General features: G+C 43.8%; 4 protein-coding genes and 1 long non-coding RNA gene across 6 annotated transcripts; 4 read left to right on the top strand and 1 right to left on the bottom strand.

The window, feature by feature from the left end:
- Window positions 1-1,072: 1,072 nt before the first annotated feature.
- Window positions 1,073-69,077, bottom strand: LOC126210554 (uncharacterized). The gene is made up of 6 exons (XM_049939811.1): window positions 68,991-69,077; window positions 58,321-58,399; window positions 37,189-37,282; window positions 25,426-25,511; window positions 17,446-17,599; window positions 1,073-6,768 (listed from the first exon to the last, which is right to left on the bottom strand). The coding sequence occupies exons 2-6, from the start codon at window positions 58,378-58,380 to the stop codon at window positions 6,563-6,565; spliced, it is 600 nt and encodes a 199-aa protein (XP_049795768.1). The 5' UTR covers window positions 58,381-58,399; window positions 68,991-69,077; the 3' UTR covers window positions 1,073-6,562.
- Window positions 69,078-79,540: 10,463 nt separating this feature from the next.
- On the top strand, window positions 79,541-144,437 carry LOC126210431 (uncharacterized). Of its 2 annotated transcripts, none has more exons than XM_049939665.1 (4): window positions 79,541-79,600; window positions 107,740-107,859; window positions 127,697-127,853; window positions 143,978-144,437. In XM_049939665.1, the coding sequence occupies exons 2-4, from the start codon at window positions 107,785-107,787 to the stop codon at window positions 144,082-144,084; spliced, it is 339 nt and encodes a 112-aa protein (XP_049795622.1). In that variant the 5' UTR covers window positions 79,541-79,600; window positions 107,740-107,784; the 3' UTR covers window positions 144,085-144,437. The 2 variants fall into 2 exon arrangements, with proteins under 2 accessions (XP_049795622.1, XP_049795621.1); XM_049939664.1 differs by lacking the exons at window positions 79,541-79,600; window positions 107,740-107,859 and adding exons at window positions 117,121-117,167; window positions 121,985-122,070.
- A 14,277-nt stretch (window positions 144,438-158,714) lies between these two features.
- On the top strand, window positions 158,715-179,799 carry LOC126209841 (uncharacterized). The gene is made up of 4 exons (XM_049938971.1): window positions 158,715-159,179; window positions 169,911-170,024; window positions 176,758-176,836; window positions 179,741-179,799. Exons 1-4 carry the CDS (start codon window positions 158,874-158,876, stop codon window positions 179,797-179,799), a joined length of 558 nt encoding a protein of 185 aa, XP_049794928.1. The 5' UTR covers window positions 158,715-158,873.
- A 16,006-nt stretch (window positions 179,800-195,805) lies between these two features.
- On the top strand, window positions 195,806-204,353 carry LOC126210548 (uncharacterized). Its single transcript, XM_049939801.1, has 3 exons — window positions 195,806-195,888; window positions 196,199-196,355; window positions 204,192-204,353. The coding sequence occupies exons 1-3, from the start codon at window positions 195,817-195,819 to the stop codon at window positions 204,296-204,298; spliced, it is 336 nt and encodes a 111-aa protein (XP_049795758.1). The 5' UTR covers window positions 195,806-195,816; the 3' UTR covers window positions 204,299-204,353.
- Window positions 204,354-250,074: 45,721 nt separating this feature from the next.
- LOC126210561 (uncharacterized) lies at window positions 250,075-272,011 on the top strand. Its single transcript, XR_007540702.1, has 4 exons — window positions 250,075-250,188; window positions 252,763-252,875; window positions 269,106-269,196; window positions 271,793-272,011. It is a non-coding gene; the product is annotated as an uncharacterized LOC126210561 (long non-coding RNA).
- Window positions 272,012-276,160: the final 4,149 nt, after the last annotated feature.

Here is a 276,160-nt window from a genome sequence, read left to right on the forward strand (position 1 = left end):
TGCTGACATTTTATATGGTTATGCTATGAGACAATATTTACCATATGGTGGATACGAATGGGGTAAATCAAGTAATTTTGATTGTGCAAAAAGAAACAAGATTTCGGATAATGCTAAAATTGGATATATTTTCTAAGTAGATCTAGAATATGCAAAAGAATTACATGATTTACATTAAGATTCGCCACTCCCTCCTGAAAATAAAATTGTATTTAACACTAAAGAAGGCAAATCGTTCACTACTCTGGGAAGCAAAAATAATTGTTTAGATCACTATAGAAATCTTCAACAGTATCTGTCTAAGAATGAAAATAACAAAAATACACAGAATCTTAAAATTCAATCAATCAGACTGGTTGAAAAAATATATAGAGTTAAACAGAGAAATGAGAATGAAAGCAAAGAATTTTTGAGAATGATTTTCACAAGTCAATGGATAATTCAGTGTTTGGGAAGACAATGGCAAATATATACGAAACAGGGTGGATATAAAAAATTTAGTCTGAGCTGCTCCAAAATGTGATAAATTTAAAGGGAGAGCGATATTTAATGAAAATCTTGTTCATATGAAAAAGACAAAAATTACATTTAATAAACCCATGTATGTTGGAATGAGTATACTTCATTTATCTAAAGAACTGTTGTATGATTTTTTCACTACAGAACCAAAATATGGGGCAACATTGTTTTGTTATCAAGATACAGACAATTACATTTATAATATACAGACTAAAGGTTTCTGTGAAGACATGACACAGATGATTGATTACTTTCATGTGACTAATTATACAACAGATAATATTTATGGTATTTCACAAGGAAACAAAAAAGTTTTAGAAAAAATGAAAAATGAGTTTAATGGAAAATAATAGTATTTTGTGGTTTAAGTGCAAAAATATATGCTTATAAAATTGGTGATAAAAAAAGAGAAAAATCTAAAGGTGTTAAGAAATATATTTTTAGAAACAGAATTAGTTTAGAAGATTGTAAAGATTATTTATTTAGCAGTATACAACAATGCAGGACAATGAATTTGATTTGAAGTGAAAAACATGAAAGCTATGCAGTTGATGTAGACAAAAAAGCAATGAGTTGTCACGATGAAAAAACATATGTATTGAAAAGTAAAATAAATACTTTACAATATGGACATTATTCATCATTATCATCTTCTGTACAGATCCCACATTCATAATCATTATATTCTTTAAAAAATAAACACCTTAATTCATGTGTACTATATATCATTTATGCTATTTTTTCAACAGTATAAACCCCTGTAGAATTTTTGTTGTTTTCTGAGTCAATTTATAAAATATCTAATTTAATAAGGAAAACATAAATAAAAAATTTTCCTTATAAATGGAGACTCTGGATATTGAAAAAGCTCTTCTCTTTTCTAAGGTAAACATAAAATCCATGGCACATTTCTTATGCAAATGAAATAAATTTACTAGTAGATTTTTATTATATTCTCTTTCTTCAAAAGCTCTACTTATTGAATGACAAACTTTTAAAAATAATGAATAGCTTTTAATGCAATTTTGTAATAGTTTTGGTAAGTTATTCATTAGCAAATTGTAATTTGCTATTTTTTTGCAGTCATAAAAAGGAGATAATCTGACTTTTATATTTCTTTCCATGTTTCTATATCAGTTTCCTCATGACTAACAAATCTTATTTTGTGTTCTGCATCTCTATACATAAGCTTTAAGACATCCATACAGTAAGTATGATCCTCATTTCTCAAATATTCTATAGTTAAAGATGGTTTAAAATATTCTTTGCAGATATTATATTCAACTTGTTCCCCTCTTAATTTATTATTTCTTTCAACGAAAAAGTCAAAATTTAATTCATCCCACACATTAGTCATATTGACAAGATTAAAAATCTATAGAGTTATTAAATTTTTAATCTATGTAAGTGGAATCCTTTTTGAGGAAGCTCAGTAATGCAAGCAGTTCTAATTATTTTAGAAAGGTTAGTGAGTTATAAGTCAATGGATCATATTACTTTACAGGTTGTGAATATTTGAATACTACACATGTAGAAAATATATGAATGGAGCTTGATAACGAATTTAAAATTATTTTACCAAACGGATATTATGAATTAACTAGTGGTTACAATTTTCAGTTTTTGAAGGTGGATGTGTTAAACTGAAATGAAAAGGAATGAGGTTGCTTAATAATACTGAGTTTTATAATCTTGAATTTTTACTCTGAATATGACTGTGCATTAGTTTACTTCAAAATCTACTAATAAATACGAATATGTTTCAGGCTACATTATTTTCTGTCATGTTTGTGTGCCTTATTGTACGGTTCTGTCAGCCCTGGGTATGTATCATGGTGTTATAACTTCTTCCAAAAGGATTCATTTATGTGTTAACTGTTATTGAGCTTTCTGTACGGGCAAATGGTGTAGTACATTTACACTTTCTCTCTTCCACCACTTGTTAGCAATGGAAGTGAAAAGGGGAATGTGGTATTCTGCTATGCTTTAGCAAATTGACGTAGCCTGCAAGCCCATGACCTCTATGCTGAAAAATATTCTCACACCAAAGTGCCCTGTAATAAGCTGTTCGACAGACTTTTCAGCATCTCAGGAACACAGGTACCTTGGAGGACTGATAGTAGAAGATCCCACCCAGTCTGCAGATGTAAACCAAGAAAGAGGGCGTCAAACCAATTCTGAATCGTCGTATGGCCAGGCATACTTGGCGATAGATTAAAAGGGCCATACGTGCTACCACATGATCACATTATCTGGACTTTCTCATTAATGTATTACCTACTTTGCTGGAGTCTGTACCACTGCTGCAAGGAGTACATATGTCTTCATACAAGATGGCGCACCAGCAGTCTTTCGTCACAATGTGTACGAACATCTGGTGCAGACATTTCAAGACCACTAGATTGGTGGAGGGGGCCCTCACACCTAGACTAGGTTATGGGGACACTTGAAAGAAATGGTCTATGCCACGCCAAGCAACGATGTGCGGACAGTACAGGGTCGCATCTTCAATGCATGCCAGCAGGTACAATAAGAATCGGGTATACTTCAAAGGTCGTGTCATACCTTACACCAGAAGGCAGAAGGGTGAACTGTCATAAATGGAAGCCACGTTGAACACCTCCTGTAAACACGTGTTTATCGCATAAAGTATGCATTTCCAGACCTATGTTTATTGGACTTACATTTCTTGTTTCGGTGAGTACTGCCACATCTCAAAGTATTCGAGTCATTTTTGAGCACTCTGTATATATAGCTTTACGTTTTTCGCTCCAGGACAGTGGTTAACATGAATGTTACATGATTATTCATTTTTTTCTAGTTTCTTTCTTCTTTTTCTTTTCCCAAAAGCACTTCTTCATTCTTTGGTTGTGTTTGTACTTCCTTTGGACCGTCCACACTTTGCTGTTTCCTTCTATTTTTTACTTCAAATTTCGTGTTCATAATGTTACTTTTGAATTTGTCTCTTTCATTTATCATTTTAATACTGATCCCTGTTTATTTTAGGTATTCTGCTATTTCATGAAATCAATTGGTTTTTTTTAACTGTGTGAGTGTGAATTGAGGAAGTCCAGTTAAAATGCCAAAATCCTTGAAGACTTACCCACAATATGACTGTGTGAACGCCACATGTTATTCTTTCTGCTATTTGATGAGTTACACCAGAAAATTATTCCCAATAACTGACTGAACGGAATCAGACAGAACATTGGGAGGTTAATGCGTTTGTTTTGAGGACTAGCAATAATACAGAGGAAAAGTATTTGAACTTATTTGTTTGAGCAGCTCAGTAATACCTTCCTTCGAATTAAAGTTTTCATCAATATGTACATCCAGAAATTTGGAGCATTCTAGCCCTTTTACTAAGTCCTGTTCTTGTTCTGGATTAATTATTGACGTGACAGTATGTTGTAAATAACTGAATATAGTGTGTCTTCTCAAAAATTTTGAGACACTCATTTTCAAAGAACCACTTAATGACAAACCTTTAACAGTTTCTTCTATCACTTTCTCTCTCTCTCTCTCTCAAAAGGGGAACTGTCTGCAAAAGTCACCGGTTCTGCTTAAGAATATTAAGTGGAGATCATTCAAATAGATAAAGAACTTCTTCCCTCGCCGTTTTTTTATTGTATCACAATTCTTAGATTGTGCAAAATTTACAATACCTCCAGTTCCTTCTGCAGATTTCATGTAGTCCACGTTCCACTTTCATATGATTCTGTGCTCCTGCGTACATCTGCAGGAACTTTCAAAATATGTTAATATATATGTTGCCGTAAGCTGCCCTGTAAAGTGTATATTGTGCACTCTTGTTTGATTGTCAGATCATTATCGGGAAATTTCCCACCTTAAGTAACTTCTGTACTGTTTATAGAGTGTGCTAAAGAAATTTGGTGATAACATTCAGGAAATTATCGAATTATACGTCTTACGCAATCTACTGCTGATAAGACAAGAAAAGCCCAATCTATTGGACGAAAGGTGCGACAGCTCTGGTGCGTCTGGAAATTCGTGGAAACCCTGATTCACTGCGTCTCCAGAGGTCCCTGTGCTGCCGTTCTTCATGGTATGAACTTACTGCCTGATAGCACGATTAATTACTAAATCTAATTTCTTCTGTTATTTGGATTAAAGCCCACTGGGACAAGGCAAGCTGTAGAAAACTTTAATGGCTTTTCATAACTATTTGCGACTCTGTTAGCTATAAAATTCGGTACCTTAAAACGTAAAACATTCAGTCTTAGTCGCGTGTGTGTGACGTAATGAAAGATTGTGGAGAGACATCTAATTGGTAGATGGAACATGTCAATGTTTGTTGCACTGTTGCATTGAAATCTTTTTATAATTGGCAACATAGGGAGGGACAAGCTTTCACACCATGTCTTTAGGTTGAAACGTTTCTCGTTCCCAAGTTGACTTAAGGGCCGAGTTTTTGTAACAAGGATTACTTCAGGGAGTACAAAACATCCTATCTAATAATCTCTGTGTTGATGCTGTCATTTTTCAAGTACACATTGTATTTTTCCTTGCAGCCGAGCAAATTATCTTTCAGCTCAAGTAAAATAACTATACTGCACCCTACAATTTTTGGACCACAGTACGATCATCACGGCAAATGTAATTATGTGAGAAAGGAAATGAAACATCAGAGTCCATAGTTTTTAAAAGAAGTATCGTGTAGCTTAGGATGTGACCTTATGGTGGGATAAGGGTCTTCGAAACGTGAAGACTAGAATGAAGTTATTTTGATTGTGACTGAGCTGTATTTGGTTCAAAGCTAACTTTTCACTCACTATACGTTTTTAACATTGCTATACTAAAAGAAGAAGATTAAAGCATTTATTGGTTCCTAATTTGAGGACAAATTAAGTATATTTACCATAGTACTTCAGCTCAAGGTTTTCTGGAACATGCATTCAGATTTGAATGTCTGAGGAGCAGAAGATTTTCGCCAAAGTTGAAAAAATGGATCGTTAGTATAATCTAAATATTTCCGTATGGTATCACAAACTGACCTTGCCAAACATCCCCAAAACATCTCACTATTTGGTGCAGTGACAATTTCGCTAGCAGTGTTTTGGGCGAACTAGTTTCCTGATGATCGGAGACGGTATTCAAAGTTTCCTGTTATGTCTGTGGTTATGCTTCGATAAAAATAAGTTGGAGGTTGACGTCTTTAGTGGCGTGGTAGGGCCCATCTGTAAGACAGTCACAGTTCTTTCTCTGGCGCCACATACTCGCCGTGTTGCCTGATTTCTATGGCTTTTGGAGAAGTCGCCGTAACTCTCTTGCCCCCGCAGAAGGGAAGAAATAAATAGTTGTTTTATTAGTATCCCTGCTCAGCTCGAAGTCAAGAGGATCACGGATCACACGTGTTTACAGCAAGACAGAGCTCCAACAAACTTTGATATTCAGATGCGTGAGTTCATCGAGAAACAACTTCGGGCCTACTGTAGTAGATGTGGTACAGCAACATCTCCAGCCCCACTGAAATGGGCACCTTCAAGCCCAGACCTTACCACGCCAGACAGGTCATTATCGGGGAAGAATCATTTCCTTTTTGGCTCAACGTCAGTACAAGATTAGTGAAGTATTGCACACAAATCTCCAGGAATCCTTCCCAAGTATAGCTCCTGAGATGCTCCACAAGGTGTCAACAAGCACATGGAAACTCATAGATCACTGCGTAAGGCACGAAACTGCGCGTACGGATGAACAGGATATGTAACATTTATATGTAAGTACTCCAATATACAGATAGCGTTTTACCAAGAGTTAGGTAGAAGCATTCACTATAGCTGCTGCTTCAACTGCTATGACCACCACTGCCCTCCCCAGTTTAATCTGCAAGTCCACGTTCTATTTAATTTTCAGTGCACACTTAACTCTCGACTCTTTGAGCATGTAGCGTATACCAGGTGGCCAGCTATCAGCCTGTAAGTTAATCCAATGGATCGTACAGTATATGTCGGATGTGAGACTGTGAACGATTGTCAGCGGAAGATAATCTGAAATCGGGAGCTGTGGCAAATGTACGTCGGGTCTAGATATTGCTGGTACATGGTTGGGGAGAATGAAGTGTCCCTGGCAAGAGCTTCTCAGTGTCACACGGATCACTCGGCTGCGATGGTGCTGGGACGCAACTGTTGGTAATCAATGGACGACAACTCCCAGACACTGTCCTGAAGAAGTTCTGCTGCAACTCGAGGTGGTAGCTACGCACCATCATCCAGAAACACACGGTAAGGGCTGCAACAGAAGACAACAGAGTCGAGATATCAACACTTTACATTCTGCTCTGATGATTGTGTCGCTCTGACTCATAACTGGGTTACACAAAGCTGTTTTCAGTTCTTCCATATGTCTTATTAAATCTTTCCAAGTGGATCTTTCAGTTCAGGGAAAATACAATAGTACTGGGACACGTAATCTTCATTCACACAGTTTCAACAACAGAGAGCATCTAATTTAGATGTTGTTTCTGAGAGAGCAGTTGCGATGAGCAATAACAGGTCACGTTCACACAGTCTCAACAGTATAGTTCAGTAGACCTGAATCTAGAGTACCAGATAATAGGTGAGATGAACACAGTGTCAGCTCATCTACACAAAGTCTCAATAACGCTGTGCAGTGAATTTCGATCCAGTGTCCCAGCCAACAGTCATGAGGGACACTGGTGGCTTTTGTTCACACAGCCAAGAGAACGCACTACAGTGGACGTGGCATTGGCATCATATCCAACAGCCTAGTTGGACAGTGACAGTGACTGGAATGATTGTGGCATCCAGGCCAGCGGCTGATATGGATCTGGAGGCTTGCAAAGTCTGGACAACACAAGCTAGTAGGTGTGGATGACATTTTACGGTGCATTTAAATGGACACAAAGAGCACTCATCCCAGACAATGCAGTGGAGCAGTCTTGGATCGGGTGTCCCAGGCTTCAGTAGATATGAGCACGATGGTCTCAGGTTCACAAAGTCTGAAAACAACAGAACCCAGTGGAACTATGTCTGCTGCCTCTTTCAGCATTCGAGCTGGACACTGAAGGTTCATGGTCTCATATGCTGGAAAACGCAAGTCGGCACTCGTGGATCTGGCACCCCATCCAGTGGCTGAAATGCTCAACATGGGGCAACAGTCATGAAATTGATTTCCAACGCAGCAATTGAGGCGCCGAGTCACTGACAGTTTTTATTAAGAGACTCTGAACAATAACGTTCAGTACATTTGGATCTAGTTTCTCAGCTATTAGCTGAAACAGAAACAATGGGTCTCAAAAAAATGGTTCAAATGGCTCTGAGCACTATGGGACTTAACTGCTGTGGCCATCAGTCCCCTAGAACTTAGAACTACTTAAACCTAACTAACCTAAGGACATCACACACATCCATGCCTGAGGCAGGATTCCAAACTGCGACCATAGCGGTCACGCAGTTCCAGGCTGTAGCACCTAGAACCGCATGGCCACTCTAGCCGGCAATGGGTCTCATTCAGTAGTATGAATCACAAATGACTTAAGCCCGAAGACCCAGCCACCAGTTGCATATTCGGGCCTGCTGTCACACGGACTCCATATCATGGTGTAGCAGATGTGGATCTTGGCCTTCCAGAGAGAAATAGACTGCACAATTCAATAGTCATGAAACTAGTGTTCCAGTCAGCAGGTGAGATGGGCATTAATGCTTCCTTTCCACCAAGTTGTCGACATGGACTCTTGAGGCTCTTGTTAATGCAGTTTAAACAACAGTGGATGTGACTCTATGATCGTAAGTTGCAGTTGTACACTGGAGACTCGCAATCGTACAGACTGAGTATCACAGAGTAGAGAAACTTAATCTGGTGTTCCAGCCAGATGAGATTAAGCCTTCAGAGAACTGTTTACAGCTGCAAAGAACGATTTAAAGGCAGCGTTTATAAGAGTTGCCTTCCAACTGTTCTCTCACTTTGTCATTACAGTAATGAGTTCTCTTCAGTGGGCGTGAGTCTTTGGGTATTTCTCCTTTTTCATATGTATAGGCCGGCCTCTGTGGCCGAGCGGTTCTAGGCGCTTCAGTCTGGAACCACTAGGCTGCAAGTCATGGAACAAACAACATCATATGTTTTCATCGTGTTAACAATGTCGAATTTTGTACCAGAAAGCCGGCCAGAGTGGCCGAGCTGTTCTAGGCGCTACAGTCTGGAACCGCGCGACCGCTACGGTCGCAAGTTCGAATCCTGCCTCGGGCATGGATGTGTGTGATGTCCTTAGGTTAGTTAGGTTTAAGTAGCTCTACGTCTAGGGGACTGATGACCTCAGATGTTAAGTCTCATAGTGCTTAGAGCCATTTGAACCATTTACGAGGTGTGGCTAGAAAAAAACCGGACTAGTACTGGTGAAACAATAAAACGAATGCAATAAGGCTGAAAGTCGCATGGCCTGTCACGTGACTCTCGCTCCGCCTACTGCTCGAGTTTCATCTACCTCCTGCACTCAGTCTGCCCGTGGCGTCTGTTTTAAGTAGTTGACGTTTTGTCTGTGCGTCGGAAAATGTTGAGTGTACAGAAAGAACAGCGTGTTAACATCAAATTTTGTTTCAAACTAGGAAAATCTGCAAGTGAAACGTTTGTAATGTTACAACAAGTGTACGGCGATGATTGTTTATCGCGAACACAAGTGTTTGAGTGGTTTAAACGATTTAAAGATGGCCGCGAAGACACCAGTGATGACACTCGCACTGGCAGACCATTGTCAGCAAAAACTGATGCAAACATTGAAAAAATTGGTAAACTTGTTCGACAAGATCGCCGTTTCACAATCAGAGCAGTGTCTGAGTTAACAGGAGTTGACAAGGAAAGTGTTAGGCAGATTCTTCATGAAAGTTTCAACATGAACAAAGTGTGTTCAAAAATGGTTCCAAAGTGTCTCACAATTGAACAGAAGGAACGCCGAAGAATGATTTGTTCTGACATCCTGGAAAACATTGAAAGTGATCCCACCTTCTTACAAAATGTTATTACTTGCGATGAATCGTGGTTTTTTACTTACGATCCCGAAACTAAACGCCAATCGATGCATTGGAAAACTCATGGTTCTCCACGACAAAAAAAAGCACGAATGTCAAAATCGAAATTCAAGGCAATGATGATTGTTTTTTTTTTTTGACATCAAAGGGATTGTGCACATTGATTGGGTACCAGAGGGACAAACAGTGAATCAGCATTACTACATTAGCGTCCTGGCTACCCTACGTGAGCGAGTACGGAGAAAACGGAACGATTTGTGGAGAAAAAAGTCATGGATCCTTCACCAAGACAATGCCCCAGCTCACAATGCGTTGTCAGTGAAGACGTTTTTGGCAAAACACAACATTCCCTTCTTAGATCATCCACCCTACTCACCTGATTTGGCCCCCTGTGACTTTTTTTCTTTTCCCTAAAGTCAAGTCAGCTTTGAAAGGAACTAGATTTGAGACTGTTGAAGCAGTAAAAGAAAAAGCGACGGAAGTAATGTATGGACTTACCGAAAATGATCTGCAGCATTGCTACGAACAGTGGAAAATTCGTATGGAGCGGTGTAGAGACCGAGGAGGAGAGTACATTGAAGGAGATAACATGAAATTGTAAATAATTGTAAATAAATGTTTTTTCCAGCATCAGTCCGGTTTTTTTCTAGCCGCACCTCGTATGTATATAGACTAAAGCAGCGAGTGAAAAATTGTACCACGGCCAGAAATAGAACATAGGTCTCCTGCTTTCTAGACAGGTGCATTACATACTAAGCAACCACTGCACACCAGTTCACACAGATGCACCGATTACCCTGGTACGTCTCCCTCTTAGATCCAAAGTAGACTGGGGTGGCATTAAGAATTTGACTCGAGGAGGGAGGCACGCCACGGTAATCGGTGTAGTTGTGTTAACTGCTGTGCCAAGGTGGCTTAGTGGCTAACCCCAGCAGGAGACCCGAGATCGATTCCCAGCATTGGTACAAATTTTCACTCTTTGCTTCAGCTTACATAAATAAAATATCTGTATGAGACTGGTAAAGTCTCTGAAATGGTCTCATTTCCTATGGATACTACTTGCTGTTGGCAACTTCACACATCAACCTGCTATGGCCTCTAAACAAATTGTGTACATAATTGCTCATTGCTATATAGCATCATACAGTGTATCAGACTTGCATGCAGTGGGGAACTACACCTCCGGACAAAATAAGTGAAGCGCTCAGGAGAGGACGAGGAAACAAAATGAAAGTTCAAGGGTTGAAAAAATATGCAGTTACATCTAGTCAAATGGCGTTGCAGCCCCCAGACCACCTACGTATTCGCCAACCATGGTCATCTAGGTTAGTGTGGAACTGGGCTTCATTGCTGAACATTAGTACAGAATCGGGATTCATTGCTGAACACAATGTGACGCCACTCATCAGCAGTCCAACTTCCCTCTCACAGCACCACTCCAAACGCAGTAATTTATGTTGTGGTGTTAAAGGCAGCCTAGATATGGAATGGTAGTTCTGTAGTCCGGCTCTGCTCGCCTTTTCCCAGTGGTACCAGATGGCGCAGAATGTAGCAGGGAGTCCATTACTTACTTGTATGAAGATGGTATCTGTTCTTTCGGACCATGGGCGCTCTAGAATGAAATGATAATTGAATCAAGGCATTACGCTGTCGACAGGCGTTGATATACATCAACGGGGACAGTTGAAAATGTGTGCCCCAACCGAGACTTGAACCCGGGATCTCTTGCTTGCATGGCAGACACTCAATCCATCTGAGCCACCGACGGCACAGAGGATAGTGTGACTGCAGGGATTTATCACTTGCACGCTCTCCGTGACACCCGCATTTCCAACTTAATGTCCGCACGCTACATTCGTAGTGCCCCTGCCCATTATACTCATTACTCGCTGTAGACAATCTTACCGATTCCTGTAAGAGTTCGGGCAATGGATCTGCTGCCAGTAATGAGTGTAATCGGCAGGGGCACTACGAATGTAGTGTGTGGACATTAAGTTGCGAGTGTGGGCATCATGTGGAGCGTGCAAGGGATAAATCCCTGCAGTCGCACTATCCTCTGTGCCCTCGGTGGCTCAGATGGATAGAGCGTCTGCCATGTAAGCAAGAGATCCTGGGTCCGAGTCCCGGTCGGGGCACATATTTTCAACTGTCCCCGTTGATGTATATCAGCGCCTGTCGACAGTGTAGGGTCTTGATTTAATTATCCTCCCATTACTTGTTGTCCAATGGCACGATATGCAGTTCTCCCTTGCGTTGCCATATACGGTCAATCGTAACCTTGGCGACGAATATACTTGTCCTCAAGCTCCCATGCAGTCCAGCACTGGGCCATTGTCATATCTCGATGCCCAGAAATCTGGAAACTGTAGGATTCGATCATTCAGCCAAATGGAGACCCACGATGAAGCCCTTTTCAAAGTCTGACAGGTGCCAATGACACTGTCTCGCACAAGCACCAGGCATCTCCATGTTCTTCACAGTGATCACTCAGTATACGATGCTGTTCATGCCCTGATGATTCATCTTCCCCTGCCGATGTCGTTTCGTGCAAAAAAATGGTTCAAATGCGTCTGAGCACTATGGGGCTTAACATCGGAGTTCATAAGTCCTCTAAAACTTAGAACTACTTAAACCTAACTAACCTAAGGACATCACACACATCCATGCCCGAGGCAGGATTCGAACCTGCGACCGTAGCAGTCGCGCGGTTCTCGGACTGAAGCACCTAGAACCGCTCGGCCACCGCGGCCGGCCTCGTTTCGTGCAGCCGCCAACATCTAACCATATGCACAATGTTACACTGCTGGGAATATGCTTATATTGTGAATAGATTAATGTACTCCATCACCTCGGTCCTTAATACATTATTTACTACACTTTTATCTCGTTTTAATTACTGATGTCGCTCATTGTTACACCCCGTCACATATTAACTTACTTACATGTCAATGGACATAGATGAATGATTTAAGGGATTGATGTTTTGCAAAGGGTCTATGCCACCAATCTGGTGTGTTCAGAGGCGTTTGCAAGATGAGCTTACTGAAAATTATTACCATGCAGTAAGCCAGCAGGGGAATATCGGGCTTAAGACGACTTACAGCACATTTGTTTGGTTTTCTCAGACAATTTCGTTATGGGCAACTGAATCACCTTTAATACATCTTGCCTAGTGACCGAGTATAACAAAAAGCGAAAATAATGCTTAAAACGAGGTGACAGTACAGAAAATAATGTATTAAACACTGAAATGAGAGAGTGTGTACTCTATTACATTCGTAATACAGGTGTATTTCCAGCAGGGTAGCGTGGCGCATATAGTTAGGCATTGCGGGTTGCATAAAACGGGATCGGTAGGGGCAGCCGAATTACCCTGTGTGAGGTAATTGGTGAGTTGTGGCGCCTTGGAAATATTTCTGTTCGGAGTTGGGACGACCGCACGGGCCGCTCTGGCAGCCGGAGCCAGGCAGCAAACACGTGATGTCGAACGTTAGCCGGACGAGAGGGGTGGCCCCAGCGCATGGTCCAGCCGCGTGGCTGAGAATTCTGCCGTGACGAGGACGGTGCTTTGTGTCGATGAAGGAGATGACTATGCCGGGAGTGTCAAAGATGGCAGACTTTGTGGAACCATAGTAGCAGACATTTCACAGTTCGCATAGAAATTAATAGTAGCCAGATCAATCATGATACCTCAAAAAGAAACATCTACATTACCATTAATTGCACTACTATTCTGATGGTGTAATCAGATTTTCAATACCTTTTATTAATCTCAAGTTCAGTATCTGACGGTAATCTATAAAAGTAACACCCAGCAACGAATTTCAAAAATCTAAACGATTCCGTCGATCCACATGTCTTTAGAAAGCTATTAGTGTAAACCTAAATTGGAATGAATTAGAGGCATGTAACTTGAATAGTATATGAGTTATTGGAGGTCAAAGTGGCTGAGTACTACTAATCGCGTCAGGCCATAAGTATTCCACAGTTACACAAAAAAACGGTAGTAGCATGCTTATATATATATTTATATTTATTCGTCTATGGCTTTGTTTCTATCTGATATACAGGGTGAACAGTATTTAAACCGACAAACTCTGGGAGGTTCTAGGGGACATCAAAACAAATATTTTTCCCTAATGTCATTTTTTCCTATGAGGAGTATTTAAACCGGTAGAGGAAGATTTCTCTGGCGGCAAATTAATTAAACCAACAAACACTTTTCCATTTTTTATGACCAAGAGACAACAACTAGGTAGCAGATACGGCCCAAGTGAACAGTCTCCAACAACACCGACCCACACATTAACTTGATGAGCGCTAGTAACTGTGGCATGTGGGTTATCCTCACTCCAAACATGCAAATTGTGCATGTTGAAGACTCCATCACGCCCGAACGTTGCTTAATCGGTAAACAACACAGAGGATGGAAACGTAGGAAGCATTTCACTCTGTTCCAGGTACCACTGCGAAAACTGTGCTCTGGGTGGATAATCAAGTGGTTCCAGGTTGTGGACACGCAGTAAGTGAAATGGACGTAACAATTGCTCTCGAAGGACTGTTCTTACATTCGTCTGATTCGTCCCCATGTTACGTGCAATTGCATGAGTGCTGATCCCGCTCCACATGCTGCAAGACAGCTTCCTCAAATTGCCGCGTTCTTCCTGTGCGACGGCATCCCTGTCGAGGTAATCTGCTAAACGACCTGGTCTCACTCAGACGTTGGTACACAGCATCAAAGGTCGTATGATGCGGGATACGGCGATTAGGATATTGTTGTTGATAAACCCGCTGTGCAGCTCGTCCGTTGTGGAGCGCTATGTAGTACGCACCAACCATATCAGTGTACTCACTCCAAGTGTATCGCTCCAATAGTAAACAGACACAAGGCACTACTACACTGGTGGACAGCAGTTGCCTACAACTGAAGAGCGTAATACGGCCTCCAACGGTTTAAATAATCCTCGTAGGAAAAAATGACACTAGGGAAAAATATTTGTTTTGATGTCCCCTACAACCTCCCAGAGTTTCTCGGTTTAAATACTTTTCACCCTGTATACTATTCATAAAGAAATTGGTTAAATATTTACTGTGTTTTAGAAAGGACAGACATTAAGCTACTGGCTTACCTTTCGTTGCTATTCCTTTGATACATGTTTATTTAATTTGTTTATGTATTTAATAACGTGTGTTAGATTGTGTTTATGGTCCAGCTGCAGGAATATTTATTTAATATCAAGTTATTTAAATGTAAATCCAGTTTCGAAATGTTTCAATATATTTGTGAGTGTACGTTGGCTTGGAGATATGGAGGGAGTGTTCTAGCCAATCGCAGCACTCGTTCCTAAGAGAGACGTATGAAGGTTGTGGAGGAGCATTGTTTCCGGAGAGAACATGTAATTCTGGGCAGTGCGGCAGTTCTGGACGAGACGGCACAGGACACGGGAAGTGCTGGACGCGACAGTTGGCGGAAAGATTTAGACAGTGTGGAGCAGTTTTTCGCGTTATTTGGACTAATGGAGCTATGCAGATGTTTGTAAGAACGACAATGACATAACACTCCATGTTAATGTAATACTACCGCCTTCTGAAGAAGATAGATTTAAATCTATCGAAACCTAGGTAAAGATTACTTTATCCTTTGCAACTTGTCGGCTGTTTTTAATCTTATTACGTGGAACCCTTGCTGTTGCGCAGCTATGTTTAAAATAAAGATAGAAATATTTCGGAGTGCCGACCTGTGCTCTTGTGTGATTTCCGTGGCTTCTGCAGTGAAGTCGAAGTATGCGTTCGGAAGTGAATATATCGCTAGCTATGTTGTTGTCCATAACTAATTACGTGATGCAGGAATCTATGGTTTCCCTGTTATTCAACTTATATTTTATTTAATTGCTGGACCATCGACACCAATGAGTGTTTTGCAGAAATGTACCACATTCTCAAAAGTAATTCAACTATCATACTCATCATTTAAAGTCGTTAAGATAGTACCTGCAGATTTCATTTATTTGCAATCTTTCATTTATAAATTTATATGTTACTTTCATATTTCGCAATTGCCGAGTGATAGAAACGTTCGACCATTCGATTCATGTGTGTATTCTTATCGTATACTATAGACTCAGTGGTATTTGACCTGTAATGTGGCAACTACGTATCCAAGCCCCTAGACAACGAAACCAGACAAAACTTTTAAAATTTCAACGTTGAGTCGGAGGGTACATAGTTGTGGGCAACACCTCACCTCATTTATTTTTATTATTTGAAAGCCCGCACCATATACCGTACAAAGACTTGTGATAACTCTAAACGCGAAAAACACTAATGCACTCTGTTGGTCGTTCTACAATTCACACAGCATTGCAGCTTCAATCATAATACATACCTGCCAATGGTGGATATGTGTATGAAGTTACACTGACATCCAACCATGTGTTATAGGTAGTCACTTTTTTGTCAGGCGGTATATAATGAGTCCTGTCACAGATATACACTACTGGCCATTAAAATTGCTACACCACGAGGATGACGTGCTACAGACGCGAAATTTAACCGACTGGAAGAAGGTGCTGTGATATGCAAATGATTAGCTTTTCAGAGCATTCACACAAGGTTGGCGCCGGTGGCGGCACCTAAAACGTGCTGACATAAGGAAAGTTTCCAACCGATTTCTCATACACAAATAGCACTTTACCGGCGTTGCCTGGTGAAACGTTGTTGTGATGCCTCGTGTACGGAGGAGAAATGCGTACCATCACGTTTGCGACATTGATAAAGGTCGGATTGTAGCCAATCGCGATTGCGGTTTATCGTATCGCGACATTGCTGCTCGCGTTGGTCAAGATCCAATGACTGTTGGCAGAATATGGAATCGGTGGGTTCAGGAGGGTAATACGGAACGCCGTGCTGGATCCCAACGGCGTCATATCACTAGCAGTCGAGATGACAGGCATCTTATCCGCATGTCTCAATACCTGAGTCAACAGATGGGGATGTTTGCAAGACAACAACCATATGCACGAACAGTTCGACGACGTTTGCAGCAGCATGAACTATCAGCTCGGGGACCATGGCTGCGGTTACCCTTGACGCTGCATCAGAGACAGGAGCGCCTGCGATGGTGTAGTCAACGACGAACCTGGGTGCACGAATGGCAAAACGTCATTTTTTCGGATGAATCCAGGTTCTGTTTACAGCATCTTGATGGTCGCATCCATGTTTGGCGACTTCGCGGTGAACGCACATTGGAAGCGTGTATTCGTCATCGCCATACTGGCGTATCACCCGGCGTGATGGTATGAGGTGCTATTGGTTACACATCTCGGTCACCTCTTGTTCGCTTTGACGGTACTTTGAACAGTGGACGTTACATTTCAGATGTGTTACGACCCGTGGCTCTACACTTCATTCGGCCCCTGCGAAACCCTAAATTTCAGCAGGATAATGCACGACCGCATGTTGCAGGACCTGTACGGGCCTTTCTGGATACAGAAAATGTTCGACTGCTGTCCTGGCCAGCACGTTCTCCAACTCTCTCACCATCTGAAAACGACTGGTCAATGGTGGCCGAGCAACTGGCTCGTCACAATACGCCAGTCACTACTCTTGATGAAATGTGGTGTCGTGTTGAAGCTGCATCCAAGGTCTGTTTGACTCATTGCCCAGGCGTATCAAGGCCGTTATTGCGGCCAGAGGTGGTTGTTCTGGGTACTGATTTCTCAGGATCTATGCACCCAAGTTGCGTGAAAATGTAATCACATGTGAGTTCTAGTATAATATATTTGTCCAATGAATACCCGTTTATCATATGCATTTCTTCTTGGTGTAGCAATTTTAATGGCCAGTAGTTGCACAAGTAGAGATCCTCTATCCGCTATTGTCTTACTTTTGTGGGAAGCTCGGTCCTACTACAGAGGTCTCTCACCTATGCCGAGAATGTTTGCAGCCAGAACGAAGTAGCCGGTCCGAACGGAGCCAGTGAAGAACAGGTCTGTCAGCACCAGCCAGAAGTAGACCAGGTAGGCCCCGGTCACCACGACGTGGCCATGCAACCAGCACTGCACCAGATCTCGGCAGGGCTGCACAGACAGAGAAAAGATTTATCGATAAATACTAAACATCGAAATCTTTTAGGTAGTTTCGCGGGTACATACGAGGGAAATCCCAAAAGTAAGGTCTCCTATTTTTTATATATACATAGACCTGTTTATTTCTACAATGGTTTACATCAGTTTACAACTTGAACATTTAGCTATTTTTCGACTTAATTACCATTTTTGTCGATGCATTTTTATAGGAGTTGTGGCAGTTTTTGTATGCCCATGTCATACCAGCTCGCCGCCATGCTGTTCAGAAAGTTATGAACCTCTTCTTTCATCTCGTCGTCGGAACTGAGTCGCTGGGACCACAATTAACGCTGACAGGTGCTGTGAGACTCTGAAAAAACTCAAACGGGCAATTCAGAACCGGAGAAGAGGAATGTTGAGCAAGAGCGTACACATTCTCCATGACAACGCTCGCCCACACATCGCTCAACAAACCGTTGCTCTCCTGCAACAGTTTCAGTTGAACATAATCACCCACCCACCCTATAGTCGTGTCTTGGCGCGCAGTGACTATCACCTGCTCACTAGGTTAAAAGTATATTTGGCCGGAAAGCGATTCAGCTCCAACGACGAGGTGAAAGAAGAGGTTCATAACTTTCTGAACAGCATGGCGGCGAGCTGGTATGGCATGGGCATACAAAAATTGCCACAGCGTCTACAAAAATGCATCGACAGAAATGGGGATTATGTCGAAAAATAGCTAAATGTTCAAGCTGTAAATTGATGCAAACCATTGTAAAAATGAACAGATCTATGTACTTATAAAAAAATAGGAGACCTTAATTTTGGGATTACCCTCGTACATCGATATTGCACTCTTGGTATATCGACCATGTTAATAAATGGCCTGTATATCATGGTTATAATTCCATTTCCTATACTCTTTTCTGAGTGGCCATTATATTTGTAGCGTCTGTTCTTCTGAACATAGCCAACAGGATAGACGCATTTTGATAGTGCAACCACTATGAATCAAGAAACAAAGGAATTAAATACATTTGTTGTCAGTGGACATTAATTTATATCAATGAGGCAAGCAGAAAATTTGTGCTGGAGTGCGATTCGAATCTGGATCTCCTGCTTGTTAGGCACCTTGCGGACGCAATTTCAGATATTCTGTTGAACTTGACGTGAGGTCTACCATCGGAATTTCTAAATTCATTGGGAGCAGTGCCAACCATACTACTATTGAAGTTGGAGTGCAGAATCTGTGAGAGAGCCGATATACCATCGGACATTCGGAAAAATATCATCCATACTATTCCGAAGACAGCAAGAAGAGATTAGTGCGAGAACTATCGAACAGATAACTTAACAGCTCATGTATAAAAGTCGCTGACAAGAATAATTTACAGAAGAATGAAAAAGAAAACTGAGGAACTGTTAGATGACGATCGGTTTGGCTTTAGTAAAGGTAAAGGCACCAAGAGGCACTTCTGACGATCCGCTTGCTAATGGAAGCAAAACTGAAGGAAACGTAACACAGATTCATGGAATTTTTCGACCCGGAAAGAGAGATCGACAATGTGAACAGGTGCAAGATTTTCGAAATTCCGAGAAAAATAGGTTCCAGCTACAGTGATAGACGGTTAATGCACGAGGGCTATGCAGAAAGAAACAGACATTTTGAAATTAATAAGAAATTAACAGTATAGAAAACCCTAATTTTATTACATTCATTTTGAAGGTTCACTTTTAAACTATTTTTCTACATGATCGCCGTTCAGATTGGGGCAGTTACCATACCATGATAAAAGTTTTTCAATATCGTCTCTGTACAGGTTTGCCGCCTACGATTGCAGCCATTGGTTTATGACGTCATGCATCTCGGCGTCACTATCAGATTCATTGCTGGGAAGAGCTAGTAATCACTCAGCGTCTAATCCGGGTTGTATGGTGGATGATCGAAAACCTCCCATCCAAAACACCAAAGGAACTCTTAACTTTGTCGGTGTTTGACAACAGGTTTGCAGTGTCTTACCAACAAGAACTTAATCACAGAATGCACCTCACGAATGGCGGGATTTTCTATTGCAATGCACATGTTAATACGCCACAGAAAGCATAGCAGCAGAGGCACAGACAGTACGCTATCAACGCTGGGTATATACTGAGTGTAGCAATGCTACAGCACCAATATGACGTCTGTAGCCCCGCCCACTGCTGCAATAGAGCAAAACGCCTATTACGTGCTGGGTAGCCCATATACAAAATGTACTGTACTAAAAGCAAAAGAGAACAATAAGACTGGAAGACTAAGAACAAAATGCTCGGATTAGAAAGGGTGTAAGACAGGGATGTGGTCTTTCTCCCCTACAATTCCCGTCTATACATTGATCAGCAGAACACTGTGACCACTTACCTACTGTCGATATAATCCCGTCCAGGAGATAGCAGCGTCACCTGGCGAGGAATGACTGCTAGTCAGACACACTCACGGTGCATACAGAGTCAGTGACTGTGCTGTCCATGTGTAGAATGGGGAAGGTGCGGGATCTATCTGAGTTTGACGGCACGAGCATTTTGGAAACTGCAAGACTTGTCGGGTGTTCGAGGAGTCCTGGGAGGCGGGGTGACGAAACCAAGGTGAAACTACGTCCAGATGTCTTGGGGTTGGGCGGCCACCCCGTATTACAGATATCGGACGTTGTAGGCTGGGCCCACTGGTAAAACAGGCCAGGCAGCGAACTGTGGCAGAACTAATGTCAGACTTTAATGCTGGGCAGAGTACACACAGTACACCGAACATTGTTGACGATGGATCTCCGCAGCCGACGACCACTGCGGTGCGAATGCTAACGCCACGACTTCGGCACCTACGAATGAAGGGAGCACGTGATCATCGGCACTGGACACTGGCGCAGTGCCGGAGGGTTGCAGGGTCTGATGAATCCCGATACCTTCTTCACCATGCCGACGGGGGCGCGAATCCGTCGTCTTCCAGGGGGAGCAACTCTTTGAGACCTGTACTGCAGGCGGCGGCTCTGTTAAGCCCTGAGGAACATCACATGGCCATCCGTGGGTCCAGTGGACTTCGTGCACGTCACCACGACGACCAAGGAGTGTCGTACATTGGTTGCAAAGCAAGTGCACCCCTTCATGACGATAATGTTTCCCGACGTCAGTGGCATTTTTCAGCAAGACAACGCGTCATGTCACAAGGCCGAGGAACATGGTGGAGAGTCCCAACTGGTGTGCTGGCCGCCCAGCTCGCCAGATATGAGCCTGGTCGAGCACATCTGGGATGTGACTGAACGTGGCGTCAAAGCTCATCGTTCCACTCCCCAGAATTTGTGGGAATTCGGTGACTTGTGTGTGCAGACGTGGAGCCATCTCCCTCCAACGACCTACCAAGGTGTCATTGCTTCCATGGCACGACGCGTTGCCGCTGTTATCCGTTATTAGGTAGATGGTCATAATATTCGGGCTAATCAGTGTACATCGGTGAAGCAGTAACGGTCAAGAGTGGAACTGAGCCGGGATCTGTTTAATGGAATAAGGAGTCTAATGAGTACATGATATGGATTGAGAGTGAAACGAATGAATGTCGAAAGTAGCGAAAAGTAGTAGAAATGAGAATAGCGCGAAGCTTAACATCAATATAGATGATCACGAAATAAATCAGGTTACAGAATTCTGCTATCTTGGAAGCAGAATAACATGCGACGGACGAAACAAGAAGGGTTTAAAAAGCTGAACAGAGCAGGAAAAAGGGAATTCCTGGAATTCCTGGCCAGGAGAAATCTACTGGTATCAAACACAGGAATTATTTTGGTGAAGGAATTTATGAGAATGTACGTTTAGGGTACAGCAGTGTGTGGTAGTGAATCATGGACCGTGGAAAAACCCGAAGAGAAGAGAATGGAACCCTTTGATACGTGGCGTAACAGAAGAATGTTGAAAATTGACTGGACTGATAAGGTAAGGAATGAGAAGGTTCTTTGCATAATCGTCGAAGCAAGGAATATATGAGAAAACTGACAAGAAATGGGACAGGATGGTGGGACATGTGTTAAGGCGTCAAGGAATAACGAAGTGAACATTATTGTGGACCACCAGCATCCTTTCATGCTTCATGTCTGCCCCGACAGCAATAACGACTTTTAGCAGCGAATTATACTCTGTAGGCCAGAATCCTGCTACGGTAATTTGAGGAGCGTGTCGGTGAACTTTCTTTGATGTCTTAGCCAGCAAATTCGCTTGATGTGAACACGATGGAACACGCTTAGGACTCTACCGGACTCCAGCTCCGAGCCCACAAATCATCACATAAACGGCGTTTGTGTGACCTGTGCCGTATTCCTCTGGACAGCTACCGAGCACTTGACGGATGTGTGGCATGCAGAACTTCTACTGTATTTCGTTACATCGTTCCAAAGGTGGACCTACAGCCTACTGATCAGGTGTCGTAAAGTTTTGGTTGATCAATGGATGGTATCTTATAAGACACCCATCAGCAAATTTAATGCTCACACATTTAATAAATTAGGAAGCACTGAAAGAAGCAGCAAAATTTCTGTTACTGCTGGAAATTAATGACTGAGGGGCTGACGAACGTTTTATCAGTAAAGAAAAAAAACTTGTACCAAAAATCGCACGTAACAGATTATCTTAAACGTCTGCAACTTTTGCATTGCGGATAATACCAGATTTTAGACATGAACAAGTAAAAAAGTAGACTTATTTTTCCCTTCTTTCTTTCACTAATGTCTTGCAGCATCATGTTCTCGGGTAACTCGTTATTGAGGTTTAATGTTTGTTGTCGACTAGAGAGCCTCTTGTGGGCAGATCTTTCAGCAATGGGATGTACTGTCAGTAGTCACACAGTACATTTATGAAGTTTGTTGTCAACAAGCAATTGCAATCTGAACTAATCTTCATAAATACAATAGTGGAAGAGAAATTATTGACTGTATCCATTATTCACTTTTAATGTGGTGTAGTGAGTAGGGAGGTATCCAGCCGTAAACATGGCTACTCACTGATATAAAGAATTTAGTGGATGTTAAATTGACTTCAGACGAAAACTGAAATCATATCTGCTCGAGAAATGCTTCTACTCAATTTTAGAGTTTCTACATGTATAGTAGTATGACTGTTGTATGCGTGTGTGCGTGTGTGTGTGTGTGTGTGTGTGTGTGTGTGTGTGTGTGTGTGTGCGAGTATGTGTATATGTGTGTGTGTTTGATTAAGAGAGGGAAAGGAGAGAAATACTGAACACAGTTAAGTATCACTCTACATACGAAAAGAAAAGAGGAAATCATGTAAACAGTCAACATCCTGGCGTACATATTTTCCGCTGAGAAGGTGTACCTTAATTGTAGAGCTGACTCAACACATAGTAGCGAGAGGTCGCAACTGCCCGATACCTAACTACTGCCAATGGCTCTTTAGTATCTCTCATCCCTCCTCGCTTTACACATAATATTAATATTACTATAATATTAATAACTAAATTAGAGCACACAGGCATTGAAATTTATAAATATTAGATTTTTATCCACTGTTTAACCAATGTACGCATATGTCACATACACTCATGAACACTGAAAACAGAGCATCTAGAGGGAAGGAAGGTATAAGCACGAAACGTAGCGTACATGAAAAGTGGGATCCGATATGCAAATGATCTAAGTTTGCTGCTAATGTGCATGCCCAAAGACCCTGCATTGGCGCTGCAATCAGGCAGTGGACCTTACTTAAAAGGCGCATAGTGGACGAGCCACACACGTGCCCATTGCATCCCGACTCCAGGACGACTTTAGTAAGAGCACAATGCCAGACAGACCTGTCAGATGACATTTCTCACAGTTAAGCCAGTTTGAGAGGGGCCCAGTCATCTACATGGAAACCGCAGGCAGGTCGACACGCCGTGTGGCTAGCCAGATTGATCGTTCAGTGAGCGCCGTCAGACGATGTTGGGAGCAGCTGACACGAGTTGGCACCCACTTGGCACATACCCGGTCTGGAGACGCCCGGAAGAAGACGAGGTGAGATGATCGAAGAATCGTGCATCAATCAATCGGGGATCCTACAGTGACTCGCTCCAAGACACAAACTGATGTACGGGCGCCAGTTGTTCCACAAAGCATTTCCAGACGCCTCGCGGGTGCGAATTTGGTAACCAGACGCTCTCGACGTGTATTGCTGTTAACGCCGAGACATCGAGAAATCGGCGGCTCCATCTACAGTGGTGCCAAGCCAGAATGACGGGGACTACCATGGATTAGCAAAACCTGGTGTTTAGTTTCAATCCCTATTCGTTTCGGGGACAGATGATAACCGCATATGGCCACATGGCAGCCTGATGAACGCTACAGTGCCATTCACGGTGTCGCGTCCACGTAAAGGTCTGGGGGCTCATAGCCTACGACAGCGGGTCGCCTCTAATTGCAGTACGTGGAAACGTAACGGGCCAGCGTTATGTTCATGATATTCTTCGACCCCATGTGAGACCTTCCATGCACGGTCTCCCAGTCGCAGATAATGCTGGTCCGCATAGAGATCGAGCTTCTCAAGATTTCTTCCTACGTTACGTTCAGATTCATTTGTGGCCACCGCTCCCCCAACTTGTCCTCTACGGTACATGTGTGGGACCATCTGAAACCACAGATGTAACCGTGTCCCTCTTCACATGAATTGGAGGTAACTCTTCAAGGTTTGTGGGGCAGTCTGCAACTCGATGCCGAACCGTGTTGCTAAATGTACTGCAGCAACAGATGATACAACGCGTTATTGATGTTGCACTGTACTTTTCTACTTGTACTCACTGTATTTGTTTATTTGTGTTTTGGAATCACTTGAATCTCTCACCTGTATCTTTACATCTAATAAATTTCGTTTCCATCCGATGATACCCCTTTGGTGCGCTGTTTTCAATGTTCTTTATTTTGTATTGCACACGTCTCCTCCTCCTTCTGCCCAACTCATCCTCCCTTCCCCCATCTCTGTTCATCTCCTCCTCCCACCTCTCTCTATCTCCTCCTTCCCCAACTAACTGTCCGTCTCTTCCTCCCCCTTTTATTTGTCCATCTCATCGCCCCACCTCTATCTCTGAACTTCCTCTTAGTACCCTTCCTTCGTCAACTTATTCGCTCCCTCTATCTGTCCATCTCTTCACTCTCTCTGATCATCCTGCCCTCCACACTCTATCCACCATTTCTTTAACGTCTTTCCTCTCAGCCGTCCTCCTTCACACCTATAACCTCTGGCACGCATTCCAATACGACCCACACAACGGCCAGTCCTGCAGGGTGTTCAAGATATCAGACATTACCAAACATTTCCAGCCTCATCCCTAGCCCTATGGGAACTAGGTGGTTCTTACCTCCACTGTACCATCTCATTATCTACTACCATTCCCTCTCTCTGATAATTCCCTCCTCAGCTCTCTCACTATCTGCCTCTACCTTCACCATCTCTCCACTCAACGATGCCCATCCACACATTCACTGCCCAGAGTGCACTCCAATAGATCCACAAGGTGCCAGGCCTCCAGGGCATCCAACATGTCAGGCATTATCAAACCTTTCCAACCCCCACCCCTAACTCTATGGGAGTTAAGTGGTTCTTACTCTCACTATACCTCTCTCAGACAATAAGTATTATGTATACCAAACTTGACTGAAATCGATCCCGTGGTTTAGAAGAATATGCGGAACATCATACATACACCCACTTTTATAAATGGCTTCAGAGTATTCCTATGCCTTAAATTCCCTATTTATTATATTCCCCTAATCCGATAGAGTGTGGCTTAACAGTTTGGAGCCTAGCCCAGATGGTTAATCTTTACTTACTCTGAAAGCGCCAACGAAGAGTACAATGTCCAGGAGAATAGCCGCATTGGACACCACCAACATCAAAGCCAGCATCACCACTGGGGCTGCAACAACACACCTTACTTAATACCAACACGGTTTAACTTTAGTACAGATATATATATATATATATATATATATATATATATATATATATATATATATATATATATATATATAACAGCATCAAATTACGAACATTTATCCAGGACTGGAGTCGATTGCGAAATTGACCACTACAGGGACGCAGAATAATTTTTAGACATTACAAACTAGCCGTCTCTGAAAGTCAGTGTCCGGCAATTAAATTTCTAAGCTAGTATGTAAATAATGTAAAAAAGAAAGTTGAGGAAAATAGAATTTGAGGACTGGAAGATTGCTGAGCCACCTGGTTATTAGCACAGTCACCAGCAGCTAAGCGTGTAGCATGAATGGTATGTAAATGTAATGTCGTTGATTCGAATCTCGCTAGTGGCATACGTTTTTTCACTTTTTATGATTTGCCCATTTTTTAACAAATGTGTTAATTAATAAATATGAAATCACAGTTTTTAATGAAAATAATACTTTCATTTTTTAACATTTAATGGTTGGGTACTGGCAGAAAATAAAAATTTGGTACATGAATGCGAAGCATGAAGTAGAAAATAAATTACCTTATTACACTACTGGCCATTAAAATTGCTACACCAAGAAGAAATGCAGATGATAAACGGGTATTCATTGGACACATATATTATACTATAACTGAAATGTGATTACATTTTCATGCAATTTGGGTTCACAGATCCTGACAAATCAGTAGCCAGAAGAACTACGTCTGGATTTAATAACGGCCTTGATACGCCTGGGCATTGAGTAAAACAGATCTTGGATGGCGTGTACACGTACAGCTACCCATGCAGCCTCAACACGATACCACAGTTCATTAAGAGTAGTGACTGGTGTATTGTGACGAGCCAGTTGCTTGGCCACCATTGACCAGACGTTTTCAGTTGGTGAGAGACCTGGAGAATGTGCTGTCCAGGGCAGCAGTCGAACATTTTCTGTATACAGAAAGATCCGTACAGTACCTGCAACAAGCGGTCGTCCATTATCCTGCTGAAATGTAGGGTCTCGCAGGAATCGAATAAAGGGTAGAGCCGCGGGTCGTAACACATGTCAAATGTAACGTCCACTGCTCATAGGGCCGTCAATGCGAACAAGAGGTGACCGAGACGTGTAACCGATGGCAACCCACACCATCACGCCGGGTGATACGCCAGAATGGCGATGACGAATACACGCTTCCAATGTGCGTTCACCGCGATGTCGCCAAACATGGATGCGACCAACATGATGCTGTAAACAGAAGCTGGATTCATCCGAAAAAATGACGTTTTAGCATTCGTGCACCCAGGTTCATCGTCGAGTACCCCATCGCAGGCGCTACTGTATGAGATGCAGCGTCAAGGGTAACCGCAGTCATGGTCCCCGAGCTGATAGTCCACGTTGCTGCAAACGCCGTCGAACTGTTCGTGCAGATGGTTGTTGTCTTGCGAACGTCCCCATCTGTTGACTCAGGGATCGAGACGTGGCTGCACGATCCGTTACAGCCACTGCTAGTGATATGAGGCCATTGGTATCCAGCACGGCGTTCCGTATTACCCTCCTGAATCCACAGATTCCATATTCTACTAACAGTCATTGGATCACGACCAATGCGAGCAGCAATGTCGCGATACGATAAACCGCAATTGCGATAGGCTACAATCCGACCTTTATCAAAGTCGGAAACGTGATGGTACGCATTTCTCCTCCTTACACGAAGGATCACAACAACAAACTGCCTATTGGCTTCTGTCTCGGGTTCTTCGGCCGACGTTCATCTAATGATTTTTCTGACGTTTCGCCAGCACGAGTGGCTGGCATTGTCAAAGCTTCACCCTCCATTGCCGGTGGTGAACTGGAGGCGAGCTCGCGGCCGCAGACTATATATAGACTGGCGCGCCAACGTCCGAGGGCTTCTCCGCGGTCATTTCCGGTGCGGGTCTCCTCTTGCTACCGACACACACGGACCGATACCTGCACAAACTGTCAAACCACCATCCGAGCCAGAAAAGAGGCATGATTAGTACGCTCGTAACGAGAGCAGGACGAATATGTGAGCCGCAACACCTCGAACGAGAAATGCAACACCTGGAAACTGTCCTGAGGAGCAATGGGTACTCCACAAATTATATTAGAAGTGTAACAGAGCCAAACACTCGGCGAAGTAAGGAACCAGAAAAAGAAATGTCGGGTACGGCCTTTCTGCCTTACATTCCCAGAGTGACGGACAGAATCGGCCGTATATTGCGCAAACATGGCGTAAAGACGATTTTCAAACCGACAAGGAAGATCAAAGAGTGTCTTAGATCGGCGAAGGAGAAAAGAGACCCACTTGCAATGTCGGGAATATACCGCATACCATGCACATGCGGAAAAGTTTATGTCGGAATGACTGGACGATCCATTAACACCAGGATCAAGGAGCATAAGCGACATTGCAGGTTGGGGCAGGTGGAGAAATCGGCCGTGGCAGAGCACGCACTGAATGAGACCGACCACGTAATAAAATTCGCCGACACGGAAGTTCTGGCTGTAGAGAAGCACTATCACACGCGCTTGTTCAGAGAAGCTGTAGAAATACAAAAACACGCGAACAGTTTCAACAAGAAAGAGGAAAGCCTTAAGGTAAACGGATCCTGGCTTCCCGTACTGCATCGAACGACCGTCGCAGGTAGCAAGAGGAGAACCGCACCGGAAATGACCGCGGAGAAGCCCTCGGACGTTGGCGCGCCAGGTACATATAGTCTGCGGCCGCGAGCTCGCCTCCAGTTCACCACCGGCAATGGAGGGTGAAGCTTTGACAATGCCAGCCACTCGTGCTGGCGAAACGTCAGAAAAATCATTAGATGAACGTCGGCCGAAGAACCCGAGACAGAAGCCAATAGGCAGTTTGTCAACAAGTGGCCACGAAAGCCTTAACAATTTTGGATCACAACAACGTTTCACCAGGCAACGCCGGTCAACTACTGTTTGTGTTATGAGAAATCGGTTGGAAACTTTCCTCATGTCAGCACGTTGTAGAGGTCGCCACCGGCGCCAACCTTGTGTGAATGCTCTGAAAAGCTAATCATTTGCATATCACAGCATCTTCTTGCTGTTGGTTAAATTTCGCGTCTGTAGCACGTCATCTTCGTGGTGTAGCAATTTTAATGGCCGGTAGTGTATTTCTAAGTCATTTAACAGTATTACTGACATATACGAGGGTCGTTCAATTACTGATGCAACAAGATTCTAATACACCAATCAGGATTCTAATACACCATATTACCCTACAAAACCCTAGTTTTCAACATAATCACCGTTCAGTGTGGCGGCTATACGCCAACTTACTGGGAGGGCCCGTGTGCCCGCATGCTACCACTTCACTGGTCGACGCGGGAGCCAGCGTCTTTCTGTCCACATACTGCTTCCCGTCCACTGAGTGTCAAGCGCGACAGAATGTCAGTCTTAAGAGCCCGGGTTCGATTCCCGCCCGGGTCGGAGATTTTTCTCTGCTAAGGGACTAGGTGTTGTGTTGTCCTAATCATCATCATTTGCCGGCCGAAGTGGCCGTGCGGTTAAAGGCGCTGCAGTTTGGAACCGCAGGACCGCTACGGTCGCAGGTTCGAATCCTGCCTCGGGCATGGATGTTTGTGATGTCCTTAGGTTAGTTAGGTTTTACTAGTTCTAAGTTCTAGGGGACTAATAACCTCAGCAGTTTAGTCCCATAGTGCTCAGAGCCATTTGAACCATTCATCATCATTTCATCCCCATCGATGCACAAGTCGCCGAAGTGGCGTCAAATCGAAAGACTTGCCCCATACGAACGGTCTACCTGACGGGAGGCCCTAGTCACACATTTACTTCTTCCCGCGTGGTGCGTCCTTCATAGGACCAAACAGATGCAATTCGGAAGGTCCCAGATACGTGGATAAGGAAGAACAGTCCGATGAAGTTTTGTGTACCCCCCTCGGTTGTGTACACCTTTTGTTGTCATACCGAAGGAGAAATTGTTGGCATTATTACGGCGACGAGCACAAAGCCGTTTCTGCAGTTTCCTTAGGGTAGCAAAATACACTTCTGAGCTGATCGTTTCACCATAAGGGAGGGCATCAAACGGAATAACCCCGTCAGAGACCCAGAAGACCATCGTCTGAGTTTACTGGCTGAGGTCGCGGCTTTGAACTTTTTCTACGGAGGAATAATGGAATGACGCCACTCCGTGGATTGCCGTTTTGTTTCTGATTTGGCGTGATGAACTCATGTTTCATCTCTTGTGTCGATGTGCGACAAAAAATTGTCATAGTCAGCCTCGTAATACGTATGCAATTGCGCACAGAAGGTTTCGTTGCTATTTACGGTCTTCTCTTAGGTGGTGAGGAACCCACCAGGCACGAACCTTTGAGTACCCCATCTGTTTGGCGAGTGTGAAAGCACTACCAACAGAGACGTCCAGTTGAGCAGGAGGTGTTTGAGTGTGATCAAACGATTACCTGGAATGAGTGTGTCCGCACGTTTCACCACTGCAGGCCTGTCAGCACTCGAAGATCAGACGGTTCGCGCGACCTTGTTGCAGTGATGACAGACGCCTCGCCCAACTACTCGCCGTGCTTTTGTTCACTGCCAGGTCCTCAGTAGACATTCTGCAAGAGCTTCTACTTCTACATCTACATCCATACTCCGCAAGCCACCTGACGGTGTGTCGCCGAGGGTACCCTGAATACCTCTATCGGTTCTCCCTTCTATTCCAGTCTCGTATTGTACGTGGAAAGAAGGATTGTCGGTATGCTTCTGTGTGGGCTCTAATCTCTCTGGTTTTATCCTCATGGTCTCTTCGCGAGATATACGTAGGAGGGACCAATATACTGCTTGACTCTTCGGTGAAGGCGTGTTCTCGAAACCTTAACAAAAGCCCGTACCGAGCTACTGAGCGTCTCTCCTGCAGAGTCTTCCACTGGAGTTTATCATCTCCGTAACGCTTTCGCGATTACTAAATGATCCTGTAACGAAGCGCGCTGCTCTCCGTTGGATCTTCTCTATCTCTTCTATCAACCTTATCTGGTACGGATCCCACACCGCTGAGCAGTATTCAAGCAGTGGGCGAACAAGCGTACTGGAACCTACTTCCTTTGTTTTCGGATTGCATTTCCTTAGGATTCTTCCAATGAATCTCAGTCTGGCATCTGCTTTACCGACGATCAACTTTATATGATCATTCCATTTTAAATCACTCCTAATGCGTACTCCCAGATAATTTATGAAATTAACTGCTTCCAGTTGCTGACCTGCTATTTTTTAGTTAAATGATAAGGGAACTATCTTTCTATGTATTCGCAGCACATTACACTTGTCTACATTGAGATTCAATTGCCATTCCCTGCACCATGCGTCAATTCGTTGCAGATCCTCCTGCATTTCAGTACAATTTTCCATTGTTACAACCTCTCGATACACCACAGCATCATCTGCAAAAAACCTCACTGAACTTCCGATGTCATCCACAAGGTCATTTATGTATATTGTGAATAGCAACGGTCCTATGACACTCCCCTGCGGCACACCTGAAATCACTCTTACTTCGGAAGACTTCTCTCCATTGAGAATGACATGCTGCGTTCTGTTATCTAGGAACTCCTCAATCCAATCACACAATTGGTCTGATAGTCCATATGCTCTTACTTTGTTCATTAAACGACTGTGGGGAATTGTATCGAACGCCTTGCGGAAGTCAAGAAACACGGCATCTACCTGTGAACCCGTGTCTATGGCCCTCTGAGTCTCGTGGACGAATAGCGCGAGCTGGGTTTCACACGACAGTCTTTTTCGAAACATATGCTGATTCCTACAGAGTAGATTTCTAGTCTCCAGGAAAGTCATTATACTCGAACATAAAACGTGTTCCAAAATTCTACAACTGATCGACGTTAGAGATATAGGTCTATAGTTCTGCACATCTGTTCGACGTCCCTTCTTGAAAACGGGGATGACCTGTGCCTTTTTCCAATCCTTTGGAACGCTACGCTCTTCTAGAGACCTACGGTACACCGCTGTAAGAAGCGGAGCAAGTTCCTTCGCGTACTGTGTGTAAAATAGAACTACGCGTTTTTTAACCGAGATTGGTCGAAAGAAAACGTGTTGCATTACTTACTGAACGTCCTGGTGTGATTATTTCAATAAACAACATGGCAGTTCGTATGTTTGTTTCAAATTTGAATTTATTTTTGTGTAACTAGTAGGGGAGGCTGTTGTTCGCTTTCAAGAGTCCCAGCCCTGTACTAGACGTTTATTCCTTTTTGAAAGCATAGCATTCACCTTGTTTGCTGCACTCTATTCCAGAAATTACAAACATTACGCTGTAAAAGTATGATTTTTCTATATGTGCAACGCTACTCCAAGTTAAAACATTGTCATGTATCTAGGAGCAAATTTTCTACTAAAATTTAAAAGTGTTTCATTTAAACAAAACTTGTCAATACTGTATGTTCCATTACTAGCCGGGCGGCGTAGCCACACGGTCGGGAGCGCGTAGTCACGGTTCGCGCGGCTGCCCCCGTCGAAGGTTCGAGTCCTTCCTCGGGTATAGGTGTGTGTGTGTGTGTTGTTCTTAGCGTAAATTACTTTAAGTTAGTTTAATTAGTGAGTAAGCCTAGGGACCGATACCTCAGTAGTTTGGTCCCTTAGAACGTTACTACAAATTTGCCAATTTTTTTCCATTATTAACCTAGTACTCAAACTAAGATGCAGTATCACAAAAAAACCTGTTACAAGTCAAAGACGTGACATTAGGAATGGAAGATATTAGGAACCAACATAAATTTCCATTTCCTGGGAGGGGAAAATTATTGAAATATTAAAGAAACTAAATTAACTTGCAAATACGACATGTTACATGGTAGAAGACCTTCCGTTTCTACGTGTGCTTAACTTTACACGTCAAAGTATACTGAATTTTAGTCACCATAAAACTCTGTAACTGAAGAATTAACATTATCCTCCAAATAGCTTTTGGATAGTTTATGGCACTAACAAGGGAACCTCAATATCGCACCCCCGTCTTAGTTATAAGTTGGCACAGTGGATAGGCCTTGAAAAATTGAACACAGATCAATCGAGAAAACAGGAAGAAGTTGTGTGGAACTATGAAAAAAATTAGTAAAATATACAAACTGAGTAGTCCATCCGAAGATAAGCAACATCAAGGACAATGAGAGTCAAGGAGCGCCGTGGTCCCGTGGTTAGCGAGAGCAGCTACGGAACGAGAGGTCCTCGGTTCAAGTCTTCCCTCGAGTGAAAAGTTCAATTTTTTATTTTCAGTTTATGTGACAAACTCTTATGTTTTCATCACTTTTTTGGGAGTGATTATCACATCCACAAGAAAACCTAAATCGGGCAAGGTAGAAGAATCTTTTTACCCATTCGCTAAGTGTACAAGTTAGGTGGGCCGACAAGATATTCCTGTCATGTGACGTACATGCCGTCACCAGTGTCGTATAGAATATATCAGACGTGTTTTCCTGTGGAGGAATCGGTTGACCTATGACCTTGCGATCAAATGTTTTCGGTTCCCATTGGAGAGAGACGTCCTTTCGTCTACTAATCGCACGGTTTTGCGGTGCGATCGCAAAACACAGACACTAAACTTATTACAGTGAACAGAGACGTCAATGAACGATCGGACAGATCATAACTTTGCGAAAATAAGCAAAGTAAAATTTTCAGTCGAGGGAGGACTTGAACCAAGGACCTCTCGTTCCGCAGCTACTCACGGTAGCCACGGGACCAAGATTTTTCTGTGCTGACGTTCTCCTTATGTTGCCTATGTTCGCATGGACTACTCAGTTTTTATATTTTATTAATTTTTTTCATAGTTCCACACAACTTCTTGCTGTTTTCTCGATTGATCTGTGTTCAGTTTTTCAAGGCCTATCCACTGTGCCAGCTTATAACTAAATCTGAGGGGGGTGCGATGGGGAGGTTCCCTTGTAAGTAGAATTCATAAAAATTACAAGCGCTGCACAAAAAAGCCTTATATCTCACAACAATAAAAACAGTGTAAAATGCCGGAAACTGCTTCTGTTACGATGCGATATTGCAGTGCCTGTGTTAATCCCATTTACGAAGCAAATTTCCTTTGCACATGCTTGCAGTTCAGTATCGTATTTATGCACGGGCGCCAGAATATACACACTGGATGTCCGAGTACAGGTTTCAGACGCATGTTTGACGTCATGTGAAGTTTGGGCCTGGCCATGAGTTGTGCACGGATAGTCAAATGCTGGCACTTGTTCGCAAACCTAGGTACAAGCAGTTCTTTTCCAGTTTTCTGTCGAACGCCTTCCGGCTGGAACGACCAAGCCATGCGATGCTGATGCTTATTTTGCCAACATGACGCTCTGAACGAAATACGAACGGAATCTCCTTTAGAAATTTCGAAAACACACGTTTGGATGTATCACCATCCGAAGGCGCGAGCGACTCCTGGATTTTTGGTACATAAAAGGTAAGGCGACCGCTCGCGATAACCGGGGTATTCCGGGATTCGAACCCCGGTCCGGCACAAATGTTCATTGTCGTCATTCAGTTCTACAGTTGATGGATGTCCACATTGGCAATTGCGAATACGTTTAATGTACTGCTTATGGTTGTCTGCAGGGCACATTTCTTCATGTGGTTCTAAAATCGGTCACGGGATGGAAACACCGTCCAGGAAGCTTCACGTATTTCTCGGTATACTATCCTCCAGGTACAGGGGGTAGAGAGCTTCTGTAATTTCAAAAATCTGTACCCATATGTGGATTTTAAACTGTATAATATGTAATCCTGTGCTACATCTAGCCACAGAGTTAAGGGTTCTGTAGCCAGTTACCATGGTTACACAATGACGTGTCAAACCAAGAGGACGAGAACCATTTTTGGTCAACTCAAGCTTGCTAAGAGTTTACACTTCAGGAATAATAGTAATATACCTTTAAACAAATATTTCCTGGATAACTTTGGAACGTTTGAGACAACTTTCAGCGTACGCCCTAGACGTCTCTCGTAATGAAATATTGAACAAAATTTATTTTTAATGAAACAAATATGATTCAGTTTCGCAAGTGTTCGGAATTCTTGTAAGCTTCAAATATAAGCTTTTGTAGTTTATTGGTGTATGAAATAAGCTAGGTCACGGCATCTCAAGAAGTGTGAAGAAAATCGAAATAGGGTAGTAGCTGCGCTATTTCCTCTTGTTTGTCTGGTACTGGAGAGACTGCACTCCTGCCTATGTTTTTACTGCAACTACATACGAGCAAAACAGCTGTATAGACGTAATTATAGATGGTTCTAAGCAGGATAATCCTCTTGCTGCTCAACAGTTTGAGTTGTGCTGAAGTTTTGTTTGCTCAATGATTATAGCGTATTTGGTGCAGAGTTGCATGCAATCTTGAGGCACTGGAGCAGATGGGACATATCCGTGTTGAGAAGTTTCCTAGGTGTCCTTCAGTCTACTCAACGCGTGTATCCAGCAGAAAATTCAAGATCTCCATTTAGCCACCTAGACAAGCTGTGGATGGAGGTGACAGCCAACTGGAAACTACGACGCAAAACTGTTCAGGGAAATGACGCAGCTAAGGAAGTGAATTTACTAAATTAGGTGGCTCGATGTGCTGCCCCCCCTGCATGATATACCCTCGCTGATGAGGTACAATATTGCTTCACTGGGAGGATGGTTGGATGGAAGTGCAAATAGGTAACGCCTGCTACTTGTTCAACACATTTTCGCAAACGACGTGTTGAGGTAAGTGCTAATGTATGGCACTGAACCGTCTTTCCCCAATGCAGCAAAACGACGTCATAGGGAGAGCGGTGCCATCATTGTGCTGACCAGGTAGTGGGGACCACGGAGCACGAAGTAAGAAGACGTGCAAAGGGACTCACTTATAGAGCTGACGAAGCGAAAGAAGCTAGCAAGCGGCTCTGAAGGGCGAAGGTGGGCGTTACTAAATCTCTGGCTAGGCTCCTTCAAGAACTGATTAGACAAGAGGAGCAATACGAATGAAGTCGTCGACACCCAATGGCGAAACCTCGTTACTTCCACCTGTTGTCTCTTCTAGGTTGGGAGTGCTGCTGTTCAAAAAGTACTGACCAGTTGACCCTCACAAATACCCCTTCCCAAATCAGACCCTCAGTCTCATATGTACTCAGTTGTTCTCAGAAGCTCACTCACACTCCCTGTACATGACAGTACTGGGGTGTGTTCATGACGTCACCTACTGCCGTCTCCATCTGCTGTCTTCTACACGGAGATTGCTGCAACGCCTCGTGGTGCGTCCAGTCATCAACAATGGACTTCCAGTAGCGGTGCAGACAGCGCCTTCAGCACTGTGTCTCCCTCTTATTGGTAACCACCCAATGGCGGCCACCCCTCTAGTGGAACGCCTGCTTGAACCGAGGCTGGGGGGCGTCGCAATCTCTTTGTCACTGTGCAACATGTCCTGAAGGCTTCGATCGATGCTGGTCCTCGCACACAGCGTTCTCGCGACTTCGACATCGATCATCTCAGGGGCTAGTGTTTGAGCACCATCCTGCCCTGTGTTGGATTCTGCACTCCGAGGTGTGCCAGCAGCCTGGAAGGCATGGTCGTACATCAGCCACAGTGTGAAGTTCCTGTTGGCTGTGGCCATCACGCTGACTCCAGTGGGCGATGCAACTCACACGTGCCGCTGGCCAGGACTATCTGCTGACAACAGTTCGTTGAGCTCTGAGCTTCACGTGGTCATTCCAGTGTCGGAGACCTCTCCACTAACACCGATCACAGCTCTGTATACAACATTTGATCACGGATGTGGTCCGCCACTGCTTTCAGTCACCATCACCACTCTCAAACTCAAAACTTTTCCGCCCGTTTCTACATAGCACATTTACAACAATGGCCAGAAATAACGCAAATGCCAATCAAGTACGTCTATTCTCACCAATGACAAGAAATAAAGCAAAAACGCCACCAAAGAAGATCTATCAACCCTTCTCCTGATCCCTTGTTCCTTATCAGATTATGAAAACAGCTTCTTCCACTACTACATAAGTTTTGTGTAATTCATCTGTCATCAAAACAGCCTGAGGAAGACCATTTGCAGCAGTAGCCAAAACCTTATTGTAAAAATAGTAAACAGCCAATCAGTTGCAAATTGGAAGGATTGTTAAAGCCGCTTTATGATGTTTGTAGCGTTTATAAAAACGTTTTCTTCAGAAGGAAAAAATAGACAACTGCATTAGATGCTGTGGTAGAGTTACGCTAAAATATAGCCGAAAGGCGTCCGTCTTGAAATATAAAATTTCACCTCCATATTTATAAACATGCAAATCATGGTAAAGGAGTATTAATAAACCTTTCAGTTTGGAACTGACTGGTTGTTTACTACTTCTACAAGAAGAGTTCATTCTCCGGTTGCTGCTCCAGCCGTGTCCAAAATTTTAAGTAACCAAAATTTGATGAATTTTACATATCGACAATTGGGTCACATTTTATTAACAGACTAAAATTAATTACATTATTTCACTTTTTGGAGGTGATAATCAAAATTTGGTGACTATGCAGCAAATACGTGCATTGTCGTTCCAAGCATTGGGTGGGACTCTATGGATGTAGGTAGTGAAGCAAGTATCATTCCTGTAGATGGATAACCTTCTCACCTGATCCATTATTTTTGAAGAAGTTCAGCAAAACCGCATTCGTCATCCTCATGTCCCGCTCCACTATGAATGCGAGGACACTGACATTCCCCAGCTGAAACGTAAGAGTGCATCTCAGTGGATGACTTGTAGTCTCATAAAATTTTCCAGAAACAAGTTCTACATCTACATCTACATCTACGTGATTACCCTGCAGTTCGGCCAAGTGATTGTCGGAGGGTTTGTAGGTCCACTTTGAGGCTGTTTCTCTACTGGTCCAGTCTCTTACTGCACTTGCAAGAAATGAGCAGCTTAATCTTTCTGTCAGAGCTTGAATTTCAGTTATTTTATTATGACTTTCATTTCTATGAAGGTGGGGGTCAGCAAAAAATTTCTGCATTGTAGGAGATCGTCGGTGAACGAAATTTTGTCAATAGGTCTCGCTGCAACAAAAAACGCTTTTGTTTTAATGATTGCCACCCCAACTTGCGTATCATTACCGTGATGGCCACTCCACAGCTTCACGATAGTACAAAACGAGTTGCCTCTCTTTGAACTTCTTCGACGTCCTCCGTTCCGGAGGTTCGTGTCCTCCCTCGGGCAAAGGTGTGTGTTTTGTTCTTAGCATAAGATAGTTTAAGTTAGTTTAAGTAGTGCGTAAGTCTAGGGACCGATGACCTAAGCAGTTTGGTCCCTTAGGAATTCACACACATTTGAACGTTTTGTCCTCCGTTAATCCCATACCACACAGTAACGCTCTTTCGAAGACGGACAGATATAGTGTAGACAGTCTCTTTATTAAATATGTTGCTGCTTTGTAAGTGTTCTGCCAACAAAACGCGGCTTCTGGTTCACCTATCCCAGAACATTTTTATGTAACTGAACCCCCCACCCCCACTGACAAGAACGGAATATATAAGGGAGACCCTTTGAATGCAGGAAAACAACCTGGAAAGGCGGCAAATTACCTAACATACCATTCATTTTAACATTGTGCTTAGTCAGGCATACATTGATCTTTCGAAATTTTCACCAACAAACTATGTTCTTTGAATCTTCCAAATCACAAAGGTACAAATATGCTGATGAGCCAAAACACTATGACCACTGCCCATCGAGACCTGGGATGCTCCCTCGTGGCTTTGTGGGCACGTGACGCGTTAACACAAGTACAGGGCTATTACAAATGATTGAAGCGATTTCATAAATTCACTGTAGCTCCATTCATTGACATATGGTCACGATACACTACAGATACGTAGAAAAACTCATAAAGTTTTGTTCGGCTGAAGCTGCACTTCAGGTTTCTGCCACCAGAGCGCTCGAGAGCGCAGTGAGACAAAATGGCGACAGGAGCCGAGAAAGCGTATGTCGTGCTTGAAATGCAATCAGTCAGTCATAACAGTGCAACGACACTTCAGGACAAAGTTCAACAAAGATCCACCAACTGCTAACTCCATTCGGCGATGGTATGCGCAGTTTAAAGCTTCTGGATGCCTCTGTAAGGGGAAATCAACGGGTCGGCCTGCAGTGAGCGAAGAAACGGTTGAACGCGTGCGGGCAAGTTTCACGCGTAGCCCGCGGAAGTCGACGAATAAAGCAAGCAGGGAGCTAAACGTACCACAGCCGACGGTTTGGAAAATCTTACGGAAAAGGCTAAAGCAGAAGCCCTGACACCCGATGACAAAGTCAAACGCTTTGAATTTTCGGCGCGGTTGCAACAGCTCATGGAAGAGGATGCGTTCAGTGCGAAACTTGTTTTCAGTGATGAAGCAACATTTTTTCTTAATGGTGAAGTCAACAGACACAATGTGCGAATCTGGGCGGTAGAGAATCCTCACGCATTCGTGCAGCAAATTCGCAATTCACCAAAAGTTAACGTGTTTTGTGCAATCTCACGGTTTAAAGTTTACGGCCCCTTTTTCTTCTGCGAAAAAAAAACGTTACAGGACACGTGTATCTGGACATGCTGGAAAATTGGCTCATGCCACAACTGGAGACCGACAGCGCCGACTTCATCTTTCAACAGCATGGTGCTCCACCGCACTTCCATCATGATGTTCGGCATTTCTTAAACAGGAGATTGGAAAAACGATGGATCGGTCGTGGTGGAGATCATGATCAGCAATGCATGTCATGGCCTCCACGCTCTCTCGACTTAACCCCATGCGATTTCTTTCTGTGGGGTTATGTGAAAGATTCAGTATTTAAGCCTCCTCTACCAAGAAACGTGGCAGAACTGCGAGCTCGCATCAGCGATGCTTTCGAACTCATTGATGGGGACATGCTGCGCCGAGTGTGGGAGGAACTTGATTATCGGCTTGATGTCTGCCGAATCACTAAAGGGGCACATGTCGAACATTTGTGAATGCCTAAAAAAACTTTGAGTTTTTGTATGTGTGTGCAAAGCATTGTGAAAATATCTCAAATAATAAAGTTATTGTAGAGCTGTGAAATCGCTTCAATCATTTGTAATAACCCTGTATATAAGCACATCAGTTATGAGACACGGAGGGGTGGTCACCTTAACGAAGATGTGAGCCGCAAATGGAGAAATCCATTCAGACAAGCGACTCTGGCAAGGGGCAGATTATTACTGCACAGAAGCTGTGAAGGAGTATCTCGAAGCTGTTCACATGTTCACGTGTTTCTGTCGACAAAAGTAGTACTTGGCGTTAAATGGCTGGGTGACCATGACTCTTCACAGAACACGGGATTCGGAGGTTTGTTTGCTCTGTGAAGTAGGACAGACGGTAATCTGCTGGAGCACGCACAAGTGTTTCGCAGCACACCGTTCATCGTAAATTGTTGAACCTGGAGCTCAGCAGCAGACAACGCGTAACGTATTCACATCTTGACTCAACGACATGGTCAGTCACCATTGCTGTGGGCACAGGACCAACGGGATTCGACCATCGATCACTGCAAATTGGTGGGCTCTTCCGGTGAATCACATTTTTACTGTACTACGTCCTCCTGCATAGCTGAGTGGTAACGTGCTTGCCTCCCATGCAGAGGGCCCGAGTTCGGCCGGGTAGGAGATTTTCTCCGCTCGTGGACAGCGTGTTGCGTTGTCCTCATCACCATTTCATCACCGGCACGCAAGTAACCCAATGTGGCGCCAACTGAAATAAGAACTGCACTCGGCAGCCGAACTTTCTCGAAGGGGGCCTCCCAGCCAACAATGGCACACGATCATTTATTTATTTTTTTTTATTTATTTTGTTACACTAAGTCGCTGGTCGTTTCCACAAACGCCGTCATCGAGGTGAACGGCGGCTCGAAACGTGCAGAGCGTCACGGACGCAGGTTGGTGAGAGCAGTATTATGCAATGGGAGACATTCTCCTGCGCTTGCATGGGACCCGTGGTAGTAATCGAAGACACTGCCGGCCGGGGTGGCCGAGCGGTTCTAGGCGCCACAGTCTGGAACCGCGTGACCGCTCCGATCGCAGGTTCGAATCCTGCATCGGGCATGGATGTGTGTGATGTCCTTAGGTTAGTTAGGTTTAAGTAGTTCTAACAAGGGAACCTCCCCATCGCACCCCCCTCAGATTTAGTTATAAATTGACACAGTCGATAGGCCTTGAAAAACTGAACACAGATCAATCGAGGAAACAGGAAGAAGTTGTGTGGAACTATGAAAAAATAAGCAAAATATACAAACTGAGTAGTCCATTTGCAAGATAGGCAACATAAAGGACAATATTAGCTGATGAGTGACGTGGTCTCGTGGTTAGAGTGAGCAACTGTGCAACGAAAGGTCCTTGGTTCGAGTCTTCCCTCGAGTGCAAATTTTACTTTCTTTATTTTCGCAAAGTTACGATCTGTCCGTTCAGTCATTGAGGTCTCTGTTCACTGTAATAAGTTTAGTGTCTGTGTTTTGCGACCGCACCGCAAAACCGTGCGATTAGTAGACGAAAGGACGTGCCTCTCCAATAGGAACCGAAAACATTTGATCGCAAGGTCATAGGTCAACCGATTCCTCCACAGGAAAACACGTCTGATATATTCTTTACGACACTGGTGATGGCATGTGCGTCACATGACAGGAATATGTTGTCGACCCACCTAACTTGCACACTTGGCGAATGGGTAAAAAGATTATTCTACCTTGCCCGATTTAGGTTTTCTTGTGGATGTGATAATCACTCCAAAAAAAGTGATGAAAACATAAGAGTTTGTCACATAAACTGCATCAAATGAATGCAACAATTTCAGAGTCGCAAAGTTTTCCCTGTGCTCTGTCAAAACATATGTTTTTTACGTTTTCAAATGTTTCCATGCGTAGACCGTCAAATTCTGTATATGTCCAAGCAAATCTGAACATGTCCTGGAATTTTGGAAAGCGAAGTTGATTATGTGTGAGTGCCTGAACTTTGATAATTATCTGAAAATAAAAAATTAAAATTTTCACCCGAGAGAAGATTTGAACCATGGACCTGTCATTTCACAGCTGCTCACGCTAACCACGGGACCACGGCGCTCATAAGCTAACACCCCCCTTGATGTTGCCTACCTTGCGCATGGACTACTCAGTTAGTATATTTTGCTTATTTTTTTCATAGTTCCACACAACTTCTTCCTGTTTTCTCGATTGATCTGTGTTCAGTTTTTCAAGGCCTATCCCTGTGCCAACTTATAACTAAATCTGAGGGGGGTTCTATGGGGAGGTTCCCTTGTAAGTTCTAGGGGACTGATAACCACAGCAGTTAAGTCCCATAGTGCCCAGAGCCATTTTTGAAGACACGCTAACAAATACGAACGAACTGCATCCCTTCATGCTTGATGTCTTCCCAGGCGGCGATGCCATCTTTCAGCATTATAATTGTCCATGTCTCGGAGTCAAAACCGTGCTACTGTGGTTTGAGGAGCGTTGTAGTGAACTCACGTTGACGTCCCGCCGACGAAATTCGCCTGGTGTAAAGCCCATGGATCACATCTGGGTCGCACATCAGCGGCCCGTTATTTATGCGAATTACACGCCCTGTTTGGAGACCTCTAATGCCACATACCTCTACAAAACTACCATCAAACTGTCGGATTCCCGACACGGAGAAGCAGTGCTATATTTAGTTCCAAAGATGAACAAACAAGCTATTAAGTAGGTGGTCATAACGTTTTGGCTCTTCAGTGTATTGTTTTACACATATTTATGAACTCCTGTACGTTTCTTTCTGTGTGGTAGAGACGAAGCGTTTGATGCACCAGACTCTGACAGTCACTCCATTAAGTCTGTTTGCGTGTTTGGCTGATGCTGCACCCGTTATTCATGGAGCATTTGATTACTGCGTTCGACAATCATTAACACACAGATGCCAGAGGCGCATTAATGAAAACGGACGACATTTGCAGCAAGACCTCTAAAGCATTCTGAACCATCGTCTCTGTTCCCTACTAAACTCAAAACCTTCGTGGACTCCTTGCGGGGAAACTGTGCTTGGGGTGACAAAAATCTTTGATGATTCACACAGTGATATAAAATATGTGACAAGTAGAGAAGCATATTTTCAGTATTAAGTAAGTGGTTTTTTTAGCCCGTCCGGTTAGCGGTGCGGTATAAAGCACGGCTTTCCGGATTGGGAAGGAGCGCCTGGTCCCCAGCACGAAACTAATCCGCCCGGCGGACTTGTGTCGAGGTCCGGTGAGCTGGCCAGTCTGTATGCTTTTTAGGCGGTTTTCCATCTGCCTCGGTGAATGCGGCCTGGTTCCCCTTATTCCGCCTCAGCTACACTATGTCGGCGATTGCAGCGCAAACAAGTTCTCCACGTACGCGTACGCCACCATTACTCTACCACGCAAACATAGGGGTTACACTTGTCTGGTGTGACACGTTCCCTGTGGGGGTCCACCGGGGGCCGAACTGCACAGTAACTCTGAAAGAGTGGTTCGGTGTGGGTGGCGGTGAAGCAGACTGCAGTAGTCAAAAAATGGCTCTGAGCACTATGGGACTAAACAGCTATGGTCATCAGTCCCCTAGAACTTAGAACTACTTAAACCTAACTAACCTAAGGACATCACACAACACCCAGCCATCACGAGGCAGAGAAAATCCCTGACCCCGCCGGGAATCGAACCCGGGAACCCGGGCGTGGGAAGCGAGAACGCTACCGCACGACCACGAGATGCGGGCTCTGCGGTAGTCGTCGTGGGGTTGTGGACCACTGCGGCTGCGGTAAGCTAATATTTCCCGACTTTCAAAGGATTCCAAACCGGCTCTAACTGCATTGTTACAAGCAACGAAAGCTACAGTTAGCCATCCGTTACCCAAACTAGAGGAAGACGAATCTTTCATTAAAGAAAAATTTAATCTCGCACCACAAAATAAAGTAGGTCCATGAATAAGAACAAATTGAGCAGTTTTAGAAACTCCTCTGGTTTCGTTCTTTTTACCCTTACCAGAAGATGTCGAAGCACCAAGAGTGCCGTCCACATTGACAAGTGATTTGTAAACCAACATTCGCCGGCGACGGTTAACATACAATACAATACAAGAAGTTTTTTACAAACGGCTGCACATTCGTGTAAGGATCTTCAGGCAAAGTAAAGAAGAAACAGCTACCTTTTTTTGTTATGAAACTTCAGTACGCTTAACTGGTTGCGTGAGTAGTGTTTTTCCTTGGTTACTTAAGTTATCGTATTATTTTAGTAACACGTTAAAGCCAAATATAAATAAAGCTTTAGTGTATGCTTGTCGCTCTGTCTGTCTGCAAAGGACTCGAGAAATCAATTGAATGGAGTGGATAGTGCCTCGGACAGAGGTTATCGGACTAACGTAAATAAAGAACCTAGAGTAATGGAGTATCGGTCCGTTTACGTCGGGCAACACTGAGGACATGATTAGAAAATGAGAAAATGAAAGTGGTAGAAGTGTTTTGCTATTTGGCAACATAAATAACGGTAACAGAAGTAAAAGGGAGTATAGAATGCTGACCGGCAGTAGGAACAAAAGATCTGCTCACCCAGTCTTCAGTATTCTGCTGTAATACGTTTCTAAATCTATTTTCTTCTTGTCAGGGCTGTTATTCGACCATATTTTACTTCATTTAAGGCTGAAATTCAGATTCATGCACTAATCAGCCAGAACATTATGACCACTGAATCGATATTAAGGGGCTCCGGAAAGGCTCAAAATCATGAAAAGTTCAATTTTTAGTTTTTTGCGTTTTCTGAATCTGCAGACTATTACCTTTTAATAGATATATAATTTATTCAATTCCGAAGACTACAACTATTTTTAAATTTTTTTTGAAATGTGTTCTACATGGGCGTGACCCACTGTGGCGCTGTTAAACTGCTGTCAAATGGTGTTACTATTAACGCCCGTGTTCATAAGGTACATTTTAGTGATGTGGGATAAAGTATGTGTTGTGGCTAACCTGTGATGGTTCAATATATATCGCTGGTGCGATTGTCGATTGTTTCATGTTTATTTGTCTTTATCTCGAAAATATTCGTAATTAATTCTGTTTCTTGAGTCTCTGTTTTGTTGAAGTATAATAATGAGTAAACGTAAAGTTATTAGAAATCCTCTGAAGGCTTTTAAGAAAAGGAGAAATGTTGGCAACATTGTAAGGTGCAAGGTATTTACAAATATGGGAATGAAGATAGGTTCTAACATGGTACGAGCGATGCTTGCTTTAGACAAGGAACGCCTTCGGGCTGCAGACAGGGCTCTAAAGAGTCTAGAAATACAAGCAAGAGTAAACAGGAGGAGGAACAAGAGGAAGCTGGAGGAGGAGTTTGCAGAGGATGAAGATAATCCATCCTATGGACCTGGAATGCACTAAAAAGTTAATCCAATCTTTGTCGCTCGATTCCCAAAACTTTTATTTTCTCATACTAATTACATGTTTTCTAAGGATCTTCCAAACATATTTGTTTCAAACTTTCAGTAAATGTTACACAGTACCTTCTGCATAATTTAACACAGCCTTTTTCCAAAAAACTGTATATTTTTGAATATATAAATAAAAAATTGCAAAAAATGTTGTGAATTTTCATTACAATTGAAAAAAAATCATCTTTAATAACTGAACTAAAATTTTGTAAAATCCCTGTGTTAAGTTGTAGCCCATATTCCAATAAATAATCTGTAAAAAGTTCAACTTCCTACCTCAAATACTTTGTGAGGAAAGATGTAATTTATAAGCGTTATTTTAACATTGCAAGTATAGGGCGTTCCGGAGCCCTTTAACCCGTCCAGGCTATAGCAGCGTCACCTGGCGAGGAACGACTGCTAGTAAGACACACGCACGGAGCATTTAGTATCAGTGAGCGTGCTACCCGTGAACAGAATGGCGAAGGCGCGCGATATATCAGGGTTAGACCGGGGGCAGATTGTGATAGTCCACGTATCCATCGTCCAGGTAGATCTTCACCCAAATATGACGTCACATCTCTGCGGTAGTTAGGCGGAGCGCCACCTTGTCGTACGTAAAATCTTTCACTTCCAAACACCCCTCGAACGGCGTGTACAATCGATGTTTGCAGTATATGAAGATACATCTCACCAGTTACAGTACCTTCAAAGAAGAATGGACCAGTCAAACAACGCGATGATAGACCACAGCACACATTAAAGCACAGTAGATGAACATGTTCGTCCACGCGAACGTGGCGATTTTCAGGAGCTCGGTACAAGCAGTTGTGGCTGTTTGCAGTACCGCTCAGTTTGGACTGCCACTTGTCAGACCAGATAAACATACCTGAAAACGGTTCACCTTCGAGAAGCATGCCTTCAAACCACCCGCAGTACTCCATCCTTCAATGCTGGTCGCCCTCGTTCATACCGTGCAGCCATCTTGCAATGTACATTTTGCGACCTTCGGAATTCGTCGTACGCTTGATCTACACTACTGGCCATTAAAATTGCTACACCAAGAAGAAATGCAGATGATAAATGGGTATTCATTGGACATATATATTATACTAGAAGTGACATGAGATTACATTTTCACGCAATTTGGGTGCATAGATCCTGAGAAAACAGTACCCAGAACAACCACCTCTGGCCGTAATAACGGCCTTGATACGCCTGGGCATTGAGTCAAACAGAACGTGGATGGCGTGTACAGGTACAGCTGCCCATGCAGCTTCAACACGATACCACAGTTCATCAAGAGAAATCACTGGCGTATTGTGACGAGCCAGTTGCTCGGCCACCATTGACCAGACGTTTTCAATTGGTGAGAGATCTGGAGAATGTGCTGGCCAGGGCAGCGGACGAACATTTTGTGTATCCTAAAAGGCCCCTCCAGGACATGCAACATGCGGTCGTGCATTATCCTTCTGAAATGTAGGGTTTCGCAGGGATGGAATGAAGGGTCGAGTCACAGGTCGTAACACATCTGAAATGTTACGTCCACTGTTCAAAGTGCCGTCAGTGCGAACAAGAGGTGACCGAAACGTGTAACCAATGGCACCCCATACCATCACACCGGGTGATACGCCAGTATGGCGATGACGAATACACGCTACCAATGTTCGTTCACCGCGATGTCGCCAAACAAAACAGAACCTGGATTCATCCGAAAAACTGACGTTTTGCCATTCGTGCACCCAGGTTCGTCATTGAGTACACCATGGCAGGCGCTCCTGTCTGTGATGCAGCGTCAAGGGTAACCGCAGCCATGGTCTCCGAGCTGATATTCTATGCTGCTGCAAACGTCGTCGAACTGTTCGTGCAGATGGTTGTTGTCTTGCAAACGTCCCCATCTGTTGACTCAGCGATCGAGACGTGGCTGCACGATCCGTTACAGCCATGCGGATAAGATTCCTGTCATCTCGACTGCTAGTTATACGAGGCCGTTGGTATCCAGCACGGCGTTCCGTATTACCCTCGTGAACCCACTGATTCCATATTCTGCTAACAGTCATTGGATCTCGACCAACGCGAGCAGTAGTGTCGCGATATGATACACCGCAATGGCGATAGGCTACAATCCGACCTTTAACAAAGTCGAAAACGTGATGGTACGCATTTCTCCTCCTTACGCGAGGCATCACAACAACGTTTCACCAGGCAACGCCGGTGAACTGCGCGGCTACGCAGTGACTTTAGCAGCTGTCTTACTCTTATCTTTCGTAACAATGCTCTTCAATCACGACCTGTCACTATCACTCAAAAACACTTCCGTCCGCGTTGTGACTTAGCGGATGGTGTTTTCCTTATTTCCCACTAAAGCGCCCACCACACAGGCGCCAAAAATTTGCCCACTTTCAAATCTTGCAGCCGTCTTCCTGTATGCCTCAAATGGTTCAAATGGCTCTGAGCATTGTGGGACTTAACTGCTGAGTTTATCAGTCCCCTAGAACTTAGGACTACTAAACCCTAACTAACCTAAGGACATCACACACATCCATGCCCGAGGCAGCATTCGAACCTGCGACCGTAGCGGTAGCGCGGTTGCAGACTGTAGTGCCTAGAACCGCTCGGCCACCCAGGCCGGCTCCTGTATGGTGTTTAACTATTGAATTGGTTGTTACTTATTAGTGAAGTGCACCAGCGGTATTTTCTGCCTTGTGGCCGTCAGCGTTCCAGCTGCCTGCCCTGGTCGTTAGCGTGTTATTCCTCGACATGTTGATGCAGTCCGGCACGGCGTGTAGTTCGACAGTCTTGGTGTTGTTCAGATTTTGAGTGGTTATTGTGCCTTGACTGTATTTAGACGCCAATTTTCAAGACGTAGTGCTGCTGGTATCTTCGTCCTCGCTGATATTTTCCGTTGTCGTGCCGTTGGTCGAGCGGAAGGAAATTGATTAGGTTGTTGGTCAGTCCTTCAGCCGTCCCTGGGTCGTGTTGCCATCCGATTATTTAGTCTTACTCTTCGCTGCCTGTCTCACCTAAGCTTATGTTAGAGTTACTCCTCAGGCCGACCCATAGAACACTTCTGAGCACCATTGTTCTGTTGCTTTTAGATTGTGATTTTCTTTTAGTCTCAAGTACTGTGCATCTATTACTTTAGTTTGTTTCAATTTTAAAATAAGGCCTTCAGCCAACTTAAATTAAGGTCTCAAGATTCATTTGTTTAAAACTTATTTTAAAAAAGGGAGATTTTGCTCCATTTGAAATCCTTATTATCCTTGAGTTGTCCTACGTTCAGTATGTGGCCTTCAGCCGAGCATTTACGTGAAATATTTTAAGATATGGTTTCCAGCCGTCTTAAATAAAAATTGAAAATTCACTTATTTGAAACTTATTAACATTTTCTTCTTTATCCGAAATTCTTGTTATCCACGCCCTAAGCCTTAGTTCTTCTGTGTCCAGTGTGTGGTCTTCAGCCGAGTATTTAAGTTTTTTTTTTTTTTTTTAAAAGTAAGGCCTTCAGCCATGTGTATTCCTTAAAGCAACTGTAATAACTTGTGGTCGGCCTTTCAGCCGCATTGTTTTGAATCCTTTTAAGGGCATGTGTGATTAAGTGTTTTTAGGAAAATAAAGTGTGTGTGTTTTGTCCAATTGACAGTAACTCATTTTGGCCCCTTTCCACAACCGTAACTTGATCCGCTCTGTCCTGCGAAACCAGATTTCACTGATGAGCCAAAACGTTGTGACCACCTGCTTAACAGGTTATTTGTCCGTCTTTGGAACGAAATACGTCACTGATTCTGCGTGTAAGGGATGTGAAAGTTTGTTGGTAGGTTTGTGGAGGTGTGTGGTATTAAATGTCTACGCATAGGCACGTAATTAGCGTAAATAACGGGCCGCCGCTATGCGTACGCGGTGATGGCGTCCGGTAGCGACCCAGATGGGTTCCACAGGATGTACGTCAGGTGAATTTGGTCGCCGCGACACAACGTGAGTTCACTATAATTCTCCTCAAATCACTCAGCACGGTTCTGGCTCCAAGACACGGACAATTATTGTAATACAGGGTGATTCAAAAAGAATACCACAACTTTAGGAATTTAAAACTCTGCAACGACAAAAGGCAGAGCTAAGCACTATCTGTCGGCGAATTAAGGGAGCTATAAAGTTTCATTTAGTTGTACATTTGTTCGCTTGAGGCGCTGTTGACTAGGCGTCAGCGTCAGTTGATGCTAAGATGGCGACCGCTCAACAGAAAGCTTTTTGTGTTATTGAGTACGGCAGAAGTGAATCGACGACAGTTGTTCAGCGTGCATTTCGAACGAAGTATGGTGTTAAACCTCCTGATAGGTGGTGTATTAAACGTTGGTATAAACAGTTTACAGAGAATGGGTGTTTGTGCAAAGGGAAAAGTTCTGGACGGCCGAGAACGAATGATGAAAATGTAGCACGCATCCAGCAAGCATTTGTTCGCAGGCCAGGAAAATCGACTCGCAGAGCTAGCAGAGAGCTGCAAATTCCACAATCAACTGTATGGAGAGTCCTACGAAAAAGGTTAGTTATGAAACCTTATCGTCTGAAATTGGTTCAAGCACTGTCTGCAGCTGATAAGATTAAAAGAATCGATTTCTGTGATTTTATCCTTGCTCAAATTGAAACAGATGAATCTTTCGTTTCAAAGATTGTGTTTAGTGATGAAGCAACTTTCCACACTAACGGGAAAGTCAACCGTCACAATGTATGTATATGAGGCACTGAGAATCCGCGGGAAACAACTCAGTATGAACGTGACTCGCCTAAGGTGAACGTTTTCTGTGCCATTTCAGCCAATAAAGTTTTTGGTCCCTTTTTCTTCGAAGGTGCTACTGTAACTGGACTACAGTATCTGGAGATGATAGAGAATTGGCTGTTCCCTCAGCTCGAACAAGAAGCACAACAATTCATATTTCAGCAGGATGGAGCGCCACCACATTGGCACTTATCTGTCCGTAACTACCTGAACGTCAACTACCCGAGGCGATGGATCGGCCGCCAGGCAGCCCGTGACAGAGCACTTCATCACTGGCCTCCAAGAAGCCCTGATGTTACCCCCTGCGATTTTTTCTTATGGGGGTATGTTAAGGATATGGTGTTTCGGCCACCTCTCCCAGCCACCATTGATGATTTGAAACGAGAAATAACAGCAGCTATCCAAACTGTTACGCCTGATATGCTACAGAGAGTGTGGAACGAGTTGGAGTATCGGGTTGATATTGCTCGAGTGTCTGGAGGGGGCCATATTGAACATCTCTGAACTTGTCTTTGAATGAAAAAAAACCTTTTTAAATACTCTTTGTAATGATGTATAACAGAAGGTTATATTATGTTTCTTTCATTAAATACACATTTTTAAAGTTGTGGTATTCTTTTTGAATCACCCTGTATATTGATTATTCCTTGCTACTGTAGTGTTATCTTGAAGCTGTGAGAAAGGGGGACAGGCGCTCCAAGGTGCGGAAGCAGAGACGATGCTGAGGGCAGACGAAACTAGGGGAGATATTGTTACATGAAGTAAACAGTAAGGGGAGAGCCTTGTGAAAATGCAGACGCCCCCAGACGCGGTCCCTGGGCGCTAGTTATTCTTCAAGGAATTACCATGTAACTTCGTATGTCGTCTAGAGGCTGTAGTAGGTTGTCATCGTAGAACTCTGTAACCAACAGGCACATACTAGCGTATAAAGCCAGCTTGATAGCAGCCCTGAGAACAGCAACGTCAGTAGACTCACAAGGGTTAGAAAGATAGAGAAAACGCCAAAAACTGTTGACCTAGCAGTCCCTATTCCGAGAAGCCCGAGGGTCGGGACTAAATGACGTATAACAATAATGTTGTAAGCCGTATTTGTCAGAGCAGTTACGTTTAGCTTTCAGCTGAACAATTTTGATACCAAACACGGACTTAGTGCAACTGCATTAACATCCCCGCCTTAGGAGCAGTAGATGGGACCTAGCTAACCGTGATTGGCAGGCACCTCAAGAGACCTACGGGATTGGCTGGGTGGCTTTAAGGGAAAAACAGTGCCCCCACGTGACTCTTTAAAACCCCTAGATTCCGCATTTTGGCGGAGTTCTCAGTCAGACGATCTGGGAGCCGAATCCGCGTCCGTCGACTCCAGCCTCGGTCCAGCTCCACGTAAGTCGGCTCTCTCACTTGTAGTGCCTCAGTGAACAGTGACACATTCAGTATGTTTTGTTTTGCAACTAAGTTGTTGCCTTAAGACGCTGCCAGTGTTTGCTACTGTGGTTAGCATCCACTCCTGTGACTTCTGCACTGGCTTCTGTTGTAACAGTGTTATTCGTGCTTTTTATAACCCAAGAACTAGCCTCCAGTGTATTAGTTAGTCCTGTCCGGAATAAACAACTGTTTCAAAATCCTGTTTGTCCAAGAGTCTCCACAACGAGTTCCCCACTCAGTGTCACCACCTGCATTTCTAGAAAACGCCTGTGCCAGTTTGGGCTCAGATAGAGGAAAACAATCAGATGCCTTCACTGTGAATTGTCCTCCTGCCTTCTGCTCTGTACCGCTCGGGAGCGCAGACTGACCAGCAACCCCTTTTTGCCTGTCCCACCTATGTCACGACACGACATTATACTGCTGAAAGTTGTCATCGCCATTGAGGAAGACATCTACATCTACATCTACATTTATTCTCCGCAAGCCACCCAACGCTGTGTGGCGGAGGGCACTTTACGTGCCACTGTCATTACCTCCCTTTCCTGTTCCAGTCGCGTATGGTTCGCGGGAAGAACGACTGTCTGAAAGCCTCCGTGCGCGCTGTAATCTCTCTAATTTTACATTCGTGATCTCCTCGGGAGGTATAAGTAGGGGAAGCAATATACACTCCTGGAAATTGAAATAAGAACACCGTGAATTCATTGTCCCAGGAAGGGGAAACTTTATTGACACATTCCTGGGGTCAGATACATCACATGATCACACTGACAGAACCACAGGCACATAGACACAGGCAACAGAGCATGCACAATGTCGGCACTAGTACAGTGTATATCCACCTTTCGCAGCAATGCAGGCTGCTATTCTCCCATGGAGACGATCGTAGAGATGCTGGATGTAGTCCTGTGGAACGGCTTGCCATGCCATTTCCACCTGGCGCCTCAGTTGGACCAGCGTTCGTGCTGGACGTGCAGACCGCGTGAGACGACGCTTCATCAAGTCCCAAACATGCTCAATGGGGGACAGATCCGGAGATCTTGCTGGCCAGGGTAGTTGACTTACACCTTCTAGAGCACGTTGGGTGGCACGGGATACATGCGGACGTGCATTGTCCTGTTGGAACAGCAAGTTCCCTTGCCGGTCTAGGAATGGTAGAACGATGGGTTCGATGACGGTTTGGATGTACCGTGCACTATTCAGTGTCCCCTCGACCATCACCAGTGGTGTACGGCCAGTGTAGGAGATCGCTCCCCACACCATGATGCCGGGTGTTGGCCCTGTGTGCCTCGGTCGTATGCAGTCCTGATTGTGGCGCTCACCTGCACGGCGCCAAACACGCATACGACCATCATTGGCACCAAGGCAGAAGCGACTCTCATCGCTGAAGACGACACGTCTCCATTCGTCCCTCCATTCACGCCTGTCGCGACACCACTGGAGGCGGGCTGCACGATGTTGGGGCGTGAGCGGAAGACGGCCTAACGGTGTGCGGGACCGTAGCCCAGCTTCATGGAGACGGTTGCGAATGGTCCTCGCCGATACCCCAGGAGCAACAGTGTCCCTAATTTGCTGGGAAGTGGCGGTGCGGTCCCCTACGGCACTGCGTAGGATCCTACGGTCTTGGTGTGCATCCGTGCGTCGCTGCGGTCTGGTCCCAGGTCGACGGGCACGTGCACCTTCCGCCGACCACTGGCGACAACATCGATGTACTGTGGAGACCTCACGCCCCACGTGTTGAGCAATTCGGCGGTACGTCCACCCGGCCTCCCGCATGCCCACTATACGCCCTCGCTCAAAGTCCGTCAACTGCACATACGGTTCACGTCCACGCTGTCGCGGCATGCTACCAGTGTTAAAGACTGCGATGGAGCTCCGTATGCCACGGCAAACTGGCTGACACTGACGGCGGCGGTGCACAAATGCTGCGCAGCTAGCTCCATTCGACGGCCAACACCGCGGTTCCTGGTGTGTCTGCTGTGCCGTGCGTGTGATCATTGCTTGTACAGCCCTGTCGCAGTGTCCGGAGCAAGTATGGTGGGTCTGACACACCGGTGTCAATGTCTTCTTTTTTCCATTACCAGGAGTGTATTCGATACCTCATCCAGAAACGCACCCTCTCGAAACCTGGACAGCAAACTACACCGCGATGTAGAGCGCCTCTCTTGCAGAGTCTGCCACTCGAGTTTGTTAAACATCTCCGCAACGCTATCACGGTTACCAAATAACCCTGTGACGAAACGCGCCGCTCTTCTTTGGATCTTCTCTATCTCCTCCGTCAACCCGATCTGATACGGATCCCACACTGATGAGCAATACTCAAGTATAGGTCGAACGAGTGTTTTGTTAGCCACCTCCTTTGTTGATGGACTACATTTTCTAAGGACTCTCCCAATGAATCTCAACCTGGTACCCGCCTTACCAACAATTAATTTTCATTCCACTTCAAATCGTTCCGCACGCATACTCCCAGATACTTTACAGAAGTAACTGCTACCAGTGTTTGTTCCGCTATCATATAATCATACAATAAAGGATCTTTCTTTCTATGTATTCGCAATACATTACAAGACATCAAGCATGGAGTGATGTAGGGGGCTCGCAAGTGTGACCGTGTCTTCGATTACTACCGCAGTTCCCAAGCAAGCACAGAATGTCTCCCATCGCATAATACTGTTCCCACCAGCCTGCGTCCGTGGCACGCTACACGTTTCGAACCGCCGGTCATGACGATGACGCCATTAGTGGAGACGTCCAACAAACTAGACTAGCAAAAATGTGATCCAACCGAAGAGTTAACACTTTCCACTGATCGACGGTCGAATTCCGATGGCCCCGTGCCCACTGCAATCGTAATTGACGACGTCGTTGGGTCAGCAAGTGAAGACGTAGGGGTGGTCTACTGCGGAACTCCGTCTTCAACAATGAACGATGAACGGTATGTTCCGAAACACTTGTGCTCGCACCAGCATTGTCCTCTTTCGGCAGAGATGTCACGTATCACCTACTTTACAGAGCAGACAATCCTCCGAACCCTTGTTCTGTGAAGAGTCGTGGACGTCCAACCATTTCGCGCCTACAGGTAGTTCCACTGTCCTACCTCTTTCCGTAGATGCTCACGACAGTAGCACGTGAACATTCGACCAGCTTCGCCGTTTTCGACATGCTCGTTCACAGGCTTTGCGTAATAATAATCTGCCCTTTTTCAGTCGCTTATCTCAATGGATTTCCCCATTTTCAGCCCATATCTTTGTTAGGCTGATCCCCTGTCTGCTCTTATATACTTTCTTTACCGCGTCACCTGGCCGCAACTCCACCAGGCGGCGTCCAACGTCGAGGTGGACAGTGGTCAAAATGTTTTGGTTTATCAGTATAGCTGAGACGCCGTTCGTGGTCAATCAAAACAGCGCAGAGTACAGGCTGTCACCTGCATTTATATTCAGCCAACTATTTCTTGCGGTGTTTCCGTATTTTGGTCCAACCTCTTTATTAACATCCTCTTTGTTTCGTTTTGTTGCCTCTTATATGTTATACATGGTTAATAGTTACTATTAACATCAGTCTTGACACACAAATTTATTTATTCTGGTAACCGGTTTCGACCACGCCTGAGGTGATCTTCAGACCTACAAGTCAAATACAATGCCTGATCGGAGAGCTACTACCAGGTGATCAAAAAGTCAGTATAAATTTGAAAACTTAATAAACCACGGAATAATGTACACTCCTGGAAATGGAAAAAAGGACACATTGACACCGGTGTGTCAGACCCACCATACTTGCTCCGGACACTGCGAGAGGGCTGTACAAGCAATGATCACACGCACGGCACAGCGGACACACCAGGAACCGCGGTGTTGGCCGTCGAATGGCGCTAGCTGCGCTGCATTTGTGCACCGCCGCCGTCAGTGTCAGCCAGTTTGCCGTGGCATACGGAGCTCCATCGCAGTCTTTAACACTGGTAGCATGCCGCGACAGCGTGGACGTGAACCGTATGTGCAGTTGACGGACTTTGAGCGAGGGCGTATAGTGGGCATGCGGGAGGCCTGGTGGACGTACCGCCGAATTGCTCAACACGTGGGGCGTGAGGTCTCCACAGTACATCGATGTTGTCGCCAGTGGTCGGCGGAAGGTGCACGTGCCCGTCGACCTGGGACCGGACCGCAGCGACGCACGGATGCACGCCAAGACCGTAGGATGCTACGCAGTGCCGTAGGGGACCGCACCGCCACTTCCCAGCAAATGAGGGACACTGTTTCTCCTGGGGTATCGGCGAGGACCATTCGCAACCGTCTCCATGAAGCTGGGCTACGGTCCCGCACACCGTTAGGCCGTCTTCCGCTCACGCCCCAAGATCGTGCAGCCCGCCTCCAGTGGTGTCGCGACAGGCGTGAATGGAGGGACGAATGGAGACGTGTCGTCTTCAGCGATGAGAGTCGCTTCTGCCTTGGTGCCAATGATGGTCGTATGCGTGTTTGGCGCCGTGCAGGTGAGCGCCACAATCAGGACTGCATACGACCGAGGCACACAGGGCCAACACCCGGCATCATGGTGTGGGGTGCGATCTACTACACTGGCCGTACACCACTGGTGATCGTCGAGGGGACACTGAATAGTGCACGGTACATCCAAACCGTCATCGAACCCATCGTTCTACCATTTCTAGACCGGCAAGGGAACTTGCTGTTCCAAAAGGACAATGCACGTCCGCATGTATCCCGTGCCACCCAACGTGCTCTAGAAGGTGTAAGTCAACTACCCTGGCCAGCAAGATCTCCGGATCTGTCCCCCATTGAGCATGTTTGGGACTTGATGAAGCGTCGTCTCACGCGGTCTGCACGTCCAGCACGAACGCTGGTCCAACTGAGGCGCCAGGTGGAAATGGCATGGCAAGCCGTTCCACAGGACTACATCCAGCATCTCTACGATCGTCTCCATGGGAGAATAGCAGCCTGCATTGCTGCGAAAGGTGGATATACACTGTACTAGTGCCGACATTGTGCATGCTCTGTTGCCTGTGTGCCGGCCGAAGTGGCCGTGCGGTTAAAGGCGCTGCAGTCTGGAACCGCAAGACCGCTACGGTCGCAGGTTCGAATCCTGCCTCGGGCATGGATGTTTGTGATGTCCTTAGGTTAGTTAGGTTTAACTAGTTCTAAGTTCTAGGGGACTAATGACCTCAGCAGTTGAGTCCCATAGTGCTCAGAGCCATTTGAACCATTTTTGTTGCCTGTGTCTATGTGCCTGTGGTTCTGTCAGTGTGATCATGTGATGTATCTGACCCCAGGAATGTGTCAATAAAGTTTCCCCTTCCTGGGACAATGAATTCACGGTGTTCTTATTTCAATTTCCAGGAGTGTAGATAGAGAGGTAAAAATTGACACATATGCTTGGAATGACATGGGGTTTTATTAGAACCATCCCATATTCCTAGACGCGTGAAAGATCTCTTGAGCGCGTCGTTTGGTGATGATCGTGTGCTCAGCCGCCACTTTCGTCATGCTTGGCTTCCCAGGTCCCCAGACCTCAGTCCGTGCGATTATTGGCTTTGGGGTTACCTGAAGTCGCAAGTGTATCGTGATCGACCGACATCTCTAGGGATGCTGAAAGACAACATCCGACGCCAATGCCTCACCATAACTCCGGACATGCTTTATAGTGCTGTTCACACCATTATTCCTCGACTACAGCTATTGTTGAGGAATGATGGTGGGCATATTGAGCATTTCCTGTAAAGAACATCATCTTTGCTTTGTCTTACTTTGTTATGCTAATTATTGCTATTCTGATCAGATGAAGCGCCATCTGTCGGACATTTTTTGAACGTTTGTAATTTTTTTTTTGGTTCTAATAAAACCCCATGTCATTCCAAGCATGTGTGTCAATTTGTACCTCTCTATCTACATTATTCCGTGATTTATTCAGTTTTCAAATTTATACTGACTTTTTGATCAGCCGGTACATTAAAGAAAATTATATAAAACTACAAAGTTACAAGGTTTTCATATTTATACTGACTTTTTGATCACCCGGTACATTAAAGAAAATTATGTAAAACTACAAAGTTATAAGACGATGAATTACCAAAATGCTGTACAAGCAGAAGCCTCCTTCTGGTGGTAAATCGCTGCTAGATAGAGCCGTGCACGTCTTACTTATATACTGGAGGCTCCGCCCACTTTAATAGACTGATGTCATCGCTAACCAATGCGTTAAACGTCAAATAATAACGTAAAATTTCGTAATGAAAGAACAATGACAAGAATGAAAAATACATGGAACTTAACTGGTTCAACAGCTATTGTCAGATAAAAAATATAAAAATATTAAACATATGAGTGAAATAAAAATCGTTTCGACAGTACATGGGTTTCCCTGTCTGGGCCTGTTGGAGAACCATTTAGAAACTACTAGTTGCCATGGTAAGTATAGACGCCACTCCAAAGATATGGCAGCAGGCTACTCTACAACAAGGTTGTTGTAATATCGATAGGGAAACCTGTCACGTCAGATGACGTATCATGAACGGCAGCATGTTGTTATGGAAACGACAGATGCTCTACCATGGCGCTTTCCATTAATGAGGCTGCAAAAATCGTTGACCGACGTGTTGTAGTATATGCAGCACAGATAGAATTTCAAGGCGTAACCAGAGACATCCATTTGTTTATATTGTTCGAGAGATAATAATTAGTTCTTGCAAAATAAAAACTGAGAAAGAAGGTAATCGAGAAGGCACAGTACTTGTGCATAAAAATACTGCCTGTGACGCTCCTATATATATTGCAAATTTTACATGAGACAATATTAAACAGCATTGCTATGTTTTATTTTACATGCCAGTCTTATAAACAAAAATATAGTTAAAGTATAAAAAAATAGTACTAGAAGACTAAGAATAAAACAATGACAGTGCCAGGTACGGAATTAACAGGTACCTGTGACAAACACTGAAGCAGGTGACATGCATTATTGGTCACTAAGACTTGTAGGTCTGAAGATGACCACAGGCGTGGTCTAAACCGGTTACCAGAATAAATAAATCTGTGATCAAGACTGATAGTAAGTATTAGCAGTAACATTGATCACTGTCTGCTCCCACGATGTATTCCAAAGTAATTATATATGGTTGCTTTCAAACTCACCAAACTGAGGGCTGCAATGACGAGAGTAGTCAGCCGCCAGTCGGTGATGCAGCAGCACATCCTGGCAGGAGTCTCGTTTCTGTTGGTCATCAATGCCAGAGCGGATTAGTACGTGCTCAAAGTAAGAGAGACAACTTTAAAGTAATAGTACTGAAAATGTTTGAGAAATATAAACGAGCACTAAGCATTTCTTTATAAATACACTCCCGGAAATGGAAAAAAGAACACATTGACACCGGTGTGTCAGACCCACCATACTTGCTCCGGACACTGCGAGAGGGCTGTACAAGCAATGATCACACGCACGGCACAGCGGACACACCACGAACCGCGGTGTTGGCCGTCGAATGGCGCTAGCTGCGCAGCATTTGTGCACCGCCGCCGTCAGTGTCAGCCAGTTTGCCGTGGCATATGGAGCTCCATCGCAGTTTTTAACACTGGTAGCATGCCGCGACAGCGTGGACGTGAACCGTATGTGCAGTTGACGGACTTTGAGCGAGGGCGTAGGCATGCGGGAGGCCGGGTGGACGTACCGCCGAATTGCTCAACACGTGGGGCGTGAGGTCTCCACAGTACATCGATGTTGTCGCCAGTGGTCGGCGGAAGGTGCACGTGCCCGTCGACCTGGGACCGGACCGCAGCGACGCACGGATGCACGCCAAGACCGTAGGATCCTACGCAGTGCCGTAGGGGACCGCACCGCCACTTCCCAGCAAATTAGGGACACTGTTGCTCCTGGGGTATCGGCGAGGGCCATTCGCAACCGTCTCCATGAAGCTGGGCTACGGTCCCGCACACCGTTAGGCCGTCTTCCGCTCACGCCCCAACATCGTGCAGCCCGCCTCCAGTGGTGTCGCGACAGGCGTGAATGGAAGGACGAATGGAGACGTGTCGTCTTCAGCGATGAGAGTCGCTTCTGCCTTGGTGCCAATGATGGTCGTATGCGTGTTTGGCGCCGTGCAGGTGAGCGCCACAATCAGGACTGCATACGACCGAGACACACAGGGCCAACACCCGGCATCATGGTGTGGGGAGCGATCTCCTACACTGGCCGTACGCCACTGGTGATCGTCGAGGGGACACTGAATAGTGCACGGTACATCCAAACCGTCATCGAACCCATCGTTCTACCATTCCTAGACCGGAAAGGGCACCTGCTGTTCCAACAGGACAATGCACGTCCGCATGTATCCCGTGCCACCCAACGTGCTCTAGAAGGTGTAAGTCAACTACCCTGGCCAGCAAGATCTCCGGATCTGTCCCCCATTGAGCATGTTTGGGACTGGATGAAGCGTCGTCTCACGCGGTCTGCACGTCCAGCACGAACGCTGGTCCAACTGAGGCGCCAGGTGGAAATGGCATGGCAAGCCGTTCCACAGGACTACATCCAGCATCTCTACGATCGTCTCCATGGGAGAATAGCAGCCTGCATTGCTGCGAAAGGTGGATGTACACTGTACTAGTGCCGACATTGTGCATGCTGTGTTGCCTGTGTCTATGTGCCTGTGGTTCTGTCAGTGTGATCATGTGATGTATCTGACCCCAGGAATGTGTCAATAAAGTTTCCCCTTCCCGGGACAATGAATTCACGGTGTTCTTATTTCAATTTCCAGGAGTGTACTTAAGACTTCTAAAATGCGCAAGGCTCAATGTACCAACGCATTAAACAGTGTACAAATTCTAAAGTGTGTAGTGTGGCACACAGAAGGGAAGATATTAACCCATTAACTGCCATGATTCCCATCTGGACCTTCGCTGTTACAGCGGAAATTTAATATTTGTAATTATTTTTGTAGTATTTTTACTATCTTGCCATGTTATCTGAACTTTTGTCAAGCTTGAGCGTCGATTGCTAGTCAGCTGTTCTTCAACAAGTGACCTGTAGAGGGTTATTTGTGTGAAGAAGTAAAGTTTCTCAGAGTTACAAGAGTTGAACATTTTCAAAACAGCACACTTACTTGGTTACGTAAAAAGCTTCCGGCAGCTATGTACTGGCATATTCTGTAATGGTTTTAAAAGATGTTCATCGCTGCTTTATTTCCAAGGCTTATTTTATTTTCCCGTGAGGGTTCTCTGAATTTCTATCCCAATTTGAGGGTCATTTTCTTTTCTCCCCAGCCACAATGTGTCACTATAAAGCGCTTCATATAAGGGAAATTGAATAAATTCTATATGATCCCAATTTCATGGCTTCTTCTGATGATGAATGTGAAGTGAACGAGACCACGGACATGACTGAGCTCTCTCCAGATCGCAGATATGACACGTCTGACTGTTATGACATTCATAAAAATGCATTGGAAGATACCCTTCCAACTGAGGTGCTAGGTACCCTCTAAGTTCATGTTAATGAAGAAAGGGAGGACGAGAAAAATGCAGTAAAAACTGCAAAAAGAAAAAGAAAGCTAATATTCCCTTCAATTGGACGACATATGATGCAACTTACAGTAAAACCTACCCCGATCTGTGAGGAATGGAACAGCGTAAATGCAATTTGGTAGCAGCGTCAAAAGAAAATCTACATTTGAGTGCTTTGCAGAATTTTTTGATGAACAAGTACTGAATCTTGATTTCGAGCGATAAGATCTGACATGCTACACAGAGTATTTCATGAGTTATTCAACGAATCCATAAAAAGTTTTTAGCTATACTGCTCTCCCTCAAGAACACTGATATTGGAACGAAAGGTATATGTCTTGATATAAGTTGCATACGACAATATATAAACCATATCAGATATCTGTAAACCAAGCGGAATCTTCAGTGATAACACACATCTGTATAGAATCCCAGCTGACGAAAGTGACAAACGTTTCAAAATTCGTCCCTTGATGGACCTGCTGAATAAGAATTTCATAAAATTTCGAGTTTTTTCTGGTAGTGAGAAGTAGCAGAAGCGAGAACAGCGAGAAATTTAACATCAGGATTGTTGGTCTAGAAGTTGAGGAATTCTACTACCATGGCAAGAAAATAACTAGTGACGGACGGAGCAAAGAGGACATCAAAAGCAGACTGACACTGCGACAAAGGGCATCCTGGCCAAGAGAAGTCTGCTAGTATAAAAAATAGGCTTAATTTGAGGAAGAAATTTCTGAAAATGTATATTTGGAGCACAGCGTTGTATGGTAGTGAAACATGGACTGTGGAAAAATCGGAATAGAAGAGCATCGAAGTATTTGATGTTAAAAATTGGATGGACTGGTAAGGTAAGGAATGAGGAGAATCTGCGGAGAATGGGGGAGGAAAGGAACATGTGGAAAATATGATAAGGAGAAGGGACAGGATGATAGGAAATCTGTTAAGACATGAGGGGATGACTTGCATGGTACTAGAAGGAGCTGTAGGGGTCAAAATCTGTAGAGGAAGAGATTGGGATACATCCAGCAATTAATTGAGGACGTAGGTTGCAAGTGCTACTGTAACATGAAGAGGTTGGCACAGGAGAGGAATTTGTGGTGGGAGTCAGTCATTCTGTAAATGATTGCCAATCATGGAGATTTTGCGTTTTTAAATTTGGCGTCAGCTCCTCGTGTGTTAATTTATTTGGTATAAGTCTCCCATTTTCTTTGAATTCAAGTCACATCTGGTCTACAATTACCGGTACATTGTTAAATTGGAAGGTGTGGAGATTGTCTCTCAGGAAGGAGTGAAGAGAATTTTTATTTCCTTTTTTGAATAGGTACATACTTCGTTTATTTTTGGAGGATTTTGGAGTTACAATATTCAGTCTCGCTACGACAACCCTGTGTTCACTAATCCCTGTATCCGTTTTGATGTTCGTTATTAGATCAGGATTACTTGTTTGCTAAGAGTTCAAGCATGTTTTCAAAAAAATGGTTCAAATGGCTCTGAGCACTATGGGACTTAACATCTGTGGTCATCAGTCCCCTAGAACTTACAACTACTTAAACCTAACTAACCTAAGGACATCACACACATCCATACCCGAGGCAGGATTCGAACCTGCGACCGTAGCAGTCGCGCGGTTCCGGACTGCGCGCCTACAACCGCTAGACCACCGCGGCCGGCGCATGTTTTCAGAACCGTTTACTATTCTGGAGTGCTCATGAACTAACTGCTCGAAATAATTGTCAGAGAATGCGTTTACCATAATTTTGGACGATGTTTTATGCCTGCCTCCGGATTTAATAATGTATTTTTGCAGACATATCGAGGGTAAATTGAAGACACCAACAACTATAAATGTACGAGTCAGGTACGTGTTTGAAACTGCACTCGAGTTTTCCTTGTACTTTTCAGCTTGCTGGCCATTCGCGCAGACCGATTGGAGTTCTCAGACGTGCTGGACGTCCATTCGATCCCCACGACCGGCCCACAACAATGATGCCCATCATCCACTGCAGCTTCAAGCTGTGTAACCAAAGCCATCACAGCCTTGAGCTGGGAATAAAGTGTCACCAACTCGGCTTGCATCCGCAACGCAGCAATCACAATCCCTATTCATACCAAAGACTGTGGAAAACTACACTACACAGACAAACAAAGGACAATCGACACGCGCTACTGAACACTACACGTAGACACCGAGGAAAACGCAAGAACTTAACTACCAAAGGAACTGATTAGGAACTTGTAAGAAGTCACGAAATTGATTTACTTTCCGCTATAAACGAAAACGAGAGGAATGTGTCTATTAAACTTTTCATTAACACGTAGAAATTCGAGAAACTAAACTACCAAAGTATACTGATAAAACGGCACAATTCGCTTCTGGTTAGGAACTCGTAAAATGGCACAAAATCGTTTGCTTTCCTGTTGCTGCGTCTGTTTCGGCCGGCTACTGCTGCCTGACTGTATGAACATAAATTTCAACTTGGTACATCAACCCATTCCTGAGAAAAAGGTATCTTAACAATCGGACAAAGAGACGGACAGCTAAGTGCTCCTATGAAGGTTCCGTTTACACCGATTGAGGAACAGAACTCTGTAATGATTGCTTCACTATGGTCGTTTGTTAGCGGTCTTCGCTATTCTTTTGTCCATCCTTAAACAGCTGCATGTTTGGTCACGCACTTTAGTGTACAGACGTGGTGAACAAAACGAGCGAGACACCTCGCCTTTTCGTTATGCTGATCCGCACAGCTTTAAAGTCCGCTACACAGCATAACAGGCAAGGCGACGAAGTGCTACCAACATACTATGCACAGGCGTGAAATTGACAAACTATCCGAATTTTGTCAGACTGTTTTCAATCATGTGTAAGACTATTTTAATGCTGATTAGTGTGTTAAACACAACACTTAAATATAAGATATAAATGAAAGAAGAAACGCTAATTAGTATGAACTGTACTAATAAAAACGAATTTCAGATTATCGAGATAACATAATTTTTAGTAACACGAAGTACCGCAGGTCGAGACGAATTAGCAAAATATTATGCGCATTCGGCCCCGAAATGGTCTGTGTCAACGTTCAGACCAGTCATACTGGATTACCGTTGCTGACCTACCATCAAAGCGTGCAAATTTAGCAATGCGTGAAGATTCATAACGAAATTCAGTTAAAAATCATTCAGTGCCACACGTAAGTCAGTTCAGTTATTGACAGAATCGGAAAAAGGAAGGCAGCAACAAGTACGAAATTCCACAGGAGTCTCATATTGATATCCACAGGGCGCCAGTACAGAATAAATGTAGCAATAAACGTATTGGGGGCGCGAGATTTTCTTAAAATTGCTTTACTGATAGTCTATTTGCCTCCATCGAGATTAGAACCGAAAACAAACCAGACGTCCCTTGCAGTAGCAGACACCTTTCACTATGCTAGCAGACAACCCAGGCAAACAGCCCTCTATTATTACCCCAGACATCAATAAACCGGCAATTTCGCAATGAAAATGGCGAAATGATCTGCAGTTTCTGTTGCATAGAGCTTTCTAGACTGAAAAACATGAATTTTCTACCTTTATGTCACCGCTTATGTGACAATCATTCGAGATGTTATTCGGAATAACAAAATACTGTTATTAGCGAGTAACGGCAACGGGTTCTACGAAACACTGGTGACAACTTTGAAGGACAGTAACAGGTGAAAACATGTAACTCTTTTGTATCGGTTGTGAATAAATACACTACTGGCCATTAAAATTGCTACACCAAGAAGAAACGCAGATGATAAACGGGTATTCATTGGACAAATATATTATACTAGAACTGACATGTTATTACATTTTCACGCAATTTGAGTGCATGGATCCTGAGTAAACAGTACCCAGAACAACCACCTCTGGCCATAATAACGGCCTTGATACGCCTGGGTATTGAGTCAAACAGAGCTTGGATGGCGTGTACAGGTACAGCTGACCATGCAGCTTCAACACGATACCGCAGTTTATCAAGAGTAGTGACTGCCGTATTGTGACGAGCCAGTTGCTCGGTCACCATTGACCAGACGTTTTCAATTGGTGAGAGATCAGGAGAATGTGCTAGCCAGGGCAGCAGTCGAACATTTTCTGTATCCAGAAAGGCCCCTACAGGACCTGCAAGCCCGCATCTCGTGGTCGTGCGGTAGCGTTCTCGCTTCCCACGCCCGGGTTCCCGGGTTCGATTCCCGGCGGGGTCAGGGATTTTCTCTGCCTCGTGATGGCTGGGTGTTGTGTGATGTCCTTAGGTTAGTTAGGTTTAAGTAGTTCTAAGTTCTAGGGGACTGATGACCATAGATGTTAAGTCCCATAGTGCTCAGAGCCATTTGAGGACCTGCAACATGCGGTCGTGCATTACCCTGCTGAAATGTAGGGTTTCGCAGGGATCGAATGAAGGGTAGAACCACGGGTCGTAACACATCTGAAATGTAACGTCTTCTGTTCAAAGTGCCGTCAATGCGAACAAGAGTTGACCGAGACGTGTAACCAATGGCATCCCATACCATCACGCCGAGTGATACGCCAGTATGGCGATGACGAATACACGCTTCCAATGTGCGTTCACCGCGATGTCGCCAAACACGGGTGCGACCATCATGATGTTGTAAACAGAACCTGGGTTCATCCGAAAAAATGAAGTTTTGGCATTCGTGCACCCAGGTTCGTCGTCGAGTACACCATCGCAAGCGCTCCTGTCTGTGATGCAGCGTCAAGGGTAACCGCAGCCATTCTCTCCGAGGTGGTAGTCCATGCTGCTGCAAACGTCGTCTAACTGTTCGTGCAGACGGTTGTTGTCTTGCAAACGTCCCCATCTGTTGACTCAGCTATCGAGACGTGGCTGCACGATCCGTTACAGCCATGCGGATAAGATGCCTGTCATCTCGACTGCTAGTGATACGAGGCCGTTGGGATCCAGCACGGCGTTCCGCATTACCCTCCAGAACTCACCGATTCCGTATTCTGCTAACAGTCATTGGATCTCGACCAACGCGAGCAGCAATGTCGCGATACCCATAAGCCGCAATGGCGAAGGGAACGTGATGGTACGCATTTCTCCTCCTGAGAACTGCCTGAAGAAAACATTTCAGAAGGGACAGCCTTTTTTACATAATTGATTCTTACGTTGTAGTCAATGCACTTCGGATAAGACGTATTCTTTCTTGTTAAATGAACGTATTCTACCAAACCAATGTGAACAATTGTTGTCCACCAAAGCAGACGGACACAACAGCAAAATGCCTTAGTATGAGACTTTCAAGTTTTTCAGTGTCAATTAATTCCTCTTCTCCAGACAAGATTTTTTTTTCTATTTGGAGTTTCCATTTTACATCTTTTTCTCCTGCATCGTTCGCTATTTTTCTTCCCGAATACCAAAACTCGTCTGCTGCGCTTGGTGTCTTATTCCCTAAACTAATCCCTTCCGTATCGCCTGAATTTATTAGCCTATTTTCCACTAGCTTCATTTTTGTTTTCTTGATATTCATTTTACAACCATTGTTTTAAACACTCTCCACTCCGTTCGAAGGCATTTTTAATTTAATTAATTGCAATATTGTTAGTAAACCTGAATGTTTTCAAGTCTTTTACCTGAAGGCTAATCCCCTCACCAAGATCTCTCCGTACTTCCCATCACTGATTTGTTCTTGTACCGACTGAATAAGACAGCCATGTGCTACACCCATGGCTCACTCCCTTTTCAACTACTGACCGCGTTTCATATCCTTCGACTCTTCTGATTACAGTCCACTCTCTCTAAAAGTTGCAGATAACAGAGTGAGGATTAATAATAACTAAATATCACGACAGGATAAAAAGGTCTATGTGGGACCTTCTGTTTTGGGTAATTTCAAAACTGTAGTATCACGTAATCAGATAGGGATATGTTACCCAGTATTTAAATCCAGTTAAAAGACTGTTTTCAAAAGTAACTCTGACTCAACTGATTCTAGAGTACAAAAGATAATCTTTTACACACACAGCTGGCATCCAAACATAACAGGTGAATTAAAGTGATAAAATATTAATCATAATATCAGGTTCTCCATAAGTGTGTAATTATGGATGACACGCAAAATCTAAAACCAGGTTTGCAATCAGTATAACAGTTCCTTCGGGACGAGACATTTTATACGTCATTTCACATTCGTTCTAAAGTTTGTACAAATTACGTTTACTTGATTTTGCTAAGATGGCAGAACGAGTCGTGGAAGCAATAACAGACTCAAGTATTGATGCAATCACACTAGTACAGTTTCCGATGGATTTAATATACAAACGAGAATCTCTCCTGTATTTAAAATAATATTAAATGACGTAGTGCTTGCCACCAGGAAGCGTAATTCTTACAAGAAGTACATGCTTATATTTTGGTTTTCTTATCTCACATCCCTTGATATGGTGGATAGAGGAATGTCTGTACAAAGATTTGTAAGGGATAACGCAGGCAGTTATGACTTATTGTTGCGGTATGTGGTTAAAACGTCCAGTACTTTCCTTTTTTTGTGAAGGCCTTCCTTAATTAAGTTGGCAACAGTGAAAAAAAACATGGCCGATATTTGTTACTGTAAATTTCGAACTCCTTGAACTGTGTTTACTAAAAAACCACATAGTTCAGATAGATGTTTTGATTTATTACTTGAAACACGGAACATAGTACAAGTGAACTCTGGCACCAATCTCATGGAATGGTCTGCAGCCAATTTAATCCATAATATGGATCTTGGGTCTTCGCATCTAACTGATTTTTAACGTCAAGTGAGAGGAACGCCAAACAGCCTACCCTTTACATTGATTCCATTTATGACAATAACAAGAGCGCAAGGAATGGCTCTTTTTTCTTTTTTTTTAAAAAAAAAGTAGAGTATGGTGTCTGTTGTAAGAGCATATAAGTAACTACGAGGTGTTGGAAAAGTTTCTCGGCAGTGCCGTGTGATTGTTAGCCGCGCGTGCCGTATGCCGCAGTGAATATACCGAAATGAAACTCATTGAAATAAAAGTTATTAACTAACTGAATATTCATTTTTATTTACAAATTTTCACATTAAATGTTGAAAGTGTCCCTCCTGTTGTTGAATACACAATTTAATTCTTCTAATCATGTTTCCAAACACAAGCTGTAACATTTCTTCTGCAACAGAAGCAGTGAAAGTGGATATTGCAGTTTTCAATTCATCGATGGATTTTGGACGGTTTTTATAGACAGTTGCTTTCGCTGCACCCCATAAGAAAAGGTCAAGTGGTGTTAGGTCAGGCGATCGTGGAGGCCAAAGTCCCTGTGAAATTCTGTGATCACGAAAAACATCAGCAAGCAGTGACATTGAAACGTGAGCTGTATGCGCGGTTGCACCATCTTGTTGAATATAACCGTTTAGTATTTCACTTAACACAAGTTCTCCTATGAATGGGTCCAGAATATCACTGCAGTATCATTGTGCGTTTATTGTTTCCTTGGAAAATATGGGACCTACAATCCGACGTCTAGAAATTGCAATCCAATCTCCTATTTTCACAAAATGAAGTAGTTCCTCATGAATTCACAATGGATTTGCAGTACTGCACATACGAGAATTTTGCGAGTTCATGTACCCGGATAAATGAAACCACGCCTCATCTGTGAAAAACGTTTCATTAAGAATATCCCTTCCATTTTGTTGAACGAAATTTTTGAACCATTGACAATAATGCAATCTCTTGCCATGATCAGTATTTGCCCACAAACCAACCAACCAACAACTGTGTGGGCCGTTCCGACACTAACATCGATTCCCTGGGTGAGTTTTCTTACTGACTTGTTGGGACTCATGAACATTTTATCGGAAATATCGAGTAGTTTATCCTCAGACAAAAAGCTAGGACGACCACTTCTCGGTGCATCTGTCACAGAACCCGTACTTCGAAATTTGTTGATTAAATATCGCACAGTATCGCGATGTGGGAGTGTTGCCTCCAGGAAAACTGAATTAAATGTTTGACGAACTGAAACTGTGTATTTACTGCCAACTTTGAACACTTGTACGACTAAAAACACACGTTCTTCAATGGTTAAGCATTTTAACAGTGACAAAAACGAAACAAACGAACAAAGGAACTAAAACGTTCACGTCAACACGTAACGACACACACCAACGCTAGTACTGACGCTGGCTGAGATAAACGAAACAGTGGAACGTTGGGAGAGTCCACTTGAAGGAAAGTAACCCAGGCAGGCGAACAATCATACGGCGCGCGCGGCTAACAATCATTTTGAACACCCCGTACATCTTCTGAACAAAGGATCGCTTACTCACGGTTTAAGATCCTGAGGTCTCCCTCGCTTGTCGTGTATGTGGCGTTACGTAGTTCCAGTAGCGTCTGCTGCTACACAGACCTCTGGCTCCTGTGTGATGTACCGCTATCGCTTCCACGATTCCCCCACCCTTTCAACTGCGGCCGCAAACCCACTTCCAGCAAAGTGTGCTTAATATGTCTCTCGTCGTCTCAACGTCCTGTACCAGAAGGAGATAGCGACCGATGACGGATGTTCCTCAAGTAGTTGTGTGGGACGCTGCTACGGCTTAATACGCTCGTGCGCATCTGGAATTGACGTGAACTGCTGGAGAATGGGAATGGGTGGCCCTGTGAAATGAAGTGGTAGAACTTGTAGAACTACATAATTAACTTATTACTAGCATTATAAGTTATCCGGAACTTGCTAGAGGTCCTTGTGCCAAATAGAATACTGGCAGGACGAAGCACTGAGATGTGAATCGACGCTTCTGTTACTGCTAACAACAACTGAGAGAATTAAAAGTCAGAGCGCACAGTTTGTCAGGGGGTTCCATCTTGGTCATTGGCTGACCATGGTGATAAATGCACACACGTGCTGCCCTCAGGTTCCTAAGCAGACTGAAGAGCCAAAGAAACTGGTACACCTGTATAATATCGAGTAGAGCCCCAGCGACCACGTAGAAGTGCCGTAACACGACGTGGCATGGACTCGACTGATGTCTGAGTAGTGCTGGAGGCAGTTGCCACGATTAATCCTCCAGGGCTGTACATAAATCCGTAAGAGCACGAGCGGGTGGAGATCTCTTCTGAACAGCACGTTGGAAGACATTACAGATGTGCTCAATAATGTTCATGTCTGGGGAGTTTGGTGGCCAGCTGAAGTGTTTAAACTCCTAAGTGTGTTCCTGGAGCCATTCTGTAGCAATTCTGGATGTGCGGGTTGTCGCATTGTCCTGCTGAAATTGATCAAGTCCGTCGGAACGCACAATGGACATGAATGGATGCAGGTGATCAGAGAAGATGCTTACGTGCGTATCACCTGTCATAGTCGTATCTAGACTACAACTGCACACGCCCCACACCATTACAGAGCCTGCAACAGCTCGAAACGTACCCTGCTGACATGCAGGTTCCATGGACTCATGAGCTTGTGTCCATGCCCGTACACGTCCATCCGCTCGATACAATTTGAAACGAGACTCGTCCGACCAGGCAACATTTTTCCAGTCGTCAACAGTCAATGTCGATGTTGATGAGTCCAAGAGAGGCGCAAAACTTTGTGTCGTGCAGTCATCAACGGTGCAGGAGTGCGCCATCGGCTCGGAAAGCCCATATCGATGATGTTTCGTTGAATGGTTCGCAAGCTGACACTCTCCAGCATTGATATTTACAGCAGTTTGCGGGAGGGTTGCACTTCTGTCACGTTGAACGATGCTCTTCAGTCGTCGTTGGTCCCGTTCTCGCAGGATCTTTTTCTGGCCGCAGCGATGTCGGAGATTAGATGTTTTACCGGACTCCTGATATTCACGGTACACTCTTGAAATGGTCGTACGGAAAAATCCCCACTTGATTGCTGCCTCGGAGATGCTGTGTCCCATCGCTCGTGCACCCACTGTATCACCACGTTCAAACTCACTTAAATCTTGATAACGTGCCATTGTAGGAGCAGTAACCGATCTAACAACTGCAACAGACACTTGTTGTCTTATATAGGCGTTGCCGACTGCAGCGTCGCATTCTCCATGTTTACGTATCTCACATGCCTATACCAGTTTGTTTGGCGCTTGAGTGTGTGATGAGACACTTTTTGCGATAAGGTCTACATAATCAAAGATTGACAACTTGCTTTACATTAATATAAATATAAAAATATGCACCTCACAAGAGGAAAGAAAGGAGTATCCTATGACTACAATATCTGTGCGTCTCACAAGGGGAGGCCGCCAATTGTGAAATTCAGATTCGATTCATACTGCGCATAATAAAAGCTCATGGCCAGAGGTGTAATGTGGCAAAGCGCCAAGATGCACTTCTCAGCTGTTGTCGAGGAAATCGACAGTTAAAAGAAACCGCTGCGGTGAAATACTCTCTTCGATTAATAATTTTCTACAGCGTCGTGGCGCAGCGGTAAGCGCTCGGGTTCGTAATCCGAAGGTCGCCGGATCGAATCTCGCGCCATGCAACCTTTTTTTTTAGTATTTGATTTTTGTAATTCAAATGTGTGTATACACACACACGCACACACACACACACACATTCCCGGCAATCAGTTGCAACAATTATGCATATAATAAGTTGTTGAAAGTCGTTTGTCGTGGAAAAACTGGCGACTTGGAACATCATTATGTTTTCCGCAAACAAAGTTGTATTTCATAAATGTTATTAATTGTCTTCATAATGCTAACCACGTATAGTTAACGGAAGACGTAGAAACGATATTCCGAAACGAATACGTATAGCGTAAGTCAAACGTTCGAATTAGAATAGAGACCCCACGAACACAAATTTGCTGTGGCAGGTATGAAATATAAACTCCGTTACTCGCTCGTTACACTTGAAGGACAGATGTTGAATGGGCCGAAACGAGCCGCCGCATAACAGCGTAGTTGCCTGCTAACTTCGAAAGAAGGTAGATGCGGTCCCTAGCGCAACTTATAACATCGTCGAAAATCAGTGCGGACGTGAGAGCTTTGGTACACAATGTTAAACAAACCGAAAAATGGAGGCGGTACAATTGGAGACGAACCCGAGCGCTTATCGCTGCGCCACGACGCTGTAGAAATTTATTAATCGTAGAGAGTATTTCACCGCAGCGGTTTCTTTTAACTGTCGATTTTCTCGACAACTGCTGAGAAGTGCATCTTGGTGCTTTGCCACATTACACCTCTGGCCATGAGCTTTTATTATGCGCAGTATGAATCGAATTTGAATTTCACAATTGGCGGCCTCCCCTTGTCAGTTGGAATCGTTGAACTCATACAAATATTTGGGTGGAACAGTTTGCAGGAATGTGAAATGGAATGAAAATGTAAACCAGATTGTAGGTAAGGCTGGTGGCAGACTTCAGTTTGTTGGTAGCATACTGGGAAGAAGCAGTCACCTTACAAAGGAGACTCCTCAACAAGACACTTGTGTTTCCGACAGTAGAAGAATCCTCAGGTATGTGGTAGATATCAGAAATAAGCTCCGTATACGCTTTTTAAATTCGCCAACGAGTCCTCTGATGTTATCTCTGAGCGCGCCCTGTCCGTGTGTTCGCAGACTAGACTCTCGTTACCTGTCGGGAACAACTGAACTCGACTCGCTCTGAAAGGAGAGCGAGTATACCACTGCGCACTCGCAGCGTTCCCGCTACATACGCAATCTTTTTAAAGGAAATTTCCTCCATTAGACTATTAACCAGTATCCATTTATTTAGCACAGCCGTCTTTTCAGTTTTATGACTACTCTGAAGCGCAAGCTGAAAAGTCAGAAAATGTCCGACCTGCCTACATGACATAAGCAACCACTGAGCAACACGATTACCTACATCTACATCTACATCCATACTCCGCAAGCCACCTGACGTTGTGTGGCGGAGGGTACCTTGAGTACCTCTATCGGTTCTCCCTTCTAATCTAGTCTCGTATTGTTCGTGGAAAGAAGGATTGTCGGTATGCTTCTGTGTGGGCTCTAATCTCTCTGATTTTATCCTCGTGGTCTCTTCGCGAGATATACGTAGGAGGGACCAATATACTGCTTGACTCTTCGGTGAAGACGTGTTCTCGAAACTTTAACAAAAGCCCGTACCGAGCTACTGAGCGTCTCTCCTGCAGAGTCTTCCACTGGAGTTTATCTATCATCTCCGTAACGCTTTCGCGATTACTAAATGATCCTGTAACGAGACCGAGCGAGGTGGCGCAGTGGTTAGCACGCTGGACTCGCATTCGGGAGGACGACGGTTCAATCCCGTCTCCGGCCATCCTGATTTAGGTTTTCCGTGATTTCCCTAAATCGCTTCAGGCAAATGCCGGGATGGTTCCTTTGAAAGGGCACGGCCGATTTCCTTCGCCATCCTTCCCTCACCCCAGCTTGCGCTCCGTCTCTAATGACCTCGTTGTCGACGGGACGTTAAACACTAATCTCCTCCTCCTCCTCCTCCTCCTCCTCCTCCTGTAACGAAGCGCGCTGCTCTCCGTTGGATCTTCTCTATCTCTTCTATCAACCCTATCTGGTACGGACCCCACACCGCTGAGCAGTATTCAAGCAGTGGGCGAACAAGCGTACTGTAACCTACTTCCTTTGTTTTCGGATTGCATTTCCTTAGGATTCTTCCAATGAATCTCAGTCTGGCATCTGCTTTACCGACGATCAACTTTATATGATCATTCCATTTTAAATCACTCCTAATGCGTAATCCCAGATAATTTATGGAATTAACTGCTTCCAGATGCTGACCTGCTATTTTGTAGCTAAATGATAAGGGATCTATCTTTCTATGTATTCGCAGCACATTACACTTGTGTACATTGAGACTGAATTGCCATTCCCTGCACCACGCGTCAATTCGCTGCAGATCCTCCTGCATTTCAGTACAATTTTCCATTGTTACAACCTCTCGATACACCACAGCATCATCTGCAAAAAGCCTCAGTGAACTTCCGATGTCATCCACAAGGTCATTTATGTATATTGTGAATAGCAACGGTCCTATGACACTCCCCTGCGGCACACCTGAAATCACTCTTACTTCGGAAGACTTCTCTCCATTGAGAATGACATGCTGCGTTCTGTTATCTAGGAACTCCTCAATCCAATCACACAATTGGTCTGATAGTCCATATGCTCTTACTTTGTTCATTAAACGACTGTGGGGAACTGTATCGAACGCCTTGCGGAAGTCAAGAAACACGGCATCTACCTGTGAACCCGTGTCTATGGCCCTCTGAGTCTCGTGGATGAATAGCGCGAGCTGGGTTTCACACGACCGTCTTTTTCGAAACCCATGCTGATTCCTAAAGAGTAGATTTCTAGTCTCCAGAAAAATCATTATACTCTAACATAATACGTGTTCCAAAATTCTACAACTGATCGACGTTAGAGATATAGGTCTATAGTTCTGCACAATTGTTTGTTGTCGCTTCTTCAAAACGGGGATGACCTGTGCCCTTTTCCAATCCTTTGGAACGCTACGCTCTTCTAGAGACCTACGGTACACCGCTGCAAGAAGGGGGGCAAGTTCCTTCACGTACTCTGTGTAAAATCGAACTGGTATCCCATCAGGTCCAGCGGCCTGAATGACAATCATTGAACTGTATGAAACAAAATCGTGATAAATTCTGAACTGTTTGCGTAGGACGTTCAAACTGCACGGTTGGCTGCGGGGCATGATCGGAATTAGTATGCGCTGTGTGGTTTCGTTTAGGGACGAAGCCCACTTTCATTTGGATGGGTCCGTCAATAAGCAAAACTGGCACATTTGGGGGACTGAAAATCCGCATTTCGCGACCGAGAAGTCTCTTCAGCCTCAATGGGTGACCGTGTGGCGTGCAATGTCCAGTCACGGAATAATCGCTGCGATATTCCTTGATGGCACGGTGACTACCGAACGGTACGAGAAAGTTGTGGAAGATGATTTCATCCCCATTATCCAAAGCGACCCTGATTTTGGCAAGATGTGGCTCATGCTAAGACGGAGCTCGATCCCATCGAAACAGGGGAGTGTTTAATGTTCTGGAGGAGCATTTTTGGGAATGCATTCTGGCACCGGGGCACCCAGAGGCCACTTGCAATAGCCTCGATTGGCCACTATATTCTCCGGATCTGAACACATGCGATTCCTTTTTGTGGGGCTATATTAAAGACGGCCCACAGCAGTAATCCCAAAACCATTGTTGAGCTGAAAAGAACCATCGACACCATCGATGTTCCCACACTTCAGCGGGTAATGCAGAATTTCGCTATTCGTCTGCGCCACACCATCGTCAATGATGGCAAGCATATCGAACGTGTCATAACCTAAATCCGAATATCTGCAGTAATGTTTACATGTTGAATAAAATGTGTCCACGCTGTAGTTTGTTACTAAGTTATATAAGGGAGAACTGATAGAGGTACTCGAGGTACCCTCCGCCACACACCGTCAGATGGCTTCCGGAGTATGGATGTAGATTCAGAGGTAGATTTTTTCATATAGTTCAATAATTGTCACTCTCTACATGACATAAGCAGCTATTGGGCATCACGATTATTATATATCAGTATAATTACTTACTTGTGAGCAGTGAATAATGTATATCCAGAATGAGATTTTCACTCTGCAGCGGAGTGTGCGCTGATATGAAACTTCCTGGCAGATTAAAACTGTGTGCCGGACCGAGACTCGAACTCGGGACCCTTGCCTTTCGCAGGGAACTGCTCTACCAACTGAGGTACCCAAGTACGACTCACGCCCCATCCTCACAGCTTTACTTCTGCCAGTATCTCGCCTCCGACCTTCCAGGCTTTCCAGAAGCTCTCCTGCGAACCTCGCAGAACTAGCACTCCTGAAAGAAAGGATATTGCGGAGACATGGCTTAGCCACAGCCTGGGGGATGTTTCCAGAATGAGATTTTCACTCTGCAATGGAGTGTGCGCTGATGTGAAACTTCCTGTCGGATTAAAACTGTAAAGCTGTGAGGACGGAGAGTGAGTCGTGCTTGGGTAGCTCAGTTGGTAGAGCACTTGTACGCGAAAGGCAAAGTTCCCGAGTTCGAGTCTCGGTCCGGCGCTCAGTTTTAGTCTGCCAGGAAGTTTCAATAATGTATATTTTTATACACTCTATGACAAAAAGAAAAATAAATAATCACACTATGAAGGAATTATCCGAATGGGAGGGAAACCGGTAGATGTGATCTACTTTTACAGAAAAACTAATGACTACAATTTAAGAAAAAATGGATGATTCATTCAAGATAAATATCTTCAAAAATTGAGCAAGTTAATAGCGTGTTGGTTCACCTCTGGTCCTTGGGCAAGAAGTTATCAGATGTCCTCCTCCGGGATCTCGTGCGAAATTCTGTCCAATTGGCGCTTTGGAGGGTCCTGCACTTCATGTCTCGAACGTTCTCGGTTGGGAACGGATCCGACGATCTTGCTGGCCAAGGTGCGGATTGGCAAGCACAAATGGTAGAAACCTTCACCATGTGGGGGGTAGGCATTATCTTGCTGAAATGTTAGCCCATGATGGCTCGCCAAGAAGGGCAACAAAATTGGGCGTAGAATGTCATCGATGTGCTGCTGATAACAACCTAAGAGGCTCTGCTACGAAATGAAATGTCACCCCAGACCATCTCTTCTAGCTGTTGGGCCGTAAGGCGAGCGACTGCCAGGGGGTCAATTCGAAACGGAGACTCATCACTGAACACACTTCTACTCCAGTCAGATTCCTGGCCCTGAGCTTCACACGCTGAGCTGAGCTGAGCTGAAGACGTCCAACTGGGATGCTCTGTCTTCACGTGCCTTCCATATGAGCGACGGCAACAGATTGTAATAGATGTTGGATCTTTTAAAGAAGACCATGAAGGCCAACGGCTCTGAAAGTTTTTCCCTAAACAAGACTTTTGAGCGAAGTATTAATTGTCCTAATAGGAAGGTTGGGGAAGCGCCTTTTCAATCTTTTAAGTTACTGTTTGTTTCTGAGATCACTGAGCGTACAAGTAGAATTTTAAGGAAAAATGGTATTCAGACCACTTTCTTCAGCCAAAACAAAGTAAAAGACTTTTTGCGACGGAAAATGGATGCACCTGATTGCCTCCACACTGTAGGCTTCTGTAAGGTGACGTGTGGCTGCGGTAAGGGGGAAGGACTGCTAGAGAACGTATTAAGGAACACAGACGCCACACGCGACTGAAACAAAGCGTGAAGTATGAAATCGACGTTAGCGGACGTCTCGAGAACTATGGCCTTGACATCAACTTCAATAATGTACAGCTGTTGGCTAAGGAAACCAACATTTACAGAAGAAAAGTCCGAAATGCGATTGAAGTGTCTAAGAGCCCTATAGCTTCCGGCATCTTGGCTCTTTGCCATCAAGGAAGTGCATTTGAGGTGCGGCTTACGAGCCGTGGGGTCTTAAGCGCCTTGCCACGGTTTGCGCTGCCCCCCCCCCCCTTACCCCCGTCGGAGGTTCGAATTCGCCCTCGGGCATGGGTGTGTGTGTTATCCTTAGCGTAAGTTTGTTCAAGCTAGATAAAGTAGTGTGTAAGCCTAGGGACCGATGCCTCAGCAGTTTGGACCCATAGGAACTTGCCCCAAATGGTTGAAATGGCTCTAAGCACTATGGGACTTAACATCTGAGGTCATCAGTCCCCTACATTTAGAACTACTTAAACCTAACTAACCTAAAGACATCACACACATCCATGCTCGAGGCAGGATTCGAACCTATATTCTCCGGATCTGAACACATGCGACTCTTTTTGTGGGGCTGTATTAAAGACGGCCCACAGCAGTAATCCCAAAACCATTGTTGAGCTGAAAACAGTCATCGACACCATCGATGTTCCCACACTTCAGCGGGTAATGCAGAATTTCGCTATTCGTCTGCGCCACACCATCGTCAATGATGGCAAGCATATCGAACGTGTCATAACCGAATATCTGCAGTGACGTTTACATGTTGAATAAAATGTGTCCACGCTGTAGTTTGTTACTAAGTTATATAAGGGAGAACTGATAGAGGTACTCGAGGTACCCTCCGCCACACACCGTCAGATAGCTTTCGGAGTATGGATGTAGATTCAGAGGTAGATCTTTTCATATAGTTCAATAATTGTCACTCTCTACATGACTGAAGCATCAGGAACCGCTCGGTCATAGCGGCCGGCTCTTACCACAAATTTCCAAAATTACGAGCAATACAACAACGCCCTGTAAACCACCTCTGAGGACAATAATAGTTTGGATAAACATTACCTCTTTCATTCTCTACCTGTTTGCCAATGGCAAGAGTCCAGCAATACCAGCAGGAGGAATTTTAACTAATAACTCTTCTCCAGCGTAACTATGGGAAAATAACACCCTTTCTAACCAATGACGATGGCCCGCCAAGCTTTTGCCAGTAGCTCCCTTCTTCGGTATTATTACGGAAAAACACTCAGTATCCACTGAAGACGCTCCACCAACAGTCGACCAAGGTTTTTCATTCAATAATCCCACTTCTTCAGCACAAGCACGGGAAAACTCCCCTCTACAAGACAAGCTGTCACTATTCTCTGACAGTGTCCAACTGCAGTGGACACCACAAGATACTGAGGAAGATTCCAGCACAGGGGTGGAAACGCCACTTGTTTTGAGAAATATGACGCGGCCTAACAGTGAAGATTTTAATTTCAGTGCCAAGGGCGACGATATCCTGAGGACTAACATAAAACTGGTCGCTCGTTGGGAGGAATGTATTCGTCGCCAGGACGATTATGTTGAGAACTTAGCATGTAGATGTGAAGAGAAAAGATGGAGAAAATTTGTTTTATTTACAAGCTTTAAGACTATCCTCATAAAAAATTCGGAGGAATTATTTTTCAGTAGGCACTCGCACAAACTCCGCAAGACACCATACGGTGCATGGTGGAAAGAACTTACACCACTGCTATCGTTCCCTTTCCTGTCTGTATGTCTCCGTTCGAGGCCCAGTTTTCGTTTTCTTGTCTTTGTGGTCCTTACGTGAGATATATGATAGCTTTGCCCCACATGTTGGTTCTCTACTTTCGATAGTGTTTCGCTAAAAGAACGTCCCCTCCAGGGAATCGAGTTCGAATTCACGGATCGTCCGCAGCTCGTGGTCGTGCGGTAGCGTTCTCGCTTCCCACGCCCGGGTTCCCGGGTTCGATTCCCAGCGGGGTCAGGGATTTTCTCTGCCTCGTGATGACTGGGTGTGGTGTGCTGTCCTTAGGTTAGTTAGGTTTAAGTAGTTCTAAGTTCTAGGGGACTGATGACAATCGATGTTAAGTCCCATAGTGCTCAGAGCCATTTGAACCATTTGAATTCACGGATCATTTCCGTAATACTCGCTCGGGGATCGAACGTACAGGTAACAAACCTGGCAGCACACCCCCGAATTGCTTACCGAATCGCAACTTTATGTTGCGGGAATGGTTCCTTTGAAAGGGCACGGCCTTCCTTCCTTTATTCAATCTGAATTATTTCGATGTCTTTCTTTAATCCAACCTGGTGGATGCGAAATGGGGTCCTTCCATTAGGTCTGAATCCGGTTCTGATCGCGCTGTCTGATCGTCAATCTTACACGAAGATTCAGAAGCTTGTCTCTCTGATATACGCTCGAATTTTGATGCTTCACTTACTGATTTTTTCTGTTTTCTCCTTCGTTATTCAATGCCTCCTGCGTTATCCAGGGATTTCAACTAGATCCTCAATTTTTGCTTACTTAATCCACTGCTTCCTTCTCTATCTCATCTCAAGTCCTCCCACCACCGAGTGCGGGCTTCCTAAAATTTCGTTTACGAACTGACGCAATCGAAGCGAAGCCGCAGTTTCCTTCCTTGAGTCGTTTTTAAACGCTCGAGTCGCACAAATGGAGCAGTCAGTTGGGAAAGAAGGGAGAAACCCTTGAGACTACGCTGGAATCTACAAGGAGTCCGTCTGCGCTGTCAAGGTGCGTTCCTCGTAGAACTGTTCGACTCGTCTCCGCGAGTCACTGTTTCTAATGTGGCTGTCGGTGGTTCAGTGCAGAGTCTTCTGCGATGTACTCGACTAATTAGTTTTCTTCGGCTCGCAGAGTGTTATCACGATACGCAGTGACGTTTCCACAGCGGCTAATGGACATGTGCAGATGTGATGCTCGATAAAGGTTTCTAAGACATGTTTAGGAATTATAAGATATTGCTGTGCGTGTGTTATTCTGAATTACGATGCAAAGTTCCTTTGGACTTGCATTCATAATAAGACAGGTGCTGCAGTATTGTATTTATCCGCAGACACTGGGCAAGCGACTTTCAAGTAGAATGTCTTGCCGGCCGTTGTGGCCGAGCGGTTCTAGGCGCTTCAGTCCCGAACCGCACTGCTGCTACGGTCGTAGGCTCGAATCCTGCCTCGGGCATGGATGTGTGTGATGTCCTTAGGTTAGTCTAAGTCTAGGGGACTGATGACCACAGATGTTAAGTCCCATAGTGCTTAGAGCCATTTTTTTTTAAATGTCTCACCTGTCCGGGAATATACATAATAGATGTACGAGTACAGGTTGTAGATGCATGGTTGACGACATCTGGAAGTGGATCAGATAACCAAATGGTAAGGCGACCGCTAGTGATATAGCGGGAAATCTGGGTTCGTGTCCCGGCCCGGCACAAGTTTTCATTGTCGTCATTCCATTCTACAGCTGATAACTCTTCATATTCGCAATTGCGAATACATTTAACGTGTAGGAATTATTTCGTACTTGGCCGCTAGACCAATAACTGCATGTCTATGGCAGTCTGTAAGGAATCGGAGGCGAGATGCAACCGCACATAAGTGCTGTGCAACATTTCGGCCTTCTGAGCTATTTTGTAAACCGAAAAGCATTTGTTTAAAAAAAATCATAATTTCTTACAATTTCTTTATGAAAACTACCCATTTAAATCAAATAATAGACCGCCCACAAGCACAAATGGGAAATGTTGAGTACGGAGCAAGAGTCAATTCGTAGTCAGTTGTATCTAGTTCAACGGTAACTGCACCTGAATGACAGAATGGAGGAAAAGTAGTAATCACATTCGGAAAATGCTGAGAAAATAGAGATTATTGCGCTCTCGTTTAAAGAGCACGCAATTGTTAACAGACAAAAGTTAGTAGAAATTCGTGAGTCCGTAAGAAGATCAGTGCGCGAGGTATACAACAACTTCCAACGTCATACCTTACCGAAAGATCTCGCTGAAATCCGAGATAATTCTAGTTACACTTAATTTAACTAAGCTGGTCGTAGGTTTGTATCCCGTCACTCGATGAACAGATAGGTGACGCAACAGAAGATGGCGAAAGGAAAGCTAAAGCTATAAATTTCGCGTTTAAGAAATTACTCACGCAACACAATCGTGTAGACACACAGTCGTCTGACTGTCGCATATAGTCCTCCATGGATGGCAAGGAAGTACACTCCTGGAAATTGAAATAAGAACACCGTGAATTCATTGTCCCAGGAAGGGGAAACTTTATTGACACATTCCTGGGGTCAGATACATCACATGATCACACTGACAGAACCACAGGCACATAGACACAGGCAACAGAGCATGCACAATGTCGGCACTAGTACAGTGTATATCCACCTTTCGCAGCAATGCAGGCTGCTATTCTCCCATGGAGACGATTGTAGAGATGCTGGATGTAGTCCTGTGGAACGGCTTGCCATGCCATTTCCACCTGGCGCCTCAGTTGGACCAGCGTTCGTGCTGGACGTGCAGACCGCGTGAGACGACGCTTCATCCAGTCCCAAACATGCTCAATGGGGGACAGATCCGGAGATCTTGCTGGCCAGGGTAGTTGACTTACACCTTCTAGAGCACGTTGGGTGGCACGGGATACATGCGGACGTGCATTGTCCTGTTGGAACAGCAAGTTCCCTTGCCGGTCTAGGAATGGTAGAACGATGGGTTCGATGACGGTTTGGATGTACCGTGCACTATTCAGTGTCCCCTCGACGATCACCAGTGGTGTACGGCCAGTGTAGGAGATCGCTCCCCACACCATGATGCCGGGTGTTGGCCCTGTGTGCCTCGGTCGTATGCAGTCCTGATTGTGGCGCTCACCTGCACGGCGCCAAACACGCATACGACCATCATTGGCACCTAGGCAGAAGCGACTCTCATCGCTGAAGACGACACGTCTCCATTCGTCCCTCCATTCACGCCTGTCGCGACACCACTGGAGGCGGGATGCACGATGTTGGGGCGTGAGCGGAAGACGGCCTAACGGTGTGCGGGACCGTAGCCCAGCTTCATGGAGACGGTTGCGAATGGTCCTCGCCGATACCCCAGGAGCAACAGTGTTCCTAATTTGCTGGGAAGTGGCGGTGCGGTCCCCTACGGCACTGCGTAGGATCCTACGGTCTTGGCGTGCATCCGTGCGTCGCTGCGGTCCGGTCCCAGGTCGACGGGCACGTGCACCTTCCGCCGACCACTGGCGACAACATCGATGTACTGTGGAGACCTCACGCCCCACCTGTTGAGCAATTCGGCGGTACGTCCACCCGGCCTCCCGCATGCCCACTATACGCCCTCGCTCAAAGTCCGTCAACTGCACATACGGTTCACGTCCACGCTGTCGTGGCATGCTACCAGTGTTAAATACTGCGATGGAGCTCCGTATGCCACGGCAAACTGGCTGACACTGACGGCGGCGGTGCACAAATGCTGCGTAGCTAGCGCCATTCGACGGCCAACACCGCGGTTCCTGGTGTGTCCGCTGTGCCGTGCGTGTGATCATTGCTTGTACAGCCCTCTCGCAGTGTCCGGAGCAAGTATGGTGGGTCTGACACACCGGTGTCAAAGTGTTCTTTTTTCCATTTCCAGGAGTGTAGATAACCCAGGTGTAGAGTAGCAGCTGAAATATTTGGAAACAGTCGCTAGGTCTAGGTCGCTAACTAGATGGAATCAAATGGTTCAAATGGCTCTGAGCACTATGGGACTTAATTTCTGAGGTCATCAGTCCCCTAGAACTACTTAAACCTAACTAACCAAAGGACATCACACACATCCATGCCCGAAGCAGGATTCGAACCTGCGACCGTAGCGGTCGCGCGGGTCCTGACGGTAGCGCCTAGAACCGCTCGGCCACTCCGGCCGGCTAGATGGAATCCCTCTTCGGCTTTATAGAGAGTATTCTGGAGAATTTGCCCCATCCCTTTTTTGAGTCATCAGTCTTCTGACTCCCACCACGAATTGCTCTCCTGTGCCAACCCCTTCAGCTCAGAGTAGCACTTGCAACCTATGTCCTCAATTATTTGCTCCATGTATTCCAGTCTCTGTCTCCCTCTACAGTTTTTACCCGCTACAGCTCCCTTCAGTATCATGATAGTCATTCTCTGATATATTGACAGATGTCCTATCATCCTGTCCCTTCTCGCTCTCAGCGTTTCCCACATATTCCTTTCCTCTCCGATTCTGCGCAGTACCTCCTCATTCCTTACCTTATCAGCCCACACAGTTTTCAACATTCGTCTGTAGCACCACATCTCAAATGCCACGATTCTTTTCTGCTCCGTTTTTCCCACAGTCCGTGTTTCACTACCATACAATTCTGTGCTCAAAACGTTCATTCCCAGAAATTTATTCCTCAAATTAAGGACTATCTTTTCCATTAGTAGACTTCTCTCGGCAGAAATTCCCTTTTTGCCACTGCTAGTATGCTTTTGATGACTTCCTTGCTCCATTCGTCAATGGTTATTTTGCTGCCTAGGTAGTCGAATTCCGTAACTTCATCTACTACGTGACCAATCCTGATGATAAGTTTCTCGCTGTTCTTATTTCTGCTATGATTACTTTCGTTTTTCTTCGATTTACTCACTGTGAAAACGTCACTGCGTATCGTGATAACACTTTGCGCGCCGAAGAAAACTAATTAGCCGAGTACATCGCAGAATACTGTTCACTCCATTTAGCAGATCATGTAATTCTTCTTCATTTCACTGCGGATAGCAATGTCATCAGCGAATCGTGTCATTAATATTTTTCCACCTTGAATTTTAATTCAACTGTTGAGCCCTTCTTTTATTTCCATCATTGCGTCTTCTATGTATAGGTTGAACAGTAGGTGCGAAAGTTTGCATCCCTATTTAACACCCCTTTTCATTTGAGCACTACGTTCTTGCTCTTCCACTCTTTTTGTTTCCTCCTGGCATTTTTACATGTTGTATACTAACCGCCTCTCGGTATATCTTACCCATATTTTCATCTGAATTTCGAACAACTTTCGGCATTTGAAGCTGTCGAGCGCTTTTTGTAGGTCAACAGATCCTATGAACGTGTCTTGCTTTTCCTTTGGTCTTGCTTCCATTATCAACCGCAACGTCAGAATTGCCTCTCTGCTGCCTTTACCTTTCCTAAACCCAAGCTGATCATCTAACACATCCTCAATTTTCTTTTCTATTCGTCTGTATGTTATTCTCGTCGGCAAGTTGGATGCATCAGCTATTAAGCTGATTATGTGATAATTCTGGCAATTGTCAGCTCCTGTAGTCTTGGAACTGTGTCGACGATATTTTTCAGAAAGTGAAATGTTATGTCGCCAGACTTATACATTCTACACACCAACGTGAATAGCCATTTTGTTGCCACTTCCCCAATGATTTTAGAAATTCTGTTGGATAGTTATCTATCTTTTCTGCCTTTTAAACTGTGATTCTAAAACTGGATCTCCCATGTCTTCTAAATCGACAACTGTTTCTTGTTCCATCATATCACAGAAATCTTTCCCTCTTAGACATCTTCACAATTCTTTCCACGTATCCACTCTCTCCTCTGTATTTAAAAGTGGAATTCCCGTTGCACTCTTAATGATGCCATCCTTGCTTTTAATTTCACTTTCCTGTATGCTGAGTCAGTCCTTCCGACAATCATTTCTTTTTGATTTCTTCACAGTTTCCATGCAGTCATTTCGTCTTAGTTTCTCTGCACTTCCTCTTTAATTCATTCCTCAGGGACTTGTATTTCTGTATTCCTGAATTTCCCTAAACATTTTTGTACTTCCTTCTTTCACCGATCAAATGAAACATTTGTTCTGAAACCCATGGTTTCTTCTCAGGTACCTTCTTTGTATCAATGTTCTTCGTCCCAGCCTTCGTGATTGCCCTTTTTAGAGACGTCCAATCCTCTTCAACTGTACTAAAAAATGGTTCAAATGGCTCTGAGCACTATGGGACTCAACTGCTGTGGTCATAAGTCCCCTAGAACTTAGAACTACTTAAACCTAACTAACCTAAGGACAGCACAGAACACCCAGCCATCACGAGGCAGAGAAAATCCCTGACCCCGCCGGGAATCGAACCCGGGAACCCGGGCGTGGGAAGCGAGAACGCTACCGCACGACCACGAGATGCGGGCTCAACTGTACTGCTTAGTGAACTATTCCGTATTGAAGCATCTATAGTCTTAGAGAACTTCAAGCGTATCTCTTCAGTCCTTAGTAACCCGAGTCATACTTCATTTCGTATTGTTTTTTACTGACTAATTTATTATATTTAACTCCAGCGTGCTCTTCATCACCACTGCAGTGTGGTCTGAGTCCATGTCTGCTCCTGGGTACGCTTTACAATCCAGCATCTCATTCAGAATCTTTTCCTGACCATGATGTAACCTAACTGAAATCTTTCCGTATCACCCAGTCTCTTTTAAGTATACTTCTTCCTCTTGTGACTCTTGAACAGAGTATTCGCCATTACTAGCTGAAATTTGTTCAGAACTCATTTACTCTCTTCTCTCAGTCCCAAGTATATATTTTGCCTTGACATTTTCTTCTGTCTTCTCCTACAATAGCCTTCCAGTCCCCCATGACTATTACATTTTCATCTCACTTTATGTACTGCATTTTCGTTCAGTATCCTGGTATACTTTCTCCACCCCTTCATCCTCACCTTGCGACGTCGGCATGTATACCTGAACTATCGTATTAGCTTGCACTTATCGCGAATCTCGTCCTCAGCGAAAAGCCCCAAGCGCCTGAAAAAAAAAAAAAAGAAAAAAAAGGCCACTCCTGTATGAGGTGGAGGAGTATAGCAAGAGTATAGGAACTGACAAGCGTAATCCTTTGCATCGGTTTCCTGCAGAATTCTTGAACACATTTTGATTTCGAATATAATCAATTTTCTAGAGAGAGAAGAGCTTCTGTCCACAAATGAGTACGGATGTAGAAAGCATCGCTCGTGCGAAATTCAGTTTGCCATTGTCTCACATGATATCGTTCAAATAATGGATGGAAGGCAACAGGTAGATTCCTAGTTATCCGGTGAGCGATCGACACGGTGCCCCATTGCCGCCTGTTAATCATGATACGGGGTAACGAAATGGCTTCCCAGTTATGCGAGTGGCTCCAAGACTTCTTAAGTAATACAACCCAATACGTTGTCCTCGACGGTGAGTATTCATCAGAGATAACTGTATCGTCAGGAGTGCCCCAGGGAAGTGTGACAGTACTGCTTTTGTTCTCTGTATGTATAAATGACCTGGCGGACAGGCTGAGTTGCAGTCCGCGACTGTTTGCTGATGATGCTATGGAGTACGGGACGGTGTCGACGTTGGGTGACTGTAGGATGATACAAGACCACTTTAGACAAAATAGCTAGTTGGTGTGATGAATGGCAGCTTGCTCTGAATGTAGAAAAATCTAAGTTAATGCGTATAAGTAGGAAAACCAAACCCGTTCAGGTACAACATTAGTAGTGTGCTGTTTGACACAATCACATCAATTACACTTCTTGGCGTAAGTCGCAAAGCGACGTGAAATGGAATGATCACGTCAGGCTGGTGGCACTGGAGGCAAATGCTTGACTTTGTTTTAGTTGGGGGAATGTAGCAGACGGCGTGTAGAACGCTACTGCGACCCATTCTTGAATACTGTTCGAGTGTTTGGCGTCCCCGCCAGCTCTGTTCAAGTCACAACCCATTTTACGTAGGCTGGCTTACTTCCTTTCTACGTGATGTCATTATGAAATGACCAGGGCCGACGGGCAATACAGGCCGCACAACGAATGTCGGCAGCGATGGCCCGCATCTCGTGGTCGTGCGGTAGCGTTCTCGCTTCCCACGCCCGGGTTCCCGGGTTCGATTCCCGGCGGGATCAGGGATTTTCTCTGCCTCGTGATGGCTGGGTGTTGTGTGATGTCCTTAGGTTAGTTAGGTTTAAGTAGTTCTAAGTTCTAGGGGACTGATGACCACAGCAGTTGAGTCCCATAGTGCTCAGAGCCATTTGAACCATTTGTCGGCAGCGATGGTTACATCACGGGAAAGCAATCACACCCCGCCGCTGTTCTACCAGATACAAGACATTGTGGATGCGCACAGGTCTTTGAATGGGGAGTTGCTGCTTTGTTTGGGCTCAACCATCAATTTATTTTCCTTTTGTTAGCATGGATGGCTCTGAGCACTATGGGACTCAACTTCTGAGGTCATTGTCCCCTAGAGCTTAGAACTAGTTAAAACTAGCTAACCTAAGGACATCACCCACATCCATGCCCGAGGCAGGATTCGACCCTGCGACCGTAGCGGTCTCGCGGTTCCAGACTGCAGCACCTAGAACCGCACGGCCACTTCGGCCGGCTGTTAGCATGAAGACGTCGTTTATCGTCAACAGTAACGATACAGGATAGGAACGGTTGGTGTTTTTCACGAGTGAATTTATGACGAGCCAGCCGAGATGCATATGTGACCACCTGCTCATTTTTTTTGTTTTGTTTTGTTTTGGCTTAGAGCACACATCCGAGTTTTGAATCTTCCCCATTCCATGCAAATGTCGCGTCATGCTGGAACGATCACGCCGGCCGGTGTGGCTGAGCGGTTCTAGGCGCTTCAGCCTGGAACCTTGCGACCGCTACAGTCGCAGGTTCGAATCCTACTGTAGGGAAGCAGCCTACTCACGCTGTAGTAAATTCACATCAGTTTCCATTGTGTGCCAGCCAGTCTGCTGTAACTAGCTCTGACGTCATAAATGTTGCGCAATACCTTAAGAATCAAGCAAATGTCCTAAAACTTTTCTAGCATGTCAGGAATAATGCTAAATTAATGTGTGTTAAATATCAGTTCGATAACTTAAGTCATTTCCGAAATTTGGACGTTTTTCTGTAAAAATCATTGGCGCAACAGAAAAGAGCTAGAGACTTCAAAATTTATATTTAGATTCATCTTTCATAATGATTTAATAAAAACAGTACTTTGGATTTCACAGATTAAGATTTTAGTGGAGATTCATGATTTTGTGGTTTTCGTCTCAAAACTGAAGGAAGCAAGATAGATTAAGTAGGCTAGTAAATAAGGCTAGGATGTTTAGATTTAAATAGGTTGGAGGTCCGCTATGACTATGAAGATGTGAAAAGTTTCTTTTGAATACCTATAAAATTATAGCGATAGCGGATCTCAAAAGGGCCAGTTCAGAGCTCATCTGCTGCGTGCAGGGCAATTAAATTAATTCTCTCGCCCAAAATACTTAACTTAGCCACGTCAAAATTTTATTATCAATACTTACCTGCGTGCTGAATGCACATTTAAATTAAGAGCTTCATCGGCCATCAGCAAAAGAAGCTATAATTTATTATGTAACTTGAAGTGGTGCGTTACTAGCCCAGCGGCTAGTCGGGAGAGCCGATTTGATCAGGCGTTCCCTTAGCCGTCCGCACCGCGGCTTTATATATAAGAATGCTGCGCGAGGAAGGAAGGCCCCAGTTCTCTCCAGACGCTGAATAACACGCCATCTGTGTCGGCAGTCGCGTCGCGTCGGTATCACTGCGACAAACAGCCTCGGGTGCCGTATTAAGTTACTAGAGATACGCGGAACCATGAAATCATTTCAAGTGAAGTGTTAATTCTGGGATGATTTTCATTATCTAGCTTCAGTTTGCGTATTGTCGTATTTTCACGTGCCGTCGCGGGACAGACATTCTACCAATAATTTAGCGTGGCGTTTGATGAAATACTCTCATCAAATTATGGCGAGCATTCTTTTTAACATTTAATTCGGACATTTATAGTTGCATCAGCGCATTAGACTCTGAACTGCTCTGTTAGTTAGGTTGTAGGGATACTTGTGTGTTTTTATTTGTGACTTTGAGAATATACTCAACTATTTTGGAAAGTCGTTTTTGATTAGAAATCCCGGACAATCTCCTAATTCCTCAGAGCTATAAGCTGCAGCTATAATTATATTCTCATCTGAAGTGGGCACTAGGAACTCTAATTACAGGCTTCACGTTTTGTTAAATCACTTTCTGGGAGCTAAAAAGGAATTAGAGAGCCAGTGTTGAGAACGGCGAAAGACAGCATTAACAACATTCTAAAAGCTAGAAACTGATTCAACATGCAAGCTTTTATACAGCAATTAATTTTCAATTTAAAAAGCATCACCCCACATATGGTGCATCAGCCGGGAAATCAACTAAGTGAAAGTGATTTTTAACTATTCGGATTCGCGAGTGGAATGCGACACGCAGCTGAGTAATAGAACAGTGAAAGTGTTACGTGTGCATGTGGACGATGCAATTGGATTAACAACGCATCTGAATTCACGGAGCTGGCACTGAGTCTAGTGGTGCTGCCGGCATCGCGAGTAGCCAGTTTCGCCGCACCGCAGTCGTCAGCCGCAGCAGCCGGAGCCGCACCTGTAGTTACGGGCCACGCAAACACACAACAGCCGTCGGAGTGCCGTCTGCAGTTCAACGTGCCACGTCGCATCAGTAATCCTGGTACGCCGCGCCGACGACGTCGTGCAGAAGGAACTAAGTTAAGTGAAAAGCTGTTAAAAATTTTACTAACCTGCACTAAAAGACTGTCGGCGATGGAACCGCCAAAAGAAACTGAGTTTAAACTTAAATTAGAACCTATGTCTGTTGAGGGAAGTGTAAATTCAGACAACGTTTCAAGTATAAACATGCATGAAAGTAGTAATGTTAAAGTGAAATGTTAAGTATTGTCTCCTGACAGTAGTTTAAAATCTGATATAATTGAGGTAAATAACAGGATTGTGGCCAGCCAAACAAATTTTAATAAACGGTTTGAGGCAATGGACAATAAATTAGAATCCAATAATGCTGAATTAAAGTCTAAATAAGTGAACAGGTCAAAAGCAGTAATCCTGGATTAAAGTCTGAAATTGTGGCCAGCCAAACTAATTTTAATAAACGATTGGAGGAAATGGACAATACCTTCAAGGCTGGTTGCAATAAGGATCTAGACAGTTTGAATTATAAAATTGATTACAATCATGAGGATATTAAGAAAAAGGTTGCTCAACAGTTTTCTGAGATGTATAAAACAGTTAAATCCGAAGTTGCTGAGGTTCGCAAAGACTTCCAAATGGAAGATGCGAAGCTGGAGCACAAGTTAACAGAAAAGATCGAGGCGGAGTCTGAACTGTGCTCAGATAGATTTAAAGATGTTAATATAAAGGTAAACATATGTGAAGCTGACATAGATGCAATCAAAACTGATACTACTCATATTGTACAAAGAGTAGATGATGTGGAAATGAAAGTAGAAATTATAAGTACTAACATTGCTAACATTGAGAGTAAAGTAGCTTCAGTAGCTTCTGGTAATGGTAGTATACAACAAGTTGTAGCTGCAAACGCCGCTTTTATCGGGTGTCGGCAGTTCTTGCGGTTCGATCCAGATAAAAATATCCACCCGCTAGATTTCTGGAACGATTTTGAAGATGTGATTCCACCAACTTGGTCTGAACGAGAGAAAATCTCATTTATTAAAAGCCATTTAGCAGGTGACGCCATGCGTTGGTCAGCTGATGTTATGTTAAAGTGTAAAACATTAGCGGAATTTAAAGCAGCTTTCATTAATGAGTATTGGTCTAGCAATAAGCAAAATGAAGTGTTGAGTGAATTTTGGAGTGGAAAACGCTTCAATGCAGGCAAGGAATCCATTAAAGAGTTTGCTAGGTCATAGATTTCACGTTTGTCACATTTGGACGAAAAGCTGAAACCTGAAATGATTATACTAGGTCTTGAAGCCAAACTGCCATGGTATTGGCAAACTAGAATTATATCTGCCCCTAGAGACAATCTGGATCGTTTCATTGAATATCTGGAACGTGTAGAACGTGTTGCTGCCAATGAGGAGCAAGCACGTAATAACAGAAATGCCAATAACAATAATAGTAATTTTCGGAACGAGCAAAATGGCAATGTAAACATCAGAACAGTAGGTGTTCGCCATCCTAGGAGAGGTAGGAATTGGGGAAATAATTATCAGAACCAACAATGGCGTCCAAGGGATAATAATTTTGTTCCAAACAGAAATATGCATGTAAACAACAGTACGGAAAGTAATGCTGTGCCAGTTAACTATAATGAAAATAAAGGAAACAGTAGTAGGACGAGGCAGGAAAACTAGTTCCCGTCTATGAGGACACTGGCGCTCACCAGGCGGTTACTTTTCCTATGCCAGTAGTTAAGGGAGTTGGTAAGACAGATCAGAATACTCAAACTGAACATGTGGATGAAGAGTCGGTAGCACCTAAGGATACAACAGAAATATTAGATCACTCACAGTATTTGATAGATACCGTGTTAGAGACGCTTTCTAAGTGGGAAGAGAAAGAGAAGGCGCAGCTGTGTAACGATAGGGAAGAGCTACAAAATACTGAATTGTCAGGTGAAGAAGCAGAAGAAATTCATGCTTATATTTACGATGAAGATGATGTGCTCTTATCTAAAGTGCCTGTGCAGGATGTTGATAATGTACTAATAGATTTAGGACAGGAGATAAGTGAGAATGTAGAGGGTAGGCTGTTGGGGGTCGATGAACCCAGTAGCTGTGACCAGTTGTCACTTGAGAAGGAAACCGACGATAATGGTGAAAGTGGTTTAGCTGTAACTAATGTTATGCCCGGTCTAGAGGCGCAGAATCGCTCAGACTACAGTAATTTGGGTCATGTTCAGCAAACTAAATGTAATGAAGTCGTGCGGTGTTTCGATTTAAAATTAATAGACCGACTGGAAAAGGCAGCTGAAAATGTAATTCAGGAAACCCCTACACACTGTGACCTAAATGTAATGAAGACAGACGTTGATCACTTTAGTTGGAGACGAATCCAAAAGGAACTATTAGATGAATTTGAGGAACCACCTGTACAACCTAGAATAAGCCACCCTATAATAATAGTGAATATGTTGGGTATCAATGTACGTTGTCTCTTAGTCAGTGGAAGTGAGGTGAGTGCAATATCTCAGTCCTTCTTTGATGCATTACCGGGTAAAGACAAGCTTACAGTAATGAGGGTATCAGGACTAAGAATAATTGGTGCTACTGGCAAGGTGTCAAAAACGGTAAAGCGAGAAGCTTTGCTGCCCTTTAACATTAATGGTAATTTAATTGATCATCCATGTTTAATTGTAAACAATCTCAGTATTGAGGTTTTAATTGGCATAGATTTCTTGTCAAAATATCAGAGTGTTGTTGACTTTGAAAGAAGCCAGTTAAAAATGGTCTTGCCAATAACCGGAGTAATTATAGTACCTTTTAGTGATAAGCATGTAGTAACTGATCATGAAACTTGGGAGCTGCCTATACGAGTTCTGAAAAATAGGAGGTATTGGGACGAAGGTGTTAATCTTAGTACAAGTAAGCTAAACACAGAAGAAGAAGAAGCTATTATTGTGGACAAAATAGAAGCTAAAGTGCAGGAAATGGATAAAATTTCAGCTAATCAGAAGGAAGAACTAAGACAGGTTTTAAAAAGGCATCATAAGGTATTTTCAGATCGACGTGGCGTGGTCAAAGGTTATGAATGAATGCTGTAGGGAGGAGGTTGTGCTGTAACCTCTACACAGTGTGGCAGCTATGCAGTTCCAGCTGTGTGAGATCTTCTTTCCCATTTCAGGTCTCACTCATTCTTCATCTTTCCTATCCCCAAAAATTTCGACCTCTTCTTTCCAATACTAAATTCTTCCGTTATGACTATTAAGTCAGCATTAAGCCAATGAATGCTGTAGGGAGGAGGTTGTTCTGTAACCTCTACACAGTGTGGCAGCTGTGCAGTTCCAGCTGTGTGAGATCTTTCCCATTTCAGGTCTCACTCACTCTTCATCTTTCCTATCCACAAAAATTTCGACCTTTTCTTTTCAAATACTAAAATTTTCCGTTATGACTATTAAGCCAGCATTCAACTAATGAATGCTGTAGGGAGGAGGTTGTTCTATAACCTCTACACAGTGTGGCAGCTGTGCAGTCCCAGCTGTGTGAGATCTTCTTTCCCATTTCAGGTCTCACTCATTCTTCATCTTTCCTATCCACAAAAATTTCGACCTCTTCTTTCCAATACTAAATTCTTCCGTTATGACTATTAAGTCAGCATTAAGCCAATGAATTCTGTAGGGAGGAGGTTGTTCTGTAACCTCTACACAGTGTGGCAGCTATGCAGTCCCAGCTGTGTGAGATCTTCTTTCCCATTTCAGGTCTCACTCATTCTTCATCTTTCCTATCCCCAAAAATTTCGACCTCTTCTTTCCAATACTAAATTCTTCCGTTATGACTATTAAGTCAGCATTAAGCCAATGAATGCTGTAGGGAGGAGGTTGTTCTGTAACCTCTACACAGTGTGGCAGCTGTGCAGTTCCAGCTGTGTGAGATCTTTCCCATTTCAGGTCTCACTCACTCTTCATCTTTCCTATCCACAAAAATTTCGACCTTTTCTTTTCAAATACTAAAATTTTCCGTTATGACTATTAAGCCAGCATTCAACTAATGAATGCTGTAGGGAGGAGGTTGTTCTATAACCTCTACACAGTGTGGCAGCTGTGCAGTCCCAGCTGTGTGAGATCTTCTTTCCCATTTCAGGTCTCACTCATTCTTCATCTGTCCTATCCACAAAAATTTCGACCTCTTCTTTCCAATACTAAATTCTTCCGTTATGACTATTAAGTCAGCATTAAGCCAATGAATGCTGTAGGGAGGAGGTTGTTCTGTAACCTCTACACAGTGTGGCAGCTGTGCAGTTCCAGCTGTGTGAGATCTTTCCCATTTCAGGTCTCACTCACTCTTCATCTTTCCTATCCACAAAAATTTCGACCTTTTCTTTTCAAATACTAAAATTTTCCGTTATGACTATTAAGCCAGCATTCAACTAATGAATGCTGTAGGGAGGAGGTTGTTCTATAACCTCTACACAGTGTGGCAGCTGTGCAGTCCCAGCTGTGTGAGATCTTCTTTCCCATTTCAGGTCTCACTCATTCTTCATCTTTCCTATCCCCAAAAATTTCGACCTCTTCTTTCCAATACTAAATTCTTCCGTTATGACTATTAAGTCAGCATTAAGCCAATGAATGCTGTAGGGAGGAGGTTGTTCTGTAACCTCTACACAGTGTGGCAGCTGTGCAGTTCCAGCTGTGTGAGATCTTTCCCATTTCAGGTCTCACTCACTCTTCATCTTTCCTATCCACAAAAATTTCGACCTTTTCTTTTCAAATACTAAAATTTTCCGTTATGACTATTAAGCCAGCATTCAACTAATGAATGCTGTAGGGAGGAGGTTGTTCTGTAACCTCTACACAGTGTGGCAGCTGTGCAGTCCCAGCTGTGTGAGATCTTCTTTCCCATTTCAGGTCTCACTCATTCTTCATCTTTCCTATCCCCAAAAATTTCGACCTCTTCTTTCCAATACTAAATTCTTCCGTTATGACTATTAAGTCAGCATTAAGCCAATGTATGCTGTAGGGAGGAGGTTGTTCTGTAACCTCTACACAGTGTGGCAGCTGTGCAGTTCCAGCTGTGTGAGATCTTTCCCATTTCAGGTCTCACTCACTCTTCATCTTTCCTATCCACAAAAATTTCGACCTTTTCTTTTCAAATACTAAAATTTTCCGTTATGACTATTAAGCCAGCATTCAACTAATGAATGCTGTAGGGAGGAGGTTGTTCTATAACCTCTACACAGTGTGGCAGCTGTGCAGTCCCAGCTGTGTGAGATCTTCTTTCCCATTTCAGGTCTCACTCATTCTTCATCTGTCCTATCCACAAAAATTTCGACCTCTTCTTTCCAACATTAAATTTTCCGGTATGACTATTAAGCCAGCATTCAACTAATGAATGCTGTAGGGAGGAGGTTGTTCTATAACCTCTACACAGTGTGGCAGCTGTGCAGTCCCAGCTGTGTGAGATCTTCTTTCCCTTTCAGGTCTCACTCATTCTTCATCTTTCCTATCCACAAAAATTTCGACCTCTTCTTTCCAACACAAAATCTTCCGGTATGAATATCAAGCCAGCATTAAGCTAATGAATGCTGTAGGGAGGAGGTTGTGCTGTAACCTCTACACAGTGTGGCAGCTGTGCAGTCCCAGCTGTGTGAGATCTTCTTTCCCATTTCAGGTCTCACTCAATCTTCATCTTTCCTGTCCCCAAAAATTTCGACCCCTTCTTTCCATTACGAAAATTTTCCGTTATGGCTATCAAGCCATGAATTATGTAACCATTCTATCCACCGATTAGTGAAACAAAATACCTAATGTGACACACCTAATAGTGACAAACAATAGAGAAGTATGATGTAATTAAGAGAAAATGTATTTGAGTAACAATTATGTATAGTACCTTGGTAATATAGTAAGTACAAAGTATTGTTTTATTGGAAATGGTCCCACAATAATATTTAAAAAAAAAGATATACGAATTCGTGTTCAAGCAGGAGCTGAAGTGGTAGTGAAACCTAGTGTATGCATTAGAGCTAACTAAGAAATAGTAAAGAGATTGCTTAGTGTTACGAAAAATATGCAGATAATTTGTAAGAATAAACTCACCTTGTGTAGCAAGGAATGGCACTGAAATAGAATTGAGCAGTGTTTGTGGTTGAGACGTGAAGGACACGTCCCTGAAGTATTTATAAGGTTGGAGCTGGCCATTATTTTGGTGTAGTGTGTGACAGGATACACCTACACGTATTGAGGTTATGAGTTGGAGGCGTGAATGCGACCATAGGTACCCTTATGTTAGATGAGACAGCTCATGGTGTCCTATAGGTTTAAGGAAATTAGCATTACGCTCGTCCATAATTACTTGATGCACTTCAGTGGTAGGTCGAGAGAGACTACCTGTGGTTTCAGCGTCCGATCGAGTGGAAATGGATTGCCACGTGAGCAAACTAATCAGCTGCAATACACTATGAATATGAAATAAATGTGCTATCCTATGCTTTAAATATTAATAGAGTGAGTGTTAAATAAGTACATACACTAGCAAAGTAAATAAGGAACATAATGGCAGACGTAAAACATTATTTTAGCTCAGCATAAATACACTTCAAAGTAAGTACATAATTGCAGATGTGGAACTGACAACAGCAGAGAACCAATAAGTGGATTTAGTAGTCAACTAAACATAGTGTGTTTTTAACACTCACAACTGTACTATTACCAAAAGTTACTCACATGTACAAAGAAGCTGAGAAAACAACCACTAATCATACTCATACTATCTCTAAGAATAAGGTAATCAAAGATGAGTCAGCTAAGTGAATAAAATACAGATTGGTCAGGAATGTACCGAGCATTGGTTCAGTGTTCCGGCCCAGAAATAATAAATTCAGATTAAATATGATTTATGATTGTATGCCTTAGGAGCATAAATTTTCTCTAGTACATGACTAAAGGCATTTTGAGCCATTTGTTTAACGATTTTATGACAATTAAGTAACCGTGAGAGTAAAATTGAAAAAATTCTGTTAACTTTGTTCCAGCAACATATTGATGGATAAAATGTATATATCCCCATTTCATTGTGACCCACCCTTAGATATTAAGTGAACAGAGTCTGAGGCACTCTTTTTGTTTGTTCTACAGGACAAACCAGATAATGGCAGCCTGGTAGCTGCGTGAAAGCGTGGAGTGACTTGGACACAACTCACAGTGACCCCTCCCCTTTCCCCATGTAATTTAGAGTGATCGAGAAGGACGCACACCATAGCAACTTCCCCTCCTCTACCCTTGTGAATGAAAGTGTAGGACGCCAGCCAAAGCGACTACAACCATGTGTGTAAAAATTATTTGTAAACTTTTCTTTCAGGTTTAGAAAAGACTGCTAAGAGATAATCATCTGTTTATGTATCATGTTATATTCTTTGAATTTGTGTATGTAATAATGTATTTAATGTATTTAATGGATCTAAGATTTTCATAATTTTTCAATTTGTATGTGTTTGTTTGTCTAAGGCAATATGTATGCCAAAATATTTCATTGACTTTGCTTAAAATTTTGAGTAATGACATTGTTTAAAAGGCAGTGAACATGCCCACAATTTAAATAATTAATGTAGGTAATCAGTTTTTTTAATGTTTCTACATGTTTACATTTCAATTTTGATTTTTCATAGGGAGTTAAACTGTACTCTTGCTTCCCTTTTTGTAATTAAATTTTTTTCCATTCATTAACATTCATAAACAAAAAAAATTTAAGTAGAGGGTGATGTAGGGAAGCAGCCTACTCACGCTGTAGTAAATTCACATCAGTTTCCATTGTGTGCCAGCCAGTCTGCTGTAACTAGCTCTGACGTCATAAATGTTGCGCAATACCTTAAGAATCAAGCAAATGTCCTAAAACTTTTCTAGCATGTCAGGAATAATGCTAAATTAATGTGTGTTAAATATCAGTTCGATAACTTAAGTCATTTCCGAAATTTGGACGTTTTTCTGTAAAAATCATTGGCGCAACAGAAAAGAGCTAGAGACTTCAAAATTTATATTTAGATTCATCTTTCATAATGATTTAATAAAAACAGTACTTTGGATTTCACAGATTAAGATTTTAGTGGAGATTCATGATTTTGTGGTTTTCGTCTCAAAACTGAAGGAAGCAAGATAGATTAAGTAGGCTAGTAAATAAGGCTAGGATGTTTAGATTTAAATAGGTTGGAGGTCCGCTATGACTATGAAGATGTGAAAAGTTTCTTTTGAATACCTATAAAATTATAGCGATAGCGGATCTCAAAAGGGCCAGTTCAGAGCTCATCTGCTGCGTGCAGGGCAATTAAATTAATTCTCTCGCCCAAAATACTTAACTTAGCCACGTCAAAATTTTATTATCAATACTTACCTGCGTGCTGAATGCACATTTAAATTAAGAGCTTCATCGGCCATCAGCAAAAGAAGCTATAATTTATTATGTAACTTGAAGTGGTGCGTTACTAGCCCAGCGGCTAGTCGGGAGAGCCGATTTGATCAGGCGTTCCCTTAGCCGTCCGCACCGCGGCTTTATATATAAGAATGCTGCGCGAGGAAGGAAGGCCCCAGTTCTCTCCAGACGCTGAATAACACGCCATCTGTGTCGGCAGTCGCGTCGCGTCGGTATCACTGCGACAAACAGCCTCGGGTGCCGTATTAAGTTACTAGAGATACGCGGAACCATGAAATCATTTCAAGTGAAGTGTTAATTCTGGGATGATTTTCATTATCTAGCTTCAGTTTGCGTATTGTCGTATTTTCACGTGCCGTCGCGGGACAGACATTCTACCAATAATTTAGCGTGGCGTTTGATGAAATACTCTCATCAAATTATGGCGAGCATTCTTTTTAACATTTAATTCGGACATTTATAGTTGCATCAGCGCATTAGACTCTGAACTGCTCTGTTAGTTAGGTTGTAGGGATACTTGTGTGTTTTTATTTGTGACTTTGAGAATATACTCAACTATTTTGGAAAGTCGTTTTTGATTAGAAATCCCGGACAATCTCCTAATTCCTCAGAGCTATAAGCTGCAGCTATAATTATATTCTCATCTGAAGTGGGCACTAGGAACTCTAATTACAGGCTTCACGTTTTGTTAAATCACTTTCTGGGAGCTAAAAAGGAATTAGAGAGCCAGTGTTGAGAACGGCGAAAGACAGCATTAACAACATTCTAAAAGCTAGAAACTGATTCAACATGCAAGCTTTTATACAGCAATTAATTTTCAATTTAAAAAGCGCCGCCCCACACTACCTCGGGCATGGGTGTGTGTGATGTCCTTAGGTTAGTTAGGTTTACGTAGTTCTAAGTTCTAGGGGACTGATGACCTCAGAAGTTAAGTCCCATAGTGTTCAAAGCCATCTGAACCATTTTTGGAATGATCACAATTTATCACATCTACCAGTTGTCGAGTAGACCGACTTGGATTATAGTTGGTTAAGGCGTTCATCAAACCCCGAAGGTTTTTCCGAACGTGAAGATGCACTAATGTCTAAACGGTCCTGCTTAAGACAAGAAAACCATTTTCCTGCCGTGCTCTATCCAATAGCATTATTCCCATACATGGCGCAAATGTTTCTGGCTGCCTCCACTGCTGTCTCCCTTCTGTTGAACTCAAACATAAGAATATGTCGGAAATGTTCGGATTTCTCCAATTGGCACTCCATATTCTAGCTTCCACAGCTCCACTCACAACCTCCAAATGACAATATGTAAACTCAAATAACAGTGAACTAGAAATATAAAATGACAGTCGATAGATAAACCCATAGCAATCGAAATACCAACATGCAAAACAGAAGTGTTACGAACTTATGTACCAACTTAATAGAGGAAATAAACTTACTTTTCAGACAGTTGCCATTCTGTATTAGCTGCGATTAGTTTGTTCGAAATATCAAAGAGATGACGGTGATTATAAAATTTCGTTAGTGTACTAAACTAAACTGCGCCCGAACAGAACTCGGAAGGCCCAACGGTACCGACCTGCCGCCGTGTCATCCTCACCCACAGGCGTCACTAAATGCGGATATGGAAGGTCATGAGGTCAGCACGCCGCTCTCCCGGACGTATGTCAGGTTACGAGACGGGAGCCGCTACTTTTAAATCAAGTAGCTCCTCAGTTTGCCTCACAAGAAATGAGCGCACCCCGCGCTCTGCAGACCGGATGGTTACTCATCCAACTGCTAGCCCAGCTCGACAGCGCTTAACTTCGGTGATCTGGCGGGAAGCGGTTTCATCACTGCGGCAAGGCCGTTGGCTTCGTTAGTGTACGGGTGCAGTTTAAGAAACTTGTTCTTATAGAAAAACTCCATCAGAACAAGGGTCGGAAGGCCCAACGGTATAATCGACCACCGTGTCGTCCTCAACCGAAAGGCTTCACTGGATGCGGGTATGGAGGCGCATGTGGGGTTAGCAGACCGATCTCCCGCCCGTTTTCGTGGCCGGACCCCTTTAGCCGCTACTTCTCAGTCAATTCCTCAAGTGCTCTCACAAGGGCTGAGTTCATCCGCTTGTCAAAAACTCTCGCCAGATCCGGTCGGTCACCCATCCAAGTGCTTGCCGAGCTCGGCAGCGCTTAACTTCGGTGCCATCACACCGGCAAGACCGTTGATCTGCTCGTATAGTTACCTTTAAAAATGTGATCACCGTCATTAGCGTAACATAATGTTCAGAAATGACATGGTGAATATTCTGATTCGTTCTCTATCCTAAGTTATTAATTAAATAATCATTTTGCATTACAGTATGGCAACAAGACGTTATGGGATGAGGAGCACAGATGCACAGTATTTATCTTAAAAAAAAGGTTAAAATGGCTCTGAGTACTACGGGACTTAACATCTGAGGTCATCAGTCCCCTACAACTTAGAACTACTAGAACTACTTAAACCTAACTAACCTAAGGACATCACACACATCCATGCCCGAGGCAGGATCCGAACCTGTTACCGTAGTAATCTCGCGGTTCCGGACTGAAGCGCCTAGAACCGCACGGCCACCGCGGCCGGCTATTTAGCTTCATTAGGATATCTAAATGCGGATCATGAATCACATTAATTTAACATAAAGGTAAAGTTCCGTGTTCTCATCTTAGACGTGTCAATCGCGACCGACCGACCGCCTTGTCTTCTTCTGCCTATGGTGTCATTGTATGCGGTGTGGAAAGGCACATGGTCAGCTCTTCCGATAGTCGTCGGATTTCTTGACCATGGAAGCGCTAGTAATCGGTCGGGGGCTCCCACAGCTGTCCTCCGACCAAGGAAAAATTCCTCCCAAAACTGGGAAACTGACCCGGGTAAATGTATGGGAGTCATCCGCACTGACCTTCTACATCTACATCTACATTTATACTCCGCAAGCCACCCAACGGTGTGTGGCGGAGGGCACTTTACGTGCCACTGACATTACCTCCCTTTTCTGTTCCAGTCGCGTATGGTTCGCGGGAAGAGCGACTGTCTGAAAGCCTCCGTGTGCGCTCGAATCTCTCTAATTTTACATTCGTGATCTCCTCGGGAGGTATAAGTAGGGGGAAGCAATATATTCGATACCTCATCCAGAAACGCACCCTCTCGAAACCTGGCGAGCAAGCTACACCGCGATGCAGAGCGCCTCTTTTGCAGAGTCTGCCACTTGTGTTTGCTAAACATCTCCGTAACGCATTCACGGTTACCAAATAACCCTGTGACGAAACGCGCCGCTGTTCCTTGGATCTTCTCTATCTCCTCGGTCAACCCGATCTGGTACGGATCCCACACTGATGAGCAATACTCAAGTATAGGTCGAACGAGTGTTTTGTAAGCCACCTCCTATGTTGATGGACGACATTTTCTAAGGACTCTCCCAACGAATCTCAGCCTGGCACCCGCATTACCAACAATTAATTTTATATGATCATTCCACTTCAAATCGTTCCGCACGCATACTCCCAGATATTTTACAGAAGTAACTGCTACCAGTGTTTGTTCCGCTGTCATATAATCATACAATAAAGGATCCTTCTTTCTCTGTACTCGCAATGCATTACATTTGTCTATGTTAAGGGTCAGTTGCCACTCCCTGCACCAAGTGCCTATTCGCTGCAGATCTTCCTGCATTTCGCTACAATTTTCTAATGCTGCAACTTCTCTGTATACTACAGCATCATCCGCGAAAAGCCGCATGGAACTTCCACCACTATATACTAGGTCATTTATATATATTGTGAAAAGCAATGTTCCCATAACACTCCCCTGTAGGACGCCAGAGGTTACTTCGACGTCTGTAGACGTCTCTCCATTGATAACAACATGCTCTGTTCTGTTTGCTAAAAACTCTTCAATCCAGCCACACAGCTGGTCTGATATTCCGTAGGCTCTTACTTTGTTTTTCAGGCGACAGTGCGGAACAGTATCGAACGCCTTCCGGAAGTCAAGGAAAATGGCATCTACCTGGGAGCCTGTATCTAATATTTTCTGGTTCTCATGAACAAATAAAGCGAGTTGGGTCTCACACGATCGCTGTTTCCGGAATCCATGTTGATTCCCACAGAGTAGACTCTGGGTTTCCAGAAATGACATGATACGCGAGCAAAAAACATGTTCTAAAATGCTACAACAGATCGACGTCAGAGATATAGGTCTATAGTTTTGCGCATCTGCTCGACGACCCTTCTTGAAGACTGGGACTACCTGTGCTCTTTTCCAATCATTTGGAACCTTCCGTTCCTCTAGAGACTTGCGGTACACGGCTATTAGAAGGGGGGGCAAGTTCTTTCGCGTACTCTGTGTAGAATCGAATTGGTATCCCGTCAGGTCCAGTGGACTTTCCTCTGTTGAGTGATTCCAGTTGCTTTTCTATTACTTGGACACTTATTTCGATGTCAGCCATTTTTTCGTTTGTGCGAGAATTTAGAGAAGGAACTGCAGAGCGGTCTTCCTCTGTGAAACAGCTTTGGAAAAAGGTGTTTAGTATTTCAGCTTTACGCGTGTCATCCTCTGTTTCAATGCCATCATCATCCCGGAGTGTCTGGATATGCTGTTTCGAGCCACTTACTGATTTAACGTAAGACCAGAACTTCCTAGGATTTTCTGTCAAGTCGGTACATAGAATTTTACTTTCGAATTCACTGAACGCTTCACGCATAGCTCTCGTTACGCTAACTTTGACATCGTTTAGCTTCTGTTTGTCTGAGAGGTTTTGGCTACGTTTAAACTTGGAGTGAAGCTCTCTTTACTTTCGCAGTAGTTTCCTAACTTTGTTGTTGAACCACGGTGGGTTTTTCCCGTCCCTCACAGTTTTACTCGCGCACGTACCTGTCTAAAACGCATTTTACGATTGCCTTGAACTGTTTCCATAAACACTCAACATTGTCAGTGTCGGAACAGAAATTTTCGTTTTGATCTGTCAGGTAGTCTGAAATCTGCCTTCTATTACTCTTGCTAAACAGATAAACCTTTCTCCCTTTTTTTATATTCCTATTAACTTCCATATTCAGGGACGCTGCAACGGCCTTGTGATCACTGATTCCCTGTTCTGCACTTACAGAGTCGAAAAGTTTGGGTCTGTTTGTTATCAGTAGGTCCAAGATGTTATCTCCACGAGTCGGTTCTCTGTTTAATTGCTCGAGGTAATTTTCGGATAGTGCACTCAGTATAATATCACTCGATGCTCTGTCCCCACCACCCGTCCTAAACATTTGAGTGTCCCAGTCTATATCTGGTAAATTGAAATCTCCACCTAAGACTAGAACATGCTGAGAAAATTTATGTGAAATGTATTCCAAATTTTCTCTCGGTTGTTCTGCCACTAATGCTGCTGAGTCGGGAGGTCGGCAAAAGGAGCCAACTATTAACCTAGGTCGGTAGTTGAGTGTAACCTCCACCCATAATAATTCACAGGAACTATCCACTTCTACTTCACTACAGGATAAACTACTACTAACAGCGACAAACACGTCACCACCGGTTGCATGCAATCTATCCTTTCTAAACACCGTCTGTGGCTTTGTAAAAATTTCGGCAGAATTTATCACTGGCTTCAGCCAGCTTTTCGTACCTATAACGATTTCAGCTCCGGTGCTTTCTATCAGCGCTTGGAGTTCCGGTACTTTACCAATGCAGCTTCGACAGTTTACATTTACAATACCGATTGCTGTTTGGCCCCCGCATGTCCTTACTTTGCCCCGCACCCTTTGAGGCTGCTGCCATTTCTGTACTTGCCCGAGGGCATCTAACCTAAAAAACCGCCCAGTCCACGCCACACAACCCCTGCTACCCGTGTAGCCGCTAGCTGCGTGTAGTGGACTCCTGACCTATCCAGCGGAACCCGAAACCCCACCACCCTATGGCGCAACTCGAGGAATCTGCAGCCCACACGGTCGCAGAACCGTCTCAGCCTCTGATTCAGACCCTCCACTCGGCTCTGTACCAAAGGTCCGCAGTCAGTCCTGTCGACGATCCTGCAGATGGTGAGCTCTGCTTTCATCCCGCTAGCGAGACTGGCAGTCTTCACCAAATCAGATAGCTGCCAGAAGCCAGAGAGGATTTCCTCCGATCCATAGCGACACACATCATTGGTGCCGACATGAGCGACCACCTGCAGATGGTTGCACCCTGTACCCTTCATGGCATCCGGAAGGACCATTTCCACATCTGGAATGACTCCCCCCGGTATGCACACGGAGTGCACATTGGTTTTCTTCCCCTCTCTTGCTGCCATATCCCTAAGGGGCCCCATTACGCGCCTGACGTTGGAGCTCCCAACTACCAGTAAGCCCACCCTCTGCGACCGCCCGGATCTTGCAGACTGAGGGGCAACCTCTGGAGCAGGACAAGCAGCCATGTCCAGCCGAAGATCAGTATCAGCCAGAGACAGAGCCTGAAACCGGTTCGTCAGACAAACTGGAGAGGCCTTCCGTTCAGCCCTCCGGAATGTCTTTCGCCCCCTGCCACACCTCGAGACGACCTCCCACTCTACCACAGGTGAGGTATCGGCCTCAATGTGGGCAGTATCCCGGGCAGCCACAGTCGTAGTCTGATCGGGGGATGCGTGGGATGAGCTGGCCGTCCCCGACAAACCCCCATCCGGACCGCCACAGTGATGCCCATTGGCAACAGCCTCAAGCTGTGTGACCGAAGCCAACACTGCCTGAAGCTGGGAGCGAAGGGATGCCAACTCAGCCTGCATCCGAACACAGCAGTTGCAGTCGCTATCCATGCTAAAAACTGTTGTGCAAAGAACGTCTGAACTAATCTACAGAGAGCACAAGTAATTCGACACAAAATTTAAACGGTTATTAAAATACAAGATTGCCTAGTAAATGCAGTAATGCTGCTACTTGCGCACTGCTGACACACTGCTCGGCGGCGGAAGGAGACTACGCGATTTTACACTTCAGGTACTAAAACGCGATGCTACAACTCTCAAATACTACAATACGCCCGAAATTTATGAATTAAACAACGCAAATACCAAAAACACGCAAAGAAATTAAGAATTAAACTACGTAACAAATAAGTCAGCTAAGAGTATACGAGTTGCTGCTGCAGCTGCTTATCCAACGGCGGCAGGGAGCACACTGGCTGTGACAAACCGACACTGGCCGTTCAAAACAAAAACAGAAGATCATTCAGCTACAGAGGTGGGCATTAAATAGATATACACACATACGAAATGTGCATACAACCCAACAATTTGAAGATGCTTGCTGATAATAACAACAAAAATTCAAATGGATATGTAAATTTTTTACCCGCAGAAAAGCATTTTCTAACTAAATTAATGATGGTTAGAGTCTATTCTTACGAGGGTGAGTCAAATGAAAACATTAAATATTTTTTTTAAATATTATTTATTGTGCAGAAGTGGTACAAAGTTGTATCACTTTTCAACATAATCTCCCCAATGCTCAATGCAAGTCCTCCAGCGCTTACGGAGTGCATAAATTCCTTTAGAAAAAAATTCTTTTGGTAGTCCGCGCAATCACTCACGTACCGCGTGGCGTACCTCTTCATCAGAATAGAACTTCTTTCCTCTCATTGCGTCTTTGAGTGGTCCAAACACTTAGAAATCACTTGGGGCAAGGTCTGGTGAGTATGGTGGATGAGGAAGACACTCAAAATGGAAGTGAACCCACGTTCCGTCCCCAGTAACGATTCATGCAGGGAAGCCATCACGTTCTCATTCAAAGCGCCGAAGAACTTCTTCACAAGCATCAACACGTCGTTCTCTCATTTCAGGAGTCAGCTGCCGTGGCACCCATCTTGCAGACACTTTGTGAAACTGGAGCACATCATGCACAATGTGGTGTGCTGACCCATGACTAATCTGTAAACATGCTGAAATGTCATTCAGTGTCACTCGGCACTTTTCCTTCATTATGGCTTCAACTGCTGCAATGTTCTGTGGAGTCACAATTCGTTGTGCCTGACCTGGACAAGGAGTATCTTTCACTGAAGTCACACCATTTGGGAACTTCCTACTCCATCCGTAAACTTGTTGCTGTGACAAACATGCATCACCGTACTGAACCTTCATTCATTGATGAATTTCAATATGTTTCACACCTTGACTACGCAAAAACCAAATAACAGAACGCTGTTTTTCCCTGATGCAAGTCGAAAGTGGGGCGGCCATCTTTATACTGATACTGCGACGGTATGCGTGCATCTGCACTATGCTGCCACCTACAGGCCATTCTGCACGCTGTTTGTAGCACGCTTACCAACTTACAGCGCGAAATTTCGATTTGTTATTACAAATTTAAGGTTTTCATTTGACTCACCCTCGTACATACGAAAAACTAATGTATAGCTGATAAAATTCGTCTCGTTACGTAACCGCATTGTGTGTAAAATTTTCCTGACATTTCGGCCATTTGCAACAGTGTCCAAAACGTTGAAAAATTTTACACATTGTCAGTGCGGTAAAACACCCAAAAGAATTGTATTGGCTGTCGCATTGCATGTCAGACGCAAGAAAACTAGATTCCGACGGTGCAGAAAGAAACGGACTGCGTCATACTTTGAATGCAGAAGAAGGAATGGCAGGCAAAATGTGTCTATCCAAGAAATATCACTGACTCTGAGGGAAATGGATTTCGGTAGCAATTCAACGAGCTTATTTTGTTATATGTAGATCTGCAACTCCATGCTGTTAAACACGTTCAAAGTCCATTCCGTACACGTATGAACGGAATCCATTTACTCTAAAATAGTATGACCGCTATTTCAGAATTACGATTGTCTAGGCATGTGTTTTTTGTCAAACAATGATCCTAACTTTACATCATCAACCACAATACGCTAGGACGTTATTGGAAGTCCTCACGCATCTAATTCAAGATGAGTTCTTATACATTTCTGACATTACACCTTTACGCTTTAATAAAAAATAAAGGAAAACTGTAATATTTTATCTGAAATTGTTGGAACTCATCTAGGCTTACCTAAATGGTTACATTGTATGTATGGGAGTCATCCGCACTGACCTTTCAGCTACAGAGGTGGGCATTGAATGGATATACACACATACGAAACGTGCATACAACCCAACAATTTGAAGAGGCTTGCTGATAATAACAACAAAAATTCAAATGGATATGTAAATTTTTTAGCTCCAGAAAAGCATTTTCTAACTAAATTAATGATGGTTAGAGTCTATTCTTACGAGGGTGAGTCAAATGAAAACATTAAATATTTTTTTAAAATATTATTTATTGTGCAGAAGTGGTACAAAGTTGTATCACTTTTAAACATAATCTCCCCAACGCTCAATGCAAGTCCTCCAGCGCTTACAGATTACATTACGATTGTCTAGGCATGAGTTTTTTGTCAAACAATGATCCTAACTTTACATCATCAACCACAATACGCTAGGACGTTATTGGAAGTCCTCACGCATCTAATTCAAGATATGTTGTTATACATTTCTGACATTACACCTTTACGCTTTAATATAAAATAAAGGAAAACTGTAATATTTTATTTGAAATTGTTGGAACTCATCTAGGCTTACCTAAATGGTTATATTGTATGTCGTCCATTGTGGGTGGCTCAGTTTATGTATCCTCTGGTACGAATTACGAAACCTGGTTCCTAATTTATACCGCTTGCACATTTTTAAAAAACTGAATGGAATGTGTTCATTTTTCTCAGATTTTCAGTTATTTAAATCAGATACCAAGAATGACGTTTTATAGTTGGGGATGGTATTGTTTGAATAATATTGTAACTTACTGTTTAGGGTATAATAAGTAAAATCTCAAGTGGTACAATTTAGGCAGTTCTCCTCCGCTGAGGACATGCAGTGTAATTAGTGTCTCCAATCACGTCACACTTAACTATTTGGCCATTAACTTCAGAATTCGCTTCAAGCTTTTGTATGAAATGTGAACATCATACTGTTGTTACAGAGGAATCCACAGCAACTTCCAAGTCAGAAAACCGGTGTTGCAGACATGGTAGTTCTAAAGCAGTGTTGCTGCGGCTGCTCGCTCAGAGCTGGGGCCATCATCATTGCCATCTTCTTTGTGGTGAGTACACGAGGAAAAATATACGTGATACGCTAGTAATTGGAGTACTGCTACCTCATTGCATAAACAACTTCAGCTGTAGTTTCTAGTGATCTATCCTTGCAGTTCCCTCTTATACTCTTTCCTTAAGCCATCAGTCTTTCTATTTGTTTCACGTTGTTCCATCTTTTTCAGTCTTGTGCTAACCTTTTTATCCCTACGTTGATACTACACCCAGCATTGTACGTAATGTGTTTTGCATAGTCTAGCCTTTGTAGGCACACACACTATTTTCTCCTCTACTGCTACTCCAAGCACCAGGTAAACTATTCTTGGATGCCATAACATGTGTCACGCTATCCTGTCCCTTTTTCTACTTAGGTCCTTCTATGGACTTATTTTCCCACTTTTTTTCAGTATGTACCTGTTAATTTTGAACTTTATCTGCCCATCTAATTTTTAACATACTTCATTTCAACCGCTTGTAGTTTCTTTTCCTTCCTCCTCTTCCTCTTTCTTCTTCTTCTTCCTCTACTTCTTTTTCTTCTTCATATTTGGAATAGTCCATGTTTTACTTTTGCATAATCCCACATTCCGCCGGCCAAAGTGGCCGATCGGTTCTAGGCCCTACAGTCTGGAACCGCGCGACCGCTACTGTCGCAGGTTCGAATGCTGCCTCGGTCATGGATGTGTGTGATGTCCTTAGGTTAGTTAGGTTTAAGTAGTTCTAAGTTCTAGGGGACTGATGACCTCAGCAGTTAAGTCCCATGGTGCTCAGAGCCATTTGAACCCACATTCCAGATGGGTACTTCAGGGAATTAATTCGTCAGTTCCATTTCAATTTATGGTATTAAGAGGGCTCCTCGATTGAAGAAAGCCTATCTTTGTTGTTTCGACCATCCTGTCTAATCTTCCATGCCAGACTGGAAAAGAGAATTGTGTGCTTCTTCCACCATACTGGCAGGCCATATTTGCTGTTAATAAAGTCAGTCTTCAACTTTCTGCTCATCACCTTGTTTGCTTAATTTACCCTTATGTTCTATTCTCCACTGTTGTGTCAAGTTCTTATTACATCCAGACAGAAAGTTTATGTCGCCTGCGAAGTGTGCATGCCTGGGACAGACAACTTAAAACTGTGATGCATTCTGTTTTGTGAGGCAAGCGCTGTTTAATTTTTATTTTTTATAGATGTTTGGATCCTACCTCCACTCCATATTGCGATAGAAGATCCCTGATAACTGGAAGCGTTGTTGCCAGATTTCACGCGCAACCTGCAGAAGGCTGACACCAGTTCTGCCATAGCTATCTAAAAATGCTGCAGCAAGGAGGCACTATCATAGACAAGTAAACTTAAATCAGTTTCGTGATTGATCGTGGTAGACACGCAAGTAACTGCGCCAAACCCACTTTAACTATCATGTACACTGACGGAAAAAATGTGAGCACCAAGAAGAAGTCGTGCGACAAAACGAAATTTAGTGCGTGTGTTCCTAAAAAATGGTTCAAATGGCTCTGAGCACTGTGGGACTTAACTTCTAAGGTCATCAGTCCCCTAGAACCTAGAACTACTTAAACCTAACTAACCTAAGGACATCACACACATCCATGCCCGAGGCAGAATTCGAACCTGCAACCGTAGCGGTCGCGTGGTTCCAGACTGTAGCGCCTAGAACCGCTCGGCTAGCTCGGCCGGCAGTGTGTTCTTACATCTTGTAATGGTACTTGAATTACGTAACCATTGCGGCACCTCACCTCAACCTCTCGATACCAGCAATATTCTACTGTGTTTCTGTAAAATAGTTAACATATTTCTGTGACAACATTCAGATTTGATTTCATTAATGTAGAGGTACTTTGATACATCGATATGTTTATGTTGCAATGATATTATTCTTACGTGTATTCTTTCTTTTGTCACTATGATCTTTGACGTACTTGTAACTCTGATTTTTGGGCGCGTAAGCGGTTATTAGAGAGTCAAGTCTTGGTCGTCATGTTGAAAAGACGCAAATTGTAGTCAGTTTATGACATGTGAACTTTAACAGTGAGGAAGATATTTTCAAGTATGTTTTATATTGTGATGCGATGTTGCAACATAAGTAATACAAAAGAAGTGTAACTTAAATTCGGAGTGCTGATTACTTTTTTACATCACCATTGTCTTAAGTTACAAAAGTTTAATCTTCAAGAATGGTTTATGAAACACATCTATAAAACTTTTGAATATCTCAGAATAACACCTAGGCCTCTTTGCATCCGAGCTTGGAATCATCACCACCTAGATTTTCTACGATTGAGCCATGAGTTCACAACGAGACCAGCGTGGGAAACACGAAAAGATGAGTGCCTAGTTTATCCATTATTTCAAGAAATGACTTTGTTAACTGTGCTCTAATGACACCTGCCACATAATAACTTTGTTGTTGCCCGAAAATGCAATATTTAGCAGCGTGAGCAACACTACAATCATAATTAATTTTAGACCTTTGTTGTGGTAGGGTTGTTAGAATCTGAAATATGATGTCTATTCAAATATCAAGCGAGTCGCACAAGACTGGCGCTAATAGAGCCTCTATGAGGATGCAAATAGGGTTTGCTTTAAATACAACTTGTAACTGTCGTGATCGTTAGTTACCTTTGGACGTGGTGAGTTGATGTTATCTTGAATGCCCTCAGGGCAACAGAGACACCATTATCAATAAAACTTTCCTGGCAGATTAAAACTGTGTGCCCGACCGAGACTCGAACTCGGGACCTTTGCCTTTCGCGGGCAAGTGCTCTACCATCTGAGCTACCGAAGCACGACTCACGCCCGGTACTCACAGCTTTACTTCTGCCAGTACCTCGTCTCCTACCTTCCAAACTTTACAGAAGCTCTCCTGCGAAACTTGCAGAACTAGCACTCCTGAAAGAAAGGATATTGCGGAGACATGGCTTAGCCACAGCCTGGGGGATGTTTCCAGAATGATATTTTCACTCTGCAGCGGAGTGTGCGCTGATATGAAACTTCCTGGCAGATTAAAACTGTGTGCCTGACCGAGACTCGAACTCGGGACCTTTGCCTTTCGCGGGCAAGTGCTCTACCATCTGAGCTACCGAAGCACGACTCACGCCCGGTACTCACAGCTTTACTTCTGCCAGTACCTCGTCTCCTACCTTCCAAACTTTACAGAAGCTCTCCTGCGAAACTTGCAGAACTAGCACTCCTGAAAGAAAGGATATTGCGGAGACATGGCTTAGCCACAGCCTGGGGGATGTTTCCAGAATGAGATTTTCACTCTGCAGCGGAGTGTGCGCTGATATGAAACTTCCTGGCAGATTAAAACTGTGTGCCCGACCGAGACTCGAACTCGGGACCTTTGCCTTTCGCGGGCAAGTTTCATATCAGCGCACACTCCGCTGCAGAGTGAAAATCTCATTCTGGAAACATCCCCCAGACTGTGGCTAAGCCATGTCTCCGCAATATCCTTTCTTTCAGGAGTGCTAGTTCTGCAAGTTTCGCAGGAGAGCTTCTGTAAAGTTTGGAAGGTAGGAGACGAGGTACTGGCAGAAGTAAAGCTGTGAGTACCGGGCGTGAGTCGTGCTTCGGTAGCTTAGTTGGTAGAGCACTTGCCCGCGAAAGGCAAAGGTCCCGAGTTCGAGTCTCGGTCGGGCACACAGTTTTAATCTGCCAGGAAAGTTTCATATCAGCGCACACTCCGCTGCAGAGTGAAAATCTCATTCTGGAACCATTATCAATACTTCACTGAGTTTAACTGAGGACGTTTAATAGGTCTACGAGAAGTTGGATGTTCCTTCTATGATACTGCATAAAGTCATGGCAGGAATGTAGCCACTGCACATGATTTCTGCCAGCGGTGGTCACGGGAACATACGGTCGCAAGAAGCCCGGGCTCCAGACGGGCACGTGACGCTACCGAGAGGGAAAACCGTCGTGTTTGCCGTATGGCTCTGGAGCATCGTGCTGCATCTGCAGCAGCAATTTCAGCAGTAGTTGGCACCACAGTCACACAACGAACTGTTACTAATCGGTTACTTCAAGGACAGCTCTGTGCTAGACGGCCTAAAGTGTCCATTCCACATACCGCAAACCACCGCCGTTTGTGACCTCATTGGTGCCATTTACATTTCCAATGCCTTATCTCGCGTACGTTAACCTGTTATCTTGCAATATTAATCAATGAAATATGTTACCTTTTTTTTAATTTTATATTTTGTTTTGATCATCAGTCTTCTGACTGGCTTGGCGCGGCCCACTACGAATTCCTCTCCTATGCCAACCTCTTCATCTCAGAGTAGCACTTGCAACCTACTGCCATATTAATTTGCTGGATTTATTCCAATTTCTGTCTCCCTCTACAGTTTTTGCGCTCTACAGGTCTCTCTAGTACCATAGAAGTCATTCTCTCATGTCTCGACGGGTGCCCTATCATCCTGCCCTTCTCCTTATCATTGTTTCCCACATATTCCTTTTCTCCCCGATTCTGCGCAGAACCTCCTCATACTTTACCTAATCAGTCTACCCAATTTTCAACATTCGTCTGTAGCACCACATCTCAAACAGTTCGAATCTCTTCTGTTCCGGTTCTCCCACAGTCCATGTTTCACTACCACACAATGCTGTACTCCAGACGTACATTCTCAGAAATTTCTTCCTCTGATTAAGCCCTATGTTTGATACTAGTACACTTCTTTTGTCCATGAATGCTCTTTTTAACATATATAGTCTGCTTTTGATGTCCAACTTTCTCCGTTCAAAAATGGTTCAAATCGCTATGAGCACTATGAGACTTGACACCTGAGGTCATCAGTCCCCTAGACCTAAACCTAACTAACCTAAGAATATCACACACATCCATGCCCGAGGCAGGATTCGAACCTGCGACCGTAGCAGCAGCGCTGTTCCGGACTGTAGCGCCTAGAACCGCTCTGCCACCCCGGCCGGCTTATTAACGTCTGTGTTTGACACTAGTAGACTTCTTTTGGCCAGAAATTCTCTTTTTGCTATTTATAGTCTGCTTTTGATGTCCTCCTTGCTCCGTCCGTCATTGTTTATTGCCTAGCTTCCTTAACTTTATGTACTTCGCGGTCATCAGTTCAGATAAGTTTCTCGCTGTTCTCGTTTCTGTTACTTCTCATTACTTTCGTCTTTCTTCGATTTACTCTCAATCCATATTCTGTACTCATTAGACTGTCCTTTCCATTCAGAAGATCATGTAATTATTCTTCACTTTCAAACAGCAATTTCATCAGCGAATCGTATCATTGATATCCTTTCACCTTGAATTTTAATTCTACTCGTGAACATTTCTTTTATTTCCATCATTGCTTCCTCGATGTACAGACTGAACAGTAGGGGTGAAAGAATACATCCCTACCTTACAACCTTTTTAATCCGAGCACTTCGTTCTTGGTCGTCCACTCTTATTATTAAATCTTGGCTCTTGCACATATTCTATATCACCCGTCCCTCCCTGTAACTTACTCCTATTTTTTTTTTCAGAATTTGCCTAGACAAATGTATGAATTAAAAAAAATGTTCAAATGTCTGTGAAATCTTATGGGACTTAACTGCTAAGGTCATCAGTCCCTAAACTTACACACTACTTAACCTAAATTATCCAAAGGACAAACACACACACCCATGCCCGAGGGAGGACTCGAAGCTCCGCTGGGACCAGCCGCACAGTCCATGACTGCAGCGCCTAAGACCGCTCGGCTAATCCCGCGCGGCTGTGTGAATTCGGACTTCGCTGCAATGAAAGGTAAAGGCAGTCCAAGGAATACTGATTTAAATTCTGTGTAACCTATTGCAGCCGGCCGGAGTGGCCGAGCGGTTCTGGGCGCTACAGTCTGGAACCGCGTGACCGCTAAGGTCGCAGGTTCGAATCCTGTCTCGGGCATGGATGTGTGTGATGTCCTTAGGTTACTTAGGTTTAAATAGTTCTAAGTTCTAGGGGACTGATGACCTCATCACTTAAGTCCCATAGTGCTCAGAGCCATGTTTTAATCCTATTGCTTGGTTGCAAATGTACATCAACTGGTTTCCTACTTCAGTCTGTGACGACCATATTGATATCTACGTTATGATGTCAACAGTCTCATGAGCTGCTAGTTTATGAATCAGGTCTTAACATGCTGAATGTCATATTATGGTTATCATTTCTGGATAGGCTGGATGTATTCCTTATTGATCTTAATGGATGTGGACATGTTGGCAGCTTCTAAAATTTTGTGACGTGTCTGGACTCTGGCCTAAAGTGTGTTTCAGAGTGGCCGGCTCATCCCTTTTATTCCAGGGATGAACCAGTTGCTTGTGTGTGTGTGTGTATGTGTGTGTGTGTGTGTGTGTGTGTGTGTGTGTGTGTGTGTGTGTTGCACTTAAGTCTCTAGGTGGTTCTTTACGTTTTTATTTCCAGTCTCCATTTGATTAATTTTGCCCCTTTATCCAGACTCGTCTTATTGAAATGTAATATGGGCAGCTAAGGACCTTGCTGTTGGGCACCCACACCACCTCGTTATCCTGATCATCATCATCATCATCATCGTCGTCGTCGTCGTCGTCATCATCATCATTCAGTTCTCATTATTTTCTGAGCATGATGGTTTTTCATACAGCTGGAAACTAATCTGTTGGCCACTAGTTGGTCTTGTCCTTCATTTGTTTTACTAAACATGCCCAAAGGCAAAGTGCTGAATCTACAAGGTGAGTGTGCACCCATTTATAGTATCAGAAAGCATCCTGACTTTTCTGCATCAGACCTTCAAGATACTGAACAACAAGCCAGGCTGTTAGTTTGAGTGAAATATACTCTACTGTTTGTAAAAAGTGAAACACTCAGAAGAAACGGTCTGCAACACGCCACGATGAGAGGACGTGTACAACAGCGGAACCGCAGCAAGTGATTTAAATGATACAGCGGTGGTATGCACGGAGGTTCAACAGCGCCCTCTTTTGTGTCGACCGGACAGGTCAGTGTTAGGCAACGTTCAGTCAGCGCGGAGCCAAGTGGAAACATGTAACCATGTGCCACTATGCTTCGCCGACATCACAGGGTGGACTATCGACATGTGAGTGCATTCGGATGAGGCAGACTGATTGGTCTGTGGGAGGCGGGTTTGTCGTTCTGTGACAATGCGGCTCCTACAAGGCATGCTGGTTCCACTTCCACACACCGCTTGGTGGCTAGCGGAGTATACAGCGTGGTCCATTGATCGTGACGGGGCCAAATATCTCACGAAATAAGCATCAAACGAAAAAACTACAAAGAACGAAACTCGTCTAGCTTGAAGGGGGAAACCAGATAGTGCTGTGGTTGACCCGCTAGATGGCGCTGCCATAGGTCAAACGGATATCAACTGCGTTTATTTTTAAATAGGAACCACCATTTTTTATTACATATTATCGTGTAATACGTAAAGAAATATGAATGTTTTAGTTTTAGTTGGACCACTTTTTTCGTTCTGTGATAGATGGCGCTGTAATAGTCACAAACGTGTAAGTACGTGGTATCAAGTAACATTCCGCCAGTGCGGACGGTATTTTCTACGTGATACATTACTCGTGTTAAAATGGACCGTTTATCAATTGCAGAAACGGCCGATATCGTGTTCATGTATGGCCATTGCGCTCAAAATGCCTAACGGGCGTGTGCTATGTATGCTGCTCGGTATCCTGGACTACATCATCCAAGTGTCCGGACCGTTCGCCGGATAGTTACGTTATTTAAGGAAACAGGAAGTGTTCAGCCACACGTGAAACGTCAACCACGACCTGCAATAACGGTTACTAACTGTTCGTCTAAAATTGTAAGCCGTATGTTTGTGACTATTACAGCGCCATCTATCACAAAGCGAAAAAAGTGGTCCAACTAATTCATACTTATTTACGTACTATACGAATATGTAATAAAAAGTGGGGGTTCCTATTTAAAAAAACGCTGTTGATATCCGTTTGACCTATGGCAGCGCCATCTAGCGGGCCAACCATAGCGTCCTCTGGTTTCCCCCTTCAAGCTAGACAAGTTTCGTTTTTGGTAGTTTTTTCGTTTGACGCTTATTTCGTGAGGTATTTGGCCCGGTCACGATCAATGGACCACACTGTATATGTAGATGTAGAACAGTGAGGCGTATGTGGAACCACTGGAGAGAAGCGGGCCATACGCAGTGCCGACAGGTTACTGAAGTATACAAAGTGACAACAGCTTGGTTGGTTGTAACAGTCAGAACAGCTTCGTCCACAGTGTTGGCGCGACGATGGAGCTCTACAAAGGGTGTGGACATGTCTGCGTAGACGGTTCAAAGCTATCTGCTGCAGGCTCGACTTAGTGGCACGGATACCGCTGCATCGGCATCCACTGAGCAGAACCCATCAACGCCGCAGACTGTACTGGCCACGCGAACGCCTACACTGGCCTGCTGAGTGGAAACAAGTTAATGTTTCCAGACGAGTCCCCGCTCCAGCTCATCCTACAGTGATGGCCGCTTAAGCATTTGGCGCCGCCAGGGTGAACCCAATTAGACTGTATTGTTGAGCGCCATAGTGGGCAAACGCCAAGTGTGGTGGTTTGGGGAGCCATTGGGGGCAATCTGAACAGATACCGCCACATGAGGGAGTTGTACAGGCCGAGGTGATGCCCTTCCTGCAGATCGTTCCAAAGGCCATACTTCAGCAGGACAACACCAGGCCACATGTGCCGATCAATGTGCAAACCTTCTTCGATGGATGACCACAGCTTCCCTGGCCTGCCCATTCGCCTGACATACCGCCCATCGAGCATGTCTGGGATGTGGTCGGTCAGTAGCTGTTCGTTCAGGTCTTCCTGCAGCCGCAGTTGATGCTTTTCGACATACTTACACACCACGTGGCACAGTATTTCCCAGCAACTCACTCAGGTATCCTCTGATTCCACGCCACGACGTCTAGTGGCTGTGATTACAGCTCTCCATACTGAATTTCCACAGTCACAGTGCATGTACTGGTCTGCGGTCCATAATCATTTCTGTAGTGCCCCGTCCTTAATACGTAGAATAAATTTCATTGTGACCACAACTCTCGATCTTGGCGTTCCACTTCTTCCAAACAGTAGTGTATCATTACAGTCTATCAACCATAACCTGCAACCAATTGATCGCAAATCTATCGCGTGTTTCATTGCAGGTTTCGAGCCTTGTGGACATAGGAACGTCAGCGAACATTCTGAACACCTATCAGTACACCGATGATGATCTAAGTGCAGCCATCGACAAATTTAATAGGCACGTACACAAAGACTTCGAGGACAGCAGATTGAGCAGCACAATGGATGAAGCACTATCCCAAACTCGAGGTGAGCAACCCAGGATTTCCATTTTGGGCAATTTAATGTCTGTGGACATTCTTGCTTCATGCATGAACACAAGTAGCAGTGTATATTCCGTGAACACAATTTCAGTTTCAGACACTTCTCACATTACTTTTTTCATTAGTGCATCGCACCTAATCCCAGGTCTGATGAACTGCACGATAAGTTTTCCACATCAAAACTGCTAAAAACGATTTATAATATATTTATACACGAAAGGCATGGCTACAGACCCTGTTCCATTCCACATTTTAATGGAATGCTGTATTCCATACAGTCCAATTAAATGAATGAGATTAAATTTTTCCGAGAGTAACAATAAAAAACCATTATGACATTCAGTGTGCTACTTTTCATCCGTATACGTAAGTACATTGGTGTAATTAATTTGTCTACATAATGTGAAGCCATTCTTTGGACTTCTGAAGTTATCTGTGATGAAATACAGGGACAACAACTCGCACAGAAGCCAGACATCAATTAGAGTTGAAAGACATGAACGAAGGAATATGTTGAGAACGGAGTTCAGTCTGTCCCCTAATTTAGTAAAGAAACATAAAAAATGAACTACACGACAATTAATTATATTGCATTATCTAAGATAAAACATGTTCTATAGCCCAAAGATTGGTGTGATGCAGTTCTCCATGCCATTCTATCTCGTGCATGGCTGTTCCCCTATAGCTACTCCAACTACATGAATTTGAACTTACTTTCTATAGTCAAGCCTTGGTCTCCCTCTTCTGTTTTTACCCCACCACTGGCCTCCATTTCCACATTAACTACTTCCTGACGTCTCAGGATGTGATGACTAACTGAAACCCTAAGCTGCCGACAGGCGTTGTTGATATACCTCGATGTGAACAGCTGAAAATGTGTGCCCCGACCGGGACTCGAACCCGGGGTCTCCTGCTTACATGACAGACGCTCTATCCATCTGAGCCACAGAGAACACAGATAAATAGCGCGACTGCAGGGACTTATCCCTTGCACGTTTCCCGCGAGACTCACATTCCCAACTGTCCACAATTCTACATATGTAACGTACCTTATAGACATTTGCCCATTCACTCATTACTCGCGCACGCTTTGGCGATTCCCGTAAGAGTTTGGGCAACCTGTGCGCATTCGCACAGACGAAGGTCAATGGCTGGGTAGCCTTCAACTATATATATATGAAGACAGTAACTGTTCTCGAAAGAACAGATTACTGTTGTTGACCGTGCAGCTTTTCCCTGGAATAAATGATGACTAACTGAAACCCTGAGCTGCCGACAGGTGTTGTTGATATACCTGAATGGGCAAATGTCTATAAGGTACATTACATATGTAGAATTGTGGACAGTTGGGCATGTGAGTCTCGCGGGAAGCATGCACGGGATAAGTCCCTGCAGTCGCGATATTCATCTGTGTCCACGGTGGCTCAGATGGATAGAGCGTCTGCCATGTAAGCAGGAGATCCCGGGTTCGAGTCCCGGTCGGGGCACACATTTTCAGCTGTTCACATCGAGGTACATCAACAACACCTGTCGGCAGCTCAGGGTTTCAGTTAGTCATCATTTATTCCAGGGAAAAGCTGCACGGTCAACAACAGTAATCTGTTCTTTCGAGAACAGTTACTGTCTATATATATATATATATATATATATATATATATATATATATATATATATATATAGTCTCACGATGTGTCTTATCAACCTGTGTATTCTGCTAGTCAGGTGGCGCCACAAACCTCGCTTTCACTCTGATTACACTCAATACTTCTTCATTACTTCTGCTCATCTAATCTAGATCATAACATTTCAGTTTCATACAGTATAGACAAAGACTTCCAAGAGAGTCTTCCTAACACATTTTTTTTATTCGATGTTACTACGAGGAGCGTTGAATAAGTAAGGCAACACCTTTTTTTCTCAGCCAGTTTCGGTTGAAAACATGCAGAATTTGTTGTGGGACATCGTGGAATATTCCTGCCTCAGCCCCTGCAGTTTCACGAAATTTCGATAGGTGGCAGTGCTATACACAGTATTCGAAGAAGCGTCTGTAACGGAAGTGCTTTCCAATCAGAGAGCTGTCATTAGGCGTCATTCGACAGAAAACCAGAGCTTCGCAGTTATTCAGCGCTTGCAGAATGTCAGCGGAGACATGACAATAAACAAAAGCACGGTGAGTCGTTGGGAGAGAGTCTGTCATCGTGGCAATGAGGTCGTGCAAATCTGTCCGGTCTCCTGCTTGCCGCCTGGCTGTACACAGCTGTGACTCCTGGAATGTTGCAGCGTGCGGACACTCTCATTCGTGTTGATAGACAGGTCACAATCAAAAACCTCGCTGCACAACAGGACGTCTCTGTTGGTAGTGCCGACACACTCGTCCACCAGTTGGAGTATTCAAAGAAGATCATAATGAGCAACGGAGGACCATCTGTGTGTAAGTACTCGCGCTTTACCACGCCGATCGTGACAATTTTTTTCTCGAATATCGTCACAGGCGATGAAACATGGATTCATCACTCCGAACCGGAAACGAAAATGCAGTCCATGGAATGGTGCCACACCACCTTTCCTCCAAAGAAAATGTTCAAAGCCGTACTCTCAGCTGGTAAAGTAATGGCGTCGGTCTTCTGGCCCTCTGATGGGGTTATTCTGTTTGATGCCTTCCATCACGGTACAACATCATCTCTGAAATGTACTGTGTGCTATCCTCAGGAAATCGTAGAAACCACAACAGGGCATTCGTCGCCACAAACATGTAGATCCTCCCCCCCCCCCCCCAAGATAACGCACAGCCCCACACAAGTCTACGCGCCCAAAACTTCATTCGACTGTTCTTCCTCATTCACTCTACAGCCCGGATCTCGCACCTCCCGAAAAAATTGGTTCAAATGGCTCTAAGCACTATGGCACTTAACATCTGAGGTCATCAGTCCCCTTGACTTAGAACTACTTAAACCTAACGAACCTAAGGACATCACACAAATCCATGCCCGAGGCAGGATTCGAACCTGCGACCGTAGCAGCCGCGTGGGTCCGGACTGAAGCGCCTAGAACTTCTCGGCCACAGCGGCCGGCGCCCCTTCCGATCTCCATGTTTTTGGCCGAATCGAGGATGCATTCCGCGGGAAGTAGTTAGTGGATTATGGGGAGTTTATTGATGCAGCAAGACGTTGTCGCCGACGTCGGATAGTAGAGTGGTACCATGCGGGCATACCCCCCCCCCCCTCCCACTAAGACGAGACGTAAGGGCATGACATTGAAGACTATGTTGAAAAATAGGGTACTGTAGCCAAAGAAATGGGGAATAATTTGGCGAATTGGAATCGTGAATAAAACCGACGTGCTTTCAGGGTAAAAAATGTGTTGCGTTACTTATTGAACGATCTTCGTATATAAGGGACAACTGAAGTTTCCTTTACGACTCCGATGCGGATATATAAGCACCGACATGCAGGCAAGGGACCAGTATGGCATTCGTATCTTTCGGAAGTGCCTGCAGTAAATGCGGAAACGTGAACTATGGTGGCATTATTACCAAATGCGTCCAAAAAGGACCAACGTACCATTAATCTTTTCTTGGCTGTCAAAGGACGAACGCCGGTAGACATTCAACGAAGAATGAAGAATGTGTATGGGGCAGTAGGTCAGTCTGAAACCGCCATTGCGGAATGGTGTGCCATGTTGCGTGGTGGTCGCTGTTCTACACAAGACGCCTGTCGACCTGATTGGCGAGCCATATCCATGACAAGCGGGGGATGCTCGAACACCCGCCCTGTAGCCTTGATCTCACCACATGTGATTATTACGCTCTCAGCCGCTTATGAAAAGCCATGAAGAGTCGGAGACTCTGTTCGACTGGGATGTGCAGCAGACAGTCAAAAACTTCTTGCCGCAAAAGGACACTGAGTTTTACCAAACGGGTATCTTCAACGTGGTGCATTAGTGGAACGATTGATTGCCTCAGCGCTCACCGCGATTTTGCGTGATTGCCATACTGATTCTGGACTGCGCGGCTTTCGACTAGAAATTTTTTCAAAGCTCCTTACAAATCCATTTTTCGAGAACATATTTTCTGATTGTCGCTTCTCCATTTTACGTCCTCTTCGTTTCTGCCATCACCAGTATTTGTGCTGTCAGAAAAACCTGCATTTCATTTCCCAATCTAACCTATGAGACTCACCTCATTTTATTCGATTACTACATTCCCTTACCCTGTTTTATTTCTGTTGATGTCTATATTGTAATCTGTTTCAAGACACTAGCTATTCCACTCAATTAATCCTCCAAGTCTTTGACAGAATTATGATTTCAACAGCAAAGCTATTTTTTTTTCTCCGTGACCTTTACCTGCTTTCTCAAATTTATCCTTCATTTCCACCATTCCTTGCGCTATGTTCGGAAACTTTCCAAAATAATCCTTGTTACCTTTCCTCTCCACGCTTCCTGCCTATCCACCCATTTCCTTTCTCCTGCCAGACATAAGAACAATTCTACAGGTTAATTATAAATAATAACTGTCACAATGGAGAAATAATTTATAATCATGGAACTAACGCGGCAAGCACGAGTAAGTTACATGCAGAAACCGTAATGAGCCCAGGTGTTTACGCCAGCTTACGTAATGTATTCAATTGAATTACCAACCCGGCTGGTTAGTATACACTATACACCGAGAATCTTCACTGTTTTAGTAGAATGAGTGTACGCTGAATATATTTATTTTCATTGTGGTTTATTCATTTCCTTTTGTGTTAACATTTTAGTTATGAGAAATACAACTGATATTTATTTCCATTTCTGCTTCAGTTACTAAGGCAGAGTTGATTTTAGGCGTCTTCTTCTCTGTTATCCAGTTTATCTGTGGCCTACTTCTCATCTACGGAGCAATTCAGGTAAATTGTCTTACTATAGAAATACACTATGCTTATCAGAAACTGAACAACACTTCTTTTTGACACTTTCTGTTCCATTCTTGCTGTTTTGGAGTATTAAATGGTTGAAAAACTAATAAATATTATAATTCTGTCAGACAATTGTAGGTCTTATTTAAAATTCAGAAAGTTATCTTTTTATTTAATTGTTTGTATTATCAGTTGTTTATGAGTGGCTCGACACCGTTTTATTTGGCTTAAGCCCAGCTAATTGTTCAGTGTTATTGTGAGTTCAGAATATTTTTTGAAGAGCTCCAAAATTCCAAGGAATTGCTAGGCGTCGCTGCGCTGTATCCGAAGATGTAGTTGAGCGGCTGTAACTCTTCTAAATAACATTCGATGGAAAATCTAAGATGGAATGTAACAATATCGTGAAAAGGGCAGTTGCTACTCACGGTATAGCGGAAACGCTGAGTCGCAGATAGGCACAACAAAAATACTCTCACAAATACAGCTTTCGGTCAGTAAGACCTTCGTCAAAATTAGACGACAAACACACACATACGCACTTACGCAAACGCAACTCACATACCCATGACTGTAGTTCCCGGAGACTACAGTCATGAGTGTGTGAGGTGAGTATGTGTGAGTTTGTCGTCTAGTTTTGACGAAGGCCTTACTGGCCGAAAGCTATATTTGTGAGAGTATTTTTGTTGTGCCTATCTGCGACTCAGCGTTTCCGCTATACGGTGAGTAGCAACTTCCTTTTTCACAATACTGCTAATTAACATTCGGTTACCGAGCGGGATAGCGCAGTGGTTAGCATACCAGACTTGCGTTCAGGGGGACGACGGTTCAAACCAGGGTCCGGTCATTCTGATTTAGGTTTTCCGTGATTTCCCTGAATCGTTTAAGGCAAATACCAGGATGGTTCCTTCGAATGCGCTCGGCCGTTTTCCTTGTCCATCCTTCCCTCTCACGAGCTTGTGATCCGTCTCTAATGCCCTTGTTGTCGACGGGACGTTACATGTTAATCTCCTCCTCCTCCAACATTCGGTACCCCGAAAACTTAATTTTGGTTTACTTTCACACATAGAATCCTCGAGGCCTGTACGAGTGCAATTATAATACTCAATTGACTCATGGATGTCCTTGCCAGATTGGTACATTTTCACAGAAATCACACGGTTAATAATTCTCCCGATGAAATGACGGTGATAGCAGATTCGTTGGAAAACATACAGAAATCAATGTCCGAAAATCCTACGGCAGTACTCAGTACATAGAAACTGAGATCAGACACTTTTGGATAAATAACAATGTAACATACCTCTGAATTCAGAAATTGTAATCTCTTGAAAGTATCACATTCCTAAGAAATTGATGGGACGCCATTTGTATCGTAGGAATGACTTCAAATTATTACAAATTGTGAAGATGGCTAACAATAATGTAAGTATTTAAGGAAATTGATACAAATCCCCATATACATTCGTATCCCTACATGCGTCCCCACCAACTGAGTTTCCAAACGGTAGTGGAAATACTGTCGTTGCATTGCCTTCTTACGATATTCGCTCTCCAAGGAGAAGCTCTACAGCCACAGAGCGTCTAGCGTGCTCCCGCAGTTAGTAAAAACTCTTCACGCTGCGTTTGATAAAGTCCGCTAAATAATTTACGCAGACTGTATTCGAACACGACTCGAACTGCTCGCACAGTTTACGTCACATTTCCGTAACTCTCGGGTTCTGTTCGAATTTTTGATCGGCCTGCCATCTAGTGACTTTTGTTTCTACATCGCAAAGGCACGTGTTAGCGTTTCCAATACCCTATTGATTTTAATATTAAAAATAATTGTGGAACACGGTCTGGAATGTCTTCTAGGTTGCACGACATGTGCAACAAAGGCAACTAATAAGTAAATAAGAGATCTAAATCATGATTATCTCCAACTCTCAAGTTTTTACTTAGTCACGCGATCTAGCGACGTCTGATAGTACTAGTTCCAAGGTGGGTATTGCCGCTGTTAAGTCATTCTCGCGATAAAATTTCCTCACTTTACTACGATCTGTTTCGTTGCTCACCATTTAATTCTTAATAACTGGTCTTGACTGTTCCATCTGAATGTTGCCGTCTTGTTTTGAAACTGATTAAAATCTGGTAACGTTTTTCTTTGTTACTCTACCATATCAACAGGGACTGAATTGCTCACTTGCAACATAGTTCGTAAATTATTACCGTTTCTCATAAACAAAAAAATGGTTCAGTCAAGTTTCCTTTTTTTTAAGGACAACAAATTATTCTTTTTCTGTTATCTTAACTTAAATATTTATATTTCCCTACGTATCAGTACTACACTCCTGGAAATTGAAATAAGAACACCGTGAATTCATTGTCCCAGGAAGGGGAAACTTTATTGACACATTCCTGGGGTCAGATACGTCACATGATCACACTGACAGAACCACAGGCACATAGACACAGGCAACAGAGCATGCACAATGTCGGCACTAGTACAGTGTATATCCACCTTTCGCAGCAATGCAGGCTGCTATTCTCCCATGGAGACGATCGTAGAGATGCTGGATGTAGTCCTGTGGAACGGCTTGCCATGTCATTTCCACCTGGGGCCTCAGTTGGACCAGCGTTCGTGCTGGACGTGCAGACCGCGTGAGACGACGCTTCATCCAGTCCCAAACATGCTCAATGGGGGACAGATCCGGAGATCTTGCTGGCCAGGGTAGTTGACTTACACCTTCTAGAGCACGTTGGGTGGCACGGGATACATGCGGACGTGCATTGTCCTGTTGGAACAGCAAGTTCCCCTGCCGGTCTAGGAATGGTAGAACGATGGGTTCGATGACGGTTTGGATGTACCGTGCACTATTCAGTGTCCCCTCGACGATCACCAGTGGTGTACGGCCAGTGTAGGAGATCGCTCCCCACACCATGAAGCCGGGTGTTGGGCCTGTGTGCCTCAGTCGTATGCGGTCCTGATTGTGGCGCTCACCTGCACGGCGCCAAACACGCATACGACCATCATTGGCACCAAGGCAGAAGCGACTCTCATCGCTGAAGACACGTCTCCATTCGTCCCTCCATTCACGCCTGTCGCGACACCACTGGAGGCGGGCTGCACGATGTTGGGGCGTGAGCGGAAGACGGCCTAACGGTGTGCGGGACCGTAGCCCAGCTTCATGGAGACGGTTGCGAATGGTCCTCGCCGATACCCCAGGAGCAACAGTGTCCCTAATTTGCTGGGAAGTGGCGGTGCGGTCCCCTACGGCACTGCGTAGGATCCTACGGTCTTGGCGTGCATCCGTGCGTCGCTGCGGTCCGGTCCCAGGTCGACGGGCACGTGCACCTTCCGCCGACCACTGGCGACAACATCGATGTACTGTGGAGACCTCACGCCCCACGTGTTGAGCAATTCGGCGGTACGTCCACCCGGCCTCCCGCATGCCCACTATACGCCCTCGCTCAAAGTCCGTCAACAGCACATACGGTTCACGTCCACGCTGTCGCGGCATGCTACCAGTGTTAAAGACTGCGATGGAGCTCCGTATGCCACGGCAAACTGGCTGACACTGACGGCGGCGGTGCACAAATGCTGCGCAGCTAGCGCCATTCGACGGCCAACACCGCGGTTCCTGGTGTGTCCACTGTGCCGTGCGTGTGATCATTGCTTGTACAGCCCTCTCGCAGTGTCCGGAGCAAGTATGGTGGGTCTGACACACCGGTGTCAATGTGTTCTTTTTTCCATTTCCAGGAGTGTAGTTCGTAAATCATTACCGTTTCTCATAAACAAAAAAATGGTTCAGTCAAGTTTCCTTTTTTTTTAAGGACAACAAATTATTCTTTTTCTGTTATCTTAACTTAAATATTTATATTTCCCTACGTATCAGTACTATATCGGAACTCATTGCAAATTTGTTCAAACACGATAGGAGTTTGTGCAGTGGTAGGATTTAACGCTGTTTCCTCCAGTGTTCCATCAAACTGTCGATTTTAAGCGGAGCCACAACTTATTGTTGTGTCTTGTTCGAAGTTCCTTGCGTTTCCCTCTCTCTCGCGCCACGCGGGTCAACACATAATTGTTCGAGCAAGCTCAATGCCGTATCGGACACTGAGGCGTGTCGGGAAATCTCGTAGTCCGTTCGAACGCGAGTACTGTTTATACAGCCCTACACATACCCCTCGTTTGTCTTACGCAGGGATCATATCCTGCAACGAACAGTTCACTCAAATACACGCAAGGTTATACTACACTTTGAAACTGTAATATTATTGGATTTCAGATACTTTGCATATGAGATATTCGTCATAAAAGAAAAGGACAGCCAACGAGCTGTAGTTCGTAAAGATGCTAAGCACCACAGCGATAGAGTAAAGAGACGAAATATTTTTTTTAAATGTGCACCTATATCAAGACGCGCGTCCAGCGTTAAATACTCTAAATAGACACTATGACCCGCTGGGCGCAGATATTTAAAATCATTGCCGCAGCACTTGATAGCAAGAAGCTGCGAAACAGAAGAAAGAACAATCTATCTTTTGTTAAGAAATATTCTAGAGACTTCATTATCCCTTGTACTTCTGGTCGCTGACATGTTAAGACGTACTACATAGCATTGCTACAAGTTGTATTTTTATTTTGTGTAAAACTATGTGAAACGACGAACAAATATTTCGGTAACTCGGGTGAGGATACAATGTACTTACGCACACGCAAGGACATTTAATTTTAAGAAGGAACGGACTGACAAAGCAGAGATTATTGGACTGCGCCATGTACAAAAGAAATATCAGATGTAAATCATGCATTTATTGTGTATTTGTCAATGTGTAGACCTTTAAAGCCACTTTCTCAAAATATATTAATATTTTAGTATGCAGTAATTTTCTTCTTATTCTTTTCTTTCACTAACCAAAAATGGTGTTCAAATTTTATATGAGCTTTGTTACAGGTTCGCTCTTTATCGCGGTGTCTCGATTGTATTTGGGAGTACAACTAATGTGTTCAACTTCCGATCTGTTAATCCTTCTCTTACGAAATTCCACTAATTTGCTTTCATTTCCATTTTTATATTCAAATGGTCCCTTAGGTATTTTCATCGAAGATTCTGATTGCGTGAAGGCAATCCGGTCAAAATATCAATTAAGAAAACCCTTTCGCATAATCAATCCGTACGTCTCCTGAAAATCGAGTACCGAAGCATCGGTGATCAATTAATAATCTCTCTCTCTTTTTAAGTCGTACTAAAAAACGTCCCACAGGATAGCCGTAAGTACGCAATCTAGCGTTAGGTTGCATTTTGTCAGTAAATATTACCAACCAACAGTTACAGCATCACTATTACTATTTACTACTATTTCTTACATAGGATAAGCAAGTTCCTAGCGCCAGAAAATGAAAAACAAAGGCCATATTTCTCTATATTATTGTTTTTACTGATCACTCTACCGTTACCTAATTTTGGTAAGAATTATAATTTATTAGTTTTGTTGAAATGCTTCTTATATACCAGAGAACATTACTAGTGTTTGTTTTCAGGAGGACGAATACATAATGCTCCCAACATATCATGTGTGAAAGTAAAGAAGCAAATGTGTACCAGTAATGTCAGCTTTCTCTGTTGCATTTCAGGAAAAGGCTGGCATACTTCTTCCATGGGTGGTTGTACAAACCCTGCTACTCATAGCAGTGACTGCAATGGGCATTGTCTCATGTATTAAAGCTTTTGCGGTTATCGAATCAACTATCGCCGGCATTATTACAGTTGTTTGGGTCGTCCTCTACTTTCGTAAGTACACAATTATTATGCATTCCGATGCAAAAGCCGCTTTACTCTCAATTACAGTTTTATAGTTTTCGTTGTCACACATGGTACTAGAAACACGCCGATAGGCTGTTATCATAATGCTCATGAAACTATTTGCTAGTTACAATAGTTTGAAGAGTCTTATGTTGCACATTGATCTGTCATTCAGTATTATTAAACAGCTACCTAAGATAGACACTGCCTACAGGAAAAAGAGACCTTTGGAGAGAAGAGAACCACTTGTATGAATATCAAGAGCTCAGATGGCAACCCAGTTCTAAGCAAAGAAGGGAAGGCAGAAAGGTGGAAGGAGTATATAGAGGGTTTATACAAGGGCGATGTACTTGAGGACAGTATTATGGAAATGGAAGAGGATGTAGATGAAGATGAAATGGGAGATAAGATACTGCGTGAAGAGTTTGACAGAGCACTGAAAGACCTGAGTCGAAACAAGGCCCCGGGAGTAGACAACATTCCATTAGAACTACTGATGGCCTTGGGAGAGCCAGTCATGACAAAACTCTACCATCTGGTGAGCAAGATATATGAGACCGGCGAAATACTCACAGACTTCAAGAAGAATATAATAATTCCAATACCAAAGAAAGCAGGTGTTGACAGATGTGAAAACTACCGAACTATCAGTTTAATAAGTCACAGCTGCAAAATACTAACCCGAATTCTTTACAGACGAATGGAAAAACAGGTAGAAGCGGACCTCGGGGAAGATCAGTTTGGATTCCGTAGAAATGTTGTAACACGTGAGGCAATACTAACCTTACGACTTATCTTAGAAGAAAGATTAAGAAAAGGCAAACCTACGTTTCTAGCATTTGTAGACTTAGAGAAAGCTTTTGACAACGTTAACTGGAATACTCTCTTTCAAATTCTGAAGGTGGCAGGGGTAAAATACAGGGAGCGAAAGGCTATTTACAATTTGTACAGAAACCAGATGGCAGTTATAAGAGTCGAGGGGCATGAAAGGGAAGCAGTGGTTGGGAAAGGAGTGAGACAGGGTTGTAGCCTCTCCCCGATGTTATTCAATCTGTATATTGAGCAAGCAGTAAAGGAAACAAAAGAAAAATTCGGAGTAGGTATTAAAATTCATGGAGAAGAAGTAAAAACTTTGAGGTTCGCCGATGACATTGTAATTCTGTCAGAGACAGCAAAGGACTTGGAAGAGCAGTTGAACGGAATGGACAGTGTCTTGAAAGGAGGATATAAGATGAACATCAACAAAAGCAAAACGAGGATAATGGAATGTAGTCAAATTAAATCGGGTGATGCTGAGGGGATTAGATTAGGAAATGAGACAAAGTAGTAAAGGAGTTTTGCTATTTAGGGAGTAAAATAACTGATGATGGTCGAAGTAGAGGGGATATAAAATGTAGACTGGCAATGGCAAGGAAATCGTTTCTGAAGAAGAGAAATTTGTTAACATCGAGTATAGATTTAAGTGTCAGGAAGTCGTTTCTGAAAGTATTTGTATGGAGTGTAGCCATGTATGGAAGTGAAACATGGACGATAACCAGTTTGGACAAGAAGAGAATAGAAGATTTCGAAATGTGGTGCTACAGAAGAATGCTGAAGATAAGGTGGGTAGATCACGTAACTAATGAGGAGGTATTGAATAGGATTGGGGAGAAGAGGAGTTTGTGGCACAACTTGACTAGAAGAAGGGATCGGTTGGTAGAACATGTTTTGAGGCATCAAGGGATCACAAATTTAGCATTGGAGGGCAGCGTGGAGGGTAAAAATCGTAGAGGGAGACCAAGAGATCAAGACACTAAGCAGATTCAGATGGATGTAGGTTGCAGTAGGTACTGGGAGATGAAGAAGCTTGCACAGGATAGAGTAGCATGGAGAGCTGCATCAAACCAGTCTCAGGACTGAAGACCACAACAACAACAACACCTCACAGAAAGCTTGCATTCGGTTTATCCTCTGGTAGTGGTTCTTTTTTTAATCCTATTCCTCACATTAGTATTTCTTCATGACTCTCTGTCTATATTAATTTTTCACAAATTTCGCACACTTCTGCCCTTTCCTTTATCGCAAGTACTCTGGCACAGTGTGTTAGCTCTGTGTACAATCAAACACCATTACTTCATTTTTGACACAGTGATACTTAGATCCATCGAAAAGTTTCAGATTTTGTATAGAATAGAATAGAATAGAATCTTTATTTGCCTTTCAGTATGTTTTCCATACAATTGTCATCGTCAGTGCGTTCAATGCATTTTTTTAAAATTACAATAATTATTATTCTACATAACTGTACCTGTGCAGGGCAAGCAGATACGCATGCTAAAGTAATATTGATAATACAACAATTATTCATTCACAATAGTAATAATAATAATAATACATCATAACAGTTAAATATACAATAGTATCAAGATATATTTATGGTACATCTTATGTATCCATATAAAAAGTCTTTGCTGGTACATTACTGTCACAAACATATAGATATAATTCATATGGCAGTTTTTTGTTTCATGCAGCATATCTCTTTTGTGTCACTGTTTAGAAACTCATCAAGTGAGTGATATGGCGTACATTTGAGCCACACTTCTATTGTCTGCTTAAAGTTATTCATCGGTAGTTCGCTCACAGCTTTTGGGAGTTTGTTATAAAATTTCAAGCTAAGGTGTTTATGGCTCTTTTGTGTTAATGTCAGCCTTGTGTATGGTACGTCTATGTTACTATTATTTCGAGTATTATGAACATGCACTTTAGATCTTAAAGTTCTTTACATTCTCTTTAGCATTTATTAAACAATTATAAATGTATATACTAGGTACTGTCATTATCTTTATTTCTTTAAAATGATTTTTGCAACTTTGTCTTGGTGCTAGTCCTAAAATGCACCTGACTGCTTTCTTCTGCCACTTGAAGATGGTACTTGAACCCACTGAGTTACCCCAAAGAAGTACCCCATATTGCAGTTGTGAACGGAAAAAAGCGAAGTATGTGGAGATTAGCAGATTTTTACCGATAACGTGTCTCAGCTTGTGTAATAGAAAGAGAGTTCGAGCAAGTTTGCCACATAGATAATTTGTGTGTCAGTTCCATGTAAGTTTTTGCTCTATATGTAAACCTAGTAACTTGACATTTTTTGTATTCTGTTCAACTGGTTTCAGGGTGAAGTAAATTTCTTCAGTTTTCAATTTGTTTATTGATAAAAGGTTGGCTCTGCACCACTCACTGCTCATTTCAGTCACCCGACTAAACATATCCATTAGCACCGTACTGAGAAATCTGGCATTAGTGGGCTATGGTAGCTGCCGACCAACGTAAGTGCCTTTGCCAACAGTATTAAGTTCAAATGGCTCTAAGCACTATGGGACTTAACATCTGAGGTCATCACTCCCCTAGACTTAGAAATACTTAAACCTAACTAAAATAAGGACATCACACACATCCATGTCCGAGGCAGGATTCTAACATGCGATCGTAGCAGCAGTGGGGTTCCGGACTGAAACTCCTAGACCCTCTCGGCCACAAGGGGCCGGCTAGCATTATGTCGCCTGCAGTTCCTCTTCGGGGCTCGTGACCATATCGATTGGACCCTAGACGACTGGAAAACCGTGGCCTGGTTAGCAGAGCCCGATTTCAGTTGGTAAGAGCTGATGGTAGAGTTCGAGTGTGGCGAAGCCTAGGACCCAAGCTATCAACAAGGTACTGTGCAAGGTGGTGGTGGCTCTGGAATTGTGTTGGCTGTGTTTGCTTGGAATAAACTGGGTCCTCTGGCCACACTGAACCGATTATTGATTGGAAATGTTTATGTTCGGCTACTTGTAAACCATTTGCAACCATTAAACGACTTCATGTTCCCATGACAATGCGCCATGCCACCTGGTCACAATTGTTCGCGATTGGTTTTGAGGTACATTTAGGGCAATTCGAATGAATGGTTTGGCCACCCAGCTCCCATCGAACATTTATGAGACATGATGGGTAGTTCATTTCGTGCACAAAATCCAGGACAGGCAACACCTTCGAATTTGTGGACTGCTATGGAAGCAGCATGGATCAATGTTTCCGCAGGGGACATACAACAGGTGTCCATGCCACGGCAAGATGCTGTTCCAGGCAGTGCAAAAGAAAGACCGATACGATACTAGGAAGTATCTCATACCTTTTTCCACCTCAGTGTAATGGCTATAAGCGAAGGTGATTTACGAAGATCCATATACAGGGTGTTTCAAAAATGACCGGTATATTTGAAACGGCAATAAAAACTAAACGAGCAGCGATAGAAATACACCGTTTGTTGCAATGTGCTTGGGACAACAGTACATTTTCAGGCAGACAAACTTTCGAAATTACAGTAGTTACAATTTTCAACAACAGATGGCGCTGCGGTCTGGGAAACTCTATAGTACTATATTTTCCACATATCCACCATGCGTAGCAACAATATGGAGTAGTCTCTGAATGAAATTACCCGAAACCTTTGACAACGTGTCTGGCGGAATGGCTTCACATGCAGATGAGATGTTCTGCTTCAGCTGTTCAATTGTTTCTGGATTCTGGCGGTACACCTGGTCTTTCAAGTGTCCCCACAGAAAGAAGTCACAGGGGTTCATGTCTGGCGAATAGGGAGGCCAATCCATGCCGTCTCCTGTATGTTTCGGATAGCCCAAAGCAATCACACGATCATCGAAATATTCATTCAGGAACTTAAAGACGTCGGCCGTGCGATGTGGCCGGGCTCCATCTTGCATAAACCACGAGGTGTTCGCAGTGTCGTCTAAGGCAGTTTGTACCGCCACAAATTCACGAAGAATGTCCAGATAGCGTGATGCAGTAATCGTTTCGGATCTGAAAAATGGGCCAATGATTCCTTTGGAAGAAATGGCGGCCCAGACCAGTACTTTTTGAGGATGCAGGGACGATGGGACTGCAACATGGGGCTTTTCGGTTCCCCATATGCGCCAGTTCTGTTTATTGACGAAGCCGTCCAGGTAAAAATAAGCTTCGTCAGTAAACCAAATGCTGCCCACGTGCATATCGCCGTCATCAATCCTGTGCACTATATCGTTAGCGAATGTCTCTCGTGCAGCAATGGTAGCGGCGCTGAGGAGTTGCCGCGTTTGAATTTTGTATGGATAGAGGTGTAAACTCTGGCGCATGAGACGATACGTGGACGTTGGCGTCATTTAGACCGCAGCTGCAACACGGCGAACGGAAACCCGAGGCCGCTGTTGGATCACCTGCTGCACTAGCTGCGCGTTGCCCTCTGTGGTTGCCGTACGCGGTCGCCCTACCTTTCCAGCACGTTCATCCGTCACGTTCCCAGTCCGTTGAAATTTTTCAAACAGATCCTTTATTGTATCACTTTTCAGTCCTTTGGTTACATTAAACCTCCGTTGAAAAGTTCGTCTTGTTGCAACAACACTGTGTTCTAGGCGGTGGAATTCCAACACCAGAAAAATCCTCTGTTCTAAGGAATAAACCATGTTGTCTACAGCACACTTGCACGTTGTGAACAGCACACGCTTACAGCAGAAAGGCGACGTACAGAATGGCGCACCCACAGACTGCTTTGTCTTCTATATCTTTCACATCACTTGCAGCGCCATCTGTTGTTGAAAATTGTAACTACTGTAATTTCGAAAGTTTGTCCGCCTGAAAATGTACTGTTGTCCCAAGCATATTGCAACAAACGGTGTATTTCTATCGCTGCTCGTTTAGTTTTTATTGCCGTTTCAAATATACCGGTCATTTTTGAAACACCCTGTACATACTTTCAAAAGTGTTCAAAAAATGCGGTATGAATATCCCGGAAACTGAAAGAAATCCATTCGCTCTAAATGTGAAAGATCTTTTAATACCAAAAATTTCTATAAAAATGAAATAACAGAGGAGGTACAAGACTCTGTATATTTGGTTAGTGATTCCCCGCAAGTTACAAAGTGAACAGGCATAGAAATTAATCTGGCCGTAGATGTAGTACAAAATTACGAAACACCAGAGATTTAAAAATAAATTATAATCATGTCTTGTTGGTCATAGCTTCTACAAATGAAAAGAATTTTTAATTCTCGATTTGCAAACACCTGCAAAAACAGAGTTTAACAAAGAGTTCCGTGGGGAAACTTCCATACATACCGCGCATAGTAACTGGACTATGTGTATAATAACGCTGGCTCACCTGTCAATAGAAGCTCAATGGTACTTATTAAGTACAACTTGGAAAGCAGTATCCTATTCAAAAGCACCATCTTTCAGTTTATTTTAATTGATTAAATATACAGGGTGGTCCATTGATCGTGACCGGGCCAAATATCTCACGAAATAAGCGTCAAACGATAAAACTACAAAGACGACACTTGTCTAGCTTGAAGGGGGAAACCAGATGCCGCTGTGGTTGGCCAGCTAGATGGCGCTGCCATAGGTCAAACAGGTATCAACTGTTTTTTTTTTAAATAGGAACCCCCATTTTTTATTATATATTCGTGTAGTACGTAAGGAAATATGAATGTTTTAGTTGGACCACTTTTTTGGCTTTGTGATAGATGGCGCTGTAATAGTCACAAACATGTGGCTCACAATTTTAGACGAACAGTTGATAACAGGTAAGTTTTTTAAATTAAAATACAGAACGTTTGAACATTTTATTTCGGTTGTTCCAATGTCATACATGTACAGTCTTAGACATAAAAACTGACCGCCGGCCGGCCGCCACGAAGTCCGAGTCGTTCACTTAAGGTGGCCAATAAAACTGGCCGCCCCTGACAACTCTAAATCCGGTCATCTGCACAATCAGGCAACACTGTAAGATGCGGAAGTGTTAGGAGGAAGTGTTGACTGCTTCCGAGGTGCACTCGGGTTGTGTGAACCCGTGGCCTAGTATAATCGTCGTACTTTCTAAACTTATAGTCGCCTGTTCGTGTCCACCTGTATTTTTTTTTTTACTACATTTCGGACCTCGTCTAAAGTTATGAGTCTGATTGAACATCAAACATAATAGGCTTGACATTCTACCCACCAGCAATAACAAGTATTCCAGAAACAATTCCGCAGGACAGTTCGTGGCTGCGTCGCGATCATAACAGCTTACGCTCTTGCGTTTCCTCGCGCTGCAGCAGCTACCGGCCACCGGCCAGACGCCACCCGCCGCCTGAAATCCGGCGCCGCCCACGTGAACGCGGCGTGACGCTGTCAGTGTATGTATTAACTGTCATTTTCGAATTTAAAGTTCTAGTTATCATTTTGCAGTTATGCAACTGTATGTGGAGCGAGTGCTTTTGGGAAAAATACGCCAGAATAAAGATATTCTTGTTTCAACAAAGATCGTTCTGGCATGAATGATTTTCCACATTAACGAAGTGTCGACTACTGATATATGTGATAGATTACCGTTTCACCATCATGCGACATTTTCATTCAACAGGCATAGTTCAGAAGTCTGACGTAGGAGTATTGCATGCTCTAATTCGAAACAACAAAAATCATGGAGTGACTATTATTGAACGTCATCAGGTTGCTCATTGAGCATTCGTATGCAGTGCTGTTTTTGGTGACGTGTTATGATACCTGTATCGTTAACTTCCTCACAAGAAATGAAAGGCTGAGCCCAGCTAAAACACGTAAACTCGGTCAAAGAGTAGTGTAAACATAATGTTTTACATGTGATAGCTCCAAAAGTGTGTTTTGGGCTACGAATTCTGCCCCAAGGGGTGTGTGCAACACAGCTGGAATTTGTTGCCAACAACTGAGACACCTTTCGGTCGCAGTGTAAGAAAATCGAGCAACACAACAACATCACCTGTGCTTCTGCATGATAACGCGCTCTGTTGATTTGAGAAACAAAACTATCCAGGAGATTGATAGTAAAGTCGTGTCACAGGCACTTGTATTGATAGGGAAGTCCTCTCTCAAGCACTTGTCCTTCTCGTCATATATTCGTAAAATTGTACCTTTCCCGCTCTTGATTGATCAACCGTCAAGGCAATTCATTTCTAGACGAAAATATTCTTAAAAGTACACTGGTTAAAACCTAACTAACATAAGGACATCACACACATCCATGGCCGAGGCAGGACTCGAAACTGCGATGTAGCGGTCGCGCGGTTTCTGACTGTAGCGCCTAGAACCGCTCGGTCACGACGGCCGGCTCTGGATTTCAGCGAATCTCGAAAGCCGAACGAAAGCAGCTTGCACCTTGTAGCCAAGCATGTTACCTGGGAACTGGTTTTTTCCTAAAGTGGGGAGACTTCCTTTTGAGGTTGAATTGTTGGCAAATGTCAGTCAGACGTGTGCCATTGGTCTAAGCGTTTCGGTGTGTTGAATTTGTACCAATGATTTTTCTACAGGTTTTTTGTGTCCCAAATAGAGAGTTGAAGTCTCCCATTAGTATTTTCACGTCATCTTGGTGAATTTTGCTCATAGTATTTTCGAGTGTGTTCCAGAATTTTTCGACATTTTCGGTGTTTTTCTTATTTTCGGTGTTGGTGGGGGCATGTGCATTGATGAGTGTATATTTGTTACTGGGGCTCTGAATGAGCATAGTCGTAAGTCTGATGGCCGAGCGGTTCTAGGCGTTTCAGTCCGGAACCGCGCGACTGCTACGGTCGCAGGTTCGAATCCTGCTCGGGCATGGATGTGTGTGATGTCCTTAGGTTAGTTAGGTTTAAATAGTTCTAAGTCTAGGGGACTGATGACCTCCACTGTTAAGTCCCATAGTGCTCAGAGCTGTTTGAACCATTTGATTGTTGATAGGTGTGACTTCTTTGACAGAGTTGATGATAGATCTGTGTTCGAGAAATGCAATGCCGAAGATAGGTACGCCTTACGCTACCTCTTGTTGTATTTTGCTCTTGAAGATTCAATGGTTTTCGTTATGCAAGGTTTCATTGTGTGTTATTCGTGGTTCTTGAAGAGCAAGGATTAGAATTTTTTGTCGGTCGATTTCTTATGTGAGATTATTTAGTTTTCGTGTTTGGATCAATCTATCGATGTTTAGCTTTCAATTGCATGTTTTCTGCTTGTAGGGAAATTTACCAGAGATCTTCGATATTCTCTGCCATGATAACCTGGACTCCCCAGAATCCGAAAATCCAACTGCCGCCTGTCGACAGGCGGGTTGTGTACCACCAGGCGTAAAGTTGACTTTGCTTGCATAGTTCATGTTTGCTTGTGTCTCATTGGTTTGGCCTGGGTGATTCCAGGACCGGACAGGGCCATAGGGTGTTGAAGCCTTTGCAACCAAATATTTTCAGCCGAGCTCACTGAGCTATTGTCATTATGTTATTAGCAAATTCGATATGATGTATCTTCGAACCACTGAAATAGATGTGTATTGTTCGATTCAGTATGTCCATCACATAACTATGGGCTATAATTACATTACATTGCTGCTATTAGACATATTTCTCATTTTATCTTAGACAGTTGCTACCTGTTACTCCATCATAAGAATTTATGTGCGCAGCATTGTTGCAATACAGTCGTTCAAATTCTACGACTTCTGTAATTCCATTTCGATACCTGATCGTTTTAATCGGATTCAGCCAGTCAGTCTTAATGTGGATATCCGACTACGACTCTCATCATATAATAGGCTAGGTAAACCACATTCTTAACCGGCCTGTTGAATCTAGATCACTTATCTATGACAGGGACTGTATTCTTAAACACTGTGGAAAATAATAATCCAATGTGCTTATTACAAACACGTTATTTAAATATAAATATATGAACTAACGAGATAACAGTTTATTTACAGGAGCAAAGCCCCATCCATCATAGCAGAGCAGTGAGAGATTGGTTTCAGGGCCAAGAGAGGATAAAACTGTTCCAGTTTGTTCCACGATCACCGAAGATCAGCCAGATAGAGAATATGTGGGCAAAAGTAACAAGGTCATTGCCATGTGGACCTACAAATGCAAGCGACCTTTGGACGAATATAGAAAACGTATGGTGGGAAGTAAACCATCACACTACACTGTCGACAACTTAATGAAATCAATGCCCCTACGCCTGCGAGAAATCTTACGTAATGATCGTTGGTGGGTTGGTTACTAAAAGTATACTCGTCCACAAAACCCATGTGGACAATTATCTGATAATCGGCCAAGCTTTGCTTTGTCGCAGCTCTTTAGCATAAAAGTCCATTTACTTTCAGTCTCCTCCTTACAATTCTTGCAATGCAAGGTAATTGAAAAATATCATCCACTCGACGCCAACTGAGGAACTGACTGGCGCATGTGTTGTTCAACACACAGTAGTTGTCACCCTCACTGGAATCAATGGCTCTTTGTGCGTGCGTGCGTCTGCGTGTGTGTGTGTCTTGTGTGTGTGTGTGTGTGTGTGTGTGTGTGTGTGTGTGTGTGTGTGTGTTTTCGTGTTCACGCACAAAAAAATGGTTCAAATGGCTCTGAGCACTATAGGACTCAACTGCTGTGGTCATAAGTCCCCTAGAACTTAGAACTACTTAAACCTAACTAACCTAAGGACAGCACACAACACCCAGCCATCACGAGGCAGAGAAAATCCCTGACCCTGCCGGGAATCGAACCCGGGAACCCGGGCGTGGGAAGCGAGAACGCTACCGCACGACCACGAGATGCGGGCTGTTCACGCACAATCGGAATCAATACTGCTAACATTAGAGAGACAACCAACAATAAATATTGCATCAAATACGACAGTAAAGTATTTTAATGCGATGGGAAGTTACAAACTGAATATTTACCCAACCCACGTCCTGCGTATTACGGTAAGTTCAAAATGGTTCAAATGGCTCTGGTAATGGGACTTAACTTCTAAGGTCATCAGTCCCCTAGAACTTAGAACTACTTAAACCTAACTAACCTAAGGACATCACACACATCCATGCCCGAGGCAGGATTCGAACCTGCGACCGTAGCGGTCGCACAGTTCGAGACTGTAGCGCCTAGAACCGCTCGGCCACCCCGGCCAGCTTACGTTAAGTAAGATGTATTAACTCCATAGCATCGTTAGCAGAGACAGTGCGTTCTTGTTGTCGAGGCTCGCGACAAGTACAGCGATTAGCAGTGCCCAATGCCGCCGCGCTTTGTTTATGTTGGCTGAGCGTGGACACTGCAGCAGACGCTTCGCCATAGACAGAAAGAAATCACGTTGGCTCAGACTGCAGTGAGCGGATATCACTGCCTGCGTGTTCTTATAGTAACCAACTTGAGACTCTACTCACAGGTGCCATGGGGCAATTGCAAAGGGTATCATGTCATTAGTCATCTGAATATTAACCAGTGATGAAATGTCCACTCTATTTGAATCCAAAGAAAATAGGAACCTTCTCACAAAGGAATGTGAGGTGATATCAAAATTTATCCAACATACAAAAATTAACTGCAGGGCTTTCATGTATGCAGTAGTAGCAAACAAGGAAATATTATGTCTTGCAAGCGTATATTTCATTTCCTCTTCTAATATTAACGCCCTTGTTTTAGTATGAAGTGAGAAAATAAACGCGAAAAACTAAAGTTCCTGAGAAGCATATAAGCCATTACCTCTTCTCATATCATAACTTTTGTTTTAGTATGAAGTAAAAAAATAAATAGTTTAGGGTTCTGAAGCATAATATGACACCAGATTCTTATCGTAGGCGCTATCGGAAACGCAAAAACAGGGAGCTGTCCATTCTTTTGTCCAACAGTCTGTTCCCATTCATGCATTACTCTGGCTAGGAGATTCTTATTTAAGGACTTGTGGGCATCAAGTTCTTCAGCAGAATAAGCCTTATGTTATTGCGCTAAATACGGTATGGAAAAAATGCAACAAAGACGAGTTCCCCTAAAGCAGTGAGGATATTTGCACATGTCTGTATTCAGCAATGACTGCCAGCTGCCACAATACTTCACAGAATCCAGACGGCAGGCAACACAACTGTGCGTGCGCTTCAGACTTCATACAGTAAGACGTCAGGAGATGGATGGAAATGTCAAATTAACATCGCTTTCCGAGTCGTATTCAATCCAGGGAATGAGGTGTTATTAAGGTAGTTGAGCGTTCTAGCAATTAAACATTTATAGTTCCAATATGAGTATTCCAATAGCCAAAAGAACCCGTTAGTGTGAAACCATCTGGAACTGCATTAATATCAAACTGCAAGAACTTGAGACAATACATGGACTCTTCTCTTCGCTGGGTGACCTATTACTGTTATTTAGGATTCTCTCCGTCCTAGTAGTAATACAAATGAAACTTCAGAGGCGCTTTCCGCTATTCTTGACAAACATCAGCAACTTGTAATCACTGTGAGTTACAACTGCGTGATGATAATAGTTCAGGTTGTCAGTAGTTTTGGTGGTGTTATGCTGTTAAACTGCTTACAGTAACGTTAATGGTGGCGCACATAATTTAGGGCTGACTACCTGCTTAAAAATGGTTCAAATGGCTCTGAGCGCTATGGGACTTAACTTCTGAGGTCGTCAGTCCCCTTCAACTTAGAACTACTTAAAGCTAACTAACCTAAGGACATCACACACATTCGTGCTCGAGGCAGAATTCGAACCTGCGACCGCAGCGGTTGCGCGGTTCCAGACTGTAGCGCCAAGAACCGCTCGGCCACCCCGGCCGGCGACTACCTACTTAAGTAAAGATAGTGTTGTGGTATCGTCGCATCTCTGTATTTGGCCTCAGCTTGAGTAATAGAATTTTACGAACATAGTACACCATTCGCGAGCCGCTAATGATACAGTATGACTACAGAGATCAACGTGCGGGTATTACATTAATTCTGCAATGAATTGCTTAACACATATTACCCTCAGCTATGCAGCTGGAATTACTCATTACACAGGTACTCTATGTTGTATTTGGTTAAGTGATCTTTTCGCTGCAATCCTGCTTCTACTGTTCGTAAATACTTGTATACTTGAAAAATGGTTCAAATGGCCCTGAGCACTATGGGACTTAATTTCTTAGATCATCAGTCCGCTAGAACTTAGAACTACTTAAACCTAACTAACCTAAGGACATCAGACACATTCATGCCCGAGACAGGATTCGAACCTGCACCGTAGCGGACACATTCGGTTCCAGACTGTAGCGCCTATAACCGGCCGGCCATCCGGGCGGCATACTTGTATACTGACCATTCGTTATTTGACTAAATATGAACTACAATCTGATTCGCATATATATGACATGGGTTAGCCCCGGCACAAAGCAATGACTAAGGGTTGGATGCCGTTGAAGTCCCGTTACATTGATAGCAAGACAAATGTTCGCAAATCACCTCTATTGCCTCAAAACGTCACAGCGCGTTGAGGAAAATTTGTGACCGTCTGGGCTTCGAACCTGGACCTCCTGCTTACTAAACAGACGTGCTAATTACTGCACTATTATTTTTTTTAAGTTTGAGAAGAGTTTCAGCACCAGGAAGGCGGAGGAAAAGAGGGCAGGGATAGAAGATCCGAGGCCTCGCCACAATGCTTCCCCCATACCTGTCACTGAGCAGCTGCGTTATTCCCATATATTCCATGTTTGCACCCATATATTCCTTTAATTTGATGTAGTAATTAAGGTAAAATAAATTACAGTTGCTGCCTCAAGTGGGGTGCATTCCTTGTAGAACATTACGTATAACAGTCAACAGGGTGACGGAAAAATACATAACAAACGTGTCATTCAGAAATATATTCACAATTTAGGTTATTATGCATTGGATGCATATGAGGTCTGTAAGAAAGCCATATATTTTTCAACAAATGAAAAAACATTATGGAGCCTGAGCGGTTTTACCAAATTAGAATAGTTCTAATGTTAGAACCAACGTAAAAGAATATTCCAGGAATAAAAAAAGTGAAAGAATAGTATTCTTCTTCTAATCAAAAAAGCTATCCCCCTATTTGTAGCCCACATAAAGCAATAGATAAAAAAATTTGAAACCATTCCTTATATTTGTTATTCTTCTTCAGCTTAAAATGTTCTTCTGCAATGTAAAACATGTTCTCTTCTAAGTTTTGCTTGTTACGACGTAAAACACAAACGGTCGCAGAAGCCACGAATATTCTGATTCTATTTTGACATAAGAATATGTGCGCTACAGTATCTACAAGGCGACAATTGTCGCAGTATGGAGATGGTCTCAATCTGATTTTCCATAATCGTTCCGCTGAGGGTATAGTTTCGTTTACAACGTCGCACCATACGGCACTGACTCTAGTTGGTAGAATTTTATTGTTGATATTTTTCCTGACGTTCCTCCAGTTTTTTGTAGGTTAATTTACCGGAATTGGTTTGTGAAGACGATGTCTGGTAATATAATAATCACAGACGGTGCTAATGTTGGTTTGTGCTGGTGAAAGTCTTATACAGCTCCAATCGCCATAATACTTTCGGACGCAATCTAGGCTGGCATTCTACAGTAACAGGAGCGTTCCTATCCCCAGGATCTAACGAGAGGAACAGAAGTTTCGTGATGTCTGTCTTAGTGGCATGTATTTGTTTAAAAGCACGTCCTCCGGTTTGCCTCTGCAAAGTCGCCGTGTGGAAGGAAACTTTTGAAGATATTTTGTTCCCACACATACCAAGAGGCTACAGCTAATATTTTATGTGCAGTGACCTGCAGGATCGGTGAGACTGCTGCGACATGATTTATTTTGCGAAGTATGTATGTACTTATAAACTGAACTTTCTGCAGTCGGTCTAACGATCGCAAGTCATGGACCTTCAACAAGGTTCCGATGACATTAAGTTTCCGCTCCCAATTGTTCGTGGCCATGCACTTGGGATTCGCCCTTAACCACAGTCCGAGTTGGAGTTTCTCTTCAGTTACATCTAACCAGTGCGGACCTATTGCACTATTGTAAGTACCGAAATGCAGTATTTTGGATTTAACATTTTGTAAATTTGTGGTAAGAACTTATGAGACCAAGCTGCTTAGGTCATCTGTCCCTGAGCTTACACACTACTTAATTACTTAATCCAACTTAAACTAACGTACGCTATGGACAACACACACACACACACACACACACACACACACACACACACACACACACGCTTCTCGTCGGACGCGAATTCCCATCTTTGCCGCATACCACATGCGCGGTACCCCTCGCATCCCCCCCCCCCCCCCCTCACCAAAATTACTCCACTCGCTCGTATCCACACTGTATTTCCGCGAGGGTTCGGACGATGTCGTGCGTCTAGCACTGAAAACTTTCGATTATCCGTCGAGACCCAAATAATCATGCAGGATGTTTCAGGAGGAATACTAAATATTGGGCATCATCATTTGTTGCAGGTCGTAGTTGACGTTTCACATGTGGCTGAACACTTCCTGTTTCCTTAAATAACGTAACTATCCGGCGAACGGCCCGGACACTTGGATGACGTCCAGGATACCGAGAAGCATACATAACACACGCCCGTTGGGCATTTTGATCACAATAGCCATACATCAACACGATATCGACCTTTTCCGCAATTGGTAAACGGTCCATTTTAACACGCGTAATGTATCACGAAGCAAATACCGTCCGCACTGGCGGAATGTTACGTGATACCACGCACTTATACGTTTGTGACTATTACAGCGTCATCTATCACAAAGCGAAAAAAGTAGTACAACTAAAACATTCATATTTCTTTACGTACTACACGAATACGTAATAAAAATGGGGATTCCTATTTTTAAAAATTCGCAGTTGATATCCGTTTGACCTATGGCAGCACCATCTAGCGGGCCAACCTTATCGCCATCTAGTTTGCGCTTTCAAGATAGACAAGTTTCGTTGTTTGTAGTTTTTTCGTTGGACGCTTATTTCGTGAGATATTTGGCCCGGTCACTATAAATGAACCACCCTGTATGTAATATACACATGTAATAAATAAAATTAAGTAATAAAGCACAATTTTCGTTTTACAACAGCATACAGATTAAATTTCTTCCGTTTGTTTGCCCTTTGTTTATCTACTCCTGAAGGTACTGCTTCTTGATGGGATTGTGAAACACACTCATTGTATGAATGAATGAAACATTTGCTGTTCTGTTCTTCATATCTAGCCCATACAATTTACTTCTAAGTGATAACTCATTGTATTTGATCAGCTTGACATCTGCGCACATCCTGTGTGTATCTCTCACTTTTCTTTTCCAGTGCTCAGCGTGTACTCCCTGGTGGTCGTGTACAGCTACTACCGAGATCTCCGTGATAACCCACGTCCTGTCAGGCTGATTGAGGAGATCGAGGATGCAGAAATGTGAAGGAAGGTCAATGCAGTTGAGTGTTTGCGTCACCATTACCTGCAGATTCAGATTTCTTCTAGCGCATATAGCTATGAATGTCGAAGGAATCAAAGTAATCAGCTGTCACTTTTGGTTTGGCAGTGCATATACAAACCATGTACAACATCTATCAGGAACAGTGTCTACATTTTAGGAGCGATATACTAATGATTCCACTTGCTGTTTCACTTTTCACAAACAGAGAATGTCATAAATAATTTCAGAGACCATTTATGTGTACAAGAATTCGTTTCACACTATTCTCAAGAGAATTTTGTATATGTCACCCTCAATTGCTACATCTAACAAAGCACAGTATCTGCTACACAATTTGCTCGAACAAAATATACGTATTTATTTACATTATGTGTATTTCCATTTGTGTAAGTGAATGACGATCGTCTTCATGTTACAAATAGTTTGTAGATAAAATGTAAGTTGTTTCGATTATTTGCTGTTGCCGACTTAAAGATGAATGTTTCATTGTATTTTTACTGAAATTAATAAATTAATAAATGACTTCGTGGTTCCCTGACTCCCGCCTTATAATTTAATATGCGTCAACACAATAAAAATCACAGATCCTCTAGTCGACAGGGAACGTGCGAAGATTCCCATGACCACCTCTCCATGAGGGGAAATTCTGTAAATCTGTGTACCAGCTTGTTCCCACAGAAGGAGTACTGGTGAGGTTTCCGAGGTGCAGATGTGGCAATATTTCTGGGTTAGCAAGAGGGAGTAATGAGAGCAAACATAGACCGCTCGTCAATGTATTTTAACGGGGTCCAGGTCTCAGCCTAACCACCCATAAGATAATGGATGGTACTGTCGGCAAAGCTTGCCTGAGCGGCTTCGGGCCCGCCGTCCACTGACCGACACGGTCATCGGGTAATCTCTCAACCACCGCTCGCCACAGAGGTGTCCTCTCGGAAACGTTAATACGAGGAAAAGCGCTTAATTAACATGGCACTCTGCTGAGGGTGGGAAGATTGGTGCTCCACAGTTACAGTAGATTCCACATGCCGAGCAAGGATGTTAACAGACAATACAAAATCCACCAGAAATAAGCTTAATACTAAAATCCAGATGATCACCCATCTAGAGTACTAGCAACTATTCCTAACAATTCATCTGTATCTGTACAATTGAGAGTATGTACAGGAAGCAAAATAAAGAAATGAAAGTGCTGTGCTAATCGAGTGTCCAGAGCAGGATAATACATGAGGTGCGGCCTGGAACAGGCCGCCACATCACACTACTTACTCACATACTCAGACAGTTCAAACGTTTGGGAGTTCTCCACTTGGAATCTAATTTTCCAAAATATGTTCAAAATGGTCCAAATGGCTCTGAGCCCTATGCGACTGAACATCTGGGGCCATCAACCCGCTAGACTTAGAACTACTTAAAACTAACTTACCTAAGGACATGACACACATCCATGCCCGAGGCAGGATTCGAACCTGCGACCGTAGCAGCAGCGTGGTTCCGGACTGAAGCGCCTAGAACCGTTCGGCCACATATTTCTCAGTGGTATCATCTACAAAAAATATATGTTAGATTATATATAAAACAGTATTATTGCACATATATACAATAATGTACCGGAGCTTAATGAATACTGAAATCAACAATCTCAGCATTACTCTGAGGCGGTAGACGATTCCTTCTGAAGGACTCCGATATATTTCTTGACTCCAGTTATCATACCATCCGAGTTAACCAATTTCTTCTACGGAAGACAAAAGAAAACCATTGTAATCATACTGTATGAAATTAAACAGCTTATACATATCTTCAACTTTTGTAGTCCTGTCTTCCTCAGTTGCGTGTAATATTACGGTATATTGATAATTTTTATTTATGGACCGTCTGACAGCAGCTGAATAAAACACAATTTTAGTGCCATACGCGTTTCGCCTTTATTTTCTGCAAGGCATCATCAGTGGCCTGGAATATGTACATATGTTAGCTATTTTATTTACATTTTTGTCATTGTGCCTATAGGTGATAAACAGTTCTGGTGGTTGGTATTTCCTATTAAGTAGTAATGTTTTGAACTGTACTTACAGGTTGCGTAGACAGTTTCTTACATATTACGCTCCTGTTGCATTTTTGGTGTTGTTCTTCTTCCTATGAACGCCAATTTGCTGTTTTTTCCACACACACAAACACAAAAATATAGACAGACACACACACACAGCACAAAAAAAAAATATATCAGACCAAAACACACACACACACAGTCCCCCCGCCACAAAAAAAAATACATAACACCAAAATACAGACAGACACACACACACAGCACAAAAAAATATATATCACACCAAAACACATACACACACATACACAGGACAAAAACAAAAATAAAATAAATAAATAAATAAAATAAAATAAAATTAAATTAATACCTCACACACACACACACACACACACACACAAATGCATGCACGAACAGACCACAGATACTTCAATAGTTACACTCATAAGTTTTGCAGTAATATTCGATCTTTGGCAAAAACATTTGACAGTCGGCAACAGAAACCAAAACATTGCATTAAAACAAGCGTTCAGTGCATAGTACTGTGGAATGTGGAAAAAACAGCAAATTGGCGTTCATAGGAAGAAGAACAACACCAAAAATGCAACAGGAGCGTAATATGTAAGAAACTGTCTACGCAACCTGTAAGTACAGTTCAAAACATTACTACTTAATAGGAAATACCAACCACCAGAACTGTTTATAACCTATAGGCACAGTTACAAAAATGTAAATAAAATAGCTAACATATGTACATATTCCAGGCCACTGATGATGCCTTGCAGAAAATAAAGGCGAAACGAGTATGGCACTAAAATTGTGTTTTATTCAGTTGCTGTCAGACGGTCCATAAATAAAAATTATCAATATACCGTAACCTTATACATATGCTTAGGACCGAGAAACGCGTAGTACATTAGCTACAGTGGCATATACACAGAAGACCCAAAGAAACTGGTACACCTGCCTAATATCGTGTAGGGACCCCCCAAGAGCACACGGAAATGCCACAACATGACGTGGCATGGACTCGACTGATACAACTAGTGCTGCCGGAAATTAATACCATGAGTGATGCAAGGCTGTCCATAAATCAGTAAGATTACGAGGGGGTGGAGATCTCTTCTGGACAGCACGTTGCAAGGCATACCAGATATGCTCAATAATGTTTATGTCAGGGGACTTTGCTGGCCAGCGGATGTGTTTAAACTCAGAACAGTGTTTCTGGAGCCTCTCTGTAGGAATTCTGGACGTTTGGGGTGTTGCATTGTTCTGCCGGAATTGCTCAAGTCCATCGGAATTCACAATAGACGTGAATGGATGTAGGTGATCAGACAGGATGTTTACGTACGTGTCACCTGTCAGAGTACACGTATCATGGGTCCCATATCGCTCCAACTGCACACGCCCCACACCATTACATAGTCTTGCAGGATCTTCTTCCGGTCGCAGCGATGTCGACGATTTGATGTTTTATGGCTGAGACGTGGTTTTTACTGGTGTTAAGGAAAACGTGGAAGGGAGGACCCACCAATGTAACTTTCTTTTCACACAACCTATTTATTTAATAATGTATAATAATAATTTTCAAACTTCCTGGCATATTAAAACTGTGTGCCCGACCGAGACTCGAACTAGGGACCTTTGCCTTTCGCGGGCAAGTGCTCTACCAACTGAGCTACCGAAGCACGGCTCACGCCCGGTCTCACAGCCTCACTTCTGCCAGTATCTCGTCTCCTACCTTCCAAACTTTACAGAAGCTCTCCTGCGAACCTTGCAGAACTAGCACTCCTGAAAGGAAGGATACAGCGGAGACATGGCTTAGCCACAGCCTTGGGGATGTTTCCAAAATGAGATTATCACTCTGCAGCGGAGTGTGCGCTGATACGAAACTTCCTGGCAGATTAAAACTGTGTGCCTGACCGAGACTCGAACTCGGGACCTTTGCCTTTCGCGGGCAAGTGCTCTACCAACTGAGCTACCGAAGCACGACTCACGCCCGGTCTCACAGCCTCACTTCTGCCAGTATCTCGTCTCCTACCTTCCAAACTTTACAGAAGCTCTCCTGCGAACCTTGCAGAACTAGCACTCCTGAAAGGAAGGATACAGCGGAGACATGGCTTAGCCACAGCCTTGGGGATGTTTCCAGAATGAGATTATCACTCTGCAGCGGAGTGTGCGCTGATACGAAACTTCCTGGCAGATTAAAACTGTGTGCCTGACCGAGACTCGAACTCGGGACCTTTGCCTTTCGCGGGCAAGTGCTCTACCATCTGAGCTACCGAAGCACGACTCGCGCCCCGTCTCACAGCCTCACTTCTGCCAGTATCTCGTCTCCTACCTTCCAAACTTTACAGAAGCCCTCCTGCGAACCTTGCAGAACTAGCACTCCTGAAAGAAAGGATACTGCGGAGACATGGCTTAGCCACAGCCTTGGGGATGTTTCCAGAATGAGATTTTAACTCTGCAGCGGAGTTTGCGCTGATATGAAACTTCCTGGCAGATTAAAACTGTGTGCCCGACCGAGACTCGAACTAGGGACCTTTGCCTTTCGCGGGCAAGTGCTCTACCAACTGAGCTACCGAAGCACGACTCACGCCCGGTCTCACAGCCTCACTTCTGCCAGTATCTCGTCTCCTACCTTCCAAACTTTACAGAAGCTCTCCTGCGAACCTTGCAGAACTAGCACTCCTGAAAGGAAGGATACAGCGGAGACATGGCTTAGCCACAGCCTTGGGGATATTTCCAGAATGAGATTATCACTCTGCAGCGGAGTGTGCGCTGATACGAAACTTCCTGGCAGATTAAAACTGTGTGCCTGACCGAGACTCGAACTCGGGACCTTTGCCTTTCGCGGGCAAGTGCTCTACCATCTGAGCTACCGAAGCACGACTCACGCCCGGTCTCACAGCCTCACTTCTGCCAGCATCTCGTCTCCTACCTTCCAAACTTTACAGAAGCTCTCCTGCGAACCTTGCAGAACTAGCACTCCTGAAAGAAAGGAAGTTTGGAAGGTAGGAGACGAGATACTGGCAGAAGTGAGGCTGTGAGACCGGGCCTGAGTCGTGCTTCGGTAGCTCAGTTGGTAGAGCACTTGCCCGCGAAAGGCAAAGGTCTCAAGTTCGAGTCTCGGTCGGGCACACAGTTTTAATCTGCCAGGAAGTTTCATATCAGCGCACACTCCACTGCAGAGTGAAAATCTCATTCTGGAATAATAATTTTGTTTTCTTTACAAATCAACAAATTTGTGAAATGAATAAGCTTTTAAAAGAGAAATCGAAACAAGAACAACATGACAATAATTACAATGGCCTGGACCTGCAACCCGCCCATTATCGGATGAAGCAGCGGTGCTTACTACCGCGCAGGACACAGTTTCTCTAATAAAATGCCCTTCTGCAACACATGAAAACGTATAAGTAATACTGATGGCGAGAGTGTTTCAATTACTCAAACAAATGCTGTAATTTTTTTTATTTGGAAACTGTATGTCGAAAGGTTCGGGGCTAAGATGCGCACCTATGCTTAAAGGTTAAACAAGACAGTCAACAATTATGAGAATGATAAGGCTTGCTTCAAAGCGAGCAACATTCCCACTTCAATCAGCAACAAGGTGCGACTAGATGCCAACCCGTCCCTTTTGACAATCTTATTCTGACTTAAGTCCTGGTGACAGTTGGATGTTAATATGTCAAAAGTTAAATTGCTTCTCAGTTATGAAGGCCGCTCTGGAGGAACGTTTTAAAACATTAGGTATGAGCGTTTATTTCAAGAGAACTCACTCGGCGGAACCACAAGATCCAGTTAAAGATATACCGATAATGACCCGGTCTTTCAACGACAGGAACGCACAGCTTAGTGCAAAAGGTAGTTCAGATTATCTCAAATACAATTGCAATCAAGGAATTGAACCGGTTAACATCTAAATCTAACCACAAGACCCCTGTTATTAACGGCAACCTGTGGCTTGGTACAGTTGTTCCGGCTGTGTTTCCAACCAGGAGCTGATTCATAAAAACATTAATGATCGGGTATGAACTAGAAAGGAAGGGCAATATAATATCGGAGCAAATTTTCAAACGACAAGCAGTGTCTAGTACAATACTACAGTCTACACTCCTGGAAATGGAAAAAAGAACACATTGACACCGGTGTGTCAGACCCACCATACTTGCTCCGGACACTGCGAGAGGGCTGTACAAGCAATGATCACACGCACGGCACAGCGGACACACCAGGAACCGCGGTGTTGGCCGTCGAATGGCGCTAGCTGCGCAGCATTTGTGCACCGCCGCCGTCAGTGTCAGCCAGTTTGCCGTGGCATACGGAGCTCCATCGCAGTCTTTAACACTGGTAGCATGCCGCGACAGCGTGGACGTGAACCGTATGTGCTGTTGACGGACTTTGAGCGAGGGCGTATAGTGGGCATGCGGGAGGCCGGGTGGACGTACCGCCGAATTGCTCAACACGTGGGGCGTGAGGTCTCCACAGTACATCGATGTTGTCGCCAGTGGTCGGCGGAAGGTGCACATGCCCGTCGACCTGGGACCGGACCGCAGCGACGCACGGATGCACGCCAAGACCGTAGGATCCTACGCAGTGCCGTAGGGGACCGCACCGCCACTTCCCAGCAAATTAGGGACACTGTTGCTCCTGGGGTATCGGCGAGGACCATTCGCAACCGTCTCCATGAAGCTGGGCTACGGTCCCGCACACCGTTAGGCCGTCTTCCGCTCACGCCCCAACATCGTGCAGCCCGCCTCCAGTGGTGTCGCGACAGGCGTGAATGGAGGGACGAATGGAGACGTGTCATCTTCAGCGATGAGAGTCGCTTCTGCCTTGGTGCCAATGATGGTCGTATGCGTGTTTGGCGCCGTGCAGGTGAGCGCCACAATCAGGACTGCATACGACCGAGGCACACAGGGCCAACACCCGGCATCATGGTGTGGGGAGCGATCTCCTACACTGGCCGTACACCACTGGTGATCGTCGAGGGGACACTGAATAGTGCACGGTACATCCAAACCGTCATTGAACCCATCGTTCTACCATTCCTAGACCGGCAAGGGAACTTGCTGTTCCAACAGGACAATGCACGTCCGCATGTATCCCGTGCCACCCAACGTGCTCTAGAAGGTGTAAGTCAACTACCCTGGCCAGCAAGATCTCCGGATCTGTCCCCCATTGAGCATGTTTGGGACTGGATGAAGCGTCGTCTCACGCGGTCTGCACGTCCAGCACGAACGCTGGTCCAACTGAGGCGCCAGGTGGAAATGGCATGGCAAGCCGTTCCACAGGACTACATCCAGCATCTCTACGATCGTCTCCATGGGAGAATAGCAGCCTGCATTGCTGCGAAAGGTGGATATACACTGTACTAGTGCCGACATTGTGCATGCTCTGTTGCATGTGTCTATGTGCCTGTGGTTCTGTCAGTGTTATCATGTGATGTATCTGACCCCAGGAATGTGTCAATAAAGTTTCCCCTTCCTGGGACAATGAATTCACGGTGTCCTTATTTCAATTTCCAGGAGTGTATATCCAGGGAAATGCCCACATTATCACTGTCTCAGAGATGCTGTGTCCCATCGCTCGTGGGCCGACTATAACACGACGTTCAAACTCACTTCAGTGTTGATAACCCGCCATTGTAGCAGCACTAACCGATCTAACAACTGCGCCAGACACTTGTTGTCTTACACAGGCGTTGCCGACCGCAGCGCCGTATTCTGCCTGTTTAAATATCTCTGTATTTGAATACGCATGCTTGTACCAGTTTCTTTGACACTTCAGTTTAGATGTCTGGTTAACAATGTCATCTATAATATGGATTACAATTCCGTGTTTGGCATGACTGTAAAGCAAGTGTGGAAAAAGAAAAGAAAATTAAGTACTTACTAATACGTGGATGCTGATGTTCACTGCTGTTCCGAGACCCAATTTCACTGTGTTGTTTCATGGTGAGAAAGATACTTCCTGTGAGTACTCATCCGTTTTATATACTAACCAAGGTACACACACCAGAGGGGCTGAGGGAGAACATGTCAGCACCCTGAAAATGCAAGCACAGAATGCTCTGTCTCACACTTCTGAAATAGCAGAAATCTCTGGGGCGCACTATGAATAGCTTTGGGTCCGGCGGTATCAGAGAGTGCTGAGGTATGCAGAGGCGGTTTTACAGCGGTCGTTCTTACTATAGGACGGACTGATGTGGTCGGCATGTTTTGAGTAATGATAACAGCTGTTTTTTTAATTGTCATTCATTTTGTCACCCTTTTTAACAGTAAGAATACATTTTGATATGCATTCGTAAATTTTTCAATTGCAGTCCTCAAAGTTTGTAGGTCCAGACAGTCCTCTTCATCCAGATTTTGTACTTCATCTTGTTCAGACATTATTCCAGGCCAAGTGGCTGTTTCACATCAATGATAGTGTTTGTATGGTGGAACAACTAGAGGGTTGCTATATACATGTAGCATTAAAACGCAGTTATTGATGTGAAAGAGCAACTTGGCCTGGAATAATGTCTGAACAAGATGAAGTACAAAATCTGGATGATATACAGGTTGTTACAAAAAGGTACGGCCAAACTTTCAGGAAACATTCCTCACACACAAAGAAAGAAAAGATGTTATGTGGACATGTGTCCGGAAACGCTTAATTTCCATGTTAGAGCTCATTTTAGTTTCGTCAGTATGTACTGTACTTCCTCGATTCACCGCCAGTTGGCCCAATTGAAGGAAGGTAATGTTGACTTCGGTGCTTGTGTTGACATGCGACTCATTGCTCTACAGTACTAGCATCAACCACATCAGTACGTAGCATCAACAGGTTAGTGTTCATCACGAACGTGGTTTTTCAGTCAGTGCAATGTTTACAAATGCGGAGTTGGCAGATGCCCATTTGATGTATGGATTAGCACGGGGCAATAGCCGTGGCGCGGTACGTTTGTATCGAGACAGATTTCCAGAACGAAGGTGTCCCGACACGAAGACGTTCGAAGCAATTGGTCGGCGTCTTAGGGAGCACGGAACATTCCAGTCTATGACTCGTGACTAGGGAAGACCTAGAACGACGAGAACACCTGCAATGGACGAGGCAATTCTTCGTGCAGTTGACGATAACCCTAATGTCAGCGTCTAAGACGTTGCTGCTGTACAAGGTAACGTTGACCACGTCACTGTATGAAGAGTGCTACGGGAGAACCAGTTGTTTCCGTACCATGTACAGCGTGTGCAGGCACTATCAGCAGCTGATTGGCCTCCACGGGTACACTTCTGCGAATGGTTCATCCAACAATGTGTCAATCCTCATTTCAGTGCAAATGTTCTCTTAACGGATGAGGCTTCATTCCAACGTGATCAAATTGTAAATTTTCACAATCAACATGCGTGGGCTGACGAGAATCCGCACGCAGTTGTGCAATCACGTCATCAACACAGATTTTCTGTGAACGTTTGGGCAGGCATTGTTGGTGATGTCTTGATTGGGCCCCATGTTCTTCCACCTACGCTCAATGGAGCACGTTATCATGATTTGATACGAGATACTCTACCTGTGCTGCTAGAATATGTGCCTTTACAAGTACGACACAACATGTGGTTCATGCACGATGGAGCTCCTGCACATTTCAGTCGAAGTGTTCGTACGCTTCTCAACAAAAGATTCGATGACCGATGGATTGGTAAAGGCGGACCAGTTCCATGGCCTCCACGCTCTCCTGACCTCAACCCTCTTGACTTTCATTTACGGGGGCAGTTGAAAGCTCTTGTCTACGCAACCCCGGTACCAAATGTAGAGACTCTTCGTGCTCGTATTGTGGACGGCTGTGATACAATACGCCATTCTCCAGGGCTGCATCAGCGCATCAGGGATTCCATGCGACGGAGGGTGGATGCATGTATCCTCGCTAACGGAGGACATTTTGAACATTTCCTGTAACAAACTGTTTGAAGTCACGCTGGTACGTTCTGTTGCTGTGTGTTTCCATTCCATGATTAATGTGATTTGAAGAGAAGTAATAAAATGAGCTCTAACATGGAAAGTAAGCGTTTCCGGACACATGTCCACATAACATATTTTCTTTCTTTGTGTCTGAGGAATGTTTCCTGAAAGTTTGGCCGTACCTTTTTGTAACACCCTTTATATCGCGTGACTAGGCCCTCCCGTCGGGTAGACCGTTCGCCAGGTGCAAGTCTTCCGATTTGACGCCACTTCGACAACTTGCGCGTCGATGGGGATGAAATTATGATGATTAGGACAACACAACACCTACTCCCAGAGCGGAGAAAATCTCCGACCCAGCTGGGAATCGAAACCGGGCCCTCAGGATTGACATTCCGTCGTGCCGACCACTCAGCTACGGGGGCGGACAGCGTTGCTACTAAATCCGTGTACTGAATACCGGCTTCATTTCATTGCGAACCGTGAATCGAAGCACAATATTTCACAGATCATGGTTCCACCACTATTGAAATCAATGACTGGTTTCAGATACCAATATTGCACTTCTGAGATTGTGTATTATTTCTAGTTTCAGATGTACCAGTAAAGATACCGGTAAAGAAACACGTTTTCGCTTTTCGGACGTTTTTCAACAACAACAGACGTCAATGACCGAACACCGCAAAAATTTCAGTATAGTCCTTGCAGTGTTCGAGCAGCAGATTGTTTATTATACTCTTGTTGTAACGGCGTATTATCATTCGCCCGCAGCCACTCCTGGGATAAAGACAAATTTTCAGCAACAAAAAAAGTGGGACAAATAGGCAACGAATGATCCGCCAAAAAGCAGATAATCCGCCTGTGGATAATCGAGAGTTTCCAGAATGAGATTTTCACTCTGCAGCGGAGTGTGCGCTGATATGAAACTTCCTGCTTCGGTAGCTCAGATGGTAGAGCACTTGCCCGCGAAAGGCAAAGGTCCCGAGTTCGAGTCTCGGTCGGGCACACAGTTTTAATCTGCCAGGAAGTTTCAATCGAGAGTTTACTATAATAAGAAAGTGCAGTTTTCAGAAAACTTTTAGAGAGTTCACGAATACATAGTATGGGATTTTGCCTATCATGTCCATGAGAATATTTGGCAAGTGCTCCTAACGAATTCCATAGAAATACTAAAGAAACGGGGAAAATTTTGTCTCATGTACTGGATGACAGCCAAGGACGTCATATGTGGATGACATTTCGTGAACAAGATGAAAGATTTTTAGAAAAACGTTATCACTTCCGTATACAAAATACCTACTTAAATTATTTGCAGTGGTGGATAGCAAAGTAAATGAGTTCTGTAGCTTAAAACGTCTCTGTTTAATTAAAGTAAAGAGTAATAGCTCAACATCCAACCTGCAGCTGTGCCATGAGGCTGCTGAGTCTTCGGGGATGTGCGAGTATACGTAGGTATGGTGACAAAGTTTAAGAAAATGCCTACGAGGATGTTTGGAAATGGGCTGAATATGAAAGTGAGAGTTGCACCTAGGTGAATGTAGGTATTTGAATGCCAGGCTTTTCCTTAAATTGTATGAAATTAAACAAAGTTAGGATCGAACACAGAGGCCTCCGACTAAGCAGATATTTGTCCATTGGGTAGTCTTGTGACGTTAAGTAACCTTGGATTCTCTTATGACCCTGACCTGTTCATCAGCTTGGAGTGTCTCATGGCTGTTTATGACCTGAACATTGCCTACAAGTGCATGTGCATTTAGGTAATTAAGGTACAGCCTTGAACTGCTCCACTCGAGGTACTGTGGTACTAGTAAGTCTTGTTAGATATCAAAATACCAATCTAATATGAAAACATTCTGTTCGTTACACAGGAGCTGTCGTTCACTTTTACCATGAACAAAGAATTCCACTTGTTCTAGTATGTTTAAGAAGTAGCTTTTAAGTGCCTTGTGTTAAGCCTATAAACTACACTGATAAGCCAGTATATTATGACCACTTCCCACGACGACCCTGGATGCTGTCTGATGATGGGACGCGGTAAAAAATTATGTAAGCACAGCAGACGCGGAGGGAGGATCACACTGGGTTACAAATGCGGAAATCCATTGAAATAATTGACAAAGGGCTGATTATTCCTACGCAGAGCCTGTGAAGGTCTGTCTCTAAAACAGCGAACCTGGTAGCACGTCCACTTGCTACTATCTTGAGCATCTACGGAGAAAGGTAGAAGAACAATAAAATTACCACTATGCGCTAAATGGTTGGACGTCCACGAATCTTCACAGAAAGTGGGTTTCGGAGGCCTGTGTGCTCTGTAAAGTAGGATAGATGGTGATCTGTGGGGACTCCGCCGAAAGAACACAAATGCTGGAGAACATCGTTCATTGTACATTGTTCAATATGGAGCTCCGGAGCGGACCACTGCTATGTGTTCAAATGTTGACCCAGTGACTTCGTCAATTAAGATTGCAGTGGTTACGGGATCATCGGAATTGGGCTGTCGATCAACGGAAACGTGTCGGCTCTTCGGGTGAATTACATTTTTACTACACTAGGTCGATGGTCGCGTCCACAAACACCATCATCGAGGTGAATGTAGCTCGAAACGTGCAGCGCCCCACGGACGCCGGCTGGTGTGTAGCAATGTTATGCTATGGGAGACAATCTCCTGAGCTTGCATGGGACTTCTGGTAGTAACTGAAGACAGCTGCGAACCACCTGCATCCATTCATGCTGGATGTCTCCCCCCGGGTGCGATGTCACCTTTCAGCAGTATAACTCTCCGTGTCTCGGAGCCAGAACCGTGCTACCGTGGTTTGAAGAGCATTTTAGTGAACACACATTGGTGTCTCGGCGACCGGATTCGCCTATGGCACCCATCGCTGTCGGGCGCCATCACCGATTCAAAATGGTTCAAATGGCTCTGAGCACTACGGGACTTAACATCTGAGGTCATCAGTCTCCTAGAACTTAGAACTACTTAAACCTAACGTAAGGACGTCACACACATCCATGCCCGAGGCAGGATTCGAACCTGCGACCGTAGCAGCCGCGTGGTTCCGTACTGAAGCGCCTAGAACCGCTCGGCTACCACGGCCAGCCCTCCATCTCCGTTATTTACGCGAATTACATGAACTGTCAATAGAGATCTAATGCGAAATGCCTCCACAAACATACCAACGAACTGTCAGATTCTTGATACGTGGAAAGACGGACAAACAAACTACTAACAAGGGAACCTCCCCATCACACCCCCTTCAGATTTAGTTATAAGTTGGCACAGTGGATAGGCCTTGAAAAACTGAACACAGATCAATCGAGAAAACAGGAAGAAGTTGTGTGGAACTATGAAAAAATAAGCAAAATATACAAACTGAGTAGTCCATGCGAAGATAGCCAATATAAAGGACAGTATGAGCTCAGGAGCGCCGTGGTCCCGTGGTTAGCGTGACCAGCTGCGGAAGGAGAGGTCCTTGGTTCAAGTCTTCCCTCGAGTGAAAAGTTTAACTTTTTATTTTCAGTTTATGTGACAAACTCTTATGTTTTCATCACTTTTTGGGAGTGCTTATCACATCCACAAGAAAACCTAAATCGGGCAAGGTAGAAGAATATTTTTACCCATTCGCCAAGTGTACTAGTTAGGTGAGTCGACAACATATTCCTGTCATGTGACGCACATGCTGTCACCTGTGTCGTATAGAATATGTCAGACGTGTTTTCCTGTGGAGGAATCGGTTGACCTATGACCTTGCGATCAAATGTTTTCGGTTCCCATGTCCTTTCCCACGTCCTTTCGTCAACTAATCGCAAGGTTTTGCGGTGCGGTCGCAAAACACAGACACTTATTACAGTGAACAGAGACGTCAATGAAGGAAAGGACAGATCATAACTTTGCGAAAATAAAATTTTCTGGCGAGGGAAGATTTGAACTAAAGACCTCTCGTTCCGTAGCTTCTCACGCTAACCACGGGACCACGGCGCTCCTGAGCTCACATTCTACTTAATATTGCCTATCTTGCACATGGACTACTCAGTTTGTATATTTTGTTTATTTTTCATAGTTCCACACAACTTCTTCCTGTTTTCTCGATTGATCTGTGTTCAGTTTTTCAAGGCCTATCCACTGTGCCAACTTATAACTCAATCTGAGGGGGGTGCGATGGAGATGTTCCCTTGTAAGCAGGTGATCATAACGTTCTGGCTCATCAGTGCATCGTGTACAAGTACATGACCTATTTTATGTTTCTCGATGATCATATGATTATAGAGGGCACTGTTGCACTGATCATAGCCGACGACATGCAGGCACCTTCGCCGACCCACTGTATTTCCTTTCACCAGTATTATTTACTGAATTTTTATGTCTTCTCTTTTCGTCAGATAAATTCAATAGCTCCCGAGGTGCCCCGGGATTCCTGTTAAGCCTCATCTTTATTTTTTTTAGTTTTACACTCTTTTTTTCCCTGTTTCATCTCGAATCCTCTCATTCCCGAGCGTGGGCTTCGTGACAATTCGGCCAGCAACTGACGCGTCCGGAGCAAAGCCGCAGTTTCCTTCCTGCTCCTTAAGTGGAGTCGTTTATATTCCCCGGCCTCGCAATAATGGAGCAGTCAGTGTGAGAGGAAGAACGAATGCTGGCTTCTACAAGGAGTCTCTTGGAATTCTCTGTACGCCTTAGAAGAGCAGTGTTCCAGCTAGCGTCCACAGCTCAGTCTTCTAGTTTACTTCGTGAGTAGGTGGCGACAATACAAGTTCCTCTCTGCAGAGTTAACTACCGACCACCGACATGGACGGTAGCGACGGCGAGAAACCGAATGGTAGTGAGCTAAACTCTGACAACAGTCAAGAAGCGATGTCAGAAGAACTTGCTATGATAGTGGATGCCTTAAATGCTGTGAACAGAGACGCCGATAGTCCAGCACAAGATGAAGGCGTCGAGATGATTAGCCTCGGAAAGAACTCGTGGGCGGTGTACGACAGCGACAACGAACGGCAAAGCAGCAGCTCACATACACTGCCGCTCGCGGATGCAGAATGGCAGTGCAGAAGTGCTGGGCATCACACGGACGCAAAAACAGCAGATGCAGAATCGGTAAGTAACCGAGCTCAAATGTACAGCAGATAATTACGTACGGCAAATACACTCCTGGAAATGGAAAAAAGAACACATTGACACCGGTGTGTCAGACCCACCATACTTGCTCCGGACACTGCGAGAGGGCTGTACAAGCAATGATCACACGCACGGCACAGCGGACACACCAGGAACCGCGGTGTTGGCCGTCGAATGGCGCTAGCTGCGCAGCATTTGTGCACCGCCGCCGTCAGTGTCAGCCAGTTTGCCGTGGCATACGGAGCTCCATCGCAGTCTTTAACACTGGTAGCATGCCGCGACAGCGTGGACGTGAACCGTATGTGCAGTTGACGGACTTTGAGCGAGGGTGTATAGTGGGCATGCGGGAGGTCGGGTGGACGTACTGCCGAATTGCTCAACACGTGGGGCGTGAGGTCTCCACAGTACATCGATGTTGTCGCCAGTGGTCGGCGGAAGGTGCACGTGCCCGTCGACCTGGGACCGGACCGCAGCGACGCACGGATGCACGCCAAGACCGTAGGATCCTACGCAGTGCCGTAGGGGACCGCACCGCCACTTCCCAGCAAATTAGGGACACTGTTGCTCCTGGGGTATCGGCGAGGACCATTCGCAACCGTCTCCATGAAGCTGGGCTACGGTCCCACACACCGTTAGGCCGTCTTCCGCTCAAGCCCCAACATCGTGCAGCCCGCCTCCAGTGGTGTCGCGACAGGCGTGAATGGAGGGACGAATGGAGACGTGTCGTCTTCAGCGATGAGAGTCGCTTCTGCCTTGGTGCCAATGATGGTCGTATGCGTGTTTGGCGCCGTGCAGGTGAGCGCCACAATCAGGACTGCATACGACCGAGGCACACAGGGCCAACACCCGGCATCATGGTGTGGGGAGCGATCTCCTACACTGGCCGTACACCACTGGTGATCGTCGAGGGGACACTGAATAGTGCACGGTACATCCAAACCGTCATCGAACCCATCGTTCTACCATTCCTAGACCGGCAAGGGAACTTGCTGTTCCAACAGGACAATGCACGTCCGCATGTATCCCGTGCCACCTAACGTGCTCTAGAAGGTGTAAGTCAACTACCCTGGCCAGCAAGATCTCCGGATCTGTCCCCCATTGAGCATGTTTGGGACTGGATGAAGCGTCGTCTCACGCGGTCTGCACGTCCAGCACGAACGCTGGTCCAACTGAGGCGCCAGGTGGAAATGGCATGGCAAGCCGTTCCACAGGACTACATCCAGCATCTCTACGATCGTCTCCATGGGAGAATAGCAGCCTGCATTGCTGCGAAAGGTGGATATACACTGTACTAGTGCCGACATTGTGCATGCTCTGTTGCCTGTGTCTATGTGCCTGTGGTTCTGTCAGTGTGATCATGTGATGTATCTGACCCCAGGAATGTGTCAATAAAGTTTCCCCTTCCTGGGACAATGAATTCACGGTGTTCTTATTTCAATTTCCAGGAGTGTATGATTTTGGCCCGTTTCAAATCATTATTAAAACTAAGGATTAGCATGTCGGTCATCTACATCCTATGTCTTTGGGTAAACTGCAACATCGTGACTGCCATGGCATGAATAAATTTATCACAAACGTCATACCGTCAGAATGCAATCGCGTCAAAGCAGCAACTTACTCTGGGGAAACTGCAGACACTTTCGTTCGGAATCAAAATTTTCAGAACAGTAACACGGAGGCTTTTATTCCCTCTTTCGTAACGACAAGGCGTGGTATCATCCTAGATACGGACGTTACTTTGTCTGAAGAAGAAATTTGGGAAGTTATCCGGTGAAGCGAAATAAAAGTGAAACATTACACTAAATCTACTACAGTAGAGGGGAATGTTTGAAAAACGCCTATTCAGTATGTCCCAAAAAAGACCAGAATGCATTTCTGTTTAGGGAGTAAGATGCCAGGTGATGACATTAGTAACGTCTGTTTTCCAGTGTCTCAAGTGTTTGAGATTTAGGTACGGAAGTAATCAGTATCTTAGAGTAGCGTCCCCTGTCATTTTTCCCCTTGACTAATTAACTAATTAAGATTACCTATAAGGAATGCTCCTGCCGTGACAGGTTACTGCGTGGAACATGCCAACAGTGCAAATTATTACTCACGAATTTTTGTACGTGGAGGACTACTTTGACCCACTCGTAATGAGAATATTTACAAAAAAAAAAAAAAAAAAGAAATTCTTCCTATCCCTCTGAGGCATAAATCAGAAAACCAGTGTTTAGTAGTATTAGTTGAAAACAGCCTTGATTGCAATTTTAGTTTTTTTTTTGTTTCACCTAATTTAGCCATCTTCAGGCTGATCTTAATAAGGTATTTCTTAGGACGATCCCACAGACAGTGTAGCTAAGGGGCATCGTCGAGTACATCAGGCCAATATCGCCTTCGTTAACCTCAGTAAATAGACTACTGACCATTAAAATTGCTACGCAACGATGATGACGTGCTACAGACGCGAAATTTAACCGACAGGAAGAATATGCTGTGATATGCAAATGATTAGCTTTTCAGAGCATTCACACAAGGTTGGCGCCTGTGACGACACCTACAACGTGCTGACAGGAGGAAAGTTTCCAACCGATTTCTCATACACGAACAGCAGTTGACCGGCGTTGCCTGGTGAAACGTTGTTGTGATGCCTCGTGTAAGGGGGAGAAATGCGTACCATCACGTTTCCGACTTTGATAGAGGTCGGATTGTAGCCTATCGCGATTGCAGTTTATCGTATCGCGACACTGCTGCTCGCGTTGGTCGAGATCCAATGACTGGTAGCAGAATATAGGATCGGTGGGTTCAGGAGGGTAATACGGAACGCCGTGCTGGATCCCAACGGCCTCGTATCACTAGCAGTCGAGATGACAGGCATCTTATGCGCATTGCTGTAACGGATCGTGCAGCCACGTCTCGATCCCTGAGTCAACACATGGGAACGTTTGCAAGACAACAACCATCTGCACGAACAGTTCGACGACGTTTGCAGCAGCATAGAGTATCAGCTCGGAGACCGTGGCTGTGGTTACCCTTGGCGCCGCATCACAGACAGGATCACGTGCGATGGTGTTCTCAACGACGAACCTAGGTGCACGAATGGCAAAACGTCAGTTTTTCGGATGAATCCAGGTTCTGTTTACAGCATCATGATGGTGGCATCCGTGTTTCGCTACATCGTGGTGAACGCACATTGGAAGCGTGTATTCGTCATCGCCATACTGGCGTATCACCAGGCGTGATGGTATGGTGTGGCATTGGTTACAAGTCTCGGTCACCTCTTGTTCGCTCGCATTGACGGCACTTTGAACAGTGGACGTTACATTTCAGATGTGTTACGACCCGTGGCTCTACCATTCATTCGAGCCCTACATTTCAGCAGGATAATGCACGACCGCATGTTGCAGGTCCTGTACGGGCCTTTCTGGATACAGAAAATGTTCGACTGCTGCCCTGGCCAGCACATTCTCCAGACCTCTCACCAACTGAAAACGTCTGGTCAATGGTGGCCGAGCAACTGGATCGTCACAATACGCCAGTCTCTACTCTTGATGAACTGTGGTATCGTGTTGAAGCTCAATGGGCAGCTGTACCTGTACACACCATGCAAGCTCTGTTTGACTCAATGCCCAGTCGTATCAAGGCTCTTATTACGGCCTGATTTCTCAGGATCTATGCACCCAAATTGCGTGAAAATGTAATCACATGTCAGTTTTAGTATAATATATTTGTCCAATGAATACCCGTTTATCATCCGCATTTCTTCTTGGTGTAGCAATTTTAACGGCCAATAGTGTACTTTTCAGATGGACATGAGTGACTCCGAGACCTGGATAACGCGTTCACGTTCACAGGAGCAAATAATTGAATAAGATGGGGCTTAAGTAGTTAGTTAACACGTCCGAAGGAACATTGCATCGATAGCTGCAGACACCGTCAAATACAGACATTGCACTAATGTATTTCATGCCAAAGCCAAGGAAACCTGCCGAGGAAACTAAATAATAAGTACAAAAAGCACATTCACGGTTGCGAATACGAAGAACCAACAGCTGTGTAAGGGAATGACGACAATAAAAATTTTTTGCCCCGCTGGGACTCGAACCTCGATTTCCCGCTTTACGCGAGCTATCGCCTTAGCCTCTTTTTTTATCTCATTTTGTTCGTGATTGTTCGTTGTATTTGTTCGGGGCGGACGTCCCATGACGCTTGTTCGAGTTCATCGTCGTTCCATTAACTCAGTGTTTTACTACATACGGCGGCTAACCCTCTGACCGAACACGCTGAGCTACCGTGCCGGCGACCTCTTCGGCTGTCTGTGCACGACTCACGTCCCCACCCAGACTTCCATACGTCATCGGTCCTGCGTCACACATTACGTAATTCGTGTACAGGTGAGCGCATTTTAATTAGAAGCCACTGCCCGTTACCGGCGGATAAACATGATATTGCAGGGCCTTTGCTGTTCAGAAGAATTATCCAACATTCCTCCGGACATGCATGCAAATCAGGCAGCGACTTTCAATTAAAATGTCCTCCCCTGTACAGGAATCACATACCAGGTGCTCCGGTATGAAATGAGCGTTTTTTGTGAATATGAAACACTAATTTTGAATTGAAAAGTAAAAACATTTTATTCAAAGTACTGACCATTGCTTTCTATACATTTTGACCACATTTCTGGCAATTTGTGGACACCACGCCAAAGGAAATGTTCGTCTTCTGAAGCAAACCAGACACCGAATTTTCGACTTCTTCGTAGGAATTGAAGTGTTCCTCAGCCAATGTGTGTCCCATTGATGGAAACAAATGGTAGTCGGGAGGGGCCAAGTCTGGTGAATACGGCGGGTGGGGTAGCAGCTCCCAGCCAAGTGTTTTGATTGTATCCTGAACCAGTTTTGCTTTGTGTGCAGGTGCATTGTGTAAAAAAATTACTTTGCCCTGTCTTCTGGCCCATTCTCGTCTTTTTTCGATCAATGCATCAAATTGATCATTTGTTGTCTGTAGCGATTAGTATTCACAGTTTCACCGGATTATAGAAGCTCATGATACACCACACTTTTCTGATCCCACCAAACACAGAGCATTGTCTTCTTGCCGAATCGATCTAGTTTTGCAGTCGATGTTGATGGTTGTCCCGTATTAACCCATGATTTTTCCCGTTTAGGATTCTTAAAATAAATCCGTTTTTCATCGCCAGTAACAATTCGATGCAAAATTGATTTTCTTTCATGTCTTTGAAGCAAAATTTGACAAATGGTTTTTCGGTTTTCCATCTGTCTGTCATTCAATTCGTGTGGCACCCGTTTTCCACACTTTTGGATCTTTACCATAGCTTTCAAACGGTCAGAAATTGTTTGTTGTGCAACATTTAGCATTGCTGACTCAAAGTATCATCATCCAATATTGCTTGCATTTCGGCGTCTTCGAACTTCTTTGGTGGTCTGCCACGTTCTTTATTTCTTACATCAAGATCATTATTTCTGAACCGTTGAAACTATCTTTTGCATGTTGCTTCTGATAGAGCATTATCACCATATGCCTCGACAAGCATTCGATGTGACTCTGCAGCACTTTTTTCAAATGAAAACAAAAAATTAATGCTTTCAGCAAATCATCACTTTCTGGTACAAAATTTGACATTGTTAACACGATGAAAACATATGATGTTGTTTGTTCCATGACTTGATGTATACTAAATATCTTTGACAGATGTCATACCAGCGAAAGAAAAAAAAATTAAGGCTCGTTCACAACAAATGTTCCCTATTGACACATTTGTATCTTAACGCTCATTTCATACCGGCGCACCTGGTAGTCTGTGTGCGAGTACAGGTTGTAGGTCTGGCCATAAATCGTGCACGGATAGCCGAAGTTATTAAGGGTACGGGTAGCATAAAGCGGGAAATCCGGCTTCGAGACCGGGTCGAGCACAAACATTTGTTGTTATTCCCTTCCACACCTGAAGGTTGTCCGTTTTAGCAACTACGAATGCATTTCATGTATTTCATAACGGCTGTTGTAGTGGCAGCAGTGCCTGTTTCTCTGGACAATCTTCGAAGCACGATTGCTTCGTTCTTCTTAACAACATACACATTGCAATATTGTATAACTAATAAGTTTCTCCCTGTGAGGGAATCACATCATTGTGCGAGCAATGTGGGCAGCATACACTAGGACATATGGAAGTTTGCGTTTGCCTGTGAAGCATGTTTGGGTAGACGAAGTCGTTAAGACAACCTCTCGTGTAAAGCAAGAAATCAGGGTTCAGTTCCCCGGTCGGGTAAAAATTGTCATCTGGCTCCAGTAAGTTGTATAGCTGTGGTGGTACTGTATTCACAATATGCGAATACATTTCCTAATTCTTGCGATTTCCCTAGTTCAATAGGAGCCAGTTTGCTTACTTCACGTACTGTAAAGCTGTCTCGGCGACCCCATTGGTTTCCTTTATCGCCGGTCGCAGATTCTAAAATACTTATAATCGACTGTGAATGATGAAATGGTAGGTGTAAAAGTCTCACGCCACTTCTAGTCTCGAAATAAAAGGATGCCACCTTATTTTCTTCATAAAAATAAGGAAAGAGCAGTAATACACTACTGGCCATCAAAATTGCCACACCACGAAGATGACGTGCTACAGACGCGAAATTTAACCGACAGCAAGAAGTGGAGGGCTACTTTGACCAATTCGTAACGAGAATATTTACAAAAAAAAAAAAAAAAGAAAGAAATTCTTCCAATCCCTCCGTGGCAAGAATCGGCAAACCAGTGTTTAGTAGTATTAGTTGAAAACAGTCTTGGTTGCAATTTTAGTTTTTTTTATTTATCTACTACACGTTTCACCTTATTTAAGCATCCTCAGGCTGATGGACAGTGTAGCTAAGGGGCATCGTCGAGTACATCAGGCCAACATCGCCTTCGTTAACCTCAGTAAATAGACTACTGGCCATTAAAATTGCTACACCACGAATATGACGTGCAAAAGACGCGAAATTTAACCGACAGGAAGAAGATGCTGTGATGTGCAAATCATTAGCTTTTCAGAGCATTCACACAAGGTTGGCGGCGGTGGCGACACCTACAACGTGCTGACATAAGGAAAGTTTCCATCCAATTTCTCATACACAGCAGTTGACCGGCGTTGCCCTGGTGAATTGTTGTTCAAATGGTTCAAATGGCTCTGAGCACTATGCGACTTAACTTCTGAGCTCATCACTCGCCTACAACTTAGAACTAATTAAACCTAACCTAAGGACATCACACACATCCATGCCCGAGGCAGGATTCGAACCTGCGACCGTAGTGGTCACGCGACTCCAAACTGAAGCGTCTAGAACCGCACGGTGAATTGTTGTGATGCCTCGTGTAAGGAGGAGAAATGCGTACCTTCACGTTTCCGACGTTGATAAAGGTCGGATTGTAGCCTATCGCGATTGCGGTTTATCTTATCGCGACATTGCTGCTCCCGTTGGTCGAAAGCCAACGACTGTTAGCAGAACATGGAATCGGTGGGTTCAGGAGGGTAATACGGAACGCCGTGCTGGATCCCAACGGCCTCGTATCACTAGCAGTCGAGATGGCAGGCATCTTATCCGCATTGCTGTAACGGATCGTGCAGCCACGTCTCGATCCCTGAGTCAACACATGGGAACGTTTGCAAGACAACAACCATCTGCATGAAGACTTCGACGACGTTTGCAGCAGCATGGACTATCAGCTCGGAGACCATGGCTGCGGTTACCCTTGACGCTGCATCACAGACAGGAGCGCCTGCGATGGTGTACTCAACGACGAACCTGGGTGCACGAATGGCAAAATGTCATTTTTTCGGATGAATCCAGGTTCTGTTTACAGCATCATCATGGTCGCATCCGTGTTTGGCGTCATCGCAATGAACGCACATTGGAAGCGTGTATTCATCATCGCCATACTGGCGTATCACCTGGCGTGATGATATAGGGTGCCATTGGTTACAAGTCTCCGTCACCTCTTGTTCGCTCGCATTGACGGCACTTTGAACAGTGGACGTTACATTTCAGATGTGTTACGACCCGTGGCTCTACCATTCGTTCGAGCCCTACATTTCAGCAGGATATTGCACGACCGCATGTTGCAGGTCCTGTACGGGCCTTTCTGGATACAGAAAATGTTGGACTGCTGCCCTGGCTAGCACATTCTCCAGATCTCGCACCAATTGAAAACGTCTGGTCAGTGGTGGCCGAGCAATCGGCTCGTCACTACTCTTGATGAACGATGGTATCGTGTTGAAGCTGCATGGGCAGCTGTAGCTGTAAACGCCATCCAAGGTCTGTCTGACTCAATGCCCAGGCGTATCAAGGGCGTTATTACTGCCAGAGGTGGTTGTTCTGGGTACTGATTTCTCAGGATCTATGCACCCAAACTGCATGAAAATGTAATCACATGCCAGTTCTAATATAATATATTTGTCCAATGAATATCCGTTTATCATCTGCATTTCTTCTTGGTGTAGCAATTTTAATGGGCAGAAGTGTAATTGACTGCATTCAACTGCAGTTGTCTCTTACATACAACTTAATAATGTGTTTCAGGTGACAGTGCTCTCGTTACCAGGTCGTAAATCTAAGATCATGAGGTTATAACACTAATAAGTTTACCAACAGAATTTCGGCTTTCATGAAATGAAATAGAATAAAAACACAATACTTCCTGGCAGATTAAAACTGTGTGTCAGACTGAGACTCGAACTCAGGACCTGCAAAGTTCGCAGGAGAACTTCTGTGTGGTTTGGAAGGAGGAGGACGAGGTACTGGCGGAATTAAAGCTGTGAGGACGGGTCGTGAGTCGTGCTTGGGTAGCTGTCGGTAGAGCACTTGCCTGCGAAAGGCAAGATCCCGAGTTGGAGTCTCGGTCCGGAACACAGTTTTAATCTGCCAGGAAGTTTCATATCAGCGCACACTCCGCTGCAGGGTTAAAATTTCCTTCTAGAATAAAAGCACATTTAACTTTCGTCCTCGACTTCTGTCAGCAGCCTGATCCGCTGTGGCCACCAAGAGCTTCAAACAGCACTTGAATTAAAATTCAGAGTGTCCAGTCTCCACTTATCGGGCACCACTTGTAAGTTCACAATAATCCTCACATGAGACCACACCATATTGGAGCCACGCGAAAATTTTTTTTGGAAATTTGTAGTAAGTTCCTATGGCACCAAAGCGCTGAGGTCACCGGTCCTAGGCTACTTAATCTGACTTAAACTAACTCACGATAAGGACAACACACTCACACCCATGCCCGAGGGAGGACTCGAACCTCCGAGAGGTGACAAGGCACCAAGACCGGACGGCTGGAGTCACGCGAGATCCCATATAAACATTTTCCGAGGGCAAATAATCTTTCCACTTTGGTCGAAGACTCACAGTACTAAGTTCGCGGTGTTGACCAGAGTACTAGTCGTAGACTATGTACACTGCCCAGCAACATTAATGTGAGCGCTGGTAAAAATCCCGAGTAGCCAACTTTTGCAGCACGACCCACTGTGAGATGTGCTGGAAGAGTGTCGCGAGGTTCTGGAAGGTACCAACAGGGATGTGGGGCCATGCAGACTCCAGTACTGTAGTCAGCTTCGCCAGGTGTCTCCGTTGAGGAACTCTGACGCCAACAGCACGATCGAAAATGATTCAAATGGCTCTGAGCACTATGGGATTTAACATCTGAGGTCATCAGTCCCCTAGAGCTTAGAACTACTTAAACCTAACTAAACCTAAGGACTTCGCACACATCCATGCCCGAGGCAGGATTCGAACCTGCGACCGTAGCGGTCGCGCGGTTCCAGACTGAAGCGCCTAGAACCGTTCGGCCACAGCGGCCGATCGAGGTGGTCCCACAGGTTCTCGATTGGGTTTGGAAGCCAGGGGAGTACGGTAAACTCGTCCTGGTGCTCTTCAAACCATGCACGTGCACTGCGAGTCGTGTGACACGTTGCATTGTACTACTGGTAGATGCCATAGGGCCGAGGAAATACAAACTGCATGTAGGAGTGTGCATGATCCCCGAGTATAGAAGCATCCTTGTGTAGCTCCAGAAAGACAAGATCGAAATACCGTATCGACTCAATGGTAAAACAAAATTACGAAAATAGTGTAGCCTATTCAGAGGGATAACACCAGGAAGGAGAGAGTGATAGATTCTTATTGACTCTAAATCTTCAACTCACTTCACTTTAAGAATGAAGTGAGTTTCTGTATAACCTTTCTAGGCCCTTTGTCAGACAGTTGACACGTTCGCCATAGTTAACCCATTGTCACTCTCACACATTGTCCAGAAGCATTGAAACCACTTCATTGTGAAACTTGTCACTAATCCAAGTTTCAAGAACCGTAGAATATACTCACAGCAAATGTTATGATGTGGAACATGTTGGTTGGACAAAAGGCTTGTCAGGCGTTCTATTTCCGTGAGTAGATTAGCAATTTGAGTATTGCAGTTCTTTCTGTGAGGCAATATATTTTTGCTTCTAGTTTTGTGCCCACCCGTCGGGGGCAGAGTTCTTACATTCACACATGCAGTAAATCTAATCTAGTGAAGTATGAGTGAATAGACCGATAACAATAAGGAAGTTACACAATCAGCTGACCAGCAGAGGGTACTGATTGAATGCGGTGTAATCAGTGTTGTCAGTCATCTCTCTTAACTGCACTCCCAGTAGTGCCTCAAGACATTGTATGTAATGTGACCTTCATCCCTTCGTTACAGAGCAACTTACCAGTCAGAAAACCAAAGAGTGTTGCAGTGATGGTAGTTCTACGCAAGCGTTTCTGTGGATCCTACTTCATGCCTGGCACTATCATCATTTCTGTCTTCTGTGCGGTGAGTACACAAGGGAAAAACTATGATGGTAATTAAAGCATTGCAACTTCACCAGGGTGCTTTACTCCACTATTTGTCTGTCCTATAATTCTATAATTTCACCTTTCAACGTTTTTATTTTATTTTTTATTTCTTTTTAGCCATAGTCCTTTCCACAGGTTAGATGCTGTTCCATTTCTTCCTGTCTTCTGACAATCTTGTGCTCTCATGCTCTATAATATAATATGCATGTTCAACTCTCTACTAGTCACCTACCATTGTCTCCTCCTACTATTTCTTCCAGTGCAAGGTCAGCTGATCCTAGATGCCGTTTGCAGAAGGCACAACAACCACTCCCTTCCTCTGTTTAAGTCCTTCCATAAACTTCATCTCATAACTCTTATTTTTCTATGTTCTCGTTTATTTTTAACTTTATCTGTCCACCAAATCTTAACACCCCTCGATACAACTCTATTTCATACGATTGCAGGTCCTTCTTTTTCTTACAACAGTCCACATTTCACTACTTCATAAACCTGTGTTCCAGATGTATCCGAGTACTTCAAGACACTAATTCCTCAGTTCATTATCGTCTTATGTCTAGAGAGCTCTTTTACTGCGGAAACCCAGCCTTTCCATATCAGACAGGGGAAATCTGTAGTGCTTCTTCCACTACATTTTACCGCCGGCTTGGTGTTTTGAAAGCCATTATTCTTCTTTCAACTCATCACCTTTGCCTTTGCTTAGTTTATCCTTAAGTTATACAGGGTGCGTCACTAACTGTTGCTACCAAGAATAACTCCGGAAGTATGATAGGAGCGGAAAAGTTTGTGGGACAAAAGTTGCATTGGACAACAGGAGCCATAATATGACGTGAGTTTTTTGTTGCTAGGTGAGGTCGCGTCAGAGATATGAAGGTAAATTTTGTTTTTTGGTTGTTTTTTAAATGGGATGCTATAGTTTGGTACTCATTTTCTGATAGCGTCTGTCGAATCCAGTGAAGTGTAACAGTAAGGCCTTTGAAGATCAACGAAGGTCACAAAAGTGGCATGAACATCGATTTACAGAAGGTTTTCGAAGTGTTGACTATTTGTATCAATACAGTGTGGCAATCTTCTTATCATGAATTGAGTGCTATGACTTACCACATTGTCACTTATCGAAGCACATACTCTGACAATCCTCCCTCGCATATCTTCGTCTGTAGTCGGAACTCTTTATACACAATGTCTTTAACAAATCCCCAAAATAAAAAATTCAGAGGCGTCAAGTCTGGCGAACGAACCGGTCACGACACATATCCTCCGCGTAGTGTACTTCCTACCGTTAACATTTCCTTCAATGAAATAGTGGCCTATAATTCTGTCCTCCACAAACCCACACCATACAGTCACCGACCACGGTTTTTGGTGTGCAGCTTGCCGCAGCCAACATTGATTTTCAGCTGCCCACTAATGAATATTATGCAAATTAACGTTTCCATGTGTCATGAATGTAGCCTCATCAGTGAATAACATCAAATTAATAAATGTGTCATCCCTCTGAATCTGAAGTTGAGCCCATCGACGCATACAATCCGTACCAGATATTTCTTGGTGGAAACTGACATGCTAAGTATGATATTTAGGGTGATGCAGAACACGAACAACACTACTTTGACTCATGCCAGATTCCCTTGCGATCTGACGCGAACTAACACAAGGATCTCGATCCACAGCGGCAAGAGTACCAATTTCCGTTTCCTCGTTAGTAACTTTCCTTTGTAGTATATACAGGGTGTTTCAAAAATGACCGGTATATTTGAAACGGCAATAAAAACTAAACGAGCAGCGATAGAAATACAGCGTTTGTTGCAATATTCTTGGGACAACAGTACATTTTCAGGCAGACAAACTTTCGAAATTACAGTAGTTACAATTTTCAACAACACATGGCGCTGCGGTCTGGGAAACTCTATAGTACGATATTTTCCACATATCCACCATGCGTAGCAATAATCTGGCGTAGTCTCTGAATGAAATTACCCGAAACCTTTGACAACGTGTCTGGCGGAATGGCTTCACATGCAGATGAGATGTACTGCTTCAGCTGTTCAATTGTTTCTGGATTCTGGCGGTACACCTGGTCTTTCAAGTGTCCCCACAGAAAGAAGTCACAGGGGTTCATGTCTGGCGAATAGGGAGGCCAATCCACGCCGCCTCCTGTATGTTTCGGATAGCCCAAAGCAATCACACGATCATCGAAATATTCATCAGGAAATTAAAGACGTCGGCCGTGCGATGTGGCCGGGCACCATCTTGCATAAACCACGAGGTGTTCGCAGTGTCGTCTAAGGCAGTTTGTACCGCCACAAATTCACGAATAATGTCCAGATAGCGTGATGCACTAATCGTTTCGGATCTGAAAAATGGGCCAATGATTCCTTTGGAAGAAATGGCGGCCCAGACCAGTACTTTTTGAGGATGCAGGGACGATGGGACTGCAACATGGGGCTTTCTAGGTTCCCCATATGCGCCAGTTCTGTTTATTTACGAAGCCGTCCAGGTAAAAATAAGCTTCGTCAGTAAACCAAATGCTGCCCTCATGCATATCGCCGTCATCAATCCTGTGCACTATATCGTTAGCAAATGTCTCTCGTGCAGCAATGGTAGCGGCGCTGAGGGGTTGCCGCGTTTGAATTTTGTATGGATAGAGGTGTAAACTCTGGCGCATGAGACGATACGTGGACGTTGGCGTCATTTGGACCGCAGCTGCAACACGGCGAACGGAAACCCGAGGCCGCTGTCGGATCACCCGCTGCACTAGCTGCGCGTTGCCCTCTGTGGTTGCCGTACGCGGTCGCCCTACCTTTCCAGCACGCTCATCCGTCACGTTCCCAGTCCGTCGAAATTTTTCAAACAGATCCTTTATTGTATCGCTTTTCGGTCCTTTGGTTACATTAAACCTCCGTTGAAAACTTCGTCTTGTTGCAACAACACTGTGTTCTAGGCGGTGGAATTCCAACACCAGAAAAATCCTCTGTTCTAAGGAATAAACCATGTTGTCTACAGCACACTTGCACGTTGTGAACAGCACACGCTTACAGCAGAAAGACGACGTACAGAATGGCGCACCCACAGACTGCGTTGTCTTCTATATCTTTCACATCACTTGCAGCGCCATCTGTTGTTGAAAATTGTAACTACTGTAATTTCGAAAGTTTGTCCGCCTGAAAATGTACTGTTGTCCCAAGCATATTGCAACAAACGGTGTATTTCTATCGCTGGTCGTTTAGTTTTTATTGCCGTTTCAAATATACCGGTCATTTTTGAAACACCCTGTATTTCCGATGCGTTAAAGGTCCAGTTGTTCTCAATTTATCACACACATATCTAAATATACTACGTGTACGATGAGTACGTTGATATCTTTCAGCGTATACGTTTCTAGTTCTCACTGAATTTCGTTGTCATTCTCGGTAAATAAGAAACATATCGACTTGTTCTTTGGAGGAATACATCATTCACATTCGCCTGATTCGACGATACTAGTCTTACCGTTCCGATTAGTGTTGTACTGCGAAACCGTCGAGTGGTGTTTACATGTCAATGGCACGTTAGATGGATACGCCGTATTCGGCAAATATTTACTGTTTGCACGATATATTGTCAGAGTATGTGCTTCGATAAGTGCCGAATAAATAAGGAACACCACTCAATCCACGATAAGAATATTGCAGCAATGTATTGATATCAATGGTCATCACTTCTAACACCTTCTGTAAATGGAAATTCATGCCACCTTTTTGACATTCGTTGATTCGTTGGCCTTCAAAGACCTTACACATCATGGGATTCATTTCGATAGGCGCTTTCAGAAAATAAATACCAAACTATGGCATCCCATTTAAAAAAATAAAGTTGACCTTCATATCTCTGACGCGACCCACTTAGCAACAAAAAACTAATGTCATATTATGGCCCCAGCTGTCCCATGCAACATCTGTCCCACAAACTTTTCAGCTACTGTCATACTTTCGGAGGTATTCTAGGTATCAACAGTTAGTGACTCATCCTGTATACTGTAGCAAGTATTCCTGTCTATTCATTTCCGCAGTTCTCCAAAGGTTGCCTTGTCATATCCAGACAGGAAGCTTATGTCAACTGGTCTATGTCTGTCTGAGATAGTTTAAAATTGTACTGGAAGCGGATATTCACTTGACGGATGTTGCGGTATTCGATTTTGTGAGGCAAGTGCTATTTTTTTTCTTTCTTTTTGTAGTATGGTTCAACATGAAGCTACCCATACTCCAAATGGCGAAAGTAAATGCTTGGCCGATAGAAGCACTGTTTCCAATTATCAGGAACAAGTTGCTCGAGGCTGACGCTAGTACGGCCATAGTTGCTCACAATTGCGGCAGCACTGAGGCACTGGCGTAGCAATGTAAACTAAATCGAATTCCTTGATTGATTGTCAAAGATGCGCGCAGTATACGCTCAAAGCGCACTTAAACTATCAGGTATTTACGCTCACTGTACCTATTGCAACTTCCCCATCATATAACTCGTGACAGTAAAAAATTTAATGTGACCAAGTACATCGTAGAAATATGAATCATGACATCGTTGCAATGGTAATCCAGGGAATGTAGACTTTAACTGTCACTAAGCTCTTTGACTGATTGCAAACGCACGCAAGTTAATTATGATCTTTGTTGACCGTCTTCACGATCTCAACAGTCTCATCATTTGGTAGTCTTTGTATGAAGACACATCATGCTGGATATTTCATTATGGTTATTTCTGGACATGCTGGATGTATTTCTAGATTGACTTTAATGTTCGTCGCCATGTTGGCATAATTGTTTTTATTCTATGGGCTTAAATCTTTAAAGTAAACGCCATAGAAAGTTTCCTATTAGTAAATATTGGACGGCGCAGGAACTTATTGGACTAAGAATTACGAGGGCGGTTCAGAAAGTAACCTCCGATTGGTCACAGTGCGGGTTGTGGGGGGAGTAGCAACGCCATCTGTGCGTTCACGCACTCAACGGGTCAGTCGGCACCAAGCCGTGGTCGAGTGAACGTCGTACCTGCGCTAGTTTAGTTTTTGTGGCAGTTTGAAATGTGTGCTGCAATAGAAAACCCCGCCAAATGTGAAGTGCGTGCTGTCATAAGGTTTTTTACAGCCAAAGGATATTCTGCAGCAGCTATTCATCGTGAGCTTTGTGCCGTGTACGGACCAAGAGTTATGAGTGAAGGAGTTGTCCGTGAATGGGTACGTTTATTTAAAAGTGGACGAGAAAACGTTCATGATGAAGAGAGGAGTGGTAGACCATCACTGGTGACTGACGAACTCGTTCAGACAGTTGATGCAAAAGTTCGTGAAAATCGACGTTTCTCAATGTCGGAGTTGTCTACTGGTTTTCCACAGATTTCTAAGACTCTCTTGTACGAGATAGTGACAGCAAGATTGGGTTACCGTAAGTTCTGTGCACGATGGGTGCCCAAAATTCTTACCGACCACCACAAAACTCAAAGAATGGCCTCTGCATTAGACTTTCTGTCACGTTATGAGGACGAAGGAGAACCATTGTTAAACAGAATCGTGACCGGTGACGAAACCTGGATTAAGTACGTGAACCCTGAGACAAAAGAACAATCAAAGATGTGGGCACATTCAAATTCGCCTACCAAACCAAGAAAAGCCTCGCAAGATTTTTCTGCCAGAAAACTGATGGTTGAATTCATGGAACGTGGTACGACCATTAATCAAGACGTGTACTGTGAAACAATAAAAAAGTTATGACGGGCTATACAGAACAAACGCCGTGGTATGCTGACTTCCGGTATCGTTTTTTTGCACGATAACGGCCGTCCTCACTCTGCTCGCAGAACAACGGCCCTTCTTGAGTGGGACGTTATCAACCATCCACCTTACAGCCCAGACCTGGCGCCAAGTGATTATCACCTCTTCATGCATTTGAAGAAATGGCTCGGGTCACAGCGGTTTGATGACGACGAAGAGCTCAAAGATGTGGTGACAGGCTGGCTCCAGGCACAAGCGGGTGATTTTTATGCAGAAGAAATTTCAAAGCTTGTGAAGAGATACGATAAGTGCCTCAATCGCTATGGAGACTATGAAGAAAAATAGTGCAAAGATGTAGTTGTAAGATGTATATATTAAAATATTTTTATTTAACTTGGTGTATTTTTTTAAATCAACTGGAGGTTCCTTTCTGAACGGCCCTCGTATTTTTATTCCCACCCATTAAAACATCCCATAGCACACTGAGGGCTATCTTCAGAATATCCAGCTGGATTCTTATAGTTCACGATCATTTCTGAGACTGGAATGTTGGCATACAGTTCCCTTGAGAATAGTATGTACGTTTATCTTTTCGCCCAACATTGTTTCTCAGCAAGCTATACAACGAGTTATGTACTTCAGTACCCACTGGCCGCTGAGTACCATGGTTTGTCGAATACTGAAAGAATGCTGAAAAAACCATATTTTCGCCCGAGTGTATGTATTTCCCCTCCTTTGTTCTGCTACATATGCCCACAGGCAAAGAGCTGAATCTATGACGTGAGTGCATGTTTATTTATATTTTCAGGATATGTCTTAAGTTTTCTGTGTGAGACCTGTAAGATACTAAACAGTAACACTGTGAACGCTAAGAAGCAACAATTTGTCTTTGAATAAAATACATCATTACAATATATCAGGGATAATCTGGAACCAACTGAGTACAAATGTATTTTTTTAATTACAGGTTTTGTGCCTTGTGCAGATAGCATTATTAGCGTACACTTCGCTCACCATTGATATTGATATGAATAGGCTAAAGCCAGGTAAGAGTCTACACTCACCATATTTCATTGCTGTAAAAAGCCAGTTTCATTCCAAAATTAATGAAAAACTAGTCAAAGTGTACTTTATCTAATATACGAGGGCTATTTCGAAAGTAAGGTCCGATAGGTCGCGAAATGGAAACCACGGTAAAAATCAAAAATGTTTTGTTTGCAACAGTTAGATACACCTTGCAGCTACTTATCTCCATAGTCGCCGACCCGACTTAGACGTGTATCGTAGCGTTGTACCAACTTTCCCATACCCTCGCTATAGAAGGCAGCCGCCAGTGCTCTCCGCCAATTCTCTACGCTGGCCTACGGCTCGTTGTCTTGTGCCGAAATGTTGTCTTCATAACCAGCGGTTCATGTGACCAGAGCTGAAACTCAGAGGGAGACAATTACGGGCTGTATTGTGGGTACTCTCACATTTCCATTTGAAAACGATGCAGGAGCATCTTCATTGCCCCTGCAGAATGCGGCTGAGAATTGTCTTGAAGACGAAACAGCACGACAGTTATGTAATGTTAGCTGCATAGCTTCAGGGGAAATTTCTCACCAGGCCCCCGTACTTGGCGGCAGACACTATTTTCTAGACATCTTTACGCACTCACTGCGAGCTCAGAAATGAGAAGAGCGACGTGATGCTAACTGGGGTTATACTAGAGACACTACCCAACACATCTGTGCAAAGCTTTATCGGATTTTCATAGTCGTTTCCATTTCGTGACCGATCGGACCTTACTTTCGGAATAGTCCTCGTACTTCATCAAAGTCATGAAAAATTAAATCTAACTACAAATTATTTGTTTTAACAATTTTTAAAAGTTTACATTTGTGAGTAACCTTTAAGCTTTATTTAAGCTTTAGCTGTTAGAAGACCCTAAGCCTACGCAATGAGAACACGTTGCTGATAGTATCGACACTGCACACAACAGTCTTCCAAGCTCTGACCACTAATGGCTAAATGGCTCTGAGCACTATGGGACTTAACATCTGTGGTCATCAGTCCCCTAGAACTTAGAACTACTTAAACCTAACTAACCTAAGGACATCACACACATCCATGCCCGAGGCAGGATTCGAACCTGCGACCGTAGCAGTCGCGCGGTTCCGGACTGAGCGCCTAGAACCGCGAGACAACCGCGGCTGGCTGACCACTAATGGCTCAAAAGGTTTTTCTTCTTTATTTCTTCACGTCGCAGTTGGTGTAGCGCTGTCATTTGATAGATTTTGAGCTATTCTTCTATTTCAAGCTTTCTTTTCACCCAGTTTCACTTTTAAATGTCCAGCTTGATACTATTTCAGACTATTGTACAATGACGTGGATTTTTCAACTCTGCTTCCCGCCAGGGGATAAATACACTCCTGGAAATTGAAATAAGAACACCGTGAATTCATTGTCCCAGGAAGGGGAAACTTTATTGACACATCCCCTGGGGTCAGATACATCACATGATCACACTGACAGAACCACAGGCACATAGACACAGGCAACAGAGCATGCACAATGTCGGCACTAGTACAGTGGTCACCTTTCGCAGCAATGCAGGCTGCTATTCTCCCATGGAGACGATCGTAGAGATGCTGGATGTAGTCCTGTGGAACGGCTTGCCATGCCATTTCCACCTGGCGCCTCAGTTGGACCAGCGTTCGTGCTGGACGTGCAGACCGCGTGAGACGACGCTTCATCCAGTCCCAAACATGCTCAATGGGGGACAGATCCGGAGATCTTGCTGGCCAGGGTAGTTGACTTACACCTTCTAGAGCACGTTGGGTGGCACGGGATACATGCGGACGTGCATTGTCCTGTTGGAACAGCAAGTTCCCTTGCCGGTCTAGGAATGGTAGAACGATGGGTTCGATGACGGTTTGGATGTACCGTGCACTATTCAGTGTCCCCTCGACGATCACCAGTGGTGTACGGCCAGTGTAGGAGATCGCTCCCCACACCATGATGCCGGGTGTTGGCCCTGTGTGCCTCGGTCGTATGCAGTCCTGATTGTGGCGCTCACCTCCACGGCGCCAAACACGCATACGACCATCATTGGCACCAAGGCAGAAGCGACTCTCATCGCTGAAGACGACACGTCTCCATTCGTCCCTCCATTCACGCCTGTCGCGACACCACTGGAGGCGGGCTGCACGATGTTGGGGCGTGAGCGGAAGACGGCCTAACGGTGTGCGGGACCGTAGCCCAGCTTCATGGAGACGGTTGCGAATGGTCCTCGCCGATACCCCAGGAGCAACAGTGTCCCTAATTTGCTGGGAAGTGGCGGTGCGGTCCCCTACGGCACTGCGTAGGATCCTACGGTCTTGGCGTGCATCCGTGCGTCCCTGCGGTCCGGTCCCAGGTCGACGGGCACGTGCACCTTCCGCCGACCACTGGCGACAACATCGATGTACTGTGGAGACCTCACGCCCCACGTGTTGAGCAATTCGGCGGTACGTCCACCCGGCCTCCCGCATGCCCACTATACGCCCTCGCTCAAAGTCCGTCAACTGCACATACGGTTCACGTCCACGCTGTCGCGGCATGCTACCAGTCTTAAAGACTGCGATGGAGCTCCGTATGCCACGGCAAACTGGCTGACACTGACGGCGGCGGTGCACAAATGCTGCGCAGCTAGCGCCATTCGACGGCCAACACCGCGGTTCCTGGTGTGTCCGCTGTTATGTGCGTGTGATCATTGCTTGTACAGCCCTCTCGCAGTGTCCGGAGCAAGTATGGTGGGTCTGACACACCGGTGTCAATGTGTTGTTTTTTCCATTTCCAGGAGTGTATAATGAACATGAGAGATACTTTCTTTTTTGTTATCATTAGTCTTAGTAGGAACACCTGAACAAATGGATTTTTTATTTATTTATTTATTTATTTTTATTCTGATAGCTTTGAATGTTCTACAGTTATTTTCATCTTAGCAGCAGTTCCAGCACCAATTAATCTAGGTGATGAAACTGGTTGAGAGATGAACTCATTAAATCCGTCAATTGAAAGCGTTTTCACGCTTTTGCCATGTTTCCTTGAAAGTGGTAAGTTTTCAATATCGCTGTTGCAATATAAATTGTCAAGCATGGTTTTTACAAAGCGTACGGGGACGCCAATCAAGTCATCACCTTCTATAGGGTTATTCTGCATACTTCCAGAAACAGAGGGATGTTTCTCAGTCAGCGAAGAAGGGCAAAATCTTCCTGATTAAACACATTTAGATTGAATGGTTTTATTCCAGTTACTTGAAACCCTTTCACAGCTTTCTCAACAGATGAAACCCTGTTGTGTGCACTGGCGTGGATCTGGGTCACAGCAAGTGCCGCATTGATCACCATCGCTTCTCCATCTCTGTCGAGTATGCAGTCTTCAGAGGACCCAAAATAACTCTTTTATTGAGGTATTTCATGACTGGGTTGGGTTTTTGTGTGCCGACCGATGTGGCCGAGCGATTCTAGGCGCTTCAGTTCGGAACCGCGCTGCTGCTACGGTCGCAGGTTCGAATCCTGCCTCGGGAGTGGATGTGTGTCGTGTCCTTAGGTTAGTTTAAAGTTTAAGTAGCTCAAAGTCTAGGGGATTGATGACCTCAGATGTTAAGTCCCATAGTGCTTAGAGCCATTTGGGGGGGGGGGGGGGGGTTGTGCGGGAGGAGACAAGACAGCGAGGTCATCGGTCTCATCGAATTAGGGAAGGACGGTGAAGGAAGTCGGCCGTGCCCGTTCAAAGGAGCCATCTAATAATTTGCTGGAGCGAATTAGAGAAATCACGGAAAACGGAAATCAGAATGGCCGGACGCGGGATTGAACCCTCATCCTCCCGAATGCAAGTTCAATGTGCTAACCACTGACCGGCCGAAGTGGCCGAGCGGTTCTAGTCGCTACAGTCCGGAACCGCGCGACTGCTACGGTCACAGGTTGAAATCCTGCCTCGGGCATGGATGTGTGTGATGTCCTTAGTTAGGTTTAAGTGGTTCTAAGTTCTAGGGGACTGATGACCTTAGAAGTTAAGTCCCATAGTGCTCAGAGCCATTTGAACCATTTGAACAAAACAGAATCTATTTCACTTGGCTTTGTTTGGGCAAAGTTGGCAAAGTTTCTGTTTCATCCTCTTCCAGGGAAATATCATGGCTGGCGTTGTATAAATACCTCAAACACTAAAATAAGTAATAATACCACTATTTTGATCTTCTTCTGCTGAAGACATCTTACGGACCTCGTAGTCACCCTCTAGCGAAATTACTTCAGTCGTTTTGTGAGACAATGTTGATAGTCCCAATTCATCGCTATTAAAGATCGTATGAGGAGGAAATTTCTTTTGTTTGTAAACATATTTTAAGTCATCAAAAAATCTTTCGACTTGTATTTTATTAAAGCCGACTGCCCTCCTCGTACTACAGTTTTCTGGCTTTCTGACGGACAGCCTGCATATTTTCATAAAACCTTTGAGCACAATCTTTTCCAGCCATTTCCTTTTCACTATAAAATCCGTCACCTACACCATTTACATCAGCAAATTGGCAAGCAGTTTGCACGATTTGGTTCCTTGGTGAATTGTGACACATATAACCTAATGTCTACATAAACTAGCGGGGTATTTTTCACCATTTCATTAGAAAAAATCTTCTTGCGCCTGCACAGTAAAGTAGGAACATTCCCCTGAAAAAACAACAACAGATTGCTAAAACTCTTATAAAACAATACTTCAATACTCTCATCAGCGGCGAAAAATTACACCTACAATTTCAGTTCTCATGTTTTAAGGCTATTTTGCCCCTTTCCTCTTGCTCTCACCATATGCAATTCTAATACGTATGTCATTTAGTATTTCTTCGCTAAAAATTAAATTCTCTCAATTTTTCTGGTGTACATTCCGATCATTATACCTGTAATACTAAAAATTGGAATTATACCTGGGCTAAGAGTTGTCAGCATAGTAAAACAAACAATGCATACACACAAGACTGCGCACACCAAACTTCGTGCAGTCCTACTCGACATTTGGGTGTGCAGCCTTGGACATCATCGATATAAAAAACCATACCTTCAGCTCCTACTTTCCTCCAAAATCCCTGTCTTGCAGTATATTACATTATTCAATAGTTACTTATCTGTTCTTCGTGGAGGAAAAATCGGTAATTACTTTGAACCAATGTGGTTGCTGTATCATGCTACTAAGCTGACTGACTATGTTGTGACGAATAAAACATTTCTTATCTGCTAGACGTAGACGTGTGGTCGAAGTGAGTCGATGGGCTGTCAGGTTTGTCAGGATGGGGCTGCTAGCGTAAGATGACTGATCAGGTCAGCCAACCTAAAAATGCAGCGATTCACATTATTACCCGACCATTCCCTTACCACCATAGACAACACTAACTGACGTACACAAGCAGATATCGACAAGCAATTTACCAGTGTGGCTGATACACTCGAAAATGGTTTTGGACTAAAAGTAAATGACGCCGCTTACAGGAGCACACTAGATTAAAGGCTACCCAAGTGCCAAGGAGAGGAATGTACACTCCTGGAAATGGAAAAAAGAACACATTGACACCGGTGTGTCAGACCCACCATACTTGCTCCGGACACTGCGAGAGGGCTGTACAAGCAATGATCACACGCACGGCACAGCGGACACACCAGGAACCGCGGTGTTGGCCGTCGAATGGCGCTAGCTGCGCAGCATTTGTGCACCGCCGCCGTCAGTGTCAGCCACTTTGCCGTGGCATACGGAGCTCCATCGCAGTCTTTAACACCGGTAGCATGCCGCGACAGCGTGGACGTGAACCGTATGTGCAGTTGACGGACTTTGAGCGAGGGCGTATAGTGGGCATGCGGGAGGCCGGGTGGACGTACCGCCGAATTGCTCAACACGTGGGGCGTGAGGTCTCCACAGTACATCGATGTTGTCGCCAGTGGTCGGCGGAAGGTGCACGTGCCCGTCGACCTGGGACCGGACCGCAGCGACGCACGGATGCACGCCAAGACCGTAGGATCCTACGCAGTGCCGTAGGGGACCGCACCGCCACTTCCCAGCAAATTAGGGACACTGTTGCTCCTGGGGTATCGGCGAGGACCATTCGCAACCGTCTCCATGAAGCTGGGCTACGGTCCCGCACACCGTGAGGCCGTCTTCCGCTCACGCCCCAACATCGTGCAGCCCGCCTCCAGTGGTGTCGCGACAGGCGTGAATGGAGGGACGAATGGAGACGTGTCGTCTTCAGCGATGAGAGTCGCTTCTGCCTTGGTGCCAATGATGGTCGTATGCGTGTTTGGCGCCGTGCAGGTGAGCGCCACAATCAGGACTGCATACGACCGAGGCACACAGGGCCAACACCCGGCATCATGGTGTGGGGAGCGATCTCCTACACTGGCCGTACACCACTGGTGATCGTCGAGGGGACACTGAATAGTGCACGGTACATCCAAACCGTCATCGAACCCATCGTTCTACCATTCCTAGACCGGCAAGGGAACTTGCTGTTCCAACAGGACAATGCACGTCCGCATGTATCCCGTGCCACCCAACGTGCTCTAGAAGGTGTAAGTCAACTACCCTGGCCAGCAAGATCTCCGGATCTGTCCCCCATTGAGCATGTTTGGGACTGGATGAAGCGTCGTCTCACGCGGTCTGCACGTCCAGCACGAACGCTGGTCCAACTGAGGTGCCAGGTGGAAATGGCATGGCAAGCCGTTCCACAGGACTACATCCAGCATCTGTACGATCGTCTCCATGGGAGAATAGCAGCCTGCATTGATGCGAAAGGTGGATATACACTGCACTAGTGCCGACATTGTGCATGCTCTGTTGCCTGTGTCTACGTGCCTGTGGTTCTGTCAGTGTGATCATGTGATGTATCTGACCCCAGGAATGTGTCAATAAAGTTTCCCCTTCCCGGGACAATGAATTCACGGTGTTCTTATTTCAATTTCCAGGAGTGTAGTTAGTTCTTTGCGTAAGTTAATGCCTGTGGACGCTCCCGCTCCCTTTAGAACGCTAGCTGCTTTCTCTATTCCTTGATCGTAATTCCAGTTTAAAACATTTCACTCATTACTTTTCGTCATTAGGGCATAAGATCTAAAGTCAGATGAACAGCACGATAAAATTTTCAAGATCGTAAGGGGTAAAAATGATTCGTGATCTATTTGTAGACAAAGTGGATGACTACAGACCCAGTTCCGTTCCATGTGTGGTGTCACCGCCAGACACCACACTTGCTAGGTGGTAGCCTATAAATCGGCCGCGGTCCTTTAGTATACGTCGGACCCGCGTGTCGCCACTATCAGTGATTGCAGACCGAGCGCCGCCACACGGCAGGTCTAGAGACACTTCCTAGCACTCGCCCCAGTTGTACAGTCGACTTTGCTAGCGATGGTTCACTGACAAATTACGCTCTCAATTGCCGAGACGATAGTTAGCATAGCCTTCAGCTACGTCATTTGCTACGACCTAGCAAGGCGCCATTATCATTTGCTATTTATCTTGTGATGCATGTACCGTCAGACCGATGTTCACCAATTATGGATTAAAGTTAAGTATTCCAGCAGCTATGTACCTTTTTTGCTAGTCTCAATTCCTTGTCATTTTCCAGAACTCACGCCATCCTGCGTGAGCTTAAACGCGTGCCCTTCGGCCTCCCGTCCTCGTGGATTGGCTGTCTTGCCAGTCCACAAAACCATGTTTTAATGGAATTGAGTATCGAGACAGTTGGAATTCTGAAGTTAGCCGTGATAAAATAAAAGGAGCGAAAGGTGAACTACAAGTTGTACACAAGCCAGGCTGCCGTTAAAATAGCTGAAGGACTTGAAGCGAAGGCAATAGTTGATAATCATGTGATGCAAGGTTCTGACATAGCCCGCATTTTATTCAATATGTACATAGCACAAGCGATAAAGGATGTCATAGACAAATTTGAAAAAGCCGTTAAAGTTCATGGAGAAGAAATAAAAAGTTTTAGGTTTCTAATGACACTGTAATTCTGTCATAGGCATCAGAGAAGCTGTAAGATCAGTTGAATACAATGGACAGTACATTGAAACACTACGATATGGACATTAATGAAAGACGAAATGATAATGGCATATAGGCGAATTAAATCATGCGATGCTGTGTGACTTAGACGAGGGAATGTGATTGAGAAAGTAGTTTGGGCAGCACAGTAACTGATGATGTAAAATGCGGAAGTAATAGTGGGAAAATATTTTTAAAAAAAATTAAATATTTTAACATCGAATGGAAATTTAGCTGCTAGGCAGACATTTTTGGCAATATTTGTCTGGAATGGAAATGGGATTTGGGTAGTAAGCAATACGGATAAGAAGGGGAAATGTGGAGCTGCAGAAGAATAAGATGGTAAAAACTAATGAAGCAATACTGACATACTGCGAGTTTCTTCACATCAGCTGTATCAGGTATAAGTCCACTACCCAAAAGCAACGTATGAAAATTTGTGCCTGATCGGAAGTCGAACCGAGATTTCCCACTTATCGCCAACGGTCGCCTTAAGAACATCTGTTGTCTCCGCACTGACTCAAAATTGCATGTATTAATAAAACAGTCTGGTGTTCCTGTGGGAATTAGATGAGGAAATGTGCAGAAAGTAGCTTGGACAGCAGAGTAACAGATAATGTGTCTATATGGACTGTTTTAAGAAAGACTATTATAATAACTATACAGGGTGGCCAATTGATAGCGACCGGGCCAAATATCTCACTGCAAAGAAAGAAACTTCTTTAGCTTGAAGGTGGAAACCAGATGGCGCAGTGGTTGACCTGCTAGATGGCGCTGCCATAGGTCAAACGGATATCTACTGCGTTTTTTTAAAATAGGAGCCCCCGTTTTTATTAAATATTCGTATAGTACGTAAATAAATATGAATGTTTTAGTTGGACCACTTTTTTCGCTTTGTGGTAGATGGCGCTGTAATAATCACAAACATATGGCTCACAAGGTCAGACGAACAGTTGGTAACAGGTAAGGTTTTTAAATTAAAATACAGAACGTAGGTACGTTTGAAAATTTTATTTCGGTTGTTCCAATGTCATACTTGTACCTTTGGGCACTTATCATTTCTGAGAACGCATGCTGTTACAGCGTGATTACCTGTAAATACCCCATTAATGAAATAAATGCTCAAAATGATGTCCGTCAACCTCAATCCATTTGCCAATACGTGTAACGACATTCCTCTCAACAGCGAGTAGTTCGCCTTCCGTAATGTCCGCCCATGCATTGACAATGCGGTGACGCATGTTGTCAGACGTCGTCGGTGGATCACGATAGCAAATATCGTTCAACTTTCCCCACAGAAAGAAATCTGGGGACGTCAGATCCGGTGAACGTGCGGGCAATGATATGGTGATTCGACGACCAATCCACCTGTCATGAAATATGCTATTCAATACCGCTTCAACTGCACGCGAGCTATGTGCCGGACATCTATCATGTTGGAAGTACATCGCCATTCTGCCATGCAGTGAAACATCGTGTAGTAACATCGGTTGAACATTACGTAGGATATCAGTATACATTGCACCATTTAGATTGCCATCAATAAAATGGGGGCCAATGATCCTTCCTCCCATAATGCCGCACCATACATTAACTCGCCAAGGTCGCTGAAGTTCCACTCGTCGCAGCCATCGTGGATTTTCCGTTGCCCAATAGTGCATATTATGCCGGTTTACGTTACCGCTGTTGGTGAATGACGCTTTGTCGCTAAATAGAACGCGTGCAGAAAGTCTGTCACCGTCCCGTAATTTCTCTTGTGCCCAGTGGCAGAACTGTACACGACGTTCAAAGTCGTCGCCATGCAGTTCCTGGTGCATAAAAATATGGTACGGGTGCAATCGATGTTGATGTAGCATTCTCAACATCAACGTTTTTGAGATTCCCGATTCTCGCACAATCTGTATGCTTCTGATGTGCGGATTAACCACGACAGCAGCTAAAACACCTACTCGGGCATCATCGTTTGTTGCAGGTCGTGGTTGACGTTTCACATGTGGCTGAACATCTCCTGTTTCCTTAAATAACGTAACTATCCGGCGAACGGTCCGGACACTTCGATGTTGTCGTCCAGGATACCGAGCAGCATACATAGCACACGGCCGTTAGGCATTTTGATCACAATAGACATACATCAACACGATATTGACCTTTCCGCAATTGGTAAATGGTCCATTTTAACACGGGTAATGTATCACGAAGCAAGTACCGTCCGCACTGGCGGAATGTAACGTGATACCACGTACTTATACGTTTGTGACTATTACAGCGCCATCTGTCACAAATCGAAAAAAGTTGTCCACCTGAAACATTCATATTTCTTTATGTACTACACGAATATGTAATAAAAAATGGGAGTTCCTATTTAAAAAAAAACGCAGTTGGTATCCGTTTGACCTATGGCAGCGACATCTAGCGGGCCAACCACAGCGCCATCTGGTTTCCCCCTACAAGCTAGACGAGTTTTGTTCTTTGTAGTTTTTTCGTTTGATACTTATTTCGTGAGATATTTGTCCCGTTCACTATCAATGGACCACCCTGTAATTGTCCTATATTTGTATGGTTCATATATGACGGAAATGTATGACTTATATTTTTTCTCCTCGAGGATGATTGTATTAATCACAGCCGGTAGAGAATGAATATAACATTGCACTGTTGATAGCAAAAATTGCTTTTTTCATTCTCTATGGGCCACAATGTGTATATTCTTATATCATAGTCCATTAAATTCATCATTCAATAGGCCCAACATTATACGGATTCCCACAACAGGTGGATTGAGACAAGGCGGAATCGGGACTAATATTATCGCGTGACCGCCTTGGCTTGTAATAGTTGCATGCATGTCTGAAGCAACAGACATTGTTAACAATCCACAGCTGTACGAAATACATATGGATGTTTCGATTGGTCCGAGAAGCTTGCACGGATAGCTGAAGTGGTTTAGGCGACCTCTCGTGATAAGTATGAGACCCGGATTCGTGTCGAAGTCCGGCGTATGTGTTCATATGTCACTAATGGGTAGTACATCTACAGCTAATCCAGCTGCTGTCAGTAAATTAGTTTCGGACAAAAATGGAGCCCAATCACGGGAAGCAAAAGAGGTCTGTGACATAATTTGATTAGCAGAAGGGGGAGGTTGGTGGAGTACATCCTCAGGCATCTAAAGGGAGAGAATCTGAAAATGGAGGCCAGTGGTGGGGTAAGAAAGGGAGAATGAGACCAATATGAATACGTATGAGAGACGTTCAATAAGTAATGCAACATTTTTTTTTTCGAAAAGCAGGTTTGTTTCATTCGGTTTACAAAACACCCTATTATTCCCCACTCTTCTGGCTACAAAACACTAATTCTCGACATAATCTCTGTGCGACGCGACGGCCTTACGCCACCTCACTAGGACGGCCTGTATGGCCACGTGGTACCCCTCTACTGGTCGACACCGGTGCCAGTCCTGCTACGTCAATAAGAAAATCGTCATCCGCGTGTTCCTTCCAGTATAGTGAATTCTTCATAGCGCCAAATACATGGAAGTGAGAAGGTGCGAAATCCAGGACGTGGGGTGGATTAGGAAGAACAGATCAATGGAGTTTTGTGGCCTTCTCTCGAGAGCGAAGACTTGTGTGAGGCCTTGCGTTTTCAGGGAATAGGAGAAGTTCGTCCGTATTTTTTTTCTCTCTCTTTTTCTTGGCAATGAACACGCAACAGTTGTTTCTTGAGTTTCCTGAGGGTTGCATATTACACTACTGGCCATTAAAATTGCTACACCAAGAAGAAATGCAGATGATAACCGGGTACTCATTGGACAAATATATTACACTAGAACTGACATGTGATTACATTTTCACGCAATTTGGGTGCGTAGATCCTGAGAAATCAGTACCCAGAACAACCACCGCTGGCCGTAATAACGGCCTTGATACGCCTGGGCATTGAGTCAAACAAAGCTTGGATGCCGTGTACAGCTACAGCTGCCCATGCAGCTTCAACACGATACCACAATTCATCAAGAGTAGTGACTGGCGTATTGTGACGAGCCAGTTGCTCGTCCACCGTTGACCAGACGTTTTCAATTGGTGCGAGATCTGGAGAATGTGCTAGCCAGGGCAGCAGCCGAACATTTTCTGTATCTAGAAAGGCTCGTACAGGACCTGCAACATGCGGTCGTGCATTATCCTGTTGAAATGTAGGGTTTCGCAGGGATCGAATGAAGGGTAGAGCTACGGGTCGTAACACATCTGAAATATAACGTCCACTGTTCAAAGTGCCGTCAATGCGAACAAGAGGTGACAGAGACGTGTAACCAATGGCACCCCATACCATCACGCCGGGTGATACGCCAGTATGGTGATGACGAATACACGCTTCCAATGTGCGTTCACCACGATGTCGCCAAACACGGACGCGACCATGATGCTGCTGTAAACAGAACCTGTGTTCATCCGAAAAAATGACGTTTTGCCATTCGTGCACCCAGGTTCGTCGTTGAGTACACCATCGCAGGCGCTCCTGTCTGTGATGCAGCGTCAAGGGTAACCGCAGCCGTGGTCTCCGAGCTGATTGTCCATGCTGCTACAAACGTCGTCGAACTGTACGTGCAGATGGTTGTTGTCTTCCAAACGTCCCCATCTGTTGACTCAGGGATCGAGAAGTGGTTGCCCGACCCGCTACAGCCATGCGGATAAGATGCCTGTCATTTCGACTGCTAGTGATACGAGGTCGTTCGGATCCAACAGGGCGTTCCGCATTACGCTCCTGAACCCACCGATTCCATATTCTGCTAACAGTCATTGGATCTCGACCAACGCGAGCAGCAATGTCGCGATACGACAAACCGCAATCGCGATAGGCTACAATCCGACCTTTATCAACGTCGGAAACGTGATGGTACGCATTTCTCTTCCTTACACGAAGCATCACAACAACGTTTCACCAGGCAACGCCGGTCCACTACTGTTTGTGTATGAGAAATCGGTTGGGAACTTTCCTCATGTCAGCACGTTGTAGGCGTCGCCACCGGCGCCAACCTTGTGTGAATGCTCTGAAAAGCTAATCATTTGCATATCACAGCATCTTCTTCCTGTCGGTTAAATTTCGCGCCTGTGGCACGTCATCTTCGTGGTGTAATTTTAATGGCCAGTAGTGTATTAGTGGAAGAACGTGCATAGAATGTTTTAAACGTCTTAAGAACGCTGATTTTGATGTTGAAGACTGGCTTCGCGGTGGAAGACAGAACGTTTTCGTAGGTACTGAAACAGACGAAGACAGTCACAGGACATCGTTATAGAAAGCAACTCATGCGTTCAAGTCCAGCACTGAAACACAAACGGCCACAATACAGCGATAGACACGTAAAGGTCTGTGCTCGACCCCATGTCGCAAAACCCGTCAAAATATACATGGACACGTTCAAATGAGGTGTCCTATCCCTCCCGCCGTATTCTCCATACGTTGCTCTGTCTGACTGCCACCTTTTTCGATCGTGACATACAGTCTGGCTGACCAGCACTTCCGATCATACGAACAAGTGCAAAATTGGATCGATCCATGGACCCCCACAAAAGACGCCCTGTTCTTCCGCCACAGGATACGTATGCTATCCGAAAGATGGGAGAATGTAGTGGCCAGCGATGGGCAATACTATGAACCATAATTTTTTTGTAAGTTTTTCACAATAAAGCTCCGAACTTCGAGAAAAAAGTTGTAGACCTAGTAACATTTCTTCGGAGGAAAGGTGGTGTAGCGCCATTCCATGGGTTGCCGTTTCGCTACCGGTTAGAAGTGACGAACCCATCTTTCGTCGCCTGTGACGATGTTCGACAAAAAATTGTTTACGATTATAACACTCTCGTCTGCTACTGTTATACCATAACCTTAAAGTTGGAAGCAGGTCGTGAAATAAAACTATCTTGTTAAAGCAGTTATGGTATAAAGTGACAGAGCAGTGTTACCCTCTGAGAGGAATTTTGTTATGTTGACCGTGTTGTACCTAACGGAGGTGGCTTATCGGAAGTGAAAGTCAAAGTTACGTAAATATTTAAACAGTAACAAACAATATTTTACCTATCTACGCTGTTCAAAGAATAAAGAAAACCGTCGCCAGCCTAATTAGGCAAAATAATGATTAACATTCTCGTTGCGAAAATAGTTATTAGTAATTTTAACGGATAAACACAACCTATACTTGGCCACACGCGAGTGCAATGAACTCTGACACACTCATATGTTTACGGTAAGATTGAAACTAACAGTTGGAGCAGCACCAACTATTTGCAAAATTATAACAGCTACCGAAACACACTATTACTTTCAGGGCTTACACAAAGTGAATGGTCTTTATAACATTACTATTAATATGCACTCCTAATACACAAGAGAGACAAACACTTAGCAAACAAGAGTGTATAACGTTTCACAACAGCAGCTTTCTCACTTTTACTACATTGAAACACAATGTTAACAAAATTGCAAGAAAGTGGCTCACCTTTTAGAATTTACTACAGATATCAAGGTGATCATTAGCTAAGCAAAACTTTAGAAGCCTCAGTCTTAAGAACTTTTAATTTTGCAGTTTGCAACAGCACTTTAATAAGCAGTTTTAATAGGAAAATTATTTTCAGCAAACAACATTTACTTTAACTCACTCTCTTGCCACATTAACTTTAACTTTCTTTTTACTAAGTTCAAGAGGCATTAATTAGCATAACATTGGTCATAAAAGTTCTTTCAGTAGGGACACTCGGTGATTAGTTCAAACGGAAAGGAACCTGAGAGGTGTTATGATGAGGAGAAAAATCAAGGTTGGTACATAAATTCAGATATAAATTACCTTATATTTGAGCACAATAACACCTCCATTAAGCTGATCCTTCACTGTACATCATTATAGTATTACGTTACAGTGATTGCGCAACGTGGTGGCAACTGCATGTTGGTAGGTGGATTCGCAGACTGAATTGCTGGACTATGTCATTTCTTGGTGGCGACGACAGATACAAATTCCAGAATAGTTCCAGCTATTTATCCATCCATCCGAGGCATTGGAAAGTAGCAGGAAAAGCCTCTCTCGGAACCAGCACAATATGCATCTTTTACATGGCAGTGCACGGACTCGTAGCTCGCCTCCGACTGGTAGCTCGTCTCCGACTGGTGGCTCGTCCCCGACTGACTATCAGTTCCACCTTTTCCACCTAGGCCAACCACAATTGACGCGCGCTACACAGTTCCGTTCCCGAGGGGAACCACACAACCTTTTACATACAGAATAACTAAGAACCCTAAGTGAGGATCAGCAATTTACATAACAGCAACCAAATTCATTCAATAAAACAGAACATTTGCATATATTGACATTTCTACAAAAAATTATTCACACAGAAATTATAATTATATAGAGTAAGTTTTGTTCCCTCCAAATGGGACAAAGAATTTAAATAACAGATACACTACATTGCATAGAATCAAATCATGACATCAAAGTTTTAACAAAGAAAGGAGTATACAGTTTTGTGTTATCTATTCAAACAAACACATTTACAGAAGCACAGCAATGTAATATTAAATGAAACAAAAGCGAAATAAATCAGTAGAGCATTAGAGCTATGGTGTTACACGATCAGCCTCGTAACGCGTTAGGAGTTCCGCACAGATGGTTCTCCGTTGCTCTTTCTGGTCTTCCGCTAGGCGCCGAGGAACCCACACCTTTGAGTACCCCAACTGGTGGAAGAGTGTGTCAGCACTGCCAACAGAGACGTCCAGATGTGCAGCGAGGTGTTTGATCGTGATCCGTCGATCACCTAGAACAAGAAAGTCCGATCGTTGCCCAACGATTCACCGTGCTTATGTTCCCTGCCAAGTCTCCGTAAGCATTCCGCAACTGAGAAGGCATTTTCAAAGTTATGTATACCGCCGCCACTTATCGGAGCTCTAAATGAAACTACAGGGACTCAGTCCAACAGTAAATTCCGAATTTTTTTTTTTCAGCCGAATCTGCTCGACAGGAAAATGTTGCATTACTTATTGACGCCCCTCGTAAATGGAGGTTCAAATGGAAGTAGTTCACAGCAGTTAAGCAGAGATGCAGAGACTTAGACAGGACAGAGTTGAGCGTGCTTGGATTGTATACGTGATTTCATTAGATTGTTCTTCTTTATCTTGTGCTCTTGTACCACATGGGTGCAGGTTAGGCATGGCTGTTAACGGATATGGCGTAGTTAGTTTAACTGGTAGCCGGATGCCCTCCGTGTCGCCATCCCGTGCCACTTCCGCGGCGTTACATGCGTATCCCAAGAGTCTGCAGCTAGTGTTACTGGTGTGAAAGTGTCGGCAATTCACGAAATCTGCAGGCATCCGAGGCCGTTGTCATTGAACTAAAAATCCTCTGTGTTGTTAGGCCGCGTCATATTTCTTCACACAACCGACGTTTTGACACCTCAGCTGGGATCTTCTTCAGAATCTTCTGGTGTCCACAGTAGATCGAGCACTCATCTGCAGTGGACACCAGAAGGTCCTGAAGATGATCCCAGCAGAGGTGTCGAAACTTCGATTGTTTGAAGAAATGTGACGCTTCCTAACATTCCAGAATCGCGTAGCTAAGGTTGGACATCGGTACCAGCCCACTACTCACCACCTAAAAACCACATCCATGCCAGTCAGTACACCGAACCTTATTGTTAATACACCAGGTGGATTCTATCTGGATTTGACGCAACTCTCTTCCGACAGCGGCCCTTTAACACGCACATCTCTCTAGACAGGTTCGATCTGTGATGGATTAAGTAACATTATGAATGTCCATGTAGCGTGCTCCTTTTTTTCACCATCAAAGTTACCTACATAATCTGTTAATAAGCTTCCTTGAATGTAAAGGTTAATTATAAACAAGATCTGTCACAGTGGAACTAAACTGAAGCGCCAAAGTAATAATTTGTAAAATTTGTGTTAAGATCTTATGGGACCAAACTGTACATCGGTCCCTAAGCTTACGCACTACTTAATCCAACTTAAACTAACCTATGCAATGGACAACACACACACCCATGCCCGAAGGGGGACTCGAACCTCAGATGGGGGAAGCCGCGCGGACCGTGACAAGACGCCCCTGACCGAGTGGCTACCCGCCACGGAGAAGCGCCAAAGAAACTGGTATAGGCATGCGTATTCAAATACAGATATACGAGGGTTGTCCAGAAAGTAAGTGACGATCGGTCGCGAAATGGAACCAGATCGTGTCGCGTTTTCAGTTTTGAGTGAACAGTGAGCACGTAAAGATGCATAGGGAATGCTCCTGCAGCGTTTCTGATGAAAAGTGTTTGATCACCCACAATACAGTCCGCAACTTGCTCCCCCTGAGTCTCATCTCTGCTCACATGAATATCTGGCTATGAAGAAAAAATTTTTCCACAGACAACGAGCTGCAGTCCAGTGCAGATAACTGGCCGAAAACACAGGCGGCTGCTTTTTATGACGAGGATATTGGAAAGTTGATACAACAACTACGACAACACTCGAAATTGGAGCGGCGACTATGTAAAGAAGCAGGTGGAAGGTGTACCTAACTGTTGCAACTAAAACGTTTCTGATTTTCACTATGGTTTCCATTTCGCGACCGATCGGAACTTACTTTCTGGATAACCCTCGTATGTAAACAGACAGAACACGGCACTGCGGTCGGCCTGCTGCAGTGGCAGGTTATCAAGATTGAAGTGGGCTTGACAGAGGTGTTAAAAAGTCGGCGTACGACCTATGAGACACAGCATCTCCGGGGTAGCGGTGAAGTGCGGATTTTCGCGTACGACCATTTCACGAGTGTACCGTGAATATTAGGAATCCGGTAAAATATCAAATCTGCAACATCGCTGCGGCCGGAAAAAGATCCTGCAAGAATGGGACCAACGTTGACTGAAGAGAATCGTCCAACGTGACAGAAGTGGAACACTTCCGCAAACCGCTGCAGATTTCAGTGCGGGACCAACAACAAGTGTCAGCGTGCGAACCATTCAGCGAAACATCACCGGTATGGGCTTTCCGAGCCGAAGGTCCACTCGTGTACCCTTGACTGCACAATACAAAGCTTTACGCCTCGCCTGGGCACCTCAACCACGACATTGGACTGTTTATGACTGGAAGCATGTTGCTTGGTCAGACGAGCCTCGTTTCAAATTGTATCTTGAGGATGGACGTGGACGGGTATGGAGACAACCTCAAGAATCCATGGACACTGCATATCAGCAGGTTACTGTTCAAGCTTGTGGAGGCTCTGTAATGGCGAGGGGCGTGTCCAGATGGAGTGATATGGTACCCCTGATACGTCTAGATACGTCTCTGACAGGTGACACGTACGTAAGCTTCCTGTCTCATCATCTGCATCCATTCATGGCCATTGTGCATTCCGACGGACTTGGGCGATTCCAGCGGGACAATGCGACACCCGACGTCCTGAATTGCTACAGAGGGGCTCCAGGAACACTCTTCTGAGATTGAACACTTCCGCTGACCACCAAACTGGGATGCCTTGCAACGTGCTGTTCAGAAAAGATCTCCACCCCCTCGCACTCTTACGGATATATGGACGGCCCTGCAGGATTCATGGTGCCAGCTGCCTCCAGCACTACTTCAGACATTAGTAGAGTCCATGCCACGTCGTGTTGCGTCATTTCTGCGTGCTCGCTGGAGCCCTACACGAAATTAGGCAGGTGTACCTGTTTCTTCGGGTCTTCAGGGTATAAAAATAATCATGGACGTAATTCAGATCGTGTTATGAGCTCATATGTGTTAACGAACTTATTTAGTACCTTCAATTCAAGTAGCAATCCCATTGGACAGCACACATTATAAATGTAGATCCATGACTGTGTTTGTAGAATGCAGGGACAATACAGTGATTTATCTGAATTGTGATTTTTTCTTGCCGTCTGTATTATTGCTTTAGTTATGAGAAAGACAACTAATACTTTTTGATGTTTCTGTTTCAGTTATTTTGACACAAATGGTTATAGACTTCGTGCTGTCCATTATCCGTATTGTCTGTAGCATACTTCTCCTCATTGGAGCCATTCAGGTAAAGTGTCTTATTATATAAGTACACTGTATTCATCGGAAACTGAAAAAAATCCTTTTAGAAACTGTTTGTTCCTTTCCTTGTGTTAGTAATGAAATGCTGAGACCGTATTGCTTCTGTATTATTATTCTTACTGTCACATTTTGGTTAGAAGCTCGTCGTAACAGTTCTAATGGAAATATTCTTTTTTTTCGGTAAATGTCATGGGAGTTCGTTTTCAGGATGACAAAACCACAGTGCTCCCAACATATCTTAAATTAAAGACACAGATCTGTAGCCAGTAATGTCAGCTTCGTCTTTTACATTCCAGAAGAAGGCTGGCATGCTTCTTCCATGGATGGCTGTGGAAACCGTCGTGGATGTAGGAGCGGCTGTAGCAGGCATTATCGTATGCATTGTTAATTTCCCGCATGACCGCACGGCTATCATCGGCTCTATTGTGTATGCCTCTACCGTCATCTATGTGTGTAAGTATACTATCATTATATAGTCTGGTGCAAAAGTCACTGCACTAACTCACTTGCTGTTTCACTGACGTCTACGGTACTTGAAACATCCTAATGAGCTATTTTCACAATTTATGAAAAACTCATTCAAATTTTTATTGAAACACATTTAATTTCCTAATTCTAAGAGTTTGAAATGGCTTTTGTGGAACTGTACGAGTACTTCATTCAGCATTATTATGTATCCGTTGTATTCTAGGTCAGACATGTTCCTCACAGAAACATTGCATTTGGTTTATCTTAGTAATATAAAAATTTTTCATAAATTATTTTGCTCGCTTTTGAGCACAGTTTGTCACCTCTGTACACAAACAGCGTTACCTCATCTGTGAAAGAGTAATATGCAAATTCTTTTGCAAAGTTTCTTATCTGGTACAGTTAGCCGCCTATAACTGTAACAGTGAAATACTGGCCCACAATCTGACGATAGAGAGGCCTAGCGATGGTTGTGAAGTCAAGAGTTGCCACAAAATATACAATTCACCCTGAATTCTGAAGCTAATAACGTACTGTAAAAAATAACTGTATAAAGTGAAAAGGATGATGTGTGTCATCCTATTGTTTTTATCTGTATGAACCAAATAACATCTCGAAGAAGGGGCAGGTTCCGCTTACAATAAAATCAATATTTCCCCAGCATCCCAGTCTGATGAGGGTTAAGAACCCTCTACTAAATGGACAATCACTAAATGAAATAGAACGTTGAATTGTGTGTTCCTGTTTGTGCCGTTAATACGGTGTGTTGTTAATATGGCTTACGGTGGCAATTCCGTGCTTTAATAAGATAAACTGTTATTATTTGTGAACAAAGAATCTTTCCGTCTCCTTAGATTGTTCTTATACCACATATTCCGAGCCCCATCCACTTTCATGTATCTATCCAAAAAAGATGAACGTATACGGAACGTATGTATGCCCTGAAAATACAAAAATCGAATTAAGGATGTGCGACGAAATAAGCGTTAATGAAACATTCGTTACGTCGCCTTCCCCTATAAGCTTGCTTAAAGACGCATAAGTTATCTGTTACGCGAAATATTACCATTTTGTTCAGTGACCATATTCAATAATATAAATTCACTTCATGGATCAAGCAAGATAGGAAAAGAATGTAGCATAAATGGAAGAGCATGGCAATCACCAAAGTACATGAACGGAGGTGTAGTCTATTTAGCTGCCACCTCAGTACAGGTGACATACGTTTATTGAACACTCCGCTTTTATACGGTGTCCTTGGTTAGAATATTTTTGATCACCAGTAGTACAGATAACAAATAACAACCATCTCTCGCAGGTGTACAGAAAAATCTAATCAAGTGTAATGAATGAAATGGTACACTATAAAGAAAATTTTGTAAACAAGTGAGAAAAGAAGTACAAATCAGATTTCACAATATGGTATCAAAGCTGGCTCTTTCAAACGGCAGTGGACGTGGTGCACATGCTGTTATGATGCTAGTAGATAGGAAGGTTGCGGAATAAAGTGCTGTAATAACAACGTCCAGCAAGAAGTGGTGCAGGAAGTCCTTACTGTTGATGGGTTAAAGAGATTTTGAAGGTGCAGAAGGAGAGATACCCATTACTGCTTACTAATGGATGATGGTGATGATGATAAAACTGACGCTGTTCCTTATTAGCAAGTAAAAACATCCATTCAGGAGAATCACTTTTTATAAAGATATATTTCCACAAACAGTAGTTCAAATTTGTATTTACTTACATAACCAAAAATAATAGAGGCAATGGCATACTAACTGAGTGTAACCGGCATTACCTCTTCACTGTATGGATGAGCATCAACAAAAATTAACGAATAGGCAATCTTGAACTGAATCTCTACACTGAAGATTTTTTTGTATATGCAAAGATTAAACCTTTCTTCAGAGACAGTAATAGAGATCACTGTAATTTGGAAGTATTAACTTTATTGCTCAGATGATAGCATGTGGAGCTGTCCACATCAACACAACGAATATAAATGAGACACAATATAACAATGCTTATGTATTCACAATATTAAAAACTACCGTCCTATCAGCTTGCTCTCAATTTTGTACAAAATTTTCACAAAGATCTTGTTAAACCGAATTAGTTCCACCCTAGACTCAGCCCAACCTATAGAACAAGCATGATTCCGAAGCAATTTTAGCACTATTGACCACATTCTGACCGTTAGTGAAGTGATAAGCAGAGCGAATGAATACCAACTGCCTCTCTGCATTGCCTTTGTTGACTCTGAAAAGGCATTTGACTCCGTTAGCCATGTAGCTGTCCTCCAAGCTTTGAGTGAGCAAGGAGTGGGAGCAGCATACATTGAAGTGCTCAGGAAAATCTACGAGAATTCTTCAGCTTATGTTAACATCGGCGAATCAACTCAAGAATTCCGCATCATGAGGCGTGTCAAGCAAGGCGATCCCATCTCCCCAAAACTGTTCTCTGCTGCATTGGAAATGGCTATGTCAAAGTTGAGGTGGGAAGGTAAGGGAATTAGAATTAATGGAAGAAGGCTTACCAACTTGAGATTTGCTGATGATATTGCCTTACTGGCCAAAGACTTCGCAGAGCTCCAAAACTTAGTTACAGATCTTGCATCGGAATGTCAGCTGGTTGGCTTGAACATGAACCTTTCCAAAACAAAAGTAATGTCCAACAAATGGGTCCCAGCTGGAGATGTGAAGGTCAAGGACAGTCTGCTAGAAGAGGTCAGTGAATATGTCTACCTTGGCCAGATTATAAATATGAAGGGAGACATAAGGCCAGAAATCTATCGACGCATCAAGCTTGGCTGGCAAGCATTTGGTAAGAATTCAAAAGTGTTCAGATCAAAAATGCCAGTAAATTTGAAGAAAGCAGTATTTGATCAATGCATTCTTCCTGTGATGACGTATGGCTGCGAGACATGGACACTGAACTCATTTACAAAAGGGAAACTTAGGACAGCACAGAGAGCCATGGAGAGATCAATGCTGGGCTATGCAAGAAAGGACAGGAAAAAGGCAGATGACATCCGGTCTGTGACGAAAGTTAATGACATCTTAGAGACAGTAGGTTCCTTGAAATGGCAGTGGGCTGGCCACGTCGCAAGAAGAAAAGACAACAGATGGACGGTAGCTAGTACTGGAGTGGAGTCCGAGGGAGTACCGGAGGCCTAGAGGAAGACCACCAGACAGATGGGACAAAGACATCAAGAAGATCGCTGGTAACACCTGGCAGAGAACTGCCCAAGACCGTCCCACTTGGAGAAGACTGCTGAAAGCCTACCTGAATCCACGACTCGAAGAGGCCACATCATTTAATGATTGAATTGGCTGATGATGATGATGATGATGATGTTAGATATGCATTGTTCTCCTACTTCTATAGTTTTCATATTTTGATCTGTTGATCTGTCGTCATCTATAGGTGAAAACCATCAGCATTTTCAGCATGGGAAACAAAGGCTCTTGTTGTCAATTCGCGTTCCACTCTTTTGGGATAGTATGTTACATTTGGTTCCAAAACTATGCAGCACATTCAGGTGAGCATTCTTCCCAATGAACCACTGGTGTGAAGAATTTCCATCAAAACTGCTTGGCCCAGTTCAGTTAAGAACATCGGACACAATTTCAATTCTTACTGGAGTATACACGCCAGTGAATACATGTGACAGGCTAAAGCTTTGTGTAAGACTGGGATTCTTGCAGATCACTATTACTTTTAAGAACATTGCACTACGTGATGTACTACTCAGGGATAGCTCACAGACTGACTCCAACATTCCAGCTGCCACACCATCCCTTAACAAGACAAAAGGGCGCACTGATGATTTTAAAAAGATACCAATAGGTATAACGCAAATTTGGAATCTCCAGAAATTTAGAAATAAAGTCTATCTTATTAGTTACATCTTCTATCAACATAAACTGAAATTTTGAATCTGGGTCTCTAAATCCCTGTTAACAATGAATTAACCAATGAGTGCTGTAAATAAACCCCCATGCACACTAAACACTGTAACTGAAAAACTGGAATATGTGTGTGACACTGTTACTGACAAACTGGAATATGTGCGTGACACTTAATGAGCTGTCAGTGGAAGATCAGCAGCAATTGTTTACTATACACGAGGAGCCAGTAGCTTTTCTAAAAGCAGCAGCTTTGCTTCTGATTTACTACGTTAAATTTAGTTGATATAAACGTGAGTAGCGGTAAGTATTGTAGCAAACGTTTCTGTTAATACAGCATACAGGTTAAATTGCCACAATTTGTTTGCCTTTTGTTAACGTGTCCCTGAAGGTACTCTTTTGTGATGGGGTCTCCGAAACACAGTCAACGATAAATGAATCATTTGCCATTCTGTAGAACGAGATAATTTACTTAATTTACTTCAGCCTAAACAAAACCTTTTACTTTCTCTCATATGTTGTTGTTGTGGTCTTCAGTCCTGAGACTGGTTTGATGCAGCTCTCCATGCTACTCTATCCTGTGCAAGCTTCTTCATCTCCCAGTACCTACTGCAACCTACATCCTTCTGAATCTGCTTAGTGTATTCATCTCTTGGTCTCCCTCTACGATTTTTACCCTCCACGCTGCCCTCCAATGCTAAATTTGTGATCCCTTGATGCCTCAAAACATGTCCTACCAACCGATCCCTTCTTCTAGTCAAGTTGTGCCACAAACTTCTCTTCTCCCCAATCCCATTCAATACCTCCTCATTAGTTACGTGATCTACCCATCTTATCTTCAGCATTCTTCTGTAGCACCACATTTCGAAAGCTTCTATTCTCTTCTTGTCCAAACTAGTTATCGTCCATGTCTCACTTCCATACATGGCTACACTCCATACAAATACTTTCAGAAACGACTTCCTGACACCTAAATCTATACTCGATGTTAACAAATTTCTCTTCTTGAGAAACGCTTTCCTTGCCATTGCCAGTCTACATTTTATATCCTCTCTACTTCGACCATCATCGGTTATTTTACTCCCTAAATAGCAAAACTCCTTTACTACTTTAAGTGTCTCATTTCCTAATCTAATTCCCTCAGCATCACCCGACTTAATTCGACCACATTCCATTATCCTTGTTTTGCTTTTGTTGATGTTCATCTTATATCCTCCTTTCAAGACACTGTCCATTCCGTTCAACTGCTCTTCCAAGTCCTTTGCTGTCTCTGACAGAATTACAATGTCATCGGCGAACCTCAAAGTTTTTACTTCTTCTCCATGAATTTTAATACCTACTCCGAATTTTTCTTTTGTTTCCTTTACTGCTTGCTCAATATACAGATTGAATAACATCGGGGAGAGGCTACAACCCTGTCTCACTCCTTTCCCAACCACTGCTTCCCTTTCATGCCCCTCGACTCTTATAACTGCCATCTGGTTTCTGTACAAATTGTAAATAGCCTTTCGCTCCCTGTATTTTACCCCTGCCACCTTCAGAATTTGAAAGAGAGTATTCCAGTCAACATTGTCAAAAGCTTTCTCTAAGTCTACTAATGCTAGAAACGTAGGTTTGCCTTTTCTTAATCTTTCTTCCAAGATAAGTCGTAAGGTCAGTATTGCCTCACGTGTTCCAACATTTCTACGGAATCCAAACTGATCTTCCCCGACGTCCGCTTCTACCAGTTTTTCCATTCGTCTGTAAAGAATTCGCGTTAGTATTTTGCAGCTGTGACTTATTAAACTGATAGTTCGGTAATTTTCACATCTGTCAACACATGCTTTCTTTGGGATTGGAATTATTATATTCTTCTTGAAGTCTGAGGGTATTTCGCCTGTCTCATACATCGTGCTCACCAGATGGTAGAGTTTTGTCATGACTGGCTCTCCCGTGGCTACCAGTAGTTCTAATGGAATGTTGTCTACTCCCGGGGCCTTGTTTCGACTCAGGTCTTTCAGTGCTCTGTCAAACTCTTCACGCAGTATCTTATCTCCCATTTCGTCTTCATCTACATCCTCTTCCATTTCCATAATATTGTCCTCAAGTACATCGCCCTTGTATAAACCCTCTATATACTCCTTCCACCTTTCTGCTTTCCCTTCGTTGCTTAGAACTGGGTTGCCATCTGAGCTCTTGATATTCATACAAGTGGTTCACTTCTCTCCAAAGGTCTCTTTAATTTTCCTGTAGGCAGTATCTATCTTACCCCTAGTGAGACAAGCCTCTACATCCTTACATTTGTCCTCTAGCCATCCCTGCTTAGCCATTTTGCACTTCCTGTCGATTTCATTTTTGAGACGTTTGTATTCCTTTTTGCCTGCTTCATTTACTGCATTTTTATATTTTCTCCTTTCATCAATTAAATTCAATATTTCTTCTGTTACCCAAGGATTTCTATTAGCCCTCGTCTTTTTACCTACTTGATCCTCTGCTGCCTTCACTACTTCATCCCTCAGAGCTACCCATTCTTCTTCTACTGTATTTCTTTCCCCCATTCCTGTCAATTGTTCCCTTATGCTCTCCCTGAAACTCTCTACAACCTCTGGTTCTTTCAGTTTATCCAGGTCCCATCTCCTTAAATTCCCACCTTTTTGCAGTTTCTTCAGTTTCAACCTGCAGTTCATAACCAATAGATTGTGGTCAGAATCCACATCTGCCCCAGGAAATGTCTTACAATTTAAAACCTGGTTCCTAAATCTCTGTCTTACCATTATATAATCTATCTGAAACCTGTCAGTATATCCAGGCTTCTTCCATGTATACAGCCTCCTTTCATGATTCTTGAACCAAGTGTTAGCTATGATTAAGCTATGCTCTGTGCAAAATTCTACAAGGCGGCTTCCTCTTTCATTCCTTCCCCCCAATCCATATTCACCTACTATGTTTCCTTCTCTCCCTTTTCCTACTGATGAATTCCAGTCACCCATGACTATTAAATTTTCGTCTCCCTTCACTACCTGAATAATTTCTTTTATCTCGTCATACATTTCATCTATTTCTTCATCATCTGCAGAGCTAGTTGGCATATAAACTTGTACTACTGTAGTAGGCATGGGCTTTGTGTCTATCTTGGCCACAATAATGCGTTCACTATGCTGTTTGTAGTAGCTAACCCGCACTCCTATTTTTTTATTCATTATTAAACCTACTCCTGCATTACCCCTATTTGATTTTGTATTTATAACCCTGTAATCACCAGACCAAAAGTCTTGTTCCTCCTGCCACCGAACTTCACTAATTCCCACTATATCTAACTTTAACCTATCCATTTCCCTTTTCAAATTTTCTAACCTACCTGCCCGATTAAGTGATCTGACATTCCACGCTCCGATCCGTAGAACGCCAGTTTTCTTTCTCCTGATAACGACGTCCTCTTGAGTAGTCCCCGCCCGGAGATCCGAATGGGGGACTATTTTACCTCCGGAATATTTTACCCAAGAGGACGCCATCATCATTTAATCATACAGTAGAGCTGCATGTCCTCGGGAAAAATTACGGCTGTAGTTTCCCCTTGCTTTCAGCCGTTCGCAGTACCAGCACAGCAACGCCGTTTTGGTTAATGTTACAAGGCCAGATCAGTCAATCATCCAGACTGTTGCCCCTGCAACTACTGAAAAGGCTGCTGCCCCTCTTCAGGAACCACGTGTTTGTCTGGCCTCTCAACAGAGATCCCTCCGTTGTGGTTGCACCTACGGTACGGCCATCTGTATCGCTGAGGCACGCAAGCCTCCCCACCAACGGCAAGGTCCATGGTTCATGGGGGGTTCTCTCATATAACCCCTATGATTTATTTCTCAGTAATACCTCAATGTATTTGCTTTGCTTAACATTTGCCTCTATATTCCGTGTATTTCTCACTTTCATGTTCCAGTGCTGGGTGGGTACTTCCTCGTAGTTGTCTACAGCTACTACCAGACTCTCTGCACCAACTCAGATTCTGTCAGGCTTTTAGAGGACAGCGAGACTGCAGAGACTTGAAGAAAGGTGACTAGAGTTGGCAGCTTTATTCGCCGTTACTTATGTGAAATGTGCCACTGATGTAATTACTACTGACTCTGATTCTTACTTATCGATACATCTGTCAATGTTGAAGGAACTAAAGTTATCAGCTCTCACTTCTGTTTTAGACAGTGCGTCTAGAATCCAGGCTCAACGTTTATAATGAATAGTGTCTATATTTCAGAAGCCATATATCTCTGACGCAACTTGACCTTTCTATTTTCACAAACAGAGAATTGCATAACTAATCCCAGATAGCACAGAAGTGTACAAGTATTAATTTTACACCTTTTTCATAGAAATTCGTATATATCGTCCTCAACTGTTGCTTCTAGCAAAGGGTAATTCTCTATGTGCTGTTCAATGAACTCAGAAAAAACTTAACTATTTACTTCCATTACGGTAATTTCTACTACTGCATTTCCATTTTTGTAAGTGACTGATGTACTTTGTAGCACAAAATGTGAAATGTTCCAGCTGTTTAATGTTGCTGACGGAAGATTAATGTCTGAATGTATATTTATTGAAATTAATAAATGACAAATTTCTGTTCACGCCTTGGCAATTTCCTTTTGTGACAAACTCCACTTCATGAAAATATTGCTGACACTTAACCAGTGTTCTGTTGGACAGTATAACAGAAGGAACTAGCCAATAATTATAATGTTCGAAAACGTGACAAAATTTATTTTTAAGCTGGCAAGATAGCGCCTGAACAATCAGATTTTTTTGGAGTATCGCTGCATAAAGAAATTTCCGTATATAATCCATCAATCAATCAAAACTGTAAATGATGAAATATTACTAGTTAGGTCTCTCAATGGCTTATCCCGGGAGTTGTTAGTGTCAATTGCATCATTCTGTCATAGAAGTAATAGCTGTTTTGAAATTTCTGCTCAGTCAGATCTTAAAGCGTACTCTTTGCTATAAGAATTATATTAAAGAGCGTTAAGTCATTCAGTTAATTCACACATCATTTGAATCGGAAGAAATTTTTGGCTGTAAATTATATAAGCTCACTCTGTCTTTCAAAGATGAAACATAAAACCTTTGAAAATGGAGTACACCAACAATAAAGTCATACAGTGTATAGATAAAACAAATAAGTTCAAGTTATTTTGATGTGAAAAGATTTACCAGTTCTGAAACTCACAAATGAGCAAAATAAGACAAATGACGTTCGTTTATTGGTGCCTCAGTGTGATACTTGGAGGCAGCTCTTCTCTAAAGCAAAATATATACGCTCTGCAAAATAGAGACTTTAAAATTATGAATTGCGTTCTCACCTATACGTCTGTTTAAGCAATTGGGTAATCTGTCTAATGACTCACCATATATGTGGAATTTTTTTTTTTTTTTTTTTTTTTTTTTGTATTTGTTCACGTCAGTTCCCTTCAAAACAATGTATATCACTGAGACTGACATACATATCGTAGAAGAAAATCCCTCTAATAACTCTTACTTTGCTCATATATGAGTTTTGTATACAGGTACAATAAATTGTCTTTGATAATCATGTACGGAAATACAATGTCTGGTTAACTACGTAAAACTTTCAGATGCAAATTAATTTGACTTCTATAATACAATTAATTGTGTGTAAGTACTGAGTTCTTGAACAGCGGTAAATACGCAGTTACATTGCCAGCTTGTAGATATATGTAGTTATCTACATACGTGAAACTGCCATACAACGATGCCATAGAACACGTTTTTTATATCTCAGTTCTTCAGCAGTGATGCAGATGACAAGAAACTTCAAGCTGCCCAAAAGAAGCTAATTAGGGGCATGACTGCTAAGACCAAGGCAGAGATCATCTAGAAGGAAACATTACAGAATGTTTCGCAAATAATCAAGGAATAATAGCTGTATACATGGTCAGTGTAGGAGATTAATAACTTGCTTAAAAAGAAAAGGAAGATAGATGATCACGACTTTCAGTTAGGGACATGGAGAGGAGTGACATAAAAAGGACTGGACACAAATCATATGCGATCAGACTAGATGAAAGACATCAGACACAGGTGGATTGAAAGTTTTCATTTGCTGATCCTCAGAGTGGGTGATTTATGAAGGTTGCTTAAATTGCACAGTTCACAGCATAAAAGTTTCGTGAACGTTGTCTATTAAACACGTAACTAAAGCAAGAATAAACCAAGATAATATCTATTACTTTCTATGTGTACTTCTTCGCTTCCTACATGGGGTTATTTTTCCGACGTACCCCTTGTATATTTCCACCCCTGATTTTGATCGGATTGTTTCAATGGTGTTTGTTCTATGACTTTTGTACTTTCTCTTTCCATATTTATTAGCGGCCTCATTTCTGTTATGTACACTCACCCTGCAGGGGAGGGTTTGCTGATGTGAAACTTCCTGGCAGTTTCAATAACTGCGTGCTGTCTGCGAGTCAAACTTGGAACTTTTGATTCTCGCGTGCAAGTGCTCACCTAGCGGAGCTATCCAAGTACCCGCCGTCACAGATGTGCTTGTACCAGAATTTCCCTCTCTTGAGTCGTGCTTGGATACTTCAGTCGGCCGTGCACTTGCCTGTTAATGCCAAATGAGGGATATTGGTGTACATTTGTTTAGCCACTTTGACATATGCAGACTAAGTACATTTCGATGTTTTTACTCATAAAACTTCCTGGCAGATTAAAACTGTGTGCCCGACCGAGACTTGAACTCGGGACCTTTGCCTTTCGCGGGCAAGTGCTCTACCAGGAGCTTCTGTAAAGTTTGGAAGGTAGGAGACGAGGTACTGGCAGAAGTAAAGCTGTGAGTACCGGGCGTGAGTCGTGCTTCGGTAGCTCAGTTGGTAGAGCACTTGCCCGCGAAAGGCAAAGGTCCCGAGTTCGAGTCTCGGTCGGGCACACAGTTTTAATCTGCCAGGAAGTTTCATATCAGCGCACACTCCGCTGCAGAGTGAAAATCTCATTCTTTTTACTCATAACTGAAAATGTCATGTTCTAAAATGGTTTCCCACAGCATTCAAGCCTGATTATGTGGTAAAGCATTCTGTTGTATGACTTTTCATCTACTGTCCACTTACCATTTCTACCTGTATTTACATGGTGTTTAACTGTATTTTACTTTATTGTATATCATGTGATCCACGCACTGACTTACCAATTAAATGACAGTAACCCAAACTATGCGTGTTTAACGGGTTAAACATTATAACTGCACTTTTCATTCTGTTATTTTGCTGTGGATTGTATACAATTGTTGTTTTGTGCCATGTATTCTAATATGGTTTTCTGATATGCGTGCAGCTGTTTGAAAATGTCTACACAACCAAAACACCGTAGTATAAAAAAGAAATAAAATACATATAAAAAAACAGCCAATGCAGGAAACTAATTCTTTTAATCGATTAAGAAAAAGTATGTACACCAAACGTGCTGTATGGAACCATAATTTCTTGTTAAACAGCAAAGAAATGATTAATTGAAATGCTAAATGTTACAAGCGAAACGAATCTCAGTAAAAATTCAGACTAGTATTTGTGCAATAAATGTACAGCTCATACGAGATGCTCACTCGTGCGTTTATTAATGGTTTGATTGGATTTGGCTTTAATTCCGAACGCAGGCAGTAATCTAATTGTGGGATACACGTTTGGCCATATTCAAAGGACTTGATATAATTACTTTGTTTGCTATCAAGAGCAACTATTGCCTCTCTATTTGTAAATTTCAACGGGGGAAATGTCGTTTAAAGTCTGCAAGAAAACAGTAATGGTATCTGACACTACGGATTATCTAAAATGTGCAACTGAATATGAGTAAACGTATTCAGTATAGATGATCAAGGAAAGCATTTCACTGATAATTTAAAAGACATTTCTAGAGCAAAAACAGCTATTCACATTAGTTATGGGAGGTGGAAAGGAGCAATCAAAAGTATATCTAATTATACTCCATGAAAAGAGCATTCGGTATATCGAGGTATTCAGTCCTCAAAGTTTAGCAATCATTTGACAAGCAAGATTGACCTTAACGTTACGGTTCTTAATGAGGATTGATTTGTTAGTAAATGCTATGGACACCATTCTGTTTGCAAATGATCGACCTACTGGAGAGACTGCAAACGGTTACTGAAAAAAATCATGTTACCTAAAATACTATGCCAATAAATTAAGCACACTAATAAATAGGCAACCTGATTCACTGGAAGAATGTAATTAATTATACGTGCTCTTGGTGTAATGTTAAACATTTTACGTCTAAATCGTTCTCGAGTACCATTTTAGGATGGACAGAGATAATGCATTATGTTATACACAATAAAATTGTATACAGTGATATTGATCAGCAATTTTTAGTTTTATTGCAAATAACTTATCCGTACTAGAGGTTATGTAGAATAATGAATTTCACGAAGACTGCAATGGTTACTAACCAGAAATACAGTGTCAAGGCACTTTAAGCATTTATAGATTGTATTTCCTCCAATCAAATGTTAAATAACCCTAACATCTAATAAAACTACGTGATGTAGAAACACAAACACATGAAGAGTACCCAAAAGACAAACAGACTCTGCAGACACCCCATGGTGTGGCACTTAAATTCGATATTTTTTTTTGTAATACACAACAAGAACTTCTCTTATGGTTAGATACATATCACAACCAAAGTCAATCTCGAAGGTAAAACACCACCAAAGAAGATGGTACAAAAGAGAGTCGAAAGTAAAATTATTTCGTAATACACAACAAGAACTTCTCTTATGGTTAGATACATATCAAACCAAAGTCAATCTCGAAGATAAAACACCACCAAAGAAGATGGTACAAAAGAGAGTCGAAAGTAAAATTATTTATTATTCGCTTATTATTTATCATTTATAGAGTACAAAACACACACAAACACAACATGAAGATTGGTTGTTTATCGCCATAACTCCAGACCTTTACAATAATTCGAGCAAAGGTTTTGCACACTTTACAAGCTCTATGGAGCCATGAATTAAATATTTTCACCAAAAAAATTGTCTGTATTGCTTATTAAAATACATGCAGCGCACTTACTGGCACTACATAAATAAACTGTAGGTTAGGGTTCTAGGCATTTTTGAACGACTCTGCTATGCACGACGTAAAGACTTCGGGGAAATCTTCCCAGTTTCTGCTTTTACATACAGAAAAACTATGGACAACACCTGACAGTACTTAGTACTGAAAATTAGAAAGGTATGTGGGAAACCCCTTTACTTGCTGTGTAATACTACGAGAACGTGCTTAATTACTAACGTGAAAAACTTTATTAACGTTATACATCTTTATCCTCCGTGGATACTTATTTATTATTCAAGATAGTGACCTTGGTGACAAAGATAGCGCTCCCAACGAAAGACTAGTTTATTGATACTGTCACTGTAGAATATTTTGTTGACATAGTCACAACCTTACCTCTGATTGTACCGCTTCATCATTATGAAAATAAAGTCCTCGACGGCTTTAAGTTTTGGAAACAGGTGAAAATCGGAAGGGGGAAAAATCGGGTCTCTATGGAGGATGATCGAGGACAGTAAGCCGGCCGCTGTGGCCGAGCGGTTCTAGGCGCTTCATTCCGGAACCGCGTGCTGCTACGGTTGCAGGTTGGAATACTGCCTCGGGCATGGATGTGTGTGATGTCCTTAGGTTAGTTAGGTCTAATTAGTTCTAAGGGACAGATGACCTCAGATGTTAAGCCCCATAGTGTTTAGAGCCATTTTTGATGACAGTGAAATGAAGGCGTCGTGTTGTGCAGATGTCCCAGCGCTCGTGTGTGGTCTGACTTTTTCATGCTGCAGAAGAGGGTGATACATGTGTGGACGAACTCGTCCAATTCGTGCTTTCAGTTTTCCTGCAGTTAGAAATTCAATTACAGTAAGCTGTTTCTCACGCACCGACATAGTAGTTGAGCCGCAAATGCCGTGTTACACAGTCGAGTTCGGAGCCCTCTAGCGGAAGAGGACTGAAATTTGGTCAGCGAAACGGCAAGTCGACCCATATTGAGACCAGAATAAAAATTTCGGAGGTATTACTATTTAGAAGATCTTGTAATATTGTAATACTTGTTCAGCTCGTGCATTCCATCAATATGTCATGGTTATGCTACGTAGCTAGAAGAAATTTTTTGATAAGTTTAGTAATGCTGTGCGATGCGGCGTAGAGGGCAAAGGATGGAGGACTCAGTAGATATTACCCTGTCTGCCAGGGCTGGGAGGGACGAGAGGCCCCAGCAAGAAGGAAAAAGTCTGCCACTGGTGGAGAAGCGGCGAGGTAATTTGAGCCTGCACGTTTTTGGAGTAAGAAAGGAGTGACTGTTGTGTACATAGTTCTGCGTAGTCAGCGCGTACACAACTTTCCCACAAGAGTGCGCCCCGCTAAGCACAACAGCGCAGGCGCAGCGCTCGTCCATCTCCACACTACGAGATGGCGCTGCCTTAGAGACGGACCAAATTCTGCTTCCGCCGATCTGCGTATTAATATGTAACACAGCCAATGAGATTGCTGCTAACGTAGAACCTTTGTAAGTAGGCTGTTTAGGTTCTTATATTGGTAACGCCACCGCCACGTAACGCTTTGTATGAAAATCACTGGCTGTGCTGCATGCAGTCTGTGGCTGGTTTTCATTGTTGTTGGCTATTGTAGTGTTGGGCAGTTGGCTGTTAACAGCGCGTAGCGTTGCGCAGTTGGAGGTGAGCCGCCAGCAGTGGTGGATGTGGGGAGAGAGATGGCGAAGTTTTGAAATTTGTAAGACTGGATGTCATGAACTGCTATATATATTATATTAAGGTAAATACATCATTTGTTCTCTATCAAAATCTTTCATTTGCTAACTATGCCTATCAGTAGTTAGTGCCTTCAGCAGTTAGAATCTGTTATTTAGCTGGCAGTAGTGACGCTCGCTATATTGCAGTAGTTCGAGTAACGAAGATTTTTGTGAGGTAAGTGATTCATGAAAGGTATAGGTTAATGTTAGTAAGGGCCATACTTTTGTAGGGATTATTGAAAGGCCGGCCGAAGTGGCTGTGCGGTTAAAGGCGCTGCAGTCTGGAACCGCAAGACCGCTACGGTCGCAGGTTCGAATCCTGCCTCGGGCATGGATGTTTGTGATGTACTTAGGTTAGTTAGGTTTAACTAGTTCTAAGTTCTAGGGGACTAATGACCTCAGCAGTTGAGTCCCATAGTGATCAGAGCCATTTTTGATTATTGAAAGTCAGATTGCGTTGCGCTAAAAATATTGTGTGACAGTTTAAGCACAGTCATGTATAAATAGTTCTAAGGGGACGTTTCACCTTTTCTCCTCGCGGATCACACTCGCGCAGTGATACCAGAACGTGCAAGGTATTATAACGATTGTACATACCTCCGATCAGTCAGTCTGCATTTGTCTGCATTAGTCTGTACCAGTCTGCATTTGTCTGTACCAGTCTATAGTCAAGTTTCAGTCTGCGCCTAATAAGATTATCATATTCCTGTACATAGCCATGAAGAGAAATGTATAGACACTTTGTCAAGTATCAGAGATATGTGAGAATAAGATTAACGTACCAAGACCAAAGGAACTTCAGATTGTCAATTGTAAACAGCATCCAGAATCAAGTTACGTAATGTCTATGCTTTTTATTATTTTAATAAATGTGTGTGAAAATTAATCAAGTTCTGTTTAAAGTTGGTCACCGTCAATCTGCTACTCTAAGTGCGCAAGTGGCATTTCTATCGTCTGACCTAAGGGCAGAAGATAAACACCCCACAATAAGACCACGAGACATATTGCTGACACTCGCCTAATTCGTTAGAGCGACAAGTCAAATAATCTGGTGTGTACCGAAGGTCTTACAGTACGCACACCATACTGACAAAGACGGGAATACTAGAGCTTAAGTACTGTAAATACGAAATGAAAGTAATTTTCTCATATAAGCGGGGTCAAATACACTGCGGGCTTTCTAAATGCTAATGAAGTTGGTGGCCCTCAACTACATACCGTCCGATTCAGAGTAGTAATATTAAAAGTTTTGGCTGGTTTCGTTGTCTAGGGGCTGGGATACGTAGTTACCGCATTGCAGGCCAAATACTGCTGAGTCTACAGTACACGATAAGAATACACAAATGAATCGATAAATGAAAGATTGCAATTAAATGAAATCTGCAGGTACTATCTTATCGACTTTAAATGATGAATACAATAGTAGAAGTCCTTTTGAGAATGCAGTATATTTTTGCAAAACACTTGTTGGTGTCGATCGTCCAGCAATTAAGTAAAATATAAGCTGAATAACAGGGAAACAATCGATTCCTACTGCACGTAATTAGTTATGAACAACAACATAGCTCGCAAGATATTCACTTCTAAATGCACACAGCGTCTTCACTGTAGAAGCCACAGAAATCTCACAAGAGCACAAATCGGCACTCCAAAGTATTTCTATGTCTCGCGCCTATGCGCAAACCGCTCCACATTCGAAGTCTCTCTCGCGACCGTGAGTCCACGGCGCCGTCGCGTCCAGCACTTCACGTGTCCTGTGCCGTCCTCCCCAGAACTCTCCACCCGAACTCGCTTCCATCCAGCCTCCCCATTCACGAGCGCTGTGATTGGCTAGAGCGCTCGCTGCATCTCTTCATGCCAACGCACCAGCACAAACATAATGAAACACATTCGAAATACTGCTGCGAATACATAGAAAGAAATATCCTTTATCATTTAGCTACAAAATAGCAGGTCAGCAACTGGAAGCAGTTAATTCCATAAATTATCTGGGAGTACGCATTAGGAGTGATTTAAAATGGAATGATCATATAAAGTCGATCATCGGTAAAGCAGATGCCAGACTGAGATTCATTGGAAGAATGCTAAGGATATGCAATCCGAAAGCAAAGGAAGTAGGTTACAGTACAGTTGTTCGCCCACTGCTTGAATACTGCTCAGCAGTGTGGGATCCGTACCAGATAGGGTTGATAGAAGGGATAGAGAAGATCCAACGGAGAGCAGCGCGCTTCGTTACAGGATCATTTAGTAATCGCGAAAGCGTTACGGAGATGATAGATAAACTGCAGTGGAAGACTCTGCAGGAGAGACGCTCAGTAGCTCGGTACGGGCTTTTGTTGAAGTTTCGAGAACGTACCTTCACCGAGGAGTCAAGCAGTATATTGCTCCCTCCTACGTATATCTCGTGAAGAGACCATGAGGATAAAATCAGAGAGATTAGAGCCCACACAGAGGCATACCGACAATCCTTCTTTCCACGAACAATACGAAGCTGGAATAGAAGGGAGAATCGATAGAGGTACTGAAGGTACCCTCCGCCACACACTGTCAGGTGGCTTGCGGAGTATAGATGTAGATGTAGATGTAGATACTGGATTTACATTTAAATAACTTGAAATTATATAAATATTCCTACGGCTGAACCATAAACACGCTCTAATACACATTATTAGTTACATAAACAAATTAAATAAACATATATCAAAGGAATGGGAGAAAAGGTAGGCCAGTAGGCTAATATCTCTGTGCTTTCTATGACACAGTAAATATTTAACTAATTTCTTCATGTATAGTATATATCTGATATAAACAAAGACATAGATGAATAAATATATTTACAGGGTGTTACAAAAATGACCGGTATATTTGAAACGGCAATAAAAACTAAACGAGCAGCGATAGAAATACACCGTTTGTTGCAATATGCTTGGGACAACAGTACATTTTCAGGCGAACAAACTTTCGAAATTACAGTAGTTACAATTTTCAACAACAGATGGCGCTGCAAGTGATGTGAAAGATATAGACGACAACGCAGTCTGTGGGCGCGCCATTCTGTACGTCGTCTTTCTGCTGTAAGCGTGTGCTGTTCACAACGTGCAAGTGTGCTGTGGACAACATGGTTTATTCCTTAGAACAGAGGATTTTTCTGGAGTTGGAATTCCACCGCCTAGAACACAGTGTTGTTGCAACAAGACGAAGTTTTCAACGGGGGTTTAATGTAACCAAAGGACCGAAAAGCGATACAATAAAGGATCTGTTTGAAAAATTTCAACGGACTGGGAACGTGACGGATGAACGTGCTGGAAAGGTAGGGCGACCGCGTACGGCAACCACATAGGGCAACGGGCAGCTAGTGCAGCAGGTGATCCAACAGCGGCCTCGGGTTTCCGTTCGCCGTGTTGCAGCTGCGGTCCAAATGACGCCAACGTCCACGTATCGTCTCATGCGCCAGAGTTTACACCTTTATCCATACAAAATTCAAACGCGGCAACCCCTCAGCGCCGCTACCATTGCTGCACGAGAGACATTCGCTAACGATATAGTGCACAGGATTGATGACGGCGATATGCATGTGGGCAGCATTTGGTTTACTGACGAAGCTTATTTTTACCTGGACGGCTTCGTCAATAAACAGAACTGGCGCATATGGGGAACCGAAAAGCCCCATGTTGCAGTCCCATCGTCCCTGCATCCTCAAAAAGTACTGGTCTGGGCCGCCATTTCTTCCAAAGGAATCATTGGCCCATTTTTCAGATCCGAAACGATTACTGCATCACGCTATCTGGACATTCTTCGTGAATTTGTGGCGGTACAAATTGCCTAAGACGACACTGCGAACACCTCGTGGTTTATGCAAGATGGTGCCCGGCCACATCGCACGGCCGACGTCTTTAATTTCCTGAATGAATATTTCGATGATCGTGTGATTGCTTTGGGCTATCCGAAACATACAGGAGGCGGCGTGGATTGGCCTCCCTATTCGCCAGACATGAACCCCTGTGACTTTTTTTTTTTCCTTTATTGTAAGTTTAAGCACCTCATACAAGGCGGGCTGGCAGCAGCATAATACGCTGCTCTTCAGCCTTAAGGGGTACAATAATACGATATATAGGTGACACAGACAATACAAAAAAATGGCGGGCAAAGAAAGTAGATACAAAAAACAAGAAACAAGAAGCCGTTCACGTTGGACGATAAAAACACTAACACTTGTTGACACGGCGCACAAAACACGGAGAACAGCGACGGCACATGTGAACAGTTGAGGTGTAATTGCACGAAACACAAAACGAAGCACACACACTAGACACTGATGGCGATGATCTCCGGCGCGCGAATGTTCACTATGCATGTGCGAGTCTGGGGACCTGCCAAGAGAGGAGGAGGAGGAAGGGGAGTGGGAGAGGAGAGAGCAGAGATGCCACGGGCAGGGGAGAAAGGGGGGGAGGGAGGAATGGGGAGGGGAAGCCCGGGGGAAGAGGGGTGGAGGGAGGGGACGGGGGAAAAGGAAAGAGAAGGGAAGAGAAGGGAAGAGAAGGGAGGGAGGGAGGGTGCCTAAAGGAAAGGACACCGGAAGTGGGGGGTGGGGCAGGGTCAAAGTTGAAAGGAGGGCTAGATGGAGGGGAGGAGGACATCATCAGGGAGGGGGAGCTGGCGGAAGCCACCTTGGGAGAGGGTAAGGAGGGTGGAGAGATGGAGACCAGGTGGGACGTGGGCATACAGGCGCGGCAGTGGGCGGGGGTGGGAGAGGATTGGGGAGACGAGCGGGTGAGGAGGATAGAGTTTGCGGGAGGTGTACAGGAGCCATATCCTTTCAAGGAAAAGAGGAGGTGGGGGAAGGGAATGAGATCGTACAGGATCCGCGTAGGGGAGGGGAGACAGATGCGATAGGCGAGGTGGAGAGCATGGCGTTCAAGGATCCCTGTGACTTCTTTCTGTGGGGACACTTGAAAGACCAGGTGTACCGCCAGAATCCAGAAACAATTGAACAGCTGAAGCAGTACATCTCATCTGCATCTGAAGCCATTCTGCCAGACACGTTGTCAAAGGTTTCGGGTAATTTCATTCAGAGACTACGCCATATTATTGCTACGCATGGTGGATATGTGGAAAATTATCGTACTATAGAGTTTCCCAGACCGCAGCGCCATCTGTTGTTGAAAATTGTAACTACTGTAATTTCGAAAGTTTGTCTGCCTGAAAATGTACTGTTGTCCCAAGCATATTGCAACAAACGGTGTATTTCTATCGCTGCTCGTTTAGTTTGTATTGCCATTTCAAATATACCGGTCATTTTTGAAACACCCTGTATAAGCATGCTGCTACCGTTTTTTCGTGTAACTGTGGAGTACTTATGGACTGACGCGGTCGATAGTCATCGGCCACATTGACACCCAATATTTCATGTAGTATTCAAGTGACATGCCTGTAATTCATGCCAATTTAGGTTTACACTAATAGCTTTCTAAAGACACGGCGATCGACAAAATCGGATGGAGCGTTTATATTTTGGAAATTCGTTGCTGGGTGTTACTAGTTTAATTTACTGTTAGATACTAAACTTTAAACTAATAAAGATCTTAAAAATGTGATTACACCATCAGAATCGACGTGCAAATAATAGTAATGTACATGATTCCTTTTGAGGTATCATGATTCATCTGGCTCCTATTAATTTCTATACTAACTGTGAAATGTCTGCCATGATAGTTCCACAAAGTCTGCCATCTTTGGCACTCTCAGCATACAAGTCTCTTTCATCGACACAGCGTCACCATGGAATTCCCAGCCACGTGCTCAGACTGGACGCCTCTTCCTTCGGCAAGCGTCCGGCACCACGTGGTCGGCCAGCCAACCGGCCACTGCTTCCTCTGAATTTAGAATATTTTCAGGGCACGACGACTCACCCGTTACCTCACAACACTTTGTAACAGCGTTAAAAAATCAATATTTCGAAGTCCCGTATTTGCCTCCCATAGCGACACATAAGTTTGATATTTGCAGAAAGTGCCTAAATCTGTAATGATACGAAAGCGTGGCGCCCTGTGACGTCATCCTCGGCGTCGGAGGCGCCTCAAACAGCAAGGCGTCGACACGCGATAAAAATATCAGAGTTGAGAATTACATGTGACATGTAAGGTAGGTTGATGAGGTCACATTGGCACCAAATGCCTGCACAAGTCTTCACAACGCCACTGTGGACGCGTCGCGCGGTGGAAAGGACGCCACAGCCCCTGTTAGCCACATTTCAGCACTTATTTTGACACCTCTGCAGTGGAAGGCAGAGTCGCGACGCCCATCGATGAAATCACGCGGTTTTCTTGTGAGTGACGGAAGAAAACGTTCCAGACTCAGAGTCGCTCAGAATCGGCGCGAGAAGGCCTCAGGGGGCGGCATAAATGGCGTCAATGAAAGCACCCTGTCCCTGCGGCGTTTGTAAATAACCTTGGGCTGTTTCTATTTTATCCACGAAATCTTAAAAGTTTCAAATATTTAAGTCGTCTACATCAGCAAAATCTTTCTCTAAATGTACAAATGGTGCAAACGTAGGTTTGTCTTTCATCAAGCTATCTCCGAAGATAAGTCGTAGAGACAAGTTGAGACGCCCGCTAAACCCATTGGGCAGAACAGGTAATAGGATTGTGGAAAGGGCCAAGGGTTGAGGTCAATTTCTGCTTCTAATTGTCATTTATTGTAATTTAGCAACTTTTTCACGGCTGAAGGCCTCTTAACATGGTAAAAATCCAATTAAGATAGCAATAAAATAATTCAAAAAAACAACATACGCAAAGTGCAATACAAACGGCTGGGGGCCACAATTAATTTCCAAAATTTTAGAATATATTACCATAGACCTTTACAGGGAGAAGGCCAGCATGTTTAACAACAAGAAATCTTAAAAGCAACAAGATAAAAATCCAATTAAGATAGTAATAAAATAATTTAAAGAAACAACATATGCTAGGTGCAATACCAATGGCTGAGGGTCACAATCAAACTTCAAAATTTTAAAATATATTACCATAAACTTTAGAGGTAGAAGACCGCAGTGTTTAAGCTTGTAAGTTAATTAAAAATTAATTTTGCAAAATTTTAAGAAACAAAACTAATAACCATAAGCCTGAAATTTAAAATAGCTGACAAGAGATAATTAAACACCGGTGGCACTCAGAACGCCCCCAGGGAGGTCGGTCTGCCCTCGTTCACTTAGGTGAGACAGGTGGTGAGCCCAACTATACTTGATCCGTCTGAACCCAACCAGGGGACAGCCACATACCGACCGACACAACGACTTGCTTGCCACCAATCGGTACATGAGAACTTGACGTACTGGGGCGGCGAACCGCGAAGGTCGTAGCGACCGTAGAGCTCCGACAATGCGCAGGGACTGGCAGCGTACCCAACGACTGCACCGCGCGGATACATCTTCCATGCTCCACAGCAACCGACCGACTGCCTGTTGGTCCGTCGCGACTGCACTGCTGGTGCGTCTCCCAATCACTTCCAGACACACAGAAATACTGGCTCGGACCCAACCATGCAGAGGAAACACGCCCACTGGCTAAACGACATCCCTGCGCCAGGAAAGGACCGACCCAAATTCCACAAGATGGTAACTGAAGGGGCCCAGAAGTGCTCAGAGAACCAGTTACACGTCGACCGACGAAACGACCCTCATGAACGATCGGCGAGCCAAAACTCGTCGTCCGGTAGCACGACCGACCGACGATCCACCAAGACCGCGGCCCGTCTCAAGTGATGCTTGGCGCCAATGGCGGGGGCATCCATGTCGACGCAGACCTGACTGCTGCTCGAACCCGACTGCACTAGCGCCGCAATGCAACTCCCCGACTGGCAGGTCCGAACTGCACTCCAGACGCGTTCCAACTGACTGGTAGCCCGAACTCGTGACTCGAGCTCTCTATCCCAACTCCCGACACGAACTGCCAATCCGAAGTGCCCTCCGACAGACAACCACCGGGAAGTAATAGCAGTCGAGCAAAGCTACTACGAGAGGGGATATATCGATACGCGCTGCTAGCGCCGCTCACGGCCAGTCAGAGCAGCAACTCAGAGACAGTAGTAATTTAAATTAACGTAGTGAGGTGGAAGTACGTTAAAAACAGGGTGTAAAATAGATGATGGCGGGAACACGAGCCACGCACGGCTCACAAGTGTTCATTCAGATTTGTGGAACCCAAACTGATTTTTCCCAAGGTCGGCCTCCATCAGTCCTTCTCTAAATAAGTCGTGTCAATATTTTTCAACGATGACTTATCAGAGTGATGATTAGGTAGCACACAACTGTCACCACCTGCGTTTTTTGAAACTGTAATTACTACATTCTTCCAGAAGTCTGAGGGTATTTCGCCTGTCTCATATATTGCGCAGCAGGTGAGGTAATTTTGCCATGGCCAGCCCAACCAAGGATCTCTATAATTAAATACTATTAAAAACAGTCTTGATCACGATTTATTTAACAAGGTGACCGGTTTCGACCACTACTGTGTTCATCTTCAGACCATTGAGTAGGAACCTCTTTCTGTTGGAGTAGTGATTCTCCAACAGAAAGAGGTTCCTACTCAATGGTCTGAAGATGAACACAGTAGTGGTCGAAACCGGTCACCTTGTTAAATAAACCGTGATCAAGACTGTTTTTAATAGTATTTATTTATAAGACATTGATCACTGCTGTTCCCATAATGCATTCAAAAGTAATCTCTATAATTCTAAGAGAATCTCTTCCACTACACGGGTCTCGTTTTCACTTAGGTCCTTCAGCACTCTGCCAGAGTCTTCTCCCGGTATCATACATTGTCCAGTCACATTAAAGTGACCGCCTGTCAAAAGCCGGAGTAACCACCTTCCACAGGCGTGCAGGGAGAAAGTCAGCGAGGTTCTGGAACTTACGGATGGGGATATGGATCCATTCTGGCTACAGTGCCGTCGCCAGCTGCGCTAGGCTTCTCGACTGATGATCCATGGCGCGAACAGGCCGATCGAGCCGGTTCCATAGATTCCCGATTGGGTTTACATCAGGGGATTCTGGTGGCCACTGGAATACGGCAAACTCATACTGGTGCTCTTCAAGCCGCAGACGTGAGCTGTGTGAGATGATGATGATGTTTGGTTTGTGGGGTGCTCAACTGCACAGCTATCAGCGCCCGTACAAATTCCCAACCTTTGCTCAGCCCAATCTCGCCACTGTCATGATGATGATGAAATGACGAGGACAACACTAATACCCAGTCATCTCGAGGCAGGTGAAAATCCCTGACCCCGCCGGGAATCGAGCCCGGGACCTAGTGCTCGGGAAGCGAGAACGCGACCGCGAGACCACGAGCTGCGGACTTTGCACTGTTCTGCTGGTAGATTCCATCGTGTCAGGGAATCACTACTGGCATATACTGGCGGACGTGGTCCCCAAGAATAGATGGATACTGGATGCAAACTTGTGCTGATCCACTGTGCTTTCCAGAACGACGATATCACCCAGAGAGTGTCAAGAAAGCATTTCCCAGACAATAATGCTCCGAAACTTCCTGGCAGATTAAAACTGTGTGCCGGACCGAGACTCGAACTCAGGACCTTTGCCTTTCGCGGGCAAGTGCTCAGCCATCTGAGATACCCAAGCACGACTCACGCCCCGTCTTCACAGCTTCACTTCTGCCAGTACCTCGTCTCCTCATTCTGGAATAATGCTCCGGCCTCCGGACTTGACCTTTCCGACAAATGTGGCAAGGACCGAGACTCGAACTCGGGACCTTTGCCTTTCGCGGGCAAGTGCTCTACCATCTGAGCGACCCAAGCACGACTCACGCCCCGTCCTCACAACTTCACTTCTGCCAGTACCTCCTCTACTCATTCTGGAATAATGCTCCGGCCTCCGGACTTGACCTTTCCGACGAATGTGGCAAGGTGTTTGCTTCCTGTTCGACGGAACGTAAAACGTAATTCCTTCGAAAAGGCCCCTTTCTCCATTCAGTGGACGTCCAGTTGCGGTACTGGAGTGCGAATTCCAGGCTTTGTTGCCAATGAACAGCAGTTAGAATGGGTGCGTGAACCAGGCGTCTGGTGCAGAGGCCCGTACGCAGCAAGTTTCACTGAACCGTCGTTGAGGAGACACTCTAACATTCTGCGTGATGTCTGTTGTTCTATATCGTGTCTCCCTACCACTTTCGCGCAACGACGCTCTGAGCGTGTTTTTTAGGGAATTGACTAGTTTGAACCTGGGACCTGTTGCTGGTAAGGAGACGCCAGACCACACATGACATGTAGAGTTCAGAAGAGTTCAGTGGGACTAGCGATGATATAACCAAATACTTAATGATTTCAGCGTCAGCTCCACTGCGCTCCCAGTAAAAGAATCTTAATACTAACTAAATTTAGTGGAAGAGGTTCAAGGCTTTCCTATTTTTAGTTAGCAGGTAAAATAACGTCGATAAATCAGTTAAGTTTACCAATGGAAATTTTATTCTACTCACAAAACATTGTTTATAAATTGCACTATTGATAAAAGGAAATGTTTTAATACAGGATGATAAAAACCAATTGCGTTCAACAAAAATGTGAACGAATATTCCCTGAGTGGGTTTCCAAGTTCTACAATGGATCGAAGGATGATCTATGCCATATCACATCTATAATCTAGGCTTAAATTAAGTTTCACAAGAGAGAAAACTATCAAAATTGTCTACAGTGACCCTCAATTATCTTTAATTACTTATCTAATTTGTCGTAAATTACAGTGGCTGATGTGGCTTCTCAATAACTATATAGCAGAAGAATCATCGCGTTTCAGTTTTTTACTTCAAGTGGAAAATGTGAACACCATGAGCTTTAATTGACGATCGACGCTAGTATTACGCAAATAGGGGGTGTAACACATGAGACTTCTGCAGTTCTGAGTCAAGCTTTATGCGCTGTTATGCGGCATCGCGTGCGTTCATTACCTTGTCAGTGTTCGTCAGGGGGCGGCGGACAGCACAGCTCTGCTCACCGCGCCATCTCGGAAACAACTCTCTCCTAACTTCTCCTTCCTACAATTTACCGAAGTTGGTTTAAAAAAAACTATCTGCCTGTGTTTTCATCTGACCAATCAGGGTCTCACTGTTAACCTTAAGCTCCGCCTACAAAAGTTCTGTCCATCCAATGAGAAACGTTATACTTTTCGTGGTGGGGCAATGTTTTCAAAGTTTGCAACGTAACAGAGACGCGAAAAAGTCTCACGCTAAAACTTGCAGCTGGTGTGGTCCTTTTAGTGTTATCGTAAGATCTATACTGTTCTTCTGGAGGGTTCTACCTTTTAACATGGGCTGGGGGTGGTCCTGACGTAACAGAGACGCGAAAAAGTCTCACGCTAAAAACTTGCAGGTGATGTGGCCCTTTTTGTGTTATCGTAAGATCTATACTGTTCTTCTGGAGGGCTCTAGCTTTTAACATGGACTGCGGGGGTGGTCCTAGCGGTTAACTAGAAACGTGGGTGTCCGTCCCTTATTGTAGGGCCTGCTAGATTAACACGGTTCTGCTCTCGGCTTCTGTTCTCGTTTCTCCCCTCGGAACTGCGTCTGTCTCACGGTGGGAAGTTATGACATACATTTAGGCATTCTTGTGTTAGTCTGTGGTATTCCATTTGCTCACGCGTTACTCGTATTACTTTGGTTAATTTAATGTCACGATTTATTCGGAGCTATGTGACATACTACTGGATTTGCTTATCATGTCAGGGTTTTCATGGAAGGTGTTGGATTTGCCTGACACCTTACAACACTGCTGGTAGCCCCTTGGTTTATCTGTGCGTTCAGTTGCTCAACAGCTGCACATCTGTTCGCCCTTGCACATATCCACATTCGTCTTTGACACCTGTCATCTATATCCACCATTTTGATTTGCAGCTCCTTGTATTGGCCGTGTCTGCAGTTAAAATTGTTGTATGTGAGTTTCACCAGTTACGCAAAACACCGTTTTTCTCAGTACCCAATCATGTTTCGGCACCACTGTCCAACAAGACCCCGGGAGTAGACAACATTCCATTAGAACTACTGACGGCCTTGGGAGAGCCAGTCATGACAAAACTCTACCATCTGGTGAGCAAGATGTATGAGACAGGCGAAATACCTTCAGACTTCAAGAGGAATATAACAATCCCAATCACAAAGAAAGCAGGTGTTGACAGATGTGAAAATTACCGAACTATCAGTTTAATAAGTCACAGCTGCAAAATAGTAACGCGAATTCTTTATAGACGAATGGAAAAACTGTTAGAACTCGACCTCAGGGAAGATCAGTTTGGATTCCGTAGAAATGTTGGAACACGTGAGGCAATACTGTCCTTACGCCTTATCTTAGAAGAAAGATTAAGAAGGGCAACCCTACTTTTTTAGCATTTGTAGACTTAGAGAAAGCTTTTGACGATGTTGACTGGAATACTCTCTTTCAAATTCTAAAGGTGGCGGGGGTAAACTACAGGGAGCGAAAGGCTATTTACAATCCGTACAGAAACGAGATGGCAGTTATAAGAGTTGAGGGGCATGAAAGGGAAGCAGTGGTTGGGAAGGGAGTGAGACAGGGTTGCAGCCTCTCCCCGATGTTATTTAATCTGTATATTGGGCAAGCAGTAAAGGAAACAAAAGAAAAATTCGGAGTAGGTATTAAAATCCATGGAGAAGAAATAAAAACTTTGAGGTTCGTCGATGACATTGTAATTCTGTCAGAGACAGCAAAGGACTTGGAAGAGCAGTTGAATGGAATGGATAGTGTCTTGTAAGGAGGATATAAGATGTACATCAACAAAAGCAAAACGAGGATAATGGAATGTAGTCGAATTCAGTCGGGTGATGCTGGAGGAATTAGATTAGGAAATGAGACGCTTAAAGTAGTAAACGAGTTTAGCTATTTGGGGAGCAAAATAACTGATGATGGTCGAAGTAGAGAGGATATAAAATGTAGACTGGGAATGGAAAGGAATGCCTTTCTGAAGAAGAGAAATTTGTTAACATCGAGTATAGATTTAAGTCTCAGCAAGTCGTTTCTGAAAGTATTTGTATGGAGTGTAACCATGTATGGAAGTGATACATGGACGATAAATAGTTTGGACAGGAAGAGAATAGGAGCTTTCGAAATGTGACGCTACAGAATAATGCTGAATATTAGATGGGTAGATCACGTAACTAATGAGGAGGTATTGAATAGAATAGAGGAGGAGTTTGTGGCACAACTTGACAAGAAGAAGGGCCTGGTTTGTAGGGCATGTTCTGAGGCATCAAGGGATCACATGTTTAGCATTCGAGGGCAGCGTGGAGGGTAAAAATCGTATAGGGAGACCAAGAGATGGATACATTAAGTAGATTCAGAAGGATGTAGGTTGCAGTAAGTACTGGGAGATGAAGAAGCTTCCACAGGATAGAGTAGAATGGAGAGCAGCATCTAACCAGTCTCAGGACTGAAGACCACAACAACGTCCCATCATCAGTGAGTTTTCGTTTTTTATTTATTATGCAATGTGAGCATTTTTGTTAAATGACTATACAATTATTTAAAATGTTTAGTTCAAACAACAGATCGTTTCTTTTTGCAAATACCTTTACATTTGGTGTGCATGAATTTTCTGGGTCACTTGTGTGTTAATCACTACAGGTAGCTTGTCATCTGCAACCAAACGATGTCGATGAGAATTTTTTTTTTATTTCTGCGCGTTAACCTATCTTCTAAAATGTAGTGAACTAAAAATGCACATAATTTTATAATCATTTAACAAAAATGTTCACATTGCAGAATAAATAAAAACGAAAACCCACTGATGATGGCACAGTGGTGCCGGAACATGTTTGGGTACTGAGAAAAACGGTGTTTTGCCGTCTATATCTTGTGGTGCACCACAGTTGCATCGGCGATGGTTTTTGATAGCGCCATTTTGCGATGCACGGTATTCCTTAACCACGGCAGCACGGGTACACTTTACAGACTTATCCGTTTCGGAAATGCTGCCACACTTGACCCGAAAACCAATGATCGTACCATTTTGGACGTCGGATCCATCGCTCTTTTTCCGCATTACGCCAACGTTTGGCACTGCTGCTGCTGCTGCCACATGCCGTTGGCGCTGAACATAGGCGCTGAGCACGTTCACGTGAGTGGACCGTGTATATCCCATCTTCACGTACCTCATCTTCTGTTTCTACATTACTGTCCTCTAGTTGGTTCCTCTTATATAGACCCTCTCTTCTTTGCTTAGTACTGGCTTATTATCTCATCTCCTGATCTTCGCACAATCGCTTCTCTTGATGCCGGAGACCGAGCGAGGTGGTGTAGTGGTTGGCACACTGGACTCGCATTCGAGAGGACGACGGTTCAAACCCCTCTCCAGCCATCCTGATTTAGGTTTTCCGTAATTTCCCTAAATCGCTTCAGGCCAATGTCGGGATGGTTCCTTTGAAAGGGCACGGTCGACCTCCTTCCCCATCCTTCCCTAACTTGAGCTTGTCCTCCGTCTCTAATGACCTTGATGTCGACGGGACGTTAAACACTAATCTCCTCCTCCTTTATTCCAGAGTTTAATTTGCCTGTAGGCAGCACCTATCTTTCCTCTAGTTATTTGAAAAATATGTAAAAATCTGCCAACCAGTTGCATAGGTTTTCTATATACCTTCACCAGTTTTCATCACCTCTAAGGGTGACTTCATCACAAGTTAAGGTAATTACATGAAGGACATATCGTCAAAGATGTACAGTGATTTAAGAGCTGAGTTGCTCAAGTCATACATTCTTATATTTTAATGTATGATTTGAGCAACTCAGCTCTTAAATCACTTTACATCTTTGCCGATATGTTCTTCATGTATTTGTTTTACACTCGTTTACATTAATGTAACTTTTATTAGATAAGAATTTAATCTGACATATTCATTTTAGGTAATTACCTTACCTTCTGATGAAGTCACCCTTAGAGGTGACGAAACCTGGTCAAGGTATATAGAAAACATATGCAACCGGTTGGCAGATTTTTACATATTTTTCAAATTTGTGTTACGGTTGCTGCAAACGTCAGCCATGTTCAAAGTTGTCCTCTTAGTTATGCTTGCTTCTGCAGCCTTGCATTTGTCCTGTGGCCATTCCTTCTTATTCTGCTCCGTTTTTCTGTCTCACTTCTTACACGTCTACACTCCATGTCGCTAGCTTCACTTACTTAAGGGGAGGTTGATTATCTTTTGGTTCAAAAAATCGATTTTTTTTTAAATTGCATTTTTGGATCCATGAAAGTGTTTAGAATCCACCCCTAAAACGATTTTTCCGAATACGGAACGGAAATGTTTGTTATTCGCGGCTGAAGAAAAAAAATGCACCTGCCCGAATTCGGCCTTTTTCAAGTGTAAGTAGGCTGTTTAGGTATTTATGTTGGTAACGCCACGTAGGGCTCTGTATGAAAATCACTGACTGTGCTGTGTGCAGTCTGTGGCCGGGTGGCATTGTTGGAATAGTCGCTATTGTAGTGTTGGGCAGTTGGCTGTTAACAGCGCGTAGCGTTGCGCAGTTGGAGGTGAGCCGCCAGCAGTGGTGGATGTGGGGAGAGAGATGGCGGAATTTAGAGAGCGGACGATCTGGACGTGTGTCCATCAGTAAATTTGTAATATTGGATATCATGGACTGATATATATATATATATATATATATATATATATATATATATTATGGCTTTTGAACTCTATTAAGGTAAATACATTGTTCTCTATCAAAATCTCACATTTGCTAACTATGCCTATCAGTAGTTAGTGCATTCAGTAGTTTGAATCTTTTATGTAGCTGGCAGTACTGGCGCTCGCTGTGTTGCAGTAGTTCGAGTAACGAAGATTTTTGTGAGGTAAGTGATTTGTGAAACGTATAGGTTAATGTTAGTAAGGGCCATTCTCTTGTAGGGATTATTGAAAGTCAGATTACGTTGCGCTAAACACATTGGCTGTCAGTTTAGTGTTGATCAGAGTAGGTAAAGAGGGAAATGTTTGAGTACATTCAGTTCTGCTCAGCTGTTTGAAAATCAAATAATGTAAGAGGTTTATCAGCACAGTCATTCATTAATTTTTCTAAAGGGACGTTTCACAAGCACCAGTTTTTTTCGGGAATTTCAACTTTGGAGCCGCGAAATATTATTCTATGTGCTTGCCCATGACTAAAACTGATAAAGTGATCAAGGAGCTAACGACGTACTACGGCTTGGCAATCCGACGGCATTCCAATTCGGTGGAACAGATGAAGAAGGTGAAACGTCCCCTTTGGAAAACTATAAATGACTGTGCTGATAAACCTCTTACGTTATTTGATTTTCAAATAGCTGAGCAAAACTGAATGTACTCAGACATCTTCCTCTTTACTTATTCTGATCATCACTAAACTGACATACAATATTTTTAACGAAACGCAATCTGACTGTCAGTAATCCCTACAATAGAATGGCCCTGACTAACAATAATCTATACCTTTCATGAATCACTTCCCTCACAAAAATCTTCTTTACTCGAAGTACTGCTATACAGCGAGCGCCAGTACTGCCAGCTGAATAAAAGATTCTAACTACTGAAGGCACTAGCTACTGATAGGCATAGTTAGCAAATGAAAGATTTTCATAGAGAACAAACAATGTATTTACCTTAATAGTGTTCAAAAGTCGTAATATATATATATATATATATATATATATATATATATATATATATATATATATATGACATCCAGTCTTACAAATTTCCTTTTTCTGGCGGACACACCTCTAGATCATCCGCTCTCAAAACTCTGCCATCTCCCTCCCCACATTCACCAATGCTGGCGGCTCACCTTCAACTGCGCAACGCTACGCGCTGTTCACATCCAACTGCCCAACACTACAATAGCGAATGTTCCAACAATGCCAACCAGCCACAGACTGCACACAGCACAGCCAGTGATTTTCATACAGAGCGCTACGTGGCGTTACCAACATAAAAACCTAAACAGCCTACTTACAAAGGCAATTTGAGCGAAGTATTTCCACAAGTGTTCGACGGATGACCACCCACAACACCAAAACTGTCCGGCTGGGGAAACTAGTTGGTGCAAGTGGCGCATTGCAGCGACTGCCGGACATCTGGACGAAAATCAACACGACCAGCCGCTCTCCAAAGAAGTTCAAAAAGTGATTCATCCGATCTACGAGGGCCTTTCGGAGGACGAGTTATTGTAGCGGTGCTTTGGAGGAAACACACAAAATTCAAATGAAAGTGTGAACGCTTTTGTTTGGAAGATATCCCCCAAGTATTTGCATTCTGGTGCGAAGACTGTGGAGATAGCGACTTTCCTGGCAGTGAGCAGCTTCAGCGAAGGGTATTCAGCAATTCTGAAGACCATACAACGATGGACGTCACCTTGGGACTCTAGTCGAGGCAGTTCGCCAAGAATTCGGACGACCACCGGACTCAAGCGCCCGAAAACCGCTTGTCACCGGCCGTACGAGCGGCTCTGGAGCAGCGCAGGATGGCCCAGATCGAGCTAAACGCCATCTGTCAGGAAGAAGAAGGACTAGTTTATGGACCCGCAATAGCAAATTGAACGTACGTTGCATAAAATTGCATTCATATGTAATCAAAACTTCAAACGCGGTTTTCTCGAAATGACTTTTTTTTATCGCCTGGTATGGTAACTTCAAATCTACTGAACCGATTGGCATGATTCATTGTTTACGACGAAGCTAACTAAATTGTCTAGGAGTTGTACCACTTTTTTCCGATCCATCAACTTTAAATATTTTTACTTGGCCGACGAAGTCGAAAAATCTATGAAAAACCCTATTTTTTTCAAATGGCCGCCATTTTGTTTCCTATGGTCCAAATAACTTAAGCCAGGTACAACTCCTAAAGAATCTTATATACTTCGCTAACGTCAACTCAGTTTTGATTTCAGACGAGCCGGCTGACCTGTGACATACCACGCGTGGGGGTCTACATCAAAATTTTGTTTCGTTCCGAAGGCGTTTCCGCCTTTGCTCTTCAAAATTTCCGGTCGAAAAAATTTTAGTTTGTAGAGGAAATATCAATAAAGAATTTTACCAAATTTGACATTGATATCTATAACATATCCCGAGAAAAAAATTCTCAAAGAACATGCTTTTTTCGGGCCAAAGATAGTAAACCTCCCCTTAATTTTTATATTTTCATGCTCTTGAATTAAATTCAACATTTATACTAGGCACTGTGTCTTTGGCTCTGAGCACTATGGGACTCAACTGCTGTGGTCATTAGTCCCCTAGAACGTAGAACTACTTAAACCTAACTAACCTAAGGACATCACACACATCCATGCCCGAGGCAGGATTCGAACCTGCGACGGTAGCAGTCGCACGGTTCCTGACTGCGCGCCTAGAACCGCGAGACCACCGCGGCCGGCACACTGTGTCTTTACTTATGTAATCCTCTGCTGCCAGCGAGGAATGCGGGCCTTCTAATATTTCGATTACCAACTGACGCATTTGGAGCGAAGCCGCAGCGTCCTTCCTGTTCGCTCGGTCGAGTCGGTTTTAAACGCTGGCTTCGCACAAATGGAGCAGTCGGTAGGAGAAGAAGAAGGAAATCGCTGACGCTACGCTCGTATCTACGCCTCGTAGCTGCGCTATCAAGGTGTGTTCCTCGGAGAACTGTTCGAGCCTTCTCTGCCAGTCATTGTTTCTGACGTGAGGGGAAGCGATTCAGTACACAGACTTCTGCAATGTGTCAGACTTTCGTTACTTTGACCTTTCCTTAGCCCCGCAGACTGTTTTCAGGATAGTTAGGGTAGTTACGGCTAGTTCGTATTTGCGTATATCGCAAGTTGCGACATAATCGCAGTAAGGTACTCCCATGACCCCAGAAATATTTATTTTGTTATTAATCCGTTCACGGGCCACAAACGTGTATCAATCGGGTTATTACATCTACATCTACATATATACTCCGCTAGCCATCAAGCGATGTGTGGTGGAGGGCACTATTCGCACGAAAGTCATATTTCCACCCCTCTGTTCCATTCGCGGATCGCGCGAGGGAAAAACAAGTGTCTGAACGCCTCCGTTCGAGCTCTAATCTCCCTTATCTTTGAATGGTGATCATTGCGCGATTTGAAAGTTCGTGGTAATAATGTATGCTCTATATCCTCTGCGAAGATCGGATTTGGGAATTTAGTGAGCAGCCCCTTCCTTCTACCTGCAATTGTGTCCCACTTCAAACCTTCTATGAGATTTCTGATGCTCTCGCGATGGCTAAAAGTACCAGTCACGAATCTTGCTGCTCTTCTTTGGACCTCTCAATCTCTTGAATCAGACCCAACTGGTAAGGGTCCCATACAAACGAACAATACTCTAACACTGGACGAACTAAAGTATTGTAAGCAAATTACTTTGTTGAAGGACTGCATGGCATCAGGATTCTACCAATAAACTGCAACCTAGAGTTCACCTTATCCGTTACTTGTGTAAGCTGATCGTACCATTTGAGATAATTTCAAATAGTCACACTCCGATACTTGACGGATGTTACAGCTTCCAAAGACTGGGCATTTATTTTGTACTCTTACATTAATGGTGATTTTCGCTTTGCTATACGCAGTAGGTTACACTTACTAATATTGAGAGATAACTGCCAGTCATTGTACCACGCATTTATTTTCTGCAAATCCTCATTGAATTGTTCACAACTTTCGTGTGATACTACTTTCCAGTAGACTACAGAAGCATCGGCAAACAATCTAATGCCGCTGTCAATTCTATCAAAATTTAGTTTCAGTCAACGATGACAATCTTCAGACCGAAAAAAAAGCATACAGACTTAACTTGACACAGAAATATGTCCAAATTACACAAATACTGCATCATACATTATTCTGAATAATAATATGTCGACATTGTCACACCTAAGTAGATGCTGTATGTACACTACAGTTATCGTAACACTGCGTATACAGAAGGTACAGTCGTAATAATTGGCCATTTAAGCTTCGTCACAAAGGACCGTTTCCGTTCTTACGCTTAGTACATATTCGCGTATGTCACAAGTTGCGGCGTGATCACATCAATCAGGTTAAAAGTATAATCATAATTATGTGACAGAAATTAACAGTACCATTATGCAAGGCAAGTGGTAATTAAAAAGAACAGCTCTGCAACTACTTTTTTAGCTGTTTGCAGACTTTTTGTTCTAATGGTCGAGTGCATTGTACAATGATAATGTGTAATCTTTGTGACATAGATTTATTTTTAATAAAGGCTGCTTCCTTGTTACATTTTATTATATAATATGTAAGCACAATCATCTGCACTTTGATATCCATTTGCTCTAAATTCCGTAGGAAACATTTTGTGCACTTAATTAAAGACATTACTTCTACTGACGTCATTGGAACTTACGTGCAGCAGTGAATTCTAACGCGCCTGATTTAATGTGCGCGTACTTTGATTAAAATTTTTTATTTGTTCTTTGAAACTGCGTTAATATTTCAGTTTGTTATTATTATGTTAATTAAAGATTACTATTACTATTCAGGGAATTGCCTGTATGTTACGTAATACTGCTACAACTGATAAATCAGTAAAAACAATATAGTAAAGCTATGCGAAATCTAAGCCACATACGATCGACACCTTACAAACAACACCTTACAATACAACCAAATTCACTTCGATAATTATTCGTAAAAATAAATATGCTTTTAGTTGTCACTTTGCTTTGCAACGCACAACGTCAAATATAATGTTCACTTTTCGCAATGAAAGTCGTTCTCCCTCAGACGTAGTACAGGCCAGGACCTAATTGCACACAATACTATAAAATGACTCGCAAATTCGTCTGCCTGGTCCTGGTCTCCAGCTTCACTTGAAGAAAAATTCCAACATAATCTCCGCTGATAGTAACACGCCTGTAAAACAATAATGTAAATTTTGAATGTGCCGCGTAATGGCGGCAGACTACAGAGCTATAGCGATGCTGTTTTTTCTCCGCTGCAGAGAATGGTATAATTCTCCAAACTGAGGTTATATGTCACGAGTTTAACGCTTCTACGAACAAAACTCAACTCACACGTTAACGTATTATCTATTTGACACCACCTCAGCAAATTACATTGTATTATACACTTATATAAGCAGTATACGTAATAACGCTTCGGAAGACTACGACAGAGAGAGGGGAGGGCGAGAGAAAGACGATGTTGAGCGATTTTGGCTTGCACAAATTCCCAGTCTTTTCATGTTCCAATTTCGCCTTTTCCTGAATCATGATGAAATGGTGAAACAACGCAAGTGTGCAGTACCTGGGCGGAAAAAATCTCCGACCTAGCCTCGAATTAAGCCAGAGACTGCTTGATCCAGAGAGAGAGACAGAGAGAGAGAGAGAGAGAGAGAGAGAGAGAAAATCTTTACATATACCTTTGAAGACCGCAGATTAATGCTTATCAGTATCTACATCTACATCTACATTTATACTCCGCAAGCCCCCCAACGGTGTGTGGCGGAGGGCACTTTACGTGCCACTGTCATTACCTCCCTTTCCTGTTCCAGTCGCGTATGGTTCGCGAGAAGAACGACTGTCTGGAAGCCTCCGTGCGCGCTCTAATCTCTCTAATTTTACATTCGTGATCTCCTCGGGAGGTATAAGTAGGGGGAAGCAATATATTCGATACCTCATCCAGAAACGCACCCTCTCGAAACCTGGCGAGCAAGCTACACCGCGATGCAGAGCGTCTCTCTTGCAGAGTCTGCCACTTGAGTTTATTAAACATCTCCGTAACGCTATCACGGTTACCAAATAACCCTGTGACGAAACGCGCCGCTCTTCTTTGGATCTTCCCTATCTCCTCCGTCAACCAGATCTGGTACGGATCCCACACTGATGAGCAATAAAGTATAGGTCGAACGAGTGTTTTTTAAGCCACCTCCATTGTTGATGGACTACATTTTCTAAGCACTCTCCCAATGAATCTCAACCTGGTACCCGCCTTACCAACAAGTAATTTTATATGATCATTCCACTTCTAATCGTTCCGCACGCATACTCCCAGATATTTTACAGAAGTAACTGCTACCAGTGTTTGTTCCGCTATCATATAATCATACAATAAAGGATCCTTCTTTCTATGTATTCGCAATACATTACATTTGTCTATGTTAAGGGACAGTTGCCACTCCCTGCACCAAGTGCCTATCCGCTGCAGATCTTCCTGCATTTCGCTACAATTTTCTAATGCTGCAACTTCTCTGTATACTACAGCATCATCCGCGAAAAGCCGCATGGAACTTCCGACACTATCTACTAGGTCATTTATATATATTGTGAAAAGCAATGGTCCCATAACCCTCCCCTGTGGCACGCCAGAGGTTACTTTAACGTCTCTAGACGTCTCTCCATTGATAACAACATGACATAGTTAATTTTTCAAATGCATCATTATTGTTTTTGTTTTTTTTAATTATTATTTTTCTGATTATTCGCTTAAAACACTGTCTATTTTCATTTCCAATCACACCAGTCTATCTCATAATTTTTCTACGTCTCACTTCAGAATGGTTCAAATGGCTCTGAGCATGAAACGTCCCCTTTGAACAATTATACGGGACTGTGCTTAAACTGACACACAATATTTTGTTAGCGCAACGCAATCTGACTTTCAATAATCCCTACAAAAGAATGGGCCCTGACTAACGTTAAACTATACCTTTCACAAATCACTTACCTCACAAAAATCTTCGCTACTCAAGCTCCTGCAATACAGCGAGCACCACTACTGCCAGCTAAATAAAAGATTCAAAGTACTGAAGGCACTAACTACTGATAGGCATAGTTAGCAAATGAAAGATTTTGATAGAGAACAAACAATGTATTTACCTCAATAGTCATAATATATATAGCAGTTCATGACAAATTTCAAAACTCCGCCATCTCTCTCCCCACATCCACCACTGCTGGCGGCTCACCTCCAACTGCGCAACGCTACGCGCTGTTCACAGCCAGCTGCCTAACACTACAATGGCGAGTATTACAACAATGCAAAGCAGCCACAGACTGCACACAGCACAGCCAGTGATTTTCATACAGAGGTGGCGTTACCAATAAAAAAACCTAAACAGCCTACTTACATAGCCCCCATGCTCCCCACAAAAAAATTTTACAAATTGTTTTGGACAGTGGCCAATAATGATTTGATAAAAATTTTTTTATAATTACAATAACAAAGATATCAATTGCACACACTTATTGATACAATGTTGGTCAAAAGCTAAACTTTCTCACAGTCCATAAAGACAGTCCTAATCGTTTATCACAGTAAAATAGCAGTGTTTTTCTCAAAGTCTGAGCAGTAAAAGAAAATGCACACGGAAGTAATGGATTTCCATGCAGTCTTGAAGAAGTAGCGTTGTCCTTCCAACGGAAAGACAGTGCTGACTCTCGACATGCAGACAGGTCATGGGCCGCAACAGAGTAAACCCACAGAGGAGTCAGTCGAAGTTTTGAAGAGTATTGGTGGGTAGGTCATCACAGAGCATACCCACTGCAGTCCTGGTAGAGATTACGGTATTGGTGGGCCACCAGAGGTGCAGACCCACTGCAGTCCTTGTAGAAATAATGGTGTTGATGGATCATCAAAGATGTAGACCCACTGTAGTCCTTGTAGAGATAATGGTACTGGTGGGTCATCAAAGATGCAGACCCACTGTAGTCCTTGTAGAGATGGCCAGCAGCCATCTGTTGTGACTGTGCAGGTGCACAATCACCATTGAAGAGTCTTGCGGAGAATATAGCAAGTCCATAACCACCACTTGTGCACTCACAAAGTTTTTGGAATTGTCCTTAGAACCAGCAATGCTGTTATCCAGTCCCGTGCTGAATTATTAACACACGTGCAAACACTAACAGTCCCTGCTTCTCACATATTGTCCATATACTATGACCAACAGAAACGTGTGCAGTGAAATGTAACTTACAAGTTAATAATATGATGAACTGGTGTCAATTACAATTTTATAACATAAGAATACAATAACAAAGGTACAAAATACATCATTAAAGAACATAACAATACAGATAACATTTGTAGTACAGGCTTTACAACAGAATAGAAATAAACATATACATCAAGGTTCACCAATTATGAGATAAGTAGATACATAAAAGATCAGAATAAATTTTGAAACATCAACTTCACACATGAGCATTAAAACAAAACAGAATAAATAATGTCTAAGCATATTTACAAGGTAAATAACATATTATTAATGCCAATTATATTTGAGGATAGTATTCCTCATCATAGTGAATGTAGCTTAGTATTAGAAAAATTCTACAACATAAGTCTTATCAGATAAACATATAAAGACAGGAAGTACACAAATACACAAGGGTACACAAACACATAGCATAATAATATAAAAGGAAAGAGGGTCGCCATATGACACGTCCCCTTTGAACAATTATACGGGACTGTGCTTAAACTGACACACAATATTTTGTTAGCGCAACGCAATCTGACTTTCAATAATCCCTACAAAAGAATGGGCCCTGACTAACATTAAACTATACCTTTCACAAATCACTTACCTCACAAAAATCTTCGCTACTCAAGCTACTGCAATACAGCGAGCACCACTACTGCCAGCTAAATAAAAGATTCAAAGTACTGAAGGCACTAACTACTGATAGGCATAGTTAGCAAATGAAAGATTTTGACAGAGAACAAACAATGTATTTACCTCAATAGTCATAATATATATAGCAGTTCATGACAAATTTCAAAACACCGCCATCTCTCTCCCAACATCCACCACTGCTGGCGGCTCACCTCCAACTGCGCAACGCTACGCGCTGTTCACAGCCAGCTGCCTAACACTACAATGGCGAGTATTACAACAATGCAAAGCAGCCACAGACTGCACACAGCACAGCCAGTGATTTTCATACAGAGGTGGCGTTACCAATAAAAAAACCTAAACAGCCTACTTACAAGCACTATGGGACTTAACATCTGAGGTCATCAGTCCCGTAGACTTAGAACGACTTAAACCTAAGTAACCTAAGGACAGCACACACATCCATGTCCGAGGCAGGATTCGAACCTGCGACCGGAGCAGCAGCGCGGTTCCGGACTGAAGCGCCTAGAACCGCTCGTCCACAAACGTCAGCCGTCTCACTTCACTTGAAAAAAAGTTATTATTACGTATTGGTACATGGACGCTATAGAGAGTGAAGTTACATGTTTCGTTGTTGCGCAGCACTATAACTAGGTACCTGTAAGTGTCACCATGTATACTGATAAGCTGAACCACTGGGCACCGCGGCTTTGGATGACGCCTGGTGGCGTTGCAGGCAGAGGATGCGATAGCGAAAGTATGTAAGCAGAGCAAACAAGGACGGGAGAGCACCCTAGCGAAGATGTTGTTGTCGTGCTCTTCAGTCCTGAGACTGGTTTCGTGCAGCTCTCCATGCTACTCAATCCTGTGCAAGCTTCTTCATCTCCCAGTACCTACTGCAACCTACATCCTTCTGAATCTGCTCAGTGTATTCATCTCTTGGCCTCCCTCTACGATTTTTACCCTCCACGCTGCCCTCCAATATTAAATTGGTGATCCCTTGATGGCTCAGAATATGCCCTACCAACCGATCCCTTCTTCTAGACAAGCTCTGCCACAAATTTCTCTTCTCTCCAATTCAATACCTCCTCATTAGTTATGTGATCTAAACCATCTTATTTTCAGCGGTCTTCTGTAGCACCACATTTCGAAAGCTTCTATTCTCTTCTTGTCCAAACTAATTATCGTCCATGTTTCACTTCCATACTTTCAGAAACGACTTCCTGCCACTGAAACCTATACTCGATGTTAACAAATTTCTCTTCTTCAGAAACTCTTTCCTTGCCAATGCCAGTCTACATTTTATATCCTCTCTACTTCGACCATCAGCAGTTATTTTGCTCCCCACATAGCAAAACTCCTTTACTACTTTAAGCGTCTCATTTCCTAATCTAATTCCCTCAGCGTCACCCGACTTAATTCGCCTACATTCCATTATCCTCGTTTTATGGACAACAAATTGGGAAATACGTTGAGAAAAGCGACTTTGACAAAGGGTAGATTGTTGTCACACAGAGCCTGTGAAAGAGTATCTCGGAAATGGCGAAACTGGTCGAATGTTCACGTGCTACTGTCGTGAGCTTCTACGGAAGGACGTGAAAGGTCAGTGAAACTAACACTAGGCTCTAAATGGTTGGACGTCCACGACTCTTCACGGAAAGTGGGGTTCGGAGTCTTGTCTGCTCTGTAAAGTACGACAGATGGTGATCCGTCGTATCTCTGCTGAAAGAGGAGAAGGCTGGTGCACACCGTTCATCGTACATGGCTGCAAACGGAGACCACCGCTACGTCTTCACATGTTGACCCAACGACATCGTCCGTTACGATTACAGTGGGCACGGGACCATCGGGATTCGACCGTTGATCAATGGAAACGTGTCGGCTCTTCGGGTGACACATTTTTTCTACACCAGGTCGATGGTCGTCTACACAAACGCTGTCATCGAGGTGAACGGCGCCTCGAAACGTGCAACGCGCCACGGACGCAGGCTGGTAGGGGCAGTGTTATGCTATGAGAGACATTCTCCTGGGTTCCTATGGGACCTGTGGTGGTAATCGACGACACATTGACAGTTGCGAACCACCTGCATCACTTCATGCTTGATATCTTGCCCGACTGCGATGTCATCTCTGACCAGAATAATTGTCCGTGCTACAGTGGTGCGGGGACCACTATAGTGAACCGACGTTCATGTCTCGGCTGCCAAATTTGCCTGATGAAAATCCTAAGGAACCCATCTGGGTCGGTATCAGGTGCTCACCCCCCCCCCCCCCCCCCCCCCGAGTACACAAATCAGCGGCCCGTTATTTACGTAAAATACATAACCTGGGCGTAGACATCTAATACCACATACCTCCAGAAACCTACCAACAAACTGTCGGACTCGTGATACGCAGAATCAGTGATGTATTTCGTTCCAAAGATTGACAAAAAAGCTACTAAGCTGATGAAACTTCCTGGCAGATTAAAACTATGTGTCGGACCGAGACTCGAACTCGGGACCTTTGCCTTTCTCGGGCAAGTGCTCTACCATCTGAGCTACCAAGCACTTGCCCGCGAAAGGCAAAGGTTCCGAGTTCGAGTCTCGGTCCGGCACACAGTTTTAATCTGACAGGAAGTTTCATATCAGCGCACACTCCGCTGTGGAGTGAAAATTTCATTCTATTAAGCTGATGTTCACAATATTTTGGCTCATCAGTGTTTGTCGCAATCGTATTGATGGTACTCAAACTTTTATGACTAATTATTCAGCAGTGTCGTATATATCCTCAACTTTACGTCATCGTCACTGACCCCTGCCCGACCTTGGATCGCGTCGTGAGCTACTAATAGAAAATCTCTCAATACACGGATTAACAGCGAACGATTTAGCCTTTTCTTTAAGTATGTAATCTCCAACACTTTCCTGATTGACCTGTAGTAAATATACTTTCCGATTTTCCCGACAGCAGAGCACTTCTTTTGTCACTGCTGAATATGTCACCTGAAGTGAACAGATCACTTGTTGTTGAAAATATTGTATCTGACACGTTTCAGGTGTAGCTCATGTACAGAATGTCTACCAAAGGAAATACAAAGTCATGAGAGCACAAATATATTTTACGATTAGCATTAAAGGTTTAGATAGTGCAGGTGGTACAAAAACTTTTAAAATAAAATACGTATACCTAACAAAATTTCTTCATACACAGTATAGCTTCACAGACGTACCTCCACAACATCAGCGCTCACCTAACAATGAGTCCCTGTCATAAAACGTAACTACCGAAACATGGCAGCAGATGACGTGGTTGTTTGGCAATACGGGTGGCAAAATATTTCACACAAATCCATTTGCAAATTGATATCAAACTGATATTTCAAAATTATAAAGAACTAGCAGATCATATGGCGTTGCCCGGGACTAGGTTTATCCCGATCGTCTATCCATCCATCTCCTCCTTTCCCTTCTTACTATACATCTTCTCCTACCACCTCTCTATTCATCTACTTGTCCTCCTCTCTCTGTCCACCTCCTCCTCCCATTCTCTCTATCCATCTCCTCATCTTTCCTTTCTCTTTACATCTCCTCCTCAGCCCTTTTTCTGTACATTTCTCTCTGTCCCTTTCCCCTCCCCCTCTATGTCCACCTCCTCTTCCCCTCTCTCTGTTAACCTCCTTCTTCCTCCTCTCTCTCTGTTCATATCCTTCTACCCCTTATCTCACGTTTTTACACCTACCAAAGTAGGGGGTTGCTACTTCTTACCCCGACAGTATTTGTTCCCATATAGTAAGCAGTGTGTGTATCAAGCATTCTTATAATCGATACAGGGGTATAAGCTTTTACCTTTCACTGCCCATGTGCGACAATATCACATATATTCAACATATAATTATCATATTCTACACATATTTGTGCATCAGTACCCCTCACTGTTTGTAAAGCATAGTGTTGGGGGTAAGAACCGCCTGCCTATGAAATGGGTGCGAGTGGAGTTGAAAAACAAGTGTAACCCACAACCCACGATACCATGAGGCATTCCGATGTGACAGTGCCCCGATGTCGGATTTAATGGGAACGTGAAGGCAAGCATACTCGCTGTTAGGTTTCCAGTCTACCACACCGGTCCACCACAATAGTAACACGCCCTATTGTGAAGCAAGCACATCGTAACCCCTCCACATCTATGCCTACCATTCAAGGACAATTAATTGACTGTTTGCAGCATTCTGTGTCATCTTGCACCACAGGCCAGAGACGAGCTGCAACCGAACTAGTGAACGGCCGTCCCATTGGTAGGCTGCTGTCAGGGTCACAACACAAACGGCTACATTTGAGTGATACCATGACCGATGATCATACACTGCTCATGAATGTTATTGCATTGTGTTCACCAATGAGTTTCGGTTCTCCATTACCGACGGATGACCTTCGTCAGCGAGTATGGTGGCATCCTGCAGAGAGTTCCAATTCTTCCAATGTTTTGCAGAGGAACACCAGAGTTATTCATGACTAGTGGTGACCCTGAGAGGACTCTGATTCCACAATGGTACGTCACGGTCATATTGTGTCCTCATACCTCTCATGCAACGGAACTGTGGTGCCCTTTTTCAGTAGGAAAATGTTCTTCCATACATGACCCGTGTCTCTATGAACTGCCTGCATGATCTTGAGGTCTTCACGTGGCCGTCAAGATCTCCCCCCCCCCCCCCTCATCTGACCCCGAAACGACATGTGTGAGACTAGCTCGGAAGCCAACTCTGTCCCAGTGTCCCAGTGCGCGTATCTGCGACATTAGGGACCAGTCACAACAGCTGTGGGAGCAGCTTCCCTTGGGGAGGATATAACTGCTTAATGACACCCTTGCCAACCGAATCACTGCATACATTCTGGCCAGAGAGTTCAACGTCATATTGAAAAGTGGTCTCACGGTGTCAAGTTCGTTGTAAAACTGAATCAATTGTGTAATCACTGTGCCGGCCGCGGTGGTCTCGCGGTTCTAGGCGCGCAGTCCGGAACCGTGCGACTGCTACGGTCGCAGGTTCGAATCCTGCCTCGGGCATGGATGTTTGTGATGTCCTTAGGTTAGTTAGGTTTAAGTAGTTCTAAGTTCTAGGGGACTAATGACCACATCAGTTGAGTCCCATAGTGCTCAGAGCCATTTGAACCATTTTGTAATCACTGTACTAATATTACGTACTCTCTCAACTCATTAACTTTCATTTCGTTTCCTACTCTTCTTTCGGGTGATTCACTTTTTTGACGGGCAATACATTTGGATACGTCCGAAGTACAGCAGTAATGAAGGATCTACAAGGATCAACTGTCCGATACATAACCAACTTAAATAATATACCAATATACAAATAATATACGTTGAAGAGCCAAAGAAACTGGTACACCTGCCTAATTGTCCGCCCCCGGTAGCTGAGTAGTCAGCGCGACAGTCAATCCATAGGGACCGGGTTCGATTCCCGGCTGGGTCGGAGATTTTCTCCGCTCAGGGACTGGGTGTTGTGTTGTCCTAATCATCATCATTTCATCCACATCGACGCGCAAGTCGCCGAAGTGGCGTCAAATCGAAAGACTTGCACCAGGCGAACGGTCTACCCGACGGGAGGCCCTCGTCACACGGCATTTCATTTCACCTGCCTAATATCGTTAGGGCCCCGGCGAGCACGCAGAAGTGTCGCAACACGACGCACGGATCTGAGCAATGTGAAGTAGTGCTGGAGGGAGCCGATACCCTGAATCCTGCAGGGTTGTCCATAAATTTGGGTACGAGGGGTGGAACAGCGCGTTGCAAGGCACCCCAAATATGCTCGATAATGTTCATGCCTGGGGAGTTTGGTAGCCGGCGGAAGTGTTTAAGCTCTGTTTCTGGAGCCACTCTGTAGCAGTTCTGGACTTGTGTGGTATCGTTTTGTCCTGCTGGAATTGCCCAATTCCGTCGGAATAAAGAATCGACATGAATGGATGCAGCGGATCAGACAGGATGCTTACGTACGAGTCACCTGTCAGAGTCGTACCTAGATGTATCAGGGGTCCCATATCACTCCAACTGTACACGCCCCTCACCATTACAGAGCCTCCGCCACCTTGAACAGTTCTCTGCTGAGATGCAGCGTCCATGGATTCGTGAGGTTGTCTGCATACCCGTAAACGTCCATCCGCTGGATACAATTTGAAACGAGATTCACCCAACCAGGCAACATGTTTCCAGTCATCAACAGTCCAATGTCGGTGTTGACAGGCCCAGGCGATGCGTAAAGCTTTGTGTAGTGCAGTCATCACAGGTACACCAGTGGTCCTTCGGCTCCGAAAGCCGATATCGATGAAGCGAATGGTTCTCACCCTGCGGCAATTTGCGGAAAGGTTGCGCTTCTGTCACGTTGTACGGTTCTCTTCAGTCATCGTTAGTTCCGTTCTTGCACGATCGTTTTCCGGCCACAGCGTATTCACCGTACAATCGTGAAATGGTCTTACGGGAAAATCACCTTTTCATCACTACCACGGAGATGCTGTGTCCCTTCGCTCGTGCGCCGACTATAATACCACGTTCAAACTCACTTAAATCTTGATAATCTAAAATTTTAGCTGCAGTAACCGATCTAACATATGCGCCAGACACTTGTTGTCTTACATAGGTGTTGCCGTTTTCTGCCGGCTTACATATCTCTATATTTTAAAACGTGTGCCTTTACCATGGCGCTTCAGCGTAACGTGCGTCATAATAAAAGATACAACAGTTTACAGAAGCTTGAATATACACTCCTGGAAATGGAAAAAAGAACACATTGACACCGGTGTGTCAGACCCACCATACTTGCTCCGGACACTGCGAGAGGGCTGTACAAGCAATGATCACACGCACGGCACAGCGGACACACCAGGAACCGCGGTGTTGGCCGTCGAATGGCGCTAGCTGCGCAGCATTTGTGCACCGCCGCCGTCAGTGTCAGCCAGTTTGCCGTGGCATACGGAGCTCCATCGCAGTCTTTAACACTGGTAGCATGCCGCGACAGCGTGGACGTGAACCGTATGTGCAGTTGACGGACTTTGAGCGAGGGCGTATAGTGGGCATGCGGGAGGCCGGGTGGACGTACCGCCGAATTGCTCAACACGTGGGGCGTGAGGTCTCCACAGTACATCGATGTTGTCGCCAGTGGTCGGCGGAAGGTGCACGTGCCCGTCGACCTGGGACCGGACCGCAGCGACGCACGGATGCACGCCAACACCGTAGGATCCTACGCAGTGCCGTAGGGGACCGCACCGCCACTTCCCAGCAAATTAGGGACACTGTTGCTCCTGGGGTATCGGCGAGGACCATTCGCAACCGTCTCCATGAAGCTGGGCTACGGTCCCGCACACCGTTAGGCCGTCTTCCGCTCACGCCCCAACATCGTGCAGCCCGCCTCCAGTGGTGTCGCGACAGGCGTGAATGGAGGGACGAATGGAGACGTGTCGTCTTCAGCGATGAGAGTCGCTTCTGCCTTGGTGCCAGTGATGGTCGTATGCGTGTTTGGCGCCGTGCAGGTGAGCGCCACAATCAGGCCTGCATACGACCGAGGCACACAGGGCCAACACCCGGCATCATGGTGTGGGGAGCGATCTCCTACACTGGCCGTACACCACTGGTGATCGTCGAGGGGACACTGAATGGTGCACGGTACATCCAAACCGTCATCGAACCCATCGTTCTACCATTCGTAGACCGGCAAGGGAACTTGCTGTTCCAACAGGACAATGCACGTCCGCATGTATCCCGTGCCACCCAACGTGCTCTAGAAGGTGTAAGTCAACTACCCTGGCCAGCAAGATGTCCGGATCTGTCCCCCATTGAGCATGTTTGGGACTGGATGAAGCGTCGTCTCACGCGGTCTGCACGTCCAGCACGAACGCTGGTCCAACTGAGGCGCCAGGTGGAAATGGCATGGCAAGCCGTTCCACAGGACTACATCCAGCATCTCTACGATCGTCTCCATGGGAGAATAGCAGCCTGCATTGCTGCGAAAGGTGGATATACACTGTACTAGTGCCGACATTGTGCATGCTCTGTTGCCTGTGTCTATGTGCCTGTGGTTCGGTCAGTGTGATCATGTGATGTATCTGACCCCAGGAATGTGTCAATAAAGTTTCCCCTTCCTGGGACAATGAATTCACGGTGTTCTTATTTCAATTTCCAGGAGTGTATAATGAGATCACATTTTAGTCAAAAGTGGTATAACGTTTTGAAAAAGGATGGAAGAAACCACGCATAAACCCCCCGTCGAGTATAAGAACTTGTATGATGCACCTATTCCAAGAACATAGTATCAGACGGTTATACTAAAAAAAAATGAGAAATGTTAAATGAATCCAGTAAGCAACAACTTAAAAAGAGAATGCTAATAAATAAATTATAACGCATACAGACGTTGAACCATTAGGAAAGAGGGATAAGAAATATTCTAAAAGAGGATTAACGACTTCAAATGACTATATTAGTAACTTAATTGACAAAAAGGAGACGTATCTAAAAACCTTCCCATCAGCTAATAACGTGAATCACATATAGGAGTATAAAACTAAATCTGCTTTAGTAAAGAAAGAAATATGAAATATTGAACAGGAAAGTTGGGACCGATATGTGAGCGAAACAGAACGTGATGTTCATGGAAGACGAAACAAAGCATAGAAAGTTACGAAGCTCTTAAATAAACAAGAACGAGATACTTTTCAGTTAAATGTAATATCCGAAAAGGAGTGAATAAAGTACTCCAAATGTAATAATAAAGAAGAACCATAAATAGACACTGCTGCCAGCGAGTCTGTAATCTGATAACAATGGAACAGCTACAAGACATGATCATAGAAACAAAAAACAAGAAGTCGCCCGGCACTGGTAATAGAAATATGAAGCCGATTAAATATGCATCTAATAAGCTAAGCATAGACTTAAATTTTATGAATTTTTGTTGGTTGAGCGGAAATGTGCCAGACGAATAAAATGAATCTTTGGTGATAAATGTCTGTTCCAAACTGTGTGCTAGAATTATAAACAAGAAATTAGTTCCAATAGTGGAAGCACGTATATTAGAGGTTCAGCATGGTTTTAGGAAAGGTTCGTCATCTTCTGATAGCCTTTTCACTCTGGCTCATGGCAGTTTAGATTGCTAGTTTACTGTGTTTTTATGGAATGTGAAAAGGCGTTTGACAAGTAAAAGCGGAAAATGCTATCGGTATCACTTAAGGAATTGGAAATGCCAGCATATATGATTATGGTAATTCACTCGTTATACAAAAATAATAACATGGGACAGAATCTGCTGGTATCAATAAAGAAGTCAGACAAGGCCACCCACTCTCCCCCACCCTTTTGAATCATTACGTCGACGGTATCATTCGTAAGTGGTCGATTTTATCAAATTTAACCTTAAAAAGTGATAAATTTAATTTTATGGCGGTGCTATTTGCTGAGAATCCGAAGTAAAGATACAAATTTCAGTACACAATTTGAGTCATATTGCCGCTAAATATGGAATGAATACATCGACTGATAATGCATAGCTGATGATATTTAAAGGTTGGGAACCAGTAAGAACCGAAATTTTAAATTTTCCAAGTCAGATGGTGTAAGCTAAAATTGGCCAGATTCAGACATTTCTGTGTGTGGAGCGGCGGGTGGAATAATTGTTAATGTTCCTCTTATTTATTTAATGCTGTTGTTTGCCGTTCTCAACACTGGCTCTCTAACTACAATATTGGCAACCAGAAAGTGATTAGCAAAACGTGAAGCCTGTAATTACAATTCCTAGTGCCCACTTCATCTGAGAAATACATTTATAGCTACAGTTTATAGCTCTGAGGAATTAGGAGGTTGTCTGGGATTCATAATCAGAAACCATTCTCTCTCAAATGATCACTTTATTCTGAAAGTCAAAGACCAAAAAGAATTCCACACAATCCAACTACCAGAGCAGTTCAGAGTCTAATGCGCTAATGCAACTATAACTGTTCAAATTAAATGTTTAAGTGAATGCTCGCCATAATTTGATGATAATGTTCATCAAACGCCACGCTAATAATGGTAGAATGTCTGTCCTGCGGCAGCACGTGAAAATACGACATACGCAAACTAAAGATAGATCATTAATGTCATCCCAATATTAACACTTCACTCGAAAACGATTTCATAGTTACGCTTATTCCGAGTAACTTATTACTGCATCCGAGGCTGTTTATATCAACGATACCGACGCGACACGACTCCCGGCACAGGTGATGCGCTAATCAGCGTCTGGAGAGAACTGGGGCCTTCCTTTTCTCCCGCAGCGTTCTTACATATAAAGCCGCGGTGCGGACGGCAAAGGGAACGCCTGATCAAATCTTCTCTCCCGACTAGCCGCTGGGCTAGTAATGCACCAATTTAAGTTATCGAATAAATCATTGCTTCCTTTGCTGATGGCTGATGAAGCTTTCAATTAATTGTGCAATCAGCACACAAGTAAGTAATCATAATAAAAGTCTGACGTGGCTAAGTCAAATATTTTGGGCGAGATAATTAATTTAATTACATTACACGCAGTAGACGAGCTCTGAACTTGCTCTTTGTAGATACACTATAGATATAGTTTTATAGTTATTCTGTTGAAACTTCTCACATTTTTATGATTATAGCGGATCTCCCATCTACTTAAATTTAAACATCCTAGCTTTATTTATTCGCCTAATTAATCTATCTTGCTTCCTTAATTTCTAAGACAAAAACCAGAAAATCATGAATTTCAACTAAAATTTTAATTTGTGAGATCCAGAATACTGTTTCTACTAAATTATTATGCAAAAGGAAACTAAAAGTAAATTTTTAAGTTTCTAGCTCTTTTCTGTTGCGCCAATGATTTTTACAGAAAAAGATCCAAATTTCGAAAATGGTTAAAGTTATTGAAATATCCAACACATATTGATTTTGTATTACTCCTGACATGCTAGAAACGTTTCAGGTTATTTACTTCATTTTAAAGTATTGCGCAATATTTATGACGTCAGAACTAGTTACAGCGGACTAGGCTGGCACACAATGGAAAGACTGATGTGAATTTTATAAGGCGTGAGTAGGCTGCTTCCCTACATGTGGAACTACACAACTTACAATAAAACTTCAGGTGAGTTGTCAGTGAATGGCTGCAAAAACAGTAATAATGTTCATGAAGTTTAACTACATAATGTGAACTCTGAATACAAAGAAATTTTAGGACAATGAAAGTGTTTTAAGGATTAATATTTTGTTATAAGAATGATCAGAATAGCTTCGATGTAAATTTTATTATATAGACATTTATATCGGTCAGTAATTTAAAATTTTTCCTATCAGTCTATGTTTGAAGACTATAGGCTTATTAACTACTTTTTTCTAGATGCTTAAAACTTTGTGCACACATTTATGACATTGTTATCTAAAAAGTAGACTACAATCAAATGATTTCAACCAATAGTTTTTATACTATAAATACATAAATTAGACAATCAAAATTAAGAAAATTTTATAATTAATAACGGTATAGTTTTCCTCCTGGTGATAGTAAGCTGGAGTCTGCAGTCTACTTTTCTCCAAATGGTAGCCTGAAATATCACAAAAAAATTTCATTCCTCTAGCTCAAATAGTTTTTTTTTTTTTTTGCATAAAATAAGCATGTCAGAAAACCTGATTCTTTGGAAATTCAGTTTACCTCTGTTGTTCTTAAAACCCTCCAGTTGCATCAGGTTCTTGGTTAGTGAGTTTCTAATCTACTCTCTTCCTTTTATTGCTCCTCTTTGCTATTCTGGTCTCTTTGGTTGCCTCACGAGCCCATTTTTCGTGCGGAATCTTTTTGTTTCACGGCTTCCCTGTGCACTTCTGTGGTAGTTGTTCCGTTATAACGGGACAAGTCCAAAAAAGTTACAGTGAGAGAATCGCATAAATTAGACACATCGAGAACGCATAAATTACCCTAACTCCTCGCTGCCTTCACTTACTAGCTTCAAACTTCGACACTGCCAAGCGACCACCGACCTTCTTACGTGACATCAGTTTCAACTTCATACACACTAGTTTGGACAAGAAGAGAATAGAAGCTTTCGAAATGTGGTGCTACAGAATAATGATGAAGATCAGATGGGTAGATCACATAACTAATGAGGAGGTACTGAATAGGACTGGGGAGAAGAGGAGTTTGTGGCACAACTTGACTAGAAGAAGTGATCGGTTGGTAGGACATGTGTTGGGGCATCAATGGATCACAAATTTAGTATTGGAGGGCAGCGTGGAGGGTAAAAGGCGTAGAGGGAGACCCAGAGATGAATATACTAAGCAGTTTCAGAAGGATGTAGGTTGCAGTACGTACTGGGAGATGAAGAAGCTTGCACAGGATAGAGTAGAGTGGAGAGCTGCATCAAACCAGTCTCAGGACTGAAGACCACAACAACAGCAACAACAACACACTTACTTTCCCAGGGAAAAACGCTCTCAAAGACGGAAATACAAACCGTAAAACAGATTAAAGGAACTCAGAGAAAAGCTGTTTTTTCGTATTATGTAATTACAAATTAAACACTTTCCGTTACTTTCCTTCAATTGTGCTGTGAAACCTCGTTTCTTTCCGCGTCTCACGCTTCTAGCTCAACGCAAAAAATAATGACGTTATTTGACATCCGACCGCAGCGGAAACACGGTCGTTACCGCATACCGACATATATTTAAATTTGTTTTTAAAGATGTTTCCGATGTCGGAATCGATTTATTTAACTACCATTTTGTTCAAAAAACTCTAAATATTTATGTAAGATGGAAAAAAAATTCGAATTTTTATAGCAGATTCAATAGCAAGTGACCATAACTTTCGGAAATAAACATTAATACAACCCTACAGAGTAATAGCGTTACCTTTGCTGTTTGTTTGCGAATGTCTGATCCTATTCCTAGTAATTCAGAATCGGGGATGATGTTCCTCCGCTTTGTGGCAGGACATTCTTTGTGGACCGTAAGTGGAATACTGATATTGGACAAGCAACGAATGTTGAATCAATTACAAATATAATTGAAAAATACCAACAGAACTGGGAAGGCCACGTCCATCTAATGATAAAATAACCAAAGTGGCAGGACAATATAACCCTCCCGGCGAGAGGAACGTTGGACGTCCATCGAAAAGATGACGTGAACAGGCGAAAAGGGCTAATCGTTGAAAACCACGATGATGATAACTGAGCGTACGGCAGCATTGTGTATTACATACAAAACAATAAAGTAGAGACACACTTCCTAAAAGTTTAATGGTATTTATAAAATTTATTGGCCTTTACATTACTGATTTATTGCCATGCCAATACGCGGCTGTCTCAACCGTCTCCTCCTGTTCTCCTTCCATCTCCTTCCGCCCATCAAGTGAATTATGCGATTTATTATCGTATTTTTGCGCATACAATATGATTTATTGCATTTAGTTTAACTTATAAGTCTTTGTCCCTATTTTCTTTATAATTCTCGAATACCATTTTCGTTTCAGTTTTCTCGTTTACTTCTAAAACGCTATTAATATCATAACTCTTTATAATTATTTTACGATACGCTTGTGCTCTCATGTCTTTGAATTTAGTTTGGCAGACATTCTGAAGATGAGGTACTCCTGAAACGCGTCAGATACAACCGTCACTGAACAACAAGTGAGCTACTTGTTTCAAGGGCCGCATCCTGCATAGTTATAAGAAGTGACCTCCAAAAAAATGGTTCAAATGGCTCTGAGCACTATGGGACTCAACTGCTGAGGTCATTAGTCCCCTAGAACTTAGAACTAGTTAAACCGAACTAACCTAAGGACATCACAAACATCCATGCCTGAGGCAGGATTCGAACCTGCGACCGTAGCGGTCTTGCGGTTCCAGACTGCAGCGCCTTTAACCGCACGGCCACTTCGGCCGGCTAAGTGACCTCCATTTACATTACTGTTCAAATGGCTCTGAGCACTATGGGACTCAACATCTTAGGTCATAAGTCCCCTAGAACTTAGAACTACTTAAACCTAACTAACATAAGGACATCACACACACCCATGCCCGAGGCAGGATTCGAACCTGCGACCGTAGCAGTCCCGCGGTTCCGGACTGCAGCGCCAGAACCGCTAGACCACCGCGGCCGGCTTACATTACTGTTGCAGTCCTTCTACGCGACTTCATGTCGCAACTTCAATTAACGCGACAATACTCTGATGGAAAACCACTGCGGTTTACATCTGTCGAGCCTTCCTGCTTCTGGCATTAAAAATGGACTGCGGTCGGCAACAGTCCAAACTTCCTGCTTCTAGCTTAATATTTCTGGACATCCTGTTTAGAAGAACAGCCAACGAACCGCTGGGTTGCAGTGTCTAACTCAAACACCCACACAGAGTTATTATATCTGCAGCTCAATAGCTGTCATCACCCAGCAAAGTGCAGTAGTGTGTGACGCTCCGTGCTAGATAGAGGGCAAGCGGTCTCAGATTCCGACACCCTGCCAGGTAAGCTGTAACACTTACGAGCAGAAGAACAGTGTTCGAAATTAATAGTTTTTCTGATATACATGTATGGTGACTCAGCTACCCCCACGGACTACGTGTTAAGCAACCTGCATTGTTATATTTGACCTTTAGAAACCACTCGTAACATTTTCATATTCTCTGTCTCCCTGCGTACAAGCTACTAGTCCTACAGAAAAAATGAGCAGGACTTTTTGTAGGAAACTTAATGTGGTTAAGTTTTATACTGGGATATGTTTTCGCTGGCGGCGGTCTTTTTCGAATTAAACAAGGATAACGAAAAAAAGTGACCTTCGTACGCCTCCACACTCACCCTTCGCCAGTCAATATTTCTAATATGTTGCCGGCCGAGGTGGCCGAGCGGTTCTAGGCGCTACAGTCTGGAACCGCGCGACCGCTACGGTCGCAGGTTCGAATCCTGCTTCGGGCATGGATGTGTGTGATGTCCTTAGGTTAGTTAGGTTTAAGTAGTTCTAATTTCTAGGGGACTGGTGACCACAGCAGTTAGGTCCCATAGTGCTCAGAGCCATTTGAACCATTAGAGCCATGGCCAGTAATGTAATATTAAGCAGGTGGAAGCCCCAGTGTCAAATGGCCGCTTGCTGGATTTTTAACGAAGCATCATTCATCAAGGTGGCTTTTACAGTACACTACCAAAGAAGAACATCTGGGTACAAATATCTGAAGCATAGATTTGCTACCAGAAGCAACCAACACAAAACATTATCGCTGGCACTTATACACTTGTTACGTGCAATAGCTGTTTGCTAGGATGTTAACAAAACACAAGAAACTTGAGTTTAATATGTTGACATAAATGTAACTCGGCTTTCAGATGTAGCCAGGGCACTGAAAAGTAAAAGTAGCTTAAAAATTCTCACCGCTCTCTGGAGGACTCGTTAGAACGAAACCACCGGTACACAGCCCTCTAGACCAACTTGAATTAGCACGGTGGCGGCAGGATACCAGAGTAAGAATAATTGATAGGACTCCCACAACAGTCTGTGACGACGTCACAAATTCATTACAGTGTCCACAAGAGTCGGCCCTACAGAATTTCAAATCCTGTGTCTGCTGGACTGATTAATTTTCATCTCCTTAATTTCATTAATTTTCACATCCTTCTACCGGGGTTAAGAATCTTCATAGTAAAACATGACAGTGTTGTTGTTGTTGTTGTTGTTGTGGTCTTCAGTCCTCAGACTGGTCTGATGCAGCTCTCCATGCTACTCTATCCTGTGCTTTTGACAATGTTGACTGGAATACTCTCTTCCAAATTCTAAAGGTGGCAGGGGTAAAATACAGGGAGCGAAAGTCTATTTACAGTTTGTACAGAAACCAGATGGCAGTTATAAGGGTCGAGGGGCATGAAAGGGAAGCAGTGGTTGGGAAGGGAGTGATACAGGGTTGTAGCCTCTCCCCGATGCTATTCAATCTGTATATTGAGCAAGCAGTAAAGGAAACAAAAGAAAAATTCGGAGTAGGTATTAAAATCCATGGAGAAGAAATAAAAACTTTGAGGTTCGCCGATGACATTGTAATTCTGTCAGAGACAGCAAAGGACTTGGAAGAGCAGTTGAACGGAATGGACATTGTCTTGAAACGAGGATATAAGATGAACATCAACAAAAGCAAAACGAGGATCATGGAATGTAGTCGAATTAAGTCGGGTGATGCTGAGGGAACTAGATTAGGAAATGAGACACTTAAAGTAGTAAAGGAGTTTTGCTATTTGGGGAGCAAAATAACTGATGATGGTCGAAGTAAAGAGGATATAAAATGTACACTGGCAATGGCAAGGAAAGTGTTTCTGAAGAAGAGAAATTTGTTAACATCGAGTATAGGTTTCAGTGGCAGGAAGTCATTTCTGAAAGTATTTGTATGGAGTGTAGCCATGTATGGAAGTGAAACATGGACGATAAATAGTTTGGACAAGAAGAGAATAGAAGCTTTCAAAATGTGGTGCTACAGAAGATTGCTGAAGATTAGATGGGTAGATCACATAACTAATGAGGAAGTATTGAAAAGGATTTGGGAGAAGAGAAGTTTGTGGCACAACTTGACGAGAAGAAGGGATCGGTTGGTAGGACATGTTCTGAGGCATCAAGGGATCACAAATTTAGCATTGGAGGGCAGCGTGGAGGGTAAAAATCGTAGAGGGAGACCAAGAGATGAATACACTAAGCAGATTCAGAAGGATGTAGGTTGCAGTAGGTATTGGGAGATGGAGAAACTTGCACTGGATAGGGTAGCATGGAGAGCTGCATCAAACCAGTCTCAGGACTGAAGACCACAACAACAACAACAGAGGCAATTACAGTTCACTTTTTCCATTTAATATTGTACCCATACATAGGTGGTAAGGCACTTATTTTCACAAATGTCGTACCACTCATCCAGTTAAACACGAGTAAATAGACCGGTAACAGCTAAAGGTGTCGAGTGCTATGCAGTGCAATCAGTGTTCCCAGGCACCTCTCTGACGCATATGGCCATTAACTTCTGAATGTGCTTCAAACATCGGTATGGCATGTGACCATCATCCTTTCGTTACAGAACAACTTCTCTGCAGCAAACCAAAGACTTTTGCAGAGATGGTAGTTCCAAACCAGTGTTGTTGTGGGTGCTCGCTCAGGACGGGCACCATCATCATTGCCGTCTTGAGTATGGTGAGTACAAGAGGAAAAAAAGGATTGACGGTAATTAAAGTGTGGCACCTTTCTTGCATTGACAGATTTACCTGGGGGTCTGTGCATCACTAATGATCACTCCTCCAATTTGACCCTTTTTTTAAAAAAATCATCAACCTTTAAACTGGTTTAATTCTGTTCCATTTCTTTCTATCTTGTGCTAACTTTTTCATCCCTAGCTACTTATTACACCCAGTATATTCTATCTTGCATGAACTAATCTTGCTCTGCACACCTAATATTTTCCCCTATACTACTCTCCCCAGCGCAAGGTAAACTATTCCTACATGCCATAGCTGATCATTCCTGATATCACACTAAACTGTCCCATCCTCTACACGGTGAGTCACAGCCACCAAGAATAACTCAGAAAGTGTGATAGGAGCTGAAATGTTTGTGGGAAAAAGTTGCATGAGACAACGGGGCCCTTTTTTTAAAAAAAAATCTCATGCTATAGTTTGGTAGTTATTTTCTGATAGCGGCTATCGAGATGGATCCAATGATGCGTAATAGTAAGGTCTTTGAAGATCAACGAAGGTCACAAAGGTGGCATGAACGTCCATTTGCAGAAGGTGTTCGAAGTGATGACCATACGTATCAACGCAGTGCTGCAATCTTCTTATCATGGATTGAGTGGTATTCCTTGTCACTTCGGCACTTGTCGAAGTACATGCTCTGACAATTCTCTCTCGCATCTCTTCATCTGTAGTTGGAACGTCTTTATAAACAATGTCTTTCACGAATCGCCACACGAAAAAATCCAGAGACGTCATGTCTGGCGAACGAGCCGACCACGACACGTCTCCTCCGCATCCAATCCAAGGATTTTGGAATTTTCTCTGCAACTCATTGCTAGCCATCAGCGAAAAATGTGCCGGTCACCCATCGGGTTGATACCACATTCTGTTCCTTGTTCCTAAAGGTATTTCTTCCAATCACAGACCTAATGTTTCTTGCAGGAATGTGGTGTACTTCCTACCATTAAGATTTCCTTCGACGGAATCCCCATAATTCTGTCCTCCAGAATCCCATACCATACACTCACCGACCACGGTTTTTGGCGTGCAGCTTGCCGCAGTCCACATGGATTTTCAGTTGCCCAATAATGCGTGTTATCCAAATTAACATTTCCATGATTCGTGAATGTAGCTTTATCAGTAACTAAAATCAAATTAATAAATGTGTCATCCCTATGAATTTGAAGTTGAGCCCATCAGCAGAATTCACAGCGAAGCATACAATCTGTACCAGTTAATTCTTCGTGGAGACTGATATGGTAAGAATGATATTTATGGCGACGCAGAACACGAACGACACTACTCTGGCTCATGCCAGATTCCCTTGCGATTTCACGTGAACTAACACAACGATCTCGAACCACACTGGCAAGAGTACCAATTTCCGTCTGAGCGTAAGTAACTTTCCTTTGCCAGATATGTTTCAGATGCGCTAAAGGTCCAGTTGTTCTCAATTCATCAGACACATTTAAATGTACGACGTGTAGGGTGAGTACGTTGAGGATATCTTTCAGCGAATAAATTTCTCGCTCTCACTGAATTTCGCTGGCAATCTCCGTAAATGAGAAGCATATCGACTTGTTCTTCGAAGGCATACATCATTCACATTTGCTTGATACGACGATAATAGTCTTACTGTTCCTGTTACGGTTGTATTACGAAACCGTCGAATGGTGTTTACATGTTTACATGTTTACGTTAGATTGATACGCCGTATTCGGCGAATATTTACTATTTCAGGATATACGAGAGAGAATTGTCAGTGATCAGGAAGACCACTCAATACACGAGAAGATTGCAACACTGCATTGATACCAATGGCCATCACTTCGAACACTTTCTGTAAATGGACATTCATGCCACATTTGTGACCTTCGTAGACCTTCAAAGACCTGTTACACGTCATTCGATTCGTCTCGATAGCCGCTACCAAAAAAAAGTACCAAGCTATAGTATCCCATTTAAAAAGACAAAGTTGACACTCATATCTCTGACGCGACCCCACTTAGCAACAAAAAACCACGTCTTATTTGGGCCCCGCTGTCCCATGCAACATTTGTCCCACAAACTTTTCAGCTACTATCATACTTTCTGAGTTATTCTAGGTGGCAACAGTTACTGACTCGCCCTGTACTTAGATCATTCAGGTCCTGCCAGAGCTCTTTCCCCACATATTGATTATAATATACAGGGTGTTACAAAAAGGTACGGCCAAACTTTCAGGAAACATTCCTCACACACAAAGAAAGAAAATATGTTATGTGGACATGTGTCCGGAAACGCTTACTTTCTATGTTAGAGCACATTTTATTACTTCTCTTCAAAATATGGCTCTGAGCACTATGGGACTCAACTGCTGAGGTCATTAGTCCCCTAGAACTTAGAACTAGTTAAACCTAACTAACCTAAGGACATCACAAACATCCATGCCCGAGGCAGGATTCGAACCTGCGACCGTAGCGGTCTTGCGGTTCCAGACTGCAGCGCCTTTAACCGCACGGCCACTTCGGCCGGCACTTCTCTTCAAATCACATTAATCATGGAATGGAAACACACAGCAACAGAACGTACCAGCGTGACTTCAAACACTTTGTTACAGGAAATGTTCAAAATGTCGACGATACATGCATCCACCCTCCGCCGCATGGAATCCCTGATGCGCTGATGCAGCCCTGGAGAATGGCGTATTGTATCACAGCCGTCCACAATACGAGCACGAAGAGTCTCTACATTTGGTACCGGGGTTGCGTAGACAAGAGCTTTCAAATGCCCCCATAAATGAAAGTCAAGAGGGTTGAGGTCAGGAGAGCGTGGAGGCCACGGAATTGGTCCGCCTCTACCAATCCATCGGTCACCGAATCTGTTGTTGAGAAGCGTACGAACACTTCGACTGAAATGTGCAGGAGCCCCATCGTGCATGAACCACATGTTGTGTCGTACTTGTAAAGGCACATGTTCTAGCAGCACAGGTAGAGTATCCCGTATGAAATCATGACAACGTGCTCCATTGAGCGTAGGTGGAAGAACATGGGGCCCAATCAAGACATCACCAACAATGCCTGCCCAAACGTTCACAGAAAATCTGTGTTGATGACGTGATTGCACAATTGCGTGCGGATTCTCGTCAGCCCACACATGTTGATTGTGAAAATTTACAATTTGATCACGTTGGAATGAAGCCTCATCCGTAAAAACATTTGACCTGAAACGAGGATTGACACCTTGTTGGATGAACCATTCGCAGAAGTGTACCCGTGGAGGCCAATCAGCTGCTGATAGTGCCTGCACACGCTGTACATGGTACGGAGACAACTGGTTCTCCCGTGGCACTCTCCATTCAGTGACGTGGTCAACGTTACCTTGTACAGTAGCAACTTCTCTGACGCTGACATTAGGGTTATCGTCAACTGCACGAAGAATTGCCTCGTCCATTGCAGGTGTCCTCGTCGTTCTAGGTCTTCCCCATTCGCGAGTCATAGGCTGGAATGTTCCGTGCTCCCTAAGACGCCGATCAATTGCTTCGAACGTCTTCCTGTCGGGACACCTTCGTTCTGGAAATCTGTCTCGATACAAACGTACCGCGCCACGGCTATTGCCCCGTGCTAATCCATACATCAAATGGGCATCTGCCAACTCCGCATTTGTAAACATTGCACTGACTGCAAAACCACGTTCGTGATGAACACTAACCTGTTGATGCTACGTACTGATGTGCTTGTTGCTAGTACTATAGACCAATGAGTCGCATGTCAACACAAGCACCGAAGTCAACATTACCTTCCTTCAATTGGGGCAACTGCCGGTGAATCGAGGAAGTACAGTACATACTGACGAAACTTAAATGAGCTCTAACATGGAAATTAAGCGTTTCCGGACACATGTCCACATAACATCTTTTCTTTTTTTGTGTGTGAGGAATGTTTCCTGAAAGTTTGGCCGTACCTTTTTGTAACACCCTGTGTAGAGGAAGATGTGCTAAAATTAGATACGAGAAGCTAAAAATTGGTGGAGTGCGAATAGGACTCATACACAGATTGTTCTGTGTGTGTGTGTGTGTGTGTGTGTGTGTGTGTGTGGTTGTGTTTGTGTGTGTGTGTACCGATTTTTCTCTGGAAATTTATATTTCTCAGAACAAAGGGTATGCCAGTCTTACCCTGTTATTCACATATGGTACGTAATTTTAGCACACCTTTCCCTATATATTGAAATAGTTAATTCATCAGGGCAAGATATCGGTTCCAAGAATACCAAGACCTTATCAAAGTCTCTAGTTTAGTTAGTCAGACTATCCCGGACGTACAAAAAGAAGCAAACACGGGACTTCAGTTTATATGTGAAAACAGAATATTTTTTATTTACTTACTAAGACATGTGTACAAGTTACATTTTTTGTTTGCATGAACTAATGTTAATCTGTTATCATTTTGACGGACGATGTATGCAAGGTATGTTTAGTGGTAAAAAAATTATGTGACATAATTACAATTTAAAAATTTCCAGATTCTTTTACTGTATTTATATGTGGAAACTTGCTTCTTGCCAGATTTCATAATTTTTCGCAAACGGAAAGTGTCCTATACTTTCCTCTGAGTGAGTTTTCGAGTACCAAAATCTGTGACATAAATTGCCGACTATTTTGATTACATTGACTTACAAGCTTAAATTTTACACCATCAACGGACCATAGATCTCAGAAAGTGACATGAATCTGAATTTGATACGCTAGCCTGTTCAGAAGAAAAAGTGGTCTTAAGACATGGACGGATGGACAGGGGGATAAAAAACGCAAATTATTCTTTCCGTGTCAAATAGTTACATATTAATAATTTTCTGATTTTATCCTTTACTTGTAGTGTGAAATTGTGCGTTTTTGCAAACTGCATGAGTCTAGGTCAACAGGAAGCAGCCTATAGGTTTCCATGACTGAATTTTCGAGTATCAAAATATGTAATATAAATGGCTGTAAATTTTGATTACACTGACTTAGAAACTTAAAATTTGTACAGCACCAAGGGACCGTAGATCTTAATACGTGGCATAACTTAAAATTTGATACGTTCACCCGTTCCTGCGTATGAGGATTCTTACTCAGACAGTCGTCGTAACTGCTGTCTGCTTCACATCTCCTGTGCAGCAAGCTACGTAAATTTAAGTGTTAACTGTGTGTTTCTTACTTGTCACTTCTTTTTCCGTGTGTTTTTGCTTTTAGGAAGCTTTAATTTTCGAGTACTAATAATAGTATTCCATAGATTTCGTGTTTGTTTTGAATACAGTCCTGAGGCAGTGTCTAGTAACCACAGTTTAGTCAGCCATCAGCCGCCTTTAGTGAATTAGCAGTCTAGTTAAAAGTTGATTACTTAACTCTCTACAGTAAATTGTTTATTTCTTAGGATGGATAGGATGTGTGACTGCTGTGTACGGACGCTGGAGCAGCTGGCCACTGATCGCGAAAAGCTGAACGTGTTGATGGCCGCGGTCAGCCGTCTTCGTACTGCTGCCTGCGGCAGTGGGGAGTCTGGTGCGTCGCATGGTACACCCCAGGTGTTACATGCTTCACCCACTGTCCCTGCTGTCGAGACATCTTCGTGGGAACCGGGCGCGGTTGGGCCACCCTCTCCCCATGGGGATGGCGGGTTCAGCGGCGTTCGCGGCGCACGAGGCGGAGGGTCAATGTGGAGGCTGGCCGTGTGGCATCGCCCGCTCTGCCTGTGAGTGGACATGTGGCCGCTCCTTCAGCAAGATCCGAGCAGGCACACGGGGGGAGGGGTTTATTACTGATTGGGAGCTCCAATGTAAGGGAAATAGCGGAAAGGTCGGGGAAGAAGGCCAGTGTTCAAACTGTCTTCTTGCCGGGGGTCTCATCCGAGATGTGGAGGAGGCCCTGCCGGCGGCGATAGAGAGCACTGGGTGCACCCGACTGCAAATTGTTGCTCAAGTGGGCACCAATGACTCCTGCCGTCTCGGTTCAGAGGTCATCCTCAGTTCTTACAGGCGGTTGGCGGAGTTGGTGAAGGCGGAAAGCCTCGCTCGCGGGGTGGAATCTGAGCTAACTGTTTGTAGTGTCGTTCCCAGAGCCGATAGCGGTCATCTGGTTTGGAGCTGTGTCGAAGGCTTAAACCAGAGACTCAGACGAATCTGCGGAGATGTGGGGTGCAAATTTCTCGACCTCCGCTATCGGGTGGAGAAATGTGGGTCCCCCTGAATAGGTCAGGCGTGCACTACACGCAGGCAGCGGCTACAAGCGTAGCGGAGTACGTGAGGAGAGCACATGTGGGTTTTTTTAGGTTAGAGAATTACCTCCTTAGGCCCGACAAGACGCCTCCTGAGACGCGACAAGGTAGCAGTAGGCAAAACGCAACAGGGAATGACAATATTAATATGGTAATAGTAAACTGTATAAGTGTCTATAGAAAGGTCCCAGAACTGCTTTCATTAATAAACCGTCACAATGCCCACATAGTACTAGGGAAGTTGGCTGAAACCAGATGTAAACAGTAATGAAATCCTAAACTCAGATTGGAATGTATGCCGCAGAGACAGGCTGTACAGTGAAGGGGGAGGCGTGTTTATAGTGATAAGAAGTGCAATAGTATCGAAGGAAATCGACGGAGATCCGAAATGTGAAATAATTTGGGTGAAGGTCACGGTTAAAGTAGCCTCAAACATGATAATTGGATGTTTCTGTAGGACCCCTGGCTCAGCAGCTGTTGTGGCAGCACACCTCAAGGAAAATTTGTAAAATATTTCTAGTAGATTTCCCGACCATGTTATAGTTTTGGGTGGAGATTTTAATTTACCAGATATAAACTGGGAGACTCAAATTTTTATAACGGGCGGCAGGGACAAGGAATCCAGTGAAATAATTTTAAGTGCATTATCTGAAAACTACCTTGAGCAGTTAAACAGAGAACCGACTCGTGGCGATAACATATTAGACCTTCTGGTGACAAACAGACCCGAACTATTAGAAACAGTTAACGCACAACAGGGAATCAGCGATCATAAAGCGGCTACATCATCGGCGATTTCAGCCGTAAATAGAAATATTAAAAAAGGTAGGAAGATTTTTCTGTTTAGTAAAAGTGACAAAAAGCAGATTTCAGAGTACTTGACGGCTCAACACAAGTTTTCTCTCAAGTACATATAGTGTTGAGGATCAGTGGACAAAGTTCAGAACTACCGTACAATATGCATTAGATGAGTATGTGCCAAGCAAGATCGTAAGAGATGGAGAAGAGCCACCGTGGTACAACAACCGAATTAGAAAACTGATACGGAAGCAAATGGAACTTCACAGCAAACATGAACATAGCCAAAGCCTTGCAGACAAACATAAATCACACGAAGTGAAATGTAGTGTGAGGAGGGCTATGCGAGAAGTGTTCAACGAATTCGAAAGTAAAGTTCTATCTACTGAATTGGCAGGAAATCCTAAGAAATTTTGGTCTTATGTCAAAGCGGTAGGTGGATCAAAACAAAATGTCCAGACACTCTGTGACCAAAATGGTACACAAACAGAGGATGACAGACTAAAGGCCGAAACACTAAATGTCTTTTTCCAAAGCTGTTTCACAGAGGAAGACTGCACTGTAGTTCCTTCTCTAGATTGTCGCACAGATGACAAAATGGTAGATATCGAAATAGATGACAGAGAGAGAGAAAACAATTAAAAGCGCTCAAAAGAGGAAAGGCCGCTGGACCTGATGGGATACCAGTTCGATTTTACACATAGTACGCGAAGGAACTTGCCCACCCTTCTTGCAGCGGTGTACCGTAGGTCTCTAGAAGGGCGTAGCGTTCCAAAATATTGGAAAAGGGACGTCGAGAATTTTGGAACACGTATTATGTTTGAGTATAATGGCTTTTCTGGAGACTAGAAATCTACTCTGTAGGAATCAGCATGGGTTTCGAAAAAGACGATCGTGTGAAACCCAGCTCGCACTATTCGTCTACGAGACTCAGAGGGCCATAGACACGGGTTCCCAGGTAGATGCTGTGTTTCTTGACCTCAGCAAGGCGTTTGATACAGTTCCCCACAGTCGTTTAATGAACAAAGTAAGATCATATGGACTGTCAGACAAACTGTGTGATTGGATTGAAGAGTTCCTAGATAACAGAACGCAGCATGTCATTCTCAATGGAGAGAAGTCTTCCGAAGTAAGAGTGATTTCAGGTGTGCCGCAGGGGAGTGACGTAGGACCGTTGCTATTCGCAATATATATAAATGACCTTGTGTATAACATCGGAAGTTCACTGAGGCTTTTTGCAAATGACGCTGTAGTATATCGAGAGGTTGTAACAATGGAAAATTGTACTGAAATGCAGGAGGATCTGCAACGAATTGACGCATGTTGCAGGGAATGACAACTGAATCTCAATGTAGACAAGTGCAATGTGCTGCGAATACAGAGAAAGAAAGATCCTTTATCATTTAACTACAATGTAGCGGGTCAGCAACTGGAAGCAGTTAATTCCATAAATTATCTCGGAGTAGGCATTAGGAGTGATTTAAAATGGAATGACCATATAAAATTAATCGCCGATAAAGCAGATGCCAGACTGAGATTCATTGGAAGAATCCTATGGAAATGCAGTCAGAAAACAAAGGAAGTAGATTACAGTACACTTGCTCACCCACTGCTTGAATACTGCTCATCGGTGTGGGATCCGTATTTGACAGGGTTGATAGAAGAGATAGAGAACATCCAACGGAGAGCAGCGCGCTTCGTTACAGGATGATTTAGTAATCGTGAAAGCGTTACGGAGATGATAAACTCCAGTGGAAGACTCTGCAAGAGAGACGCTCAGTAGCTCGGTACGGACTTCTGTTGAAGTTTCGTGAACATACCTTCACCGAGGAGTGAAGCAGTATATTGCTTCCTCCTACGCATATCTCGCGAAGAGACCATGAGGATAAAATCAGAGAGATTAGAGCCTACACAGAGACATATCGACAATCTTTCTTTCCACGAACAATACGAGACTGGAATACAAGGGAGAACTTATAGAGGTACTCAAGGTACCCTCCGCCACATACCGTCAGGTAGCTTGCGGAGTATGGATGTATAAAGTTGCCGTTTTTAAATATTGGATCACAGAACCCTAAAAATTCTACTGCGTAATGGTTGCCTCCTATAGCGTCAACACTAAGGCACTGCCATAGAAACGTAAACTAAATCGAATTCTGTGATGGGTTGTAGATGGTGCTTAAAGTTGTCACACTGAGCGTACCTTAACTATCAGGTATTTTCTTTCGTTGTGCGTATTGTAACTTCCCCATCACGTAAATAATGAGAGCCATCAAATAAATTCAAACAGCCTTGCCACAGTGGTAACACAGGGTTCCCGTCAGATGACCGAAGTTAAGAGCTGTCCGGCTGGGCTAGCACTTGGATGGGTCACCATCCAGTCTGCCGAGCGCTGTTGCCAAATGGTGTTCACTCAGCCCTTGTGAGGCAAACAGGGAAGTAGCCGCTCCGGTCTTGGAAACTGACATAAGGCCAGGAGAGTGGTGTGCTGATGACATGCCCCTCCATATCCACATCGAGAGAGGCCTATGAGATGAGGATGACACGGCGGCCGGTCAGTACCGCTGGGCCTTCATGGCCTGTTCGGGAGGAGTTTAGTTTAGTTAGGAAATCAATGCAACCCAGCAGATCATAGAAATACGAATTACATCATCGCACTAAAGGGAACTGTCTATCCAGGGAATGGTGATTTTCATACTCATTAAGCCCATTGATTGATATGCAAACGTACATCAAATGACTGTAGATTTTTGTTTGTGATGACCATCTTTAGATCTGCACAACGGTGTCAATAGTCTCATCAGTCGGTCTTTTTCGACATACTGGGTCTCGTATTATACACACATCAAAAAAGTTTTGCATCACCTCGGTTCCGAGAGTCCCGGAACTTGTACAGAAAATTGTAATAGAAATCAACATAAACATCATTTTTGTTGTTCGTGAAAACCACACATTGCATGTTGTACCACCATACAGCGAGACCTTCAGAGGTGGTGGTCGAGATAGCTGTACTCACCGGTACCCCTTAATACCCAGTAGCTAGTCCTCTTGCATTGATGCTTGCCTGTATTCGTCGTGGCATACTATGCTCAAGTTCATCAAGACACTGTTGGTCCAGATTGTCCCATGCCTCAACGGCGATTCGGTGTCGATCCCTCAGAGGGTTGGTGGGTCACGTCGCCCATATACAGCCCTTTTCAATCTAACGCAGGCATTGAATAAAATGTTCTCGGGTTTCCAACCGCGTCAATTGGTTAAAACTATACGAGCTTTCGGCCAAGCACTCCTTGGCCATTGTCAAGTGTTATGACTGCCAGTGGGCTGTTGGTGCGCCCTTATATACGCTAGCTGCCGGCTGTGACGTCACTGGTGCCCGTGACATTGCCATATATGGGCACGTTTTGAGTCGGCGTTCGATGTGCCCTCTTCAACCGCGCGACCGCTGGATCCCACGCAGCGCTGAGCTGTAAGCCACCGTCTCTATTCACGGTGTTTCTTTTACTGCTCTTCGTCGCTGCTGTGCTGGATGATGGCTGGTAGCGTGCAAGTACAGGTCTGTGTGGGTGGGTTTTCTGTAGACGCTGTGGCCAAGGCACAGAAGCGCACAGTATTGCAAACATGGTGCATCGTGCAAGAGTAATATCGGACGACGACAACCTGCCCCACGAACTGAACGTCCTACGCAAGGTTTTCAGGAATAACGGCTACAGCGCCCATCTAGTGAAAGAAGTGATTTCTGGGAAATATCGGAATAAGACCGCCGACGAAGAGCAGGAAAAGAAACTTGCTTTGCTGCCATTCTGTGGCTCTGTGTCGGGCAAGATAAGCCGCCTGTTGAAAAGACACAAGATCAAATCGATCTTCAGGCCTCCAACGAAAATCCGTCAATTACTGATACCAGTTAAAGACGCTGTAGGTCTCAGAACACCTAGAGTTTACGTAATACCTTGTGAGTGTGGCCAGAAGTACATCGGACAAACAGTGCGCACTGTGGAACAAAGAAGGAAAGAACAGGTATTGTCGCCTACGCTATCCAGAGAAATCTGCGTTAGCTGAGCATGCGTTAGAAAACGGTCACCACGTAAAATTTGGCGATACCTCTGTCGTGGCTCGCACTAACGGCTTCTGGGACAGTTTAATACAGGAAGCTATTGAAATAAAAATTACCACAAACACCGTGAATAGAGACGGTGGGTTACAGCTCAGCGCTGCGTGGGATCCAGCGGTCGCGCGGTTGAAGAGGGCACATCGAACGCCGACTCAAAACGTGCCCATATATGGCAATGTCACGGGCACCAGTGACGTCACAGCCGGCAGCTAGTGTATATAAGGGCGCACCAACAGCCCACTGGCGGTCATAACACTTGACAATGGCCAAGGAGTGCTTGGCCGAAAGCTCGTGTAGTTTTAACCAATTGACGCGGTTGGAGACCCGAGAACATTTTATTCAATGTTATCGCCGCGAGACTCTGCATTCGTACATAACCCAGGCATGTTCGATAGGGTTCATGTCTGGAGAATATGCTAGCCACTCTAGTCGGGCGGTGTAGTTATCCTGAAGAAAGTCATTCACAAGATGTGCGCGATGGCGGCACGATTTGTCGTCCATGAAGACGAATGCCCCGCCAATATGCTGCCGATATGGTAGCACTATCGGTCGAAGGATGGCGTTCACGTATCGAACAGCCGTTGCGGCGCCTTCCGTGACCACCAGCGGCGTACGTCGGCCCCACATAACGCCACCCCAAAACAGCAGGGAAACTCTGTCTTACTCCACTCGCTGGACAGTGTGTCTAAGGCGTTCAGCCGGGTTGCCTCAAACACGTCTCCGACGACTGTCTGGTTTAAGGCATATGCGACATTCATCGGCGAAGGTAACGTGATACCAATCGTGGCGGTTCATTCGGTTTGTTGTTGGGCCTATCTGCACCGCTCTGCATGGTGTCGTGTTTGCAAAGATAAACCTCGTCATGGACGTCAGGAATGAAGTTGCGCATGATGCAGCCTATCGCGCACAGTTTGAGTCTTAACACGACGTTCTGTGACTGCACGGAAAGCATTATTCAATAGGGTGGCGTTGCTGTCAGGGTTCCTCCGAGCCATAATTCGTAGGTAGCTGTCGACCACTGCAGTAGTAGCCTTTGGGGGGCCTGAACAAGACATGTCGTCGACAGTTCCTGTCTCACTATATCTCCATGTCCGAACAACATCGCTTTGGTTCACTCCGAGATGCCTGGACACTTCCCGTGTTGAGAGTCCTTCCTGGCACCAAGTAACAATGCGGACTCGATCGAACCAAGGTATTGACCGTCTAGGCATGGTTGAACTCCAACACAAGCCGTGTACATCTTTCCTGGTGGAATGACTGGAACTGATCGGCTGTCGGACCACCACCCCCTCCCCCCCCCCCCCCCCGGTGTAATAGGCTCTGCTCAAGGGACCGGTTTTATAATATAATATCCACAGTCAATGTCAATCTTCAGAAGGAACCGGGGTATTGCAAAACTTTTTTTGATATGTGTAGTTATTATTTGTAGGCATGTTGGCTGCATTCCTCATCGGCTTTTAATTAAATCACCGTGTTGGGGTATGTTTCTTATTTTAAATAATGGACATAAGTCATTAAAGTCTACATCTACATCTACATCCATACTCCGCAAGCCACCTGACGGTGTGTGGTGGAGGATACATTGAGTACCTCCATCGGTTCTCCCTTCTATTCCAGTCTCGTATTGTTCGTGGAAAGAAGGATTGTCGGTATGCCTCTGTGTGGGCTCTAATCTCTCTGATTTTATCCTCATGGTCTCTTCGCGATATATACGTAGGAGGGAGCAATATACGGCTTGACTCCTCGGTGAAGGTATGTTCTCGAAACTTCAACAAAAGCCCGTACCGAGCTACTGAGCGTCTCTCCTGCACAGTCTTCCACTGCAGTTTATGTATCATCTCCGAAACACTTTCGCGATTACTAAATTATCCTGTAACGAAGCGCGCTGCTCTCCGTTGGATCTTCTCTATCTCTTCTATCAACCCTATCTGGTACGGATCCCACACTGCTGAGCAGTATTCAAGCAGTGGGCGAACAACTGTACTGTAACCTACTTCCTTTGCTTTCGGATTGCATTTCCTTAGCATTCTTCCAATGAATCTCAGTCTGGCATCTGCTTTACCGACGATCAACTTTATATGATCATTCCATTTTAAAGCACTCCTAATGCGTACTCCCAGATAATTTATGGAGTCTTCCACTGCAGTTTATCTATCACCTCCGTAACGCTTTCGCGATTACTAAATGTTCCTGTAACGAAGCGCGCTGCTCTCTGTTGGATCTTCTCTATCTCTTCTATCAACCCTTTCTGGTACGGATCCCACACTGCTGAGCAGTATTCAAGCAGTGGGCGAACAAGCATACTGTAACCCACTTCCTTTGTTTTCGGATTGCATTTCCTTAGGATTCTTCCAATGAATCTCAGTCTGGCATCTGCTTTACCGACGACCAACTTTATATGATCATTCCATTTTAAAGCACTCCTAATGTGTACTCCCAGATAATTTATGGAATTAACTGCTTCCAGTTGCTGACCTGCTATTTTTTAGTTAAATGATAAGGGAACTATCTTTCTATGTATTCGCAGCACATTACACTTGTCTACATTGATATTCAATTTCCATTCCCTGCACCATGCGTCAATTCGCTGCAGATCCTCCTGCATTTCAGTACAATTTTATTACAACCTCTCGATATACCACAGCATCATCCGCAAAAAGCCTCAGTGAACTTCCGATGTCAATGTCATAGAAAGCTATCTATCAGCAAATACTGGATTGCGCAGGAATTTTAGTTACTGAGCTGCAGATTGATGTTACCTCCATACGTTAAAACATTCCACACCATTCTGGCTAGTATCTTAATGGCATCGATGCGTACAAGGCGCGAATGGCGTCCTGTGGTGCAGCTGTCCACACTGCATTCCTCTGGTTCAAAAGTTCATCTGCAGTGGTTGGCAGTGGGTCACAGCACTGCACCCGTTGTTCCACCATATCCCACACATTTTCGATTAGCGACAAGTCTGGTGAGCTGGCAGGGCAGGGTAACAGCCTGTGAAACCAAGATGGCGCGCAGCGGAATGTGGTCGTGCATTGTCTTGCTGAAAAATGGCGTCTGGGTTGTTGTGTAGGAAGGGTATGGCTAGAGGCAGCATGATGTCATTCACGTAGTTTACACTGGTTGTGGTGCCCTGGACGTGCTCCAACTGTGGTTTGCCCTTGTACCCAAAAGCACTCCACACCATCAGCCCTTGAGCTGGCGCTGTGTGTCTTGTGCGAATGCAGTCTCTGTGACGCCGCTCCCCATGTCTGTGGCGAACCAAAATGTGGCGATCATTTTCAAGCAAATAGAACTTGGATTCGCCCGAAAACACTATGTGATGTCATTCCTTTCCCCCAATGATGTCGTTCCATACACCATTGCCGTCTAGCATATTTCTTCACATTCGTCAAAGGTAGGTCGAGAAGAGGACGACGCGCAAGTAACCCAACCCATGCTGTAATAAACTGCGATTGACTGTCACCCCTGACAGTATACGATGTTTTACACTGTTCCATAGTTAGGCGACAGCCGAGAGGAACCCAGACCGGGCCTGCAGTTGATCTTTGCGAAGGGGGGGGAGGGGGGGGGAGGAAGAATGTGCTGGGTGGGTGGTGTGATCTGATCCGTCTCGTCGTCTAATACGGCATTCTGTGAATCATCCTGCACACGCCCGTTGCACTGCCGAAACACTTCGTTTCGTAAGAGCAGCAATTTATCCTCATGGATGCATAATATTCCCTCGTGCTCTATTTCAAACTCATTGATTTGACGTTACAGTTAGCGTATACGTCAGCGAGACATCATGCACGCCTGCTCAAGTCACACATATCCATTACTTACGGTTTATAGCGACAACGAGAGCCGCAGGCACATTTTACCGGTAGGTGGTGTTGCTTCGCGATATCGATGCTGACCTTGGACCCGCTGACCGACATGCCTGAAATGCTAATCGTGTCTGCAGAACGTACTAGGGTACATGTCCTGTGAATATGGACGTCCTGTCTCTAGTCGTTCCAGGTGTTGCGCTTCTTTTCTGAACATGAATATATGTTGTTGTTCTTGTGGTCTTCAGTCCAGAGACTGGTTTGATGCAACTCCCCATGCTACTCTGTCCTGTGCAAGCTTCATCTCCCAGTACCTACTGCAACCTGCATCCTTCTGCATCTGTTTAGTGTATCCATCTCTTGGTCTCCCTCTACGATTTTTACCCTCCACGCTGCCCTCCAATGCTAAATTTGTCATCCCTTGATGCCTCAGGACATGTCCTACCAACCAATCCCTTCTTCTAGTCAAGTTGTGCCACAAACTTCTCTTCTCCCCAATGCTATTCAACACCTCCTCATTAGTTACGTGATCTACCCACCTAATCTTCAACATTCTTCTGTAGCACCACATTTCGAAAGCTTCTATTCTCTTCTTGTCCAAACTATTTATCGTCCACGTTTCACTTCCATACATGGCTACGCTCCATATAAATACTTCCAGAAACGGCTTCCTGACACTTAAATTTACACTTGATGTTAACGAATTTCTCTTCTTCAGAAGCGCTTTCCTTGCCATTGCCAATCTACATTTTATATCCTCTATACTTCGACCATCATCAGTTATTATGCTCCCCAAATAGCAAAACTCATTTCCTACTTTAAGCGTCTCATTTCCTAATCTAATTCCCTCAGCATCACCCAATTTAATTCGACTACCTTCCATTATCCTCGTTTCACTTTTGTTGATGTTCATCTTATATCCTCCTTTCAAGACACTGCGCATTCCGTTCAACTGCTCTTCCAGGTCCTTTGCTGTCTCTGACAGAATTACAGTGTCATCGGCGAACCTTAAAGTTTTTATTTCTTCTCCACAGATTTTAATACCTACTCCGATTTTTTTTTGTTTCCTTTACTGCTTACTCAATATACAGATTGAATAACATTGGGGAGAGTCTACAACCCTGTCTCACTCCCTTCGCAACCACTGCTTCCATTTCATGCCCCTCGAGTCTTATAACTGTATGACATTGTAATATAGCAAGCATAACCAGGAACCATTTGAATGGAGATGTATCTTCTTTTTTTTGCAGTTGGGGTGCCTTTTTCAATTAGCAATAACAGCGTACAAATTACACAACACCCTTCACTACCTCAGCGGTGATGTAAACGGGAAAATGTCAGGTAAGAATGAATGCTTAACACATTTTTTGCTGTGAAAAAAACAATTTTTCCAAAAGACCATGGAAACTAGTCAATGTTTACATCTTCAACTTTTATAGTCCTGTCTTCCTCGGTTGCGTGCAATATTACGGTATATTAATAATTTTTACTTATGGACCGTCTGACAGCAACTGAATAAAACACAATTTTAGTGCCATACGCGTTTCGCCTTTATTTTCTGCAAGGCATCATCAGTGGCCTGGAATATGTACATATGTTAGCTATTTTATTTACATTTTTGTCATTGTGCCTATAGGTTATAAACAGTTCTGGTGGTTGGTATTTCCTATTAAGTAGTAATGTTTTGAACTGTACTTACAGGTTGCGTGGACAGTTTCTTACATATTACGCCCCTGTTGCAGTTTTGGTGCTGTTCTTCTTCTTATGAACGCCAATTTTGCTGTTTTTTCCACATTCCACTGCACTATGCACTGAACGCTTGTTTTAATGCAATGTTTTGGTTTCTGTTGCCGACTGTCAAATGTTTTTGCCAAAGATCGAATATTATTGCCCAACTTATGAGTGTGACACACACACACACACACACACACACACACACACACACACACACACACATACACAAACGCACACACAAATGCATACACGAACAGACCACAGATACTTCAATAGTCACACTCATAAGTGTGACTTATATATATTCTGCCGGACACACGCCCACATCGTCTACTTATAGTAACCTCTCAAAACTCTGGCATCTCTCTCCCCACATCCACCTCTGCAGGCGGCTCACCTCCAACTGCCCAACGCTACGCGCTGTTCCCATCCAACTGCCCAACACTACACAAGCGAATATTCCGACAATGAGTCCAAGCAGCCACACACTGGACACAGCGCAGTCACCGATTTTAATACAGAGCGCTACGTGGCGTTACCAACATAAAAATCTAAACAGTCTACTTACAACAGTCAAGAGCCAGTCGCTATCATCAGGATTGGTTGTGCACTCCGGCTGGCAAACTTGATAATTTCATGAAGTAAACAGGTCATAAATGGTAACAAAAATTTTCGAACGGCAATTGCCATTGAACTTAGGAATGAATAAGGGATATGCAATAATGAACTCACACAACTTCATATTACCCACTGCACATGCACATGCGCTCTGAAAAATTCTTTACGAAAATCTGAAAGTATTAACTGAAATAATTCTTAACATTTCAGAGCCATAGGACAGGCAATAATAAAGGCGGATAACAAGGCATGCTTAAAATAATACATCAGCTATTGTGGACATATATATACATCGAAGCAAATGTTAGTGGTCTGGAAGTCTACAGATTACAGTGAAAACACAGCTAGGGCTGTAGTTGAATCAGCATAAGTTGATCTCTCACAGCTGTAGTGGACACGGCGAGGTAGCTTCATGGGCCTACTTCAGTCAATAATGTAAACTGATATTGTGAACGTCTCTATGGCAACGCCTCCGTGTTATCAGACCTCTTTCGCTGGCTACTGATTCTGCCTGCAACCATCGACGCTTCGCAGTTGAAAGCTGGCAACAGCGCTAGCAGCTGTCACGGATCTACTTACACCGTTGCCTCTATAGGCTACACAGCCAGCATCTTGAAGAAACCAATGTAGCTTGGGAATATACATAATTTTAGCAAAGGTTCGTTTCATGCACACACAGTCAAGCCATTCACTGTGGAACATCCATCAGCACAGACATGTGTTTTAGGAAGCTCCTCAAAGTAATTGTCTTGGATGGTCCACTGAGAATGCAGAGGACAAAGTCGCCAAGAGGTAGATGCTTCAAGCACTGCTGACATCCCACGTTGGTCAGAATCCTGAAATAGTTCCCATAAATTAAAAAAAATGGTCAGAGTTATGAAGTTTCATCTAGTACGTTGGCTACAGTAATGTTTGAGACTACAGAATCCCAGGCTGAGAAACAGCTAGTGTTTTTCCGAAGGTATATTTCATTTGGAAGAAATATTTTTGTTTATGAAAATCAGAGCGAATTTTTTTTTTAATGGGGTCTATTCTGTGAGGTATGTTCTTAATCACGAACACTTATTTTATTATTTAATCATTAATTAATAATTAGTTTTTGTTAATTAACTTCTTACCGGAATGGAAGAAAAAAATTGTAAAACACGAGCGAGAAAGATGTGTTTTACATTACACGACATTCCGGCTTCTTTTTCATTCAGTCCTAAACTATGGACTGCTATCTTCACGAATCAAGCTTAAAAACCAGCTACTAGCAGCAACTCCAGCTTCGAGCCGTATTTAAGCGACATTTGCAAAATGTCGTTATTTACTATGAGAAAATAGAATTTAAAATTTGACTTAAAGACGAATACGAGACATAAACACACATAATCATACAACTGTTATTTTTATAACATTGCTAATAGGCTATTACAAAATAATAATATACTTACTAAATATGAAAATATATTTTAAACATATTTAAATATAAAAAGTATTCTTTATGTAATAAGTATTTTTTATATCCATAAGATTTGCTTGATAAATTTTGTTTTGTTAAGTTATATTTCACTATTACATATTTCTATCGTTTGAAAACCAGTTTGGAAGAAAATGAAAACTTTGTCGACTCAACCTGGTGCTTACTTGGTACCTGCTATAGACGATTACGAGGAATCATGTGCTGAGGATTATAAATATGTCTTTGAGGATGAATATGAAGAAGGAAATTAAGTTGACAAACAAGAAACACAAGAAGATGAAGCTGAAGAAGACTTAATAAAACTTTCATTTTCTGTTATTAATACATATTTTCTGTGATAAAGACAGTAATAGAGGCAGTTCTGTGTTAAAATTTAAGATTGAAATAATAAATATTCATGGAAAACATTTTTTCTCCATTTCATTAATTTTATCTGGATTCTTTTCAGCATATTGGATGCGCCATTTTGAATATTTTAGCTGGTGTAAAAATCGTTATCAGAAGTGTCAGAAATACCGTTATACCCAATTTTGGCCATATTGGAGCAGATTTTGGAATTTTGGCCATGTTTTCAGGATTATAGCCCAGTACGTTTCGGTCTGCCGTGGTGTGTCTCCTCAGATACACCTCACTGAGTGCGCCTCCTTCAGTGGGCTGATGAACAGCGTGTGGCTGTTTACTCTAATTAGTGGCAGCACAAAAATTCCAAGGCAGTCGAGAAGGAACAAGGTTCGCGGGCCACACTCTTAAACTGCACAGGTGGAGGCATCGTGCTTGCTGTAGCGACACAGTATAGTTAGTATTCGTTGCTAAGTAACAACTTCAACGATATATTAAGACCGCAGTCGATATGAACCGATGCATGATACATTGTTAACTTCTGTATGGGCATCTCTACAACTTTTTCCGTCTTGTCGACAATACTCGTGAAGTTAACAACATTAACAGCATGCTGATGTGTCTGCCCCTGAAGACAGCGTGCTCTATTTCGAACTGAAACATGGCTGTACCCGCCCAAGTGACCAATTTAGTTCCCACTATGGCTCGGTCTATAGTTAGCCTTATACATATGCCCTGGATCGTAGTGTTGCAGAGTACTAGACCATCAGGATTAAATGGGAGGGGCGATTAAGTGAAGTTGGGTCACAAATTTTACACTAACCAACCCACTTCTACATGTCAAAGCCAACTTGCATGGACTGACAGCTCAAATAAATATGAATTTAAGAACGAGCCAAAATTACTTGAAAGACTTAAGCCTTCACTTATATGAATTACTTAAGAAAACTTTAACCAAAATGTGTTTCAGTTTTTTATACGGTATTACTAGTAACAGTGAATTCAGAAAACGATTACAATATTTTAAAAAAGGGGGAAAAAGAGAGATAAGAAAGAATTAATGTCCTTCAGTAAAATATACTTTAGATCAGACATACCCGTAAGAGCAGCTTAATTGTAAAAGATTAAACCAGGTAACACACACATAAAACAATAACTCTCTTCAGCACAGTATTAGGCAAACACAGGGAATGAAATTGCTTAGAGACTGTTACAGCAATCAGAAGGAAAACTATCGTTCAACAGGTCCATAAACATTAGAAAATACTGTTATATAGAATAAGCTTTCTTTACTTTACGCCTATGGTCACAAACTTTTTTTTTAACATATTACCGGTTTCCGTCCATAATGACCATCATTAGATCTGTTTTATAAAAACGAAGTCCTAATGTACTGCAGCCATAGTGGCATCGTCAGATGTTAAATACAAAATCAGCACCAGCTTCGTCAAATATATATAAATAACACGCTACTGACAACATGACTCGTGCATATGATGTTATTTATATATATTTGACAATGCTGGAGCTGATTTTGTATTTAACATCTGACGATGCCACTATGGCAGCACTACATTAGCACTTCGTTTTTATAAAACAGTTCTGATGATGGTCATTATAGACCGAAACTGGTAATCTGTTAACAAAAAGTTTGTGACCATAGACGTAAATTAAAGGAAACTTCTTGTATACACGGATCACTGTTTTATTCGCGACAATATCGCACCTTGTGAAACTGTTATATAGGTACAGTACACTAATGGTAATGTAAAGCATAAACAATATCAGCTTCCCTTGTCCACTGCATGCTGCAATGGCGCCACTCTCCTTCCCACGTCTGGCAGGCATTTAGCGTATCGATTCTTTCGAGGGCATCGAACCTGAAACACACCATAATAAATAGCCAGCAATCATTGTTCATAACATCAAGGGAGTTCAACACTTCTTCCTTTCGCTACAATTCCTGTCCAGCGTAAATATAATCGCAGGAAAGCAACTTGGATTCGGAAAATAGCAAGCAAAAATGTCAGTGCCCAAATAAACACTTGTGTACTTTAATACAGAAACGGAGTGTGACGTACGACTCAAATATAGCTCACTGCCATCCAAGACGGAACTCAGCAAGTACGGTGTGCATTCAAAGTCTAAGGCCTCCGATTTTTTATTCACCGGACTGGAAAGAGATAGAAACATGGGCATTGTTTTAAAATGAGGCCGCGTTCATTGTCAATACGTCCCAGAGATGGCAGCACCATACGGCAGATGGCATTTTACCGCCAGCGGCGAGAATGAGAACTGTTTTAAATAATTAAAATGGCGTCGTTTTCCTTACTTGAACAGCGTGCAATCATTCGTTTTCGGAATTTGCGTGGTGTGAAACCAATTGAAATTCATCGACAGTTGAAGGAGACATGTGGTGATGGAGTTATGGATGTGTCGAAACTGCATTCGTGGGTGCGACAGTTTAATGAAGGCAGAACATTGTGTGACAACAAACCGAAACAACCTCGGGCTCGCACAAGCCGGTCTGACGACATGATCGAGAAAGTGGAGAGAATTGTTTTGGGGGATCGCCGAATGACTGTTGAACAGATCGCCTCCAGAGTTGGCATTTCTGTGGGTTCTGTGCACACAGTCCTGCATGACGACCTGAAAATGCGAAAAGTGTCATCCAGGTGGGTGCCACGAATGCTGACAGAGGACCACTTGGCTGCCCGTGTGGCATGTTGCCAAGCAATGTTGACGCACAACGACAGCATGAATGGGACTTTCTTTTCGTCGGTTGTGACAATGGATGAGACGTGGATGCCATTTTTCAATCCAGGAACAAAGCGCCAGTCAGCTCAATGGAAGCACACAGATTCACTGCCACCAAAAAAATTTCGGGTAACCGCCAGTGCTGAAAAAATGATGGTGTCCATGTTCTGGGACAGCGAGGGCGTAATCCTTACCCATTGCGTTCCAAAGGGCACTACGGTAACTGGTGCATCCTACGAAAATGTTTTGAAGAACAAATTCCTTCCTGCACTGCAACAAAAACGTAGGGGAAGGGCTGTGCGTGAGCTGTTTCATCAAGACAACACATCCGCACATCGAGCTAACGTTACGCAACAGTTTCTTCGTGATAACAACTTTGAAGTGATTCCTCATGCTCCCTACTCACCTGACCTGGCTCCTAGTGACTTTTGGCTTTTTCCAACAATGAAAGACACTCTCCGTGGCCGCACATTCACCAGCCGTTGTGCTATAGCCTCAGCGATTTTCCAGTGGTCAAAACAGACTCCTAAAGAAGGGTTCGCCGCTGCCATGGAATCATGGCGTCAGCGTTGTGAAAAATGTGTACGTCTGCAGGGCGATTACGTCGAGAAGTAACGCCAGTTTCATCGATTTCGGGTGAGTAGTTAATTAGAAAAAAAATCGGAGGCCTTAGAACTTGAATGCACCTCGTAAGACAGTGCCTTTTAGAACGAAGAGCAAACACAGCCCAGCCTATCTACTGAAAGTCAACTAAACTCCGCCATGAAGGCCCAACGGCACCGACCGGCAACCGTGTCATCCTCAGCCAACTGGCGTCACTGGATGCGGATATCAACAGGCATGTGGTCAGCACACCGCTCTCCCAGCCGTATATCAGTTTTCGAGACCGGAGCCGCTACTTCTCAATCAAGTAGCTCCTCAGTTTGCGTCACGAGTTCTGAGTCCACCCCACTTGACAACAACGCTCGGCAGACCGGATGGTCACCCATCCAAATCCTAGCCCAGGTCTACAGCGTTTTACTTCGGTGATATGACGGGAACCGCTATTACCACTGCGGCAAGGCCGTTGGCCCAGGCTGACTACACATACCACAAATGCACACTCTTCCATCGTACAGGCTGTGGTGTGTATGGTATAAAAAGTTGTGTTAAGATGTTTGATAACAGAAATGCAAAGTTGGTGCTGTATGCGTTGTTCATATTAACGTCACCTGCAAGTGGTGAACATTTACACTAATGTTAGATAAAACTTTCGCAGAATAAACGTTTCATATTTGATAGCATCTAATTTAAAAAACAATTACATACGCTGTACTGTTGCACTTGATATACGTGGGTTATGGGTTATAAATATACATATATGTAGATATACATGTTTACACACACACACAT

Source organism: Schistocerca nitens, chromosome 10 (assembly GCF_023898315.1).
Source record: "Schistocerca nitens isolate TAMUIC-IGC-003100 chromosome 10, iqSchNite1.1, whole genome shotgun sequence".
Lineage (NCBI taxonomy): Eukaryota > Metazoa > Arthropoda > Insecta > Orthoptera > Acrididae > Schistocerca > Schistocerca nitens.

Bases quoted from the DNA above. Each gene is read 5' to 3' on its own strand.
- LOC126210554 (XM_049939811.1), bottom strand. From the start codon at position 58,380: ATGTGCTGCTGCATCACCGACTGGCGGCTGACTACTCTCGTCATTGCA. The intron at 37,283-58,320 runs GTGAGTTTGAAA...CTTACGTTTCAG, and splicing joins TCATTGCAGCCCTCAGTTTG to CTGGGGAATGTCAGTGTCCT. The intron at 6,769-17,445 runs GTGAGAGACCTC...CTTCTGTTGCAG, and splicing joins TGCAAACATTCTCGGCATAG to CCCTTACCGTGTGTTTCTGG.
- LOC126210431 (XM_049939664.1), top strand. From the start codon at position 117,140: ATGGATGAAGCACTATCCCAAACTCGAG. The intron at 117,168-121,984 runs GTGAGCAACCCA...TTTCTGCTTCAG, and splicing joins AGCACTATCCCAAACTCGAG to TTACTAAGGCAGAGTTGATT. The intron at 122,071-127,696 runs GTAAATTGTCTT...GTTGCATTTCAG, and splicing joins TCATCTACGGAGCAATTCAG to GAAAAGGCTGGCATACTTCT.
- LOC126210548 (XM_049939801.1), top strand. From the start codon at position 195,817: ATGGTTATAGACTTCGTGCTGTCCATTATCCGTATTGTCTGTAGCATA. The intron at 195,889-196,198 runs GTAAAGTGTCTT...TTTACATTCCAG, and splicing joins TCCTCATTGGAGCCATTCAG to AAGAAGGCTGGCATGCTTCT. The intron at 196,356-204,191 runs GTAAGTATACTA...TTCATGTTCCAG, and splicing joins CTCTACCGTCATCTATGTGT to TGCTGGGTGGGTACTTCCTC.
- LOC126209841 (XM_049938971.1), top strand. From the start codon at position 158,874: ATGGACGGTAGCGACGGCGAGAAACCGAATGGTAGTGAGCTAAACTCT. The intron at 170,025-176,757 runs GTGAGTACACAA...TTTTAATTACAG, and splicing joins TCATTTCTGTCTTCTGTGCG to GTTTTGTGCCTTGTGCAGAT. The intron at 176,837-179,740 runs GTAAGAGTCTAC...AATGTTCTACAG, and splicing joins TATGAATAGGCTAAAGCCAG to TTATTTTCATCTTAGCAGCA.